General features: G+C 45.8%; 6 protein-coding genes and 1 pseudogene across 9 annotated transcripts; 4 read left to right on the top strand and 3 right to left on the bottom strand.

The window, feature by feature from the left end:
* Positions 1-37,752: 37,752 nt before the first annotated feature.
* Positions 37,753-91,408, top strand: LOC126528900 (dermonecrotic toxin LsaSicTox-alphaIB2i-like). Of its 4 annotated transcripts, none has more exons than XM_072289818.1 (8): positions 37,753-38,382; positions 39,535-39,577; positions 43,997-44,098; positions 62,305-62,536; positions 64,834-64,965; positions 66,669-66,788; positions 86,629-86,866; positions 89,651-91,408. In XM_072289818.1, the coding sequence occupies exons 1-8, from the start codon at positions 38,210-38,212 to the stop codon at positions 89,859-89,861; spliced, it is 1,251 nt and encodes a 416-aa protein (XP_072145919.1). In that variant the 5' UTR covers positions 37,753-38,209; the 3' UTR covers positions 89,862-91,408. The 4 variants fall into 4 exon arrangements, with proteins under 4 accessions (XP_072145919.1, XP_054925766.1, XP_054925767.1 ...); XM_055069791.2 differs by having other exon boundaries at positions 39,535-39,598; XM_055069792.2 differs by lacking the exon at positions 39,535-39,577 and having other exon boundaries at positions 38,293-38,382.
* On the bottom strand, positions 77,975-81,687 carry LOC140219841 (uncharacterized; annotated as a pseudogene).
* Positions 91,409-107,685: 16,277 nt separating the features above from the next.
* LOC126529360 (TGF-beta-activated kinase 1 and MAP3K7-binding protein 1-like) lies at positions 107,686-130,027 on the top strand. Its single transcript, XM_055069793.2, has 10 exons — positions 107,686-107,767; positions 107,859-107,929; positions 109,998-110,068; positions 111,196-111,337; positions 112,973-113,080; positions 116,004-116,112; positions 119,673-119,865; positions 125,002-125,125; positions 125,282-125,401; positions 128,300-130,027. The coding sequence occupies exons 2-10, from the start codon at positions 107,864-107,866 to the stop codon at positions 128,414-128,416; spliced, it is 1,050 nt and encodes a 349-aa protein (XP_054925768.1). The 5' UTR covers positions 107,686-107,767; positions 107,859-107,863; the 3' UTR covers positions 128,417-130,027.
* Positions 130,028-131,749: 1,722 nt separating this feature from the next.
* On the bottom strand, positions 131,750-133,029 carry LOC126529363 (zinc finger HIT domain-containing protein 3). Its single transcript, XM_050176965.3, has one exon. The coding sequence runs from the start codon at positions 132,842-132,844 to the stop codon at positions 132,443-132,445; it is 402 nt and encodes a 133-aa protein (XP_050032922.1). The 5' UTR covers positions 132,845-133,029; the 3' UTR covers positions 131,750-132,442.
* A 3,427-nt stretch (positions 133,030-136,456) lies between these two features.
* Positions 136,457-179,998, bottom strand: LOC126529358 (protein HID1). Its single transcript, XM_050176960.3, has 19 exons — positions 179,759-179,998; positions 176,920-177,136; positions 173,995-174,125; positions 172,966-173,004; positions 170,528-170,581; positions 168,202-168,370; positions 165,283-165,337; positions 163,293-163,494; positions 162,283-162,492; positions 159,830-159,920; positions 158,942-159,093; positions 157,829-157,907; positions 156,661-156,722; positions 152,084-152,186; positions 149,843-150,103; positions 147,043-147,131; positions 144,099-144,274; positions 141,243-141,401; positions 136,457-137,529 (listed from the first exon to the last, which is right to left on the bottom strand). Exons 1-19 carry the CDS (start codon positions 179,822-179,824, stop codon positions 137,466-137,468), a joined length of 2,379 nt encoding a protein of 792 aa, XP_050032917.1. The 5' UTR covers positions 179,825-179,998; the 3' UTR covers positions 136,457-137,465.
* Positions 179,999-180,193: 195 nt separating this feature from the next.
* Positions 180,194-186,869, top strand: RpS11 (ribosomal protein S11). The gene is made up of 3 exons (XM_050176964.3): positions 180,194-180,281; positions 180,526-180,714; positions 186,552-186,869. The coding sequence occupies exons 2-3, from the start codon at positions 180,531-180,533 to the stop codon at positions 186,836-186,838; spliced, it is 471 nt and encodes a 156-aa protein (XP_050032921.1). The 5' UTR covers positions 180,194-180,281; positions 180,526-180,530; the 3' UTR covers positions 186,839-186,869.
* A 6,507-nt stretch (positions 186,870-193,376) lies between these two features.
* On the top strand, positions 193,377-207,408 carry LOC126529359 (uncharacterized). The gene is made up of 3 exons (XM_050176961.2): positions 193,377-193,520; positions 193,955-194,360; positions 205,780-207,408. Exons 2-3 carry the CDS (start codon positions 193,962-193,964, stop codon positions 207,037-207,039), a joined length of 1,659 nt encoding a protein of 552 aa, XP_050032918.1. The 5' UTR covers positions 193,377-193,520; positions 193,955-193,961; the 3' UTR covers positions 207,040-207,408.
* Positions 207,409-236,132: the final 28,724 nt, after the last annotated feature.

Here is a 236,132-nt window from a genome sequence, read left to right as displayed (position 1 = left end):
ATCCAGACCAGGAATTCCGTTTACTTGCCTACAATTTGCGAGTTCGACGACACTAGCAGAACAGAAGCTTCGTGCGTGCTTTATGTCACAACATCCACAACTTGATTGTGAGTTTAGTTTAAATGAATTGAAAAGTGCTCTTTCGTCATGCCGTACAAAGACAACCGCAGGCCCAGATGGTGTTACGTATGTGATGTTAAAGAACCTAGGTCCAGTAGGAAGAATGACTCTTTTGGAGATATTTAATGATATCTGGATAAGAGAGACTCTACCGGATTCATGGAAATTAGCTCGGGTAATTCCAGTGCTAAAACCAGGAAAGACTCCACTTTGTCTTGACTCCTACCGACCCGTCAGTCTCACAAGCTGTTTTTCCAAGCTAATGGAGAAGATGATAGACAGTCGACTGCAATGGTGGTGTGAACACACACATGTGTTTTCCGACCACATTACCGGTTTTCGACAAAATCGTTGTACAATGGATGCAGTATTAGATATTGCCACATACGTCGAACATGAACGAAGCTGCGGAAATGTGACAATAGCAGTATTCTTAGACATTCAAAGAGCATTCGACACTGTAAGTCACATACACGTCCTTGCTGGTATGTTAGAGCTTGGCCTACACGGTCGAACGCTGCGATGGGTGTCAAACTTCTTGAAAGATAGAAAAATATTTATGGAAACAATAGAAGGAGAAAGTAATTATCACAGCATCACGCAGGGCGTTCCGCAGGGCAGTGTTCTTAGTCCGTTTTTATTCAATTGTGTCATGGCAGCCTTGCCACAAAAGCTCCCGTCTGGTCTACGGTATTCTCTGTACGCAGATGACATCTGCATATGGGCCTCTGGTTCTAATATACAAGACATTCAAACAACGCTGCAAGAGGGCCTTGATAGCATCGACACCTTTTTAAAAGAAAGAGGCATGAGTCTTTCATACGCAAAGACAGCCGTACTTCCTTTCACTAGACGACAGTTGATTAATTTCCAACTTAGGCTTAACGGGCAAGCTTTGATGTTTGTGAAAGAGCATAAATTTCTTGGAGTTATTCTTGACCGCCAACTTACATGGGCTTCACACATCCGCGCAATTGAAAAACAGACCAATGCAGTAATAAACGTACTTCGGCGACTCGCAGGCACAACGTGGGGGGGATCAGTCTCTTCGCTACTACAAGTTCATAACGCACTCATAAAACAAAAAATTGCTTACTCGGCACCTATTCTCCATGGTTTATCGCAAACTTCTGAGGAACGTCTTCAACGTTTACTAGCAAGGGGGCTGCGAGTGTGTCTTGGGGTTCCGCAGGCTACCTCGAGTTCTTTAGTAATTGCTGAAGCTCGTCACCCCCCATTTCCAGTCATACGAACGGTTGAAACATGCCGACATATTTATCGCATCTTAACCCAACACGAGAAGCATCCATTAAACCTCGCGCTCACCGAAAGAAACAAAAGCAAAATTCACGATGTTGTTCGAGAACATAAAACATTATTACCAAGATTTGAATTATACAAAGTGGATGTTAGTTACCCTCCCTGGATGTTAACATACCCTAAAATAGAGTTATCGGTTGACGGGATTATATCTAAGAGAGACATGTTCATAGTAGCCGCACAGCAACTGGCACTCTACCAAATTTACTCATTATATCCCCAGTACATCCACGTTTATACAGATGGTTCGTGTCATAAAAATTCCTCGACTTCAGCATTCGTCATTCCACACTTAGCGCTAGAGCAAACATTTAAATTATCCCGGGAGACATCTTCCACCATGGCAGAACTATTTGCAATCCTGTGTGCTTTGCGTTTCATAACTTTAGAAAAACATTCGCAAAAATGGGTTATCTTTAGCGATTCGCAAGCCGCTCTCACATTACTACAGAGCAATAAGAAAAATTCTTTGAACACTTCGATATTGTATGAGACGCTCAAAGAACTTACAAAAGCAAGCGCAATGAACCACGTAATTGCATTTCAGTGGATTCCTGGGCACTGCAATATTCCTGGTAATACTGCAGCGGACGCAGCTGCGAATCGAGCGCACAATAACGCAGAGACAACCAATCTTCCCCTATTGCGTAGTGAAGTCCGCCTGATCCTGAGACAGATTTCTTGTCGTCTCAGCAAAACTACCTGGTTTGACCAGCAAACTAAGAACTCGGAGTTGTACTCAATAGACCCATATATAAACTTATCAATGCCGGAAACTCTAAGAGACAACAGAAAATTTGAAACTTTGGTACACCGGCTGCGTCTTGGTACTGCATTTACGAGACACTTCTTGTACAGAATAAAACGTGTCTCTAGTCCGCAGTGTTCTTGTGGCCATCCAGACGAAGATGTGCATCATCTTCTTCTCGTGTGTTCGAAATACGATACACAAAGAGCGGTACTGCAAGCTAATTTGTTTATATTAGACAGAAGACCATTCACTCTGAAAAAGATACTTGGCCCATGGCCAACTGCGGGCCTTCAAAAAAGAGCGCTTCTTGCTCTGAAAAAGTTTTTAGAGGAGACCAACATTTTGGGAAAATATTAAGTATTGGATGATCCGAATACGCTAAATGAGTTACATAAACGTTGTTCGTGGTGCATAGTTGGTTTATGTGGTGATCGCAACTTTTACGCAATAAGTATAATTCTGTCCTGTACTTGGAGTGTATTACAAGTGTTGTTGTGTGTTTTGGCTGTTCAAAACATCGGACTTCATATATGCGTACGTGGACTGAACTCATGCACAGAACTTTGCGACTCATGTACTGTTGGACTGTATATTTTTTACTGATCCGGTGTTCTACTGAGTGTTATATTTAGTGTCGCTATCTCCCTTTTTGCGCAAATTTGTTTCGTCTGCCAAGTGACAAGGAGTAGCCGGTGCCACCACATAAAGGCGCCAACCTCTCCTAACATTCACTTCAATAAAAAAAAAAAAAAAAATTGTAACAGGAAGTATACTAGCACAAGGATGGCGGCATTTTAAATAGTCTGTGGACACAAAAATTCTGTCACATTATTGCAATCCAGACGGTCCGTCTCTTTCCGATGTCAACTGTCCTACGAAATGCTGCGTAGCTTGAGTGATCTGGCTAGAATCGGCCTACACTGTACATATTCGATGATCTGCTAAGACTCAAGATTGTTTTACTTGACTTTTGAACACTGATCCGCATTTGCAGGGGAAATATTATAACGGACTCCAAACCACAATCAGGGAAGTTTTTTATCTTACATGTATGTTTGGCAGACATACAATAACTAAGAAACACAAAACAACCTTCCTGTATCAAATTAACTACGAGGGCGAATCAGAAAGTCATTGTCCTATTCTTTAGCCAAATTATGGCTGTATATGCGAAGTCAACATATCCATTCCCATTGGACCTTTCTTGGACCTTCTCGCCCTTATCTGCCACTAGCTCCGTGGCACGGCGCTGCTGTCAGTTGTGATAGCAAATTAACAGACAGCCATAAGAAGTAAGAATAGTACTTCTATCGGTCGTATCAACTTGTAAGAACTCGCTTGCTTACTAAATAAGCATGGCGTTAGCGCGCACATCGAACATGAACACGTCACAGTTGATGACTGCTGGCACTGGCTGTCAAAACGCTGGCGTGAAGAAATGGTCCCTTGAGTGAACGAGCCTTTAGCACGTGTTCTGGAAACCTATTAAGTCACTGTTGCCCAGATTTTGATTTGCTAGATGCAGCATGAAATGGTAGATGCGATGAAGATGCAGAAGAAGGAAAAGTTTCCAAGCGTTGCATAAAGAATACCCTGCAGCGCGAGCTGCGACCAACTCCACATTGGCGAATGCAGTAATTTTGAAAGTGCTTGAAGCGGCATATGCATGCTGTCAAAGAGAAGAATTAGAAGTGAAACAAGAAGATAAGTCGTTTGCAATGCACTTGCGCGGACCAGGTGGCGGTCTGTTTATGCCACTGACCAGGCCAGTGCTTCCATTATTGCCAAGGAAACTGGAATTCAAGCCAGCATCTCTAGTCTATCGAGACCACAGAAAAAGCAACGCTGAATCTCTACGATAGCAATCTTCAACCTGCATACGCAGAATTCCGAGTTACAGATGCTAAAGCGTACTAAGCTCGCCATTTGTAGCTAGCTGTTCGTGTTGTGAACAAGGCTTCCGCACAGAAGCCTAAACATCTCATTCTTAACACCTTTTGAACGGCGTCCTTTTTTTTTTCTTTTTTTGTAACATGGATTCCAGAACCAAGAGAAAGCATAAGCAGGATGCAGCATTCAATTTTAATTTTAGTTTTATATTTCAAAGCAGGCAAGTTGATGTGAGTGAAAATCTAAAGAGGACAAAAATGTGTCTGTTAATGATCGTTGTGGTTTAAATTGGTAGGACAGGTAGGTTTGTCAGAAATCGAGTGCCAGAAGCAAGACAAATATCTACGATAACCCACAGTTCTGCATACATATACAACACTCGATCGGTACATAGCTTGCAGTTAATCAAGTACAAGAAATACATGTGCCGCAGGGAGGGTCGCATTTAGAAATTATTTAAAGGCACAAGACAACATATGTACGCACATTAGGACGCGCATTCATGCACACTATATACATCCGTGTGTTTTTGTAAAGGGTAACTGCTTCCGTCGTTATTGAGGCCGCAATGACGTATTCACCTGCTCCTGTCATCCTCTCCTCAATGGCAAGCTCAATCTACTTAGCGGTAACAGCACACTCAACTAAATTGGGACTAAACGCGTGGACCATATGCAGTGTCCACATCACTGCTTCAAACCATGGCGTTATTAAGCTGCTTGCCATGTGTGTTATTGTTCTATATCGCAACACATAGTCCACTACGGAACAACAAATCTGGCCTCGTGTCAAACTGAAAAAAAAATGTTGCCTCATGAAATGCAGATACCTGTAAACTATCTTTCTGCAAGTCTGTGGCACAAAAGGAATAAGCAATGACTTTTTCTGCCATGCAAATAATTAGTTTTGCTATAACAATGTCCTATACATGCGCGGACCACATGAAAGCAGTTGTCACACGCGTCGTCCGTTTACCAGCGATTGAGCTTGCCGGTGGAACGCTACAAGCCTCTGATATTGCTCTACACTTGCCGCTAGGTGCCAGTGGGCACACGCACACTTCAATTTATATAATTATTCAGATATCTCACAGGATTCCATCGGAACATTGATTGAAGAAGAATTTACTATACAGGGTGTTTCAGCTAAGTCGGGTCAAACTTTAAAAAAAAACTCTTACAAAATGCAATCAATTGCCCTCTTGAGCAACTCAAATAGCATTTACTTATGAGCTTAAGTAATTAATTAACAACACTTAATTAACCTACTCGTAAAGCATTGATTTAAACGCAAGATCTTCGAGTTGTATAGCCTATTGAGAAATATCCAAATAATTTGTTTCCGTCATGATAGCGGCTGTGGTTTTAATTTTTCTGGTCTGCAAATAAGGAGCGCGATATTTAAAAAAGTACCACGTGACTACACACTTTGTGCAGCGACATTAGTGTTGAACCGGCACTGTGAGAAAAACGTCAGTGATAGCTTGTGGAAAGCCGGCCAGGTAAAAACGCACGTCCGTGCGAGCGATTTTCTGCGACAATCACATATCCATATCTGTATTAAGCTAGCGCTCAAACTATTGCGTAGCTGCTCTGCATAAGCACACGTATTCTGATATCCGCCGCGATAGCTTAGTGACTCTATCGTCGCGCTGCTGAGCTGAATTATCTATAAACCTTGTTATAACTAAATGGGATATAACGAAATAATAGATTTACCGAAGTACATGCAATCCCCTTGAAATCTAAAGATTGATTATCTTAAACCTCGTTTTAACGAAGTGAAATTGTTTTGCCAATGCATATGACGAACTAGATTCATGTCCGAAACCAACAATGCCGGCCGTTGCGCATCGAGCATATCGCTTTCCGCCGGGTCCCGCATTCGTTCGGCGCGGCAGTTGAAGACTCGTGCGTCGAATGCGCCGTCGAGCAACACTGGTCTTTCTCACTGCCGCACGGAAGCCGCGCACCAGCAGCACTTCTTCCTTATCTTATCGCATCTCTCTTTGGCAGCGGCGAAGCTAGGCGCGAAGCTAGGCGCATGGCCTCCTAGATCACAGTCTAGGAGGCCATGCCTAGCTACGCCGCGCCACGTATCGATGACGATGCTTACGCGTGACGTGCTGAAAACCAGTGCCTACACTTCTCTCTCTCAGTGCGGCGCGCCGCTTTGTGCTGGCGCAGGCGTGACCTCCGAAATTGCGTAAAACCGGCACCAACCAGCCAAGCCAAGCCAGTGCGCTCACACAGCGGAGCCGATGGGCCGCTAGAAAGCTGCGGAACAAGTATTTGTCGCTTTCAAGGGCCGAACGCGTCTGCACATACGTCCGCGCGCGTTTCTGGGGCTGTGCCAAGATCTGTCGGCTGTGTATTTTGACAGATTTCACGACAATAATTTGAGCGAGCCAAGTGAAAAGCGGAAGCGAGAGACCATCACGTTGGAACAAAAGGACGCTATCGTAACGGCTGTCGCGTCAGGTGCTAAAAAGTCGCGTGTTACACACCCTGGAGAGTGTTCCGCTGTTGTTTTATTGAATTTTCACCGCATACGCGCTCAGTAGCGGCCAGGTGTGCCGCGAAGCCGTATTCTTCTTTGCATGCGTAAAGTTGTGCATAATATTGTGATAGCTCCTCGTGTTCAACTCTTGCTTCGCCCCCTGTCCCTTCAGAACTGAATGCATAAACAAAAATGATTGCTCCCGACCTTCCGCCCCAGCGTGCTCATGAACTACGTTTCCTTCTTGCCTCATACTGGGACATATTCTACCTTGGAGAGCGCCCTCTAGGACAAACATCTTTCGTAAAACATTAAATAAACACCGGTGATGCGAGCACGATCCATCGGTGACCCTACCGCATCTCGCCTACTGAGCTACATATCATCCAACATGAAGTTGACAAGATGCTTTCTCGAGACATCATCAAACCTTCTTGCAGCCAATGGGCATCCCCTGTTGTACTAGTTAAAAAGAAGGACAAAAGTTGCCGATTTTGCGTCGATTATCCACACCTCAACAAGGTAACAAAGAAAGACGTCTATCCGCTACTACGCATTGACGATGCCCTGAATTGCCTACATGGAGATCAATATTTTTCGTCCATGAACCTTCGCTCCGGCTACTGGCAAATTGCCGTCGATGACATGGACCGCGAGAAGACATCTTTTATTACTCCCGATGGCCTGTATCAGTTCAAAGTGATGCCTTTCAGTTTATGTAATGCCCCGGCCACATTTCAACGAATGATAGACGCCCTCCTACACGGTTTCAAGTGGTCCATCTGCCTCTGTTACCTGGACGACGTGATCGTTTTTTCTCCGACTTTTGCGACACACCTCGAACGTCTATCGACGACCCTATCTGTTTTCCGTCAGACGGGGCTACAACTAAATTCGTCCAAGTGCCACTTCGGTCGTCGTGAAATTTCTGTGCTCGGGCATCTCGTCGATTCTTCTGGTGTACGCCCTGATCACGACAAAATACGGGCAGTGAAGTACTTTCCCGTGCCAACATGTGCCAAGGATGTTCGCAGCTTCTTGGGCCTTCGCTCCTACTTCCATCAGTTTGTCCGAAATTTCGCGAACGTTGCGCGCCCTCTCAGTCAGCTCCTCAAGAAAGACGCTGCATTCATTTGGGGCCCTGAGCAAGCTGATGCTTTCACCGAGCTGATTGGGCTGCTTACGTCCCCATCCATTCTCGCTCACTTTGATTCTTCAGCTCCAACAGAAGTCCGTACCGATGCCACTTGCCACGGTATTGTAGCTATCTTGGCACAGAAACAACAAGGGCGAGAACGTGTTATTGCCTACGCCAGGCGCCTTCTTTCCTCTGCTGAGCGCAATTATTATATCACCGAACGCGAGTGTCTGTCTCTCGTTTGGGCAGTGGATAAATTCCGCCCCTATCTGTACGACCGCCAATTCACAATCATCACTGATCACCACGCTCTGTGTTGGCTTTCGTCCCTCAAAGATGCAAGACCGGCCGATTACATCAAGGTGCAGATTGCTTGTCGCGCCATCCTGTCGACCCCCCTGGCGTTTCTGCGGCCGGCATACCTGTCACCGTTCTCTCTTTGGCTGCTTTTCGCGATATTGGAGCCGAACAACGTCGGCACGCCTCCTTGCAACATCTTATTCAACGGCTCACTTCAACGACGCCCGGTCCTTCCCTTCGCGTGTTTGAACTTCAATATGGTACATTGTACCATATTGAACCATATCGTACCATACCATACATTGTACCATATCGTAGTGCCTGAGCATCTGCGTCAGACTGTTCTCGCCCAGCTTCATGATGTACCGACTGCCGGTCACATTGGCGTGTCACAGACTTATGACCGCGTTCGTTGGCGCTTCTTTTTGCATGGTCTATACCCTGACGTATGTCGTTATGTCGCTGCGTGTGACCTTTGTGAACGCCGCAAATTGCAGTAAATAGGTGTGGGCGAAGAAAAACCAGACAGACGCTGGTGCCTGGTGTCCACAAATTATATCTTTAGCCGAGCCCGCTCAATCAGGTGGAAGACTGATTCCGGCGATTCCACTGCTCGCGCACCGTGAACGTGCTAGACATGTCCTCGTCGTTTTTTTGTGACCGGGCCATTGTGACACGTTATAGTGCGCTACATTCCAATAATCGCTATAACAAAGTAATGGATATAAGGAAATAATTTCGACTTTCCCTTAAACTTCGTTACAACGAAGCTCGATTGTACTTATACCCAAATAAAGATCAGCACAGATATATGCTAGACGTTCTGGCAAATCGTTCTCTAGCTGTCTTCAGACGACGGTTTGAAAACATCCCAGGAAAATGGAAACACAAACAGCCTAACAATATGTCTTTTAGCGATCTTTAGCGAAACGTCTAGGCGTGCGTAAAAAGTTGTTTTGTAGCCGACTTCAATATTTGTAGACGTTTTAACCCATTTGGTCTACTCTAAAGCGGCTACAAAACGTCTTGTGCACAGTGGGTGCATGTGTGCCACTCTGTAATGAACCACTGATGCCAACTTGGGTCACTGGATATGTGCCACTCTTCAATGACAAAAATCCTTTAAATTTTCTCCTGTGTCGGGCATAATCGAACCGGCATTGTGTAGAGGGTGCTTCACGTAACTTGAACCAAAGATTTTTAAAAAAGGATTAGTCTCAGCTGAATGAAACCAATGGCATATGGTATGTCATCATGCGGTGTTCCTTAGAGTATATTTTATATTCCGCCTAATTAGGTAATTAAGTAAGATTAATTATGCAAACTCTTTAATGTTCACTTTAGAGCCAAGTGCGTTTTGTTGCGTTGTAGACTAGACCCAGAAATGACCGCTCCTTTCTTTTTTATTTTTTGTGGCAACGCACACGCTCGCGGGGATTTTTTTTTTCGGAGTTTAAAGAAAGCACGCGAAATATGAAAAATAAAACCACGTGACTGCACTCATGGGCTGGCGTACTGAAGCGCTCTCAACCGCGCTTCGTGCGAAAGAGCCGTACGCGCGGACCGTGGCGAAGTGAGCGGCCGCGGCTCTAGGCATCGGCTTCACAGTGCGTCAGCATCTTTGGTGGTGGCACACGGAAAAGAGAGGTCGCCGTCTTTGATAAGCGATAAGCTCGACGCATGGTTGAGAGCGCTGCAATAGGATAGTGCGCGAGTGCAGTCACGGGGTTTTATTTCATATTTGGCGGGCGTTCCCTTAACGCCGAAAAAAATCGTCACGCAGCATGCACGTTGCCACAAAAAATGGGACCGGGCGTTCCTGGACCCCCTCTACAACGCAACGAAACGCACTTGGCCCTGAAGCGAATATTAGAAATTTTGCACAATAGATCTTAGTGAACTAATTAAGCGGAATACAAAAAATATTCCCAAGAGCGCCACATGGAAAACCGTATATATGTCGTTGGTTTCATTCAGCTGCGGTTAACACTTTTTCTTTAATCCTTGGTTCAGGATAGGTGAAACACCCTGTATATTCAAACATGCGTCACACGCGGACTTCGTGGCGCCGCCCCTAGGTGGCGCAGCGTGTCCAGAAGGAAGCAAGGGTCATTTATTATAGGGAGAGAGGAGCACGGCTGCAATACACGCCTCGTACATGATGCATTTCGGCGGTAGCCCTACGGTGTGTGGCTACACTGCTTCAAAGTCAATCACACGGTTCAGACTAACGTCAAAAGTAATCCCGGGATGGTTTCTGTAGTAATTTAAATTCTTTGTAGACGATTTTGATATTCTCTTGCCGGTTTCTTCGCTATTTACCTCTTCTTGTGCATGTCTATTTGTACACTTACCCAGCTGAGCATAACCATTCTGTAATATTTACCAAGAATGTTTACAAACCCACTGTTGCATGCCCAGTTGCACATACCCACTTCAGTTGCCTATTCGGGCATATACCCTGTGGCACATGTACCCAGTGGGTCACGTTGTATACTCGGCAAGGCAGCAGCAGCCACCATCCGCAAAAAGGGAAAAAGAGGTAAAGAAGGCTTCGCTTTAAAATCACCAATCTGTTACATTGGCATTTTGTTACACTTAAATAATGCATGTTCTTGCGTAAACAGCGCACCACCTAATATTGGCTGAAATATTAAAGAGATTTAGCATGTCCGGTATTCCGCTAAAATACACGATATACACTGCGAAGCACATGGAATTACCGTTACAGTGCCTTCTTAACGTTGACTGTTTTATCAAACAAAAAGTTCGCGATAGTCACTGATGCCCAAGAACGAGATGCCCTAAAGGAACTTCGTCATATTAATTGTCCGAAACACAAAGAAAACTCGGTTTACTAAATAATTTCTTCAAAGAAATCAAGTGGTATTAGTATCTAATATTCTGTTTCAGTAGGACCTACAGTGCTTGAACGGTATACGTGATTTGAAGCTACCGGCTGCTTAGCGATGGCGATGTCAGACGGAGTGCCCCAATCTTAAATTTCCATTGTACACCACACTGCTCGGCATATTATATTAGCATTACATTTGTCGTCGGTATCGCCCCCCTCAAGTCAAACCTGCGTCTTCCTTGTGCCAATACTTCCATCATGTCCAGCGTTACGAGTCACAGCTCACCCCAGCCAGGGCTTCGGGACAGACAGCTCTTCGTTGCCAAACTCTTCTCTGACAACCATCAATGCAAGGCCCCTCCAGGTGAACCTTATTTTTGCTGCCCGGCTCCATCCCATATGTGGTGTTCTATAGCAATGCGGTTTATGATACAATGTATGTACAACCCAGGACTGGACTCAATATTTCGAGAATCTCGTTTTGTTCACGACATTCATCACTCCGTTGTGCCATTGTAGTCACCGTCCTCCAATCATAATACGTTCAGTGCAGATTAGTAAGTTGGAGAGCACGAGCTTAGGCTGAAATCTCTGCTTTTCATAAATAAAATTGTCTCACTCTCTGCGCTGAACCCTGCCCTTTGCTATGTGGTAGGTGACGTGTCGCAAATGCTAATTGGTTGGCGTCAACACTAGCCATAGTGAGATACGTGCTATGCGAGAAAGCAGTAGCATCGCAAATGTGAAAACGTGTAAGTTCCTATTGTACAGGGAGCGTTTAGTTTTACACATTGCAGCAGGCACCTAATTCCTCTTTTCGTGCATTTTATAGCCTCGCAAAGCAATTTTTGACAGATCAGGGAGCCCACAGAAGCCTCCTCATACAGTTTATTGCGTTCGATCAGCTTTCCTGTTAAAGTAAGCTGGTCTAGTGTGCGTTCAACTAGCGGTGGAACCTCCGTGTGCTTTGTTCAGTTCCTGTACAGTACTGTACAGTAATGTGGAGAGCTGCACAATATTATACAGTAATGAAATAGGGCATCCGCAGAGGCGGTGGTTTATTTGTAAGAGATTAGACTCCTAGCCAACCTTCGGTCAAAGGCCGGTTTTGGAGTTTAACCCCAAACGACGGGAGTGATTGCGCGTAATAATTTTTACATGCGTTGTCGAAACGCTGCTAAGTAAAAGCATCCTACGGTAGGAGAAATAAAGTTGCGCTTGATATTATGCGAACAATATTAACAAAATAACAAGTACTCATGAGTGTCTAACGTTGTTTGAGATATCGTTAAAACAGCCTAGAGGACGGATCGGAAAATTATACCAGACAGGACCTTCTGTGTCTTCACTCCTGCTGTCACTTCAACGTTATGTTGCCAAGTCGACCAAAGTAGAAATTTAGCGTCGTTTTATTGAGGAAGATTGGGGGCACTGGAGGCTAGTTTCGACAATACCTCCAGTCGAAGTTTTATTCTTATAGACTCCCAAATCTGTCCGATATTGAAAAATATTTCCAATAGATAGATAAAGTTCAGTCGTCATTTAAGACTGTGCGTGGTGTTGCCAGTATACAAATTTTAGCAGAAATGGTAAACAGCGTGAAGAAATAATGTCGATCAAAATTATTGAATTCTGTAGAGGCCCGAGGAAAGAGTTAAGCCTAAATTCACCTCACTGCTGATGCGAAATGTTGTCATATCCCGCGATTTCAGCTAAGCTTACGTTATCAAAATGCTTATCAAATTTTCGCTATCGGGCGTCGCGCATCTTCTGTAAAGGCCATGATAAAAGAGCTGTAGTTCGCAGAGCACGCCATTTCGCAGGCCATCATCTGCGTACACCCTTTATCTCCGCCTGGCACAGCAGGATTCTTTGCCTGGAGTGCACGAGATCCTGCGATAAGCATTTAATTCCCGAGTTTATGAGCGACGCCTTTCGGACTCCCATAATGCACGCATGTCATGACGCCCTCGTGGCATATTGTTCAAGCAGCCGATAATGGCGCGATTGTTCAAAAGGGGCCGCCTCCCAAAGTGTTTTCAGCGGACTGCCCAATTTTGAGGTGATTGCATATTATAATATAATCTCATTCCACGCTTAAAATTCTGAATTGCTTGAGTGAAGTCCTTACACATATTGGGAAAAATAAATAAAAACAATGAACAATAAAATGTGGGAACCGTAAGAAGTGTGGCAGCAGTGCGCAGCGCGGAAAAAGAACAGAAAATCGCTCCCAGCGGATGCTTGTCTCCAAAGGCGGATACTTTTAGTAGACGATCGCACGCGGCCTGCGTACTGCTGCCATCTGATAGGACAGGTGAGGGAGCGTCCGCATTTCAAGAGCCATGATACTTGGGTCTTTGTGCTTTATATAGTATTGCATATTCTTTGTTGCACTGTCGCCCATGCTTAAACGCGCATGAGTTTCATAATGTTGTCCCCCGTATCCTCAAACGATTCTCTCTAGAGTCGAAGCTCCGCTTCCACTCCACCGAGTCGAGCACTGAGCCACCCTTCAACTTGAGACGACGCCATGCGCTTCTCAATCGCCGTGGGCTGTCAACGATGTGCAGTGACTACTTCTCTCGAGGGGTGGCGCTGCCATCCGCTTTCATTCGGGCCAATCGGGTCATTAGGAGTCTGAGCGGACGACTCGGGTACAGCCTGATGGAGGTCAACAGGGACGTGTACGAAGCCGGCTCCCGGCCTTTTGTACAGGATGGCATTCACTACAGTTGTGCCACTGGCAAAAGGATAGTGGGCAGGATGGGTCGTCAGGCAAAAGATTTTTTAGGGGGACCCAGAGCCCTGAAAGAACCAGTGTAGGCGTGGGCGATTCGAGGCAGGAGCCACAAACAAGTAAACAACGGTACTGTAGGAGAGGCAACAGGGATAAGCACCAGAGCCAAATTAAGTCAGACATAGGGTTCATTAACATGCAAGGTGGCACAAATAGGCTAAAATGGGAGGAAATCGAAGAGCAACTAAGACAGGAGAACTTAATGGTTTATGGGTTTGTAGAGACACATCTTAGGGACATAGAACAATCGCCCTGTAACCCTGATTATGCATGGGAATACTGCAACAGAGTGCAGGGTAGCAGAAAGGGCGGGGGAATAGGAGCACTCATTCTTAAAAATACAAATGGGCACGGGTCAAACAGGAATGCAAGGAGCATTTATGGCCAATAGGAAAAGTAGCAGGGGCGAAAACACTTCTATGCTTTGTATACCTTTGGACAGGGTCAAATGCTAAAGAAGAAAACAAAAAAAAATGTTGGACTGCAGAGCAGCGGACATCAATGAGCTAGGAAAAGGATGTGAGATAATTGTATTAGGATACATGAATGCGCATGTCGAAGATATGGATGGGTAGACAGACTCCACAGGTAACATGCGGCTCGATATGTGTGAGAGGCACAACTTAGTTGTCTGTAACTCTACTGAAAAGTCTGACGGGATCATAACATGGGAGGTAGGGGACCGACACTCAACAGTAGATTATGCGTTGATGTCACATAGGATGTACGATATATTAGGAGTCATGATTACAGATGAACAGGGCTCCAGAAGTAGAGGTCCGGCAGGACACACGCGCTCTTATCCCACCGTGTGTCTGCTCCCTCCCCCTTCACCTTACTAGGGCGGAGGAAGTTGTGCTTAGGAGGCTTCGGGCCGGGCTGGCCCTTACACCGGCTGCTGTCTCAAGGTGGAACTGGTCGCATTTACCACTGGGTGCTACGTGTCCATACTGCTCCGTTCCTGTGGTGGAAGCAGATGCATACCACCTAATATGGACATGTACGGGTTTACAATCGGAACGCTCGCGTCTCCTACTGCAAGCCGGCCTCCGCTACAGTGTGACAACCAGCTATGACCGCTGGATACATGACAACAGATTCCACAAAACACTGCTTCAATTCATACACAACACAAGCCTCACAGCACACATATAATACACATATACGCTCCAAGAATTATGCCTTAAGGGCAAGTCTTTATCGCAACAAAAAGAAAAAGAAGTAGAGGTAGCGACCACAAACGTATCAAGCTGAATTTTAAGAGGGAAATAAAGCACGAACGACGCGTGAGGAAATTCCCGATGGGTTTTTTACTCAGAAGACCAAGTGGAAATAGCGGCCAAACAAACCGAAGAGGAAATATCAGAGGGTACTGCTACTGATTGGACTTACCCAAAGTTAATGAGACTATTTGAGCATGAGCTAGGTAAGGCGCGAGTCAGGAAAACAAGTCAAGGTATACGAAAACTCAAGAGCTGGTGGGATGAAGAGGTTAAGACACAGGTATTCCAAAAATAAGAGAGAACCTGAAGCTGAACTAGAGAGGAAATGGGTAAACTACATAAAATGCAGAATGGAAGCATCCTATTTGATCAACGAGAAAATTAAGAGAAAAGGGTCCCAATGGCTGTCAGAAATAAGCAATAAACAAGATAAACAGGCAGCTAGGAAATTCTGGCAACATCTGAACTCCTTGGGTAATAGGACAAGCCTAGAGCAGAGGTATAGTAGCCGCTCAAGGTACTCGGTTAGAAGGAGAGGAAGCAATGGAGCACATAGGAACCATGATGAGGAAATATTTACAGAACAGAGAAATGGTACATGCAGTATGTCGGAGAGGGATAGCCCGGTGAATCCACTGCTTTCGCTTGGACAAAGAGAGTGGGAAAGGGCAGAGAAGAGGGTACCAAGTAGCACATCGGCCGGCCCGGATGGTATTCCAATTATGTTAATAAAGAAATTGGGCCCGAAATCTAAGAAAGCATTAAGGGATGTGGTGAGCAAAATGCTAATGGATGGTAAAGTACCTGACGAATGGAGGCTAAGTAGGATGAGAATGATATATAATGGAAAGGGGGACAAAGCTGACATAAATAACTACCGGCCTATAACAGTGACGTCAGTGGTTTACAGGGTGACTATGCAGATTATAAAGGACAGACTGCAGGCAAGGGTAGAGAACGAGGGGGTGCTTGGAGAGCTACAAAATGGTTTCCGGAAGCATAGCAGGCTAGAAGACAATCTGTTCTCACTAACACAGTGCATTGAAATAGCTGAAAAGGAACACAGACCCCTATGGCTGGCTTTTTTGGATATCAAGGGAGCCTATGACAGTGTACTTCAAGAGGGTTTGTGGGGTATTCTGGAAACATTAGGAGTGCAAGATGGAGTAACCAATTTCTTAAAAGATATATATAAGTGCAACCGGGTGATTATAGAATGGGAAAAGCAGGTTTTGGAGCCTGTAATGATTCGGCGGGGGCTTAGGCAGGGGTATCCATTGTCACCTCTGATGTTTATGCTGTGCCTACAAGGTTTAGAGGCCAAAATACAGCAAAGCGGACTTGGCTTCAACCTATCATTTTTCAAACAAGGAAAATTGATTGAACAGTCATTACCAGGACTGACGTACGCGGATGATATTGTATTAATGACTGACAATACAGAAGATCTGCAGGGATTGATGGACATATGTGGTACAGAAGGAGACAGATTAGGCTTGAAGTTTAGCAAAGAAAAATCAGCAGCCATAATTTTTAATGATAGCATTTGCGGCGAGCATAAGATACAGGAGGCCACGCTGGAGATAGTCGATAAATACAAGTATCTTAGGGTGTGGATAAATAATGGCATTCAGTATCTGACAGAGTACGAAAAATATGTAACGACTAAAGGTAACAGAAATGCAGCGATTATGAAGAGCAGAGCACTGTGGAACTACAATAGGTACGAGGTAGTACGAGGGATATGGAAGAGGGTAATGATTCCAGGCCTGACTTTTGCCAATGCAGTTCTATGTATGAGAGCAGAGACCCGGCAACAGTTGGAAACTAGGCAACGTGGTGTGGGTAGGCTCGCTCTGGGAGCGCATGGCAAGACACCAAATCTTGGGGTGCAGGGGGATCTGGGATGGTCTTCTTTCGAGGGCAGAGAGGCTAGTAGCAAGGTAGCATTTGAAAAGCGATTGAGAAAAATGGGGGAATTGCGGTGGGCTAGGAAGGTTTTCAGTTACTTATACACGAGGAATGTTGACACAAGGTGGAGGAAGTGAACTGGAAAATTGTCAAGCAAATACTTGGGCAGCACAGGGGGGAGAGGTAAGGAATCATCCGAAAAAGGTTCAGGAGTCAGAGAGGGGTATGCGGAAAACAAAGATGCAAACCAAATCAGCATTAGAGACGGACACTACGTTTAAGCAAGAAATAGCCAAAGAAAATATTTACGATAACTCTAAGGGAACCTCATTGTTTGAGGCCAGGACAGGTGTACTCCGGACTAAAACGTACCAAACCAGATACCAGGAGATAGATTTGTTGTGCGGGGCATGTGGAAAGGAGGAGGAAACGGCTGAACACCTGATACTTGCTTGTAAACAACTTCACCCTGCAGTTGAATGTAACGGCGAACTATTCAAATCTTTCGGTTTTAAAGACAGTGAAAGTAAAATAGATTTTGATCAGGTAGAAATAACTAAACGGAGGCTATCTGATTGGTGGATAATATCAACGCAAAAGTAAAGGAGTAAATACATAGGTATGCATGCATATAGTACCACTCAAGGCTAGGGGGCGCGCACCGCCGCTGCCCGATTCAAAGGGTTGAGCCTCAATCATCCATCCATCCATTCACAGGGGAGAAAAAGAACTAGGAAGCTTACCAGCAAGTATGCGGCCTGTAAGGTGAGCAACACAGCAACAAGTAAAGTCAAGCGGAAAGTCAGAGAGGCTGAAATAATCTCATGGGTGGCGGCAATGGAAAGGAACCTGCCACAAGTAACTACTTCAGATGGAAAAAACGAAATCAAGAAAGAAACAATTTATGATAACTCAAAGGCAAGCTCCTTACTTTTCTAAGCGAGATCAGGATGCCTTAGAACACGCACCTATAAAGCTAGATATAAAAAGGAAGAAGCATGTGCTTGCTGCAATAAAGCTAGGGGAAACGATGGAGCTTGTTTTATTAGAATGTGAAGATATCCGCCCAGCGGTCGATTTAGGCACCACTGGCCTCCTTGAAGCCCTTGGGTTCAGCGGGAGCAGGGGGAAAGTAAACATGTCCGCAATAGAGATTAGTAAGAGGCGATTGGAAGATTGGTGGAAGAAAGTTAGGAAAACGACAAAAAACAGACGTACAAAAACAAAGTTCACAATAGTGGGTCAGAAAATTTGGTTATGGAAATTCATCGTAGTGTTTTTTTAACCTAGGATAGAAGATTAAGCAGTATAATAGCAAGAGCTTGGTGGCTCTCTCTCTCTCACACACACACACACACACACACACACACACACACACACACACACACACACACACACACACGCACGCGCACACGCACGCGCACACGCACGCGCACACACGCACGCGCACACAGGCACGCGCACACACGCACGCGCACACACGCACGCGCGCACACGCACGCGCACACGCACGCGCACACACACACGCACACACACGCACACACACGCACGCACACGCGCACGCGCACGCACACGCGCACGCACACGCGCACGCACACGCGCACGCACACGCGCACGCACACGCACACACACACACACATCCGTCCCTCCGTCCGTCCGTCCGCCACATCCATCCACATCCATCCACGGTTCTCTAGTGATGGGTCTCTGCTATGAACATAGCCTTATAGTACAAAGAAACCTATAGAAGAGCTTAAGTAGGCGTCAAGGAATCATCCGAGAAGCCTAAATGTTACGATTATAGGATAGGTGGTCCTTAGATGGAACAAGTACCCAGAAAAGAAAAGGGGGGAAGGGTGCGAATGAGCTCGTGGAAGAGAGAATTAAATGCACAAGTGAACGTCGGATGCATAACATTTGCAATAGGGACAAAGGCGCGCCAAAATGATTTTGTAACCACGTAAGAGCCCTCGGAGCTCCGACTGAAAATTCGGGAACGCCTATAAGAGATGAAGACGGTAACATCTTCCAAAGGGACGATGCGCTGCAGTACATCATAGACGTTATTAGTTCGGCATGAAAGAAAGCGTAGTTGAGACTCAAACAGATCCAGCATTAGCAGAGAAGCCTGAGAGATCACAATTTAACATAGAGACTTTTGCCGGAAAAAGAGCAGAAGGAAGTAGGCCTACTAGCACGGCCGTAAGACCCGATGAAATCACAAAACAGTCATTCAAAACCTCGATCCAACGAGCAAGGCACTGCTGACTTTTGCCATTGAGCAAGTGATTAAAGTGAAGAAAATTCCGATTAAATGGCCTGAAAGCGAGATGAACTTCATTTACAAAGGCAGAGGTGATAAGACGAGTTCACGGTAACGTAAGCAATATATGGAATGGCGATGCAAGCCACAAAATTAGAACTGCGGAAGTGGACGGAAAAAGACTGATGTACGACAGAATGGGTTCAGAGAGGCAGACGCTTAGAAGATATCTTTGTACTGACTCAGTGCATAAAGATTTCAATAGCGCACAATAGACATTTATGGGTAGCATTTGTAGATATTGAGGGACCCTACGGCAACGTAGACAAACTATTGTTTTGGGATATTCTCAAGCACAAAGGCACAGATGTAGATTTTGTTGAGCTGCTGAGGGAGATATATAGACAAACGAGAACAAATTGTATCGGAAGACCGAAAACACGATCAAGTGGTGGAAATTCACAGAGTACTCAAGCAAAAATGTCCACTGTATCCACTTTCGTTCACGCCTAATGTTAAAGACATAAAAAGGCGACCGGAATACAGTGGATAATGGTTTAATTTATCTTACAGTCGTAATGGGCAAAGAGTGCGACAGAAGGCCCCCGGACTGATGCATGCGGGTAATTTGGTGCTACTAGCGGACAACGCAAAATATTTAAACACTTGCGAACACGTGTGGCAACGCAGTGACAAGTCTAGGCTCTAAGTTTAGCAAGGAGAAATTGGGAATAATGTTCTTTAATGAAGAGACGAGTAATTACGTGGTGTCAATTTAACAAGAAGTAATAATACCCATAGTCAAGCAATATAAATACCTCGGCATACACATAAACGAGGAAAACACTTACTTAAGCACTCACCCAGATAATATATAAACGAAGGGGAAGGGGAGTGCAGCAGCAATGAAACGAAGGACATTTTGGGGGTGCAAGAAATATGAAGCGGTGCGGGTAATCTGGAAAGGAGTCGTGGTACCGGAGCTAACGTTCGAAAATGCCCTTTTGTGCTTAAGATCGGATAGCTTGTTGGTGCTGAAGGTAAGCCGGTTGGATTTGGGAGCCCATGACAAAACAACAAATGAGGCAGTGCAGTTTGACATAGGTTTAGCCTAGTTTGAAGCCAGAGAAGCGCACAGCAAAATTAGTTTTGAAGCAAGATTCAGGAACATTGATCATGATAAATGGGCAGCTAAACTGCACAAGTATCTGTACCTGAAAGGCGTGGACACAGAATGGAAGGAGAGGCCAAGAATGTTGGCAAGCACATGCTAATTGAAAGTGTATATAGGCAACCAGGAGTCACAAAAAAGTGAGAGAAACGGAGGCAGTGAATTGGATGCAAAGAATGGAAACGAAAAGGACCATGGAGATTTAAAAGAATGGGAAGAAAGAAATTAGAAGGAAAAATCTGTACCATCACACAAAGGCCAGTGTCTTGCTATTTCAGGCTCAAGTTGGTTGCCTAAAGACAGAAGCATACCGGAGCAAATATTCGCAACCAATTAGGCGTGTGTATGCTGCAGCGAAAATCTGGAATCCACTCAGCATATCCTAATAGAATGCGAAGGGATTCACGCAGTGGTACCTGTAGGTAACGTGCACCTTCCAGAAGCGGTTGGATTTGAAGCGCATGGAAGCATCAAGTTTCATACAATAATTACTAGAGGGAACTCTGGTGCTAATGTCTGCGGTACAGAGGCGGTTCAGTCAGCATGTAAATTATGAAAGTACATGAATTTACCTAAACTTCGTCCTTCTGGCACCAAACGGCTTCGTAGCTTTCTAAACTCGTCAGTTTTAACAAAGTAACTCGTAATAAATAATTAAATAAACATGATTAAAATTGCCCGACGGCACGATTAGAACAGAGGAACTCTAGCGCAGAAGCCTCTGATTGAAACCGTTACGCCACGGACGCCTTTTTTGCGTTTACTTAATTTACACAGAAATACGTTGTACAATCGCACCAACTCAGCAAGGGCTGAGGAGAGAAGCAATCAGAATTCTGGCGCGTGCATCAGGCCTTCTAACCCGGGAAGCCAGTGTGGTTCTGGTTCGGGTTCCAGCAGTTTATACACTTCAACCGTTCTGCTTACAGATTCGCGAAAGTACCTCCTTATTGGCGTAACGTCCAGATCTGCATGACGATCAGTCATTTTTACAACCAAATACTATGTAGGCCCAGGAGCATTATCGTGTGGGAATTCCTTCGTCGTTATGGACGGGTAAAAAATCTAATGCCGTAGTATCTAAGGGTAAGTCTCTTTCTTAAAGTTCTTTGGTGAATATCCCAAAAGAAGCATAACCTCCCCAATAGTGTAGAAAAACGTGTTCAATTGTCTCAGTTTTCCTACAAATAATACAGTGAGTGACCCAAAGTACGAATATTCCTTCTTTTTCTACGCCCTTTTGAATTTCTTGCGGGTAAACCAGCGTGTCGAGATGCTTGGCGCGTTTCAATTTGGCCACCTCGACAGGTTGAGCCACTGTACTTAGTAGCGATTGTGCGTGTTCGCAGAGTATTGTGCACTTGCAAAAGTATGGTTGGCTTTGAAATTTAGGCTAATGCATACAGATAAAGTGCAATAAACAAAGCCACAAGAATGTCTGAATCCACAAGTACGAAGATCAGACAAATCGATGTTGTTTCCGTCATTCCCATGGTGGCTGGATGATCGCAGCGCCAAAGTTCCCCCTAGTAATTAATGTATTTATTTATTTAATTATGATACCCTCAGGGTCAACAGACAATACAGAGGGGAGTGGTACAAAATACAGGAAAACAACAAAATTTTAACTACAAGAAGCAGCACAATGTTTCTAGTTCGTAGTTATGAAGAGGCAAAATACACGTTACAAAAAATACTATATATATATATATATATATATATATATATATATATATATATATATATATATATATATATATATATATATTGTCACGTGGTAGTGACGGTGAAGAAAGAAGCAGTACGGTGGAATACAAAACTAGCTTTTATTGGGCGAACCTGTGCCCACAAAACAGGCTACACTTATAGCACAACGAAAGCGGCGAACACAGTCGGCGATCGTCGAAAATCTGATCTGCGGGTCAAGCGGGTCGGCTTTTATAGAGCAGTCGTCGAATGTTCCAGACTAATCGTTCGGACCCGCGTGCCTACCACAAAGTTCTACACCATTCGCGTCAGGTGATGAAATCAGATAACATAAGTCTCGGCGACAACAGACAGCGGATAGAAGCATCGATAACTTTCCAGAAACTTCGGATACATGCAGGCGCGTCCCATGCTGTGCGATTACATTTGTTAGGCGGCGAAACGTGGTTGCCCGATAAAGATAAGTACACGTGTCAATACCCCCTCTTAAAAAAAAAGCATCGTCCCGATGCTACAAATATAAGAGAGCGAAACACAAAAGGACACTTCTTAAACATAAGTAACAAAAAAGAAATAAAGTCCAAAGGTCAGTTACGCGAAGCCACAAAGTTCGTTAACGCTGGTAGTAGGGCTTGAGTCGCACAACGTGGACTATTTCAGGTCGCGAGCGGCGCCGCTGTGATAGCGAAATACCGTCTGGCACGACCTCATAGTCCAGTGCGCCAATGCGTCGGATGATCTTATACGGTCCGAAATAGCGACGCAAAAGCTTCTCGCTCAGTCCTCGTCGGCGTATAGGGGTCCAAACCCAAACACGGTCACCGGGCTGGTACTCCACGAAGCGTCGGCGGAGGTTGTAGTGTCGGCTGTCGGTCCTCTGCTGGTTCTTGATTCGCAGGCGGGCGAGCTGTCTGGCTTCTTCGGCGCACTGGAGGTAGGTACGGACGTCAAGGTTCTCCTCGTCCGTGACGTGAGGCAGCATGGCGTCGAGCGTCGTCGTCGGGTTCCTGCCGTAGACCAGCTTGAACGGCGTGATCTGTGTTGTTTCTTGTACCGCCGTGTTATAAGCGAATGTTACGTACGGCAGGACGGCATCCCAGGTCTTGTGTTCGACGTCGACGTACATCGCTAGCATGTCGGCGAGGGTCTTATTCAGCCGCTCCGTAAGACCATTCGTCTGCGGGTGGTAAGCCGTTGTCCTCCTGTGCCTTGTCTGACTGTATTTCAGGATGACTTGGGTGAGCTCCGCTGTAAAGGCCGTTCTTCGGTCGGTGATGAGGACTTCTGGGGCGCCATGTCGCAGCAGAATGTTTTCGACAAAGAATTTCGCCACTTCGGCTGCGCTACCTTTCGGCAGTGCTTTTGTTTCAGCGAAGCGGGTGAGGTAGTCCGTCGCCACGACTATCCACTTATTTCCGGTTATTGACGTCGGAAAGGGTCCCAACAAATCCATCCCAATCTGCTGGAATGGTCGACGAGGAGGCTCGATCGGCTGTAGTAACGCTGCTGGCCTTGTCGGTGGTGTCTTGCGCCGCTGACAGTCTCGGCATGTCTTGACGTAACGGGCGACGTCGGCGGTCAGACGCGGCCAGTAATACCTTTCCTGTATTCTCGACAGCGTCCGGGAGAATCCAAGGTGCCCAGCGGTTGGATCGTCGTGTAGGGCGTGCAGTACTTCTGGACGCAGCGCTGACGGTACAACAAGAAGGTAGCTGGCGCGGACTGGTGAGAAGTTCTTCTTCACGAGCAGGTTGTTTTGTAGCGTGAACGAAGACAACCCGCGCTTAAATGCCCTAGGGACAACGTCGGTGTTCCCTTCCAAGTACTCGACGAGGCCTTTAAGTTCCGGGTCCGCTCGTTGTTGTTCGGCGAAGTCTTCCGCGCTTATTATTCCAAGGAAGGCGTCGTCATCCTCGTCATCTTGCGGCGGCGGGTCAATGGGGGCGCGTGATAGGCAATCGGCGTCTGAGTGTTTTCGTCCGGACTTGTATGTTACAGTGATGTCGTATTCTTGTAGTCTCAGGCTCCACCGTGCCAACCGTCCTGAGGGATCCTTTAAATTCGCTAGCCAACACAAGGCGTGATGGTCGCTGACGACTTTGAATGGCCTGCCATATAGGTAGGGGCGAAATTTCGCTGTAGCCCAAACGATGGCGAGACATTCCTTTTCGGTTGTAGAATAATTGCCTTCCGCTTTTGACAACGACCGGCTAGCGTAAGCTATCACGTGTTCATGTCCATCTTTTCTCTGGACCAGGACGGCGCCGAGGCCTAGGCTACTGGCGTCAGTGTGGATTTCGGTATCGGCGTGCTCGTCGAAGTGCGCAAGTACGGGCGGCGACTGCAGGCGTCGTTTGAGTTCTTGAAATGCGTCGGCCTGCGGCGTTTCCCACTTGAACTCGACGTCACATTTAGTTAGCTGCGTCAGCGGCTCAGCGATGCGTGAAAAGTTCTTGACAAATCGCCTGTAGTAGGCACACATGCCAAGAAATCTACGCACTGCCTTCTTGTCGATGGGCTGTGGGAACTTTGCTATGGCAGCTGTCTTCTGCGGGTCGGGGCGGACTCCAGTTTGCTGATGACGTGGCCTAAAAATAGAAGCTCCTCGTAAGCGAAGCGGTACTTTTCCGGCTTCAGAGTAAGTCCTGATGACCTGATGGCCTCTAGTACTGTTGCCAGCCGCCTAAGGTGAACGTCGAAATTTCCGGCGAAGACGACGACGTCATCCAAGTATACGAGACAGGTCTGCCACTTCAATCCTGCTAAAACCGTGTCCATCACGCGCTGGAACGTTGCAGGCGCCGAGCACAGTCCAAATAGCATAACCTTGAACTCGTAGAGGCCGTCTGGGGTGATGAAGGCGGTCTTTTCGCGATCTCTTTCGTCGACTTCTATTTGCCAATAGCCAGACTTGGGGTCCATGGACGAGAAGTATTTAGCGTTGCAGAGTCGATCCAATGCGTCGTCTATCCGTGGGAGGGGGTATACGTCCTTCTTCGTGATCTTGTTCAGACGACGATAATCGACGCAGAAACGTAGGGTTCCGTCCTTTTTCTTTACCAGAACAACAGGGGATGCCCACGGGCTTTTCGACGGCTGGATGATGTCGTCGCGCAACATTTCGTTGACTTGTTCTCTTATAGCTTCACGTTCTCGCGCCGAAACTCGGTAAGGGCTCTGACGGAGTGGTCGAGCGCATTCCTCGGCGATTATGCGATGCTTGGCGACTGGTGTTTGTCGAATCCTCGATGACGTCGGAAAGCAGCCTTTGTATCGTCGGAGCAGACTTCTGAGCTGCTGTTGCTTAATCATAGGGAGATTTGGATTAATGTCGTAGTCTGGTTCGGGAACCATGGTCGTCGGGGTAGATGCGGCGGAATCCGAGAGGACAAACGCATTACTTGTTTCCAGAATTTCCTCGATGTACGCGATCGTCGTGCCTTTGTTGATGTGCTTGAACTCCTGGCTGAAGTTTGTCAGCAACACTTCAGTTTTCCCTTCATGCAGTCGAGCGATCCCTCTTGCGACGCAAATTTCACGGTCTAGCAGTAGACGTTGGTCGCCTTCGATGACGCCCTCTACGTCAGCGGGTGTTTCGGTGCTGACCGAAATAACAATGCTGCAGCGAGGCGGGATGCTCACTTGATCTTCGAGCACACTCAAGGCGTGATGACTACGAGGGCTCTCCGGCGGCATTGCTTTATCTTCCGACAGCGTTACTGACTTCGACTTCAGGTTGATGATTGCGCCGTGTTGGTCCAGGAAGTCCATACCGAGAATGACGTCTCGTGAACACTGTTGGAGGATAACGAAGGTGGCAGGGTAAGTCCGGTCATGAATGGTTATTCTTGCCGTGCAGATCCCAGTCGGCGTGATGAGGTGTCCTCCAGCGGTGCGAATCTGAGGGCCTTCCCATGCGGTCTTAACTTTCTTCAACTGGGCGGCGATGTGTCCACTCATTACGGAGTAATCGGCCCCTGTGTCGACTAAGGCAGTGACTGCGTGGCCGTCGAGAAGCACGTCGAGAAGCACGTCGAGGTCGGTTGTTCTTTGTCTGGCATTGCAGTTAGGTCTTGGCGTTGGATCACGGCTGCGTCGTGTTGAACTGAAGTTGGAACGTCGCGTCGTCAAGTCGTCTTTCGTCGGTGTAGTTTTGGCTTCCAGACTTCGTCGGGACGGCGGCGTGTCGTTATGTCGTCGAGATGGTCTCTTCGTCGTCTTCGTCGGCGGCGGAGGATCGTCGTCAGTTCGACGAACAGCAACCGCACCTCCATCGGTTGCTGCTTTTAGTTTTCCGGGTATGGGCTCGCAGAGCGGCCCCGGGCTGGGCCAGTGTATGGACGGCGCTGCGACGACAGGTAGCGGCCTGGTGACGGCGAACGGGACGGTCGTCGAGAGTTCCACTGAGTGCCGGCTAGGTAATCGGCAATGTCACGTGGGCGCTCCCCAAGCTGTGGACGCGGCGCGTTGACGGCGAACCCTCTCAGTCCCATGTCGCGGTATGGGCATCGGCGGTACACATGGCCGGCTTCTCCGCAGTGATAGCAGAGCGGGCGGTGGTCGGGGGCTCGCCAAATGTCAGTCTTCCTCGCATAGGTGCGCTGGGCGACGGGTGGGCGCGCTGGCGGCGGCGGACGACGGAATTGCGGTGTCTGGACTTTGGCGCGGTCGCGCAGGGGGGCCTTGACGGCGGGCGACGACGGCGGCGTAGGTCATTGCTTCCGGCTGCGGTGGTTCTGGTTGCACCTCAGGAACTCCAAGGGATCGGTGCACCTCTTCTTTCACGATGTCGGCGATAGAGGCCACTTGAGGCTGCGACGAAGGCAAGACCTTGCGCAGTTCTTCGCGCACAATGGCCCTGATGGTCTCGCGCAGATCGTCCGTGGCCAGTGATTGAATTCCTGCGTAGTGGGTAGAGCTTGTGCGGCGGTTGAATTGCCGGTTCCGCATTTCGAGTGTCTTCTCAATGCCGGTGGCCTCGCGAAGGAACTCTGCTACGGTCGTCGGTGGGCTTCGTACCATTGCGCCGAAAAGTTCTTCCTTCACACCACGCATGAGTAGGCGTACTTTCTTTTCCTCGGCCATATCCGGGTCGGCGTGGCGGAACAGACGGCTCATTTCTTCGGTAAAGATGGCAACGTTCTCATTTGGTAGCTGCACTCGGGCGTCCAGCATAGCTTCGGCCCTTTCCTTGCGCACGACGCTTGTAAAGGTGCGCAGGAAGCCGGTACGGAACAGGTCCCATGTTGTCATTGTCGACTCCCTGTTCTCGAACCACGTTCTGGCGGCGTCTTCTAGGGCGAAGAATACATGCCGCAACTTGTCGTCGGAGTCCCAGTTGTTGAAAGTCGCGACTCGCTCGTATGTCTCCAGCCAGGATTCCGGGTCTTCAGTTGCTGCTCCGTGGAAGGTCGGTGGGTCCCGAGGTTGTGGCAGGACAACGGGGGTCGCTGGGGCAGCCATTGGGGTTGTCTTGGCCACGATCTTCTTGGTCTTCTCAGGTAGAAGTCCGTGTTCCGGGGGCAGCTGTTGTAGACGACGGCTTACTCGATGGTCCGTGACTACGTTGGTGCTCTCTTTACGGTCCGGGCTTGGATCACGGCTTGTCGGGGGCGTCCGGTACATGGACCAAAAGCACCTCCACCAGATGTCACGTGGTAGTGACGGTGAAGAAAGAAGCAGTACGGTGGAATACAAAACTAGCTTTTATTGGGCGAACCTGTGCCCACAAAAGAGGCTACACTTATAGCACAACGAAAGCGGCGAACACAGTCGGCGATCGTCGAAAATCTGATCTGCGGGTCAAGCGGGTCGGCTTTTATAGAGCAGTCGTCGAATGTTCCAGACTAATCGTTCGGACCCGCGTGCCTTCCACAAAGTTCTACACCATTGGCGTCAGGTGATGAAATCAGATAACATAAGTCTCGGCGACAACAGACAGCGGATAGAAGCATCGATAACTTTCCAGAAACTTCGGATACATGCAGGCGCGTCCCATGCTGTGCGATTACATTTGTTAGGCGGCGAAACGTGGTTGCCCGATAAAGATAAGTACACGTGTCAATATATATACAAAAAAGCAGCCCAGTTTTTTAAATTATACAATAATAGCTATAAAGAGGCAGACTAAACCAAGATGTTACAGAGCACTGGCTAATGAAGTCAGAAATTTTTCATGATCTGAAATTGTTACGACCAATTTGGGAAGGCAATTCCAATCATTTGATGTGCGTGGTATGTAGGATTGCAGGAATGATTCTGTTTTACACAACGGAATGCCAACTTTATGAGCATGATGCAGACGGTGCGAAACGTAATGGGGAGGAAGTATTAGTAAATCACGCAGGTAGGGATGATGATACAGTTTGTGACAAAGGCTTAAGCTAAGCATCGCACGTCGAGAAGCAAGCGTAGGTAGATTAAGGTTAGCTTTTATTACCGTGATGCTCGCGATTCGATTTTAATTAGAGAGTATAAAACGGACCGAATTATTTTGCACCATTTCAAGCGAATGTACCAAATTATTATAATGCAGATCCAAAACCGAAGCTGCACATTCTTACTTAGGCCGAATGAGGGTTTTATATACCATTGGTTTGAGAGACGAAGGTGATTTTGCAAAGTTACGACGAAAATATCCGAGCATGCAATTAGCGTTGCAGACAACATGAGATATGTGAGTATCCTATGTTAGAGAGTGCTACTGATGTAAACTCCGAGGTACTTATATGAAGATACGTTGTCGAGTAGTGAATTATTTAGGTGATAAATGGGTAAACTAGTAATCTTTCTAGACACTCGCATGAATTTGCATTTTTTTCATGTTTAGTTCCATAAGCCATGTATTACACCACTCAAAGACTGCGTTAATGTCAGCTTGAAGAAGAGCGACGTCATTTGGACTTGTTATTTCTCCGAAAATTACGCAATCATCGGCAAACAAATGGACGGATGAGGAAACGCAGGATGGCAAATCGTTAATATAGATGAGGAAAAGAAGAGGACCGAGGACTGAGCCCTGCGGTACACCAGAATGGACTGTGCATTCTTCAGAATTCGCGCCGTCAGCTGAAACGAGCTGAGAATGGTTAGCAAGAAAAGTTTCAATCCAGATTAAAATGCAGGGATCGAGCTTAAGTAGTCGTAATTTATAGATGAGCAGTTTGTGACACAGTTTGTCAAAGGCTTTAGCAAAGTCAATAAAAAATGCAGTCAGCCAAGGACCTATTGTCAAGAATGGTGTTTAGTTTGTGCACAAAAAGTGTTAGTTGAGTTTCGCACGAGTATGATTTGCGAAATCCATGCTGTGATGGTGCGAAAAATGAATGCGACTCCAAAAAGTAGCTAGATGAGAAGCCAAGATATTGTCATGTGGTGGTGACGTTGAAGAACACAGTAGCAATACTGTGAGCGACAAAACTAACTTTTATTGGGCGAACCTGTGCCCACAAAACAGGCTACACTTACAGCACAACGATAGCGGCGAACACGGTCGGCGATCGTCGAAATCTGATCAACGGGTCAACCGCGTCGGCTTTTATACAGCAGTCATCGAATGTTCCAGACTAATCGTTGGGACCTGCATGCCTTCCACAAAGTTCTACACCATTCGAGTCACACGATGAAATCAGATAACACAAGGTTCGGCGACAACAGACAGCGGATAGAAGCGTCAATAACTTTCCAGAAACTTCGGATACATGCTGGCGCGTCAAGCGCTGTGCGATAACATTTGTTAGGCGGCGAAACGTGGTCGCCCGATAAAGATAAGTACACGTGTCAATATGCTCTAGTGTCTTACAAGGTATACTTGTGAGCGAAATCGGTCTGTAATTTAGAGGGGAATGCTTATTGCCTGATTTATGAATTGGAATTACCTTCCCGACTTTCCACTCGGATGGAAGAAAACCATCGTGCAATGATTGCTGGAAAATTTTAGTTAAGATGATTGATGCGTAACAAACTGTGCTTTGAAAGAATTTCACTATAATGTGAGCACTACCCGGCGCAGAGGATGGTTTTAGTGATCTGATGATGGTTGCGACACCATCATAGCTGATAATGAGAGGGAACATTACATCATGGTCATATGGTAATAGGTGTGGCGGAGTGGAATTGCTGGGTAACGAAAAATGTTTTGCGAAAATTTCATTTAGTACTCCGGGACCCTGGTTGGCCGGTATAGCGTTACCATTAACGTCACTGAGCGCTATTATATTATTGTCTTTAAAATTAACCATGCGCCAAAATTGTTTAGGGTTAGTTTTAAGTATAAAAGGTAATGTACTGCTTAGGAAGTTATCTTTGGCGTCTTTTAGGGCCTACGCGTACTCATCGGCACTCTGTTTGTAGGCTAACCAACGAGCATTGGTACGGCTTAGTTTATCCGATTTAAACAGGCGCTTTTTTTATTAGACAAGCGCTTTAACTGACGCTTATACCATGTTTTCTTTTAGATTAGAGGTGATCGTGCAAACAGGGATGTGCCTATCTGTTATTTCTGTCACTTTATTAACAAATATACTCCAGTTTAACTCAACATTACGACATTCAAATTCACGCAAGTATTCATCAAGGAACACTGCGAGTTCATTATAATTTGAAAGAAAGTCAGCCTTGTTATAATTTCTTAATGTCTTGATCTTTTTAATCGGTTTAGGCCGCTCGAGGGAAACCTTAAATGAAGTAGGCAATGATCGCTGATACCTGGCAAGCAAGTTAGGTCGGAAATAAGATCGGGTCGGGCAGTAAAAACAAGTTCAAGTGTATTGGAAACAGACGTGGTTATTCTTGTTGGTTCCTTAACGATTTGGGTCAGCGAAAAGGTATTGCACAATTCTAAGAAATCTTGCGCTATAGAGGCGTTGGGATACTGTGGCGGGATCATTGTTCCACATAATATTCGGCATATTAAAATCACCAAGTAAGAAAATTGGCACTGTGGTGTGACGACAGCAAACACTATGAATGGCATCGTGCAAACCGCTCACAAATGTTGCAGTGAAATTCGGGGGGCGATAGAAGACTCCGAACATTATTTTTTGATGTGCTAGTTTTACGACTGCCCATACAATCTGCAAACTAGATGCAATTTTAACGCAATTTGAAGGCAGCCTTTTATTTATCGCCAGCAGTACACCGCCTCCTTGGCGTGTATCGTGGTCACAGCGGTAAACAGAAAAATCCCACGAGTTCATGAATAATTCGTGGTCCCCGATTTGTGAATTTATTTATTTATTTATTTATTTATTTATTTATTTATTTATTTATTTATTTATTTACAAATACTGCAGCCCGCAAGGGCTATGGCAGGAGTGGGTGAATACAAAATGTGGGAAAAAAATCATCATACCAAAGAAGCATATGGGAGTAACATGCCTAAGGGGACCACTCAATAGCATCCCCTAATTCTCTATGTGCTAAACAACGGATGGAACCAGGCAAATCATTCCAGAGTTCAATTGTCTGAGAGAAAAAAGTGTATTTAAAAGTGTTGGTGTGAGCAAAAAATACAGATAAGTTTAAGTGACTGCTGTTTCTCGTGATTAGGGGCTTTGCACGGGTCAGATATGTGTTAGGGGAAGCATAATGTGGAGAGTAAAATAGAGAGTGTAGAAGTTTCAGTGAATTAATCTGACGACGGTGGGAAAGAGGGGTTAAACCGAGCATATTCAGATGAGATGACGGTGAAAATATTCTGTCATAACGGCGGTATATGAAACAAACCGCCTTTTTCTGAACAGATTCAATTTTGTGGATATCCGAAGAGAGAGAGACAGAATGAAGAGGAAAAGGCAGGGATGTCCTAAATTTTGTAAGGGTTCCGTATGGTAGCCGCGTATTCAAGAATAGGTCTTACAAGTGTTTTGTATGTAATGAGTTTAGTTTCTTTGGGGGCAGTACGTAGAGTTCGGTTTAGGTAACCAAGTTTTTTTAGTCCTTTGTTGCAAGTTGTTAGAATATGTTCTGACCAGGATAACCTTGGAGTCAAGGGGAGGCCTAAATACTTATATTCATATGCGCGCTGCAGAAAAGTGGATTTATATGAGTAATTGAAATATTAGAAATTAGCATGCTTGTGGAAGGACATGGCGACTGTTTTTTTGAAGTTAGTGTTCATTTGCCAGAGTTCGCACCATTCACGAAAACGTATAAAAGATTGATTTAGAGTGTTGTGATCGTTAGGTAAAGAAAGGACATTGTAGAGAACGCAGTCGACAGCGTAAAGCCAAATTTTCACTGAAACAGAGTTTGGAATGTCGTTAATGTAAAGTAAAGAAAGCAATGGCCCTAAAATAGAACCTTGGGGCACACCGGAAGATACTGATGCGTCAGGAGAGTTGAATGAATTAAAAGAAACATACTGTGAACGATCACAAAGAAAACTACGGATCCAGTCAACGAGAAGAGGGTTATTAGAGATAAGGCTTAGTTTATGTAATGGTTTAGGATGCGGTACAGTCTCAAATGCTTTGGAGAAATCAATGAAGAGCGCATCTACTTGATGACCTAAATCAAGAGCATAACTGATGTCATGTGTAAATTCAGTTAATTGAGTCACTGTGCTAAAACCACTACGAAATCCATGCTGAGCGCTGCATAAAATGTTTAGACTCGAGAAAAGGGATAATGTGTTTATAAATTGTGTTTTCAAGAAGTTTGCATGCATGAGAATGGGTCTATAATTTAGAAGAGATTGTTTCTGCCCAGATTTGAACAATGGAATGACTCTAGCCCGTTTCCATGAACAAGGAACTGTACAAGTTGATACTGATTTCTCAAAAATCAATGTGAGGTATGGACACGTCCAAAGCGCATAGCCATGAAGGAACACATTGTTGACATTGTCTGGACTGCATCCTTTTTTGGTGTCAAGATTTAAAATAAGGTTCAGGACTCCTTGCTTACATATTGTAACATTGTTAACTGCACAGGACATGTTGGTTGTCGTGGAGTAGGGAGGAATTACGCTATTGTCCTGTGTGAATACAGACTGAAAATATTCATTGAATGCTTTAGCAATAGGTCCAGGATCACTTATTTTGGAATCATCTAATAGAAATGTCTGGGTGGTGTTTTTCATTGGCGAAATTGAGCTCCAAAATTTGCGTGGGTTATTTTTAATTAAATTAGGTAGAGTGAACCGAAAATAAAAGTTCTTAGCTGCGTCAATTTTTTTGACGGAGTTCTTCCTTCATAAAGCGAAACTGGTCATTTGTTTCGGCATTCATGTGGCGCTTCCGACGTGCTCTGGCTACTCGACGCTTGAAATGCAGTATTTCCCTTGTCATCCAAGGAAGGTCAAGATTTTTCTTTTTGTTTTTAATGGCACATAGCGCTCTATGCAAGTATGAACAATGTTTTCAAAATGGGAAACTATAGCATTGATATCACTGGTAGTGCATAACCGGGAGAATCTGTAGAATGAAATGCTTAATGTATCAAGTATGGATGTATCATCTGCATGATTATAATCGTAGAAACTGGTGTATTCATAGTGGCGCCTTGAAACTGAAAGATTAATAGTAGCAATAACAGCTTTGTGATCGGAAATATCGTCCGTTATCTCACGCTCAAACCCACTTGTAAAGAGCGGTGCATTTAGAAAAATCAAATCTAGTATGGAGGACTCTCTAGTAGGGTTAGATACAATTTGTTTCAATCCAAGGGATAGTTAAAATTCAAGCAACTCTCTAGAAAGAGGGACGTTATCGCCAGTTACCGATAATGAAGCCCACGAAACGTTAGGTACACTGAAGTCCCCCATGCAGATTGAATTTGAAGAGCCAAAACCGCGCTCTTGGATGAACGCGTTAAGGATCGTTATTTCCTTTGAGCCATGTCTGGGAGGTCGATAAAACACGCCAATGATTACATTTGCTTTATTAATGTGCACCTTACACCAGACCGCCTCGATTTCAAGTGTTGTACAGAAAACTGTAGGTCAGAGCGCAAAAACAAGGGAACGCCTCCGCCTCTGCCTGCTTTCCTGTATACTCTTATGACGTTATATCCTGAGGGAGTTACTTCGCAGTCTAAGATGTCGTTATGCAACCAGGTATCAGTAACACCGATAACATGAGGGGAATGTGATGCCACCAAAGAGGAAAAGCTTGAATATTTGTTAGATAGGCTTCTTGCGTTAAGATTTAATATACAAAGTTTATCCTCCTTGTCATTGCTAAGTCAAGGATTGTTCCCCTGGGAGAGCGCTAAATGATGGTGAGTGGTACGATCAGGAGCTTTTACAACGGAGTTAGACACAACATCCCAATTGTAGAGCTGATTATCAACAAACGCATAGTCGTACCTGAGGTGAACCACTGAACCATTGTTACGGAATTGTGCTGTAGCGTCCCATAGTTTTTTACGGATGGAGCGCACGTTTGAAGAAAAATCTTCGGATAAGTGCCACTGAGACCCTTTTAGCTTATAGCCCTTCTTTAGAGCACTAATCTTTTCACGAAAATCTAGGAGCTTCATAATTATGGGGCAAGGTCTCCCACCTCTAGGTCTACCAAGCCTACGCAATCGCTCAATTTGAGGAACATCAAGCTTTAGTACGTCAGTAAAAAAATTCTTAACTTGCGATTGAAGCGATTCATTAGTGTCATTTTCGGATTCTGTTAGACCATAAAGAACAAGGTTGTTGCGACGCGAGCGATTTTCTAAATCATCGTTTTCGGAAGAAAGTGTGTTAATAGTGGATGACATTTTCTGAATTTGGCTCTGTAGGTTATCGTAGTGTGCTGTGCTAAACGTGGGTGCCTGCTGCTCAAGATCAACTATGCGTTTTTCAATGGCCTCAAATCGAGCGTCGATAGATTTTCGCATGTCTGCTATATCCTTAGTTATCTTATTTCGCCCAGCAAGAAGCTGAGCGAACATTTTGGATACCATAGAGCCAAAATCATCTGTTTGAGTGGCGGAGCGTTTTGTAGCGCCCGGGTTTGTTTCAATATCGCCACTAAGTAGGAGGCTGCTCATGCAGCAAACAAGATCAGCACATACAGAAATACACGCAGAAAGACATTCGTGTGGGCAAGGCATAAGCAATAAGAAGCAGTTGTCAGATCGAATACAATAAGCGTTCATAAGGTAACATACCTGCATGAGGAAGAGACAGCGTTTGAACATCTGGCCTGTATTGCTGCTGCCTTGCCCACTGAAGCGATGAAGCTGCGGCGTTGCTTTTATACTGAACGGAGCCAGCGCCGTGACTCGCATTAGCGCGCCATCCAGGCTGACGTCACCGATGGTAGAGGTCAGTATCTCGTAGAATGCAGCGGTGAACAGACCAAACATGAAGCCATGTTTCGGTTAACGCGATAATATCCGGTCCGTACGTGTCGATGGCCGATTCCAGTGCAACGCGTTTGTGGATAATGTTTCGGATGTTAGTAAAAAGAACTGAGGAATTCGATAGGTTGCGTTTGTTGACCCTGTCGCGTTCCTATCGCACAGAGCGAGCAGGGGACGTCGACTGCCCAGGCGCATGCTCTGTATTGTCTGCAGCTCTGCGGGTTCATAACGACTCGTTTTCTTTGACACATTGACTTATCGGGTCGTAGACATATTTTTTTTTTATTTATTATTAACTTTTTGTAACGCCCTTGGTAGGCGGGCGCACCAGGTTGATCTTTAGCAAACTGGAATGGTTTGCGCCTCACTTCACGTGTGGCTGGACAAAAGTCTTCGCTAATGCTTACATTTTTCTCTTTCAATATTGCTCTTGCTGAAAGAACTTTTTCTTTTAGTTTGAAATGAGAAAATTTTGCGATCATAGGGCGGCATTTGTTTTGCAAATATGATCCTAAGCGATGTGCGCGCTCGATCGCGTTGTCCGACAGCGCTTCAAGCGCACCTGCTAAGTGGACCTTATCTTGGACTCGGATTGTTCCCACGATTCTTGAGAATCTGGAATGCCTCGATGAATTATGTTGTTCCGCCGGAAGTGGTCCTCTTGCTTTTTCAGGCGGGATTCTAAGTGGCCAAGATGGGCGTCAACCGACTTGACGAAGTCCTCTACGTGATCAGCAGCGCGCTCTATAGGAGCAGGAGCTCAATCGATTCAGTTTTCGTTTCAAGCTCATCAAGCCTCTTCTGGATGGATGTAACTTGAGCTTCGATTTTCTTTTGGCTTGTCCTTATATCTTTAACGTCAGTTGCCAACTCGTTCTAGACTTTAGCGGAAGAAGTTGAGCGCGTATGAAGATCTTTAATGAGGGTAAACATGACTGTCATCTTTTCGGAAGGGTCATCAGGCAATGAATCCATATGGAGCAGGGATTTAGTTCGCCTGTCAGAACCCGGATTTGCTTCCACATCACCAGAACAAAGTAACAAAAAAGCATCGGAAAACAATCACAGGCAATGTTAGCAAGCACTTCCAGGCACGAAAGCAGGACCAGACAACGATTATCATTTTTCTTAGCGTACAAAGAATATGCCTTACAGACCTGTAAAAGGCAGAAGCGTGGAAATTGAAACACACTGCTCCTGGCCGTGCCTCCGTGCCAACTGGAGAGACCGTTGCACCGCCATTCATTTATGTCCGCTCCTGGCTGTGACGTCATCGTGCAAGAAGACCATGCGCAGAAGGATGGGATGATGGCGCTCGCATCTGGCCTTGATTTCTTTCGCGGCTGAAAGTCAGGCAGTCGGTAACTGCACTTGCGGGACGGGAACGGCCATGCACGTGTGGAACATGGCGAGGCTTGCACCGACGACGCTTGCAGCACCAGAAAAGAAGCCAGGTGAGCCTGTAAAAGACAGAAGCGTGGAAATTGAAGCATACTGCCCCTGGCCGTGCCTCCGTGCCCACTCCTGAACCTGTATGGATGGAAGCATCAACCGCTCAAAAGCCAAGCAAACGCAAAAGACGTTTAGAGAATTGCTGTGACTAAAAGCAGTGCAGAAGTTGATACGACCGGATTCCTTACAGGCATAGGTAGCAAGAGCTGTACACAAACATGCTAGAACGAAAAGCATGTATAGCATACCTGATCAAATCAAGCCGGCAAGGTGACTTTTTCACAGCCCCGTTTCAAAGGGGATGCCATTAAGTCGCCACTTCGTCGTCATCGCCATCACTGAGTGGAGGAAGAGCTTCGACTGGAGGATCGTTTGAGAACAAGGGCGACAGCCGCATAGCACTTCCGAGGGGCCCGTTCTTTCCGCGCGTTTCTGTACCTAGGCGACACTGGGCTTCATTTATGTAACGGCAGTGGTTAAGGCGCTTCGCCATTGGCAAAATTATACCGCAGGCGCGCAAATAATATTATATTATTATTATGTTTTGTTTAATAATCATGGAACTGGCTCAAGGAGATGCACCTGTTCCCTCTCTACTTGGGCCCGTTAGTGAGCACTGTAGCACCACAGTTAGCTCGCGCGGCCAAATTCTGTTCTTGAATCACGGCCGATTCTGGCCGCGTGACAGAGCGAATCACGCATGCTTTTTCGGAGATATATGTGCTGTCGTTATCATTACGCAGCCATGCAAAATTTGAGTGCCGAATTTTACTGTGATCATTGATAGATTCACAGCGCTTGCGCACCGGCAGTCTAGAAGTATAAAACATGCTGGTATCATATACGGAACACTGGCATTCCTTCCGCGTCAGTGTGAAAACTGCGCGCGTTTTAAATTCACAGCGTCACCTATGCTCATTGGAGGGGTACGGGTAATTAGGCAGGAATGGGCGTGGCTACGCTGTGCCATGCTGTGGTACATGCCATGCCATGCCATGCCGCTGTTGGGGCTTGCCGGCCAGAGCACACGTCCCGGAAACGTTCAAATCATCCGGCAGGGCGAAGAACGTCATCGAGAAAGGCGTACAGTTATCGCTCTGACCACGCAACCCTCCCTCAGACTCAAATAGTTACGTTTACCAACATGCACGCACCATCGAACGCAATGTGGCAACCGGACATTATTTCAAGCGGCAAACACGTGTTTCGGAACAAATCTCGGCCACGTTCTCCACAACTCTTGTTTGCGCGCCGATGCAGGTGACGCATTAACAGGTGAAAGCTTTCTACACTGGGAAACGAAAACATAATTCTATCAGCAACCATTGCGTGATCACGCCAGTGAAAGCATTTGTTATCTAATCGACACACAATTTCTGTGTTTTCTTCTTTGCACCATCAGTGCTCCTCATACCGCTTTTTTTTACTTTTTTACGTATTTCTTTCTTTCTTTCTGATGCGTGTATCGAGTGAAGGTTACCGCATTCCCAGATTGAGCACGAGGTGATATGCTGGGCCTGTATATAGCCTGTATATTCGTGGGCAATAAAGTTAGTCGTGAGTCTGGGCTCTCGCTGTTTCCAGTGCTGTACGTCTCTACTAGTTCTCTGCGCCAGTGCTACAACGGAAGAAGGAAGTCACCCGACGAAGCACAACGCAGTCGCCGACGTCTGCTTCGAGGGTGAGTATTTAGAAGCGTGTCGCCATTAGGAGCCATTACTCGCGTTAACCGTAGCTCGTAGTTGTGTGCTCGTAGTTGCTCGTAGTTCGTAGTTGCTAGTGACATGCCCGTTGGTAAATTCATTTGCAATAGTATTAAAAATGGCGGCAACAAATATAGCATGTCGTCTGCTTCTCCACGAAGCTAGCTAAATTGGTGCGTTGATGAAGGATGGTATAGCAGGCATCTTTACAGTTATTTAGCTGCATGCCCGCCGTGGTACAGCTCAGTTACTGTGGCGTTGTGCTGCTGATCCTGAGGTTGAGGGTTCGATCCCAGTGGCGCCGGCCGCACTTTGTTGCAAGAGAAACGCAAAAACGCTAGTGTACTTAGATTTTGGTGCGCGTTAAATAACCCCATCAGTTCAAAATTAATCGGGAGTCGCCACTACGCCGTGCCTCGGGCTCAATCGTGTTTTCTGTACGTAAATTAAGTTCCATAATTTAATGCTAATTGGACTATTTAGCGGTGCTCTACGAAACCATGATCACAGATTCGCAACTAAGCAAAAAAGAAAGAAAGAAAATGGGACACACATCATCTCTCGGTGTCGTCTAGCCGGTTCAAGTGTATACACGCTCTTGCGACGGTAACCTTTATAATCTCGCATATTATTTCATCTTAGCGGCACCACTCGCGGTGCTTTCTGTGTTTTGGTTAATCTTCCGTCGCGTTAAAATCATTTAATTATGAGGTTTTATGAGCCAAACCACGGCCTCATTATGACACACGCCGTAGTGGGGGGACTCCGGAGTAACCACCTGAGTCTTAAACGTGTACCGAACGCGGTACACGAGTGTTTTTTACGAGAAACAACGTATGAATGCATCGCAGAGCGCTGAAGGTCGACTAGCGTTCCCGTGACCTGCGAGTGGTACGTGTGGGTCTATCGTAAAGGAGGGTAACTGTCCGGGGACACGAACAAAAAAAAATAACTGCGAATAACTTAAAAACTAGAACCAGTGTATATCAAAGCTTCCACGTGCACACCTTCAACTACACCTTCGAGTATCGCGTACTGCATAAAAAATGGGCCCGTGGCAGCAATTTGAGTCCTGTCGTCGAACTCAGCTTTTCCTCCGGAAACTGCATCGCTTATATTTTTTTTCCCAGACGACGGTCGCGGACAGCTCTGGGGCACGGCGAATTGGTGACGGTGAGCAGCCATAGGGTGAAGGTGAGCGACGTCTGGTAGACGTCGGTATCACGAAAAATTGTATCGTTTTTTTTTGGGCACGTTATACACCAGAATGTAGATTTAATTGAACTATTTAGCGGTGCGCTACTCCGTTGTGGGCAACTGTGGCTGCTCCGTTGAATTTGAGATGTGTTAAAGTCACCAACAATAAGTAGTTGGTGCTCTAAATGTGTGGCCACAACATGTTCAACAGATGCGATGACATCATCCAGCATGGCATGATTGAAGTTCGGTGGTTTATAGAAAGCCCCAATTAATAGTTTTTGACGACGTACCAGACTTATTTCTACACATAACGATTCGTGTACGGTTTCTAGGTGTCTTACAGATTTAAGGAAACTCAACAGCAATTAGGACACCTCCACCTTGCTTTGGATCCCGTTGAATAAATCCTAATAACGGGAAAATCAGACAGCCACCCATTCGTAGCAATTGCTACAATATAAACCCATATGGGTTCCTCGAAAGAAAAGCCTCACAGTTGAAGAAAAGTTCGCCCTGGTCCAGGACTCGAACCCGGGACCATCGCCTTTTCGGGGCAGCCGCTCTAATATCTGAGCTAACCAGGCGGCTAGCAGATGGCAGGGCTAAGTCAAATTTGTCGACAACACGAAGAAAAGGCAAGAGTTTGACGTAGTAGTTCTGCGGAAACCCGCAAGGGGGAGAGAAGTAATTAATAACGGGAAAATCAGACATCCACCCGTTCGTAGCAACTGCTACAAAGGAAACCCATACGGGTTCCTCGAAACAAAAGCTTTTCTTTAGGGGAACCCGTATGGGTTTATATGAAGAGCTGCTGATGTCATGAACGAATTCTGTCAGTTGTGTTATAGTCCTAAGGCAATGTCTAAATATATGCTGGGAAGTGCACAAAATTTTGTTAGCTTCAATAAATTCCATAATATGGGGGGTTTAAAGATAATGTGTTCGAACAGTTTACATGAGTGTGCTGCTAAGGAGATTGGCCTATAGTAAGATAACAATTTAACGTTAGCCTACATAAGTAAGGGTAGAATTGAAACAAGTTTCCACGAGGGAGGAATGGTGGTGGTTGAGAGAGATTTTCTAAAGATAATTGTTAGATATCTACTGCACCAAAGATAGTATCGGACGAGAAAAATAGTCGGGATACCATCAGGACCACACGACTTCTTGCTGTCTAAGTATAGGATTATGCTAAGTACACCCTCGAAACACAGTGATATATCGTCAATTGGAGGGTATGGTTCGAAATCATCAATAAGGTTTACAGAGCTATTGGTTGTAGAGACAGAGTGGAAGTAGGTGTTAAATGAAGAAGCTATTGTCTGCGAATCAGAAACTGCAACATTGTTACTTATTAACGTGTCCGAGGATGACCCAAGTTGTAGGATAGCTTTCCAAAATTTACGGGGATTAGCCATCATTAATTTCGGCAAGGTTACCTTGCAATAAGATTATTTTGCGGCAACCATTTTAGAACAGAGTTCCTTTTTAATGCTATAGAATTGCATCAGTTCTGTTGAGTCACCAGAGCTTTTCGATTGACGGAATCTGGCCGCACGACGTGATAAATGCAAAAGGTGCCTAGTCATCCGAAGAACTTCACTGTTTGTTTTCTTTATTTCTTAAAGAAATGAAAAGGTTAAAGCACTTCCTGACAACGTTATCGAAGAAACTTGTAAAGGTATTAGTATCACTGGTGGTACTTATTAGTTCAAACTCATGACAAGAATCGCATAGGGCGTTTGCTATTGCCAAATCATCAGCGTGGTTAAAGTCAGGAAATGTGCGGTAGATATAGTGGGATTTAGGGACTATGCCTGGAACTGAAATTAACACAGCATTGTGGTCAGATATTCCGTCAATAACATCTCATTCGTAATCGGCATTAAAAAGAGATGTAATAAGAAAGACAAGATCAAGGACTGAAGTTTGCCGAGTGAAATCCTGAACGATCTGGTGCAGGCTACAGGACAATGAAATGTGAACCAACTCCCGCCCGATAGCTTCTTCGGGTCTATTTACTTTCATAGAAGACCAATCAACACCAGAAGCACGCAGAAAACGTTGGATGAAGAGGTATTATAACTGTGCAAAAATTCACATAGGTTGTGTAAGTGCTCAATATTAGAACCAGGCGGACGGCAAACGACCCCTATAAACAAAGACATATTTTCAAGTTGAACGTTACACCACAAAGACTCACTATCACGTGGGGCAAGGTGCACAGAAAAGTGAAGGTGAGATTTAAGAAATAGAGCAACACCGCCTCCTCTCCCGAATTTTCTGTCTCACCGAACCACTTTGAAACCAAGTTACCTCCGAATCATGCACAGCATTAAGTAATCAGGTCTCAGTTACACCGATAATACAGGTATCTGGCTCGTAAGATGAGACGAAGGAAAGAAATTTAGAGAAATTGCTGACAAGGCTTCTTGCATTAAGGTTTAAAATGGAAAGTTTAGTGCCGGTACCGTAAAGTTAATGGAATTTGGTCCTAGCAAGTGTTTCGGCGGGCGTCGTTGAGCCAGCAGATGACCTGACGAGAGTATTGGATGTGCTATCCCAATCGTATCGTTCCCTGTCAATAAATACTTGATTAAATCGAAGTTGGATAGATGAGCCACTACGCCTATGAGAGCAGGATGCTTTCCAGAGCTTCTATCCAGATTCAGGTAAACGTTAAAGAACCCCAGGTGGTCCAAATTGTTCCAGAGTCCCCCACTACGGCGTGACTCATAATCAAATCGCTGTTTTGGCACGTAAAACCCCATAATTTTATTTTCTTTCCTCCGCTTTTTCCTGTCTTCCATTTCTATGTTTCTGTCCCATCCTTTCTGAAGAATAGGCAGGCGTTGTGCCCCTTCCGGTAACAGTTACCAGACTGCTCCTCACTTTCTCTTTCCTGTCAAGTGCATATGTTTTGAAAGCTAATAATAATAATAATAATAATAATAATAATAATAATAATAATAATAATAATATATTATTATTATTATTATTATTATTATTATTATTATTATGCCATCTCTTTCCGCGAACATTTTCAAACTTACTTTTTAATTGTTCTTGGCAGATAGCACAATTCCAGTCCACGAGCTGGTCTACTCGAATAGGAGGACATTACATGCAAAAAAATTGAAATGCACGATCGAATAATTAACAAAGATTCACTAAGTAAGCTTATAACTGATTACCCTATGCCATACATTGCAATTTACAAATTGTAACTTGTGAGTTCGCAAGGCACATCCAGTTAGGACGAATTCTCAGGATTACACCAGTTTAGAGATAATAATTCGTGAACTTTACGCGACAAATGCATTGCCATTCCAATTACTTTTGTGCTTCAATGCATAAAGTGACGTTTTATTAAGAAAGTAAGTGGAACGACATTGCATTCTTACCGCAAGTTTGACAACGCATATCCCGTAAATGGTGTCATCCACACAATTATTTTCAAGTGTATGGGCCTTGCAGTCTCACTCGCTAGAATTTGTAAATTCCAATACGTGCCATAAGATAATCAGTTAAAAACTTAATCAGTGAATGTTGGTGATTAGTTGATTACGAATTTCAATATTTCTTTCAGTAAGTAATGGGCGCGCTTCTTCAAGTAGACCAGCTCATGGAATACACAATTGTGTTATCTGCCACGGCAATCGTTAAACATCTTTGGAAGTTTTTGCTGAGACGCCCTCTATATATTCGCCATATACCAAGCCGAAAGTGGTGAAAGAAGATTTCCACACACTTCGCCGTAACTTCCCATACACACGTAATCACAGTCAGGCCAGAAGAGGCCTCTGAAGAGGCCTCGTCTGGCCTCTTCATCGGACCGTGCCGCAAATTATCTCCTCGCAGAGAGTTTTTGTAGCATATTTCTAACATCGTGAATGAACAACGGAGTGTTGCACCACTTGCAAGCTTGTTTACAACGCTCAAACCTCGTTGAGCACCCCGTATAGTTGCGCGCTGCGCTCTTCTTTTAGTCAACGCGCATGATTTATGAGGCATGCTCAGAGCAACCGCTAAACTTTGATAAAGAGAGGAGGCCGACCCGAGCGAGTAATCGTCCGCGTTGAATAATCGGCTGTTATCTACTGTGTAAGAGGAAGCGCGCGGCCTATCATGTTTTTCTTTTTTTTTTTTGCACAAGTATGCGCTTCGCCTAGCTGCATTCCTGCTCAAATGCGTCTTTTGAGCGCCGCAGCCAAAGCGTTTTGTTTATACCCTCCTCCAGGCGCGCACGAAGTTTTGAAAGGCGATAAGTCATCGCTTCTCCGCTATACGTAGGGTGATATGGAACACACATTTACGCTTTCGGACGGGCTCACTGCCACAGATTCTTCGACGACTGACACTATCAACGCCGTTGACGTCACAACTTCGCAGACTGACCGGAGCAGCGAGACGCAAGCGAAACAGCGGATCATGCTAGCAGAGACTTCGCGGCTGCGGGCCATCCTCGTTGTTCTGCTGACGACTCCTCACCTCGTAAGTCATACATGGCGTAAGACTAAGTGCATTCTTTGTCGTAGGAGCAATTGTCACGTGCCCAAGTGAATATTTTTATTTAATGAGAAGATACTAAATAGTAACATTAATATCAATAAACATACGCTTCTGCAATAACAACGCGTGCAGTCACTGTATATAGCCGAGGCTTAGCAAGCCAGAAAAAAAACCTCGAGAAAAGACGGGTGGCGCCGCTGTCTTTAAGTTCCCGCACCTGGCTTGTCGGGACGTCAGAGATTTGGACAGCGAATTGGTAAAGACCGTCTGGTATGATGAAGGCGGTCTCCTCACGTCCATCTCATCTACGCCAATTTGGAAATAGCCCGAACGGAAGTCAGTTGACGAGAAATATTTAGATCCGTAAAGACAGTCAACAGCGCCATCTGTGCGAGGCAGTGGGTACACATCTTTTTGTTGTTGTTGCTGTTGTTGCTGTTTTAAAGTGACGTTAGCTAACGCCCACGCAGAAGCACCAATACGTGTCGTTTTTCTTTACCAAGACAACCGGCCTCGCCCACGGACTGCTCGAAGGCTCAATAATGGCCTTGTCAGGCACGTTCCTAGGGGGGGGGCGAAATTAAATGGCATAACCCTCCCCCCTCCCAGTCCCCACGCCACCACTTCTCACACACATTCCTAAAGCGCCGCCAAATCAATCTTGAGGCTTGACAGCTATTCGGCGTTTTTCTGCCTTTTTCACTCCTTTTGGATGGCGGTAGTGGCATCTCCAGGGCTGTGCAGGCCAGTTCTCTCATCAATTCGCTGTCCGTGCAACTAAATCGAGATGCGTTCAGTTGTCACCGTCTATTGCAACGGTCACGCGCATCGCTGTTGCTTCGTTAGTTCAACCTTCTTTGTTTAGACTGATCGAGGGACCAGGAAAGGGATTCGGTTTGTAGTCAGCTGGTCTGTATGCTCGTGGTACGAGTTACGGCCGGAAAAAAAAGCCAGTTGCATTTAACTTTTCCTTTTACTTCATTATTTCCTCGAGTAACGGCTCGCCGCAACGCTGTCAGACCCTCGGAGCCGTATACCCGCGATATGGGTTAAATAAGGTGGACAATAAAATAATGCGATACAGCGTCCATCATCAAACCCTGCAATAACCGTTAAACCCATAAGCAATATGACTGTCACGCTTTACCTTGTCTAGTTTTTCGCTAATTGTACAGCACTTTTCATGCAAAAATTGGCAAATGGAAACAAGAGTCGCAAAAATTTCAGAAATAAGCGCTTTACGAAGGGGGCGAGCCAAGGCAACAGCCAAACAGAAAAGAAAATTAACGAATTAAATCGGTGTTTGTGAGAATATTATGGGTCAACATGTTTTTATGTTTCTGTTTATGGGTCAACATGTTTTCTGTAAAAGAATTATTGATAGTCCGGACGTGCGAGGACTCAGCCTAGAATGATGTGAGGTACGTTTATTAGCTTACGCTGATGATGTTGTTGTTTTCTGTGACGATAAGGAGAGTGTTCGAGCTACCATGACAATTATGCGTGAGTTTTGTGACATGACGGACAGCAATATAAACCTGAATAAGTGTGTCGGCTTGTGGCACGGCCGGTGGCAAACAACGCCGCGTATTTTTGAAGGTATGCAGTGGAAGCTCACGCCTGGGATTTACCTTGGTGTACCATTAGGCACACATCGAGACACTAAAGACTTATGGAATGGCAAAGTCCAGGAATTAAAAGCTCAAACTGATAAGTGGGCCGGACGTGACCTCTCTATATTTGCACGTGCGGCTATCTGCAGAATCTTCTTGGTGAGCAAGCTGTGGTATCTCATGCAATTCCTGAGTTGTTCCCGATTCAACCTCAAGAAATTCCATAGAGTATTTGCTGTTTTTGTGTGGCAGTCTGAATATGAAAGAACAAGCAGGAACAACTTGTTTCGCAAGTTGGGTCAGGGGGGCTTGTCATTACCAAATTTATACTTAAAGCAACTGATTTCTAGATTTTTGTTCTTACGAGACACGACAAATCCTTTCTTACGAACAGTTATTCAAGTCCGATTGAGCAATGTCTTACCTAACTTTGTTGTCTCGATGAGGGAGGGTGGGTGTTACGCAACGAGTAAATTTTTACGTGAGGTGGTCGTAGCATTTAGATTTTTAAACCACCACTTTTCCATAGAATATTTGGCTGCAGTCAGTCGTAAGCGGATAAGCTCGGATTTAATAGATATTATGTTCCCAGAACCATTATATCGATTAATGTACCGCGAAGGCCAAGAGAAAGATGTCCTAAAACGTGTGAAATGAATGATTGTACCAGGGGGAGTGAAAACATTGTTTTTTAAACTACATACTAATACCTTGCCTGTAAAAACATGGCTAGAAGAAAGAGAGGACTATTTACCATGGGGGACTAACTGTTTGATTTGCAAGAAACCAGAAACTATAGAACACGTTTTTCTGGACTGTTGGAGTGCGGTCTTCTTTTGGGATATTATGCAAAGAACTATTAAAAAAGAATTGCCGTTAACAGCGCATGGTATCCGTTACCTATCCACAGTGCAAGACAGTACACCTTATGACATGCTCTTTCTTCTCGGCCTTCACAGTATCTGGAGAAACCGCATGGCTGTAAGGAATTGTGATATAAATGTGAGAACAGTAAACTCGTATTTTGCTGAGAATATCAGTAAACTGCGGGAAGCTTTTCAGAAGTTAGCGTATGACGATGATCTGTTGTCATTGATGGATGCCCTTGCCAAAATGAAAGTTTTGTAATCTCAACCGCAAGCTTCAAGCGCAGCGGTGGGAAAGTGAATATTGTCAGATGGTTGGAGCAGTATGTATTGATGTATTTGTTGATTGTCTGGAAATAAAGAAAAAAACGTTTTTATTTAAAAAGGAAGTACAGAAAACGCCACTGGAAGTGGAGAATTATTCCGTGTGTCTTGAATGACGCTTCTACACTTATCAGTCGAGCCGACTGACGTAGCCACTTGTCTGGTGCGCTTATGTGGGTGTTTTTTTAACCTTCTGCGGTGGGCGCAGTACGTCTAGAACCGCAGCGTCCTGCGCTCTGCGCGGCTTTACCGGACTGGTGGGCACGCATCATTACGCACCTTCCCAAATAACAATGCGAGTCGGTTTGGCACTTGGTAGGGCAGTAAACTAGGGATCCAAAAGAACTGTGATTGTTTCGCAAATATATGTTTCTCTATAATGCCTCCAGAGCTAATTCGAAAAACGCTACTAGAAACCTTTATTTTACACTTTCGCTTGTTTACCCGACCTTGGAAGTGTTCTTCCTGCGCTTCTTTCCTGCACGAGTCCATTTGACGGGGTTCCTTGTTTGCCAAGTGAAGGAAAGGTGTACCTCACAGGCGTACCTGTGAGATACACGCCATTTCATTTCTCTCTTGCGAGTTTACGCGTCTTTACGGCGAATAGGGGGCGCTATACACATTTTTACTAGTAAAAGTACCCCCCCCCCCTTATTTGCATAGAAAATTTCCCTTGGGTTGCCCCCTCCAGGAAAAAAAATCCTGGGCATGTGCCTGGTCCTTGTCCATCACCTTGTCGACCCCTTTCTTTATGATGGCCTGCTCCACAGCGAAGACGCATTGGAGCAGGCCATCATCAGTGGAATGGGGCTGGCACCACGGGTGTTTATGCTATGGGTGTCTACAGATGTCTGTCCGAGAAGGCGCTCACCCAGATCAAAAATATCCCTATAAGAAGAGAGAAGGCGACGAAGAGCTTCTGTATGCTCAGAAGGGAGGTCAGGAGCAATCATTTTTCAAATGTCGTCAGCGGGCGAAGAAGACGAATTAATGGAAAGCAGGAGCCCGCTGGTGCTTGGAAAGGGCTTCAAGGGCTAAGGAAGAAATCTGTAATTCTCCTAAAGGTGTGATATGCGCCAGAGAAAAGCCGTGGGGGAAGAACGTGCGTTGAAAATCCGAGATTGAGGATGGGGAGGCAAGCACACTAGTCGAGGATTCGGATTATGATGTTTAGGCGCAATTGTGCGCGACAGAACCATGTCAGTGGGGGGGAGGGGGTACGGCATATGCACTATAAGGAACGGGAGGACAAGGCGTCAAGAGGACATTTGCAGCGGCCTGTGCAGACAGATGGATGAACGCGGCAGAGCACAAGTAGTGTGGTATGCTGGAAGTGACGTCAGTAGGAAACGGCAGATCCAGGTGCGCAATACCAGCGGAACAGTCAACTTGGTCGGAGTGTTTCGAAAGAAAGTCAAGGCCGAAAAGGAGTTCATGCGGGCACTGCTCGAGGACAATAAGTGAACTAATAGTACAGTGGCCACCACTGGTCACACGTGCTTCGCACATTCCGATGACAGGTGAAGTGCTGCCGTCGGCGACTCGTGCTGGTACAGAGCACGACGGATGTTTACACTTTCCTGAGCCTTCGTTTCAGTTTGAGCGTCACCTTCGGGAGCTGCTCCGCCTAGATTCCCGAAGTGTAGCTACCGATTCTAGACGAGGAAGACCCTAGAGGGACGGGGAGCGGCTGGGCCTCGGCGGAGCGCTGTCGGCATTAGGGTTCTGAGTCGGCGTGTAAGGCGAGAAAGTACTAGGGTCATCGAGGAGGCGACGACCAGTAGCTGCGACAGTGACGGGCGGAACGTCCGATTTGCGAACAATGAAAACATTAGGCCTACCGTCCGCTGTTCGCCAATCAGCCTTCTTTCGACAGGGCGGGAGATAACTTTGTGTCTGGGAGCAAACAGCGGGAGGAACCTGATAAACGTTCGAAGAGCATGGTCCAGGCACAGAGACGGAAGCCCAAATCTTTTTATCTCCTCACGAACAACCGCCTGTATAAGTACGATGGCGGGCAGGCTGTGCCGTAAGTCAGACCGAACTGTAGCCGGAGACGTGGCACCCAGCTCGCGGTGAATAACGCGTGTTATGTCTTGCGATTCCGGCATCCGAGTTAACCGCGCTGGATCTTCGCCCGACGAAATCGCAAAGTGCCTCGAGCGGCCAGTCGCGCGGCAATTTTTCTTGCATCCACGGGCTTCTTTCACACTCGGAAAAACACTTTAATGTAGCACGTATAGGGCAGCAGACAGCAGTATCAGGAGTTTTTCATGCTGCTCTACAATTTTCTCAATGCCACTTTTCATGTAATTATAATATTTGAGAAATTTATTAATTCATTAAGGCTAATTATGTAATTAGGCGGTATGAAAAAAATCTGAGTATCACCAAGCGACGGCACACATTCTTACCTTGATTCTGTCCAGCTACGTGGCATTTGCATGTTTTAAAGTCTTAATGCATGATAGCGGCGCTAACCAGTACATCTGCAGCGGTGCTAGATCCCTCTCATGCAGTCTCCACAGAGGGAGAGGGTGGAGGGTAACAAGAGGGGCTGTCCCACCCTAATGCTCCGCCACAGTGATACCCAACATTTCAGAGACTGCCCATAGCTCCCGCGCGAAGGCACGTGCCCGCAGCACAGAACGTTCTCTTATGCCCCAACCACTGGCACGCGCCGAAAGCTTCGGCGCGCGCTGGCAAGCGAACGCGTCGCTTCGCTTCGGCTGGAGGGAAAGGGCGCGCAACCACTGGAGACAAGCTCCGACGCGCGCCGAAGCTCGCTCCTCGGCTGCGGCGCACTGTTGCTGGACTATTCCGTCTTCATCCGTCAAAGTCCGGCCTAAAACAGCCTGCTGTAAACTAAGCTTGAAACAATAAGTTAGTGATCTGTATGTGCTTTTAGATATAAAAAACACGTTTGAATAATGAATATACACCTGCCGCAACAGTTTGTTTTTATTTTTGAAGTAACAATAGTGTATAAAATATCGACATCAGCGCTCGCGCGTCGTCTGTCTGCAAGATCGCTTTGCAAACACCTGCACGACGATGCCATATATAAAAAAACTGTTGCACCATTTCATTTTTTGGTAGCTTATTGCACAGCCAACTATGTAAGAATTAGGCGTGCAATGTGTAACTGAAAAAAATCTGTGCTGGAAATATTGCCACGTAGTAGTGACGGTAAATGAATAGTGCCGGCTCAATCGCAACGATAGCGGTGAGCAATGTCGGCAATCGTAGAAAATCTCATCTGCGGGTCAAGCGCGTCGGTTTGCATACGGCAGTCGTCGAAAGTTACAGCCTATTCGCTGGTGCCCGCGTGCCTTCCAGAAACTACAACACAATTTGTGTCGCGTATGCAATCAGATTAGCAAGGTTCGTCGACAACAGACAGAACCATCGATAACATTCGCGAAACTTCCGATACGTTCAGGCGCATCCTGCACCGAGCGATAACGTTTAACATTTTTTAGCCGGTGAAATGCGGTAACCGGATACAGATAAAGCATCCGTGTCAATATAATTATGCTTGTTGGTGCATGAGAGAAACGTGAACAAGTGGGTTCTGAGAAAATCAGCAAAACAGAATTGAAACACCTGTAGCATTCAAAAAAAAAAAGAAAAGACTAGAATAGCTAAAATGTATGCAATTCGTATCTTGTCTCCCCCCAATTCTTGATTCTGCCAAATCTAGCCCATGGAGCACCTCTATTATTCTAGGTTGTTTTGATGCATCAACACCGTATCCGGAGGCCTTCACATTGAGTGTATTGCTACAAAACATTTTCACAGTGTAAGGGCCATGTTCTATTGTAACTGGTTTCCACATATCAAGTTTGCCTTTCTTTACATTAATCAAATGACATACCGTCAGATAATACAAGCTTGAGAATTAGAGGGTTTTAATAGGAGTCTTTCGTTGCCCTTTGCCAAGTCGTACTATTGAAGCACTTATTCGAATGTATGGGAGCAGCTCATTTGCATAGTATAAGAAATATATAAACAGGTTATTTTCACAATTTATACACTTCGTCACCACAAAAAGAAAAATTGCAGTTTATTGTTTTCAGCCTGCTATGATGTTTTGACTGAGAAAGATATATTCAGTTTGCTCTGCGAGGCACGCAATAATTGCTGTGGCATATTATTTTATTGCACAACACTGCATACAGTAGCCAGCCATTATTAAAACTCAGAAGAAATGAACAGCACAATGCATATGATCAGGCACATAGCATATTATAGCACTTTCTTAATTCATGCCAGAACGACGACCACAGGCGTCCTTCTCCAACAAGGTCAGCATCCATCGTGCCTCCTTACCATCGGGCTTCACACCCTCAGCACGTTCAACCTCAGCTTTGTGGTGTTTAAAACAACCTCAAGTGCGTCTTACGGTTCCAGGGATAAGAAAGAAGACCGTCCTGCCTACCTTGGCCTTGAAGCAAGCAGCTCTGGATTGTTTGCACACTTTCTTCTTTGATCGAGTCCACATATATACGGATGGTTCTTCCACTCAGACCAGCTCCACCAGCGCAGTGGTTATACCATCACGATCACTAAGCATCCAATACAAGATTTCTCACTTGACAACATCGACCGGTTCGGAGCTTGTTGCCCTCCGAGGTGCCGTTGATTATATTAATAACCAACCGGCTAATCGGTGGGCAATATTCTGCGATTCAAAGGCGGCCTTACAATGTCTTCTGTCATCTCTCCGTCGCGGGTCATGTGAACAACTCGTGTCAGAGATACGAGAAATGCACCATCACATGATCATGAAAGGACACGACGTCGTGTTTCAGTGGCTGCCTGGTCATTGCGGTATCTCCGGCAACGACCTCGCTGACGAAGCTGCTAGGAAAGCCCATGAAGGAGCAACCCTTATTTCTGTACCTTTATCGCGGACCGACACAGCCCAACACTTAGGCAAGCTAGCACACTCTTTTGATATTGGAAAAGTGGCACACACCTCAATTCACTCAACATCGATTGCATTCCCTCGATCCCTCTATGCAACTGCGGCTGTTACCAGGTCTTCTGCGAAATGAGGAAACAGTGCTGTGCCGCTTACGTTTGGGCGTCGCATTCACCAGTGCATATGCATTTTTGATTGGAATGGCTGATAGCGCCTAGTGCAATGCCTGCGGTGTCGAGGAAACCATAGAACACCTAATGTGCTACTGCCCATCTTTTGAAGATGAAAGGCAAGACCTCTGCAGAGCTCTGAATCAGCTAGATGGAAAGCCGTTCACCTTGAACAAGATCTTGGGACCATGGCCTCGCATATTGCAGCTACAAAAGGCCACAAAAGCGCTGCTGCGATATTTGAAAGATACCGGATTGAGTCAGCGTCTGTGATCCAAACTGAGTGACCGACTGATATCCCCAGTGGACTTTCTCTTCTTTTAATCTTTCCGTCCCCCTTTTCCTTTCCCCAGTGTAGGGTAGCCAACCGGGCTCAGTCCTGGTTAACCTCCCTACCTTTCATTTATCATTTTCTATCTCTCTTCTTAATTCATGCCCTTTCTTTAATTGCACGAAAGCCACTGCACTACAATAGTATACTAGTACATACTTAAAAAGCACAATTTTATACTACGATAACAGTCAATCATTCAAATTTTTATTGTAGTGCCCAGGAACAGCTAGAGAGCCTTTGTACTGGTGCACTTCACGAGCACTATGTGATACAAAATGTAGAGAAAACATGAATGCAGTAGACAAAAAATGGAAGATAGAGAAACAAATAGGGAAAAAAGATAACGCGGAAAAGTAAAAGGGAGTTAATCCTACGTGATTATTTACAGATACACAAAACACAGGAAATGAACTCTGAAGTATGTTTTGGAGTCGAGTCTTATTAGCACAATCTTGTAACAAGCCCAGGCAACGAATGTGGAATGCTACCTGGTATACTGTTGCGGCACTAACAAATGCATATGATCAAGAAGCTTTAAGGAATGTATAATGTCATGGACCACCTTATACAGGAACAAAAGGTGCAGGAACAAAGGCTCACTGTGGTCGCCAGAATGGCAAAAGTGGTGCTTGAAGATAGACATCAATTTATTCTGGATGCATTCAATGAGGTCAGAATTAGATTTGCTCATTGCACCCCCCTCCTACAGAGGCATACTCTAGTAGTTGGAGGCACACAGCAGAATTTCAGAAACACAACAGGTGAGTGGAAATCATGCAATATACGGCATGCAATTCCAAGAGCGTGAAGGGCATCTTGTGTAATTATCTATGTGAAGAGAAGCTTAGCATTTTGTCGAAGTACACACCAAGATCTTTCATTTCATCGACCCTAAGGAGTGGAGCATCACGTAGGGTGTATCAAAATTTCACATGGTGCGTTTTGTGCATATAACTTAATGCCATAGTGTTGGAAGCATTTAAGAGTACTTATTGTTTCTGCACCAGTTCGAGAGTGAAAAAATGTCTTTTTGGAAGTCGATGCAGTAGTGAACACTGTTGACAGTCTGAAATAGTCTGAAAGTCTGAAATGTCGGCACAGAAAGTCAGGCTGTTCATTTATTAAAATGCTCTTAGTACTAACAGAAAGCGAGGAATCCCATATCGATTCAAACACCTGACGCACTGAAGAGGATAGATATAGGTCGGCAGTTAGTAACTGCTCATCTAGCACCTGATTTGTGCATGGGCGATGTTCATGCTACCTTCCGAATGCTAGAAAAGGTACTAGACTTTAGGGAACTATTGAAGATGCTTGTGAGAACGAGGAACAAGTATGCTTCCATACATCTTAACCCTTTGAGACACCACTTTATCCCGTTGATTGCAAAGTTGCTTTCACCACATCTCTTGCATCCTCAGAATCGTAGAAAGTGTACAGCCGCAGCAAATATTAAGAATTTTCAATAGTTTAGCGAGTTTTGTCAAGTTTACAAAATTTCGACTCCATGCGAAAACTCACTACAGGAACACAAAATATGAAAACATGTACTATTTTGTGTTTTAAAAAGCTTGAAAAGCACTTATCCAGCCACTTGACAATTATGCCTGGTGCACGACATTGTAAAAAACAATGAAAGAAGTGAACCCGCTACATACAACATACTGACACAGAGTAACAACACCCAGCCGTCTACCTTCCCACTCATTTTGTTAAAACATTCTGCACATTATTCAAAATTGCAGCACAGTTCCAATAATAAGTGTTTCAAGATGTATGAAACACATTTTAAATACCATTACTTTCATCAGTGCTTTTGCTATTGATGCACGCTCCTGCTGTGCCGAATTGTGTAGACAGCGTCTCAAAGGGTTAAGCTCTGTGGAGGAAATACCATCAACACCACAAGAAAGGGAAAGTTTAAGGCAAAGTTTAAGGCACTTCATATACTTGGAAACGAGGTTTTCATTGACTGTTAGCATACACTGCGCCAGACTGAGAAGGAAGGTTACTTGAAGCATATTTCACACCATATAGCAAACAAATGTTCTGCAAAGGCATCAGCAGTGTTCGAGACAACACCACTATTTCCATGAAAAAGACGTACATCTTTGGCACTCCTTTTAGAAGAGAGAGCCCACAAAGCTCCAGAAATATTTTGAATTATGTGTCACGCTGGCTTCAACACAATCAATGTGGTCAAAGTAATGATTCTAATAATAATAATAATAATAATAATAATAATCTTAGTGGTAACTTGGCACACTACACTAAAAAGAAGGCTGATGCCTGTATGTTAGAGAATCTGATAACCAGCCATCTAAAGCAGGAATTTGCAGGATGCAGAAGACACTTCCTTCCCCTCCACGTGCACACACACTTGCTCAATAACACAGCACAGCACACACGCACACACTCGACAGGTGCACAACACACAGGAGTGCCAATGAAGTCTGGTTCCAAGGAAGGAGAATCCAAATCGCCAGGGGGGTGGAGAGAAAGCTCTGCATGCCAGATATAATCATGGAGTTGTGGTGTCGGGCCATACAGGCGTGATGAGGGCTCAGGCTGTGCTGACCACTTGTTCAGACGAAGTGAAAAAAGATTAGTGCTGTTTAGAGAGACATCAAACACCCTGCAGTATAGACTAGTGCAATGTTGCGTTGGTATTGCAGGGTGTGCTACTTGAGGGGTTTGAGGCAATCCTCGAAGGCTGGCATGAGCTTGTCACAACCGAAAAGACGGGAGTAAAGGGTGCGTATTGTCCGGCGCAGAACAAGCTTAAGTTTGTTAGCGTCGCGAGTTTGGTACGGGAACTATACTGATGAGCAGTACTCAAGTCGTGACAGAATGATAGAAGTGTAGAGTGCTCGGAAAACCTTAGGTCATCAGGGAAGGGAGACACGGGACACAAACCCAAGAAAGGGCCGGTGCTTACATACAGTGCTGGTGACATATGTGGAAAAGTTGAGAGAACAGCTAAATGCTACCCCCAGAATGAGAAGGGCCCGAACAGTCTTTATAGAAGTGCCTCCAAGGAAGAAGGTTGGACGTGCAGCGGTTTCGTTGTGGCTGATACGCATGGCAGCACTTTTTACGGTGCTACTACAAAGTTTGATATTGTAGGCCCAGTCGTTCACCTTTACGGAATGTATTTATTGTAAGCACATATGCTGTTCATCGGCATATTCTTGTTGTGGAAGCGTTAACTTGTTAATCAAACACATTCTGGGCAGATGCATTAGTAACTTGGTTTTGAGTACATCTTTGTCCTGTCTACAATTTATAGTATCGCAGCAAGAAACATTTTAGTAGAGGCTGAAGGGATTCCAGCAGTTTAAGCATACTGACTGCACAAAACACTGATGACACCTTTTCACCTTCCCCACAATGCACTCACACCATCTACACTTTCCATAAGCAAAAAGTGAGATAAATATTCAATTACAGTTTCATTGACTCAGTACTTGCTGCTTCTGAAGCGGGCATCGAAGCAATCGTGGTATACGCTGCTACATGCATAGGTCTTGCATGATGAAGGTCCTGCTATGCACTGCACACAGGGCACACGTTGCAAACAGATAATTTCTTTTTGCAGTGCTCAACTATAACGACACACTGACTCAAATATGACTGCGTTGCCACGTATGCTTCAGTGCGTCAGTGTTCTTGATTGCTACACGAACGATTTATCCCCAACTAGCCCAAAAGACGGTCGCACTTGAAAGAAGTGAGTGAATGAGTACAGTGAACTTGTACTGAACTGGATTCACATGCCGAATAATAGAGCGCAGTGTCATCTGAAACAGGCGGCACGGCTGATTATGTAAGTACTTCCAATTGTTCGGCTACTAGTGTAGTTCGCTTTCGGGAGTTATCTTTACCACTGGAAACAGCGCAGAGCTTGCCCGTTAAACTTGAGTCAACCGACACCACACGAAACACGCCGCGGTTGACCAACCCAACTTCCACACGGTTCATTCACCACATCACAGGTCACACGAAGTCAAGAGTGCCATATTTTAAATCACTGCAGCACCAAACGGACCTGAAAATTCATTTCCTTCGACAGATTTCTCAGGTGAGTTCGTTCACTCGCCAGTTACGAACTCGATGGACGCGCTGGGCCTACGCGTAACGTAAACAACATCGGCGATAGGCGAGTGTTGATTATCCAGACTTCGGAGCTCGTAAACGTGTTTCCATTCGTTTTGAGCACAACAAAATGCACATACAACAAGCACAGACGTTGCGGCAATCGTGATTCGGTTGGCTGTTTTAGCAGACGATCGTACCGAGCCCGGCGGAACCCAGTGGGCAGGTTGGATTAGTCGGCGTCGTTCGAAGCCGCTTCGGATCCACGTCGCACTGCCACAACCCACGGTCGTCGGTCGGTCGGTCGTGTCGTTGTCGGCTTACTATTACAACACTGTCTTTCAGGAACACTGTCGCGCGCGTCGTGCGTCCAAAAAACTCGGACGATCGTTGGTGCCGTGCGCCTTCGTACGGTCGGCCATTACAGGCCTAGCAGCCGGAGGCTCCGCAGCCTTCGATTGGTTGACGCCTGCGAGGCGTCGCAGCCTCTCATTGGTGCACGCTGGCGCAGCTTTGCCGCGCGTCGGCAAACTTCTAGCATCGGCAGTAGACATAATCGCTGCGCGACGTTCCGCTTCGCCGAGTTCCCGACCGACGCTTTGACGCATTTGACCTTTCGGCGCGCGCCGAAGCTTTCCAGCGCGCGCCAGTGGTTGGGGCATTAGGCGTACAACTCTGCTACGCGTAGCGGACGATGTTGCCAAGTCGTGTCTGGAACGAGGCCGAGTTTTAAACCTACACACTGTCACCTATTGCATATTTACATATGCCCCGCGAAAGTCCCGATTCTTTATTGACAGGTGATGAAAGTTTTATTTACCGTTGCGAATGGCATATCCAGAACTTATAAGTTCTTAAGAACTACGTTCGCATCGAATGTTCTCTTCTTTTTTTTTTTTTTTTCATTGAGATATTTACTCTTGGCGTTCGGCCAGAAACACGCCCCGAAATTCAGTTGGGTGAAAACGCACACCCTTTGCACCGGTGCGAGCGGCGGAAGTTCGGCCTTTAACCACAGACAACCGACCACGAACACCCGACCACGTAATCGTGCGAGAGCCCCCTTCCCCCTCCCCCCCCCAAAAAAAAGAAATATAGAAAAAAGAACTATTGGCCTTTGTAAAAAATAAAACAGGAGGGAAACGTCGCCGATGATTGTCAATGTAAACGAATAGCCAGAACGAACGAGCCAACAAAAGAGAGTGAGAGCGATAGAAAAAAAGAACAAACGAACGTTCGCCTAGCCGAGTCACTAACCATACTACCGGCCACCAACCACTGTCCAACCATAACAACGGACGAAAGAGCCAAAGAAAGCTATTCGTCTTAAAAGCAATGCCCCGTGCTCTGGCATCAACGCAACGAACTTTCGTTCAAATTATCAGCAAAAGTTTGATCGGTACTTCCCAAGCCCACTGGCTCACCGGCTCGGGATTTATTTGCACAGGTAGTTTCGATTTTCATTTTGCGACATTGTTACCAAGACAGCAATTCCGTAGCAACCTTTCCCGTAGTTTTGAAAGGCGCTGTTGGAACGAGCTGCAAACCATGCAGAGCGCCTAAACTTCGTAAAAACACTGGATTACAGCCTACATCATAGTTTCTTCGCAAATTGCCATCCCACGCTGAAGCACCTCAAAATTTATGCTGCCTTCGCGGGCTTCCATACTTCGAACGTCGCACGCAAGTCGAAACGGGTTTACGGCCGCGAAAGTTGGATCTGCTCGTATGGAATAAGCGGCTTGGACTTCAGAATTTACTTCTCCCGGCCATTCTTTCTTCTCTTTAACGCGACAGCTAAGGAGCTCGTGTCGCCGAAAAACCGGTGTCGTCCGCGTCGGCGGCGTTGGCCGTGAGCGAAAAATCCCGGAAGGCAATTCATCAATAAAAAACAACATGCAAGGTGGGCTGGGTGGGAATCGAACCAGGGTCTCCGGAGTCTGAGACGGAGACGCTACCACTCAGCCACGACTTTGTTTCTTCTTTATTGCCAACTTGGCAATATACAGTGCAAAAACAACATCATAATATCACGTTAAAACTGCTAGCTTGTGTCTGGCTAGCATAAGTGCGTTAAGAACGCTTTACGGTCAGCAGTTCGTCCAGATAAACATACCAATCTGGCTTTTCCTCCTATTTGTACACATCTCGTAAATATGCAAAGCTTTCATTGAAGTTTTCCCGGGCTGACCTCGCGTTGACGTCCGCTTTACGCACTGACATTCTGGTTTTCCAAACACTGCACATTACTAGAATCAGTAGCGTATCGTACGGCACACTTTCACTTTCGACCGGAAGAAATCGAATGCCGAAGGGTGTAAGCGTCAGTTCCTTTCTCAGGGTTCTTTGCAAGATGTCCCATAGGAAGGCGGCATAGCTAAAATCGAGAAACATGTGCTCGATTGTTTCAGGCCTTTTGTATATTGCACAATGTACCGACCGTGGTACCAACAACGCTTTTTCCTTTAGCCACGGTATTGTAGAAAGTGAGCCACTATGGAGCATGAAAAAAAAAATTTTTGACCGATGACCGGATAGTCATTCTTTTAACCCTGTTTAACACATTGCTGCTTGGCCCTGGATTGTAAATTCTTCGATACAAGGGCACAAGCATCATCACATTAATTAGGTCTTTGTGGAGGTGTTTTCTCTTAACCTCGCTGAGATATTCCATAGAATATCTAACTTTTAGAAACTGGACAGCCGCAACAATTTCATGCATGTGTCAACGGACATTGCGTTGCATATGGGCGCATGATGACACAATGACATCTGGCAGTGCGTTCGCCAATCTCACTTGCATAACACTCCTTAAAAATGATTTGTTTGATTGCGACAATACACGAACCTAGAGACAAGAATACTGGAAAGAAGAGAGAGACAGGGCTCGAAAGAAAACACAAAAGCGGGGAGGACGAGGCCTATCAATTTTTTCCGCTGCCACAGTGTGTAACATTTTTGTTATTGCTCGAGTATGGTATGTTTTGCAAGCGTTGCACATGTCGCGCTTAGGTATTCAACGGCTGCATAGAGTGTTGGCAGCTTTTGTATGGAACTCATCATGAGAAAGGGTGAGCCGCACACATTTGTTCCTTCCAGTGCGGTCCGGAGAACTGGGTTTGATTCATTTGTTCGTGAGACACTGAGCTACGACTTCGATGGTTCAACGCGCTACAATAGAGCCTCCAGTGAATGTGGTGTTGCCTTAGAAATGTGCCGTAGGAAGTTATGCTGCGGTGTATATCAGTAATTATGGGCATGTAAATTACAGAAGTCGCAGTTACACGAGTAGCGCAGTACGTTTCCGCAACATTTCTTCTGCGCACACGCAGAGCCGTCTTGCGGCAAACACAGAAGACCTCCTCCTCGCAATGTACGGCGCTGCCCCGACACGTGGCGCGCCACTCGCCCGCGCGATGAGGCTCCTCTTTCCGCTCACAGCGCGATTCCTAGGTGCAGCGTCCAATGCAGGACGCCTCTGACTAAAGCCCCTCAATTTCCCAAAGTAGCGCCATTCGCTTCCCTCCTCCTCCGCTCGGCGCGGCCTCGACGGTGGCGCCGCCGGTGGTGGGCCTGCCGTAGCAGACGACGGCTAACACGCTACGGGAGGAAATCCACAGAAAAGTTCGTTCGAGCCCTGCGGAGCAGTTTTTTCAATCGAGATCTTTCTTCGTCAGTCGGTACCTGGCCTTTAGAATTTAGTGTTAGAATTGCGGAGGAAATAGAGAAAATGACCATTATTCAAGGCGTATTTAAGGCGTAAAGCGCGCGACGTTGAGAGTTCGTGTTGCTGAAACGCGACGCAAGCACGCGGTGTACTCAAACACGCGCGTAATTACCAAAGTTTCAGGTGTTGACAGCGTGAAAGTATGTGTACGTGGTTTCGTAGGTTCATTCACGTACCTGCAGGACACTTTTGTTCGGTCGGCGCGTGAGAGATTCCGGCTGTGTGCGGCCAGCAAGGCCTGGCAACAGGGCCGTTTTTTCATTGTGGGGTGCTTTGGTAATCGTGACGATATATATTTTTTTTTTACAAGTACTGCTCCAGGAGGGCACATCTAATGGCTAACGGAGGCCTCTGAAGAGCACGTAACATTACACTAATGCAGGCGTCGCAGGGAGTGTTCGCATACAAAATTGGCTGTCCGCGATCTTATACCCCCTTGGCATGCACAGGCTTCGGCGAGCCCCATCCAGCGCTGGTTCTAGCTTTGGTGTTCCCATTGCCGATTTGGTGCCCTGGAGGCGCCGTCAATAATACGAAATAATGACAAGTTGTTACACTAGTAAATAAAATTTATTGAAGAAATACAATCGCGCCGAGGCGCCAACTTCTAAAGCAGCGCTAGCGCGCGAGTATTATGAAACGCCGACGAGGAATTTACCGGCCCACGTACGACTCTACGATCAAAGTGCACGTTAAACATCCCCAGGCGAGCTAGATAAAGTTATCCATCCTAGCTTTAGTCGCTTCGGAACGTTAAAAACATTAATCACCACAAACCAAATCAATACATGCGGGCGTACATTCGAAGCCAAAAGACTGCATCGTAAGTCATAGTGAGCCTTGCAATAGCGTCGAAAATGTGCTAACTTCTGGCGGAGCTCAAAACACACCTTGAATAAAGTCGCTTTTATGTCACAGGCCAGCTGCAGATGCGTGCATTTCACCGCAAGACGATAGTATATGAAACAAAGAGAGCACATTCGAAAAAAGAAAGTCAAAACAACGCGCTAAAAACCACGCAGAGCATGAACACCCACTTTTTCGAAGCGGAAGGCGTGAACTAGGCTCAAAATAAGAGGTTGTGAGTAGCCGTGGCCCTTACTTCACTAAGCCGTGCGATCTTTGCCACTTCATCGAAGTCAGCCCGCCCGATCCTGCGAATCCACACTTCTTTTTGCGTTGCGCCCGCCGGACGGCAAAGCAAAAAGCTTTTTGCCCTCGCTGTGTCTGTTGCGGCAACCGAAGGCGCAGCAGCATGGCATCGCAATTAAGTTCTCGGCCCTGCACATCCTATTAAGCTAACGCACTCCGTCAGTCCGCCTGCCGTACTTTCGTCGCGCAGGCCCAACAATGGAGGTCGGCGCGCGCTGGAAAGAAAAAAATATACAAAAGCGCGGCGCCTGCTCCGCGCTGGAAAGAAAAAAATATACAAAAGCGCGGTGCCCGCTTCCACGTGACACAGATTGGCCAATGGGGGAGCGGAGGAGGCTGGGGCGACAGGAAGCGTGGAAGAGGTCGCGCCAGGGTGAGCGGGGTGTCGGAAAGATCTAAGAATGGCGCTACTTTTGAAAAATTGAGGGGCTTTACCTCTGACGTGATCGCAGCGCCGTAGCGCGTCTGGCGGGAAAGCGTCCCCTCCGATCTGTGCCGTGCTGCTGGCAAAGAGTCATTGGTCTGCGCAATGCCTTTGTCTGCGTGGTGCTCCCAAGCGAGATAGAGGACGATCCCATCGAGGCGTCAGCCCCATAATCGCGTCCGCCTTCGGGGCGCGTCGCGGCTCGGCTGTCTGTGTCGATTACGACGTTTGGCTCGCGTAGATCGTTTTGAGTGGGCGGTGCGAACGGGGTGCGATAACGCTATCGCGTTCCACTCTTGAAGGCGAAGATTAAGCGTCCTCCAATTTTTTGTCTTTCTTTGTTTTTTAGGTGGCTTTTGTGATTATTTATTCGCTGCAAACGATGCTTTCTTCATCGAAACCCCGCCTGTTGTCGATTGCCGTCCCAATGTAGCGATATTATTGTTTGATGTCCCTAATCCATTACTTCGTATCGCTGTAGCAACCCACCCCCCTCTCGAGCAATGAATGCCTTCTAAGAATCTCAATAATGGTAGCTATTTCTCCTGCCGTTCAGGTGAGCGCCTCCGGTCAGAGGCCCGTGTACAACATCTACCACATGGTGAACGCGATCTGGCAAGTGGACGAGGGCATGGAGCTGGATGCCAACGCCATCGAATCGGACGTCGCCTTCGACAGTGACGGCACCGCGTCCTGGTTTTACCACGGAGTGCCGTGCGACTGCTTCAGGTGGTGTAACCGTTACGAGAAAGTGCCTGCTCTCCTGCGGTACCTCCGGCGAACAACAGGTAACGTGCTGTAAAAAAAGAAAGGAAAAAAAAGAAAATCACTTCACTTTTTTTGTTGCTATTCTTTTCAAGCACAATAATAGAGTTTTAGCTTTTCCGTAAATGTGTACATGAACCTTCATGGAATACCAGGTTACCGAAGACGTGAATTGTAGCAAGATTACAAGAATAACGCCAATAGTGACATTTTGTGACGCTTCATCTAACCAGAAAGCGTTAGACAGGTTCTCGTTTTACAGGGGTTCTCTTGCTGAATAAAAAATAAAACAAAGACAACGTTTATTCGAATACGTCGCTACCCATAATTTGTGCCGACAACTATGTAGAATACACTTGGTTACTGCAGTAGTAGTAGTAACTTGCGAGAAAGACTATCAATCGACGAATATTCACCATGCATCGATAATCGGCCACTTTCTGAAAGCCCGCATTTAGGCCCATAGCCAAAATAATTCTTGCCAGCCCATGAAGGCCACTGCAAGTTTTTTGAGAGACGCCGAACTGGATATAATATTGCAGTAAGTGTTTCCGGTTAACTGTTATTTTTTATTTCTGCCTTTTCTTTTCACATTATCGTCGTCATTGCTTTCTCCTTTTCCTTTTGTTCACCTTTCCCAACGCTGAGTAGCAGGCTAGAACATAGTAGTTCAGCCCAAGCTCTCAGCTTTTTATCACATACTGAATTTCGCTCTCTATCTCTCTGTCTTTTTAGCTTAATTCTGCGCCACCAGGTCGCGCCACCAACCCGACCCCCTCATGCTTGCGTCTTCATTAAACCAGTATTTCGTATACGGCAATACGTTTACGAACGACAGCGCTACAAGCAATGGAACTACAAATCGCATGCGTACCGTTAAGACACAGGAATGCAGTATCCAACAAATTAGTGTAGCCGTAATTCTAGCTGAGATTCAGAGGAAGCAGTGGTAGTCGACCAGGTTCACGTAATGCGTAGAACAGGTAGGTTTCTGGTAGTCTAAAAGGGCAACAAAAATGACTGCCAAGGTAGGGGAACCACAATCGAAGAAGTAGAGAACTAGATATTGCGACGAAATTAGTAAATTTGAAGGCACAGAATGGAAACGGCGGATACAAGACAAGTGTAACTGAAGTTAGATGGGACAGGTCTTCATCCTTCAGTGAAGAAGAATTCGGCTGATGATGACTACGACCTGTTATATCAAAAGCTCACCTCTAATTTTGTGTTTTAAGTGGTGACTATGCTACAAAGAACAATCCTTGAGCAACTTGTTGGTTCTTTTGAGAAGAGTTGTTGCAGCTATAATTGAAAGTCCAGTCAGAAAAATTTCGAAGGCATTTGGCATATCCTAATATACACACAATGTAAGTGAGCTGTCAAGAACATGTATAATCTCGCTAGCGGACTGCGATACGTGCACATTATTGAAACTTGTGTGTCTGTGTTTTGTTTTTGGGCATACCTTGTGAAACATATTTCACCAGCGCATCAATCTTCATCTGTATTGTCCAAAGAACTATCCATACAAAAAAGAGATAACTTTGCTGGTTCCGTTTTTAAACATCGTTAAGCAAACGGGTGAAAGAAGTTCGTAAAACGAGACGAAACTATGTTTCAAGAGCTTTTTCAGGACTCCGCTATGAAGATTAGACATGTTCTAGTCCACTCGTATATTTCTTCACCCCTGCCGATCTTGCCTCTCCATGAGAGTAGGGTATATGCAGGAACAAAAAATACTAGACGGGAGCAGGGCGTTAGGCAGCTATATCCTCGGTAAGCCGACCTCCGTTTACGCGACCCCTCCTTTCCTTCGAGTATAGTACACTCCGCCTCGAGGCCCACCTGGACGTTGACTCTTGAGAAACAGGCCCTGCATGGTGGCCTGGCCTTCCGAAGTATTGCTTGGTTGGTGGCAGTTTTTACGACGCCCTAGTCAATACTGTCGCCACCCACTCTGCGCTCTACTCTTCCCGTATACTGCTTCACACTCGACGGACAGAAATATCGCTACAAAAACAAGCGAACGCGGGAACATACTGTTTATTTTTTTTAATCTGCCGTACAGAAATAACGGGGGAAAGGTAAACGAAAGTGCGCGAAAAAACAACATGCCGCAGGTGCAAACTGAACCCACAGATTCCGCATTACACGTGCGATGCTCTATGATTCACCGAGCTCAGAGACGGTGTTTTGAATAGCTTGATCTAAAAGACTGGATGATGCAACAGGAAGGCAAGGAGGTGCAACTTACGAGCCCACGCACAGTTGGGGTTTTCCCTTTCTGTCGTTTTAATAAAGCAGCAGTCTTTCCTTTCAGACGGGGGCATATATGAAAAGCGTCTCACCCTGCTATTTTTGGACCTCAAGACCAGCAGTCTTTATCCGGACAAGAAGTACGTGGCAGGCGTCGACATTGCGAGAAATCTCCTGAATCATCTGTGGCTTGGAGGTAGGAAAGCAGTATTCGAAAAGAGTGCTGCTAATGACCGGTAACTACCGTTATCGAGTGAACACGTGAGCAAAAAGCTCACGGAGCAAACTCCGAAACTTTTTTTAACTTCACGCCAGTGGGGCTACTCCCAAGCCGGCCACCTGACGCGAAAGCATGGCCTCCATATTGTGTTACAGTAATCAACCTCCTATCATGCATTAACTGACAGGGACTATGCAAAGGGTATTCTAGCGGTATAAACTGATTTAGGGTTTCTCTGTAGTGGTCCCGTTAATGGCTCGACATTACGGATCGATGGATATGCGTATAGCAACCCATTTGAAACGAGATAGTGGCTGTTGCTACCAAGCTACTTTGATTAGCTAGTATACCTCATTTAAGAAACCACAAGTTGTTTCAAAGGCAAAAAGACGAAGTCTATGCAGGCCACTGCGATTCAGAAGATTCTGCCCTAATCTTAGCCACCAGGCAGCGCGCGCAATCACTCGCGCAAGGCTTAACTGTTTAGAGCCTGAAACTCTGAGGATGAAGCAGCGCTAAAGAAACTCGCAGAGGCACAGGCACTGCATTGAGGATGGGAAGCTAGCCGAGAGTTTCACCCCCGGGTGTTTTACTTTAACGCTAACATTATATTTCAAAAAGCCCTGTGACACAGCAGAAATCATCTCATTGAACTGGATTATTCGAATTTACGGAGATTACTTGCGCTGTAAATCAAAACGCATATTTGATAAATTAACAATTATACGCGGCTTACTTTAGCGCACATATTGCAATACGCGAGTTGAAGCAACGGTTTCACAAAGCACAGCCATTCTGATTGAATTACGAAGCTGCGCGTGGCACCAGTTTTGAGATTATCGCTGTCAAACTTGCAGTAAAAATGCACTGCTGTTCCACTTGCTTCCTTTGTTTTTACCAAAACGTCTTTCATACATTGATCATGAAAAAGTGCTGGAACACCAATGAATCTCGTCGTAAATTTTTGGAACACAAATCTCGCGACCGGTGTTGTCCTCACAATTTCTTCCAAGTGACTTTCGTAGTCGCCAGTTGCAATTCGTAAATCACTATATCGTAATGTAATTAGTTTAAAGGTTAGTGACACATTGGTAAGTAGTCAAACGATCATTTTGATTTCTGGTGCAAGTAATGTCCGCCTCTGAGAGTATTCTACCTCAAGAAGTAGAATTCTGCTGTATATTCCGCCAGTTCTTTTAAAATTATGTTAGTGATAAAAAAAAACATTTAAAACACCCTTGATATTTTCTCCATTGCGTGCAAACCCAGGAACCTATGGATCATATTTCTGTACAACGTTATGCCATCAGCCCCAAATAGACGACCTGAGCACTGACATATATATGGAGCTTTCGGTTTGGAGTCGGGCCACGCCAGATTAGTGAAGAAAAGGTAGCGACTACGAGCGTTAAGGCTTGGGATTTGGTGGAGGACAATCTATCTCTTAGGACGAGAGGATGTACTCGTTGCACGCCTTTCCAGTTATTGCAAGGTGACAACTGGATGACAACTTCACTTGTCACCTGTGTATGCGCACAGGTGAGAAGTGAAACTCCGACGGAGTTTCACTTTTACCTCTTCGTGTTACTTTGTATAGAAGAGGTGTGTTGCTAGCTCGGTATGTGATACATAGCTTACGCGATGTCCTGGCCGATCATGTTGTCATACTTTTGCTGCAGTCCCTGTCACGAAGGCGCTGAACGTCCTGCTGGCAGTACCCAGCGTCGACGATGCAGAAGTGTTCCGGGGAGCGGTACATACCATCCATCGCCAAAGGCCCGACATGATCGACAAGATAGGTAACCATCCCGTAAAACAGCATCCCCTTTTAAAGTAAGCCTGTGTCATTTCGTGTCACAATGTTAAACAAGGGAAACTTCAGACATTAGCCAACGTTTCGGCAAGACTGGTCTTTGTTATTTTTTTTTCGCACAAGTTTGCCCAACGGCATAAACGATTACGTTTCGCCGATATACATCAGTAAGGCTCGCTGGTTGGGCTCACGGAGCCGGAAATCATAGTCCGGTGGTCTCATGGGATGAAGGGCCACATCTTGTAGGTGGTGTCGTCGGATCTGGTTTCGGCTAGGGCAGGTCCTCAAGAGATGTTTTATTGTAGCTGAAGATGCTGGAACTGACCTTAATATGGCAAATCAGTTCCTCGGAAATCCGCCAGGTGCAGGAAGTTTCACAAAGTGCAAAAATCGCCATTCCCGTGATAGCTGCACGAAGCTACAAAGGAAAGACGTGTTTTCTGACAGGGAAAGCTTCGCAGCCGCAGAAAAATTTGTCCTGGTCCGGGGATGGAACTCGGGATGAACAGCTTCTCGGTGTGGTCCTTCTACCATCTTAACTAACCGGGAGGTTAGCAGGTCACAGAGCAAGGCCGAATTATTCGAACATTTGAAGCACAGAAGGAACTGAAAGCGCAAATTAGTTCTGCGAAAATCCGCAATGTGGAGAAATTTTTATGAACTGTAAAATTGTCATCCGTCTAGGAAGTGCGAAGCTACAAAAAAAAAGCCATTAGAACCGATGTGGGTTTTCTGTGTAGCTTCGGGCTGCGCTCGGGTTAATAACAGTTTGACTTTTTCAAGAAAACTTGTCTTTCTCAGTTTTTGGACAAAAGGACGTCATCTGTCTGACGAAGGGAAGTTCCCTAGTAGAAACGTTGGCTCCGGCATGAAGTTCCCGATGTTCATTCGCAGTTGATCGGTGCATGGCCCCATACGTAGGCCGATCCCGAAGATAGTGCATGCCGGAACGACCCGCGGCGGAGGTGAAGCAGGCGATAAACCCTCCCCTTACGTGGGCCGATCCCGAATATAGTGCAATGCCGGGCCGACCCGTGGCGGAAATGGAGTTCGCCATTAAGGGGCCCACATACACAGCTTCACTGGTCATCCTTCTTGACAGAGTGGAAGGGCACTCAATTTTTTTGCTCGCTACATGATACGGTACAGCAGCACGTGACATGCTAGAACCTTTGCGCATGCACCTCGTATACCGAAAATTACTGTAGCAGTTACCGGCGGTAACCGTAATTGCCATACTAACCGTGACCAAATATAGCGACAGGGCAGCGGTCATACGGCGCCCACCACCGGCTTCGATCCGCATTCGCGCTTCTAACTGGCTCTCCCGCCTGTCACCAAAAAAGAAGTGGCAAAATCCATCATCCCTAAGCCTCATTTCAAGTTGAGGTCATATCATTAGGTATGATTTGTCATTATTATGGAGATCGGCTGTTTTGTTTTCACTCTGCTAGGACTACAGACACGGCACCAAGCCGTAAAACTGGTTTCATTTCTAGTTAGCAGGTGGCGCCACAGCATTAGCATTGGTGATACGTTGACGATGCAGAACGCTATAAAAGCCTAATTGTTCACTGCATCATTAATTTACCATGTCGCTTTAGCACGGTATGTGATGACGGTAGATAGCAAAGGCCAAGTAAACGCCGAGCAGATACTGTGGCGCAGGGGAACATTAGTTAGGGCATTCGCCCATACTACTTGCTAAAGAGGCTGCAAGGTAACTTCAGAGAAAACGCACAGGTAAAACGAAGCCCTGCTGTCGCATGCACATAAACGCAGCTCATGGTTAAGGTGTCAAATTATTTTTCGCGTCAGTCCACCAACCATGGAGCATGTATCAGGATGGCAAGCAGACGCAGAACAGACGACACGGCGCAGAGGAGCACATTTCGAGGGGCATTCGGCCTTCCTATTGGCTAAGAATTCTTTAGCTTTCGCAGTGCTGCAACCAGCTTGTGAAATGCAGTATAAATGCATCACGGTAAGGTCAAATCAAAACGTGCCAAGCGTATCAACGCGCTCACTTGCATGCGAGGGGTTCATAACTAGAAGACCGCTCGACGACGTTCAATTGCACATTAATGCTTTCGTATTCACAACTCATAAGAAACGCTTAGATGTCCTCGGAATTTCTACAGTGAAGCTGTTAGCCTCTAGTTCTTCGGTTTTTTTTTTTCGTGTCCGCGTGCGCGATTCTCACAAACAAAGCGGGCAGCGCATAGCGTGCTGCTAATGCTGCTTCTCGGAGAGGCATTACGTGACATCATCAGGTGACGTGATCGCTTGACGAAGTCGTCATCGCGTGACGACAAGTTTGACGTGATGACGTCATCAGATTACGGCACCAGACGATACCGTCACGTGACGATGCCATTATTCTCGTACGTTCGAATTACAATCCGAAGCTATCATACCCGCGGCTTCTAAATCGTACTTTACGAAGTTTCTAACACGATATACTTTGAGAAATTCAGTTCTGTCTGTAAATCCAATAACGCACTTGCGCTTGGCGGAGGGCCTAGAAGAATGAGGACGTATGCTGCACTTCAGCACACATGCGTGTGCATGCTCGTCACGTGTGCACACAGTGTATATTTCCTTCATGCGTGGGCACTCTGCCCGTTGCATCTGTCGCACAGCGTGTGCTGCGACCGTAATGGACATTATGGCAAACACATTCCAAAAACAGTACCTCCATCTAAGGGCAGCGGCCGCTCGGACAGACCTCACGGCAGCTAGTAAAGGGCTTTGTCTTTGAGTTTCCGCGTAACAGAAAAAAGTTGGAGGATGCTTAAGCCTGTTTCACATGATGCGATTTTCGTCGCACCGGAAGTGCGATTTCCGTCGTTTGCGATGAAAATCGCAGTCGCCGTGCCGACCCCCCAATTTTCGGCTGCGACCAACCGGTTGGTCGCACAGTTGCAGCGATCGCTGCAATTTTCCGTCGAAATTGCGAGAAGAGCTACTCGCCGGTTTGTTTTGGGAAATGGCGTCTCGCTCAACAAGTGCAATGTGCGGAGACGTGGATTACCGAATTCGGTACGTACGCGAAAGGAGAATAAAAAGCTTGTACCGCAGGTTCCATTGTGCCATTTCTACGCGTTCGGTGACACGCTACGCAGCAAATGAAGTGCATTTTCACGTTTGCTTCGTACACCTTTGCGAGTTGCCACGAGACGACATGGCCTTTTGGGGTTTTCACAATTTTCGTTTGTTGAATAGCACACAAACATCGCGCGTACGGAGCAGCTTAAATAATTTCAACCTCGGCAAGGGCAAGTGACAAGACAGAAGTACCCGAAGTTTTAACCTTGTCCTGAACGCGGCATCGTTCAGTTGCAGTTTCTTGTCGGTTTTCAAGCGTGAATTTTCCAATGCATCTTGAAAGGTTATCTTACCTCACTTAATAAATATGACATAGCAAAAGTGTAGTCTATGGTAATGAATTTTCTACGATAGTTTTAAATCCGTGCTTGAGCAAACAGCGTCGTTAACTTGTTTTCGAATATTACGTGCACGTTAAGTTGCACCTCTTCTCTGGATAATTTTTTTTCTTGCACAGAAACCAATAAACATTGAATAGGTTGCGGGCTTTGTATCCCCACTGCACCTGTATTAACATTTGCCTTGAAAGGCAATTAACTCTACAGCTAGTAAATTAAGTAAATTATTCGCTTGCTACAGTGGCACAGTGACAACGTACCCACCTGCACCGTCATTTAAAACTTGTGCAACAATGCGAAAAGCAGAAAAACAGCCTGTTCTTGTGGGTATAAAACAGTAGAAAACGACAGGTTAAAGAAAAGTAAATCCAAAATGTGCAGTGAGGTCAGCCAGCTGCATTCCTTCTTCTGAAACTTTGAATCTTTTAAGTAGAAGCAGTTCTTGCACGTTCACAGCTGATCAAGCGTGCAGAAATAGTCATGCCTTACATGTTTCTAATAACAGTTTCTAATAACTGTGTGATCACATATATTATTGCGTAAACCCATACAACGATATCCGCTGTGATTACTATCTTTATGAGTAATGAAATACCACGCTACTGGCAAGAACATATCACCCAAAAATTTTAGAACAAATTTCTGCATTTCAACTATACACAATATGTGGTTTATTCAATAAAGGACCTCAAACAGCTTTTTTGCAATGACACACTTATTGCAAGTTTTACCTACATACAGGCAAGAGAAAAAAACATCTGCAGACAAATTGATCAATTTATTTGCCTGACACTGTGGCTATATCGTTCTGCTGCTAAAGCAAGGCGAGGGGTTGAACTTCCAGCCATGGAAGTCGCATTTCGATGGGGGTCATAGGTAAAAAAAGCTCTTGCACGTAAATTTAGTTCATCATCTCTTATTGAACCCTTAAACTTCCAAATACTATTGCATAGGGGGGCATGATTATGCATAATCTAACATCAATCGAACGCATAGGGCACAATTGTAAAACAACCATCTTTCGTGATAATTCGAGTGTGTAAACATTTATTGCATCAATATGTATTGTTCAACAGCTCTGCACAAATAAGCACAATCAGGTATAGCAGTTACTCTGTCAGGAAGCTGGTTCTACAGATGTACAATTGTCAAGACATGAATGCTCATACTACATCGCACACATAGCACAAAGAAAACCTTCTTCAGGAGTTGTCCCTTCTGGCAGATATGAGTGGGCCATAAGCAGCAGAAACTTTATTGCAGGGCATTGTGTAATACCGCTTATGAAAGAATAAAGAGAATGAAGAGGCTTTACACAGCCGTACCCTCATGCTACTCTAATATGAGCAACGATGAGCAAAAATATTTCTGTTAGAGCACTTAAGTTGGACAGTAACTTTTTGAAAAACAGAAAATTCCAGGTGAGATTTGGAGGTATATTTGGTCAACCCACACCAACAACACGGGAATACTACAAGAAGTACCACAGCCTATGGTGTACTAGTCTGTGGGAAAGCTATCTTATACAGAAATCAAGAATGGTGCAACAGTCTCTCGACAACACTGCAGACTTTCTTGGCCAGTCTGGCCTCCCGCTTTCTGATGCCAGCTTACATCGACGTCGGAAAAAAGACTAGAATCAAGGACTACCTCAGATTGCACATTGTGCTCCATGTAGCTGGACAAATATACCCGCAAGTCAACATCCACAAATGCTCAGCTAGTGTAATACCATGACAGCAGAGCCCGCACGTGGGTGAAACAATTATGCCATGCCTCGACGCAAATTCTACACCTGGTTAAAAGAATAATCTTGAAATCATGGGGGTGGACGAGTGGAAACTATGGAAAATCGCAGATGTTGTGCTTGTGTCTAAGGTATTGTACAGTATGAACTACCAGCAGCGCACAAAAAAGACAACTAATCGAGTACAGGAATCAGGTAATAGCAGTTCTTTCCAACTTTACCATGCTTGAAGACCTCTATGAGAGAGAGCAAACGAACAAACACCTAGACAGAGCAGAGTTGCAGCCTGCAGCACAAGTTCTTCGCCTCAAGAGCTCAGAACCTGGTCCCAAGGTACTACTCCAGCTACCACATGAGATGCAAAGACGACTATCCCTCCCTTCAGAAACAACTCGGGAGCACCTGAACTTGAAACACAACAGGCCCATACCATGCAATATGGGGGCGAACCATTAGGCCACGAAACTATATACAACGGCCAAACACACGGAGGAGATTGCTAATCATGAAGATGCAAGCAAACTTCAGGCATATAAGTACACTGATGTGGCAATAGCAGTGTAACACTAGTATGACACCACATAAAATTAAACCCCATATAAATGAGTACCATTCCAGGTCATCGTACACCTAGAAAAGCTGAACTGAAAGCAATCAAAGCAGTACTTGTAGTGCAAATTACACCCTGCACAACACCCTGCACACCTGCATGAATTCACCAGAAACTGTCTGGGCCTGCACATCACACGAGATTGTCGGGAAAATCAGGACGTTGACACGCGACTTGCAAGCACATGGCCAAAAATTAAATGACATCATACACAGCCGTGCAGATATTCCAGGACACAAGCGGGCTTATAAGCCCGTCATAAGAAGCGAAAACTGGACGAGTTGGTGTGTATTCATGATTAACTAAAGCGCAACAGATATACAACAGACAAGAACGAAGCGCTCTGTGTTTTCACTTCGTTCTTGTCCATCGTATTTATGTTGCACTATAGTTAATGAATTCATGAAGCTGCACAGGAGAAGAATGATACCTCCGCCAAAGGGCCTGATTTCACATCCAAATCCATGCGCTCGCACGTACACGCCCACACACAAATGTTGCAAGGGTGCATAGCATGAAGCAGTATCAACAGGATGACAATAGAGATGTATGAGGACTAACTTTCAAATAAGGTTCATTGTAAAAATGTGACGATTTATACAAATTACCAGAAAAAAATATATTTTTGAAGGCTAGATAAAAATTAGTGCTTGATACGGCCAAACATAAATAAATATGCTACAGAAAGAAAATACAGAAAAATTCCAAGTGCGGGAAAAAAATAATTACAATTGCCAATCCTGCATGCCCGCACACTTCAAGAAACACTGTTCTTATTCCAATAGACAATGTGACAGCTTGCTTATGCAAGCACACTCTTCCAGTTCCATGCCATTGGAAAAAGAACAAGTTTCTTGGAAGGTAGCCAAATGCGCACTAGGTGATCACATAATGTTTTTTTCCCTGGACTTGTATGCGTATATGTATTTTCTCCCTTTCCCATTTTTCTGCTTGGTTTCATCAAGCACTAGTTTTTATCAGGTTTTATAGCTGTACTACTTTCTGGTAACCTTTATAAATCACTGCATATTCACAATAAACCTTTTAATTAGAAGTTAGCCTACCCTGTTCTTACTGCTTCACACTATACACTCTTGCTACATTGGCCAAATAAAAGATTTTATAAGGTACACAGAAGCATCATAAGGGTCATTAAAGTGACTTGTTGCAGGCTAAAAAAAATAAATAATAGCCTGGCTGCAAATGGCACCAGAGAACACATAGGACGAACAAGAAAACCGAGATGATCTAGCAACAGAATGTTTAATGTACAGAGAGAGAGAAGTGGTTCCTGTGGGGAAAGGAGGAAAGGCTGGCACTATCTTCTGCAACCCTTGCGGGCGCATGGCTCAGTGCCAGCAGGGGGATGGATATGGGAGTGAAGGAGATAGAAGGAGGGAGAAAGGTAGAGAGTCGCTATGGCAGTAGCGTAGCAGCCCGGCCGGGAAGGCCCAGTGGCTTCGACCGGAGGAGTAGACTGGTGATAGACCATAGGAAGTGGCCCAGCAGAAGCGAAGTTGAGGCGGATCAGGAGGCCCGAGGTGGTGAATAGCCGTTAGGCTATTCGTCTTTGCAGAAATTTCCTAGAGTCTCGCCGAGAGCCTCGACGAGTCGAGGTACTCGACGACACTTAGGAAACTGATAGCTGATTACGACTGGGGAAGAGGATGTATTCCTGTCGTGAACATGGGAGCCCCAGACAGGAGAACTCCTGCAGAAGTTGGCCCCGGTGCTGTAGGTGAGCAGGGCAGGCCAGTAGAAGGTGCTCCAGTGTCTCTGGGTCACCGCAGGAGGCAAAGACTGGCGAGGTGGCTTTCCCAAGGCGGTGCCGGCGGGCTGCCGTCCAGTAGCACCCAACTCGCAGTCGGAGAAGCAACGAGGTATCCCTTCGTGGGAGGCCGTGCTGTGGAAGAGGCCATGGAGGCCGTCCCATGGATACCCGTTTATCCGGATGGCAGGCGATGATGTGCCGGCGCAGCCTGTGTCTTGTGAAGTCCGCGGCCATTACAGCAGGGTTGAGGGGGACGCTTGAGTGGTGGGCGTTCTTTGCGAGTGTGTCTGCCTCTTCATTGCCCAGGATCCCTACGTGCGCCGGTAGCCAGTGCAGGGATGGTGAGCATCCTGCATATTGAAGGGCCACCAGTCTTGAGGAGTGTAGTGCAACCCCAAGGCTAGCCTTGTCAGGGCTCTGCTGGCAAAGCAGCGCTGCCTTGGAGTCGCAGAGGATAGCTGCCGGAGTGGTTGGTAGCTCGTCTGCCAGTAGGTCCACAGCAAGGTAGAGTCATGCTAGCTCTGCTGCGGTAGAGCTTGCATGTCCCGGGAGACGGCACAGCTTGCTCTTTTGTAGGGCCGGTGCAACGCAGGCTGCTGTGGATGAGCCCGTCTCCGGTATCACGGATCCATTGACGAAGATTTGAAGGTGGTGCCTAAGTCTCTCTTGGAGGAGAGAGGCTGCCGTCTGCTGTAAGGCACGTGTTGGGAAACGGTTCTTTGAGACACCTGGCAGCTCCGTCGAGATAGGGATTGGTGGTCGGTGTGGTGGGCGAAGCTGTACGGCGTTTGCAGGAGTTTCCCCTATGACTTCCTTATAGAGGCCACATAGCCGTCCCATGTGTGATGCTGGCCGGGAGCGTAGGCGGGTCAGGAGTGCTTGACCATCTGCGGCATGGTGTTGGCGATCAAAGTGTCGTAGCCCCTGTTGCAGGAAGAGTAGTGACAGGGGCCAGGCACCTGCCTCAGCATGAATGGCGGCCACTTGTGAGGTTCGGGGAACGACAAGACAGACCCGTATTGTTGACAGGTGCTGCAGCTCCAGTTTCCGCAGTCGTGGTGGGGGCAGCGCCACAAGAGGGAGGGCATACAGTAGCCATGAAGTGGCTGCAGCTTCAAAGAGGTGCAGGGCCCACCTGATGGTACAGCCCTGTCCACGGGCAAGGAGCTGTGAGATCGCCTTGCGGACCCGAAGCGTCTAGGCGCACAGGGCATTGGTAGCCGGCTGCCAGGTCAGCCGATGGTCAATGCGCAGCCCCAGGTACGTGACTGCCTTGCTCCATGGGATCTGGACGCCCTCCATGCGCAACCGGGCAGCTGAGCGGTGGGCTGCTGCTCTGGGATGCAGCAGCAAGGCCTCGGTCTTCCTGGCCGAGATGGTAAAGCCGATGCTGCACAAGTAGGCAGCCGCAGTGTCCAAAGCTCTCTGTAGGGCCGCACGTGCCTTGCGGATGTGTTGCGGTGGTACCTGCACCCATAGGGCGATGTCGTCCGCGTAGATTGAGGATTGCACGGGGAAGTGAGGGTCCATCGGCAGGGGGGCAGGCAACCGTGCCAAGGCCAGGTTGAAAAGGAAGGGGCTCACCACTGACCCCTGTGGCACGCCTGCAGCGACTGGACGGGGGTTGCTCTTCGATCGACCCACACGTACCCTGAGGGTGTGATTGTGCAAGAACGACGAGAGGAACTCCCGCAGGTTGCCACAGATGTCGAGGAGGTCCAGGCCCTGCTGGACAACTGCGTGAGGGAGGCTGTCGAAGGCACCCTGTACGTCGATCAGCAAGAGCACGACGAGGTCCCCGCCGGCCTTTGCGTCCTCCAGGGTGGACACCATGTCAGCGCTGGAGTACACCGCCGTCGCCGGAAGCCCGTCTGTTGGTCTGCCAGGAAGCCGCGACCACGGGCCACCCAGTCTAGTCGTGCCAGGGCCATGGCCTCCATCACCTTGCAGGCAGCGGAGGTGAGGGAGACCGGTCGATAAGACGACAGTTCCCTAGCCGGTTTTCTGGCCTTGAGAATGGGTGCCGCAATGGCTGTGCACCATGTCTCTGGCACCTGCCTTGACTGCGAAATCTCATTGACGCACTTGAGCAGGCGCTGTTGCTCGCTGGCGGCCAGGTTGCGGAGCATTTGTGGCGTTACACGGTCTGCTCCTGGTGCGCTGCGGCGTTTCCCTCGCCTCAGAGCCGCCTGGAGCTCATGCAGGGCAAGTGGCTCTTGTCAGAGGGCAGCGACCTGGGTGGACGTACAAGCAGGATGGAGACTGTGTAGACAGGTGGGCAGCTGGGCAGGGGGGTGCCCGACAGGAAGGATGGCTGCACTTTGTGGGACAGGAGGGGCGAATCGGTCCGCCAGAAGTTCCGCGATGGCCTCTTTGCTGATTTCTAGCGAGATGGCCACGGCGAGGATGGGTTGACGGCTCGTCCTCTTGCCGGTGAGAGAGTTGAGTAGTTACCAGGCTAGCGGGCCCTTGAACGGTCCTTGATGCTGGAGCACAGGCTCACCCAGCTGTGGTTCCTCCTGCGGCGGGCCTGTCTTCTACAGCAGGCGTCCACTCGTCTGTGTTCAGTCCAGGGCTCTGCCTTCCCTGTCCGAATTGCTCTGCGCTCCGTGCGGCGCGCGGAGGCACGGAGATTGAGTAGGCGGAGATCCGGGGCAGGGATGTCCGGTGGGGCAGAGCACTGAACGGTAGCCGCCTGGGTGCACTCCGCGATGGCATCTAGAAAGTCACAATGATCAATCGCCTCACTATAGTACTCCCTAAACACAGACCGGTCTATGACGTGAAAAGTTCTTGTCTTTGGCTCCCTTCCATGCACAGAGGTGATCACAATGGGGAAGTGGTCCGAACCCCAAGTTTCCGGAGTTGTGTCCCAGGAGTAGGAACACTGTTCTGTGGTGAGGGAGAGATCGATGGCTGAGTTCACCCCTCGGCGGACATAGGTGGGTCCTCCGCTGTTCACACCGAGTAATGCTGGCTGACAAGCAATAAACCGAACATATACACAAAAAGGAGAAGCAAAACTTAATGTGTTTCCTGACAGGAAATGCATCCATTTCTAACGGAGGCCATGCTGACAAGATCCTCCCAGCATTTTTAGACCCATAGCTTCCATAATTTCTCTAGGCAGCTGATCTGCACAGAATTCCAGCTTCTTCCCCTACAATGCACGCACAGATGTCGACGATGCATTGTAGAGGAAGAAGCTAGCATTCTGTGGAGATCGGCTGCTAGAGAAATTATGGAAGCTGTAGATGCAAAGACACTGGGAGAATCTTGTGTCAGCATGGCCTCTGTTGCACTTTCAGAGGTGGATGCGTTTCCTTCTGGGATCTGTATGGACACACATCCGATTTTACTTCTGCTTTTCGTGTAAATTCGATTTATTGCTTGTCGACCCGCATTTACTCGGCATGTTTAATAAACTTTCATTTGTTTATACATTTCATGATCTTCTTGGTCTCTAGCGGAAAGGTGTTCATTCTTTTTACAGTGAAGCTGTATATGCCTAGGTGAAATTGTGGTCCGATCACAAAAACCCTAGTGTAGGGGTATGAGCCATTGCATTTGTCTTACATGATGGACGGATTCGATTGGATTGGAGCCAACTTTATTTGTGCCTGCAGTTGGGCGCTCGCGCGCCCCGACGAGGGCCTACGTCATCTACGAAGTCGCCGTTACTCGGCGAGGGTCTCCGCTTACCGTGGCCAGCTCGCTAGGTTCCTGCCTTTCGAGCGCCCCGAGGACCTCCTGGACGGTCCAGAGCTGTTCGTCCAGGCCGTATCTCTTCGCGGCTGCCTCGAACGGCGGCGGGATCGTTCTTGATTTTGCTTCTTCTGGATTTTTAACGCAGTCCCACAAGATGTGCGTGTAATCTGCCGTCTCCCTTCGGCACACTCTGCACTTATCGGTCGTATATGTCTCTGGGTACACGCGATGCATCAGTCCCGGGCTCGGTAGCGATCCGGTCTGGAGCTGTCTCAGTGGTACCGCCTCCGTTCGGCTCAGCCTTGGGTGCGGGGATGGGAGAGTTCTGCGAGCCAGGCGGTAGGCCTTCGTGATTTTGTAGTAGTCCGTCATGCGGTCCTTGGTTCCGAACCACGTTGGACGGTCTGTCGCCGGGGCGCGGTTGGTTAGCGCTCGCGCCGCTGCGTGTGCCGTCTCATTGTGGTTCTCATTGCGTTCCGATGCGTCGCCCGCGTGCGCCGGGAACCACTTGAGTCTCACTTTTCTGTCTTGTAGTTTGGCCGCTCGCAGTACGCGTTCGGCCTCCCTGCAGATTTGGCCTTTGGCGAAGTTTCGCACCGCCTGTCTCAAGTCACACAGCACCATGTGGCAGTCTGCGTCGGCGATGGCCAGGGTGATGGCTACCTCCTTCGCTTGTTCCGCTCCGGCGCTTCTCACGCTTGCTACCGTCCTCGTGGCGCCTGTTGACGCCTCTATGACGACCGCTGCGAAGGCGTTCCGTTGGTATTCGGCCGCGTACACGTACCACGCGTGCTCGTCGTTGGCGGGCTGGTCGATGAGAGCCTTGGCCCTCGCCGCTCTTCTTCCCTTGTTGAACTCGGGATTCATGTTCTTCGGTGTGGGGTCGATTATGGTCTGGCATCGGACCTCCTCGGGGACGGGGAACTTCATGTCCATCTCGTTTGAGCGTCCTATACCCAGGTCGTCCAGTATCTTCCTCCCGGCTTTGGTCATGAACAGCCGCTCCAGTTGAGAGGTCCGTTACGCTTTGGCTATTTCTTCGAGCATGTTATGTATCCCGAGTTTTAAAAAGCGGGTCGTGCTCGTGGACTCGAACAGGCCCAGCGCCGTCTTATACGCTCTTCTGATGATCACGTTGATATTGTTACGTTCGTGTTGCAGCCATCTGTGGTAGGCTGCAACGTACGCGGCGTGGCTGATGACGAAGGATTGGACGAGCCTAATTAGGCTCTCCTCTCTCATGCCAGCCTTCCGGGAAACGACTCGTTTGAGGAGTCGATTCGCTTTGGCTGCTTTTGCCGTGAGACGGCTGATGGTTTCGCTGTTTCTTCCGTGCTTTTCGATGACCATGCCTAGGATCCTAATTTTGCCGACCTCGGGGATCACGTTGCCGTATTTGGTTACGATTCTGATTTTTTCGTATTTGCGTTATCTGGTCTTGCCTCTGCTGTTTTTGGTAGGTGGGAGTATGAGAAGCTCCGATTTGCTCGGCGAGCATCTCAGTCCGGTGCCTTCCAGCTGGTCTTCTACTGCGTCGACGGCGGCTTGCAGCGCGCCCTCGATGTGAGCGTCGCTGCCACCGGTCACCCAAAGCATAATATCGTCCGCGTAGATGGTGTGCCTGACGTCTTCGATGTCCGCGAGCTTTTCAACCACTCCGATTATTTCCAGGTTGACCAGCATCGGCGAAATGACCGATCCCTGCGGTGTGCCGGTACTCCCGAGTTTTTTCTCTTGCGTCTGAAGGTCGCCTGCTCGTAGCTCGGCGGTCCGGTCTGTGAGGAAGTCCTTGATGTAGTTGCAGGATCTTTCGCCCATGTTGAGCTTGGAGACTTGGGACAGAATCGCCGAGTGTTTCACCTTATCGAAGGCGCTCTGCAGGTCGAGCCCTAGGATTGCTTTGTTGTCGCGGGCGCTGCCGCCATCGTCGATGATTTGGTATTTGAGCTGCAGCATCGCGTCCTGCGTGCTTAGGTGTTGTCTGAAGCCGATCACCGTGGCCGGGTACAGCCCTTCTCGTTCCAGGTAGTCTTGCCATCTGTTGAGCAGGACATGCTCCAGCACCTTGCCCACGCAGGACGTGAGCGAGATGGGCCGGAGGTTATCCGTGTCCGGCGGCTTCCCCGGCTTGGGAATCAGGATGGTCTTGGCTATCTTCCACAGCTTTGGCAGCGCGCCCGCTCTCCAGAACTTGTTCAAGTATTTTGTGAGGTTCTCAATCGAGCCATCGTCGAGGTTCTTCGGCGCCTGTTTGTGACGAGGTCCAGGCCGGCTGGCTGCCGACCGGCTGTTGAGCTCGTGCAGGGCCGTGCGTGCCTCCTCGACGTCGATGTCACGATTTCGCGTTAGGTAGGCCGCCGTACGGCGCGTGTTGTTCGGTGGGTTATTCGGCAGGTATTTGTCGTTAATGCGCCTGGTGACTTCGTCGGCGCCGTGTACCGAGACCGCCCAATATATGAGCTTGGCGAGTCTGTCCGTTTGGTGCGACTTGGTCTTGGTTTCGTCAAGCAGCTGCCGCAGCAGCTTCCACGTCATCCTGCTGTGCACCTGCCCGTCTGCCGCATTGCAGATCTCGTTCCACAGTTGCGTGCAGAGCGCGTAGCAGCGATCCTCGATCGCTCGGTTCAGCTCCGCCACCTTCTTTTTGAGTCTGCGGTTAAGCCGTTGTTTCTTCCAGCGATTGAGTATGAACTGTTTGGCTTCGATGAGATGCGCAAGCCGGCTGTCTACTTTGTCGATCTCCGCGCCCGTTTCAATTTCGTTGGTCTCGTCGCGTAAGCTCTTGGTGATTTCGGCCGTCCACAAGTCGATGTCATCGATCTCGTCGTCACCGTCTATCTTCTGCCTTCTGGAGTCTCGAAAAGCATTCCAGTCTATCCACCTGTGTGTTTTGATGCTGGTGTCGCTGTGTTCCGGTATGCCGATTTCCACGATGGTGTGGTCGCTGCCGAGGTCCGTCCCCGTGTTACTCCAGGTGATCGCGCCCCGGATGTTGTTCTTGACGAACGTGAGGTCCGGAGTGGTGTCCCGGGGCACGGAGTTACCGATTCTCGTCGGATGAGTCGGGTCCGTGATGAGGGTGAAGTCGAGTTCAGTCGCGTCTTGGTACAGGTCGCGGCCCTTTGCTGTGTACTTGTTGTAGCCTCAGGCAGGGTTCATCGCGTTGAAGTCTCCGCACGCGATCAGCGTGTTGCGGCCCGCTGTGGTGCTAGCTCTGTGCAGTAATGTCTTGAATCTCTCTTTTCTCTGCGATAGGTTGCTGTAGACGTTGAGCAGAAATATGCTTCCTTTTCTCTTCTTGCCCGGGATGATTTCAGTGAGTGTGTGCTCGATCTTGATATTGCTTTGCAGCTCATGTTCGACGAACGTGAGTCCTTTCCTGACCAGGATGCACAGACCTCTGCCGTCGAGCGGTCCCTTGTGCACTCTGTAGCTGGGGAGGGACGGTGCGTTGGTTAGTGTTTCTTGTAATAGTATAACGTCTGGCTTGCGCGCGGCATGTGCGATGTGCTGTTGGATGACTGCCTTCTTCCTTTCGAGGCCGCGACAGTTCCACTGCCACGCTGTTACACCTGCTGCCGCTGGTGTTGAGTTGGTGGCCATGATTGCGTTGGCATGTATGGGGCTCCCTGGTTGGGTGGATGTTGCGCGAAGAGGGGTGCAAACGTCGGGTGGCTTACCATCGGCTGTAGGGTCCTTTCGATGTAGACGAATCTGTACGTGTTCTCGGCTTGGTAGGTCTCCATTGTTTGTTTCAATGCTGTCACTGCTGCGATGTTCGCTGTGATTAGCTGTTCGAGTTTGGTGAATGTCACTTCGAATTTCGCTTCGATGCTGTCGATGCGATCGTTTTCTGTTTGCTTCCGCGTGGCCTCGACGGCTAGCTTCTTCGGTGCCGCTTCCTTTATGACTGTCTCCTGGACGTTCGTGGTTGTTTCCTCGGTCTTGCTTGCGCTTGGCATGGGTCTCTGTAGAGGCTCGCTGTTGCATTGCAGCAACTGACGGATCTCGGCGATCTCTCTCCTGAGGTTCTTGATGGTAGCTCGCAACGCCGCTTTTTCTTGTCTTAGGGTCTCATTTGCTTCTCACACCTTGTTCATATCTTCTTTCCTCGTGGCTTCGGTGATTTTCTGCGCGTTCCTTATATTGTTCCCTTTGGCCGCGTCGACCTAGCTCACTCGCTCACGTGATGGTGAGCTTTTCCTGCTGAGGCTTCTCTTGCAGTAGCTGCTGTCTCTTGATTTAGGCGCGCGGCGCTCCGATGGGGTCCTTGATTTTCGTGCAGCTTGGTACTTGTCAAGTGGCAGGAAATCGTTCTCCGACAGTAGCTGGCGTTGGGCCTGTTGACGCTCCCATTGTCGCTTGCACACTACGTGGGGGATCTTGTATTTCGCCTTGCACGTTCGGTCTCCGGTCGGGAGTTCGTCCCCGCACAACTTACATTTTAGGATACAGCGATGGTCTTCTGTAGGATTCGCGAGTCCGCAGGCCAGGCACGTCTTGATTGTGGGGGTCGGGCACACGTACTTGCGGTGTCCCACTCGGCCGCATTGCTGGCAAACGTCGATCTGTTTCCTGTAGAGGCGGCACGGTATGAAAGTGACTCCGTATGGGACAAAGTTTGGTACCTTGGATCCCTGGAACACCACGATCGCAGTGGTGGTGCTTCCAATCCTATTTGCGCCCACTGCTAGCAGGTTCCTCTCGTTGACGATGTTTCTATCTAGCTCGTCGGCGCTCGCGTCGATGGGGGCTGCCTCTGATGACGCCCTTTACGGCGTCGTGAGGTGTCGTAGGGTTTGCCTTGAATAGAGATTTCCTGGATTTTAGCGTGCCTTGCCGCGTTGTTTTCGTTCGGTGTACTGACGACCAGGATGTTCTGTTGCGTGTTGGGGCAGATGGTGTCCGCGGCGCTTTCCTCGCTCGTGATCTTGGCCGCAGCGAGTATGGCCGCAGCGACGGTGGTGGTGCCGGTCTTGACGATGTCCAGTCCCCGTCGGGGTCTGACAACTATCTTGCTTTCTTCCAGTGGCATGGCTGGCATGCGTGCTGCCTTGATGACCGAGGCTCTGACGTTCTTATTGAATTTCGACCTCGTGCTTGTTTGACTCCCGCCGGGTCCATCGGGCTTGCCGCTTGAGGGGGTCCACTGGCGCAGCCTCGACATGCGTTCCCCCGCGAGCGTCCATCCGGCGTCGTTGTGGTACTCCTCGGGTGATATCTCTTTTCCTTGAACTTGAATGCACATGTGATTGTCCACGATCATTGTTGTTTGAACGGGCGCCTCCATCTCGGAGCTGACGAGCGGCAGCCGCCGAGGAGTACGGCAGGCCGCTGTCGGTGCGACGGTGTTGGGCCTAGCGTTCGCGGAACACGCCTAGGCCTAGCAATCCTTCGCACAGCGGCAGTAGAAATAGTCACGAAATGTGGCAAAGAAAAACGCACCTCTGGGGTCAGCTGGTATCGGTCGATGCCACTCGCCTTCACGGACACATTGGTGCAAGCAAAACGTTGGTTCAGGATAATTAGAGCTGCGTAATTGGCTAGCAATCACGGAGCCGTTCTCATGATGGACGGAGAAATTTCATGTTGGGTAGACATATAAATGATTACGCATTTAAAACGTATACGTTTCAGGGAAGGGACACAGAGGGGGACGGGGTTAAGATAATATCATGATGTCATAATTATCTCGCAGCAAAGGTGTGATGGGCCATTGGCTACACCGACAGTGACGTCGTTTCTCTCTCGCAGCAGAGCACGCGTGCAGCAGTCTCTCTCCGACATCCCAATAGGTATAGAAATGTGTCCCGGTATTTAATTAAATTAAATGTGCAGCCCCGGAGCATCACTTGGTAACTACAGTGCATAATCGAGTCATAAATACCATGATTAACGCATTACAAAACACAAATGCGTAACATAATTCATAAAGACTTTGATGGACCCGCTAGATTAGCACAATGAACCACTCATCGCACTTTCCATGATGGGGATCTTGCAAAGCGCGATGTGTGACATTCCAAATAAACAATGTGATAAAACCAAGCCAAACGTGCGCGTAACGTCATTAAGAAACACAGACATAACCAATAATGTAGAAAGACTTGAATAAGCCGTCGGAATTAACCCAGTGATAAACACCGTGGCCACACATTTCAGCTTCGCTGGTTTACCATCTGTACAGGGTGCATGGGCAGTAATTTTTTTTCTGTTATTGTTTGTTAAGTATTGTATAATGTTGTGCCAATAAAACACGTTGGTCTAGTTGGTGCATTGTATTGGTGCTGCCTTTTTGCTGGTGTTTTATTAATGTTGAGCCCTTCTTTCTTTTGTAACTACTTTTTTATTCCCCCTCACCTAACATTCCGACCTTGCAGCCTGTGAGGTATATAAATAACCTTGCTCAACAAACGTCCTTGCTCAACAATCATCAACAATCAGCTCAATCCTTGCTCAACAATCCTTGCTCAACAATCCTTGCTCAATCAATCCTTGCTCAACAAACGTCACTGTGCTGATGCCTCGCAGTGTGCATTGTCCGACTAATCACGCATTTTACCGTGAGAAATTCAATTAGTTCAGTAACTTCCTTGCGCTATAGGAGAGCCTGCGTGGTTGGGTATGCGTGGTCCGAAATGATCGTTGCCGGAAGGATGGTCGACGCTGGACGCGGGACGCCCATGCCAGGTCTTTTGCGACACGGGGGCCCTTAATGCTATCACGCTAATATGTTCTCCCATATATCGGAATTCTGAATCTGAAGCCACCATGTCTGCAGCTTGTGTGTTAGTCGTACTTTGCGAATCCTCTGACGCAATTTACTTTGAAAAGTTGAATTATTTCGACGAGCAACTTGCGCTTTGCGGAAGGCCTCTCTAGAGGAACGAGCTTGTATTCTGCACTTCCGCACACGTGCGTGCTCGCGTGGCGTGCGTCGCTTGTGGTGGTGGTGGTGCTTGTCTAAACGTTGTCTAACTTTGGTCATGCTCGTTGGCAATAGCTTCGCTGTATGTACATTCACTTTCACATGGTAGAAGGAAGGCGGATTTTTTTTTCTCTGCCCGCGTCTTTAATTTCTTTAGCCCGTGAATCTTCTTATTGCGAGAGCAATTATGTGGACACTCCAAACGCATTTATGGCGTCGCCGTGAGGTTCCGTATGAGTGAAAGTGCGTGACCGCGAGCCGGCGAACACGGTTCAATCTCGCGTGCGCGAGCGATTGAACGCGGCCCGGGTGCGTGCCCTCTCCTGTGGCGCGCGAGGCAGAGAGGTCAGGCGAGGGAGGAGGGGCGTTCTTCTCCGGCGGCTGCTAGGGTGCCTCGATGTCCTCCGCGCCCGCCGCTCCATACAGAGTCGAGGCAACCGCGGCGTCTACTACGACGTTGGCCACGCGAATCGCGGACGCCATAGCAGACGCCTTTTACGGACGCCGTACAGACGCGTTGCCGGCGCTCGTGTGCCTTGAAAGCGATCTGCGACGTGACCAAACTGCGTGGCCGCGCGGTCCTCATCTTCAAATCGTACTGTGACGTTTGCAGAGTGTGCGTAGTGTGCTGGTAGCTTCGTATGCGCAGTGCTTACGGCGTTTCGTTCGCGTTGAAGCGACAGATCGCTTCGACAGATCGAAGCGATCGCGACGGCGTTTCGTTCGCGTTGAAGCTCAGTTGCCTCGCGGCTGCTGCCGCGATTCCTAACTCTAGAGTTTTCGCAGCTTCTTTCCGCGCTCATCGAGCGAGATCTGTTCATGTTTACCGTGCCAGTTAATTTAGCTGTACACATTGACGGGCTAGTTGGTGGGAATCCAATATAGAATGTGTAAACGCGAGTGAACAAGAACGTAGAAAGAAGCAGACACACAAAGACAGCGCTGTCTCTGTGTGTCTGTTTCTTTCTGTCTTCGTTGAGTCACGCTTACACATTCTGTCATGGTTAATTTAGTAAGCAATTGTTTACAAGTTGATACGGCCGATAAAGCTACTATCCCTACTTCGTAGAGCTATCTACTAATTTACTATCGCAATCTGTGCTTCGCCTTTCGGGCGCAACTGCAAACTTTTATTTGGGCTAAATATGACTACCCTGCTCAGCCTTAGTTTCTCTGGCTCAATGTTATCTGCGCACCGCTTGGAACGTAGACTGGGGGATGACAGACACAAGTGAAAACTTTCAACTGGTTTTAATGATAGGAAGTCAAGCTGTTTATATACATATATAAATGTGGCGTACGTACAACATGAAAGATCATGTAACATGACCATGAATCTTAACCAACTAGCCCCCCCCCCCCCCAAACCAGTATTCTTCTCTGGTTAATTTACTTCCCTTCCATTATTCTCTCACTTTCTCGTTGGCCATCATTTGGCTTCAAATTATGACGTCGCTACACTAAGCAGCAAAGACCCGCCTCTTTCGGAAAAGACATCCGGCGAGCAGGAAGCTGAGTGTTGGGTTTCTTTTTCTCCACCAGCACGACTGGAGCTAAGCGCGTGCGAAACTTTTGTCCAAAGTGATAGAACCATGCTGTTGCCCACAACCGCGCAGGATTCGACATCACCAACAACGAGGACCTGAACACTATTGAGAAGATGTACCGGCAACTCGGCATACGAGGTCACCGGTGGCAAGGAGACGGTATCACCAACTGCCTCTCTTTCCTTCGACCTGCCCGCAGGAGGAACAGCGTCGTCGCAAACCGCGACGAGGGAGAACCATACGGCTTTGTCGAGAAAGCTTACCAGTGGACCATTGATATTCCGCACCAGCTCCGGCTGTCTCTCAGGTGCGAATGACTCTTTGTGTGTTGCTCGAGCAGTTTAGGGGTTCTTTTAAACTCAACATCATCATCATCATTGCGTGTCGATGCGCTATTCCAATCTGCGCCGCCGACTCTTGAGAAGCAGCGAGAACTGAATCTCCTAGCGTAAAGCGAAAACTAGTACGTTGCCTCGCCATACATTTAGATTTTTACAGAAGACAAGCGGACTGCATCTTCTTAAAATTAAATGAATCTAAGGAGATTCAATTCAACGCAATTCAACGAGGGGCGCCGAAAGGCGAAGGCCCGAGCACTGCTGAAATCGACCGCCAACTGCCCGGGACAGGCGGCATTTGTAGACGCGGCCCAGTACGGGCGCAGCGACCGGTACGCGGCCATCTCGATACGCTGGGATGGCACGATAATTAACGCAGCATCCGTCAAGGGGGTAACGTCCGAAGTGGCCGAACAGGTGGCAATAGCCATGGCAATGAGAGACCCCGAACGTCCTTACGTCTACACAGATTCGCGATCGGCGGCAAGAGCATTCGCCTCGGGCTCGATATCCCGGGAAGCGGCGGCCGTCCTCGGCAGCGAGGGAGCCGCGGGTCAGCACATCGTCAAATGGTTTCCAGCCCACATGGGGGCCAACGTGCACCCCGAATTTCCCAACGCCAACGAGCTGGCGCACGGACGCGCGCGAGGACTCACGCACCGGCGATCGTGGCGAGCGAAGTGGCGGGGAGGGAGGGGAGCACCGCGACCCGCTGCTCACCTTCAACGAAATAACAACACACTATCAGCTGTCGAGGAGGACGTTCCCACTCCCCCACGCTAAACTCACTAGACCACAGTCATCTATATTCAGAATGCTTCAGACAGGGTCGTTCCCCTCGAGAGGCAGACTGAGCCGTTATTCACCAGAAGTAGAGCCGCAATGTCCGGATTGTGGCGAATCGTGAAAGGCAACACTGAACAAAAATGTGAGGACACCTAAGCACTTCTTACGAGTTGTGAATGCGAAAGCATTAATATCTCATCGAACGACGCTGAGCGGTCCTTCAAGCTTTGTGCTGCGAGTAATGTACCATATCTGTACGTGTTGCCCGAGCCAGCAAGCCGGTGCAAACGGTGCAAACGTCGGTGCAAAGTCGGTGCAAACGCCGCATGCCACCAAAGTCCTGCGCGACGAGAGACCGAGGAAGCAGCAGCGGCCGCCATGGCCTGCAGTCGATAGCAGTACGTGCTGCCTGAGGCAGCAAACAGTACAGCCTGCGGTGCTGGCTCGGACACCGCGCGCCGGTTTCCGAGATCGAACGGGGTGGCGTGGCGTCTTGGCGATGCCCTCTCCCCTCACGCAACACCTGGCCGACCTGGCGCGCTATCGGGGCAGGAGTTATTCCCTTTCGTCCGCTCTGCTCGGTCGAGGCGCGCTCGTGACACGTGGCATCGCAGCCAATGGGACTCTAGCGGCCGTTTCGCCGCTACAGACTACGTTCGGCGGCTTTTTCGCTCAATAGCATTCGACGCTTTCGCATCAAAAAGTTCTGCGGCGATTTAGCGCTAAATGCGAGAGAAATGCGTTAGCTTAACGTCGAACCTCTTTGAGGTGCGGGATCCATGATGCAAACAACCTTCACATCATTGCTAAGTGCTGTTCAGGAGCTCACTCGACACACGTCCCGCTTCTTCGAGGAACTAACACGCAAGTTAAGAGAGGAGGTAGCGAGGGGAGTCGGAGAATGTTGGTGGAACCGGCACCCTGACACATTCATTCGCCAGCGCAGTCACGAAGCGAGTGAACAGCAACGTTACGCTAGTGGCAGCTCGTCTACATGGCACGGGTAGCCCTGAAAAGTGGGAACAGAATATCAGAGACCATGCCTCCTTTGTGGTTGTTGAAGAGAACTGTTGTGGACAAAGTGGATAAATTTCAATTCAAGGTACGGCACAGTAAGTTTCTGCTCTTTCTGGGAGAATAAAAGAAAATAAAACATTGTGCAGTTTAGTACAGCGTACAATTGATACACGGCACGGAGTATCAAACCGAGAATAAAGCTCCTCAGCGTCAGGACGACAGTCAGCAAAATCAACGCTTCTGTAAACTTCGCAATAGCTCAGTGGCTTCGGCGTTGCTCGAGGTCGATCCCGACCGCGGTGGCCGCATTTCGATGGAGGCGAAATGCAAATTTAAAGGACTCCTGTAATTTCATTTAGGTGCACGTTAAAAACCACAAGTGGTCAAAATTCGAGTCCCTCAATACGGCACGGCTCATAGTCAAATTGCGTTCTTGGCTCGTAAAGCCCACTAATTCAATCACTGTTTAATATTGCTGCTTTGATGCGACGCATGGTGCGGGAGAGAGAGAGAGAGAGAATGAAGGTTTAAAAATACCAAATGCAGAGAGGTCGGCCTAAGGTGATTTCTCTAGCCTGCTACTCTGCACTAGGGGAAGGGGAAGAGTGTAAGAAAGAGAGAAGGAAGAGGCGCATGATGGGTGTCGATAAGGCTTAGACAGTGCTAACCTTCCCTGAGACTGTGAACAATGGCGCACAACAATGCCTCTAGCAAACACGTCTCGCTGCTTGTTCTGTGTATTGCGTGGAAAAGCAATATTGGCGCGCAGAAGGTAACGTTTACCATCACGTCACCTCTCTCGTACTGCACCATGCGCCTAATAACTTCAAAGTACGCCATAAACGGGATCGCCAATTAAAGCAAACCGCAAAGAAACTTCGCTTACATCCATTGCCACAGCGCGTGGGATCTGCATAATTTTCTTTTTCTTTCATTGCTGCATGCCGCAGGAATAACGTGGACGGTATAATCACAAATAGACCGGACCGCTTGGCATATATTCTCAAGGAGAAAGAATTTCGAAGCAGGATGCGACTCGCCAACGTCTCCGACAGCCCGTGGACTCGTTTCGGATGTCACCGCAACTGCGAAAGCAAGCCCTTCATTTCAATGGACGTTCTGAGTGACGACGGAATCGATGGGGCTGCCATACGTGCTTAACTCAAACAGCCAGGATGGCTATAGAATGATTGGGTAGTCATGATTCCGATGAAAGCTCGTCTGCTCAGTTAGCATGTTAGATTAATGAAAAATTACGCTCACTGACCAAGTCGAAAATGAAAAGTTTGACGTTTCTGAGCTTACGTCTGATGCATTGAGAACAAGGAACCTGCTGAAACGACAAACTTTTCACGTTGGACTTGGTCAGTGACCGTAATTTTTCATTACTGCAGAACGAATGGGTGTCCCAAGCAGTGATGGCCGCGAATTGCCTCCGTGGCATTGCCTGCATAGAAAACAACCGAGCGTGCAGCCATACTGTCCAGGAGTGCCTGCCGTGCCTCGACAAGTGTTCATCGCATGTAAGCCCACAAGGTTTTCAAGCCAGAGCACGCGTACCAACCACTAAGATGAAGCGACCAGTAAAATTAAGCAACCGAGTTGCGACCCCACAGAATGAAGATTTTTAGCGCGCAGCGCCCGTTCCTGCGTTGAGCGTTGTCGTCGTCGGTGTAACCGAGCGAGTGAGCACAGCGAAGAATGAAAGAGTGAACGCGGAGCGCAGCTGGGGATGAAAGACGGCGAGAGCACGGAAAGCGCGAGTAGGAAAGCGTGGGAGGGTGAGGGTGCAGGGATAGCATGAGAAGAATATCGCAGGCGGAAAGCGTGGCGAAAGGGTGAGGAGGAAGGCAGAGTGCCGCACGAGACGCGCTTCACGGCAGTGGCCAGGCATGCGACGAGCGCGTCCACCGATGCCATACATGGAAACTAGAGCAATGGAAACAAAGCGGTAGCCTGAGCTTCTGACCCACTGCGCATACGATACTTCGCCTGCACCGCCGACGCTAGAGAATGCGCCCCGCACGAGCCCCGCAGACTCCGCGTTCCCATTTTCACGCGTTCTTTCTGAACCGTGAGCGATGCAACCGGTGGAAATGCTTCGGCCGCCGCCGCTGTTAAAGAAGCTGCCTGAGGTGAGGCTCAGCGCCGCTGCCGAGAGGATCCTGTCGTTCAGAATCGAGCTCTATGCCAAAAAATATCACGAATTCAAAACACCTAAACAGTTGCGCCCAAAATTCGCACTAAGGAGTATCGTAATCGGCCGGGAATGTAAGACAGCGCTGGAGTTCGTCGGTGGTGGAAGTGTTAACTGCTCAGCGTTTATTATTATTATTATTATTATATTATAATTTATATTTAAATTATATTATTTATAGGGGAAATATCAGCATGGAAGAGATAGAGCCGGGATCAATAAAGAAGTACCTTACTTTATAATCTAATTAGAGCGCTGTAATCGACGATACATACAAAGTAGATATAAGCAGAATGCTAGACTACACTAGATGTATCAAATCATGATTAGCTCAAGCGCAGACTAGGTTACTATATGTTGCCACCTTGCTTCAAGCGGATGCCACCTCATTGTGAAGCCAAGCACAGGAACTAACTCGACACAAGTCCTGGCTCTTAGAGGAGAGGAGTGCAACTGGCGGTGGTGCGGAGCAGACCGCCGTCACTGGCGCGATATATATATATATATATATATATATATATATATATATATATATATATATATATATATATATATATATATATATATACAGTCTAGCCAGGTTATAACAAAGTCGGCGGGAATCGGAAATCAGTTCGCTATATCCGCTATTTCGTAATATGTGGACTATGAAAAAAAAATGCGGACATGGGCATACCGATTTATTGCCGCTGAAAGAAGTGGTCCAGCGTCCCCTGAACACGTTTCGCGAGTGCGGACTTCAGGATTGCGGCTTCCATACCATTCAACTGCGAACCAAAGATCTGGTTGAACTCCGGACTCCCGAGGTACATCCGTAGTGTGTCAACAGCTGCGATGGCCGCTGCGGAGGTGACCGGCTTAGGGGCACAACTAGCATCGTCGCATTCGCTGTCGGAGGCGCTGTCCGCCAAGGTCTCTTCCATGACACTCCCGGCAACTTCTTCAGTCGTGAAATCCTCGGTGGCAACAAGGTCTTCGTCGTCGAAAACGAAGTCCATGTTTTGTCAGTTCCGAGAAAGTGGACAGCTAAGTAGGTCCGCTGAGGCAAAGCGGTCACGAAATATAAAAAGAAGCACGACATATTAAAAAAAATCGTCTCTTTTCTTTTTTACATTTTTCCCCTGCGCGGCGTGCTCTACCGCTCTACTCCGGGACGCCGTTCACGGACGGCGCAACACGAGACCGGCGTGCCATGCGATGCAGTGAAGCAACCTTTCGCTCCGCGAGAGAGCAGACGACGCCAAGAAAGGACGCCGTCAGCCGAATTTTGCTCTTATTTTCGCGGAAAAAAATCGCCTCAAGGACGCAAAAATGTGTTGATTGACAGATTATTTTTCGGTTGGTATCAAATCTCTTCGTTATATCCGCTGACGCGCTCTTATTTACTTCGTTAAAACCGGACCGAAAATGTATTGAAAACGCAAAAATGGGAATGGGAAATTGAAATCCCTTCGTTATAACCGCTATTTCGCTATAAGTGGCTTCGTTATAACCGGGCTAGACTGTATATATATATATATATATATATATATATATATATATATATATATATATATATATATATATATATATATATATATATATCTGTGTGTGTGTGTGTGTGTGTGTGTGTGTGTGTTTGTGTGAACTAGTTTATAAGCGCCAAATCCACTTGACTCGCAATGGAAAAAAACGCAATTGCTTTCTACTGATAGTATGGTCCACCCTGCAATTTTTCGTCAGTTTCCTCATGTCATCAAAGAACCTCAACGCTGCATTTACAGTATAATGCGGATAACCTATTATATTATTATAGAACTGAAATTGTTCTTTTGTGGCTCCTTTAGCATGACAGAATGTCACGTGGTTTTTTCATCTCTGCGCATGTACGCTATACGCATTGCAATGTACTGTTTCATACTACACAAATGTGTGCCGTTTTATTTTTCGTCTTTTCCTTCATTATGTAGCGCTTTTTACTTGCAGTTTTTTCATGTTTGTACGTTTCCTTTAACATTGGTCGATCACGCAGTTAACAAATTTTTATTTCTATAGTAACTTATTCTCACTGTTATCGACAAGTTATTGCTGCATTACTATTACTATTTGTTTGTGCTTTTTATGTTGCCATGCGAAAAGTGTTCTGTTTCTTCTATTTTGTACTCCGGGGAGCTAGGAACTAGTCAAGCTGGCTTGTCAGCTTTTTTTTTTTCCGCACTCCCTCACTTCATGAGTGAAATAAAGATTATTATTATTATTATTATTATTATTATTATTATTATTATTATTATTATTATTATTATTATTATTATTATTATTATTATTATTATTACTAGCCGGTATTCAAAAGTACAATTTTGATTTCCACTTATAAATATATCACGCAATTAATGGCCCATTTTCATTTAAAGGGCCCCTCACTAGGTCTGGCCATCTTGAGCTGACAAGCGCAGAGCATACATCGCGCGATAACAATCGCGTCTGCAAAGTATGACATCGCTACGCGCCGCGGAAAGGTCTGACATTTCAAACCGAGCACCGTTTTTCCTTCTCCTCGCGGCCGCCGCGCTCCAAGCCGAATGATGACGTACTCGTGTGCCTGCGCCTACGTACTGGTGTCCGCAGTGTGACGTCGCTCGTGGTTACACTTGACTTCGAGAATTATTCAAGACAACATCTGTTATAAGTGCGATGCGTTGCTTGAATTGACGAATTGAAGTTTAGAGAAATAATAAAACACATAAACGGAGTGTCTGCGTGTTTTTCTTTTACTACGCACCGAAGCAAGAGAGCTTCCGCTTTTAAAACGTATTTTCATTCCGTGTTCACACAGGATAACTCTTCACTTCCACCTTTTAGCTGTGACTCATACCCTCCTATTGAAGACATCGTCGTCTCTAGCTCAGGTGTTCTGAACATGATCCTCCATTTAGATACTAAAAAGAGCTGCGGCCCAGATGACATACCCAATTCTTTCCTCGTTCGCTACTCCCTTTGGACAAGCAGATACCTCTCCGTTATCTTCCGTAAATCATTATCCACCTCCACTGTTCCCGAATCCTGGAAGCTTGCTACGGTCATTCCGATATACAAATCCGGTAACGCTCAACTTCTGCAGAACTACAGACCCATTTCATTAACTGCCCACTCATGCAAGTTACTCGAACATATAATTTTTAAGCACATCGCGGAATTTCTTGAAAGCCACAATATCCTATCCAATTACCAACATGGTTTCCGTCGCGGATTTAGCACCACTACCCAACTAATCGAATTCACGCACGATATATGCCAGTCATTAGATTTAGGCGGACAGATTGACGGCATTTTTGTTGACTTATCCAAAGCTTTCGACACTGTCCCACACCCAAAACTCCTCTACAAGATTTACTCCATTCTAAATAACCCTTCTCTGGTTGGTAGGATACATAGCTTCCTAACCCAGCGTTCTCAGTCTATGCAATTTAACGGCTCTATTTCCTCTCCTGTTAGTGTTTCATCCGGCGTCCCACAAGGTTCCGTTTTAGGCCCGCTTCTTTTCTTATTATATATTAATGACTTGCCGCATTGCGTGTCCGTTAGTATTCGTCTTTACGCTGATGATTGCGTCCTCTATCATAGTATTAACACACCAATGGATCATGATTTACTTAATGACTCCTTTGCAAAATTTTGTAGGTGGTGCAAGGAATGGCAAATGAACATTAATTTCTCTAAAACTGTTTCCATGTCCTTCTCCAGACGCCCATCTCCATCACTTTTCACGTACACTTTCCATGGTCAAGATTTAAAAAGAGTAACCGAATTTAAACACCTTGGTCTTCATTTCTCCCATGACATGTCATGGTCGAAACACATTGACATCATATGTAACAAAGCTTTTAGACGTCTCGGTTACCTCCATCGTTCACTGCGTAAGGCTCCAAAGGATACCAAACTGATGACGTATAAAACACTTATCCGCCCCATTCTTGATTATGGCTGCATCATATGGAATCCTCATAAGAAATCCGATATTAAAAAGTTAGAATCAGTCCAAAAGAAATCAGTGCGCTTCATTTTTCGCAACTATAGCCGAGATTTTTCCCCTTCTTCCCATTATACAGCTACAGGTCTTACAGTTCTTTCATCTCGCCGCCGCTTAGAATGCATGAAATTTTTACACACGCTGATTCATTCTGAGCGCCTTGATACACTAAATAATTATATGAACTTTAGTCCACCTTCTATCACTAGGAGTTTTCATAATCTCAACCTTATCGCTTTCTTTTGCCGAACGGAGATGTTCAAGCACAGCTTCTTTCCACTGGCCATTGAACTGTGGAATGCACTGCCTGGAAGCATCCGCTCTTTACCTATGCAAGCATTTTTGAAAGCAAAAACATATACTTGATATTCATATTTTTTTGTGCCTGTATCTCGTTTTCTTGCTTTCCTTTTTTTTTCACTACCCACTCCTGCAATAGCCTCACCGAGGCTGCAGTACGTATAAATAAATAAATAAATAAATAAATAAATAAATAAATAAATAAATAAATAAATAAAATAAACGTACTTCCGCTTCGTCTGCTTGTTCCCACGGTCATGCGGTCACCTGCGCAGGTACCGGAACTATGCCATTTTCTACCATGTTCCAGCGCGTGATCACTCTCATCGATCCGCTCGTTCTGCCTCGGTATTCGTGTAGCACTGAATTATACCGCTAGTCACGTGTCCTTGTGCACAGCGCGCAAAATTTGTACGCTGCGCGAACGAGACAACAGCTCGCGCGCTACGCCGTCACGGAAGTGTGCAGTGTCGAAAAGAAAAGAAAGCGAGGAGAAAAGAAATGAACGCGGGGCCTGTGACGTATGCGTCACGCGATCCTCGAGGTCCGGTATGGGAGAACGCAGGGAAGGAATTTCGCTTGCGAAGGCTAGACGGGGCGTGTGGAGAGAGCGCCTTGCTTGGCAGTGGAGCCCGCCTGCGGAAATCATGGGTTCGCGGCACTGAAACATTTCTATATCGGCTATTAATCAGCCGATTTGAAAAATTTTTGCAGCAGAACGCTCCCTAGGGGACATGTAACAACTTTCAGCGTATAACCAAGATTTTCTATGGGGCCTGGTAAGGGGTCCTTTAAAAAAATATTTTGGCTCGCCTTGGCCACACAAAAAAAGTCTAAATAGCAGCGGCGAACGCTTTCGCAATGCTGTGCGATAGACTTAATACAATAAATATTCTTTCCTCGGAGCCATCCCCTGTTGCATAAGAGTCGCCAGTGTACGTGGCGATGACGATGACTGTATATGTATAGAACGGGTGTTTCTTCCTGGCAGACGCACTCTTCTGAACAGTCGGCAGAATGTTTTGGGTCTTTCGCTCTGTTGAAGGCCTCGCACGAAGTGTTCGCGGAGCAGACCCATTGGTTAAGTGGTTCTGGCTAACTTTTGTTTAAACATCTCCAGCATTTGACTCATTTTTGATTAAAAACTTCTTTTTGTAATCGGCGTTCCAATCGGAAATTGACCCATTTTGATTAAAAATGTTAGGATGAAAGACACCTAGCCCTCTCAACACATTAGTCGTTTAGCCATCTACACGACATCTTGACAAGATTAGCAAGACGTCTTGGCAATCACCTTATAATGTCTGCAAGACGTCTTCTAGAAGTTTTCACGATATATTTAAGACGTCTTGTAGCCGTCTTAACGTGACCTTGTTAGATATTTTAAAACACCTTGTAGCCGTCATGAAGACCGGCTAATGCATCGCCAAATTAGGAATATAAAACATTTTGCAAGACACCTTGCGGTCGTTTAAGAACGACTAAAAAAATTTTGTGAGACGTTCGGCAGCGGTCTTAAAAACGCACTTTAACGGTTTAAACAGGTTCCCGAAGACCAAGGTATGACACATCTTATTCAGTAAATACATAACGTAGCCCTACATTTTCTTGAGCGACAGATCCTTTAGGACCCCAAGGTGACATATACAAGCCATTTCAAAGCTCTTTAAAAGAGTTTCGTCACAATGTCTAGTGAGGACTATTTAACGTTCATACAACCGTCAGCACCTTAAAGCTGAATTGAAAAGTACCACTTTCGCTCAATGGGCGAGGGAGTAGTTGCAAAGATGACAGCAACGTCTGCCAAACATGTCAACTCACAGCGGGAACCACATTGTAACAGGAAGTATACAAGCACAAGAATGATGGCATTTTAAGTAGTCTGGAGACGCAAAAAACTCGTGTCACATTATTGCAATCCAGACTGTCCGTCTCTTTCCGATGTCAACTGTCCTACGAAATGCTGCGTAGCTTCAGTGATCTGGCTCGAATCGGCCGACGCTGCATATATGCGATGGTCTGTGAAGACCCAAGATTATTTTACTTGATTTGCGAACACTGATCGAGATTTGCAGGTGGAATATCATAGAGTACTCCAGCCCACTGTCACGGAAGTTTCTTTTTTCTTGCACGGATGTTTGGTACACATAGAATAATTTAAAAAAGCACAAGACAACCTTCCTGTATCACATTAGCATCGAGGGCGAATCAGAAAGTCATTGCTTCTATTTTTTAGCTAAATTATGGCTTAAATGCGAAGTCAACATATCCATTCCCATTGGACCTTTCTTGGACCTTCCTGCCCTTATCTGCCACTAGCTCCGTGGCATGGCGCTGCTGTCAGTTGTTGAAGATGGCGGTTGTGCTTCACACGTCCATGGTGTACGAGCAATGATTCGTTTACTAAGGAGCAGGGGACGAACGCCCATGAAAATCCACAGCAAGATGCATCCAACGTATAGGGAAAGGTGTCTCGCTTTGAGAAGATTCACGTGCAACGATGAAGCCAAGACAGCCAGTCCGACACTGATTCCACAGTCACTCGGACGAATTCTGCCACAGGGGCCTCTCAAGTTTGGTGCGGCGATGGGACAAATGTCTGAACCGGTGTGGGGACTATGTGGGAAAATAGTGCAAAATACGTAGAATAGTACCTATGTTTGTAATTACTTGTGTGCACCTTGTTTTGGCTAATAAAAAATAGGGGGCGAACACTTTCTGATTAGCCCTGGTATATAAGAAATGAATGTCTCCCGCTACCTGTTAAATGGACAAATGAAAGAGAATGTTCTTCATTCTTACAATATTAAAGAAATGCTTTACTGCACCGACAGCATCAATGCCTATGGTCCAATTCTTACAACCCACCACAGCACTGTTACGTTTCGCCTACAACGCGCGGTAATGCCGGCGCGGATGCAACGGACGCCGGGGCTTTGTTCAAAGCGGCGGACATTTTGGCCCGTTCGACGCCGCCGCAACGCCTACCCGCCAAGCGTGTCCAGGCGTGTTTCAGTGCCACGTGTCTTCGTGTGTGCGTGTGTGTGTGTGTGCCCTCGCTTGTCAAAGCGCGGCAGCCGGGGAGCGGAGTTCCCCGAATGAGGAGCCTGGACGTCTCTCGGCTCAACTGTTCGCGCCGTCGTGTGGGTGAAGGTTGGCGATGCGTCACTACACTCGGTTCAGCAGGTCTCTCGGCCCGACAGTTCGCGCCGTCGTGGGGTCATGCTCCGCCGTCCCGTGACCTTCATCCCGTGACCTTCTCTTTTGGACCGCGACGCCGAGGGTATAAGAGCAGCTGCCCCCGGACGCCAGGAGAGAGGCTCCGATTTGTACTGTTGAGTTACGTGCTCTCCCGTCTCTCCACTTCGGTCGACCTGACCGGCCGCTCTTTTGCTATGTTAGAATAAACAAGTTGTTCTGTTACCAGTCTTCTCTTGCTTTGCCGGGACCTTCGGATGCTTCCAGTGCCCCAGGCCGCCAGGCCAACGCTACCCTTGGGGCTTGCGACCCAGTGGCAATAACAGGCGTCAGCACCGAGACCCCAACAACTCGGGCCAGCGGTGCGATTACAACAGCACCAATGAAGTATTTGCACGGCCACAAAAGTGGTAACCGGTGTTAGTGCCACGCTTAACATAAAGCGTGAATATATATACAAATCAAGCGCTAAGGTTGCCAAACGACTGAAAGAATTTATAATACGACAAATCAATAACGAGCCACCTTATATACATAAAATGTTTATAATCCACCTTCTAGAGTTTTGCTTTCTAACTGTTTCTCAATTCATCACACATTGCTACTTCGCAATTCAAGGAGCTGGCTTTAGCAGTTGCACAAGCTGATGTACTCGCAGAAAATTCAGCTTGTTCCTAATTAGGCTTGATATTGATTTGACACCTGATATCAGAAGGTAGGACAAAATATAATAACATATATATGCTACAGCCAAACCTCGTTATAATGAATTTGGGATGTAACGAAGTGAACATCCCCTTGAATTCCCCATAGATATCCACGTAATTAAAACCTCGTTTCAACGAAGCAAAATTATTCTGTCAACAGATATACCAAACTAGATTTGTAACATATTACCTTTTCAGGCCGAATATATCGCTTTCCGCGAGGTTGAGCACACATTCGTTGCCAAAGTTCAAAACTCCTGGTTATTTGCGTTGGATGCACCGTCGAACACTAGTCCGTCGCATGACTGCGCGTTCATGCGCATAAGCAGCGGCTAATTATCACTCTCGCACTTTCTCTCACTGCGGCGCCGCGCAGGCTGGTGCAGCAAGGTCTGGCCTCGGAGATTGCACCGGTGCAATCTCAGAGGCCACGCCTCCCTGTGTGCCCCACGTGCTGCTTGAACACGACGAAAATTGTTCGCGCCGCAGCGTGCAAGCTAATTTCTTCAACCGCGTCACCGTTTCGCTGGTTTCATGGTGCTAGAGAGGAGTGAAATGGGGAGCAGAAACTAAATATAACATTTAAACAGAAGGCAGTAATCGTAAAGGCAATTGTGTCAGACGCTAAAAAGTCGTGTGTTGCGAACGCCGACGTTTCTTTTGCTGTCTTACTAACCTTTGAGCGCACGTGGCCTTGTATTCGTTCTGCATGCAGGCCGCAAAGTCATTTTCTTCTAGCATGCAAAATTTGCGCGTGCCATTGGGCATATATTGCAGTAGAGGGCAGGAATGAATATAATGAAGTAATTTCGGCTCACCCTTCAGATGGGTTGAAAAAAGGCGCAGTTTCGCCCGAAAGGAGAACAATCGAGTGCGATAGCAAATTAACAGACAGCCATAAGAAGTAAGAATAGTACTTTTATCGGTCGTATCAACTTGTAAACATTCGCTTGCTTACTGAATAAGCAAGGTGTCAGCGCGCACAGCAAACATGAACACGTCACGTACAGTTGATGACTGCGCACACTCGTTGTCAAAACGCTGGCGGGAGTAAATGGTCCCTTGAGTGAACGAGACCTTAGCACATGTTCTGGAAACCTGTTAAGTCATTGTTGCCCAGGTTTTGATTTGCTAGTTGCAGCATGAACTGGTAGATGTGATGAAGATGCAGGAGAAGGAAATGTTTCCAGGCGTTGCATAAAGAATACCCTGCAGCACGAGCTGCGACCAACTCCACATTGGCGAATGCAGTAATTTTGAAAGCGCTTGAAGCGGCATATGTATGATGTCAAAGAGAAGAATTAGAAGTGAAACAAGAAGATAAGTCGTTTGCAATGCACTTGCGCGGACAAGGTGGCGGTCTCTTTATGCCACTGACCAGGCCAGTGCTTCCATTATTGCCAAGGAAACTGGTATTCAAGCCAGCATCTCTAGTCTCTTTGTATCGAGACCACAGAAAAAGCAACGCCGAATCTCAACGATAGCAATCGTCCATCTGCATACGAAGAATGCCGAGTTAAGGTGCTTAAACGGACGTAAGCTCGCCATTTCTAGCTGTTCGTGTTGTGAACAAAGCTTCCGCACAGGAGCCTAAACATCTCATCTGAACACCTTTTGAATGGCGCCTTTTTTTTTCTTGTAACATGGCTTTCAGAACCAAGTGAAAGTATAAGCAGGATGCAGCATTCAATATAAATGTTTATTTCCTATTTCAAAGTATGCAAGTTAATGTGAGTAAAAATCTGAAGAGGGCAAAAATGTATCTGTTAAGGATTCTTTGATTTAAATTAATTGGACAGGTAGGTTTCGCAGAAATCGGGTGCCAGCAGCAAGAAAAATATCTACGATAACCCACAGTTCTGCATACATTTACAACACTCGATCGGTACATAGCTTGCAGTTAATCAAGTACAAGAAATACATGTGCCGCACAGGGAGGACGCACTTAAAAATTATTTAAAGGCACAGGGCAACATATGTACGCCCATTAAGACGCGCATTCTTGCACACTATATACATCCGTGTGTTCTTGTAAAGGATAACTTCTTCTGTCGTTATTGAGTTCGCAATGACGTCCTCGCCTTCTCCTGTCATCCTCTCCTTAAAGGCAAGCTCAACCTCCTACTTAGCGGTAACAGCGCACTCAACTAAATTGGGTTAATTGCGTGGACCATATGCAGCGAGAAGTCGCATCACTGCTTCAACCCATAGTGTTATTAAGCTGCTTGGCATGCGTGTTATTGTTCTATATCGCAACACATAGTCCGCTACGATTCAACAAATGTGGCCTCGTATCAAAACAAAAAAATTTTGCCTCATGAAATGCAGATACATGTAAACTACCTTTCCGCAAGTCTGTGGCACAGGAGGAATAAGAAATGACTTTTTCTGCCTTGCCAATAATTAGTTTTCCTATAACAATGGCCTATAATTATGTGGACCCCATGAGAGCAGTTGTAAAAGGCGTCGTCCTGTTTACCAGTGCTTGAGCTTGCCGATGAACGCTAGAAGCCTCTGATCTTGCTCAACACTTGCCGCTAGGTGCAAGTGGGCACACGCACACCTCAATTTATTTAATTGTTCAGATATCTCACAGGTTTCCACCGGAACATTGATTGAAGAAGCATGTACCATACAGAGTGTTTCAACTAAGCCGGGCGAAACTTGAAAAAAATTCTTACAAGAATGCAACCAAATGCCCTCTTGAGCAATTCAAATAGCATTTACTTATGAGCTTAAGTAATTAATTGCCAACGCTTAATTAACCAACTCTTATAAAGCATTGATTTCCACGCAAGATCTTCGAGTTTTACAGCCTATTGAGAAATATCCAAATAATCTGTTTCCGTGATGATAGCCGCTGTGGTTTTAATTTTTCCGGCTGCAAATAAAGAGCGCGATATTTAAAAAAGTAGCGCGCGACTATGCGCTTAGTGCAGCGACATTCGTGTTGAACCGGCACCGTGAGAAAAACGTCGGTTGCGATAGCCTGTGGAAAGCCAGCCAGGTAAAAACCCACGTCCCTGCGAGCGATCTTCTGCGACAATCGCCTATCCGTACCTGTTTTAAACTAGCGCCCACACTATTGCGTAGCTGCATGCTCTGCGTAGGCACACGTTTCTGATATCTGCCACCGTAGCTTAGTGACTCTAGCATCGCGCTGCTGAGCTCGTGGTCGCTCGAGTCTAGCACTTTTCTTCACGTTTGCATCATGTATTTTTTTTTCCTTCGTGAAATACGTATGGACGCTACGAGTGGAAAAAAAGCTCAATGAAATATGTGCGGCTACATGTGCGGTGCAACAGAAGCGTGCACATTCCCGGAAGGTAAAATGACAGATTAAAGAAAAGGAAATGCGTGCACGTGTTATTCATGTGCAGGCTGTGCGGCATATCGGGCGCTAAATATTGGCACGTGGTGGTGACGTTGAAGAACACAGTAGTAATACTGTGAAAGGCAAAACTAACTTTTATTGGGGGAACCTGTGCCCACAAAAACAGGCTACACTTATAGCACAACGATAGCAGCGAACACGGTCGGCGATCGTCGAAAATCTGATCAACGGGTCAAGCGCGTCGGCTTTTATAGATGAATCGTCGAATGTTCCGGACTAATCACTGGAACTCGTGTGTCTTCCACAAAGTTCTACACTATTCGCGTCGCGCATACATGCAGTCAGATTACACAAGGTTCGGTGACAGACAGCGCATGGAACCATCGATAACATTCCAGAAACTTATACAAGAAGGCGCGTCCTGCGCTGCGTGATAACATTTGTTAAGCGGTGAAACGTGGTCACCGAGAAAGATAAACATGTACACGTGTCAATATCTAACAACCGTGTAAAGCGAAGGAAAGCCTTGAATTGTCTATCTTAGCTTACACCTCGTTATAACAAAATAATGGATATAACGAAGTGCATGCAATTTATTTCTAATACTGTGAGCCCTGCCGGGCTGTTACAGGGTGAGAATACAGAGCACAAAGTTCACGCAAAGAACGTAGTCAAGTTTTCTTCAAAAGAGTCAACGATGTTATTGCTCGGAAACACACAAGAATGCAAGTTATTCGACTCAACAATTGTCTTGACAATGAAAGAGTGCTTAAAGACATCAACTCTTGGCACATAAGGCATTATAGCGTAATTGTGGTTATTTCGTGGTGAAACCCTTCCAGGAGGCTTCAAATACAAACTGGAATTCAGGTTCAGCTTATTGTGATAGAGTTGATATAAAAACTTTAAAAACTGTTATAAAAAATTCCCTTGAAATCTAGAAATCTTTGTATCTTTTTAATGCGAGGGCAAATGCCTCAGGGCATACAGGGGTATGGGATGGAGGTGAATAAGAATGATTAAACGAATGAAAAAATATTGGCCCCAGGCAGCACACCAGCAATGGTCCAACCATGGCCCAATGCTGGCAGAAATTGGTACCAATATTAGACCAATGTTGGCATATTGGCAAAGTGCAACCCAATCCAATGCTGGCCCAGCGTTCAAGCCAAGATTGGACCAATGCTATGCCAATGCAGCAGCCACTGTGCTGCCAGCGTAGGACCAACGTTGAGCCATACCGTTGCCATTATTAATGCCAGCTTTGAGCCAATGCAGCAGCCATCATGCTGCCAGCGTAGGACCAGTGTTGAGCCATATCGTTGCCGCTATTAATGCCAGCTTTGAGCCAATGTAGCAGCCATTGTGCTGCCAGCGTAGGACCAGTGTTGAGCCATATCGTTGCCATTATTAATGCCAGCTTTGAGCCAATTGCAGCAGCCATTATGCTGCCAGCGTAGGACCAGTGTTGAGCCATATCGTTGTCATTATTAATGCCAGCTTTGAGCTAATGGCCTTCGCATGACGAATATTTTAGACACGCTGGCTCTAGAGCCCGCAGCCATTCTTACCGCAAACCTTTTGCTAGTGGCACTTTTATAGCAATTGTCCCCATACCGTCTTCCTCAATAGTAGCTAGGAAAGCTCGACGAAAATATATTATGTCAAGAGCAGAAGTCCTCTATACTTGCAAATAATAATAAAGGAATACTGAAATTGACTTTTATGACAGTTTATTTGCAAATAAATTTTCACAAACAGGCATTTTCCGTGGACTTAGATGGGTGACGCTCGGTTACCTTCAAACAGTTTATCAGGATAGGAATTGGGCAAGGTGCCGAGAACGGTGGGCTGGCCAGGGGTTTCAGGGCAGGGAGCTGACGTCGGTAGGCAGGTTGGTCAGTACCTGGATGACGGCGGGCTGGTTAGGCCCTCGAGGTACACGATAACGCGGTGGTTTCGTTAAATTTGTTACCACTTCCCATAGCGACTTCACCATTACTTGGAGCAGACGCTTGCACTGTAAAATAAAAAGAAATATTATCAGAGATGTTGATGTGACAAATGTATGTGGCAGTGTTTTCATTTAAAAAATCGCCATACCGCAAGAATAATATGAGTTTGAGCAGAGAGTTCGAAGGGGTGAATCAAGAAACTTTCTTGCAAGAGATTTGTCAGGTTGCACTTTTTAATATTTCGACATATATGGCATATTTCGTAGGAGGTGTGACAGAGAATATTTAGAACAAACATGAAATGCGCAGGATCCGTCCGCCTTGTTTACACCCCACACCTAGTCAGCGTAGCACTTTATAATAAAAAAAATGCAGCAACACCTGCTACAGCACAAAAATCCCTTTCAGAGTGTGTAGACACAATGCGGCTTTCGTGCGATTTTTTTTTTTTTTTTTAGCCATTTTTCTGTTCAACTCGGCTGGCCCGATCCCCGAAAGTGGGTACCTGCTTTTAGATCACAAGTATCTACATCTATATCGGCGCAGTGAACGTCGCACGCTCTGTTTCCTGCGGCGTTGTGCTAATGCTATGCCATCCTGTAGAGCATATAACTGCAGCACGAAGCCTGAAGATGGTTATGCAATTTTTATGACACCACAAGGAACGCGTGAGGGCTTGCGCAAGAAGCAGTGGCTGCAAAGCATTGGCCGACACTACTTTGTTCCGACAAAGAGCAGTGCTGTTTGCGAGGTAAGGCACCTTTCTTATTCTTCGTATCAAAGCGTCTCCTAATGTTGCATCTTTAATGCGTAAGCATTCTTTGGCGAGTACCCCAACCCGTCACGCGAAACGTGGAATGTCTTGTATCTGCACCAAAATGCGTAATTTGCGAAGTTACGACATTTAATTGTAATAATAGTGTAAATATAGATCATTGAAGCTTCATAGGCGATACGGAGCAATCAAAACCAAATAGAGGAATAAAATACATCAGAGAGAATTCCCATAGGGATGGATATATAGGCTCCATAAAGAATGCATGGGGAATCCTCTAGTTGGGGTCGGTCAACTGATATTTGGTGGAGGACATCTTAAATTTTGGGGTGGGCCAACTTGAAATTCGACAACGGGCAAATCTAAATGTGGGGGGGGGGGGGAGGGGGCCAACCTAAATTTGGCGGTAGACCAACTTGAAATTTAGGGTTGGGCAAACTGAAATTTGGGGATCAGCAACTTGAAATTTGACAACGGGCAAATTTAAATGTGGGGGTGGGCCAACTTGAAAGTTGCGCACGGGCAAACTTGAAATTCGGGGGTGGCCCAACCTAAACTTCGGGTGGGCTTACTTAAACTTTGCGGGTGGGACAACTTAACATTTAGGGGTGTCCCAACTAAAATTTGGAGGTGGGCTAAGTTAAATTTGGGGATGAGCCAACTGAAATTGGGAGGTACACTTACGCATTTTTAGACAACTCCAGTGGAGTTCCTGCAAACTTTATATCCGGCCTGCTCATCAGCGTTATTGCGGCACAATTTGTATGTTGCGTAAAAATGAGCTGTCCTGAGTATGCTGAATATTCTGCTGGGACGCCATCAACTCGCACGTCGTCTCGCACTCGGAAATGCAGCACTATAGATTCTGCACTCCGCTGTAAACAATTATGTGCGAAGACACAGCATCTAGTTCGCATCTTTCGTGATTGTTAGGATCCGTAGCCTGTTTTACTGAAAATCAAAATAGCGGCTTGTAGAGGAGGTTTCTTTCCAGCTTACCCCGATGTGTGCGTCAGTCATTTATATATGATGAATGCAGACCCTGAAAAAAATTAATGGCAAGTATACCCGTGTTATTGCGAGTGATAAGCGCTGGCTAGCCCACATTGCATTTTTTTCTTGAATTTGCTTTGGATTGGGCTGCCACGCACGTATGAGTGGGTGACGATTATTTGGGTTTCTTACGAACACAGGTAATGTGCAAGGGGTGTTCACATGATCGCGCATGCTTGCTCACACTTAAATTGCGCAACTGTCCTATTCAGTTCAGCGACCACAGCACAAAAGCTGCTTTCACGTTAAGAAGACAAACACAATGACGGAAGATGTACTCTCGACTAATTCGTTATCAGTAGGCACGCCTAATATATACCTGCGGTGAACATGCGTGCACATGCAAGAAAAAAAAAATGTCAAACACTGAGGGATGGGCCACTAGCAATACTAGATCAAGTGCACAAAGTTAAGCCTCTTATCCTGTGGCAGAAAAAATAGCTGGAGTGTAGAGCTCGCCTTCAAGCTCCCTTTAAATCACTATGACTCATGCGGCTTTCAGAAAAAACCAACCTCCTCATAAACGTTACCTTCATCATTCTCTATGGTGTTATTACTATTTTTCAAAATTTTCTAAACCAATGGGGCGCGCCACTGGCCCAAAATCATGCGCCTCCGTCGAATGCTGCGGTCCCTCCACGGTAGCCAAGGAGAATAATCGTGGCGTGCGCAGCCATTACATGAACAGCTTTTCAGGCGCGGAGCGCGCAGCCGGCGCGCAAGGAGAATCGAGGAGGAAAGCGTCGCGGGGAGGAGAGTGTCGCTACTTTCAAATATTCAAGGGGATTTAGTACAGTTAGTACAGTGTACTAGAATTCTAGTACACTGTAGTTTTAGCGCGGCCGGAGCCGTGGTGCTACCTCGTGGCGCAGAGCACAACCAGACAAACACAGAGCTAATATTGCAGCAAAAAAGTGCGTTCTAATTCACTGCTGCTGTAAATTTTCGCCAGCGTCGTAATCGTGTTCACGAGCGGTTGTTTCTATCCAATGGAAAGTTCCGCGGAAAGTTCAAAGTGGTTTGGTGTGTTTCGCACTTTCGCGGGTGGCAAGAGCAGCGCGGCTCCGCCCTTCCGAAAACCGCATGTTCTAGACACTTTTCTAATAAAATCATTCAAAAGACGATAAAGATTGAAAGATAAAACCAATTAAAAGTTTAAAACTATGAGCTTAAGCAATTTTAAGCTATCAGTAGAGTGTACACGCCAGCTGTGAGCTACAGCCGGTGACGATCGTTCTGTATGCAAAAGCATGGCCTTCGAGATTAACTTCGTACACGGTGATTGCCGCTGTGGTATACGATGTTGACAGTAGAAAACGTTACCGATAAAATGTACTTTTCTACGGTAGAAAAGCTTAGAAGCGCATTATTAATCTTTGTAAAATGAAAGTAAAACTACGTTGTGTGGAATGCGTGGTGGCTCTCGAAGCGATCGCTGCCTGATTTCGGAGTCCATGCGTGTGCAGTTAGCCGAAACCACCGGCCGAAACCAGCCGAAAACTAAGCCGTGAACTGCCGCTGCTTCCTTCGGCAACGCGGAGCGTAAGTTGTGCAAGTAGTTGTGCGTATGCTGTCGTCCGGTTGCTGTATTGTTTACAGCGATTTGTGTCGGTTGTTTTCACCCATCGCTCAGCTGACATGCCAACCCGCTCCGAGAGCACCGACGGGTCCAGCTCCTCTGGTCGCAGTGGCTCCAACGACACGGTGAGTTTTGTCGTCAACGATCTTCTTGACAGCTCATGCCATCTCTTGCTCTTGATTCCAGATCACAAGGTCTCGTCACTTGCATTGTATTGTTATGTAATTGCACTGTCATATCATTATTTGCATTGTACATGTTAGAAGCCGAACTAACTGCGCATTGAGGGAGGCACGCAAAATGAATCACTCATTGTTGTGATCAAAATTTGGAAATTTATTTACGCATGGTTCATTCCTTTGTACAAAAGGAATATCCTTGTAACTTTCGATAACAACACGTAACTGCCAAACAAAAGAGCTAACAGATATACTTGGTCCTTGCTCGGTCATTCTGATGGTTTCGCATAACTTCCACTGTGTCCGGCACAGGGCATCGCAAAATCCGAGCGCTCGCTTGAGGATTCAGATAGTTCTTCCCACAGTGCTCAGTGTAATTTGCCAACAATAGTGTAAGTGGCAGTCACACGTGGTGAAATGTACTGCGTGTTATAGTTGTTGCTATTTCCTCCGATAATCGTGTCCTCCGATAATCTCCGACAATCTTTCCTCCGATAATCTCCGATAACTGCCATTAATAGTTTCACTGATTACAGTTACACAAAATATGAACACATCCATTTTAAGGAAACCAGCACATGTTTTCAAAGTTGTTTAATCTTTACCGCACGTTCTTTCATGTGAAATGACAACACTCAGTGTTATAGTATGGGAGCACTTATGAAGGTCTGGGAGCACTTGTGAGAAACTTTAATTTGATACTGAAGTTTGTCTCGAAGTGTTGGACATGGCGCCATCAGCACTATCATGACGTCACAACACGGAGTAAATTTGCTAACGTTGTGAATCAATAAGGCTAAGTGCGATTTAAAAAAAAGTTAATTATGGGTTTTACGTGCCAGAACTACGATCTGATTATGAGGCTCAGAACTCCGGAAATTTGGACCACCTAGGGTTCTTTAACGTGCACCTAAATCTAAGTACACGGGTGTTTTCGCATTTCGCCCCCATCGAAATGCGGCCGCCGTGGCCGGGATTCGATCCCGCGACCTCGTGCTTTGCGGCCCAGCGAAGGCTAAGTGTCATGACAATTGTCATGAGATAGAGGGCGCTAAAGTGTTGCCAGCGTTTCTTCTAGCTGCATTTGTGTGTGTGGCAGCTACGTTGATTGCAGGAACAAAGTGAGCCATTGTATCATGCACCCACCGAGGTACGAAGTCCTAGACCGATTATGAGAAGTACTATAGTAAATTATTTACAGTAATCTGATGGTTTACACTATGTTTTCTGGATGTAGAGGGTTTGGACCATCATTTAAAGCAATACACTCTTTAAAATGTTTGCACTCTTTGGGGCTTATCTTCTCCCACAACAATAATTGTCATCTATCTTGCCTGCATTTCCTTTGGTTAAGGCTGCGCACCCGGTACCTGCAGGTCACGAATGACATGCACATTATCAGCGTGACATAGCATTTTCGAGAGGAAAGTAACGAGTGCAGAGTTTTCAAGAACGGAAATGCAAGCAAGACAAGATAGGCCCCAAGGGTGCAAACTTTTTCAAGAGTGTACAATGACAAGTTAAAAATGTTGTGTCGCTACTACATTAACATCTTGTCAGAGAAGCCGTTGCACAATGATCACTAGCTGACTCCTCTGAGTACTGGTTCTTCTTGTCACGCTTACTGCATTTGTTGAGTTGAGTTGAGGATCGTCCCAGGGTACCGAGAAACTCTGAGGAGAAAAGTTTATTCCATTCTATTTTTGCATCAGGCGTATGTCAACAAATGATACAAACAAGGAAAGAGATTATGTGTGCGTACAGAAATTCGCAACAATGGTCTTTTGCCTAGCAGACATCATCATCTTTGTGTGTAGTATCCAGTTCTATGCTATCTCTGTCCCATCTAATTGCACTGACAAAATTCCTTGCAGCTGTTGTTTTTCATGCAGTGTCCTGCTTTGTTCTCTCTCTCTTATATAAATATACATATATATATATCTTCTTTTTTTTCTTTTTTTATACACACATTAAAGAGGTCATCTCAATGCACTTTCTTTTCGAATGTGTACAGCTTCCCGCAGCAGACACGTGGGGCTCATGGCATGCAGCAGGAGAGTCTCACAACCGCTGTCTCCAGTTTCGGTGAGCATGTTTCCCCAGAGAAGGATGTGTGTACATGAACATGTTCTTCTTGCTGTAATGTTAATAAAAGGCACTGCCTTGACAAGCCAGTAATCTATGCAGTTGTAAACCCTAACATAAACTGTATGCAAACATAGACAACTCCTTGGCAACTTTTCTTTGTGTACCATCAGCATAAATTGAATAGTGAACAAGGAAAAACTCATAATTTCATGGGAGTGCAATGTCTAGTCAGCCCATAACTGGCTCCTAAGCAACGTGTAGTCCCAGACAGAAGTTTGGAGCCTAAATTGGGGAGGGGTTACAAATGCAAACAAATCTTCAAACGTAACAATACTCTAGTTTTCTATTTGTTCTGTTTGAATGTATGCTCGTAGCACATTTCCATATCTCTCTGTGTCTAGTTTGTGCTAAAATTTTCAACAGCATAACTATAAAGTTAAAGCTAGGGAGGTGGAGATTTTTATTTATTTATTTATTTATTTATTTATTTATTTATTTATTTATTTATTTATTTATTTATTGAACAATCCCCACCATGCACCAATAGTTGCATGGTACATAAACTGTAACTTTTCAAGTCTTTTGCCATAACATTTGCATGAAATAGTGTACATAAGAGATTCTGACTGATGGAAAGTGTCAATATTTATACAAGTACCAAAAATGTCATTTATTGTGATTGAGCATGAAAAAAGAACATTTGTTTGATGTCATAGTTGACAGCCAGGGACACAGGAGCATGATGGCTGCAGGCATGAGATAGGTACCTGTACAATTTGCATAAGGAAGTAGTGTACCTATTTTCGGTGTTCACTTCTAGGCGATATGTTTTTGTTGTATTAAAGTGAAACCATCATGAAATATATTTATTATTAAAATCTGAGCCATTTACTGCTTAATTTCTGCAATCAGATTCATTAGTTGCACGGTGTAAGCAAGGTTGTGTGGTGTGTCATAATACTAGACAGGAGCAGCTCATATTGAGAAACACAAATGGAGTTGCCAAATTCGATGGTCCACCAAATCTGATGGCTGCATCTTTTTTTAGTTGTTGCAGCCCTAAAACAAGGTGTGTAATAAAACCTGAGTAACATGGTGTTGTTGGTGCCCCCTGCTGTGTGCAGGGTGAACAACGCACATGCCCGTGTGAGTTGCCTGCTTTGTGCCACTCCAATGGGTAGTACCCGGTGGTTGGTTCCCTTTGTTGGACGCCGGCTGCCTCGAGAGCTGGCCAAGCGCCTCACACATGCCACTCAGCCAGAGCAGGTCAGTCATCTATCACTCTGCCCCTAGTGCCCAAACAGCCTTTGGAAATAAAACGGGCTCACTGCGAATAGGGAGGGAGCATGATATCAAAATTGGACTGTAAGAACCCCACTAGCCGTAACATAACTTAAACATGGAAGCTTTCTAATGCATGAATACCGTAAGATACTGCGGAAGCACCCACCCCACTCTCACTGAAAATTGGGTTAATCTAGGTATGTGCCCTTGTTGGGTCGATCTTGAAATGCCGAGAGGTGCAGCTCACATTCTTTCCCGACGAGCAATGCCACTCGACGACTTCGATCTTCCTGGGGACGGTGAAGGAGCGCATCGTGTGGCTAGCAGATTGCATGAGAAGTATGGGAACAGTGGCTGCGTGCATGCTTTATCAAGATGTGTCTCACTAAAGCCCTACCACCACTGTTTTTTTCCTTGAAGGACTGTTCATTCTCACTCTGCATTATCTTCAACCCCATCGGTCTTTCCCTTTCCACCGCAAGGAAGCAAATATCCCCATCATCACCCCCAGCAGTCTCGTAGCGACGGCAGTGCGGTGAATGTTTCAGCTGATGCTGGCGGGCGCTTTGGAAGGGGTGGGCGATTAGCATACAATTTTCAGAATTCTGAAGTTTTGGAAATGTTAATACTGGGCCCCTGTGCGAAACTGGGCACTTCTACGGTATTTTGCGGGGGGTGTAACATGTGTATTTGGTTATGTCGTTTCTGTACCCTAGTGCCCAGACACCATCTGTAGCGCGAACAAGGTGTTTCACGGGCCTCACTGTGGCTACCTCCCTGCTACAGCCTATTGAAGTTTATTTTTTCTAGTTTTTTCCTCTTTTTTTTCCTTTCTTTTTTCCCCTTTAGTAGGAGACATGGCAGTTACATGAGCACAGCCATTGCACAGGTCCATGCAGCACATGGCATCTCAGTTGTAATGGATTATATATATATGTCTTATAATGGGGGGGGGAATGGTCTTGAGAAAAAGCTTTCAACTGCATCTTATGATATATTGGCTGCAGATGTTGTTGATTGTGCCTGCAAGTACTACATGGTTAAGGGAAAGCCTTTACTCCGGGATGTTAAGCTGTCGCTAGTCCGTGGGAGATTCTGTATAGAGTACACTCAGAAACCACCCTCCCTATCGCTTCTTTTGCACACTGGAGTAAGCAATTAGTGATTGTACATGAACTTGTCTAGTAGTCTTGATTACTTTGGATACCTGTGTTATTTTTCGTCCAAATGGCGATGCCTCACATGACAATTATTACAGGGCATTGAACAAATGAAACTTTCCAGTACGCTGTTGGGAAAGCTATGTGAAGCATGTTGGTTATTGGTCATGCCCAGTACAGGTCTCATTTTCGCCTGCTGAACGTTTTAGGCTCTGGCATTCCAGACATTGCCTGTCCATACTTCTATAGAATATTCGCCCTCAATTATTGGGCAAATTTTAGGCACTGCAGGAGTGGGCCAGTGACTGGGTATTGCAATAAGTTTATCTTGCATTGGTGTCTCTTTGTTGGTTGCCTCCACAACTGTTTTGTCTGTGCAACTCGGACATCTCTGTGTCAACAAGTTGTCTACAGAGTGCTAGTGGTAGGCTGAAGCACGGGCAGCCTCTCTTTGCAGGTCCAGGCAGCACTGTGTTCCAGCTTGCAGGCTGTGCACGATGCCTGGCTGCAGAGCCTGGAACCAACGCTGAGCCGGCGAGATGAGCTCCTCCGAGCGCCGGACCAGGTAAGACTATTGGAGCCTGGGTAGGAGACACGTGGTCTACCCTTTTCAGCGAAATGCCTCATTGGATAAGGCCAAGCGTGTGGGACACTTGGCATTGCAGGGTTTAAAGGGCCCCCCTGCACACCTTTCCTTGAAACTCAACAATGTTGTGGAATGAGCACGTTGCCCTTGAAGGAATATATTCCTTAAGATATTTTTGAACGCAGATTAATCGGTGCATGTATACTTTCCCTGTTTTCCTCCTACTCTTTACGTTGTCTTCACTGGGGTGGCTATGGCAGCAATTCCCTGCCTTTCTGTTTTCTATTTGCTGTTGTTTTTCTGCAACATGCTTATGGCAGCCCTTCAAGGTCGGGAACTGGCAAAGGTGCCCGAAGGCAACAATGCAGCAGCAACAGGACAGGGAGGGTGTGTTAACAATCTCTGCGTCCTCATTTCCCAGAAAATTTGATAAGGGTGTGCTTATGTCTGCCCAACGGCTGCCGCCTATGGGGCATGCAATGTCATCGCTGACACTGCCCAGGGCAGAAAAAGAGCTGGGCTAACACAGAGACAGCAAGCATTCAGTTATGTGAGATTTCAGGTTCCTTGCTGCATGCAGCAGAATATTTCATTTGCGTGTTCATGCCTAAGATCCGAAACATTTTCTTACTGTGTTCAAAAAACGTTTCAGAGCCCCTTAAGATAAAAGAGACTAAGTGAAACATTTAATTGCTGTGGTTCGTATGCTGCTGTTGGGAGTGAGTTTTGCTACCGTGACCCAATCTGAGTGAGCTCGGGCTGCCCGCAGTACATTGTCCCGGTGACCATCGTACAAAAGAACACTCAATGAAGCCGGAGAAAGTATAGGGGAAATTAATTGTTACCTTTCATGTAAATGTAGCAAAATGCGGTATAAGGAAATAAAAGTGGACGAAAATGTAACTACCCACTTCCTCCGCTGTGTAGCCTTGAACAGAGCTGGCTTACACTTCCAGGGCTTATCTCATACGAAGACACACAGAAACCCAAGAACGTGGCCAGGAGGTAGGCGTCACGGCAGCTTACTTGGTAGAGCACCACATTAATAATGTTATTTTATTATCACACTACCCTCAGTGCCAACAAGCCATTATAGAGGAGGAGTTAGACACTGCACAATTTGAAATGATAACCTATGTACAGGTATCCAATGAATATCAAAAGTGATACAGCGACAAGCGATGAACATCAAAAGCAACAGTCTAACATTAAATGCATCAAATAACAAGCCTAAACTACTGGATTATTAAAATGTAAAAAAAACAGCCGGGAATAGAAGACAGAGTTGGGATTAGTGGTGGCTACTTGGTTTGTTAAGCAATTCCATTCTGAGATTGTGCGCAGAAAAAAAAATTAATATCTAAATGTGTATTTTCTAACCTTGTTTGGTGATCGATTCATGGAGAGACATAATGCGGTAGAAATATGTATATGTCCCTGTCTATGCTCGTTCTTGAAAAAAATATATTCCAAGACATTTTTAAGTCTTAATCTTTCCCTCCATTTTTTTTTTGTGTATCCCATCGAAGGCTATCCTTCGCAAGGGACATGTAAAATGCCGCCTGTAATTGTTATGGGTGAACCTTACGGCTTTTGTTGTTATATGATATTTTGATGTATGTTATGTTGTTGTTATGTTTGTTATGGCCTTAGTTTGATATTTTTATTTAACCATGGGCCCCATACTGTACAAGTGTACTCAGGTATGGACCGGACATTAATTTGGTGCAGTAGCTGCTTAATTTCAATTGGGAATTGCCTTGCGCTTCTCCACAGGAAATCTAAATCTTTACAGGCTGTGGCTGTGATGCAACATATATGGTAGTCCAATGATAAATTTGTTGATAAAACACTCCTAAGTATATAAATTTGTTTACCGGAGTAACACAGTTGCCATTTATAATATAATTAAACTCATGAGTAATTTGTTTTTGAGTAAATGACATCCTTACAGTCTTTTCAAAATTTATATGCATCTTCCAAGTGTCACATCAATGAACAAATTTGTCTAGCTCATCCTAACAAAAACAGTCACTTGGTTTTTGCATTGCTCTGCATAAAACGCAGTCATCTGCAAATAATCACAGAGAAGACAACAGGCCGTTACCGATACCGCTTTTGAATATCAATAACAGTGGGCCCATCACAAAACCTTGTATTACCCCTGACATCACTCTAACCTCCTGCGAGCATACATTGTTAAGTACACCCTGACTTTGTGCATTTAAATATTGTGCAATCCATGTGATAACTGATTTGTTTATATTGTGCCATTCTAACCTTTCGATTAACAATGAGTGAAGAACAAGGTCAGAGGCTTTTCTAAAATCTATAAAAACTGAATCAACTATGAAGCCCTTATCTAGTGCACTTGTTAAGTCATGTATTAGGTAGTTCTGTGAGTTGGGTGACACAAGAGCAGCTGTTACGGAAACCATATTGCCGGGGAATCAGCAAGGAATGGGCATTCATGATGTTAGTAAAGAGAACACGTTCAAATAATTTACACACCACACTAGTGAGCGAAATCGGCCTGTAATTGGAAACATTGTTGCGAAGACCTGACTTGTGCACGGGAACAACGTTCGCCAATCTCTGGTCATTACGCAGCGCACACTCGTCAAGCAATTTTCGGAATGCGACGCACAAATACTTGGACACCGGATGGGGCCACAAAGAAAGCCATTTAGGGGACAGAGGATGTGGATTCGGCTCTCACGTGTGGCGAGTTGTTGGTTCTTCCCCTTTCATTTCTCTTTACTACATTCCTCTTACTACATTTCGATTAAACCTAACAGTCAACTTCCCCATACTTTGCCTGACTTCAGTGTCTGCTGCTTTGTATGGTGGTGACGTGACAAAAAGATCGAGCCCCTTGGATCTGCCTATTCTTCTCGCCCAGGGTCCTGGTGAGGCATCCCTGGCCGCCCTGGAGGCCGAGCTGTCGTCGGGATGCTCCCTGGCACTTGCTGTCGTCATGGGTGGCGAGCACCTGTACGTCGCCAACTTGGGTGGGTGCACGATAAATGCATGCCAGCTCTGTTATGTGGGATATATTCTACCCTGAGAACCGCCTCTATAACCTATTGCTGCATGAGAAACACTTTGCATGAATGGAAAGAAGTGTTGATTAGTTAGAACTTGTTTGTGGCAGTAGATTGGCAGGAACAGAAAAGTCTGCAAAGGAAATGTGTACAGTTATGACATGGGAGATTTCCAAGAAAACTGTCACCGTGTTAGCTTTGGCCACTTACCACCACAGTCATAAAACACACCTTCACCTTGTTTCTCCTCAATTGTCCTAGTTGAAGAGAATGACAACCAATTCTTATGGTACTCACTTTTTTTAGTGCAGTGGAAAGCTTACCGGGCAGAGAGTTTTGATCTGCACTGAGGATTTAAGTCACTCACTGAAAGCATGCTGGAAACTGATAGGTGAACACAATAGCGATTATACGTCGGCATCGATGGGAGGCAGACCAGTGCAGTGATAGCTGTGAGAAAGTATTATTTTGTTTATCATGCCAGTGTTCCTGCGATTCATGTTTTCTGAAGTGTTAAATTATTTCTGCATTAATCGCTACGTGCTTTCATGGTTTCCTGTCCAGCAGCTTTGGTCATTAACAAGTCAAGGGTGTTTTTTAGCTAAGCCAAGTTAAGTTCTCTAAAGCGAAACGACGCTTTTGCACGTGATACACAGTTCAGCATGTTGCTGTAGCCACGTGTGCGCTTCTGGTTTCCAAAGCATGTCATCTCTTGAAGACCTGAGCTAGCTAGAACAAAGGATTTTAGCTTGCATGCGTGCTCAGAATTTCACGTGCATACAAGAGCAATCATGTGCATTGCCATGCACTGAGGGGCACGAGCGTCGCTTGTTGGCGTGGACCTGTTTTACTTCATAATACGCATAGAATAAAGTCCATAGGCCTAGTAATATACAAACTGCAATCTTATGCAATAGGTATGCAGTACTTAACAGTACCAAGGCTACACCACCAGTTCGTGCTACTTACTGGTTTTTGAAACTTTCTTTGCCAATTGAAAATTATAGTTCCTACTCAAGTTGCGAACAATGTGCTCGATACTATCACTATAAGTCATGAGCATTTCATTTCCATCAACGTCTCCTAACACATTCTGGCCAGTTGTCAGTCCATTCAAGGGCAGCGCCACCTCTTAAACCAAAGTACCTAGGCTAGCCACAATATTCAGCAATGCTTCTCAGCGATTCCTCTGATAAGGAGTTTCACGAGAAAAGAATTTGGAGGACCCTTAAGCTTCGCCTTTAAGACTGGATCGCGACTGCATTCAAAGATCTCTGATTGCTTCTCACACTTCCCGGCAACTGCAGCTTATGCAACCATAATGTTTTCCTGGAAATGTTTTCCTGCACAAATCTACGTGTCTCCCACTTTGGTCAAAACAGTAAGCCTAGCTGGTAAAAGGAAGCGAGATGCAAGTTTGGCGGCAGTACGATGTCTGTCCAGAAAGTTCACACACATTTGAAATTACTGTTTGAAGAATTGCTTTGAAGGCAACGAACCTAACTTGTTAACAGGTAAACGCAAGCAATTCTTTTTTTTCAAGGTTAGCAAGCTTTATGTACAGACCATGTATGCTTGTCAGCATATGTTGGTAAATGCTTGTAACATACCTAATTGATTTCACTTGAACAGCGTAAGATTATCCTGCGTTTTCTGATGAAAAGAATGGTATTCATGGCTACAGATTTCCTGCCACTGCATGATACTACCACAATATAGGTTATTGCGATGACAAGAATAAAATGCCCGCAGGGGACAGCAAGAGCTGGTTTGCCGCTGCACCTGTTCTATTTGCGAAGGCGATGAGGCGCGCTGGCGCTCACACGATTTAAGCTCGCGCGCCACCACACACTGCACAGTCGAAAACTGGTTCAGAAAGCGCAGCCAAGTTGAAGAGAACTGAATTTGGTTGGTTCAGTATCTTCATGTGTTGTAACCAGAGCTTTAGTGCATTGTGAAGTTGCTGTGGTGGAATTCATTTGTGTAAGAAACCTTTCACTTGCTCTCGTCAGTGCTGCTGCATTCTGTCGCATGTAAACGTCGACCACAAGCAGACAGCCTGACAGAAGAAACTTCAAGAGCGTAACATTTTCCTGGGTGAACTTTTGCCCACGAAGAAAGTGTAATTTGGCAGCTGTAGCAACAATACTGACAGCACAGTTGTCACATCACATGAATCAGTTCGCAGTCAGCTCCATCTAGAGGGCATGTTCACGTGTTCTCAAACAACTTGCAAGCATCCCAGTAGTTTGAAAATGTGCTACGTGGATCATTATACGTAGAACCTTGTCCATACGTCTTGTGAAAAAAGAATGTAATAGCTGAGAACACGTACAATCCAAAGCCACCAAAAAAAGTTTGGCGGGGTCAATTGTGGTTGACATCTACACAAGGCAAAGCATTGCGTGATACGTTTCATTGTGAGATGCAATGGGTGCCAAGTTGGTGGGGCCCGAGCAGCCCTAGATGCATGTTGTTGTTTTCGTGGCTTCGGAAAGGTTACGTTTGCGCTCCTCAAATTCGGGCTGGGTGGGCAGCTTCTCTGTGTGGGGCATTTTGGCAAGAAATTTTGAAGTGCCCACTGAGTGAGAATCGTTGTGCCGCGAGATGCCGACGCATGTCGAGCTGGTGGGGCTGAAGTGCCCCAAAACGTGCTTTGCCATTTTTTTTTCTATTGCATAGAGTTTTAAGACTGCTACAGGAATATGATGGCTACGTTGCCACCAGAGCGAAACATGATGGTTACTTCACATTGCCTGCAGCAAGGAACGACACCGCATTTAGGTTATTGTTTATCAAAAGCATGCAGTACGCTTCTAATGGCACTACATGCTGTGATACAGATAGATGAAGGTGCTTATTGCAATAGAGTTGGCAGTGATAACCGTGAATGCAACATACGACAACCCGCAAGGATATTTGCTGGTACTGGAAGAGGAAACTGGGTGCGTGCCGGCATTTTTGCGTGACGCAGACGGGCAAGTATTGCGGGGAAGCTGCCATGACAGGCACCTACTGCTCTCGGATCGCACATGCTTTGTGCCTTTTCTTGTTCACACTGGGTTTAGCTGCTGGAAAGCATATCGTACTATCACAGTTTTACGATGGACTGAATCTTGGTGTCGAACAGTCGCATTTTGCGGGACTGTATTAACCGGTAAAGAAGAAGCATAACTGTATTGGGTCATTTCTATGTTTCCAATCCTGAATGTTTGCGCCGGATAATTGTACGAAACAGGGTCGTATCAACAAGTTTCCTCTGTAGGCGTGGTAATTATCGGTTCATCGTACCAGCTACAATGCCCACAATACAACAGCGGTCTGATACCAAGCGTACATCTTTAGCACAAGTGAATGCTCAATAACGCCGATAAGGTGGCATCCCTTCCAAAGGTGCATTTTCGTTGTCACCAACAAGGCCTATTTTGCCAGTCTAGCAGATAATGTGGAGACACAAACGAAGACAAGAATAAACACATAACGAGCAAGAAACGTGTGGCCATATATCACCCCCTCGCATGTTGCAGGGCGCACACGAGTGCTGCTGCTGCGCGGAGGAGAAGAGGAGCCGCAGCTGCTAACAGTGGAGCACAGCATGAACAATGCAGATGAGCTGGCCCGCCTGGCACGGCTTGGACTGAACATTGACGCCCTCCCCGAGGATACCCTTCCCGTCACTCGTTGCCTCGGTGCGCACCCACACCGGCGCCGCCCTGACGGGTACGTGCATTGGCATACGGCATGCGTCTGTCCAATCTACATGGGAGGGCAAGTACATCTTAGTTGAATGGTTGTCCGGCAAAATCTGAAGTGATTTGCTGTTTTGTATTTTTGTGCTTTTCTTATTTCTATTAGCACACCATGTATGAGTATAAATTTTGGCTGACGCAAGCACAGCCAAACCTCGCTTTAGTTAAGTTGTACCTGACGTGAAAATTCCTTCACTATATCCAATATTTCTATTGTAATAATACTCTAAACGTACAATTTGTTACGTGCTCATGCCAGTGAGATTTTAGGTTTAATTCATCATATGTGATCATTTAGTATGTATGTGTTTGTTAAATTGCCTGTATTGCTTGCACTGATCCTTGATCCTTCGTGAGTAAATTTGTTTTAGTAATGGTGTCCTCTCATGGTCAAATTTTTTTATTGCAGAATTAAAATATACAGAGTGACTTATTTTGGGGGGAAATAAAGAAATAATCTTTTTACTTGGCAGTACCGCAACAACTTTCTTTTTACTTATGCAGTATTATACATGGTTTATTCTTCAATAAATGAGTAAAGGAGCATAATTATATTTTTCAAAATTCACACAGCCTATTTTTATCTGATACTGGGTGTCTGAAAAGTAACTGTGGAGTGGAGATGGTGGTCTTAAAATTTGAAGTTTTACTTACGGCCGTGCAGGTATCTGAAAACAAGAGATGCTTAAAATGACCGCCACCAACTTGAAGGCTTTTCTGCACACAACGCTGCATATCGTTGAACACTAGGTGCAGGGTTGCTGGAGTTATCTTGATAATGAGTCGGGTAATGGCTCTCTGAGGCTCCTGCAGTGTGTGAGGATTGTTCTCATGCACTAGTCCTTTGAGTGCACCCCACAGATATCAGATGAGCTACAAGTCTTGCGATTTAATATTGCGTCTGAAACTGCCATATCATTCATAATTATAACCATTTTTTTTTCTCACTGCACTTTTCACTGCACTGATTTTTCGGACACCCAGTAGGTTTATTGCCCGTACTTTGTAACGTTACACATTCTGTTTTTCATTTTTATCGTGTGTTGCACCGAGAGGCCCATCTCAGCAAAGGCGATGACGAACTGGCCAATGAGTCATGTCTAAACCAATGACAAAGGGCAAGAAGGATGTAAAATGTAGTCGATCGTTGAGTAATGCAACCCCCAGGATGCACGACTATAGTGAAAGTGAGGCGTGCCATGTGAGCGCCCACAAGAAAACTCGGTGGTTTGCACCTTTAAGAAAAAATTATGTGGAAACCATCGACGATGATTGTCAGCGTAAGCAAATCGCCCAAACGAATGAGCGAGTGAGAATCATTCAGAAATTTTCATCTGCCACATCGTTTACGATGGGCTGGCCACCGCTGGTCGGCCAGCAAGATGTGCAGTGATCGAGTGAGCGACAGCCTTCACTGCTCCTCCCTCATTCCCCTCCCCGCAACCTGCTTGCCTGCGAGCACATGCACTCTCCCTCTCCTTTCTACACCAAACAAGCAAGTAAGCTAACGAAGCAACAGTGTGCCCCTCTCCCACTTTTTTCTTTTCCTGCCCCACCATGACACTCAATTGCACTAGAGCTCATGCATGACAGTCCCAGATGATTACCCCCCCCCCTGCCCCACTAGCTTTTTCCGCCGTCCCGCTTCGCAGGCGATTGCGAGAGCACCACCCTTTCTGTTGGTGTGTTTCCTCGCCTTCCCTCACCTGAATCCAACAACCGTCGTACCACCGACCTACCATAAAACGATCGAAAGAGCCACAGAAATATATTCGCTTCAAACCAAAGTGAGGGAAAAACTTGCAGTAATCAATTGTTCAAACAGTAGACAAGATACAATCAATTCACAGACATGCCTCACAAAAATACGCCTCACGTGGCAGTATGGTTGGTTTGCAAACGTCCGCCTGTAAAAGTAATTAGGTACATGCCTGGGAGAGCCATGCGAGCGAGCTTCTCAAGGTAACACTGAGAGATAGTAAACAGGATGGAAATCAGTTTTTGCAATGCCTGTAACTTGAAAAAACATGTGTGACAATGCCAATTCTAAAGTGCTCATGCACAAGTGTGAGCACACGGCAGTAAATTAGGCAAAATGAGAATACTCCTAAGCCACCATGGTGGCAGCCACCATAAAGTAAAGCGAAAAATTGGTTATGACGTGAGCCAAAGGGCGGGAGCACAGTAAGAAGTTCCTTGACACAAGAGTTGGCAGAACGTATAAACTGATTCTAGGTGGCACTTTGTTCTGACAAGGTATGTTCTTTCTAACGATCAGTCACCTCCATACATATACGTACGTGACCATTTGAGACTTGTTTCCACGGCAACACGTGTACAGCGGTGGCCTTCCAAGGGCTAAATTCCATATGCACTATTGCGCATCTTTGAGGAAATAGTCTTCGGAAGTAGCTTGATGGAGTTGGAACAAGCTGTTCCAAGATGAACATTCATGCATGAGTTTAGCAAGGCGTAAGAGGCAGAACAAGACAAAACGAGGAAAACATCATCTCATCCAAAATAAGACTAGTGGCGACACCACTTGGACACCAGTGCCTCGGGATGTCATAGACTTTGACAACATCTTCATCTAACGAAACAACTATCTGTTTAGTAATAGTAAGAGGCTGACACTCTGTGAATGAAACTTTTGCAAAACTCACATTAGGGAGATTTCATGGTCATGCAAAAAAATAATGTTATAAAGGATCAACAGAGCTGAATCTTAGTGCCATCGTTAACTGTGAAAGCCTGCTTGGCTTTTGCAACTGCTTGCTTTGATGTCTTGTTGCTGTGACCTGTCACTGTGATTACCTTTGTTGCTGTGGTAGACTTATGTGCAGCTTGAAGCCAGGCACGGTAGATTATTTATTAATGCAAGATTGTTTTTTAAAAGTGGCTTTAAACATTATATGCACCGTATCTTGCCAAGTATAAGTCGTATTTTTTCCCAAAACTTTTGCCAGTGCGTCTTATCCAGTGGTGCAATTAAAATGTGCATAAAACCATGCATGCCGACGCTTCCATTACACGAGTTTGTTTTCTAGTACAAGAAACCGTGCATGGCAGTATTCAGACAGAAACCGAACTTTGTATTAACAGCGGAGCGACCATTGGTACAGATGTTAGCTCCTAAGGCTCGCTGTGTACGCGGTTTGAGTTAAAATAGGGGCATCTTAATACTTGTGCGACTTATACACAGTCACCTTCCATTCGACCCTGACGGGACCAACAAAATCTATCAAATTATCTGGCAGACCGAATTAAACAAGATGCAGAAAAAAACACCAAAACACACCCCTGATTAATTTGGAAGTATTTGTCTTCTTCTAACACACCCCCCAATCAAATGCGCGCCCACATTTTATGTGTCAGAAGTAGAATAACGTACAAATTACGTTAAAGCTCCTAAACAAAGTAGAAATCTAATGTGCACCTGATTTATTTGCAAGAAAAATGGGCAAGGGTCTAATATGTGTTGCACATTGGCAGCCGGTTGCTTGAAGTTAGCTTCGCCGCACGGTTTTTAGTCAGCTCCGCCGTAATACACCTGTGTTATGCGGCAAAGCATGCGACACCACTTTGTGTTTGATTGCACCATGCAGGTGATATTCGGCCCAATTTTCCTGAAAAAAAAAAAATAGGTGCACATTAGAATCGGGTAAATACCATAATCAGACAGTGTGAGCTATGGTTATTAATTGAATATCCTCCTACAGCAAGCCAAAAATAAGAATTTTCGACGAGATTTATCATGCGTGTTCAAAGCATGCAGTCCCTTAAGCTCCCCAAGGGGCCCGTCAACCGTAAGGCTTGGGAGATCAAAGTGGGCAGGAAGGACTGGCGCTCATCTGACGCTTTTGTTTTGTTTTCGGAACACTTCACGCCACACAGCTAGAGTGATAATTTGTGCCTGATCGCCGAGTTTGGAATACTTGCGAAAAAGCTAGAGCTGCAGCCAGGCGCAATGTCCACCGTGTTCGCACACCGACAAATCCGGCAGGCAGTGCCCACATGTTAGACCACATGTTAGCCTTGCTATTTTTCTAGCGATATCGGGTGCAAGAAGTTCTAGTAAAGGTTCAGCCAAAGCATACATTGCGCTCAATCTTTGCGCTGCGGACACATGTACGCGGGCATTTATTTACACATGCGCACACAACTACACAGGGGAAAAAGAATTAGTGGGAATGCGTGGCAGCTTAATAAAATCGTAGTTTTGTTGTGTACAGATCCGAGAGACATGCATGTAATGAGCGTGTGCCAGCAAACAATCTACGCATGTAACAGTTTGCATTGTGCAAAGTAGCACCAGACTTGGTCTTCCGTGAATGGCTCGCTAAACAGTGCTGCACACATGAAATAACAACAGTACAGAAAGGCATCGCCAGCATTTCACGCGACACCAATGTCGCCATCTTTAATAATAACTAGGTTTAACAATAATTTAGCTAATTATTAGAAACGTGCTAACTAGCCTTCTAGTTATTTCCTGTTACATGTTACAACTGCTAACTTGAAGCCGAGCATCGGTGAAGTGTGATGTCCACTTCGAGATATTCTTCCCCAAAATCTGCTAATGTATGCGTTGGCATTCTGGTTAAGATGGTCCCGTACTGCTAGGGGACCACCTTTGGGAAACTGCAAACTGGAACGCCAATGTGTTTCATAGCAGATCTTCAAGACAGATATCCTGAAAGTGGTGCCCCTCTTTGTATTGCAGCTAAGGAGACATCACTTCACCTCGGCTTTAATTTGCCAATCTGTGCTCTAAAGAGAATAAAAAGGTGCTCTTTTTAAAGAGAATAAAAAGTGCTCTTTAACTGCATTTGAAAAACTTTCTCACTGCTAAACGTCCACCTAGCCATGTAGCCTAGATGCGAAAAGGACAGAGGACTAGAGATAGGCTTCTCGTTTCTTAAATTAAGCCACCACGTTTACTGTGGAAGCAAGTGAGCAGGCATCTGTTAGTTAGTCGATTACATGCATTGTTTTGCTTGAGCACTGTTCACGTGCCATTGTTTCGACTTCGATGACGTGCAGTCAGAATAGCTTGGATGAGCTTCACTCTGCCCTCAGGCTGCAGTGTGCCCTTGTGTTTTTGCAGGCCCGACCCAGTGTCAAATGAGCCAGAAATGTGTGGCCCGCTGAGCGTGGAGCCAGGCTGCCGGCTTGTCTTCCTTTCGGATGGCCTCTGCACAGCCCTTAACTGCTCAGGACTCGCAAACCAGGTGAGCCGACTGGGAACTTGAGGTTTATGCTAATGAGCAAGCTTCGAGAAAAAAAAAATAAACTATCTTAAAGTGGTACCAAAGCATAACTTCAGTGCCGCCTGCCTGACATAAGCCCAATGTGGAATGTTGTGCGTGTTTGTGTAAACTATGCAGGAAGCAAACCAACTGGTTGCAAAGTTGGCATCGCAGCCCGGAAGCGCCCGGCAGGCGCTGTCTCAACTGCTCGACCATTGCAAGCTGCCAAGTGGCTGGCCTCATGAGCTCACACTCATGGTAAGCACCAGACTAAGTAATGCCACAAAACAGGGTGTGTGTTTTTTAGAGATACAGCGAAACCCCATTAAACGGTAGTGCTCTTTAACTGAAATGGCATGAGATCGCCTACTTACCTGTCAAAAACGGAACTCGAAGAGAGTGCGATGAAAGGGGAAAAAAGCATGCAGTATTTATTCACGTCGCGTGACAAAAGTGTTATGTTTGTATGGTGCCACGGCGACCTAGCAGCGATGACAGAGGCCTCAAACTTACTGAAGCTGCGAGCCAGATTTTCAGCCAGCCCCCTGTTCTCGCCAAACACTCGCATGGCAGATTCCTCGTTAGCGTTACATATTCTCCGTGCATGTGCGCGGTAGCACTGCAGAAGTTGCAGGGCACCTTTTTTATTGTGGGGTGCTGCTCTCGTCGCAACGATTGCATCCATGAGGCTGACGTAACGCGCAGCTTCCGCCCCTGTTGGGCCTGAATCACCCATGCTGTTGCTTTCCGTGTCGTCCTCATCACTGTCGCTAGTCGACACTTCGGCAACAACAGAGGCAACGATGGCGAAAGGTCGAACCTCGTAGTCGACATCTCTTTGCGGTCACAGCAGTGCTGCCGAGCAACTTCCTCGCATTCCAAATGCCACACACCGTAGTCAATAGCAGATCCCTGTCACGTGCCAGCGCTGACTTCTTTATGTCACGTTCGATAGCAGGAATGATGCTTAATTTTTCTTCTATGCTGAGCACCTGCGTCTTTTTTATCCGAGCTTCGGCATGACGCAAGTCCTCGCTTGCACGACGCTACAACGCCACAGAATAAAGAACCAACTTACAACGCTCTCTGGCATGCTGCCGAAATGATGTTGATGTGGCTTCACGCGCAAATGCACAGGGTGCTTGGAGGCCATTGTTCCTATCTCTGAGGCTTGTTGCTCTGCCGGGCCGCCCGATAGAAACGACGCATTGCAGTGTTTGCGCAACGAAAAGTGGAACCACTGCGTGTTAACTGATACGTACGCGATAAGCTGGTATGATTTATGCGGATACAAAACGCATTATGTTCAATGGCTGCTGAGTCGGGGATTTGGCTTTGCTACTATTAAAACAGAACTACTGTTTAAGCGGGTACGGTTTAACGAAGTTTTAATGTACACTCTAACTGCAGCGAAAAAAAGGCTTGGACCAAGAACGTCCGTAACGGGACAAACGCCAACTACCATATGTGCTTACTGCATAAGCTTGGCCCTTTATTCACAAAACTCCTCTTTTCTAATTGCCATCTGCGACTTTCTTTAACACAGTGTCAAAACGGTCACTATCAGTGAGTGACAACGGGTGCCTTAAGGTCTTTGTTAGTGGAATCTCAATGCAGTAATTCAGACTTGTCCCTCTGGTCTCGGCAGGCATATTCATTACTTAATGGCATCAAAGTCTCATTAATTCGAATGTATTTGGCTACACACTGGTTAATTCAGACAACTCTTGGAGCTTGGCAAGCACCGCAAATGTGCTACATAACAGAGCAAGAGCGGCGCTAGTATCCAACCGAAATGAAGCACCTGAGTCTGCATCACCATAGTCATCAACGGAACTGGTTCGCGAATGACAGCCATGCCGGAATGTTTCACGCCCATTTGTGGCTTTATAGCCTTTACTTGCTGCCGCAGCTTCGTCCGCAGCGGCTACTGCAAATAGTAGTTTCGTTTTTACTCAGTGCTGCTCTCACAAACACTGCGGAAGCTGTCGATGATGAAGAGCGCTGGCTACATCACTCACGATTGACGGACAAACAAAATATGCGTGTGGTAGTGAAAACCGTGTCTTGGATGACACTCTGCGAAGGAAGTCGCGAGACCTTTGCCGCCTGCTAATCAGTCATGAGATGCTAAGAATTGCAGCTTCCACACTGTTTTTGTGCTAATGCTTAATAGAAACATGATTTGCTGATTCATTCAGTACATAAATGCATGTTGACATAGCAAGCATTTGTTTATTGTTTTTTTTTAATACCCTCAATAATTCAATATTCGATTAATTCGGACATGTTTTTCAGTCCCGTTAAACCCGTATTAACAGCGTTTTACCGTAGTTCAAACTTATACATCCCAATACTTCCAATTTGAACTTACCCTCAGGCTACAGCGGGGAGAAAACCTCTTGGCATTTCACATGCGCAAAGGCACTCGATGACGGTTAAACAAGCATCTCCACTCACACTTACCGTCTACTGCAAAAAAAAAAGGCATAATTTTAAACACATCACATTGGTTCTTGGGTTGCCGCAGTATGTTTCCTTCGTGCCACCAATGCTTGCCTGTTCTCAAGAATGGTGATTACGGCTATTTTGTTTCTTCGCACAATGCCAGCACTGTTCTGTCTAAGCCATAACTTGTTTCATGTTTTTCATGTAAATGAACATATTTCTGACCATACGTGACAGGAAATGCAATAAATGTTGGTTTTCTGCCCCCAAGAGGTAGCTGAACATTTTTTTTCCTGCTAGAATTTGTGGCTCGCTCGTGAAAATTTTGTGTACAGAAATTTATTGTCCTGCAATAGGTAAGTATGGCAATTTGCGATGAGTGTCCAAACGTGCGTAATCGCTTTTCATTATGCTGACTGAGTTACAGTAGGTGCCTCTTATACATCGGTGCAACTTGTATACCAATTTTTTTTTCTAAACTTTTAAATTGTAGGGGGCGTGACTTTACAAAGGTGCGACTTACAGCCCGGAAAGTATGGTAATCCGGAGCCCCTCACTGTGGCATGCCTCATGATGGTCTTGGCATGTAAAACCCTAAAATTATACTCCGTATGTATCACCGTTTTTCGTGTGAGAAGCAAGTGGTAGAGTGTTCCTTCTAAAAAAAGCTGGCAACCAGATATGATGCGTGTGGCTCACTTCCCACAGGTGGTGTCGCTGTGCGAGGAGGAGGCCCCACTGCCGGCACCTCCAGTGACAGACGGTCGTGTGGATCCTTACGTCGACTTCATGCCCCTCATTAGTGCCTTGGAAGCAGCACGCTGACACAGGTGTCGCATCTGTTACAGCACTGCAAAGGTCCAATCAGCCGAGACATTGTTCAATGACATGGCGGTTGCTCCAAGTGGACGTGATGTTAGACGCACTTGGGTAGCTGTAGTTGCAATCATATGAAGCCAACAGAAAATGAAGGCAAGGAAAGCATAGGGGAAATTAACCTTTTTTTTTTAACATAGAGTGAATTGTGAATGATGAAGTTTGTGATCAACTTCATATTCTTTATAAAGGAACAGAGAGATAAAAGTGAGAGAAATGACAACTTGCCGCTGGTGCGAGCATGCGTTAGCATTGAGCTACAGTGACAGCCATCCTCCTGTTCAGGCATTTGTGTATGCACGGTAGACCTAGCTCTTGGCGTGTGAGCCATTGCCACCCACAGCCATGGTGGCAGATATGGGGCATCGTTTCAACCACAGGTGTTGCGTAGTATGTGAACTTAGCATGAATTGAGCTAAAGGCCAATAAACCCTCGTATGCTGCTTTGTGGCACCAAGGCCCTCAGTAGGCGACAAGCGAGAATAATAATGGGATTTGAGGTCCTCGATCACGAGTGTTGACAACTAATGAAGCCAGGAAGAAGTAAGGAGGAAATGCGCTGGTTCCTATAAATTGAAAGGTAGAATTATGAGGTTTGCCTGCCTAGGTGGCTTACGGCCCTTCTCTGCTGCCGAGCACGAGTTCGTAGCTTTGATCCCAGCCAGTGGTGGCCACTTTACGATCGAGCGGAATGCTAAAACGCTCTTGTGCGCCACAGTTTGTGTGAAAATTGGTCAAAATTAATGTGACACCCCTCCCCTACAGTGCCCACTGTGCCGTTTCAGGATATTGAACTCTACACAGTTAAATGTTAAAGCAAAGCTTTCTGTGCAAACCCTTCCAGACTTTCCTGACCCTGGCTGCTGCTGCTGTCTTGCTGAATAGCTCGCACAGAATACTTTTTAAAAAAATTGTATATGTGCCTGTTGGTGGGATCGAACCTCAATCCCCCAGCGCAGCAACCCAATGGTTTAACCATTTAGGCCACAATCGCATGTTTACTGTACTTCTATCATACCAGTGCCAATTAGCTCTTCGAGTTGATCGACATGTGCATCGCATTGTGTAGCACGGACGCACGAAAGCACGCGTGAGCAGGCCAGTTTTTTTCACCCCAAAAATGCCGGAGTGAAATGGGCAAATTTTATAGCATTTCGTTAACTGCTTCACGAAAGCTTCATTTCAGATAGATTCCAATATGTTCATTGGATCTGAGTATATATTTAACTATGAGGGGGACTAAGTTTACGATAAGCTTTATGTTCTTAATAAAGGAAATTGGAAATTACATTGAAAGGAAGAACTTGCTGCTGATGACAGCTGAAGCCTAGGAGACATAGTAGTGGCATGAGGCATCTTTCCATAGGAACACATTCCAAGCTGTCTAGGTAAGAATTCGCTGACATGAAATCTACCAAGTGATAAATTATACAGTTAGCTTCGCAAGTCTCTCCTGCAGTATGTGCAAGTGCTTGTGAGTGCCTGGCCACATGTAAGTGGGCTCTATAAAAAAATGAATGTATATATATTTTGCAATAAAATGTTATTAAGCTATCAAAATACATGCTTTTTAGTAGCACTGGTATGTCCTGAAGCCCCTCCATACAAGTTTTCACCGACCAGGTTAAGTACTGCCAGCCTACCCTCCTCCTGCGTGCTCCACCCCTCAGTTTCGGGCATCAAGTGGAACTTATGTAGTCCCAACTTCTGGTTTTAGGTGGAAGCGATTCCACTGCTGCATAGAGGTGCAAGCATGCAACAAGCAAATGTTCAAAAACCTGAACCCCGTAAGTGGAACTGGTATGAGCGATGAATCTGGAAACAGCTGCGCGCATGAAAGGTCGGCACTACTTAGCAAAAGTGGCGTGTGGATGCAGGGGCTTTAGTACATCCAAGCTGTTCTATGGTGTTTATCATGCTGTGAGCACTGCGGTGGAAAGCCAGTCTGATACTGAGATCAAGTCTTGCTGCAGAACAGAGACACAGTAAAAGTGTGTCCACACAGCAGAAAAACAAGCAAGTAAAAGTGGCCACGTCAAAACGCGCCAATGATGTCACATTGGCTACACTGGCCGGCGCCTCTGCCAAGCTCAATACCACATCTCGGCAGCCTTGCTGGGACACATGGCAGAAGACAGAAAAAAGTGGCAGCTCAAGTGTTGGTGCCGCTGTCAATGGCGGTGAACAGTGACAAGGGCAAATGCACAGACCCCCACACAGTAAAAGTTTTTTTCTTTCTTTCTTTATAGTTTTTGGGCCTGACCCGGTGAGCATCTCCAGTTTCAAAGGAAACGGCCAAATGCATGATCATCATCATCATGACACAGCAGTCACATGATAGCTTTGCCCGTTTGCTGAGTCAGCTATGGCTAGGGTCAGTAAAAGACAAGTAATTACTGTGAGCTTAAAGGGGCACATAAACACTTTACTAACTAATCGTAGAATGGCTTCATTATTAACTTAAATTGCCCCACAAATTTCGTGCTGCCAAAATTTTTTAAATCGTTCGGCTATAAGTGGAGTTACTGCACTGACACCCGGCATTCTCTCTTTTCGTCTCCGCTGGCGTGCTGGAAGCTACACAGCGGAGAAGCCAAGAGAGCAAAGCCCTTGCCAAAAGTTTAGCGCCACAGTGGCGAAAGGGCTCATTGCAGCACCGCATTGTGGCCGCCATAGTCGACACTCAACATGTCAGAGGCCACGTGCAGCAGACGCAGCTACGCGCAGTGCAAAGATGAAATGATTCTTCTGTCTTTTTGAGATTGCAGAGAAATATATTTTTCGATTATTTTATCTCAAAATTAGCAGTTATGTATTACTGAGAATGTTCTCGCGATCACAAAATCAGCCAATAGCATTGGTGGGCCAACTGCTTTCGATGACGACATTGCGGATGAGAAAGCAAGCAACCGTTTACTGCATTTGACACGAGATTGTAAATTCCCTGTGGCATGCAGTGCTATATTTGGCTCACATATTCACAGGAGCCTCGTTAACAGATTGGGCGACCAACACGTGGGCGACCACAACAAGACAAGGGATGTCAAGGGATGTCAACGGTGACAGCGCGATGACACCAATTGTATGACAACACTGGCATGAGGATAACACTATGGCACAACAATGACAGTGCGAGTGTTGCACTGGCTGACCCCGGATGAACGTCATGCTTTAAAAGATAGAAATTTTGGCAAAGGACTTCAACTCCATGTTGTCCCACAATATTAAATATTTTAGCGCATTGCAACTCGCTTGAGCAGCACAGAAAGAAAGAGCGACAGATGGTGAGACACATCCTTTACTTGTTTATTTAAGACAATTCAGCATTTTCTGGCCTGAAAGCCTGCCACAAGGTGTGACAATAAAGCACCTCAGCAAAGTTTACTTGTTTCAATCTGCGCACCTGGTTGCTCCATAAGCAAATTGACCTTGAATTCGATGCTACCACGCATAACCGGAATTTCCGATGAAACTCCAGATATATACAAGACGATTTAAAAACGTGCAACTACTGCAGCAGGAAGGTAACTGCTGGTCAAGAAAAATCCTATTCCCCGTACATTGCTGCACAGTGGTATCGCTACCGGCCAGCGTAATGCGCAGCATGGCATCATCTTGGCTTGGATCGAGACCCCAGGTTCTCCCGTGTTCAGCTGAACATATTCCTGGTCACCAACTCGCCCAGCTTGCTGTGTTAATTCAGGACTCAGCTCATTGCAAACGTCTCGTCCAGTGCGCCGCTTATTTTATGCTCTTCCATGTCACAACGCAGACACATCAGTGACCCACCCTAGTCGCACTGGCCCACCACACACCCGTTCGCGAATAGCACATGCGAACGACACATCGCACCTCACTCTTCTCTCCGGACAAACGTCGTTCACAGAACTTGCCGCAGACTAGCACACATGTTCGTGCATCCATAACGCGAGCTGTCTGAACGTAGCGTTTCGCGCAGCAGTGCCGACAGACGCGTTAGTCTTCCCCGACGCCAACGGCGTCCAGGCAAGCGTTCACAAATTCCACAAAGATGGGCTCTCGCATCAGCGAGTCCAACATGCGTGTGGGGTCCCTGCTCCGGTCCAGATCGCGCAGCAGCGCCCGCACGTTTCGGTTGCGCAGAGTCTCGCGAACGGCCTCCGAATCGCGCAAGCGGCACAGCCTCTCCGGCGGCACCGTGTCCGGCGTCGGGTACCTGTACTCGGGCTCTTCGCCAGTCTCCGCCGGTGCCGGTACGTCCGGGTCGCGGCAACGGCCCTCCTCTTGTTTGTGATTCCGGTAGCAGTCGCACGAGCAGTACCGCGTCAAGCAGCGCGGACAGCGGTAGCGGGGCTCGCCGCTACTGCACACACCGCAGACCAACTGTTCGCCAGCCATGGCCGTGCGCGTTTATAGCACACAGGTGGAACCTCTGCAAATGCTACTCGTAAAGAAACGACTGGTACACAACAAAACACCGATGCCTTGTCCAGCGCCCCCGTCAAACAAGCTTGAAAACGTGCTTGACGTGCTTACTGAGTGCCGCCAAGTTGGATACATTTCGATACGTGCGTGGCTTGGTTGTGGCTTGGTAGGCGCTTTGGCTTACTTTGGTTTCGAAAGATCGAGAAGGTGAAATTGTTTTACAAATAAATTTTTTTACAATGCCACATCGTTGAACCCGTATGAAAAATTCGAATTCTGGAGTTTCACTTGCCTAAACCACCATATGATTATGACGATGAGCAAAGTGAGAACAAGGTGAAAGCGGGAGCCAACGTTTCAACAAGTCTCCCGACTTCCCCATGTTTACCCCATATGATTATGAGGCACATCGTAGTAAGGACTCTGAAAATTAACTTGTGCTCTGGTCCTCTGGGAAAGAATTAAAAGCAGTAACACCTTCTGGCAGTAGAAAAAAACATGCCAGGTGTTGGGCGTGTACACTCCATGCTGTGGCTTGCCATCATCGCACTCTTATTCCCTCTTCGGGGATGTCAGGAGAGCAGCGCTCATCTTCTTGCGCTTAAAGGCGAGTGCAGGCAACGCAGTGTGGTGAACTGTACCTGATATAAGATGTGAGCACTGCATGAAAACTACATTCTGAGCAATGAGAACGAATGCTTTGGAAAGTGATGCGAGAGCACACTCGGTCCAAATGAAATGAAGTAAACAACAGATGACACTGTGGCCAATATAGCAGGACATGGCCACAAACGCACGGAATACAAGCTGAGAGGGAATACTGCAATTTGGGAGGGGAGTACTGATGCAAAGATTGCCATCAATATATTAGTCGTTATCGAATTATCGACAATACTATCAATAGCGCACTACAGATACCGATAGTGCTATCAATAGTGCGCTATTAACAATGTAAAATCATGCGACGTACCGCACGTAAAGACTGCAACATAAACTTGGTAATGTCCCCGCTGTCCCCATTTGCATGAAGTGTGTGTTATTGGTCATCAGCTATAGCAAGATTTCTGGCAATATCACTAGCAAAGAATAGCGAAACTACAGATCGCACTAACTGCTGCATTTCACAATGCTATCAATAGGTTTTGTTACATTATCAATTGTTTAATATAGTGGAAGGTTGTAATATACTCTTGATAGTGCTGTCGATAGTATCTCTACTGATGGCCTTTTTTACATTATTGATAGTCCATTTAGGGGAGGCATCTTTAACAACTTGTAGCTCGTTTAATAGAGTGGACTATCGTAAAAGTGTTGCGAGAAAGCATTCTACAAGAGATAATGTCTATTCCTAAGTGATTCTCTCTGGCTCGTTGTTGCTCATAAAAAAAATTAATGAGTGCTGCATGCGTTTATTCTGGCTGTACTTGCATGCATCGGCTGCAACAATTGCAGGAATGGAGCAATCCACACCTGTATTGTGACACCATGATGAATCCACTACCTAGGTATACTGAAACAAAAACTGGTTCACAGAAACCACTACTACAGTAAATTATTTGTGGGGCTCTGGTGGTCGCCAAAATTTTTTCTAGGTTTCAGAGGGCTTGGAGATTCATTCTGTGCCAGAAAATGACAACTCACAAATGTCATGGCACTGATGGGTTCCCATCTGCCAGCAATTACCTAGTACATTTCTGTGTGACATTACATGAACTGGCAAAAGTGTGTTCACACAGTTTATTTATACTGAAAGAGCATTGTTTCAATGCTCTATTAAAATCTCTTTGGCAGAGAAAGGCCAAGATGCTGTCCGCGCATTCTCTCCCCTATTTATTCCATTGAGCGCCTAATGTGATAACCTTTCAGTGACATGGTCACAGTGACTACTGCAGACTAGGCTGACCGATGTACGTGTCACTGAGATCTCGTGATCACCACTTCATATTTTTGTGTTATCTGGAAGAGCCCTGCTGTCTGGAAGAGTCCCAAACCTGTGCTCCACTTGGCGTACATTCTAAACCAGTAGCAGTAAAAGATGGCATATAAGTCATTAATCTGTTGCACTGGTCCGAATTTCTTAAATGGAGTGAAAATTTTGCATTAACTTTATCTGAACAACAAAAGAGGGGTTATAAAGAAAAAAATTCACACTGGAGTTTTTGTCAATAAATCCAAGGTTTTTCTAAACTGCCAAAAACTTAGTGTTGCAAGAAGAATGTGGTCCTTCAGACTTATCTATTCACTATCATAATGGAGTGAAGTAATTTGAAGAACACACTTGTGCCACCCTAGGCAGGTGACATGTATTAGGCAGCAGGACTCCAAAGATACGGTACACACATCAAACCTGAACGTAATGCGACAGGCGGACATTCTGCAAAGTACCATCAGGGACAGCTACTATATATTCATCTGCAACACAAAGTCGAGAAATTATGCAATTTGAATTGCTGACACTCAAATTTCTGAAAATAGTTTTGTTGTTTGCTTTTCTAGATGTTGGATATTTCGTGCAAAACACTGCAATTCCAACAGAAATCATTGGCCCCGAAATGGCTAAGGAAGCGAATACCTCGTACCAAAAGTACGAAGGTGGCAGCTACATAATAAAGAGATATAATCTGGTGTCAGTTGTTCTGGTAGTTCTGTAAGGGCAAGGGTAGGGTGGACATCTCATGCCCTGGACATTGTAACTTAAGCACTCAATGCTGTCTCTTGAACTGTTCGCATAGCTAACAAATTTTACAATTTTATCATAAAATGCCAAGATTTCTAGGCTCATTTACGGTTGTCGTATAAGTGCTAGTGGTTTTGAAATTTTTATTTGCGTCCAGCTTAAAGCAGAATTTATTTTTACATATACAAATAGAGTCACCGACCGATTTTCAGAACTGGATTTTTAAGACGTACTTCTTTACTATGATCCACTCTATGACCCACTCCAGTAAACTCATGTATAACGACAATATTTTCAGCCACTGTTACGCGAGTAAACTTCACAAACATTTCTGTCTGTGACGCAGATATTCTGGCTGTGAATATAGCTATAGAGGTGTGCCAGTTTACAGCGCTCGTACAGTACAAATGCTGTGAATTATTTTAGTAAACAGTTCACATCTTGGGTAATAAAGCAATCTTTAGTATATTTCTAACCAAAATTAAATACTTTTGGGCTTCGACTGTAGCATGTTACAAACCTTAAAGTTGGCAGGTCCGTGTTCTGCATTAGAGGGGCGCCATCAACACTCAACATTCACAGGTGGTCTTCCTCCCAGGTGCCAAACAAACACAATGCTGCTCAGCTCTGGTGATCTGATAAGTACCAGCGCACTCAGCATGACATGGCTGATGGCCTCAGTAGCATAATTCAGTTCAGGTTGAAGGCCCTGAGTAACTGTAAAAGCAAACATAGCTCGGCACCTAACCCAGAGACGAACACTTACAGAGCCATTAATGAGCCTGACTGCATGAATAGCTAACACAGATGCCACAGGGCGGTTCTCCATGCTCCCTATGACAGTAAAGGGAGCAAGGGAATGTACGCTTCACTGGTATGCTTTGCAGGCAAATAAAGAAAACATGTAATTCTATTGGCTGCTTTTCTTATGCTTCATTCCTTGGTAAATCTTTATTCATTCATTCATCCACGATTTTCGAAACCATCAGTTGCCTTTCACATGTTAGATTTGATAGTCACTTAAGAGGTGGAATGGGAACCGATACAATGGAACCTCTGCTGGAAATTTACTATTCTGCGTGCACGCGAGCCAATTGTAAAATGGTGGTTCAATGAAAAAAGGAAAGCAACAGATGCATTTGGTGCTTCACGTTTTCGTCCATGCCCCAATTAAGTTTGTTCAACGACGTCTACCATTTCAGCTGCGAAGTCTCACCGTGCGTCTTCACTGCGCAACAGAAATCCGGTCTGCAAATCATTCTTCATGCTGAGTCCACAGCTAAAAATGCATAAATATAGAAAATGCTCTGCTTGTCTTGCTTCATCTTGTCTGCATATCTTTTGCAGAAGCATTGCTCCTTCTTAAGACAAGAAACCTCTGTCCAGTTCATCCCAACACAAAGAGTGAAGCCGGAACAGAGCCACCTATAGACTCTATGAGTGCCAGCCCACATTTATGTTGATGAAAGCTGAAACGTGAATCCAGCTTCGACTTGAAGATCGCAGAAGCTTCTCACCGGTCTGCAGTATGTAGTACAATGATCTAGAACACACGCAGACCGACTTGCACAATGAACAAAAGCTACGAAAAAGTCCTTGCATGGATGAACCACTGGTTCCGGTGCTGCCCGTTTGATGCCCTGAGGAATGCAGTCTTGCGAACATGGGTGTTTGCCATAGCGTCGTCTGCACTTGACAGCACCAAAAACAGATGGCGTAAGCAGAACACTGCTCTGGTTGGCCACGCGGAGGACACCAAGGGCACGAGCACCCGCAAGAACACCGTGCATTGTGGGTCGGCCTATCAGGTGTCCTATAGTCACCGATGCGGGACAGTCTCGGGCCAGTGTTTGTGCGCTGCGCTTCCACGAAGTCTCTTGGTCTCAAGGCTGTCGACGAGGCAAACCACAAATGTGACTAGAGTCGCTGAATCTCGAACAACCGCACTTCCGTGTCGTACCAGATGGGTGGATCCACATTTCTGGCAAAGAAAAAACGGCACGTGGTACTTAGTAGTGATATGGTGGGCCACAGCTTGCCAACTTAATCATTCAGTCAAAACTATTTACAGCAGAATCTTGATGATAAGAATCAATAACGTAAGAAATCGGGAAATTAAGGGGAGATGTGGCAGTGAAATGGCGAACTTGCTCAAAATTTCTGATTTACTGACTTTTCCCATAATCCTAATGCTTTTTTTTTACCTCATGGTGAGGGAGGAGGAAAGAGAAAAGCAGAAGGCAGGGAGGTTAACCAGACTTCATGGCGAAATACTTGCGAAATAGTTGCGAAATACTTGCACCTACGCAGCAGAAGGTAAACTGCACTTCTTAAGGGGAGACACGGGTCTGGGTGTGTTGTCTTTGAAATCGGGAAGTAAACTGGGCTTCGGGAGGTACTACGGCACTACTGATCGTGCAAGCATAGCTTTCTGTTGAAGCAGCGCTGCCATCTTGGTGTCACAGTAAGCTCAAGAGATCAAAGATTCAGACAGCTGCAATGCTGTATTTCTCCGTGCAGAAATAAAAGCAACAAAAGTGAGAGCGAGAAAAGGGAAACTACCATTGCAATTCATTACTGAAGTGACGTGGCGAGCAGGGAGTGTTTATACTGCCTCACAAACTTGAGTCACTGGTACACCTGTCTCGTGCACATTCTGGCAGCAGCATGCTGTGCGTTTCGCGTGTTCTGAAGCCGCCATTTCAATATCTGCCGGGTTATCTCAAGTTTATTTCGTTGCTGCATCCTAGCTGCTGGTTGATGGTGATAAGAACATGATTTGCGCAAGATCTGTTTACTTTTCTTTGCAGCAGTGAAGCTTCTTTCTATTGTAGGCAAGTTTCAAACAGTCATCGGGCACCGAAGACGATGGAAGGCGTGGAATACAGATTTAGATGGAAGTGACTTCTGCCAATTTTGCTGATGTGGCAAGGCAGGGTCATGTGTGATTGCTGGCTCCCGACAAAGTTAATAGGTTTTTGAAAACAACCAACAAGTTGCATGATACTGCACAAAGCAAAATTTTTGGGTGGTTGGAGTCATGGCGGACTGCCATAGCTCACCCTGGCAATAGAAATGCGACCAGAACATTGGCACAACTGCCGGGGATCGTGTGGCGATTGACTGTTCGTATCATCTGCAGCGGCACGAAAAGCGGCTTGCAACATTTAAAATTAAGTGTGTCGCAAGTTACTAGACTTGGGCTGGGACTTTTCAAAAATTCGTATCGTTGTGAAGTTTGTGTCAGACATAATTGTATCGTCCAGATTCTACTTGCATGAATGCAATAGTTCTGAGAAAAGTGGTCACTATATCAGTAGTTTGTTTTATGTGCATTCATCCTTCAAAAAAGGTGAAGCTGGCATAAGCGATTATGATTTGACACAACTTTGTTCCGAAAATCAGATTTTAAATAAATTCCTTTCTTATTTCCCGGCACAATTCTGCATCTAGCTGCAATTTTTGCATTTAAAAAAAACCTGTCAAATTCATGCGCAATGTCGATCGATTGACCAAAGATCCCGGCTGGTGCCCATATTTATGGGCCTATGGACCCTAGCTTTTGCTATTTTATCCTGAAGTAGACCTTTGCAGCATAATTCAAGCTTGACTTGTAAGCTCATATGCACCTGACCCCAATAGTGACGCTAACTCTGATTCCGATTGCAGCAGCATCTATCTTGGCAATGATTTGCAGGGTAGCAAATGCACTGACTCATCATCTCCTGCCAAAAACGCAAATTTTCGGCCCACCTTCAGCAGATTCAGATCTGAAAACGGCAATTCGCAATGAATGATTACCATGTTTACCCGATTTTAATGTACACCTTCCCTCCAAGTGGTCCATAGATTGCCTGCGCATTGCAAATGCATATAAACCAAAATCGTGTTCGCAGCACCAGCAACAGCCTACCGTCACAGCCAGCGTCGTTGTTGTGGAAAAACAAGAATGGCATCGACGATGTGCGGCTTTCAGGTTTTAATTATGAAAAAAGAAAAGAATACTTATTTTACATACTAATATTGCGGCAACAGAGTTGCATCAAGTGTTTTTGGCACTCGGAAGGCTTGCATGCGGTGTAGGACAAACTGGCGAAGTGATGAGTCAAGGCGATGTTTGCGGAGTCGTGCAAGAAATGCAGATTGTCAAACGCAGTGGATTGCACGAAGGGTGACATTTTGTGTAGTCCGCATAGAGCAAACAAAGGCTGTTCGAGATTGACGGCGATGTACATGAAGTGTACGTAAATTGCCATTCCGTAAATGTGAACTCCACAGGTTTAATTTTATTTGCGATTTCCAGACTCAGAGGCATACTACATTTTCTTGTTATAAAACCTTGTGTGCATAACATTGGGGTGTGCATTTGATTTGGGGCGGTATTAGAATGGGGAAAATGCTAGTGGTGTGTTTGCACTTTTCCTTATGCCCCTTAATTTGGCCTGCCGAATAGTTTGATCAATTTTGCTGGTCAAGATTTTCTTAATATAAGAGTAACTGAAGTCAACTGTATTATGACTTAGAGGATGACTATATAAAAGCAGAGTAGAGTCATTATATGGATTCATGCCCACAGAAAAATAGCCTTTGTTGGTCTATCCTGGTACATTTAAACCTCGATTTAACAAACTTCAATACAACAATATTCTCGATATAATGACATACTTATCTTTTCATAACTTCTTGTCCATAGAACACCATGGATTTCAAACCTCAATATAAAGAAGAGTGTTTTATACCTGATTTCAATACAACAGAATTTCACTGCTGCCACGAAGCAATTCTGATACAATAAATAGGAAATTCTATGGACGCAGATGTTCAAATGGTTGAATTACATGCGGCTGCTTGAGAACACCTCTCAAATCACGTGCCGTTTGATTGAGAGCGACCGCCCAGGCGGAGCACCGTCATGTTCCATATGATGTCCAACTGTGATAAGATCCTATTGTGATTGTGCGGGTGAGTTGAGAAGTATGGTTGCTTGATAAGTGCCGGCTTTCTGCGTGAGAAAGGGGAAAGGAGGGGAGAGGGGGCAGGTTGGCGGGTGTCTCCTTTTCTCGCGTGGCTGAGCGTGGCTGTCAGCCTGGCTGGCATATGCGGCCCGCTCGGCCTGTTTTAAGAGGTCATCTGCCACGTGCGCAAAGACTGGATGAGCTGAGAGGTAATGCGGCATCATGCTCTGTCTTCACAAGCTTTTAGTGCTGGAGGTTGCACAATCTTGAGTTTCGTAGATGCGTTGAAGCGAGAGGCAGACGAAGCATTCGCTCCCTGCTGTCAGCACTTTTCACGATAGCGTCGTCCCGCTCCGGGCGACGCCATCGAGACGGAGTGGACATGATAGCGTGGCTGACCTCACTTCATGCCACCATTGTGCAGATATCAACACGGCATGAATCCCTATTTTTCATTGGCATCTACTACTTTCAAGAAAACGATATTTTTTGCCATTCAAATTTGGTTTTTACAATTGCCTGATAATTAAGAAAATCTTGCGGCCCCTTCCATGTAAGAAAAATCTATTTGTGACTGTATTTATTGCCACAAAGGATTGAAATTCGCTACAATAAAATTTCCTTATACAGAAGCAAATTGCCTATTTTGCCGACTTCATTATATCGAGATTTAACTGTATTTCAACCAGGGAACATGTACTGCAAAGAAGGTGAGAGCAAGCAGAAGGTGAGTGCACACCTAAGATAGATGAGTCCCCACATGTAGGTCCGGAACCACATGGTGGTGCCTGCATTGGACTGGTACTTGCGGATCAGGATCGGATGTGGCACAGGCAGTAGTCCAACCAGTGTTCCATGCTGCAGGAACTTCAGGATCTCACTCTCATCTGTCAGGCCTCTGCACAATGCAACACCCAGTGGTCAGAAGGGAGGCGTAGGGGGGGGGGGGGGGGTGTCACTTGCATACAGGCTTGAAACAGCAGGTCCCTTTTACAGTGATAGCAACTTCAGGCTCTAATCTAATTTGAAGCAATGTAGGGGTATAGTCATAGTCAAAATAAGCCATCAGTCACCACCCAAGTTGCTAACACATGCTAACTTGAAGAAGCGGAGGAGTTCACAGTTAACAAATCAGCCCTCTAAGTTAGTGCAGAGATGCATCATTACAGGTTTAGTGCAAGGTACTGAAGGATGCATAAGGGTTTTATCAAGTACTGCAGCTATTCTTGTAACTGTTCTGGGCGCATACAGAGGACTCATAAGCGTGTTTTTTGTGTCAAAGACAAGAACAAGGATTTAAGATCTCCACTCTCAAATCTTGGGCACATGCAGGACTTAAGGCCGTGAAACAAACTGTCAAGCGCAGGCAGATCCAAAGAAGGGGGCCTGGGGGCCCCGGACTTCCCCCAAGGCATGCCGGCTAAGAGTATTTAGCACGCAAAGAGAACCCTACCCATTCCCCTGCTCTCTGTATGCTTTGATGGAGGCCCTCCTCACTGAAGGCTACTACGAATCTGCCCCTGCTGTCAAGATCCCTATGCTTTTCTTGCCTATCGGGAGTATACAAGTAAAAATGCTGTTTTAGCAAATGTTTCTAAAAAATGTGTGTGTGCATGCACCCATGCGTGCATGCACTGTGTGTACGTGTTTCAGTCTTATGTGCTTGTGAATAAATGGACACTCATTGGTAAGTGCAAAAACAACATAAAAGGCAAGTCCAGTTGTTACCAACTACTGATACAACAGACTTACATTAGCTCGACAAAAGTTAATTAGATTTTTTAATTTATTCGATCCCGACCGAGGGTCCTGGCTGGCACCCATGCCAGGACCTGGCATGGGCCTAAACTTTTGTTATTTCAATCCTAAAAAAAATTAAATTATGGGGTTTTACGTGCCAGAACGACTTGCTGATTATGAGGCACGCCGTAGTGGAGGACTCCGGAAATTTAGACCACCTGGGGTTCTTTAACGTTCACCTAAATCTAAGCACACGGGTGTTATCGCATTTCGCCCCCATCGAAAGGCGGCCGCCGTGGCTGGGATTCGATCCTGCGACCTTGTGCTGAGTAGCCCAACACCATAGCCACTGAGCAACCACGGTGGGTTATTTCAATCCTAAAATTGGCCTTTGCCAGATAATTTGAGCTAGACCAGTCAGCATTCACGCGCCTGGCCCTATGGTGAATCCATCAGCAACCCCTTTAACGGCAGGGTCTGTCTCTACAGAGCTTAAGGCACAGTGAATGAGTTGAACACATGTGATCTCATGTCGAAAATGGCTATTTTCGGCCTGCGCTAGGAAGATATGTAAGCAACCACAGATGCTCAAAAAGTCTTATTACAATATTTACACAATTCTAACGTGCGCCTTTTCTTTTTCTTTTTCAAGAAAATAAGAGCCGGAAACTGCCTTTGGGGCATTCGTATGCTCTGCCACATAACACTATTGTTTTGCGGAAAAGCTGACTACAAATCTGTGCAGCGAAGCTGACTTCAGGAAAACGGCCGCTACTGTGCAACACATGTTCGACCCTTGCCCGCACTTCTTTTTTCGCATAAAAAATCGGGGCACATAACATTTCTACTTTATTTAGTAAGTTTAATGACATTTCTAAGTTTATTCATACTTTGGATGCATAGAAAGCGAGCGCGCGTTTGATTTTCGGGAGCGACAGAAACGAGCAACTACTGCCAAAAGAATCAGCAGTGCTTTTACGCCTTTCTTCTACATCTTGTTTAATTCGACCCGCCGTTTAATTCGATCAATTTAATCGGTCCTGTCAGGATCGCATCAACAGAAGTCGACTGTATTTGACATATTTATTGCATTCGTTATAAGTGGGTTAAACTGTACCCTCCTCCGGCAGACACCTATCTCGCACGAAAGGGTGCGGCTGCTCCTATTAATGCGATAAGCATAGTTTGGAAATTTTGCCCACCTTTTGATTTGTCCATTTGTATCGAACCTCTTTCATTAAGTGACCAAAGTTGTCTACTAGCTTGGACGACTATGCACTGGGTGTTGTCTTGCTGAGCTTACAACACGGGCCATTGGGTATGTGGCCGAACAGACAACTTGTAGCTGTCTGGCCAAGGGCGCAACTTGGGTCACTGGGTGCAGACTTAGACACTGTGTATGTGATATTGGTATGTGCCCATTCTCGGTCAACCACCCAGAATGGATGGGGCAAGAGAGAGAGAAATAGAAGAGAGGAAACGCAGATGGATGTGGCAAGGTAGCACAAGGGGTATGTAGCCTTAAATATATTAAATCGATAGTGACTCATCAACAACAGACACCTCCATGTGAAGTGCTGCTGTGAAGAGCCGCTGCAATAACATTGTAGCTAGAATACTAGGGATGCTATCAAGTCTCAACTGGGGTGCAGTGATTACAAAATGATACATTGTGTGCGGGTATCACTTGGCATTGTGGTTGGCAGTGAGATAGTCACTTCGAGTCTGCAGTGTCAATGTGGTGTGTCGCTACACTTAATTTGTGCTAATTGTATTAATGTCGACATTCATCAAACTTCTTTTGCTTCTAGAAATAGAAGAATGCAGGCATGCGCACAGAGATGGAAGCACTCACTTGTCGATGCAGATCTTCTCGACCTGGGGCACCAGAACTTGTAGCAGGCGCATGATGGTCTGCAGGGGAAGCTTCTGCTTCCACGATGCCACCCACTCGGGCGTCGGGCCGCGCCATTCCTCGTCGTTGCTCCCAGCACGCACCAGCCCTCCTCCACCGCCACCCTTGGAAACGCTCTGCATAAGAATGTCGATAACAAAGAAGTTGGTGGCACCTCCGTCTCACTGCATGATGAGTGACGTCCATCTGCAACAGAGCAGAGGCATCCTGCTCGTGACTTCTGCAGATTCTTGCTTCTAATGAATGAATTAATTAAAGGCAAGGAGTTATGCTAGCTGGCCCACAGACATGTACCAGTGCAGATAAGAAGAACGAAAAGTGGTGCAGAGACAAAAGGACGACAGAAAAGGTAGAGTGCAGGTTTACCTTTTCTACCGTCCTTTTGTCTCTGCACCTTTCTTCATTTTTCTTATGCACTGGAACATGTCTTTGAATGAAATAAATTCGAGCATTATGCGCCAGAATCACGATCTGATTATGAGCCAGGCTATAGTGGCTCCAGATTAATTCTGGCCACCCGAGGTTCTTTAATGCGTTCTTTAGCATGCACACGAGTGCTCCATTTCGCCCCCATCGAAACGCAGCCGCCGTGGCTGGGAACCGAACCACTGACTGTGCTCAGCATCGAAATTCCTTAGCCACAGGGCTACCCTAATGGGTCGGATTTTTTTTCATTTTGAGCCTATCGAGCAGTAGCCACGCATTTTATCTAGTGTGCACTCCACTCTGCTAAGCCCTACATAAACAGTACGGGCCATGATACAACTTTCTCACAACAGATGACTGGACTCTAGACTACAAGTGATGTTGCTGTGTTGATGACTAGCGTTCGTCGCAGCACTATTTTTGTCGTTGCCGTCATCATTTTCCACGTTTCTTTGGGTCTGCTTGTTCCCTTCCCTAGCGCAGGGTAGCAGGCTACAGTGCACAAGCTCACGCCATACTCCCTGCCTTTTTAAAAATAAACTCTTCTTTCGGTTTCTCTGCTAGGCACACATCCACCGACACTCCGTGGCAACCCGAGAATTCCGTACAAGCTCTGCCTCGAAACCTCACTGCATCTGTCTGCGCCTTCGTGCTCAAAAATTTAGTTCCCGAGAAATGCCGTTATTTGAAAAAAGTGTGCCTCCGTCGTGGTGTCACAGAAATGAGCAAACATAACTGGCTGGAAAATTCACATTGGTTCTCTTTGAGTTGGACAGCGGTGTATTTACCAGTGAGTTCCTATGCTTTCTTTAAATTATTCATTTACTTCATATACTAAAAAGCATGAACACATTACAGAGGACAGGGAGGGATAACAATGAATATGTATAGAGTAAACATTAACGAAGCACAGATGTATGCCAATCTGACAACTGATACACCCAAGACACCGAAGCTATATAACCAAGTTCTCGCACTCTCTGGACGTACTAATATGGCTCTCTTTGCTGCTGTGTTCAAGCGCAGCTGTGGCTGGCTGTTCTTAGTGACGGCTCTTATGCAGGCAGCAACACACAGTCAGCTTTCACCATTGCAGCCGTACAAACTCCTAGCTGACCTCCAACGTGGAGCCAGTATAATGCAACGTGAGAAACAAAAATTAGAGATCATTGTTCAAGAAAGAATGCACATAAAGGTTTTTTTGTCTCCTGAATAACATTATGCAAGGTAACCTTTATACAGTGAACTCTCAATTAAGTGAACTTCAAGGCACCGAAGGAAATAGTTCACTCAACTGAAAGTTCACTAAACTGAATATGCACTAGACCAACATAAGACATGGCATACAGAGTCAAAAGTTTGAAGTGCAATTCATGGAGCAAAAGACATGGCATCCACAGTGTTAGAAATGTGCGAAATGGAATTCATACATATCATCAAGTACAAGGTTCATAACAGTTATAATGCTGCCCTTCTCACTTAGAAAGAAATCTGTAATCTTCTTCTGCACTTGCACTTTTAAAGCACAGGAAGTAACAAAACTGTCCAAAGAGTCAATGTTTTTGTACACTTCTTCTGGCACAGCTTGCTGTTGAGACACAAAGTCTCTCAACTCCCCCCCCCCCCCCCCCCCCCCCATGTACCCTACAACCTCAGCTACAACATGCTTGCTCGTTTTGTGCGGCCAATCTCGGAGGTCATGCCTCGTTGCCGTTCGTTCTCCGCGCCGACGCTTTGCCCCAGGGGCACTGTAGCGCCAGCGATGTTACATTGCCGCTGGAGCGCCGGTTTGATGAGGGCGCGCATCGGTTGCGCCTGCAGTGCAATGCGCAAAACTTCGTTGAACTGATTGTAAAAATAAGCCTTGCTCCTTTGAGCGAGTTCGTTAAACTGAAATATTGACTGTTCCAAAATTTGTTTAAGTGAAACATTTTTGTATAGAATCTATAAGAAAACTGCCGGGGATTTTTAAAAAGTTCGTTATTCTGAAATATTCGATAAACCGACGTTCGTACAACTGAGAGTTTACTGTATTATAATCATTTGTTATTTGCATTTCAAAGCGAATTCGAGGCTCCGACACACACTGCGTTGGATTTACACTTGATATCGACCATGCCATTGACCGCTGGCCTTTATCGCTGCACTAAAGCCATCTTGGGACTCCCCTTAAAAGGCCCCTCACCAGGTCTGGTCATATCGAGTCCACAAGTGTCGTGCATACGATACGTGATAACGATCGTGTCTGCTAAGTATTGTGTCGCTACACACCGCGGAAAGAGCTGAAATTTCAAACCGAACACCGTTCTTTAGAGTGGATAGTTATTTGTTCCAAAGAAACTTATGGCATGAAATTTTGGACTCGGTTTGCAGCTAAAGTAGACTTGCAGCTAGAATGTAATGTGGGGCCTACAGGAGAAAAGCAGAGGGTTTGGCAGGTCGGGCAAGGCTCACTCACCCGAGGCGGCGACTTCTCCACGGGACTTGCGGCTGTGCTGCCTGTGGGCGAGGATGCTGGATGCGCCGGCTCAGTCATTTTTTCTAGGCCTGCACAGTGTAACACATATTGCTGAGTAACTAACACACTTCATTAATGCAGCAATGAAAAGCGCAATTCGTTTGGTTAGTAGTTTAACAGCTCAGGCTAGTCGGTACAATTAATTTGATTAATTTTCTAGCGGAACATTACACACGAGACAGAACACTACCAAGTTCTTGTGTATTGGCACTTTATGTAAGTTCGAGCTTGTCTTGAGCTTTGTACTTGCTTAGTATTCTATTCTTTTGGTCTCATTGTTAAGCTTTCTTTTTTGCAATTTTGATAGTAAATTGGCATTATTTGATTTTTTGTGAAATATATTGCAGTTTTCATGTATTGCTGTTATTTTTTTTTTTCGACATAATTGAAATCTGTGACCTTTAAACCAATGTCTCGTGCTTAATACCACTATTTGCAAATTTGCCTGCTCCTTGTTACCATATGTTGTATTTAAGCCATTCTACTAGCCATTAGCTATGGGCCTAAACATTTTGTATGCATTTTTTTCATGTACAAAGGAAATAAAAAATTTATGAATGAGCGAACGAAACCCACGGACAGACATTCAACCTTACACACTTAGAAAAAATAGGACAATCACTTTTACCGAGGAAACTAAAGCACCAGTCACCTATTGCCAAGAAAATACCACACACAATCATTAGCTTGCAAAGAACTTGAGAATGGAACTTCTTTGCAGGTCTGGGAAACAGGGCATGCTAACACAAGCTCTACAGTCACATGGCATTTCAGCGGCCTCAACAATGCACTGGTCATGGTTTCTGTACAAAATTGCACACTTTTCAAAACTACTGCAGACAACCTGTTCTATTTTTCTTGAGTATATATAAGCTTATAAGTTAGAAATAAAAGAATTAGTAGGAAGTAGTACTTTTTTCTTCTGTGTGTTCCGTTGCTAAGGGAAGCTAATGAGTTTTATCTCAGTAAAAGCAAAACACTATTCCCTTTCGTCAATAGGAGAATAAGAATGTAAAAAAAAATGCTGGTGGGCCTTTTCATAACCACTGCTGGTGTATAACAAATGGTCACAGTCATTTAACAGAAGACAAAGTGTCTTTATGTTATTTACATGATTGCAATTTTACACTGCACAGACAGGTCATTTGAAATGTAGATTAGAAGGAGCAGGATGTTGGGACGGGCTATTTGATTCATGTTCATTGCAATGGATCTTTTTTTAAGTGCAACAGCCGACACACACAAAGAAAGGTAAGAAATGAAATGAAGTGGATTAGAACCATTGCACTGGCCTCGTGCACAAGATACCTCCTCGCCAACGCCTCCCCCCCCCCCCTTTTATCAATGCCAATGTCAAGATCTCCCTTTACAGACCTATCACGTATACCTCCTGTACACCTCCTCTGGCAGGGTGAGGTGTTTTGTGGCATGGAAGTGTCCAACCTTAGAAAGCTAAGGTAGAAACATGGATACAAAAGACGTGGAAGGAGAGGTGGACTACAGATGCGGCGATTCTCTATGCACACATAGCTGTACCCTTTGACGGACTCTTGTTGCCGTGTTCTTCGTTTGTCATTGACTACAGTTCTTAGGATGCAAGTAGTTCATCACTGTTTTAATTTATCGCCAGTGTGACGGAAATACGCCCTTTCAGAAAGTGTCAAAGATGGCTTCCTCGTAATGTGCAATCACTTAAAACTTGGCGACCAGTACATCGTTAAACGAGCGATGTTTAGCGTACGTCTGGTGCGTTGCTCTCGCTTCTGCGCACTGCCCCCTATCATACTTATTGAATGAGTGCACAGCCTTTCAACTTAGAAGGGATTAAAAATTCCAAGTTAGAAGGGCTGCAGCTTCAGTTAGTTGGTAGTTCACATAGAAAAGTGCATGTTGAAAAAGCATGAACAATCCAAAAAAGACGCAAGATTTCTTTCTACAATCTTGATAAAAGAACACAGCCCTACAAGTACATGCAATGCTTTCTAAGCAAGAAGTGCTTGGTTCTTGCTTTGACAAAGGGCGAGTCAAGAGTATGCGCTTGTATTTGTGTTCTTCCCATTCTGCTGTCCCATTTCTCGTTATAAAAGAAGTTTTTCATGTTCGATTTGATTCAGTCCTGCCATTATTCAGTTCGTATTAAATTCTGTCTCAAAAATCACTATTTCCATGCCTCTAGCAAAGAGCGGGCTACATGGAGCAAACTTTCAAGACTAACTTCGCGCCACAGAAATAGACGCAGCAGCATGACGCCAATTGCCTGCTGGCTTGACTATAGGGAGCGAAAAAGAGCCAGATGCCGACGCGTCTTTTCTGCATAGCTGTCAGTGTTGCCAGACTCAAGGAATGTGTTTTTGTAGAACCAAAAGTTCTAAAAAGGGCTTTCATTATATTATTTGTTCTGAATTGCCAAGAAACTTGAAAAAAAATTTATACATGCATTTACAAGCAATTACTACTCTTTTTATGTGCTTTGCGAGAAGTTTGAGGGCAATCGCTCCCCGCGACACCTGGCGAGTGCGCCTCGCAGGTTGGCAAGCCAACTTCATTTTGGGCTGCGCCAAGTTGGCAGCGGGCGTACACCACTGGGCGAAATTCGGCGCTTGACGGCAGTTTTTTTCTCCACGTAGACTGGCCTTAACAAGGTTCAACTGTATACACAAAGGAGTGAACAGGGTCGTCACAGAGCCGTTTTCCACTACGCTAAGAAGCACACGAGAAAGCTCAAGCTTGGACTCCATACGTGGCGTGGCCGCTAGAGTGGCATTGAGGTTGGACGAAGGCGGCACCTCCTCCGGCGGCTGGGTCTCGGACTCTGCGGTGGGCATCGTCGGTGGGGGGTTGGCCTCCTCGGAGGGCGTAGGCGGGATGCTGGGCGTGGGGCCCTTGCTGCGGGAGCGCTTACTCAGCGAGCGCTCGATTGTGCCCTGCTCGGTGGGCAGGTTCGCAAGTGCGTGGAACACATGTCTCTTCCGGATGACCGTGTAGACCAGGTTTGAGTTGCCTGCAATGGAGCAAGGGTTTCATCATAGCTACACGAAGGCGCAGCCACATTCTCAGTCCCTGACTTTCAATGTATAATCGCTAAACGAGCACTCATTCGCTGCTCACTAAACCAGCAGAGGCTGATGTGATGAAAGAAAGCAAGCGGTTAAACACTGTTCATGTCAGTGTTGCATTCATATCACGTCTCCCTTCATTAGTATAGGAACAAAAACACACTTAATGTCTTTAACACCTAGCACCCGCACCTCAATAAATATTTATCAGTGGTTCATGAGTAATTTTTGTCAATATATATTAGCAAACATAAAGGGAAGCCTGGACAAAGACGTACCATAAGGATATAAGTGAACAGTACTGGTACCACAGAGTTTCCTACAAAATTTACCAGAACTACCTCTGCAACCAGTGAGTGCGAGTGGTGCAAGCAGGACGGTTCAGCCAGCATAAGAATGGTAGGTAGTACATATATTTGTCTAAACTTCATTCTTCCAGCTTCGAACAGCTTTGTAACAGCACATACTGATCACACTCAACAAAATGTATTGCATTATATTAATGCAACGATTCACAATGACTATGCATGTTCGCAAAGACATATTGTGTTCATGCATTTAGAAAAATAAGATTGCTTAGAAAGATTAAGCATTTTAAATAACAGCACACGAACATGTGAAGCCACAACACAAACATAAAGCAAATCCATGTACGCTATTCATCATTCCCACAGTAGCTGAACAATTACAGTGCAAGAGTTTCCTTTAGTAATTTTTATGGCAAGCTCTATGACTCAGGCTTCAAGGTACAGATCAAGTGACAGCTATACAGATATGTTAGCTTTATTGAGAAGCTGCAGTAATGGCCCAGAATGTTGCTTGAGATGTTGGGAGAGATACAAGACATGCGCACCCTGATCACACACATGAAATCACGTGGAACATCAAGTCTAAAATAACAGAGCGCAAGTACAGTGGAATAGTATATAGAAAAAATAACCTCTGTAAATAATTGTTTGTGCTAGCTCAAACGCAGTACAACACATCTCTCCTTTCCATTAGTTCTAGCAGCTACAGCATTTTCAACACAGAAAATTTAAACCCTTGGTTTATTGTGTCATTTGGAAAAAAATTGAATGTAGATTGTTTCTCTAAGAATGTACTGCTGGTAATTAACAATTAAATTTCCTAAAAAATGCCACACTGCTCACACACGCTAACCCTTCTTGCCAGTGGGAGCAAAATCTTTGAATGTCACATGACAGCACAAAGTAGTTCAAATCTTTGTGTCTGATAAATAAGCCATCAAAAACATAACTGTTCAAACTACTTTATAGATGAGACTGATGCACAGAACTTTATTCTGTGGATTGCAACAGAAGAAATAAAGAAACGATTTGTGGAGTTAGGGCATATGCATTCTTTCTCATATTAGTAGTATGTATTATAGAGACCTAACACAAATAGCTGATGTTCTAGTTTATATGAAGAGTGAGAAATGGAGTTCAGCTGGTCAGGCAATGTGTGGAACAGGTAGCCTGAAGTTTATTAGAGAAACAGAATGGACGGCATAGAAATATACACGCAATTGAGCACAGGAGAGGCTTAAATGGCATGATGAGATCAGGAAACGTGCAGGTCGACTGACTGACTACGGACAGGGTAACTGGAGACGCTGGAAGAGGCCTATGTCCAATAAAGCACATAAAGATGCTGATGATGATAATTTCTCGGACAGGCCATTCTGCAACAACCATATATCTTTCAACAGTATTCTATAATGCAAGAGCAACCAGGGGCAGCGTCATGATTGTCCAGCAACTGTCACCTTCTACAATGCGCAGTTATCATTACTAAAATTTCCTGTATAAACAATATCAAATCTGAATACTGGGCATCTTCAGCCACCTCGCGTATCTCAGGTCTACATAACCAATGGTCAAAAACAACACGTTGCACGGAGGCTTTTGTGCTGTCGTACTCACCGTCAAACTGGTACTGGATGATGTTGTTGAAGATCTCCAGCAGAAAGAACACCAAATGGTGGTTGGTTGGGTTTGAGTAGAGAAACCATGGTGTGCTGAATGCCTGCATAACCGTGTTTGACACAGGCATCAAACAATGGACAGCTGCCTTTGCTGAAAAATGTTCTGAAAGGGACACTAAACAAGAGTAGTACTGTTAAGGTATGGGGACACTTTTGACACACCAATTTTCTAAAAGAAATTGGGTTTTTCACTTTTAGGTTTTCATGCGACCCCACACAGTCATCTACATATTGGAGAAAGAACCATGACTCCACCTAGTGTCGTTCAAAAGTTGCAGGTTAATTTATAGTGTACGCCATGCTCGGTGAAACCGAAGATGACGAATTTCGGTTTCACTTTCTATATTACTTTCTTTTTCACTTTTTATATTGCTTTCTTTTCAAGAATAATAATATGTAAGTCATTTATTATTTCTTGCTCATATCAATTATATGCTGTGAAAAACATAATAGTATTTTACAATATTTCGCTAATGCTTTGCTCATATAAGGGGGTGCTTCAATGGCCTGATTTGGCAATACCTGTAGGAAACATTCACACTTGAGAAGCGCTTGGATTCAAAGCGAATAGAAGCATTTACTGGTCGGCAGTCGAGATAAACGAGAGACAGTTAGAGTATTGGTGAAAAAGAAGGGTTCAAGGAAAGATACGCAAAATGCTAGATCCATTGATATAGTAAAACCTAATTGGAACAAGCAGGCTGGTTACTATTTGTCGCCACCTCATACCAAGTGTACTCCAATCGAAATCATAATTGTCATCCTTGGTACTAAAGGGTTTCAAAAAACATGTAGATAAGCCTACCAATTCTTATGTTTCGCCTGTTTCGCCAACACAACTTTAGATGTGTTGCTGCAAACTGGAATCGAACCAGGTCCAATCAGTGTTAAAGCTTGCCATGTGAAACACCACTCTCTTCTCATAAAGGCATCTTGCCAGTAGGCTGACAAAGCAATGAAAGCATAATGACAGCTGATAAATGGGCAAAACATGACAAGGAGTAACTTGAGATAAAGCGAAAGAGAACGGGTAGGACAAGAGGTGGGAACAAAGATGCAGCGCTACTATCAACTCTTGATGCTGGTATGTACAGTTTGTAGCGCTGTGTTTTCATTCCCTTCTGTAGTCCTGCGTGCTCCCTTGTGCTTTACCTCAAGTTATGCAGTACCAACTAGCCCGCCGGTCTGTTCTTTTGAACGACAAGGAGGCCTAGCCTTACTAAAAGTCTGGAGCATATTAACCCTTTCGCTGTCACGGACGTACCGGTACGTCATCGCGCTTCCCCCCCACAGTGTCACTGATGTACCGGTACGTTCTCTATCGTGCGTTCAAAGTTTCGCGCCTGAGCGCAAAGCTGGCGCTCCTGGATTGGCCACGCCATCTGTTGACTCTTTCTACAAGATCGTATATTCGCCTCGAACTGTGTTAGTACATGTATTGAAGAGTACGGTGCGACTGCCACTCCCCACTTTCTCTTTGCTGAGTGGCGCGGTGGCTCCGCGTTCGCTGGATCATGCGTCGCGCGCTTGTGGTTATGGGTTCAAGGGTTGTTCTGGCATCTCCGCTGGTTTGAAGGTTTTTATTTTTCTTCTGTTGGTGTGCCTGCTACGGCGCGTCAAGTTCAGGCGCATGTGCCGTTGCCTCTCCGAAAAGAGCGACTCGATTGCTGCTTTCGCTCTCTCGCCGCACCCTCGCTTCCGACTTGCAGCAGTAAACGTAAAGCCCTTCGAACTTTGTTTAGCCTTTTTCCATCTCCCTCTGTCTTCTTGATCACGCAACGTCCCATTTATCTCCGTTGTGCGGGCGACTGAAAGCGCATCCTCCCTGCGCGCGGTTACTTTGGATGGCTCAGCGCGCGGGACCTTCGTCTGCTCATTGGAGCGGTGGCTCAATTCCGATTCAGAATACGAGCCGAGCTCAGATTCGGACTCGGACAGAGTCGCATGAAGAAGGTTCCGCATTGTCAGATTCGGATGTTGAACGGATTTTATAGTCAGGCTGATGATGATGATTATGTTTACTCACAACAGCTGCAGAACACTGAAATGTGCATATTGCATTGACTATATTATTTGTATACCAATCATAATCAAAAATAAATTGCTATGTTCATTCCCTGTTATGCTCGTTCCCTGAAACCAAGCCGACACTGGGGGTGCGTCACGGCCAGAAAGGTCCGACAGCGAAAGGGTTAATGCATTGACAACTTTACTTTCATGTGTATATTGCAACTTATAATCTTTATTCTTGTTTTTCTCGAAATGCAAATTCGTTCCTTTTTGTGCTGCCATTACTGATAAAATTTTATTCAGTGTCAATTTTTTTTTATTTCCACGCTGTTTAATTACATTTCAAGTCATGCAATGAACTAGAATGATTGAATTCATTCATAAGATTTCATATTATGGCCAGTGTTCTCAGAATATAGGCTTGAGAAAAGGCATTTTTCCTGTGCGTTTTTAAATTTTTTATAGATAAGTCCCCAAACACCCCCCACGTAACTTTTTATTCTATTTCATTGCAGAGCTCATAGGTAGCCCTACATAAACTCCAAAGCATTATAGGATAGAGCAATTGGTTTCAATGGTGCGAATGCTCGCGTGAGGGGCAAGCTTGGCACTTCTTAAAGAAATACAATGAATTAAAGTATGATTAAATATTTGTTTTGAATCTTTAAACTCATAAATAACATTAAAACGATCTTCCTAACAAGGGTCAGCAATACAGTAATCTTATTCCCTAAAATAACATGTTTACTTTAAGGGACTGACAACCAATTTTCATGGTACCTACTGTTTTTTTTTATTCAATGGAAAGCTTACCGCTCAGAATGTCTAATCATGAATTGGTAACACAGAAAACGCCGTGGAACATTTCTTATCAGAATTTTTCAATATGCAGTGAGGATGTAGTCATTCACTGGAAGCATGCTGAAAACAGTGATAGGTGAGTGCGATAGTGATCATACGCCGGCATTAGTGGGAGGCAGATGACAAGTACGGCCATAGCTGTGAGAAAGTATTATTTTGTTTATCAAGTCGATGTTCCTGTAATTTATGTTTTCTGAAGTGTTGAAGTATTTCTGCGATGATAGCTACGTGTTTTTGTGGTTTCCTGTCCAACTGCTTTGGTATTTAAGAAGTCAAAACAAAAGAAATCGGATCGTTAACAAAACAACGCTTTTACACGTGACACACAGTTCAGCGTGTTTCTGTAGACCTGCGTGTGCGTTTAATTTATGAAGCATAGAATAAAGCGCAAGTTTCTAATAATATAGCAATTGCAATTTTAAGGAATAATTATGCTGTACTTAATAACACCTGACTTAGTACAGTAATCTCATAGACTACATCCGAAGTACCATGATTTCGCAGCCAGGCCTCACCACTTACTGTTTTTTGCAACTTTCTTTGCCAATTTAAAATTATTATTCCTACTTAAATTGCAAACAGTGTGCTGGATTTTATCACTATAGATCATGGCCATTCCATTTCCATCAACATCTCACAACACATTCTGGCCAGTTGTCAGTCCCTTTAATAAAAACTGTACTAGTGAATTACACTTCTACAATAACAAAACAGCTACTTTTACTAGAGAGGTTGCTTGACAAGCCAGAAAACACGCAACAACAAAAGACGGGCAGTGACATCACTTTAAAGTTCTTACAGAAGCACAAGGTGACACCACGAATTCTGACAACATCTATTTGGGTCTACTAGTTTATTGCCTTTCGGTATGCGAGGACCACATTGCACTCTGAGGGAGTCAAGGACTCAACACAATAACTCACAACAACTTTCCGGGCTCCAAAATGCTACAAATACGAGGATGTACCATATTTACTTGCATAAGGCCTCCCCTTATTTATTTATGCAAGACCCCTTCCCCTTATTTATTCATGCAAGACCCCTTCCCCTTATCTTCGAGGTCAAAAAATGTGAAAGGGAAAAGAAACTTTAAACACATGGCAGTCAGTATCAGTACATACTGCTGCTGAAAGTTTTAATGTTGCTGGAATATCTAACAGCATGGACAGCACTGAGGACGACCACACTTGGTAGTGTGCCAATTAGAAAGCGAGCTCAGGTAATGACTAATGCAGCATTGAGTACAGGAGTAGGTCAACATTCACCTTAAACCTCCGAGTGCCTTCTGCTCTGGGACCTACCTCCTTCTGTAAATTTGTAGATGTATTCTTTCTATTCATGAAATAAACACCAACTGATTGATCGACTGATTGAGTGCTAGCTGGGCGTGAGGGAGATTGAATGAGAAAAAAGACACTGTCTTGTTCAAAGCACAAGCAAAGAAAAAGATGACCTCTTTTTTTCAGATATTTCCTGAAGTTCTACAATATAGTGAATGGATAGGTGTTTTGATCTTTGCAATCTTTGGTCTGTTGTACATGCGTAGTTCCGTTAAATAATGGGGGTCACATAAGGCTTTTCTTTTGATACCCATAAATTTTTTAAAAGTGAACATTTTATCCCGTGTTCCCAGCGACCACTTACTTCAAGCAGATGCAGCAGCTTGGTGCTGGCAACCATGGACAATGTCTTGAGATACGGTGAAACTGCACAACAGAATAACACCAAGAAAATTTTCAGGCATAAGGACATGTAGCGCCTATAGCCTCATTGCTTCTTGCGTGGTCTATAGCTTTTTTTTTCTTTTTTTTGATGTTTCGTTGTTAAGAGGAACCTTTACCTCAGTAGCTCTTCTCTAAATACATAGGAGCGTAGAAATCATTTAGCTTGGGATCTACAGCACCAAACTGAAAGAGGCTTATTGCACTTAAGAGAACAGTTAAAATAACTGACTGTAGGGGTCAAACTTTTTAGCCATCCCTCAATAAATACATCTTGTTATCATCATTCAACTACTAATTTTAACAATAATTGTTGAAAATCATAACCTCAAGAAAGCTGAAGCATCAAGCTTACAATTCTAACATGGAAATAAAAAAAAATGATATTTCAATTCTGTAAACTGCCCCACCAAGACACTTAAGGAGGGAAAACATTGAAGTTGCTATTAATTGCTCTGAAATCTACCCCCTAATTTGTGAGTAGGAGTTCTGCAAATCACTTGTAAAAGTTGTCACAGTTTCGCTATACATACATCTAAATAAATATATCATATTTGTCTGCTTTAGATGCTCTAAAAGATGTAGTTTACCTGAAACACCCATTTTTGATCCACAGTTATGGGACTGCTAAATTCATGCTTCAATTTTTTCACTTACTAACCATTGGTAATTATTTTTAAAAACTATGAAACCCTAAATCGAAATTGTACTTCCTGTAGTCAGTCGAATTTTGCTTTCCATCTTAAATATAGTAAATTTCCTTTAATTTGGTATCGCAGTTGTCTAATGGGAACATTCCTGCATATTACACGCACAGTTCAACCTCAACAAAACAAACGTGCATATAACAAATTACCGCATATAACTAAGTAAAGCTAAAATGTTTCTCAACAATATCAGTGGGTGACGAATATATGCTTATAAGAAATTTTGCATATAACAAAGGCATTTTTGTGTCAGATGCGACCTCCTTTTAAAGAGATTCGACCGCATCTGGATAGGGGAATTGGAGTTAGCCGAGAACTATGGAGATGCTTCTTCTTGATCTGGTGATTATGCCCCTTTGAACTAAATCTACGAATGGCCCTTACCATTTACAATGATTGTGAGAAGGCAGTCAAACAGAGGTTGCAGCCGCTGGTGACCAGTGGTGATTATCTTGTGGAACACCTGCAACCAAGAACTATGGTGACCACTCCATGCATGCAGTCAGCTGGAAAAGTTTACAGACTGCCGGATCCGCAAGAAAGCTGAATATCATTGCAGCCTTGGAACACAACCTGGTATTTGCATGTCCAGCCTGAACGAGCACGTGCAAACAACATGGCGCTGCAAGGTTTTACTGCAGACGGCTACAAACGGCTCAGATATTCACTCAGTTCAGATATGCACTCAGATATAGCTCAGTTTTCTCAGATTCTGCGGTCTGTAAACTTTTGCGGTTGACTGTATGCAACACGTGCAGGTATGGAGGTTCGAACAATCATGAGAGCAATTGGTCTCATGATATTTTGCCTGCATCTTAAATGTGTGAATAACTCCATCAAATGCATGACACAATCAATAAATTGACGTCATTTTTGTGAGTTGGTAACTAAAATAGCTTCTTTAGAAGCACATCAATAATTTCTTGTAATGAACATGTCACTGCAACTTTCAGTAATGATATTGTGGCGACAAGGGGCACAAGGAACACAAAAAATAATGCCCAGCCTGGTGACAATGGCCAGTATGAGATCGTTACTGTGACAATGATTTGTGTTCACTGCAGGGTGAAGGCCTCTGCCAGCGATCTCCAATACCCGTGTCTTGCACCATCTGGCCCCGTCGCACGCCTGAGAATTTCCAAGTGTCATCACACCACCTAATTCTCTGCCGTACTCTACTGTACTTCCCTTCGTTTGGCACCTATTCTGCACTCTAATAGAACACCGGCTACCTGGTCAATGCATTATGTGACCTGCCCAGAGCCCCCTTCTTCTCCCTCTTAATGTCAACTGGAATTTCGGCTAAATCCATTTGCTCTCTAATCCATACGATCGTTTTTGTGGCTCTTGATGCTTCGCCTGTTATTTTTTTTCCTCAATAGGCACCGTTGGGAGCCTTGGTATTATAGCGGCTTGAAATTTCCGCAAAGTGAAAATCTGCAATCCTTATGGAGCCTGACGTCAGACAGAAAGATGGAAAAAGGCTGAGATGCGTACGATGATGAGCAGGTCGGCGTGGGTGCCCGTGAAAATAGGAATGTCCATGGGGACGCTGGCACAGTACGGCTTGTTGAGCCGCACGCCAAAGTTGCGCTCTCCGCTCAGCAGCAGCAGGATGAACACACCAATGTGTACCAGGCCAACACGGGCTGCATAGACGAGAGGGGAGCAGGTATTGATTACAGTTAAAGCTTGATATAACGAAATTCAATATTACAAAATCATCATTTTAATGAAGTCTTTTACTTCTCCTAACTTCATGTCCGTAGGGCACCATGCATTTTTAACCTCCATATAACAAACTGTGTTTATCCATAACACAAAAATGGTAAAATATAGAATAGTAGAACAAACCACCTACTACAATGTTCCCACGCCACATTACTGGCTATAACAACAAATTTTTGGCTACTGGGCATCTGCACCGAAAAGAAAAGGAAACCCGAAATCCAGGAAAAGAATAACAACGCCAGCTGCTTCCCCACTCCCATAATTTGTGCCACGCCCCGCACTGCACGCCCTAGTCACCCTTCCCCGGTCCCCCTTCCACTCCTCCAACGTCAGCAAGAGGGTGGACAGGAGACGGGAGAAGAGTGTGACAAAGGCATGGTGGGGGGGGGGGGGGGCACTGCATAAAAAAGCGTGTGGCAAAGCTGCTGGGGATATGTTTGTTATACCAAGCAAAACAGTCAGAATCAACCTTCTTTCTCAGCAACACATTTTACTGCAGGTCTACAAAACTCTGGCTTTACTTAAAATTCGACAACAAAGCCGCATTAGTGGTGTGAGTTGCCATTTTACGTGCATTTCAAGACTTTTCGCCTGTGTGAAACAAACGACTTTTTGGCGAAGGCCCAGTTTAGTGCAAAAGCAAACGCCACTCACATTGGTCAGCACGAGCGTCATTCAGGTGGTACAGCGTGGGCACCAAGATGTCCAGCACTTCTGAGCTCTTCAGCACGTAGAACAGAAACTTCTGTGTATGGGGACAGTTAAAGAATATATAAATAAGTATAGAAATAAATCTACGAACAAAGCAAAGACAATGATTAGTATGCCAACTCGCACTACTGGCCCAAGTAAGCTCACACTCGGGCATTAAAAATGCATGAATAAAGGCAATATAGAGCACTGAATACAGAATATATACACGAACCAGCACGTTCATGCACGTCATGCTTTGTTTGGTTTGTGTTGCCTCCCTTTTGCACGCATTTAATGTCCAACTTCCATTTCTACTTCCGTTTCTCTCAACACCAACTCAAGAAAGGTTAGCTGCAATTTCTGAGATCACATTAACACAAGGCATACTGCTGCTTGTAAGCTTGTGCGAATGTTTGAAAGCTCCAAATATTCAATAGAATATTACGCTATTTGACATTTGCGTTGGCTCGAATTTCAGTATTAGAAGTTTTTGAAGTATTCTAAATGAACAAATGCACATATTTTTCAGCGTATAAGCCCTGAGAAAGAAAAAATGCGTGTATAATCCCTAGAAATAATTGCGTGCAATACCCAAATCTTTGTAAGAACAGTCTACATTCGCAGATGCATGAATCGCCCACGTTGTATCTTGGGCCAGCGGCTGGGGACTTTGTCTTAAAGGTGGTTTCACGGCAGCGTGGGCCGCAGTGCCATGAAACCTCAACTCAGAAATTCGTACATAACCAGTACTCTGATTTCACTGTTAAACTGAAAGAAGCTTTTGGTGCGTGTTAACGATAAATCTTAAAACATAATCAGCAGCTTTGGTTTCAGTGAGCAAGTCGCATCGCTTAGTTCACAGCAAAGACAAAGCAAAGATGAATTCGTCTATAGTCGCCTACCGATTTGTGCATCTGCTTGATTATTCAAATGTATTATTCAAACATATTATTCACAGCAGCGGATGGCTTCTCGAGAGCCATACGGCCTATGTCAACCTATTCGTGTCGACGTGGTGCTAAGCCATAACTATGGCGACTGGCACCCGGCGAAACGGCACTGGTTAGGTCTAACATCCGAGGCAGGAGTGGTGGTCGACGGCAAACTGTCGAGGGAAGTTTGCCGCTCATCGGTGATCGGGCCCCAGATCATGAGCGCAGGCTAGACTTAAAACCGCAAAAGCGGCGGACGTGCCTACCAAGTTCGTCCGCGCACTTACTGAAGCTGACTTTATGCAACACGACATAAACTACCAGCATCGCGAAGCCACGGTAGCACTTCACAGCATTGCGCTAATGCACAATGGTCAAACGTGCAACGCTCCCGCAGGCTCAACCACCACAAATTTCAAGTAGGCTGAAGCACAACAGCGAGCAAGAGCCTGTAAAAAAAAAAAATCTGTGCTGCGGTAGTTGTAAGAAATGCTGAACCGGCATTTTTGCACCACGTTGGAAATTAACTCAGAGATGAACCTGCTTTCTCTTTTTTGCAAGAAGCAATTATTTTTAGTTTGTCAACATCTGGCACTTGTGTCGAGGCTTTATGCCAATCCCACAACTATTCAAGCTATTCGCTTCGAAATTATTAAGGCACTAATACTATTTGCTTCAACTTCGCTTAGAACCTTTTAGGAGGCAGGTTTTGCACTAACTGACCATTACATGACTCCTACCTTACTTTTGCATGTATCACCTGTCCCTGCAGGTAACTGCAGCCACAATTATGACCCGGCGAAGAGGAAAGAAAGTCAGGTGCATTACACAAGCAAGTACCTGCATAAGATGACATTAAAGGGCTGATAAAGAGAAAGATTACTTGAGCTGTATAGTGAATAACCCTTTCACAATGACAAAAATTCCACTCTTACCACGAGTTTATTCAGCGGGTGTAAATGCATTGCTCTACTTGTCATGTACCAGCTTTACAATTTCTGGAAATGTTGGGTTTCTTTTTAATGGCTTTTGTTTCTGTCTACTTTCATGACTTTTTCCCACACAAACTGTCTCACGTGTGGAAAAGTCTCGTTACCACATGAAACCCGAGTAGCTGTATTGTATTTATGTTATCACTTACGTTGCCTTGTTCTATATTTCTGTATTTCAATAGGACTTTTCAGTTGTACATTGTTCTGGTACAGTGTACAGTACAGTGACCTGGACACGTATATGACGTAAGTGCTGAAGTTTTTGTTCAGCGAATACAGCTAATTGTTTTCCTGTTGATACAGAGGCACTAACGCAGGGCCTTGCTGCCTTGTCAAGCTGTTCTTCTGACAGCTTTTCTTCTACTGGTCTTCTGCATTGCGTAAACACCATGGCACGTCCATTACCATTATTATTTTTTCGGTACAAAATGACCTGAGAGTGGCCGACTTTCCCCAGCCGTCTCCACGTTCTCCCACAACCTCAGCTTGCCTTGTTGTAGTCGCACATCTTCCAGAAAAACACGAGGAGCTCCTGGTGGCAGGCGATGCGCTTGGCCGAGTGCGGCAGGTAGGTGCGCATAAGTGGGTTGTTCAGGAGCCGTGTGAAGCCCCGCAGCACAAAGGCAAAGTCCTCCTCGCGGTGGATGCGGGACAGGTAGTTGATGAACAGGTTCTCGCACCAGGCCTCGCCTTCTGGACCCTGTGACAGCAGACGTAGCCTAGTAAACTGTTTGTGCACGCATCACTTGTGAGTGCTAGGAATTAGCAACAAAGAAACGTGACAACAGAACCACTCCAACGGGGCACAGAACAAATAGAGGAGCAGCTGAAGATTTTATGTCTATTCAATATTTTATGTTTATTTTCCATTTTCTGATACTGCCACATACCGCCGATTCGACCCGTCCGGCACTTTGTGCACTAGTTCCCACCAGTTCCATGCTTGTGTAGAACAAACCCAGACTAACTGCCAAAATTGCACAACATTTTTGGCAGGTACAGGAAATACTGTGAACTTGGTCTACACGATACCCTCTTGTGCCTCGCATTACTGACCAATTGACTTGGCTATGTATTGTCAGGTTGTAGCGACAGTGCGCAAACCAAGCACTATTACACGGTGAGTCAAGAATCTAGATTTTTTATTGGCCAAGCAATATTATCGATACAGTAACTTTTGTTTTCCTTGCACACACAGCTCAGATCTAACGTGCACAAATCCGTGACATTAAAAATAATACATTTCAGTTGAAGGAGAGTATTCTACTCGTCCTGTCGTCTTTCTCCCGTGTCTGTGCTTTCTTCACCGTCTTTGTATTCTTTATGAATCAGCAGTTAAGTGCGTTGCATTTGTTTGTACCTTTTAGGCATGTCTGCATTCCTCAAGAGAGCTGCTTTAGGAACGTGTGCCAGCCTCTGTTTCTGCATGCTTCTACAACTACAACCTGTCTTGCCTTACAACCCTGCTCGAGCAAAATGCAGGCTTTTCACGATACGCACTGCACCATTGTTGCCGGCGCTGTTCTGCTGCTGGGGCGGCCGGAAGTCGTGGTCCAGGGTGACCACGAGCAGCTGAAGCGCCACTTCAACCAGGGGCTCCCGATGATCAGCAAAAAGCAGGTGGTTGAAGGGCAGGCCATAGCCGACAGGATCGTAGCCACACACAATGTTCAGAAGCGATGTGAACAGGGGCAAGGCATGCCTGCAAGCCCATCCAGAGCATTTTCTTTGTTACCAGAAAGCATTATCCCATCCTCCAAGAAGTAAAAAAAATTTCTATTAAATACAGTTAAACCTCAATATAACGAACTTCAATATAATGAAATTCTCTATATAACGAAATTCTCTATATAATGAAATTCTCTCTATATAATAATTCTCTCTATATAAGTATTTAGCTTTTCATAACCTCTTGTCAATAGGACACTATGTATTTAGAACCCCAATTTAACGAAGTGTGTTTGTATGCGATTTCAATACAACGAAATTTCGATATAACGAAGCAAATTGGCAATCTTACATAGTTCGTTATATCGAGGTTTAACTGTACCGTGGTTTTATTTGCCAAAGCCATGACCTGATTATGAGGCATACTGTGTGGGGGTCTCCCGATTCATTTCGAACACCTAGGGTTCTTTAACTCGCACCTAAACCTAAGTACACGAGCGTTTTTGCATTCGACCCCTATCGAAAATGTGGCCGCCGCAAGCTGGAATTGAACTCTCGACCTCAGCAGCGCAACCACTGGTCTACCGCGATAAGTGTATCCAAGATGTCAATGTCAGATTATCTCTATCAATATTTGCACTTCATCTTCATTTCTGCACCTAATAAAACAAACAAAAAGAAGGGCCAAAAAATCACCAACACTAGTCAACAAACCTATGAACAAGCTTACAATGCATGCAAGTACACAGCATATTTTGCAGCAAATGAAACTATCTGTGCAGTGGCGTCTTGTTCCCGAGTGCGCAGGTTCAGTAAGCTATCTTTGAGAGTAATATTAAGTAACCCCTGAAGTCGGTTCATCGTATCAGATATTCGACTACACAGAAACACTATGAATCCACAAGAACACCCAAACATCAATAAATTGTTCAGTTCGTATCGTATTGCGCACATACTTTGCAGGCCCCACAACTGAATAACCAAATAGCCAAGACAGGACTCGCAAACATAACAGCTTTCCATTTCCCGGTGACTATAGCTCAACCAGTAGGGTACTGCACGTGAAGTTGGCATAAGAAATTTATGAGGTACGAGTTTTGAGATAAAGCTCTCCTATTTATTCTCAGTTTTTGCCTGCCGCCAATAATTAACCTGCGCATGTGATTCAAGCGTTTGATTCAATTATTTTTATGTGTACAATACACGGATATTTAATCGCTCGGTAATTATGATGACTCACTATAAAATGCACAAAAGTCACTCTACCTCCCTGATTTGCTACCAATGAAGTCTCTTGGACCTTGGCATAAAATTGTGTAAACTTCACACATTTATCATCAGTCGATCACAATTCATGACTGAAGGGGTTATAATAGAACAGCAGTGAATTGGTCCCCTATGATTAGCCCAGGCCATAGATCTGAATGAAGGCTACGTGCCCAGACTGCTGAAATAAATATTTAAGTTGTTCCAAGGTCTCATGCTCTGTCAGCTTTTCTCTAACAGGACTTCAAGGAAGGCAAGTTGGCTCACGTCTGATGGTAATTACCAGCTAATGATTCGACAGAGATGCAGAAAGCAGACAAGGACAGCAATCCCTTGTGCAGGCACCCTTCTCATCTCATGCCTTTCTGTGTATCCTGAAAGCTAGTTGTAACCATTAGACGAGTTACACTGATATATTCTTTTTTGTTCAAATCTCTTCCACTTTAACTGCATCTCAAATTAAACAGTTTACACATTCCAGTCACGACACACGTCACTTCTCATTACTACGAGAAATAGCTGGACTTTCCGTGTAAAAAAGAACTTGCGTCAGCACCTGTTGTCGGCTGATGTAAAGAAGTGAATCCACTTATTGGGCTGCTGGTGGGCCTCTGCACAGACATGGATGGCATCAAGCAGTTACTGACTGCAGCGTACACAAACACTTACACACAAATTTTGCCTTATAATAGTTCCATATAAATGTTCTATTCTATACATATAGTTCCACATAAAGTTTTGCAATCAAAATGTTCCATTAAAAGCTTGAACTATAAAAGTTCCTCATAAAGGTTGTATCTAAATGTTCCACGTAAAGCTGAATTGAATTCTGGGGTTTTACATGCCAAAACCACGATTTGATTATGAGGCACGCCGTAGTGGGGGACTCCAGATTAATTCTGACCACCAGAGGATCTTTAAAGGGATACGGACACAAAATCTGAACATTTTACGATAATAGAGAAAATGAGTCCTCCGTGTGCGAGTACACCGAAAACAAGTAGTCACTTCGCTCATTTTTCAGCGGATGGCTTTATTTTTGGCGTTTTTGTGAGCGCGCGTAACGCCGCCCGACCCAAGCGAGTTGGAAGGCGTGACGTCACGACACCCCCGTCGGATAGCCAGCCGGCCGGCCGCGGTCATTCGAGGCGCGCCGCCGCCGCCATCGTGAGCATGGATTCGGGTTCTGGTGCATCTACCAGCGATGAGTACACGTCTGTAGACGAGCACCGTTCCAACCTAGCAAGAAATATAACCGCTTACGGTTACGAGCCTTCCGCGTCAAGCGGCGAAGAGCAGGCAGCCTTGAACACAAGCAGGCAGGTCAGGCAGTCCGGGCCAGCAACATGGTAATTTCTTTTTCTAGTAAACTTGAAGTGCAGCAGCAGCAGTTCGTAAAGTTATGTAACGTAGGATGCAAAATGCCTAGTTTCGTGACCCGCGTTGAGGCGGAAAGGCAGCTATTACGGCTGAATCGTAGGTAGCGCAGCTCGTCGCTTTGTGCTTACCTACGCTGTCAGCTTTCGATCGCTGTACACTTCGTTTTTACGCGATGAGGCACAGCATGTGTAGAATTTTCCAGCCGTCTCATAGCCCTGTGTTTACGGCTACTATCACATTCACGCCATTAGAAGCCATTTGCTGGTTGAACTCGTTGAGATGGGCGGCTGCGCTAGGGACCCGTCGATCAGATTACTTAGCTGCATCGATTCTGTGGCCATAGAGAAAGGAAAGTCTTTGGCTGTGACATTTACTAAGGAAATGCTGCGCGAACAACCAAGTCATGAAACCCGACCCATGATCATGCAGAGACCTGTGAAAATCCATAATCTTTTGCTTGAGGTTGAAAAGCAACGTGTGAAAAGGCAATGTAGATAAATGTGCTGCGCATTTTAGATTACTACACATATATGCTGTTATCTGGCGTTCGTTCACTGGCCGTGTTATGTATATTTGATAAATTAAAGGAGTGCTCGTATGGTGTCGTTCAATATTAGACGCAGCGAAAGTGTACGCAACATGACTATTTTGTTTTGTGACAAAAACATGCATCCGCATCGTAAACAATTTCTGTCACAAGCCGAGAATATCTGTTCTTGCACAGCCAATGAAAGGGTAATTTCCCTTCTTTCAACAGGCGCCCTTGCGGTCACCGCTGCGGTTACATGCATACAGAAAGAGAGAGGGTCTGTTGCCAGAACAACAAAAGGTGGCGAGCGCAGCTAACAGTTACGAATGCATCACTAAGCACCCGCTCTTTCAATTGTATTGCCTCAACAGGAGCCTTTTGAGCGGCATGCCAAGGCTTTTGAGCACATCCGGGCGGGTCGCATAATCATCGTCGACGAAGTGGTCCGCGCAAATGAAGCCATTTTTTAGAAGTCTCCATGCTGAGTGTGGTGACTGACAGGCACGTATGCAAAGTTTACGCACCTTCTCATCTCTGGGAAACGTGCGCGACGGCGTGTCACGACCGATAATGCTGTTATAACAGCCGTGGGCGCAGTAATGTCTGGGCATTTTCTTCCGCCGCGACGAATGCGTCAGTACCAATCGACAACCGTGCGAACACGCGTGTAAGACGCACCACCTGCATGGAGCGCTGACAGGGATAATGTTTCAGAGGGACCACGTGCGAACATAGCCGACGGCAATACAAAAACGCTGCAAGCGACCGACACTCCGGAAAGACTGCGCCGGCTGTGGCTGACCTTGGCCGCGCGCGCAGGCGCGCCGGGGTGTCATGACGTCAAATTTCAGCTTCTCCCGGCGGCCGCTTGGAGGCAAGGCGCAACAGAAAATCGCAAAAGAAAGGTGTTTCTCGTTATTTTTTTCTAAGCAGCTTGTTGTATTCGTCATTTTTAACAGTTCAACTTTTGTTCTGACGCAAAAAACCGCCCACCAATTTTTGTGTCCGTATCCCTTTAACATGTCCCCAATGCACGGGATATGAGCGTTTTTTTGCATTTTGCCCACTCAAAATGCAGCTGCTGGGATTCCATCCCGCAACCTCATGCTTAGCAGCGCAACACCATAGCCACTAAGCCACCGCGGCGGGTCACATAATGTTCAAAATTAAAAAGTTCTACAGAATGTTTTACAAAGAGTTCGCATTCTAAAAATTCCACCCAAAGTCTGCATTCAAAAAGCTTCCCATTTTTTTAGCACTAAACGCAACAGGATATGTTTACCACAATGAAAGCAAGTGACCTGCAGCTCTTGACACTTTCTTCTATTACAGATCTCATCACTGAAATTCTCACATCAACATTACCACGAGATCTGAGCCAACAGCTAAAGGAATAATGCTAACATTGTAAAAATAACGAACACGGCATTTTCACTGAAACAGTTCCGTCCTTCTTTTTTCTGAAGCTTTTTGCACCTTGGGGATTTTTACAGAACTTTTTAGCAAACAGGACGATGATAGTGACATCAACAAAACCAGGGCCCAGAAGGCGGCACCATTCCTCACCCTGTGAGGTGAGATACATGGTCTGTGAGAAGCAGGTGAGCAGCAGCTTGAGCAGCTCAAGCCGGTTCTGGTCGTGCTGGGGTACGCAGGGCGGCGAGTGGGCAAAGCCCACCCCAGATGCCCAGATGTACTCGCAGCTGTCCAGGGACCACGGCTCCTCGGGTCGGTCCTGCAACAAACACCGGGCTCATTTGTTCATGCGTGGGCGTTTTCTGTTAACAGCAACCATTTTGCTGGTTGGCTTCTGCAACAACTTGTTCTTATGGATTGTTGCCTTGGCTTGTTGCTATGGTTACATTGTTGCCATAGTGCCATAGTGCGTGGCCACGCACGAGTGAAGAAAGAAATGCGACATTGCAAAATATGCTGCTTAAAATATGCATTAATAAGTTGGTTCCTTTTTTCATAGCAATGAAAGACACTTCCAGCTCTAACGCATAATTGTGTGATAAAGGACAAAGCAGCATTTTAAAACTTAAATAGGGAGCACAGAGGCAGAACAGATGTGTTGGCTTGTCTAGCTTCGCTCAATGTGCGTGTTTGTGTGTGTTTGTACCACAATTGTTTTAAACACGGGATGCCCGCTGCTGCATACTGCCGATCATCTTGTGTGATTGGCTTGCCGTGCATCGCCTACTCAGGGGAGACAGTCCCTATGGCAGGACGCTGGCTGAATGCTCGTGTTTGCTGGCTGACTGTGCTCGCGTTTGCAAGAGTCTGTGCAATCAGCCATCTACACGCCCGCGATCTGCTTTTGCTGCGGCAGACACTGCGTTCTTGTACTAGCCCCATTCAACGAGGCGGCAGACTACAGCAGTGTGGTTGGGCTACTGCCTATTAAAATCATGCAGTACGCTTCCAACGCAACTATACACTAAGCTACATGCGCTGCCGAGAAACAATAGGTAAAGACGTTTATTGCGAAAGGGACGGCGGCAATATTTTGCATCCATCTGCAGTCGTCAATGGCTGTGCTTGTTGCTGGGGCCGCTGCTGTGCCTCCGCACACTTTTCACGCTTACCTGTACAGTTATCACCACACCTGCATTGAAATCATTAGCAGACTGATCTCCGTGTCTTTCGCAAAAGTGGAAGATCTTTTTCAGCATAATGCAGTGTAAGCCACACTGTGAGTCAAGCCTCTGTGTAACGAAATGTGATCATGGTATACATTAACCAGGAGGCATGCGACGAGCCACTATAAACTTAAGCAGTCAGCCGATACATTAGTCGTTATGAAGACCGAGTTGGATATTACTTGCAATTGTGTATGTCTTAAGTGTATGTGTATTTTGAGCAGGTATATATTAACGAGATTTTATGACTGTCATGTCTTTCTAGTTGAGTGCAGTATTAGTCGCACTGTTTACAAGACGAACTCGTACATTAGCTTCTGTTTAAATTACTTTTAGGTCCTGTAAGCTGAAAGATGCTCATTGGTGCACCTTCGGGATCACCTCTACTTTGACGATAGCGTTTTAAATGTCACTTACAGGAGCAAGCTTCGCGGTAACAGCGGCCGTTAAGTTGAAAAAGCTATGGCTGCACTAAATATCATTATGAGAATTAGTGCATTGCAGCTCTTAATGAGTAATGAAATGTTAACTTCTATGCAAGTAATTAAAGAAACTGTAGAGGTTGTGCAAGGTGGTTTTGTGGTACAAACTCCTGACGCACTAAGCAAACCTATGAAGAGCTATCACTGTAATATACATTGGGCGTATGTAACTGCTTCTCTAGCCATTGCTCAGCAATGAAGATGATGCAGCTTTGCTTAATGTGGCAAATCAGTTTTGCAGAAGCCTGCAATATGGAGGCAGGTTCATGAAAGGGGAAATTTGTCATCGACCCAACTATGATAGCTATGGTCAGCCTGGCAGGCTCCTGAAAAACTGATTTGCCATATTCAGTGCCCCTGAGTTTCGAGATGTTGATTCATTCACCCTCACTCTGCAATCTCCTAGCTTTCTGGTTAGCTCAGGTGGTAGAGCAACTGCCCCAGACATGTGTTGGCCTCGGGTTCAATCACCAAACCAGGATGAATTTAGCTATTACTGTGACGGTTTGTTTCTGAGAAACCTGTTTGGGTTTCTTTTGTAGCTTCGTGCTATAGTAGGGTGGATGACAAATTTCCCCCTTCACAATTTCCCTATTCACAATTTTCCCTTTCAAGCTTTGCTAAGAACAAGATTACAGATTTTGGACATGTCTTCTCAGACCACACTGAGAAACCACAGCAATAGGGAATACAGGTTCATAGTATTTCCTTCCCCTCTTAATGCTCTTACATTGATCAGTGTGAAAACACCAAAGCTCAGATACTTACAGGGCCAGGCCTCTTTGAACAGGACACCGTGAAGTCCGGACAGAACAGCAGGTCCTGCAAGATAACATAGTTAGGCACATTAGCGCAAGCTCCCGGGCCAGTTGGTGCATGATGAACTGGACGGACCAGCGTCCGTCCATGTCTAACGCCTTTTCCTTGTGCGCGCGTCCTTCGTGTTTCGCTGGTACCCCCATTTTTCAAGTTCATCACCAGCATCCGTCAGTCTATAACGCCTTTTCCTTGTTTGTGCGTCCTTTGCGTTTCACTGGTACCCCCTTTTTTCAAGTTCATCACCAGCGTCCGTCCGTCTGTAATGCCTTTTCCTTGTGTGTGCGTCCTTTGTGTTTCGCTGGTACCCCTTTTTCTCAATTTCATCACCAGCACCCGTCCGTCTGTAATGCCTTTTCCTTGTGTGCGCGTCCTTTGTGTTTCGCCGGTACCCCCTTTTTTCAAGTTCATCACCAGCGCCCGTCCGTCCGTAACGCCTTTTCCTTGTGTGTGCGTCCTTTGTGTTTTGCCGGTACCCCCTTTTTCAGGTTCATCACCAGCGTCCGTCCATCTGTAACGCCTTTTCCTTGTGTGCGTGTCCTTCGTGTTTCACTGGTACCCTCTTTTTTCAAGTTCATCACCAGCATCCGTTCGTCTGTAACGCCTTTTCCTTGTGTGCGCGTCCTTTGTGTTTCGCTGGTACCCCATTTTTTCAATTCATCACCAGCGTTCGCCCGTCTGTAACGCCTTTTCCTTGTGTGCGCGTCCTTTGTGTTTCGCTGGTACCACCTTTATTCAAGTTCATCACCAGCGTCCGCCCGTCTGTAACGCCTTTTCCTTGTGTGTGCGTCCTTTGTGTTTCGCTGGTACCCTTTTTTTTTTCAAGTTCATCACCAGCGTCCGTCCGTTTGTAACGCCTTTTCCTTGTGCACGTGTCCTTTGTGTTTCACTGGTACCCTCTTTTTTCAAGTTCATCACCAGCATCCGTCCGTCTGTAACGCCTTTTCCTTGTGTGCACGTCCTTTGTGTTTCGCTGGTACCCCCTTTTTTCAATTTCATAGTTGGGTACTTCACATTAACGCAAGGACAACAAACACAAGCATGCACATTTGTCTACAGAACTTATGCAGAATGTAGCAGACATGACAACGATAAATACAAATTTGAGCTACTTGAGCTAAGGCAGTGCTCTGCATCTTAATAACGCTGAAGAAAAAAGAAAGAACACAGTCTGCAGAAGGAAGTTTCTAAACATTGTCAGAAAAACCAGACAACAGTAGCTGCCTCATGTGCGACATAAGTCTCTCAACACACCTGTCATAATGAGTTGGTTTCACACTCTGTAAGGTGTTTCTCTCTGACAGGAAACACCTAACTGGTAATGAGCGAGCTCTAACTTCAATGCTTCTTTAAATTTCAGGGTAAAAGCAGCTGATATGATGCGTTGGACATTCATGCATTAAATAGCAATCTACAGGCTGTTATGCTGTTTGTCAGTTGTAGTTGACACAATACTTGGCAGATGTTCCCCCTTTTTTTAAGAATTACCTTATTTTATGCCAGCTGTGCCAACTAAATGTTGGCAAGAATTTTTTTTAAGTAACAGAGGGCTTTACGGTGAACAGCGATCCCTGTTTTGATGGGTGTATGTTGTTCACACTAAGCTCTTCCCCAAAATTTAAACTTTGTTCCATTTAAGTTGGCCCTATAATGGCCCAATTGGAACAAAACTCATTCAATGTTCCAGATTGTGCTATAAGGGGGCCAACTGGAACATAGAATGGCCTCACTATTAAAGTATGTCATCTCACGAATCACATGCCGCACAATTTTTCGAATCCTTCAACTATCACACTGATACCGACCTTCTTTCTCTTTTCATCTCTGCTAGCACATTGCAAGCTACACAGTAGTGAATCCAAGAGGGCAAAGTCCCGGCCAAAAGTCAAGTGTCGCGGTGGCGAAAGAGCTCATCACAGCATCCCACAGCGGCTGCGGTACGCTCCATTAAGCGGCACACCGCTGCCGTTTCGGAGGGCACACACAGCTGATGCAGCTACACATAGTCCAAAGATTAACTGATTTTTCTGTCTTTTTGAGATCACAGACAGATATGCTTGATTTATTTAATTCAAAATTAGAACTTATGTATTACTGAGAATGATCTCACGATCACGAAATCAGCCAGTCGCTTTGGTGGCCCAACTGCTTTCGATGATGCTCCATGACGGCAATGTGGAAGCAAGAGTAAGCAATTATTCGCTGGTTTTGACAGGAGGTTGTGAATGCCCTGCTTCATGCAGTGCAGTAATATTTGGCGTACATGTTCAGAGCAGCCGCTACGCCAGATTGGCAATGTTTTGTTACAATGCTCGAAAAATATTTCAGGGCCCCTTAAAGCACAGGTAATACAAAAGTTCTAAAAGATGAGGCTACTTGTCCATACTTACACAAAGTGCTGTGATGAGAGATTGGGCCAGTGACTCCGTCTGAAACAGCAGAAAAAAGCAACTGATATTTCTAATTTCTGCTCTTAGTGATGGAAATTGGCATCCTCAGTACAGTCGGATAAAGATGTGAATGACTGATGCTTATCCTGATGCAAGAGTCGGCTGAATGCAAGACACATAAACCCTGATGAGCTTCAGAACACGAGGCTGCACAAATCAATGCTTACTGGGTCTTGTCCAACAACATTCAGATGTGATGCCATTCTCATCTAATGTACCACAGTGGGTGACTTCATTAAGTAAATTGAGAACTTCAATGAATTTAATAAGTATTTTACACTGCACTTATTCCCTTTCTGTGAGCAGTAATCATGTACAATTCATAGCATTGCACTAGCTATACTGATCGTGTTGCAATCAAATAGGTCCTTTGAGTTATACGCATTATGTGTACTATATTTATATTTGCCTACAGTAAATGTCAACAAGGTGACTATTGTATCATACAAGCCTACCCCTCAAGCGAAGGGGATTTGAGGTACTTAAAGAAATAATTATACTGTACATATTGCAACCACTAACACAAAAACCACTGCCACAATAAAGGGTAATTATTAGGAATTTATCTTTGAGGACAAACCTCTTTTAGACTGATGTCCTTGAATAAAATATTAGCACTCAAAGGCAGCTTATTTCTAATTCCTTTGTCATTAGTGACTTCAATTCAGTCTGCAACAACAGTCAGTACATATCTACAATATCATGGCATTTGCATTACCAGTATGTAAAATCCGAATACCAGGCTCCATGCTTAGATTGTGAAAACAACCTTTTACTCAGACCCCGTGGTCAATATAAACCTTTTGACGGCGACTGTATTTGATGGCGACTGTACACATATTCTCTAACAGGCTACAGTTGGGGAATAAACGTAAGATGCTACAGCAGTCTCCTGTTCCAAACGAGGCGTAAATCGATCAATTCGAAAGCTTTAACATTACAAACGGCACTAGCACTCCTACTACGTACCTGTGCTCCTCCATTGGTGGCTGCGTCGTCCTCAGCTGATCCCGGTAGACTGGACCAGAAGAAGCCTCGCCAGTCCGAGTCCTCAAAGATGTACGGTAGGATGCGCGTCAGCAGGCGCACACAGTTCAGCACTGCACAGGAGAGCCACAAGTTGACGGGATTCATGTATCAGAAGCTGAAGACCGTCCCTCCTCCTATCTCTCTTTTACTGCATCATGTGGCTGAATATCAAGTGACAGTGAGAACCTCTAAGAGCTTTGTTAAAGCTTGTTGGTGGGCTAGTTGGCTCTTATTCATAGCGAACAAATACGTAACAGCGTCAATTGACGAGGAGACAAGAAGGTGACACACACAGCACTGCAGCACCGCAGATTTCTGTTGAGCGCACTGGCAATGTAACTTGTTCTGTTTCCGTGTCATGTAGTAAACCATACATAGGTCAAACCGGCAGGTGCCTAAATGAAAGATCAAAAGAGAACCATTATAATGAGAACTCAGCCATTTCTAGGCATTTGGGAATACAATGCCGAGGTTGTAGGTGCGTGCAACATTTTGACAGCGGGATAGTGCTTAGCCCCTCCTCTGACAAGATAACTAGATTAATCATCAAAGCAGCAAATATACATAAATTGGGTGGTGTATGCATAAGCATGGTGTTTCTGATGCTGACTGAAAAAAGAAAAGGCTTCCTGGTGCGTATCGTTAGGGGAATGAGCAGCTCAGATTAGGCGGCCAATACTGGCACGTGATTGTTGTATCTGTTTCTTTGTTTTCATGTGTCATGTGTATGCCATATACCTTGTACACTTTCGAAAATAAGAGTAGTTGCAAGTCAGCGCACGTGTGTATTGTTGTCTTGTCCTCATCAATTCGTGCTCTTATTCATTCACTACGAACCTTCAAGCAGTCTTTTGGAGGTGTGAAATGTATCTGGCATTAAAGAGCATAATTTCACTAATCTTTTCAAACAAGCAGATTACAGTGTGTTAATTAGGGTCGGTCGGTACATACTTGAACAAATGTGATGTGGAAGCTTGTCCTACTCTTGTACACTTGGTGGTGACTGCATACATGCAGCCTTCATATTTAATAAAAATTATGGTTACTAGATAGCACTCGTGTGTGTCATCTCCGCTTGTCTCATTAAAAAGTGCAGTTTTTTTTTGCCCGAACAGGCACTTTCTGAATGCACATCATGCAAACGGCTTTAGCCAGCCTGCGACTCTTTTTCATCCTTCCTATTGCACTTGAAGCACCATCACGGCACTGAAGTAGAGCTATACTGGCATTACTCTGCCCATAATTGCATCGAACCTCGGTAATTGGCACTAATCGAATGGCCTCCAGGACTGATTTGTCGTGCCACCCTTTATAATAAAGCTGCTAGAGGAAACTCTGACGTTGGGATTGTTCAACTACAATGGGAATGATGGTCAGCACATGGACTTGTCTAATCTTCATGCTTTTGGCTTTGTACATTCTTGTGGCTTTATTTATGACACTTTATCTTGTGTTTACTGGCAAAACCTTTCTAAGAAATCATTATTTTCTAAATGCATGAGGGCAATGAGACTGTGTACATGTGTAATCATTGCTAATTGTTGCGTTTATAATGCAACATGTGGTTGAAAATGATCACTTTGCAAAGTCATTTAAAGCCAGAAAGATGAAGTTTAGCCAAATCCATGTACATGCCCATCATTCCCATGCTGATAGAATTGCTATGCTACCTGCCCCCATAGACACTAGCGTCAGATTGTAGGAAACTCATGGTGACATCCAACATCAGAGGCTATGGTATTGGCCCACTGGTGTTGTCCTCTTTCTTCTCTACTACCAGATGCCTCCACTGCTTTATCAGTCATGAGACTTCCCCATTTTTGGTTGATCTAAAGGTACTACATAGTCATTGCCTCTAATGAAATCTGTCTAGTACCCATCGTATAGTGCTGTTGCTCTGAGTTTGTACCTCACCGATGTTCTTGTGGTACAATTGTTTAGAGAGTATATTATGTCACTCTTGAAACCAGATAGGTGCCTCATTTTATCATATTCTATTCATTTTGCCGTGCCATGAGAATGTTTCCATGTTGACATGAAAATATGATGAATGAGACAGTATCACAGTGATTTGCAAAGAAGAGCAGATGTACAGCATCATGTTACTGAAGGGCCGGAATGCAAACACTGGCACAAGCAGGAATGAACAAGACAACAAAAGTATTGACTATTGACTACAGGATTGCACAGTGGCAGAAAAGAAGGAAGGCACAAATCTTATCTGCCCATGCTCGAGGGAAAGCAGTGCCAACCTTTCAACCATGGACACGGGTGGGCACTCGTGACAGATAACTGTTTAGGCATGGCAATTTTTTTTTGCAAAATGATTGAGAGCTGAATTACATACGTGCTGCCGCTATTAATGATACGCCAAGCCTCAACTATAAGGTGCGCGTCTTCGTTCTCAAGTATGAACAGAAGTACATTGGCTGTAAATTTAGGGATACACTTGCAACGCAAGAGTTTAACGAAAGGTTAGACCGTGTGGTCAATGAAAATTTATGCCCAACTAATCTCTGTTTCATGGAACACCCTGCCTGCCACACCTTAAAGTGATCAGAGCTAAAAGGAGCTTTACAAACTACGCCTATATAGCACTCTACAAACTTGTTGGAAAGCTTTGCATACACCTCTCCGGTCCTTTCTTGCAGTTCAACTGATCTTTCCTTTTCTACATGATGGTGCATATTCTTCCTGATTTACTGTCAGCAGTAAACACAATGTTGACCTATCAACTCCCTACTTTCTTAAGTATATGCCTTTGGTAACATTAAACCCTACCAACTTGCTCAACTCCAAGTAGTTCTAAAAATATGTACACTTACTACTGAAATGAAATTAACGCAAAAATAGGGGTCAGCATACCAGCCGTCTGCTGGGCAGCCGTGTTGCAGAGGGAGTCGGCAGCGCGCACCAGCCTTTCGACAGCCTTGTAGCACAAGGTGGCCAGGTTTGAAGGGGCTTCCTCGCGCAGGGCCCGAATCTCGGCTGCGGGCACCAGGGCAAACACATCCTGGACGCTCTGCAGGCCTGACTCACCCCAGAACTGTTCCCAGAATGCCTCATCGCGGGCCTCGATTGGCTGTGCATCAAGAAAAAAAGGCAGCATGAGAATATCAAGAAACAGGGACTGGCACTATAACTGCAGGGTTTCTACTTTTTTTCCCAAGCGAATGGCACGCTTCTGCATTGAAAGACTTCGACTGCGCAGTCTGAAAGGTGTCTGCAAAATTCATTAATTTAAAAATAAATTTTAATTAGTGTTACCTACTGCACCAAACAGGAACTACTATATGGAGGTTACAGTAACACAAATTTCAAGAAAAACACAACAAGCAAATATTTAAATAAATACAAAATAGCCAGTACAGGACATTGTTATCATTGCAACAAACATGAAAAGAAAAGTAACAAACACTATTTCAATAAACACAACACAGCCAGTACAACAAACTATCGATAAATATTATTAAAAAATTAACAACTTAGTGAAACTTAAAAAGGACTTAAAGATGAGCGTCAATCAGTTTCTGATGTCCAGGACTGCTGGGAATATTGGCCAGGAAAGATTATCATTCTGTCTCAAATTCCTTGGTTTTTACTTGAGAAAGACATCACTGAAACACACCGCACATGTGAACAGTCACCGACGCAGAATTACAACGCCATCACGACATAGGACTATGACGGCACCTCAGTGTAACGGACCTGTGACAACCACACACACATTCTCACCCATAAACATCTAATGCACAAATGCACACCAACATGCATGCCGTTTTTTGGTATTCCATAGCCATCTTAATCTGTATTTTTGTAAACAAGTACTATCACTATCAATGGCAGCCAGCAGGTGCAGCTGATAGCATAGACTAGCATTACACCACAATCTCTTTCTTGTTTCTTCTGTGCTGTTTCACTGATCCGGGTGGCTTTATCATCACTGTGCCCCAACCTTTATTTATTTAATTGGTTAGTTTCTTGTTGGCTGAAAAATTTCCAGTCAGGGGAGCAATAAAATATTTAAATAAAGTCAAGATCATCATTTAACATGTGGGAAAAAAATGTATTATTGATATTGTAGAAGCAATATCATGGAGGCTATCATGTTATTCTCAAGTTTTTCAGAGAAAGAAAGGAAATCCGAGGGAGTGCAAAAGGAAGCTCGTGAACCTTCATGGCTTCATCACGTACTCTGGGTTAGAGACGTGCTGTGGTTTTTACTTAAGTAGATAAACTGTGAGTTTATAATGAATGCGAAAGACATTTCAAACTTCAACGTCATTCGTGATCTTTTAGTATCTGTCATTGCCGCCTGCTTCTACTTGGCTCGAAAAGAAGGAAGAGCGCATGATCAGTATTCCAGCTGTAACTGTGAAATCTTTATGACAAACGGAAAAGTCACATACGGAAAAGTCACTCAAATGATACAAGAGTTTGATTGAGTTCAATGAGTTTCTTCACTGCAGGAAAACTAAGAATAAATGTACTACACTTCACAAGCCTTTGGACACGATTCTGCACGCCACATAGATCAAACTGGAAACCTCTTAATGCAACCAATATTCCGGTAGTCATGCGATTTTAAATAGGAAATGTGGCTGAAACCTAATTGCAGCAATTCTTGCCTCTTTTCCAAGCATAAATATGACCCCTGTTGGCAATCTTTGAGAGCAAACAGTTGCAATAACTCATACAACCAGCAGAAAGAAAGAATCTTCGAATTATCGCATACATAAACTTTTCATACATGTTGTCATTCATACAAGTCTTTCCAGTAAACGTACTGGATTTCATATAACATCAGAACGTCGCTGAAACAGAGACGTACAGTTCAAATTTTGCATCGTAGTTACATATATATATATGTCCTCTGGCAAGGTCCGCAGTGCCTATAGATATATTGAGGTTTTCGCTCCCGAACAAACTGGTCTTGTTATAGAAAGCGCGTTGCATGCAGCATATTATATTAACGCGCATGAACATTGCTAACTACTGGCATACCAAGTTACGTTAAAGCAAGCCTGCTCATCAAGTGCGCTGAGCCACGCACGTGAAACATTTAATTATGCTATATGTTGCCGCTTCCCTCTCTATTATTTCTTCTTCCATTTACGATTTCTTTTGCCGGCGGTTAACGCTTACGTTTCACTGCACTGTTTATGCAATTTGTCCCCGAGCCAAAACGCTCGGTACGTACCACGCCGACAGAATCATGACAAATCGACGATACGCGTGCAACCAAGCAGTCACATCCTTCGCTGTACGGAGATCGATTTTTTTTTTTTTTCCGAAGACCATATTGTTCTCCCCGGTCAGACGATGCACGCAAGCTACAGCCCGCTGACGAGATACTATTTATAGACTAACTCCAGCAAAAGCGAGACTAAAGACAAGTAAACGGGGAGAGCAAGCGACCAATGAATTACGACAGTGGGTCAAGGCGCACCCCTCATGTTCTGCCAACTTTCGGATGCCACCACGAACTGTCGCGCGCGCAGTCGGCGATCCGATCGAAGCACATCGTTTTCGGAGGCACCTGTTTCCACCCAGGGATACAGCGCGTCGCAGATGTCGTAAGCTCGTAAAACGGGGGGAAAAGAACGATCCGCGACGATGAAAAGCGGCTCTCGCGCGACGGGCGACATGGCCGCGCCAGCTCTGCGCGCGTCAAAGCTTGCCAGCATATGCCGCCGCCACGCACCTGCGTTTTCGTCGTCAGCTGGATCACGGCCTTCCTGAAGTTGAGCTTGGAGTCTGTGTTGCCCATGGTGCCTGCCGGCCGCCGGTGGTGAGCGCTCGCCGCCGCCGTACAGTTGGGTAGACGAGGAGCACCACGGCGTCAAAACGCCACCCACACGCGGCCAGCCAGCGCACACCCGAAAAACGGAACCAACTCGTCCGCTGCCGAGAGATGCGCGGACGTTCCCGGTGCGATTTACGGCAACTGAGATAATCAGTTACAAAGCACCGAAACCACAACTTGGCTCGGCCCGATTTGCTGTTTCAGCAAAAGTAGTTGGCTGCTACAACTGAAACAAACTACAATTTATTCATTCAATTAAAAAACATAATTTTTAATAATTTATTAAATTAGTATAATATAAACGTTTTTATTTTATGCGTTATTACATCGGACAAAACTGGCTTTGTGGATTCGTTTCGGGCTATTCAGTAGCTGATCCAAGTGAATCCTTTTCTTCTCTGGTCTTCGACGGACCTGCTAGGTAAGCGACCACGTGTGTCATTGATTTGCGTAAGATGAGCAAGCTTTAGCTGTTTATTCCTGCGTAATCGAACGTAGGAACGCTAATGAAGTAATCCACTAAACGATCTTGTTGTGTCGATCTGCTTAGCTGCTTGGTAAGCCAGGTGCTGGCGACACGAGCGGCGGTTAGGCCTCGCGGCGTGATCGCGCCGCCTGCCCGGACGTGTCACCGGCTGAAACGCTGTTTCCAACTGTCCATGCAGGCACCATGGCCGAGCAAGTAGAGCGTTCCTTCCAGAAGCAGCCGACGGTGTTCCTCAACCGCAAGGCGGGCCTGCCCAAGGGGAACCCTAAGCGCGTGCAGCGATACTACAAGAGCGTCGGCCTGGGCTTCAAGACGCCGCGCGAGGCCATTCACGGCACATACATCGACAAGAAGTGCCCCTTCACAGGTGCGCGCTGTTTTGCCTTGTCTTTGCGACGGCAGGTTGTCAGGTGCAAGAAAAACCGTAGCTGTTAGCTGTGTTTACGCCAAAGAAATCATTGGTAGTTTTCCTTGACAGCCTGATTTGCGGTGTGTCTGTGCAGAACGTAAAGGAGAAGGTTCTGCTATGACGATTTGAACTGCGACATACATTAGGTCTAAAGCCGGTGACTACCAGGTGTGCATAGTGCCACCTGTGCTTGTGAATAACACCGTAAGGTCCAAAATGCGTGCGGGCAGAATCTTGGTTTGAGTTAGCCGGCGTCATAAATAATTCAACGAATTTGATGACGAAAAGGACGCGGACAAGGAATACATACAACAGGACAGGTGCCAACTGCCCAATTTTCTTTCATTCTGAGTGCATTAGCGTTAAACTACAGACAACATAAATTAGGGTCAGCTGGCGCAAGAAAAGGGTGATTGGAGATTGCTGGGAGATGACTTCGTCTTGCAGTGATGATGCATTATGCAAACAGAACAGATGCAATGAGAAGGTATGTTTTAACTAAAAGGCGTGCCAAGTGCTTCACCATTTACTGTTTACCTCTACTGATAAATTGAATGCAGATAACACCTGCATTTCTTGCACTGTGTACCCTTTAGGCTTCCAAAACCGTTCAATCTGTGCTGATGTGACTCTTTTCAACAAATAAGATATGCACACGTGCACTATAAATTTGCTTTGTGGTTAATTCCTTCTGCTTCTGGCTTATCGCAGCATGAACCCTTGACAGTTTGCAAGGTGTTGACATGAGACATCAATGGGGGCGTAATGCAACATCTCCAGGGCACCATGTATTGGGGGCAACTTAAAGAACCCCAGGTATTCAAAGTTATCCTGAGTCTCCCCACTACAGCATGCCTCATAATAATATTGGGCTTTTGGCATGAGACAGTGCATAATTCTAGGGACCACACTGCCTGGGCCTCATTTTCATGTGTAAAGTTTTGGCTCATTCCACTTTTGGTAACATGGCTTCACAAATGCCAAAAATTATAATGACAGGTACCAAACTTTATTTTTACAGGTTACCTGCGAACTCAAACCAATGGACGTGTACACGTTTTTTAAGCGTAACTTTTAGTATTCCGGTATGTTGCCTTTCACACATTTTCAGAATCTTTGCACTCCAAGAGAAAAGAACACTAACATTTGAAAACTGTACAACCGTGGACTACGTTCAAAGTTCAAGCTCGGGCTGTTCGAGTCAACACTGTTTTGGTATGATTGTAATATGTCATTGTGTCAGCAAATGTGTTAATGAATATGAGAAAGCAAGTAACAAAGCATCACATCCTGCCTTTGGGACTGTCACTGAGGCAGCTTAAACCGCATTTGTCGAAACTGGCAAAAAAAAAGAAACTGTCAGAACAGTAGCAGGTACAAGCTGATACAAACTCCTGCTTGTGCATCAAAATGCTGATAAGGAATGTAGCTATGGAATCGAGGTAAAACATCAGAAGGGATAAAAATGTATTGTTGTTTATGCCTGTCTAGTCTAGGAAGAACAGCTCACCCTTCCTTGTTATCACTGCTAACAGCATCACATAGGCCTTGAGAAGGGACCAAATAATAGAAATCAGTATCGTATATTAAAAAGGCAGATGAAGCACCCTTCAGTCCATTGATCAGCATATCCACAAGATAACATGAACTCTGGATTAAGAAGGGGGTTATCAGTGAAAAGGGACTTTGGATGCTGCTGAAGGTATGAAATCAAGCACATCTGCCGGCACAACCCATTTTTGGAGTCTCCGGGCTTAAGCCAACTACTAGGCTAGCAAGTCTCTGCTCTGAAGACAGTCTCAGTGAAATTTACTGATGACTTTGTTCTCAAGTGAATGCAGTTTGCGTTCATTCAGTGAGCTTGTGGCGAACTGCTTTTGTTTCCAAATTGGAGCTCATCACTCTGAAGTATTCTTAAATTAAATCTAAGCACTATCATGAAACATTCGGCCAGGAAGAACAACAGAGCCATTGTATTGTTCCGACTATAGCAAGTGGTTAAGCAGTTGTACTACGCAATGCTCTTGTGGTATTGTGCATTTGGGACCTGGATGCTCTAACCACTGCGCTATTGCGGAATGCAAAAAATGCTTGTGTGCATTGTTTTGAATGCAGATTTAAAAAACCCAGCAGGTCAAAATTAATTGAGATCCCTCCACTATGGTAACTGTCATGGCCCACTGCAGCTTTTGGGTGTTAGACTAAACTCAATTTTAAGCAGTTTGATATCTGACTTTTCTCTAACTTTGGAATATTCCATGTCCCCAAGATGTTTTAGGAATCTTCTCGAACAAGCTCTTCCTGGCCTAAACGATGCCGAGCTCAAAGCACCAGAATAAGACCCTGGATTGCATCCACTCTCAACTGTTAGTTTAGTGCTTAGAATTTTTGTGGCAGTGGGCAACCTGTGGTGTTTGCATTAACCATGCCTAAATGAATAAAGGTGTAGCGTGTTTTCATTATTTTTATTTACACATACTCCTGTCTCCATATGAGGTGGTGAGCAGGGTAGTACAAGAACTTGCAGAATGTTACAGGAACACATTTACAAAATATAATAGACGAAAGCAAGAAAAATAACAAGCATGAAATACTGAGATACAATATACCTTAGCAATTCCTGCAAAAACTGGTCCATAGTTGATGAGACCATCGAAATCATTCCATGTGTCAGTTTAGATGCAAAATGTGGAAATTTAACGAAATCCAGTTGTGCACTGAGGGAGACAAATGTTTAAAGGGTCTGTGCACAGAGCTGGTGGCAAAAGTTTTTGGCACATTGATGAGAGCAAATGAACTAAGAATCTTGGGAAGCATGACAAGGCGTTCACATGTGCCCTCTCTAAGCCTGCGACTGGAAGAGGTTATAGTTGAGCACACAAGGCCGGTGAAAAATGGTGATTGTTCCTTTCATATGAGTAATTGTTTTGTTTTATGCGAAAGCATCAAACGGCCCATTGAATGAGAAAAACGATGTCTGTAGCAGCGAAACGGCACTGAAATTCCCATTGGCTGTGACGGCACGTCACGAGCACACCTCAACAAAGCCAAGCGGGCAAACGGTGTTGTATGAGGAGAGAGGGCTTTGCCATGAGATGGCGTCACAAGCGCACTTTGATGGGGCAGGTACGGCAACACGGTGCTGTCAAGCGAGATGGGTTGTCCTCGGCAAGGCAGTCGTGAGGCGTGCATGCGGCTGTGGCCATCTGTCTCGGGAGCTGGCGCACCGCCCGCATCTCTCCCACTTAGTGGCCGCTGCGGCTTCCTCGGTCTCTTGTCACGCAGGACATCACGCTCAGCGGCATCCAGTTGGACAGGAATGCTTTCGCATTTGCAACTCATAAGAAGTGCTTAGGTGTCCTTGTATCTTTTTTAGTATACATGGGTGCAATATTTTGCAGGCATGATTGGTTTCATGTAATCTATGTTATGCGCTTCCTTTAGTGTGCAAACCTGGTGATGGGTGTCTTTAATGAAACGGATACAATTTTTTTAAGTTCATTGTAAGCCATTGAAGTTCATTAATAAACCGAATTGATTTTCTTGCTCACTTTAACAAGTTGTGGACTGCCTGCCCAATCCCCATGTAGCAGGTAACGAGGAATGGGTGGTCTTTCATTCTGCACAAGGTCCAGAGTGTCTCCAGACTCATTCCTGCACAAATTTGCCTGTGTGAAAGTGCTGTTGGCATCCTTCCGCCAACACGAGAAAATCTAGGATCAAAGGCACATTATATTCAGTGCATTACATGTGTCCTTTTGTGTACAAAAATAAATATTTTGCAGACCTGAGCAACTTTCCTACGAAGTCCTTTTGAGCACATTATTTGACACCTAGTGGAAAATGTAGACAAAGCTTATAAAAACAAAGTGGAAGTTGATTGGCAGACATGTTCGTGTAGCTGCAAATTGTGAAAAGTCGAGGCATGTTCAAGAAATTCAGGCCCAAATAAAGCATTGTAAAAAAAAAGGCGCAGTGAGATTGCAGCTGCTAGCCCCTCAAATGTACATGTGACATACATACTCTTTTTTCAAGAAGGCAAGGGGGGGAAAGATTTTGTAATGCTGCCTGACTCTTGGTGCGGAGGCTCTTGAAAGCAAAATGAGGAACCAAAAATGAATTTTACAATACCTTATTTTTTGCACTTTCCTACCCAAGAACTTTCCAACTTCATTGAGTGCATGGGTTGGAGTACTATTTTCCTGTAAGCAGATGGGATTGTTCATTGGAGTGGCAAGAATGTCAAATTCCTGACTCCCCAAACTGGGCCCTTGTTGCTTACTGTTGGGGGAACCAGCAGCAGTACCAAACCGCACTGGCTACAATCGATCACTTCTGGATGTACTGACACTTTAGCCCTGCACCGCACTGGATTGATGAGGCAATCTTACAATGGTCTCGAGGCTATATGACAGGAGAGTAACAATTATGGGCATCATGTTCAGTTCCACTTGCTTAGCCAATCAGCACGCACATGAAGGGACATGAAAGAAACTAATTCAGGTAAATTTTAAAGGTGGGCAATTATTTGAAGTTTTCAATAGTAATTGAATGTACATACTAATTATTTATATTCGAAAATGAATTATTCAATATTTTCATATACTCAAAGCCAGCGAAATATTTTGCAATCGACTGTTAGTCTTGTTACTGTTTCATATCTGCTAAACAAGATTTCGCAAATTAGTGGAAGTGAAATGATAAAGTTTTTGAAGGAATGCACAGACAAAACAAAAATACAAATATTGTTTTAGATTAAGTTGCGAAAGCTGCATCTCAAATCTGAGAACAGTGCTGGTCTTATTTAATGTTTTTGACACTCTACTCACGTCGCACTGTTTTTAGGCTACAACCAGAGATTTTTCTTGCAACGGACCCTTTTACATGTGTTTACGGCACACAAGTCCTACAGCCGCTTTTTTTTTTTCTCTCTTTTGCCACAACCTTTAAGTTCTTGCATTGCAGCGCTGTCTGTGTCCAATTTCTTCTTACTTCTACTTGAAGCCTTGTGCTCCAAGCATAGTTAAGGATGACCCACCAGCTAGCCTAAACTTTTACATTGCCAAGTTACATTTTTATGTTTTTTTCTGGCAACCAATTATTTACCATATTTTTAAAGTGATATTGCATACACTAATGGTTCATTCGAAAGCTTCTTTGCAACAAGGCTCTGAAGATGTTCGGAGGCTATTCATACAGTTTTTAATGACAATTAATAGCCTTGTGTTAAACCTTATTCTTTGTCCCTGGAAGTACGCTGGGATTTTTATTGTTTTGGGCAGTCAGTAGAGGTGTGGCACCTAATTATGGAGAAATAAATATTCCTGCTGTTCACACGTACATAGATCTGCGGTTCACTATTTGATATTCATAGTAGTATTTGTGTTCAATTTGTATTAGAACAATTTGGTATTCGTCCACTTACAATAAATTTCATGCCGATACGTTTGGCTGTTGTGGCCCAGCAAAAGCTGTTACAATTTGCAAAGTTCAGTCTCTTGTTCCTTTAACCTGCAATGAATCCATCTTTACTGGTAAACTGTTAACTTGGTCCCTGCAGAAGCCGTTGAAATCCATGGCACCATGGTGAGCTAGTGTGATAGCCTGAAGGTGGTGGTGCCACCTGTGTTTCGTTCTTGAATTTTTTTTTCTGGCCTCTATGGTACTGCGCACATGTAATGTAATGCAGCTTAAGCTATCCTTCTCTTCGGTGTTTTTTTATGGTGGTTAATGGGGAGTTCCATGCCCTTACCTCTGAATGCATTGAACGTGACCTCTCTCGCTCCTCTTCGCAGGCAATGTGAGCATCCGGGGTCGCATCCTTCGCGGCGTGGTGGTCAAGATGAAGATGCAGCGCACCATTGTCATCCGGCGGGACTACCTGCACTATGTGCGCAAGTACAACCGTTTCGAAAAGCGGCATCGCAACATGTCTGTGCACCTGTCACCGGCCTTCCGGGACGTGGCCGTAGGCGACGTGGTCACGGTGGGCGAGTGCCGGCCCCTCTCCAAGACGGTGCGCTTCAACGTGCTCAAGGTCACGAAGGCGGCTGGCTCCAAGAAGCAGTTCCTGAAGGCCTAAACATTATTAAAACTTGTCAATCTTTGACAAACCTGGCGTGTGTGTCTCATCTGTCGATGGTGCCAAGCTTCACAAAGGGAAACTGTGAGATAGTTCTTTCAGTGGGTGAGCGAAACCACTCAGCACTCCTTGCTGCATCATATCGCTTTACTCCGGGAATATTTCTCACAACAAGTCCTCATCGTACTGCATACGAAACTTGGATTTAAATCCCATTTTCGAACGTGTTGGCCTCGCAATTTGACACCCTGTGTTTGCTATTGTCAGACTAGCTGAAAGGGGAAGAGTGTTTGCCGAGTTCTTTTGGAACCGGTATTAAGAAATATTTGCACCCTTTGGAGCTTCTATCTTGCATGCCTTTCGTATAATGCCGTGTGTCCTCAAGTTACATACACAATGCATATGTTGCCGTGAAATTGCATTGTTAACAGGATAGCGGGAGCGCTAAAGAAAAAATGTGTTCATGAAACTAATATTCTAGGGTAGCCCCATAATGGTGCAAAGTCTGAAGACTTCTGATGGTATTTGGGTCATCCCAGCATGGTGTGATTAGGCAGGATTTTGCTGCACACCATGCTCGAAGACTACAGGGATCTTTGGGCAATGCATGCTTTTCTGCGAACTTTTGTCAAGTTATGCGTTTATATGTGGTAGCGTAAAAAGGGGCACATGCTCCTTTCATCAGTGTCTTTCCATGCTACCAATCGTTTCCTTCCGTGCCAGGTTTGGCCCTGTTCAACAGAGGACTGTGCCAGAGGGGGACAGTGCCAGGGGGGACCAGGGGAGGGACCTGTACCATTTTTATGGTCCAAAATGTCTCAAAATCATTACCTTTTATTTAATGTTGTAGGCATGGTACAGGGCCGTTGGTTTCACTTGCATGTAGAGTGCCAACTTCATGTGCTGATGCCCTGGATCTGCTCCTGGTGCGAAAAGCACACTTGTTGCTTGCGTTTCAGAAAATAACCAATTTGAAATGGGCTGACGAGATGAGAACAGAATGCAAGTAATAGATCACTGGATCTTTTTGCAAATTGCTAAATAATGTGGAGCTTTTATAAATGTGTTCTGCACTGTGAACATTTCTGCTACGGCTGCTGTTGTGAAGGAAATTGGGCAGAAATTTGGTGCAGACCGCTGCCATGGCTTATCTCTGCTCTACTAACCCCAGCAGCTCTTACCTAAATACATGCGAATATGTAGGCGGTCAAGGCATTTTTTTGCTCTTCCCCCGCATAGCAGTTTGCATGTTTCTGGGGATTTTGGGAATAATCTCGCAAGGTGTGTGCTGACTGCCGTCCTGCCAAGCAGGCAGCACAGGTCACTTGGTATGTGCCCATTCTTGGCCATTCATCTCGATGTGACAGCATGACACTAGCCTTAAGTGTAACAAATCGATAGCGTGCCATTGGTAACAGACACCTCTGTGTCATGTGTGGCGACTTGATGGATAGCCATTGCAATGCAGTTGCAGATAGGGTACTAGGGATAATAGGGGTTGTTATATAGAGTTTTGACTGGGCTGCTGCGATTACAAGTCGTGGCATCCCTTATGATTTTGGTTAGCAGCAAGATTGGAACTTCATACGTACGTACGTGTACATGCTGATGTGCCCGTAAGGTTTTTTGATCACGGATGGTGTGGGGTTATGCAGCAGGTCAAAGCTATCACTGACATTGACTACCATCCTTGATGGTTTCTACACCACAATTCTTTTTTGAGGAATTGTTGAAGATTGCAAAATCTCAAGTATGAAGTTTTCAACTCTTCCTCAGTAATAAATTATCTGCACCTATTAAGCCAACTAAAGCAGGCATACGCCGCTCTATAATATTTGCAAGGCCCTCTCTCGTAAGCATTGTAACAATTTCATGTAAGCCGTAAGCTTATTAATGTGAAAGGATTATTTGTCCCATGAGGTAGGAAGTCTGGCGTGAACAGGAAATGGTACCAAAGATCATCAGAGACGTCATCAGAGTCTTGTACAACGTCGGTAGTAATTTAGACTATATTAAATGGTATTGGCGACTCCAGCTAAGGGCTCGCAACCTAGTGGCTGTGCCGAGAAACAGACCCTCCAGATTCAAGCTTGAAGCAGAAGAGGGTCGCCTATCATGGCATGCGCTAGGGTGCTAAAGCCTTCTAGTACAATGAATGCCTTGATGTACAGGGTGGCGACGCAGCCGGTTGCGCCACCATATTCTCGAAATACGTAAATGCGCGCGCTATTATGGACAGCGGGAATTAGGGTTGTGCGCTCACTGACAGTAGAAATTTCCAATTTTCACACTTTCTATAATTAATTGGATTGAAATATTTACATCTTGCCACAAAAAAGAAGGTGGAACAGTAAAGTAATAGGTACTAGAAGTTGTTTCCAAGTCCAGCAGATTAGTCATTTTTGTAGCGCTTTCGCTTACGCTAACAAATTTATTTCAAAACCAAGTTGACACGTATGTTGTATACTAAAGGTTTTAGAGGTTGTCCTTCAGAAAGAGTGACGCAACTCTTGACCATAGAACTATAGCTGCGTAATGCCGTTGAAAGGTATAAGACAAAACAAAGGGAATAAATACGGCAGCGTTACCTATATCTGAAGGTACTGCGTTCATCCAGATACAAGTAGTATGTGCAAAAAGTAAGAATGATAAAGAGCATATGTGGCCAAAAACAGTTGTATTGAAACAGAATACACTCTGAAAGTGTCAAAAAGCAAGCTCGGGGTCGTGGTTTCGATCACGGCAGTGGCTGATAAGGTTCCAAAGGTGGCCAATGCGAAAAAAAGAAAGCTCGTATATTTAGATTTAGGTGCACGTTAAAGAACCCCAGGAAGTAAAAATTCTTTCGAAGTCCTCAGTATACACTCTTTAAAATGTTTACACCCTTTGGGGCTTATGTTGTCCCACAACGATAGTCGTCATTTGCCTTGCTTTCGTTTCCTTGAAAACTCAGCGCTTGCTACTTTTCTGTTGAGAATGCTGTGTCATGGTAATAGCATGCAAGCTGTACGTGACTTGGAAGTACCGGGCTCGCAGCGTTAAAGAGTGGAAATGCAAGCAAGACAGATAATGGTTATCGTTGTAGGACAAGATACAATACAAAGGGTGTAACTTTTTTAAGAGTGTATGCCTAATAACAGACCGATCGTGGTTTTGGCATGTAAAACAGCAGAATTTATTATATTTCATAAGTGAAAAGCAATATATTAAGGCACAATGTACAATCTTTAGACACTGATGGATGAACACCGTCATTGCAGCCATCTAGGCTAAAGTATATGTAAGCCCATACGTTCGGATTGCGAAAATTTCTGAAAAACACATTTGCTTAACTTTTGTTATGCAGCGACTTATGATGAGCATGGCGATGTGAGAAACGGAAGCATAGTTACACATCTCACTAAAAGAAAGGGAATGTTTATTGCCAAAATATATATCTGTCACTAGAGTAAAACCAGACGAAGACAGCCCAGAAACCGAAATGCAATTCAAGGCAGCTTACCAACACGCTCCCGAAGCCACAGGAAGCCGTGTAAATAAACTCGAGGGCATTGACAAAGCCAAGCTCAAGTTCCGTAGTCTAATAAGTTTTAAGCACGAAGGAAGATATGGGACGACAAGAAACACCGACAAGCACTTGTCCGTGTTTCTTGTGGTCCCGTCTTCATTTGCGCTTAAAACTTATTAGACTGTGGAATTCCAACTAGTTCAAACTGCCACCCCTCAAGTTCCGCACCAATAGAAGATGAAGACATCCGGCCTGACCGCTGAATTACTCTTTCTGGAGCAATAAAGTTTATTTCCTCCTCCTCCGCACATGCCGCTGGGTTACTTGCATCACCGCCAGATGGCGCTTGCCCCCACACATCCGTAAGGACAAAAAGATGCAGGAGCAAATATTGGGAACTAAACGGGGCATGTGTATGCTGCAGCGAAAATCCAGAGACCACTCAGCACATCCTAATGGAATGTGAAGAGATTCACCTAGGAAGAACTGTAGGTAACGTACACCTTCCAGAAGCGCTTGGGTTTAAAATGGACGGAAGCGTCAACCAGACAGCACTCGAGATAAGCTAGAGACGTTTAGAATATTGCTGGGAAAAAAAAAGCAGGGAGGAGATTAATAGATCTCTTACACTCATAGCTAGGGGTACAAGATAGAGCTTGAAGGAAAAAAAAAAAAGATTAAGGAAATGTACACAGAAATGCTAGATAAGAGCATGTGTAGCATATCTGATTAAATTGAGCAGGATAGGTGACTATTACTGCTTCGTTTCAAAAGCGATGTCATTAGATGATCATCATTACCGTGTACATAGGAAGTGGCAAGGCTTTAGTTTGTGGTTTTAGTGTGCGAGTATTTGCATTGGGAATATTGCTTTTGTAGGACAGTCTGAGCGTGACTAAGCGTTTGAACATGTGTGAACGTGTGTCGTACCTTAAATCGGTGCGGCATTTATTGTGTTTAAAGTACGACTATGACATATAATACAACTAAATAAAACAGCAGTTGGTAACCAAGGCCAATGCCTCCTTTACTAGTAAAGGAGGCATTGCCAAGGCGCAAAGACCTCGCGGGGTTGTGTTACTCCGCCAGCCAATCACAGAAGCAAACAATCGTCGTCATGTGGCTTTTTCGAAATGGCGTCCTGCTTAATATACCTCCGGAGCGTCTTCTGTTCTTGAAGAGTCTTTTCATCGGCGGAAGCAATGAGGTGTGCAACAGACTTGGACAAAGTCTATGGAGTCTGAGCATTTCACTCTTCTTAAGCCTGCGGTACAGTTCATTTCACTGCTGAACCATTTCGTTCAAGAAACTTCACTGCCAACTAAGTGAAACTTGACAATAAATAGTTGCCGCGGAGCAAGCACTTTATTTAAGTTCTATAAAGAATTAGGCTTTCGCCATTCTACTATAATAGGTGAGGGAAAACGTATAAAATTACGCACCAATAATTTTTTTGTGTGTGAGGTTACCGCCTTATTTGGGTAACAGGAAAAGTTTGAAGTACGAATTATTTGCAGCCTCGCGGAGGAACAGTGGCTGGCTGTTATGAGGGCGGGGCTTCACTACAGACTTAAGTTCTATCCGACAATAGCACATAATTTGTCACAGTTTAAGCATTTAGTTTCTAGGCGTATGGGACATTGCTTGTAGGTATACGTCATCTAAAAGGTTCTGTGCTTGCATTAGAAAAAGATACGCGCAAGATATGGCTAAAAAGACGTCAAAGCGCTCAGCGTGCGGGAGGCCCCTGAAGGTAGGCGAGGGGAAGGATGAGAATGGAGAAGAAATGGAGTCGATTGACAGAAACTGTGACGTCGATGTTAGACTAAATAAAATGGAGGATATACAGAGTGAGCTTGTGAAGTGGATCTAAGCTAGAGCTCAAAAATGAACTCAGCATGGAGCGAGATGCACGGAAGGCAGTAGAAGAGACTTCGCGAGCAGCTGACAAAAAACTGAACTGGGGCAACATCATGAACGGAAACGGTAGGGACGACGGAACGCCGTTTCCCGGCGTGACAGAAAAACAAGAGACGCGGAATGCATGGAATGTGGGATGGGTGCAGCTGGAAGTAGCCTCACCTACCTAGGAGCGGCCATAAAGGAAAAGGAGGGAGGTGTCCACGCCCCGTGTCCACGAAGGTGTTCGAAAGTGTCCACGCCCCTTGTAAAACCCGAGCCACGCAGAAAAGGGTGGCAAAAAAGGATGCAAGGAGAAGATTCGGCGGGAGTGAAAAGGTGATTATCGCTGGCGAATAAAACCTGGCTAGGTGCTCATGCAGAGGCAATTGTGGAGAGGGTAAGAGGCGAAAAAGGAATGGCGGTGGGGTCATTTCCAAGGCGGACGTTGGGTTTTGCTGTGAAGCGAGCAGAAGAAAAGCTCGCGGAAAATGTTCACGGACGCAACCTTGTACTAGAAGCAGGTGGGCTAATGACGTGCTAAACAGAAAAGGAGCAGGACTTATCCATCGTTTGGCGAAGGGAGTGGACGACTCGCACCACGTTAGCAGACGACGCGCGCATCATCAGATATGACGGAATTCCCATACCACATCCTCAACGATCTGGCGGCGGGCCGCAGGCACTGTCTTCCTTTCTTCTGTCCCTTTTCAAGAAATGTATTTTGCGCCACAAAGTATATCTAGGAAACGCTGCAGGCAAGTTTGCCGCGGGCGCCACACAATCTGGCTAGTCAGGTGGCGTCCTCTGGACACATAATTACCAATCTTGAAGGCTATGCTTTTGCTGGTTGTATGCGGCGCAAATGACTGCGGAAGCCAGGAACACTTCTTAGATGTAGGACTTTGGACACAACTAGGTTTACATAACGGGGATCTCCTTCAAAGGTTCACACCCCTCTTCTTTATCTTTTAGGTGCTGTCGTGGATAAGGAGCCCATAGAGTTTCCTAAAAAAATTTTTGTAGGAAACTCTATGAAGGAGCCTACGCAGTACCTCTAGACACCACCTATAATGGGCTTGAAACTACCACCTCCTCGTCCACTCATTCATCTATTTGTTTAGCCGCGTGATGAACTCTCATTTGATTGGGCCATCGGACCGTCGGGCTACTCGCTCGTGCGCTCGTTGATTTGAAATCGTTGTTGGTTTGGCGGTTCCTACGGAACCGGCGAGCTCGGTGAAATCGGTGCCTTGAAACCTTTGAAAGTGTGTGGTAAGTAGGCAGCGCTGTGGGCTTTTACGGCTTGTATCTTGAGCTTCTAAGTGCAGCAGCATCAGGGTGTTTTTCACTGGGTATCAGTGCGCCACTAGCAATGACAGGGATAACACAGGGACGGCAAGAGATGGAAATTCAAGACGATGAGCAAAACGAGAACAAGGTGAAAGCAGAATCCAATGTTTCGACAAGTGGACTTGTCTTATTCAAGAAGAGAAGTCCACTTGTCGAAACGTTGGCTCCTGCTTTCACCTTGTTCTCGTTTTGCTCATCGACAAGCAATGACAGTCACTCGAATGTCAAAGGTCGCATTCTCGAAATGGCTGACGGTAAACCCATTCACAAACAGCCGCACGCGGGGAGCTTACTGCTGTGTGTTCAGCGCTACACTCCCGTGTGTTCTCAATCACGCGTTGCATTTTTCTCCGCAGAGCAGTCATGGCCAGACAGGTGCTCACCTTTTCGCCGCCGACCAAGCAGGTCGAAAGCGAAGCTGCTGCAGTAGAAGTACTGCTGCTTCAGCCGTTCGCAAAGCCACCGCAGGTGACGTTTGAAAATGTTGCAGCGAGACGCGAGGCGGTGCGCCAGCTGCTCATCCTGAACACAACGAACACAGAGCAGTTGGTGACACTGAGTGTGCCACGGGACAAGGGGTTCAGCGCTGACGCTGACATATTCAAGCTTGCGCCGGGGCAGCAGCAGCGGGTGACGTTCGTGTGGAAACCGGACGGCAACGAACCTGCGACGAGAGTGGGCGTCTCGGTATCCACAGACAAGGGGTACAGAGGTCGCCTCATCCTGCTTGGGACTCTCCGCCAAGAAACGCTGCCGCGGAAGGTATGAAGCTTTGTTGAGATCCACTTATATAGCTTACGGGGTATGTTGTTGCTTAATTGACAAGTCTTGTACTCTTAGGCTACTCGGTTTGACGTAGCGCTATTTTCCAGCGCGTGGACGAAACAAAACAGACAAGACAGAGCGCTGTCTATTAACTCGTGTTTATTGTTGCATTCTGCAGAATGTGTAAGCCATAATCAGAAAGGAAAAAGGAGGGCACGAGGGCACGAAAGGGAATCTTTCGTATCGAGCCTTTGTCCGTTGCCTTGTCGTGAAAGGAAACCAATTTCTTTGGCAAGTTTCTTAGGCAATCTGTGTGGAGGATTTCTTCTCTGTTTTGCTTTTTCAACTGCATTGCTGCATTACCAGCACCTCCGGTGCATTGTTTCATTCCCTTTTCTCTTCCTGTCATTCCCTGTACTATTTGTACATTCTCTTTCCCTTTCGTGCAATATCAAGCATGTCTAAATTGTCCTTAGATTTTCAGAAACTTAGAGCACAAGAAAAACACTGGACGTAGAAAAGGGACACACACCACATGCGCTCACTCACAATTGATCTTTAATATACATATGGAAACTTATACATGTATAAAAAAATAATGGAGGCATCGCTCATATCGAGATTAGGTAAACAACAAGCATGCCTCCAAGGCACATGTTCAACATCGATGATTAAAATTGAATTCTATGTCGTGCAGCGGTGGTTGGCCTACACACAGTGCCGCATTCTTGGTGATGTGATAGGCTTCTGAGATTTCTCGTCTGGCGTGGCCGTTGGGGTGACAGAACAAAATGACTGTGTTTTCGAGGATAGGTTTACACTGGCACGATTGACAATGGGAGGCAAGATTAGAGGATGGTGCACCATTTAATGAATTTCTGCGCTCTCTGAGGTGCATGTTGACACATTGTCTTGTTTGGCCCATGTACACATGACCACAGGAGAGGGGAACTTTATGCACTACTCTTGAAACACAATAGAGAAAATGCTTGACATGCTTCTGGTTGCATTTCCTACTACCCAGTGATGTGGCCTGTGCACTTCTGTGCACAATGGAACAGATGCGGCTAAGCTTGTGTGGTGTAGAAAATTCCACCCGAATGCCATACCGCTTTGCCACATTTCTTAGGCCATGTGGCATATTATGTACATAGGGAATAACTGCCAATTTCCTGCTTCCTTCATTTTGCACACAAGGATGACGCCCGTATTTTTCTTGCTTTGCAATGTGCACAAGCTATTCACATATTGATGTTATGAGGTGCATAAGATAACCTACGTGTTGAATGGCCGTGTTGAACTTGTGCCAAGACGGCACCGATTGCGTGGCCACTGGCGTCGGTGCGCACCTCTGTAGGGGCTTAAGTAGCAAAGTGTCCTAGAATCGGCGGGGTGGTGATCATGGTGGTAAGGCGAGAAAAGGCGGTGGCCTGAGAGGATCCCCATGAAAACGGCACACTTTTCTTCAGGAGATCTGTGAGAGAGCGTGCTATAGTGGCAAAATTTTTAACAAAGTGGCGGAAGTAAGAGCAAAGGCCCACAAAACTTAGGACATCTCTTGCGGACCGTGGAACAGGGAACTCTCTCACGGCGCGAATTTTCTCTGGGTCCGGTCGGATGCCAGTCACGTTGACGACATGTCAAAGAACAGTAATCTCACGATGGCCGAAGTTCTTGTATTTGAGCTGTAGTGCGGCATTGCGAAAAATGGCAAGTACAGCTGAAAGGCGCTCAGTGTGTATGCTGAATGAGGGCGAGAACACAATAACATCATCTAGGTAGCAGAGACAAGTTGACCACTTGAATCCTTGGAGTAATGAGTCCATCATATGCTCAAAGGTAGCCGGAGCGTTGCATAGCCCAAAAGGCATAACTTTGAAGTGGTAAAGACCATCAGGCTTTATAAACGCGGTCTTTTCACGATCGAATCATCGACAGCGATTTGCCAATATCCGGACCGTAGGTCGATGGACGAAAAATACTGTGCCCTGTATAGGCAGTCGAGGGCGTCATCGACACAAGGTAGTGGGTAGGCGTCCTTCTTTGTGATACGGTTGAGGTGGCGGTAATCTACGCAGAATCTCCATGAGCCATCCTTCTTTTTGACCAGCACGACAGAGGACGCCCAGGGACTTGACAATGGCTCTATAATATCTTTTGCTAGCATCTTGTCTACTTCCGTTTTGATGACATGACGTTCCGAAGCCGAAACTCGGTAGGGTCTCCGATGGATGGGTGGCTTATCGCTTGTATGTATACGATGTTTGACAGTGATGTCTGCCCTAAGGGTCGGTTGTTCATGTCGAATATATCCTTGTAGGAAAGCAATAGACTGCACAGCTGTTCACTCTCCGCAGGAGTGAGATTCGGGGCGGTCATTGTCCTAACGTCGTCAGTACATTTGGCAGACCGGAAAGGCTCACAGGAAGCGTCGAGGGCAAAAGTCTCAACGCAACTAACTTCTAAAACAGTGATTGTAGCCAGGGTGTTATCTTTAGTCAGAATTTGCTTAGCGAGCCCGAAATTCACCGCAGGGAAGTACGTGCAAGAAATTTCAGCTAAGGAGATTTCACTAATTGTTAGCGTGTGAATTGTTAGTGTGAACAAATATGGTTTGTTTCCCCGCAGGGGCGTCTGCGTCAGCAGGCGTTTGGTGTGTTGCGACACCACGTACCCGAGCACACGAGGGTTGGACCCTCCCGCGTGTAGCCGTGCGCGGCTTAGCCGTGTCCGGGGAAAGGGGGATCCTGGGGGTTGAGCTGATGCCGGGTGTTCGGACCTTTAAGGCCCCCGGCGGAGGCAACACACCTCTTTGGCTTCTGCTTCACGTAGACGGCACCCCCGGACTGACCCACCCGGGGGAAATCGGTAGTCGCCTTTTCCTGTCCTCCTCTCCAATCTTCGTCTTTCTCTCTCGTCTTTTTCATCTTTCCTGTCTTCTCATCACTTCTCCTCACTTCCTAGTTTCCCGGCGGCAAGGGTTAACCTTCTGTAGCTAGCCAGCCTTGGTTATGCTGTATTTGGTTATAGCAGCGATGTACGGCTGGCGTTGGCAGGGTTCCCCTTGCAGGAACTTCTGTCACGTCCCCCTGTAGGGCTCCATGGTGGGTGGTCGGCATCGCGGCCGAAAACACAACTGTCCTTATGGAAAACTCTTTTCCTAAACTACCTGATCGCCCTCAGAAACGAGGGCGCACCGAAGATCTCTTTCAGTTTTTCGGACGACAAGTCCAGAACTTTCCTAGATACCATGCGATTCACTCAGAAAACCCACAGAAACTAGTGCGTAACATTTCACCGTTCCTTGTTTCGAAGTCTTTAACTGAAGTTTTTGGAACAGGATATAAGGCGTCGAAAATGGCAAGTGGTGATCTCCTCTTGGAGCTCCACGATCAGAAGCAGTATGAAAAACTGCCGAAACTTGTCTCATTTGGGGAGACCCAAATAACAGTAACTCCGCACCGTACCATGAACACCACCCGCGGCGTTGTCTCGGACGATGACATGCTAGAGCTCACTGAAGCTGAACTCTTGGAGGGCTTCAGCGAACAGAATGTCATAAATGTTAAGCGAATTAAGATGAGGCGAGATGGTAAAGAGATCAAGACGAAACACCTGATACTCACTTTCTGTTCAAGTGTCCTCCCCGAGTCCATCGAGGCCGGTTATATCAAACTTCGTGTTAGGCCATACGTTCCCAATCCTCTGAGATGCTTTAAGTGCCAAAGGTTCGGCCACAGTTCACAGAACTGTCGAGGCCGGCTCACATGTGCAAAGTGCAGTGACAATGAACATTCCTCCGAAACGTGCCAGAACCCTCCACATTGTGTCAACTGCGATGGCGAGCATGCCGCATACTCGCGGTCCTGCCCGTCTTGGAAAAGAGAAAAAGAAATTGTGACAATCAAAGTCAAAGAAAATATATCCTTCAAAGAGGCACGTAGGCGGGTGTCATACCTGTCTAAGAGCAGCTTTGCCGATGTGGCGCGTAAGGGGGCAGCGTCACAACGGCCTCCGGCGGCTGTCCGACCCACAGGCAGTGAGTCGGCAGCTACGCCATCTGCCCCCGCGGCGGTTGCAGCTAGCGCTGCTCCGTCAACCCTGAATGAGAGATCATCGACCCCGAAGGTTGGCGCAGCCGAGGCTACCCCGGCCTCCCCGGCCCCTTCGTGCGCTGGCAACAGCCGGCGCAGCCAAATCCCTCAGGGAGCCCCATCGACCTCCGGGCTGGTGGGCGCAGGGGTCTTGCCCTCCAAGGCGGGACCCTCTCTAGTAACTTCTCGCTCTCAAGAGCATGTGTCCGGCGCCTCACACGAGGCAATGGACACTACACCTACCCTCAAGGCGCACCAAGCGCCTAAGGAGCGGCGAGGCTCCCTCGAACGCTTCAGAAAAAGCAAAACCCCGGTTACAGGGCCTCGAAAGAGCTCTGTAATCTAAGGCATCACTTCCGTTTCCGTAAACACAGCACCAATTTACTTTAAAAATGGATACACAAATAATTCAGTGGAACGTCCGAGGTCTTCTTAGAAACCTTGATGATTTGCAAGAACTCATCCACAAACATAATCCAAAAGTGCTGTGTTTACAGGAAACACATTTAAAATCCAAACACACAAACTTTCTCCGTACGTATGTTACGTTTCGCAAAGATCGCGATGATGCCGTCGCATCATCGGGTGGTGTGGCAATTCTCACTCATAAAAGTATAGCATGTCAACCTTTACAGCTACGAACGCCCCTTGAAGCAGTGGCGGTGCGAGCTGTACTACTAAACAAACTCATCACTATTTGCTCGGTTTACATACCCCCACATTACAAATTAACTAAACATGAATTTCAGTCCTTTATAGATGAATTGCCAGAACCTTATCTGGTTCTTGGCGACTTAAATGCACACAACTACCTGTGGGGCGACCCTCGTATAGATGCGCGAGGACGTCTTGTTGAACAGCTCCTTTTCTCTTCTGGCGCTTGTCTTCTGAATAAGAAGGAAGCGACATACTATTCTCTTGCAAACAGAACATTTTCTTCAATAGATCTGAGCCTAGTCTCCCCGTCACTACTGTCTGAACTTGAATGGGAAGTTAACGACAATCCTTACGGGAGCGACCACTTCCCTATACTACTAAGAACATATCAAGAAAACGAATGTCTACCACAGGCTCCCAGGTGGAAAATCGATACAGCCGACTGGGAGAAATTCCGAACCTTAACTAGCATATCATGGGATGACATGTCCTCGTTAGAAATTGATGCTGCTATGGATTACTTTACAGCTTTCATTATAGATGCCGCATCTAAATGCATACGTGAAGTAAGTGGCTCGGCATGCAAACGGCATGTCCCGTGGTGGAACGATGAATGTAGAGTCGCACGTAGGAATCAAAACAAAGCGTGGGGGTTGCTACGTGCTTCGCCCACTGCAGAGAACCTTGTTAACTTTAAGAAAGTTAAGTCTCAAGGCAGGAGAACCCGCCGACAGGCCAGAAGAGAGAGTTGGCAAAAGTTTTTATCGAACATCAACTCGTTTACAGATGAGGCGAAAGTCTGGAACCGCGTAAATAGAATTAGAGGGAGACAAACATATTCACTCCCTCTGGTAAACACAAAGGGTGATACGCTGCAACATCAGGCAGACTCACTTGGGGAGCACTTTGAGAGTGTGTCAAGTTCAAAACATTATTCGAAATCCTTCCTGAAGTATAAGCAAATAGAAGAATGTAAGCCACTCAAAAGAAAATGTCTACAGAATGAATCGTACAACTGCCCTTTCAGTATTGCCGAGTTGAGAGCTGCCTTGAGCTCATGTAAGAGCTCTGCACCGGGATCTGACAGAATCATGTATGAAATGCTCAAAAACCTACACAATGACACCCAAGTTACACTACTCACACTTTTCAACACCATTTGGGCTGCAGGATACCTCCCAACTGCATGGAAAGAAGCCATTGTGGTTCCTGTTTTGAAACAAGGCAAAGATCCTTCCTTAGTGGCAAGTTACCGCGCGATCACGCTCACGAGTTGCCTTTGTAAGGTATTTGAAAAAATGATTAATCGGCGACTCATCCATTTCCTTGAAATGAGCAAAATGCTTGATCCGTATCAGTGCGGCTTCCGAGAAGGGCGGTCCACAACCGATCATCTCTTACTTGTTGAAAAGAATATCCGGGACGCATTTATACATAAACAGTTCTTCCTATCGATATTTCTCGATATGGAAAAGGCGTACGATACAACGTGGCGTTACGGAATCCTAAGAGACTTGTCAGAAATGGGCATCCATGGTAATATGCTAACCCTAATAGAAAGCTATCTGTCCAGTCGTACCTTCCGCGTAAAAGTCGGTAACGTACTTTCGCGTCCTTTTACCCAAGAAACGGGTGTACCCCAAGGAGGTGTGCTCAGCTGCACACTCTTCATCGTGAAGATGAACATGCTTCGCGCTTCATTACCACCGGCAATCTTCTATTCTGTCTACGTGGACGACATACAAATAGCTTTCAAATCCTGTAACCTCGCAGTGTGCGAGAGACAGGTACAGCACGGCCTGAACAAAGTCTCAATGTGGGCAGACAAGAATGGATTTAAGATCAATCCTAACAAAAGCTCTTGTGTTCTTTTTACAAGAAAGAGAGGCCTGGTTCCGGATCCTTCCTTAGAACTGTGTGGACAACGAATACCTATCAGCAAACAGCACAAATTCCTAGGTATCATACTTGACTACAGACTCACTTTCATTCCACACATTAAATATCTGAAAGAAAAATGTCTAAAAACAATGAACTTAATGAAACTTCTATCCCAGACTACATGGGGTAGTGATAGGAAGTGCTTAATGAACCTATACAAGAGCCTAATTCGGTCTCGATTGGATTATGGTGCTGTAGTATATAACTCTGCCGCCCCGAGCGCACTAAAGATCCTAGATCCTGTCCACCATCTAGGAATCCGACTGGCCACTGGCGCTTTCAGAACGAGTCCCATACAAAGTCTATATGTAGAATCAAATGAATGGTCTCTCCACCTACAGAGATCATACATTAGCTTTACATATTACTTAAAGTACGCTCTAATCCTGAACATCCATGTTTTGATACCGTTACTGATATGACGTGCGCTACACTTTTCAGCAATTGTCCCTCCATAAGACAGCCTTTCTCGCTGCGTGTGAAGGAGCTTAGCGATGAAATGCATGTCCCACTCCTCGAGCATCGCTTAATGCACCTAACCAAGCTCTTACCTCCTTGGGAGTGGCAGGTGATACAATGTGACATATCCTTTATAAAAGTTACAAAGCACGCTCCTGAGGCCGAAATCCGAATGCATTTCCTAGAACTCCAGCACAAGCACTCCTGCGCAGAGTTCTACACAAACGCTTCGAAGTAAAATGCCGGGGTATCCTATGCAGCCGTCGGCCCATCGTTTTCGGAATCCGATGTACTGCATTCGGAAACAAGTATTTTTACGGCCGAGGCCTACGCATTACTCTCTGCTGTAAAGCACATAAGAAAATTGAAACTTCCAAAAGCAGCGATCTATACAGACTCTCTCAGCGTCGTGAAGGCCTTAATGTCACTCAGCAAACATAAAAATCCCGTATTTAATGAACTATATTCGGTCTTGTGCAAAGCGTACTCATCTAACCAGAATATCATAATATGCTGGGTCCCTGGCCATAGGGGAATCGAAGGTAACGTTCTGGCGGACGAGATGGCCACGTCAATCACATTGCAAGCTGTTAACCCTACCGCTGCGGTGCCTGTCACAGATCTGAGGCCTTTCTTGCGAAGGAGGCTGCGAGATCACTGGCAACACATGTGGGATGCGGAAACGGATAATAAGCTCCACCTGATAAAACCACAGTTAGGATTCTGGCCCTCTACTACAAAATCGCGCCGAACAGATGTCCTATTCTGTCGTCTCAGAATAGGACACACGTTTGGCACCCATAATTTTCTACTCATCGGAAGTGAGCCTCCAACCTGTGGTAGATGCGGGGAGGGGCTGACCGTACTCCACGTCCTCCTGGAGTGTCGGGAAGCCGAATCTGAGAGAAAGAGATATTTTTCCTTAGCATACCGCCGACACATTCCTCTTCATCCTCTAATGTTTCTCGGTCCAGAACCGCTTTTTAATACAAACAGTGTCCTAGGTTTCCTCAGAGATGTCGTCTTACATGTTATTAGTCCCATGAATTCGTAGCGCCTCCTCTCTCGAGAGGATGCCACTGCGATAATTGTTTTGCGTAGCACATGCCTCCAGGCCCTTGTGCTTCAAGGGCTCTAAGGAGGCAGTAGTGCTCTGGCATTTCTTATAATCGTGATATATTTTACCTATCGTATCATTCTTTTTATATGCATCTAAATTTTCATAGTACAAGTCATACGTCATCGCCATAATTTTATCATACAGATTTTACGCACTTTAGAGCGTATATTTTAAGGCCTCTTTACAGCCACCTCACACCAACTTCATAGCAATCATAATTACACCGCAAACTCATTACCACAGACATGGCGCTCTTTGGCCACACCTGGCCCTTGCGCCATAAAACTCCACACATCATCATCAATATGGTTTGTTTCCCCCTCCTTGAATTTTAGCTTTCGGCACTCTTGAAATCCTTAAATTGCCCTTGAACTTTGAGCCGGATGTTCTGTATAAACCCTGCAATCATTTTCCTGAGATATTGCGTAACTATACGCTGAATGCGCTGGCGTGTGGAAAGTGGAGGTTTGCACAGTGCATATAAAAGGTTGGCTTTTGCACAGTGCAGGAAACGCTGTTTGCTGTGTACATGGATGTGTCCATGCAGAGTCAAGTGAAATCTTGCGAGAATGAATGTATCCTCGAAAGTGATCACTCAAGACACGATCACTCAAGCTAGAAAACAGACAAATGAAGAGGAGTCTTTTGCGGGGTCAGGAGTCATGACTGGAGAGCAGATTATATGCAAACACCAATTTCTTTCAGTGTATCAGGGTTGTGCCCTTTGGCCTATAGCATAAATTATGGGTTAAATCATTTAGCACTAATTTGATAATGCCCATAAAGGTTTGTCTTTTGTGCCTGTATATAGTACCTACTCATTATCCTACCACCTGAAAATTATTTTTTTGTAGTGAGAGCAAACATTGTTTCTGTTTCGAAGGCACTTTCGGTTACTACTTTTCATGAGACCCGGCATCATTGGCAGATGCTCTAGCTAATGGCATTGCACCTGGTTCGATAAGCTCGTAAACGTGACCTAGCAAAGAAGTGCTGGTGCTGTCTCAATGTTAGTTGAATTTTTGAGTGTCATTCGCCATCTGCACGATACTGGTTAGCAATGCCACAGACGGTTGCCAAAACCCTCAATGTTAGTTGAATTTTTGAGTGTCATTCGCCATCTGCGTGATGCTGGTCAACAATGCCGCAGAAGGTTGCCAAAACCCTCCTCAGGTAGTGGACATGAGACTCCATGGCAGGCCTGTACCACGAGGGGGAGGATTAGGGGCTCCTGACACTCCTTGGAATTATGGCCACAGCGATACACTGCTCAGCACAACCTACATGTCATTATACATATGTACATGTAAATATATGGATTATATGTCTCCTGAAAATGATTTCTGAGCACAGTTCTGCTCTGTGGTGCACTGCAGGATTTGAAAGATGAAAAAGGAGCAGCAGTTTAAGAAAGGCATAGTGCAGTCTACCTCTTTGTCGCAAACTGTAAGCTCGTTGTGTGTACATTAGGTTGAGGCATGCAGTCACACTATAGTTGGTGCACGTGGCTCCTTCTTGGCAGCCAGATTTTCGCCGTCTTGGGCTCCAAAGTGATGTAGTAAACACACTTTCTGTTCACATAGAAGCTGCACTCATGTGGCACTGCAAGCAGCATTTTCTTTTTCACGGCGTGTGATTGCAGCTTGCGACAGCTGAAAGACGTGAATGTGTGTATTCAAGAAACTGCGCTATTATGTACTACATCCCATGTGTTCAGATTATGAAAGCTGAATAGGCTCCTGGAGGACGTGAAATAATTGCATGCACTCGTACGTTGTTTGCATTGTAACGATTCCAGCATAGCTCTCTTGTCATGTTTTACATAACAAATTTAGCCATGTTATGGGTCTTATGTAGCAGACGCATGCGCTGACTCGGGCTGTATGTATTGCATATTGTTTGTGTAAGGTTCTCGTGGGTACATTGAATTGTGCAACTTCTGCAGCACAGTGATCAGATGAAAAACAAACCACTTTTTAAAGCGAAGCTTCCTTTGCCTGTTGCTTCGACTTTTGTACTGCTGCTGCTGTTGTTTTGCACAGGCTGTAGCTGTTGTCTTGCTGTCAGAGGGTGGTTCAGAGCATGTATAACCTGGCAAGAGCATGGCTGAGAGGAAAGTCAACCTGAGAAATTCGTTTGGACCTTTCCATCGTGTCGCATGTGTGCAATGCCCTCTGGAGGTCCCTGGATGTCTCCACATTAGCCTTGCGACAGCTGTACATATCCGTGATCCCCACAAAAGCATTGCATACACTGCAGTGCTTACCTTTTTACTAACGTGCAAGTCCAGAGGGGACCTAGATAGAACTCTAGAGAGGAGGGCGGAGAGGAGGCAGAAAATGGGTAGAACTGAAGCAGTCGCAAGAGAAGTGAATAACAACCTTAGTTGCCACTTTCGCAGTTCAGATACAGGGGGAGAGGGCAGGAGGGGGAAAAGTTGATGCGAGAAGGCAAGGAAACAGTGGTTGTGGGCAAACTGAAAGTATGTTTCAGCTATTTCTGAAAGATAAACACCGTGCAAATTTTTCAAGCAGACAGCTGATGCAGGGTGCACATAAAGCTGCAGTAAAGCACCGTAGGGTCTATGTGACACTACAGAAGTGGTCGCACATCAAATCAGCATTTCTGTACCCTCCATGGTAGCTTGAGGATGCGGGTTCAATCCCGACCGTGGCAGCTGCATTTCGACGGGAGCAAAATACAAAAACGCTAGTGCTCTTAGATTTAGGTGCACGTTAAAGAACAAGGCCGCTGTCTTGTACGCTTTCAAAAAGCCAATGTTTGGTTTCGCCTCATGCGATTGGCCATGCCACGCCGTTATCGCAGCCTAGTACAATCTAGGCCAATCTGGGGTACTTATTTACACATAAATACCCCAGAAAATGGATGGAAAGATGGCGTCGCGGTAACTCAATTGGTAGAGCATTGCACGCGTAATGCGAAGGCGTGGGATCATTCCCCACCTGCAGCAGGTGGTTTTTTTCATCCAGTTCCATTAATCTTAATTTCTTTATTTCAATTAGTCAGTAGAAGTAATTTCCCTTCTGTTGTCCTTGGTGTCTTTGTTTGTTGTCTTCTCATGATCTGTGTAGTGCTATGTTACTTTAACCTTATGCTGTGCGTACATATTTTTTACCATGTGCAGAAGCAAGTGCCAAGGTCAAGCATTCTAACATCTTCGCAGAAGCCTAACTTGACCTTTGGGCCTGCCAGAAAGGTTCCTACACAACCAACCAAAAAGGCAGCACCAGACCTTGCACAGTGCACCAAAAAAGCTGTTGCTCCTGCCAGAATCACCATTCCCGTGGAGTTCAAGACAGGTTCAAAGAAGCGTACTGCTTGTGAGAACACATACAATGCAAGTGTGAAATCGACCCCGCTTCAGAAGCAGACTTTGTCAAGCTTGTCTGAAAGCAATGGCTGCTCGAGAAGTGACAACCAGTACGAAAGATGTTGCCCAGTTGAACAGACTGCTCTAAGCGTACCGGCAGACAGTGGTTGTCTTGGGACTGACATTGCTCAGACTGGAGTTTCTCCTGCCGCACATCCTTATTGTAAGTCTGAGGATGTGATGACTCAAACAGAGACAATTTGCCCAGAAGTCCGGAGAGAAACTTTTAGTGGTGGAATTAATTCTCCAAAAACCACAAGCAGTGTGTCAGAGGACAGCCACGATCACGTCAGTGCTGACCATGCTCATTCCTTGCCAGACACTGGAGCTATAAGTGCCTCACATTACTCAGGTGAGTGTGGCAACCTCAAGCCTCAGGTGGAGACAGTTTACACAGAAGTCGAGTCAGGGCACAACCTGCCCCTTGAAACTTCTGTTAATGCTGCTTTTAAAGAGAATTTAGAATCCATGAGCACGACATTTGAAGACAGCTTGAACGTGGCGACTCGGGATTCAGCTAGTTTGGAGGCAGTTAATGCCAACGAAGCCAACTCTAGCCAGAATAACACCTTTGAACTTGACTTGAGTGCACGAATGGACATGCTGTACCAGCAAATTGCAAACCGACCCTCTGATGGTGCTCAGGAAAATGCATCCGATTCCCATGAGCAGTTAAACGTGAGTGCTTACTTGTCGTCACTTTATAATGAGATGTGCGAAGAAAAATCTAAGGAACTCTTGTGCAGTCTGCCAGTGTTGAGCAACACACTCACTGAAGAAACCTTGAGTGAACGCCGTTCCTCCTCACCAAAGCGCCCATGTGAAGTAGACAGGCAAGACAACTCACTCGAAAACCTACTTCGAGAACTGGAGCTCGGCGCAAGTGGTGATTCACTGGTGGGAACGATGCAACAGTGTAGTGGTAATGCATTATTTGATGGGCATGTTAACATTGAGGACTATTTTCCTGCAGATGTGAGCAGCATTAGGGCTAAGCCTGAAGACAGTCTTTAAGTGTATGCCACAGAGGACTTGGCAGTTTATTCTTTTACCTTTTTATCTTTCTTAAAATTTATTCCAAAAATATTTTATTTGTCTGCGTAGAAGTGCATGGGTGTTCAATGCATGTGACTTAGTCTAGCCTGTTTCAAGGCTTTGTCTTGCTCCGGGATCATGTGCACTGTGCACATGTGTGATGCCAAACTTTGGCTTTCCGTGCAGTGTGTTAGATCTAATTGCATTAAGCATAGTTTAATGTAAGCATGTTTGCAAGCTTGTGCAAGAAGAAAGTCTACTGCATTGTGACAATTACCTGAAGACAACAAGCAAAAAGTGTTCAAGTGTCTGTTGAGCAGAGGGTAAATAAAGCTTTGTATAGGTCTTTGCATTGTTTATGCAAAAAATGTTTGACATTAGCCAACACTCATTTTGATGTGACAATTGCTAACATACTTCAAGAAATGCTTGATGAGCCTCGCAGGGGCGTCTGCATCAGCAGGCGTTAGGTGTGTTGCGGCACCACGTACCTGTGTACATGAGGGTCGGACCCTCCCGCTTTCAACCGTGCATGGCTTAGCCGTACCCGGAGAAAAAAGGTATCCTGGGGGTTGAGCTGAGGCTGAGTGTTGGGACCTAGGTTATGTCATATTTGGTTATAGTGGCTGTGTACAGCTGGCATTGGCAGGCCGTGTTTAAACACAAATCCGGTCACGACCCCTCGTTGGGCTGCAGGGTGGGCGGCTGGCACCGCTGCTGCAAACTCCATGTTACTAATGGCTAGCTCTTGACCCCGACTTACTGGTTGCCCTCAGAAACGAGGGTGCACCAATGGTTTTCAATTTCTTGGCAATAAATTGCAATACATGTATTTCCCCCGATTCCATGTCATTCATTCTGAAAACCATGAAAAGATAATGAGAATGATCTCAGCCTTCCTCGTATCAAAATGTCTTGCCGAAGCTCTTGGCGCAGGATGCAAAGAATTGAAAATGGCTGGCGGTGATCTCCTTTTAGAACTCTGCGATCCAAAACAGCTTGAAAATCTTCCTGAAATAGTGTCATTCGGGGAAATCGCAGTGACAATATCCCCACACCGAGCTGTGAACACCAGCTGTGGTGTTGTCTCCGACGATGACCTGATGGAGCTAACAGAAGCTGAACTGTTGGAAGGCTGGAGTGACCAAAACGTGATCAATTATGCTAAGGCATGACAGCAAGGAGATAAAAACCAAACATCTAGTACTCGCATTTGGATAAAGCATCTTGCCTGAGACACTCAAGGCTGGCTATGTAAAGCTACGTGTCAGACCGTATGTTCCAAATCTTCATTGTCTTGAATGCTTCAAATGCTAGCGTTTCGGCCAGAGTTCCCAGAACTGCCGCAGACATGTGCAAAATGTAGTTCCGGTGACCATGCCTCTGGAGTATGTGAAAAGCTCCAGACTGCGTGAACTGTGATGGTGAGCATGCTGCATACTCGCGGGCATGCCTGTCTTGGAAGAAAGAAAAAAATGGTCGCAATCAAAGTAAAGGAAAATGTAATGTTTAAAGAGGCTTGTAGGAGTGTGGCTTGTAGGCGGGCCAACAATTTGCCGAAGTGGTGCGTCAGGGGGCGGTGCCACAACGGCTCCCGGTGGCTGTCCGGCCCACACGCAGCGAGCCGGTGGTGATGCCGTCTTGGCGGCTGCAGCTAGTGCTACTCTGCCACCCCAGCAGGAGGGGTCATCGACCTCGCTCTTCCGAGCGCTGTGCTCATTTATAACCTTGAGGATATTAGAGAACTTCTACATAAACATAATCCAAAATTCCTGTGTGTTCAAGAGACACATCTGAAACCTACGAACACAAATTTTCTTCGAAATTAGACCATCTTCCGAAAAGACCGTGACGAGGCTAACGCCTCCGTTGGTGTAGCAATAGTAGCCAACAAGTCTGTAGCTTGCCGACACATTGCCCTTCGGACGCCCCGTCAGGCAGTGTCACTTCGGTCCATTCTTTTTAATAGGTTGGTCACTCTATGTACCATTTATATACCCCTGAACCATCATCTCGAAAAAAGGCTTTGATACCCTCATTGATCAGCTTTCCGAGCCTTGCATACTTGTGGAAGGTCTTAATGCGCATCGCACGAAGTGGGGAGACTCGTGATGCGATGCGAGAGGTCGACTCTTTGAAAACTTCCTTTTAAACTCTGGTGCATGCTTCTTCAATAAGAAAGAACCAATGTATTATAATCCTCGCCATAATTTATACTTTTCAATAGACCTGTCGATCGGCTCCTCTTTTATCTTCCTGATTTAGAATGGCGTGTAATTAAAAATCCATTTGGAAGTGATCACTTCCCAGCAACGCTGAACTTAGTAACCCAGCATGGTTCCTCTCCACGTTCGAATCTGGAAACTGGCCTCAGCTGACTGGGGAGCTTTTTAAGGAATCCACGTACTTGTCACGAGATTTTATAAATAATTTTACTATAGGTTATGCTGTATCATGCTTTACCATTTTTATCATTGACGCTGCTGAAAAGTTCATTCCTTAAACAAGTGGCACTTCATTCAAAAGGCGGGTCCCCTGGTGGAATGACAATTGCACACAGGCACGAAGGAGACAAAATAAAGCTTGGGGCAAACTACGTGGATGTCCTACAACCGAAAATGTAATAGAATTTAAACAGGTTAAATCCCAGGGAAGAAGAATGCGATGACAGGCAAAAAGGGCAAGCTGGCAGAGGTTTATTTCAGCTATGAATTCATATACTCAAGAGGCTAAACTATGGGACGGGCTTAGAAAGCTAAGGGGACAAGAAATTCATCCGTTGCCCCTGGTAAACGATGAGCGGAACAGCTTGGAAGATCACGCTGATGCTCTTGGGGAACATTTTGAGCGCGTTTCCAGTTCTAATCATTATTCTGAGAGATTCCTAAAGCGCAAATGGAGTGCGAGGCCATTGACCGCAAATGCAGACAACGAATCCTATAACCTGCCTTTTGACATTGCTGAGTTGACAGCCTCCTTGGCTACATGTCAGAATACTGCACCTGGGCCTCACAGGATCATGTATCACATGCTTAAATATCTCCACAGTGATACTCAAATAACGCTACTTGCAATTTTTAATGCTATATGGGCTGCCAGGTATTTTCCTACTGCATGGAAAGAATCCCTTGTTCCGATTCTGAAACGAGGCAAAGATCCCACATTAGTAGCCCAATCACACTCACAAGTTGCATTTGCAAACTTTTTGAAAAAAATAAGATAAAAATTCGCCTTTTAACCTTTCTTGAGTCAAACTTGTTTATCCATATCGGTGCGGTTTTAGAGAAGGACTGTCTACGATCGACCATCTCGTGTGCATTGAAGCAAACATTCGCGACACCTCTGTACATAAACAATCCTGCTTATCCGTGTTTCTTGGTATGGAAAAGGCATACGATACAACTTGACACAATGGAATCCTACACAACCTGTCTGCGCTGGGCATCCACGGCAATATGTTAAAGATTATAGAAAGCTGCCTACACAACCGTACATTCCAGGTGAAAATAGGTAATGCACTGTCACGTCCATTTATACAGGAAACCGGTGTACCCCAGGGAGGCGTACTCAGCTGTGCACTCATTATCGTTAAGATGAACACACTCCGTGGCTCATTACTAGCAGCTATTTCTTATTCCGCCTACGTGGATGACATACAAATAGGCTTCAAGTCTTGTAATCTCGCAGTGTGCAAGAGACAGGTACAGCAGGGCTTAAACAAGGTGTCCAAATGGGCAGACAAAAACGGATTTACAATCAACCCCTACAAAAGCACTTGTATTCTTTTTACAAGAGAGGCCTGGTTCCAAATCCTTGTGTAGAACTGTGTGGACAACAAATACCTGTCAACAAAGAGCATAAATTTCTAGGTATACTTTACTCCAGGCTTACTTTCATTCTGCACATTAAATATCTTAAAGCAAAATGTCTAAAAACAATGAACTTACTGAAAATGGGGTAGCGACAGGAAGTGTTTGATGAATCTTTATAAGAGCCTAATTCGATCACGATTGGATTATGGTGCCGTCGTATATAAAACTCTGCCACCCTGAGTGCACTAAGATGCTAGATCCTGTCCACCATCTAGGTGTCTGCTTAGCCAATGGCGCTTTCAGTGCAAGCCCTATTGAATGCTTACATGTAGAATCAAATGAATGGTCACTCCATCTGCTGAGAACATACATTAACCTCACATATTTTCTCAGAATACGCTTTAATCATGAACATCCATGCTTTAATACCATTAATGATATGATGTGTGCTACACTTTTCTCCAATCGTCCCTCTGTAAGACAGCCTTTCTCGCTGCGTGTGCGGGAGTTTAGTGATAAAATGCATGTCTCACTCATCGAGCATCGTTTAATGCACCCAACCAAGCTGTTGACTGCTTGGGAGTGGCAGGTGGTAGAATGTGACATATCCTTTCTAGAAGTTGCAAAGCATGCTGCAGAGGTCGAGCTCGGAATGCATTTCCGATAACTCCAGTACAAGCACTCCCACAGAGAGTTCTACACAGGCGCTTCGAAGTCGAATGCCGGGATGTTCTATGCAGCCATCGGTCCATCCTTCTTGGAATCCGATGTACTGCATCCAGAAACAAGAATGTTTACGGCCGAGGCCTATGCAGTATTTTCGACTGTGAAGCACATTAGGGAATGAAAACTCCAAAATGCAGTTATATATACAGACTGTATACAAGGCCTTGACGTCACTCTGTAAGCACAAAAATCCAGTACTTAATGAATTCTATTCCATCCTGTGTAAAGCGTATATATCTAACCAGCATGTCATTATATGCTGGGTGCCTTGCCTTAGGGGCATCGAGGTATAACGTTCTGGCCGACGAGATGACCACAACAATTGCATCGCAAGCTATTAAACCTATACCGCTGCTGTCCCTGTCACAGATCTGAGGCCTTTCTTACAAAGGAAACTGCAAAACCACTGGCAATGCTCATGGGATGCGGAAACAATAAGCTGCATGTGATAAAGCCACAGTTAGGGTTCTGGCCCACCGCAACAAAGTCACGCCAAAGAGATGTCCTATTCTGTCGTCTCGGAATAGGACACACATTTGGTACCCATAATTTTCTACTTGCTGGAAATGAACCTCCAAGCTGTGGTAGATGAGGGGAGAGGCTGATTGTCCTCCATGTCCTGGAGTGTTGGGAGGCTGAACCTGAGAGAGAGACATTTTCCCCTAGCATACCAGCAGCACATGCCTTTTCATCGTGTAATGTTTCTCAATCCAGAACCGTTTTTTGATACGAACACAGTCCTAGGTTCCTTGAAAGATGTGGTCTTACCCATACATTAGCCTCACACATTCGTAGCGCTTCCTCTCTTCAGAGGATGCCGCTGCGATACTAGTATAGCACATGCCTTCAGGCCCTTGGGCTTCAAGGGCTCTGGGGAGGTAGTAATGCTGTAGCCAATTTTTTTCTTCTGACATGTTTTGTATATCCTATCCTTTTTTTTTGCAATGCACTTTAAGGCTTATAATACACGTCATTAGTTATCGCTATAATCTTATTACACATAGATTTTACGCACTTTACAGCGACTATTTTTAGGCGACTTTACAGCCACGTCACATGAACTTCATAGAACTTGTCATTCCACTATGAAATCACTAACATTGGCATAGTCCTCTTTGGCCATACCTGGCCTCTGTTCCACTAAACAACACACAATCATTCAAATGCTTGATGAGCACAGTTTTAGCATTCTAGGAAGCTGACTTGTGCGTGGACTAGCTCTGCTTCAGCTCTTCTTACATTTTTACCAGCTCCACAATGGAAAGTAATGAAAAATGCGTGTACACTGAAAAATACACTAAACAGGAAAATCATTTGAGCTGTTGGTAATTTACCTTTCTACAATACCAAAAATGCCTCTTTCCATGAGAAAATGCTTAGTGAGCCAGGAAAGACGCAAGTATGACTACGCGCCTGGTCAGATATGAGTGAACGGACGGCACGGAAAAAGAAAACTCAGTGTCAAGCAATTAATTGCTGTCACAAATGCAGATCTAATACAAATGTTGTAATCTATGCAAAGTGAAGCGGTTAAAACCTTGTGCAAATAACCGTGACACATACAATTGCGTTTACTTTCATTGTAAGCAGTATGCAAGCCTCGTGCAATATTTGATGTTTATCCACCGCACAGGTCAAACCCCTAATATGCAATTTTTTATGTCTGTGCACAAACAACACTGCTCACAAGCTAGGCCGGAATGAAATCACTAAGTCAGGCAGAGGCCTGATTTAGTGATTTCGGAGACATCTACATAGCTGTGTCACGAGGATGGAGGTGATGTGGGACGCTTGCTGAGGGAACATGGTGATGGCAGCTAGCTGTATGCAGAGAACTACTGCACCTATACAGGAGCCGACTACTCCGTCATAAGTGGACCCATCGCCGCCCACTTGAAGAAGGTTAATCAAATTCACACCGCTTGAGGACACCTAATAACGCCGACTGGAATCTGCACCTCAACAATTAATTACAGTTCATGACCGGACCTACCCTGTCACCTTCGTTGTCCGCCAACAGTATTCACGAGACGTCATTCACGGCATGGACTTCCTGAAACAACCCGGCGCAATCATCGACCTGAAGTCGAAGTCGATAACGATGTCGGAAGATCAAGCGATACCGCCGGAGAGCTGTCGTAGTCACTACGCATTGAGTGTGCGCTAAGATCAAGTCAGCATCCCGCCCCGCTCCAGCATTAATTGTCATTTCCGTCGGCACGAAAACACCTGCAGACGTAGAAGGCGTCATCGAGGGTGACCAACGTCTACTACTCGACCGTGAAATTTGTGTCGCAAAAAGAGGGATCGCTCGACTGCACGGAGGAAAAGCGAAAGTGTTGCTGACAAAGTTCAGCCAGGAGTTCAAGCACATCAACAAGGGCACGACGATCGCATACACCGAGTAAATTCTAAAAACCAGCAATGCGTTGTCCTCTCGGATTCTGCCGCATCTACCCCGACGACCGTAGTTCCCGAACCAGACTTCGATATAAATCCAAGTCTCCCCATGATTAAGCTGCAACAGCTCAGAAGTTTGCTTCATCGACACAAAGACTGCTTTTCGACGTCATCGAGGATTCGACAAACACCAGTCGCAAAGCATCGCATAACAACGGAAGAGTGCACTCGACCACTCCGCCAGAGCCCTTACCGAGTTTCGACGCGAGAACGTGAAGCTATAAGACAACAAGTCGACGAAATGCCGCACGACGACATCATACAGCCGTCTAGAAGCCCGTGGGCATCACCCGTTGTCTTAGGGAAGAAAAAGGACGGAAGCCTACGTTTCTGCGTCGATTATCGTCGACTGAACAAAATCACAAAGAAGGATGTATACCCCCTACCACGGATAGACGACGCATTAGATCGGCTCTGCAACGCTAAATATTTCTCTTCGATGGATCTCAAGTCTGGCTACTGGCACATAGAAGTCGGTGAGAGAGATCGCGAAAAGACCGCCTTCATCACGCCTGACGGCCTGTACGAGTTCAAGGTCATGCCATTCGGACTGTGCTCGGCGCCTGCAACGTTCCACCGCGTCATGGACACGGTGTTAGCAGGGTTGAAGGGGCAGACGTGTCTTGTTTACTTGGATGACGTCGTCGTCTTCGCCGGAAATTTCGACCTTAGTCGGAAATCACCTTAGTCGGCTTGCAATAGTACTAGAGGCCGGCCATCAAGTCATCAGGGCTCACTCTGAAGCCGGGAAAGTGCCGCTTCACTTACGATGAGCTTCTGTTCCTGGGCCACGTCATCAGCAAATCTGGAGTCCGCCCCGACCCACAGAAGACAGCCGCCATCGCAAAGTTCCAGCAGCCCATCGACAAGAAGGCAGTGCGTAGATTCCTTGGCATGTGTGCCTACAACAGGCACTTTCTAAAAGACTTTTCACGCATCGCTGAGCCGTTGACACATCTAACTAAATATGTGATGTCGAGTTCAAGTGGGAAACGCCGCAGGGCCCCGCATTTCAAGAAATCAAACGACTCATACAGTCGCCACCGGTACTTCCGCACTTCGACGAGCACGCCGATACAGAAATTTATACTGACGCCAGTAGCGAAGGCCTCGGTGCCGTTCTACAGTCTAAGAACAGTTTACACCCTTTGGCGTGCCCCTTCTGCCACACAACGATAATCGTCATCTGCCTTCATGCGTTTCCTTTCTTTAACGCTGCGAGCCCGGAACTTTCCGGTAACGAACGGCACGCGCGTTATCAGCATAGAACCGTTTACACCCTTTGGAGTGCCCCTTCTGATAACGCGCGTGCCGTTCGTTACTGGAAAGTTCCGGGCTCGCAGCGTTAAAGAAAGGAAACGCATCAAGGTAGATGACGATTATCGTTGTATGGCAGAAGGGGCACGCCAAAGTGTGTAAACTGTTCTTAGAGTGTAGTCCAGAGGAAAAACGGACTTGAACGAGTGATAGCATATACTAGCCGATCGCTGTCAAAAGCGGAAGGCGAATATTCTACGACTGATAAGGAATGACTCGCTATCGTTTGGGCTACAGCAAAATTTCGCCCTTATCTATATGGCAGGCCATTCAAAGTCGTCAGCGACCATCACGCGTTGTGTTGGCTAGCGAATTTAAAGGATCCTTCAGGACGATTGGCGCGGTGGAGCCTCAGACTACAAGAATACGACGTCACTGTAACCTACAAGTCCCGACGAAAACACTCTGATGCCGATTGCCTATCACGCGCCTCCATTGACTTGCCGCCGCAAGATGACGACGCCTTCCTTGGCATAATAAGCGCGGCAGACTTCACTGAACAGCAACGAGGAGACCCGGAGCTAAAAGGCCTCGCCGAGTATGTGGAAGGGCACACCGACACTACAACCTCTGACGTCGCTACGTCGAGTAACAGCCTGGCTACCGTCTTTGGGTTTGGACCCCCATACGCCGACGAGCACTCAGTGAGAAACTATTGCGACGCTAGTTCGGACCTTACAAGATCATCCGACGTATTGCCCAACTGGACTATGAGGTCGTGCCAGACGGCATTTCGCATTCACAGCGGCGCCGCGCACGATCTGAAGTGGTCCACGTGGTGCGTCTTAAGCCCTTTTACGCACGCTGACGAACTTCCTTAGTTTGTTGTTTCTTTGCTACGGGTGTTTTTGTTTATTACTTTCGTTTGTTTGCAGCATCGGGTCGATGCTTTTTAAGAGGGGGGTATTGACACGTGTACTAGTTTATCTTTATCGGGTGGCCACGTCCACCACGTTTCACCGCCTAACAAGTGTTATCGCACAGCGCAGGACGCGCCTGCATGTATCGGAAGTTTCTGGAATGCTGTCGATGGTTCCATCCGCTGTCTGTGACCGAACCATGTGTACTCTGCATGCATATATGCGCGACGCGAATAATGTAGAACTTTGTGGAAGGCACGCGGGTACCAGCGATTACTCTGGAACATTCGACGACTGGTGTATAAAAGCCGACGCGCTTGACCCGATCTCGACGACCGGGGATCGTGTTCGCCGCTATTGCTCTCCTTTGAGTGTAACTTGCTTTTGTGGGCACAAGTTCGCCCAATAAAACGCTAGTTTGATCATTCACGGTTTTGCTTTCTTCACCGTCTCTACCACGTGACAATATGCGCCATTTCATTGACAATTCGGTGTGCTTTAGGGATACGTGCGAGCTGATATTATTTGTTTAGGTTTATGCAGAAATTATTTTTTTAACGTTGAACAGAGGTGTGCTTACTTGCACTGCTTCGTCAGTCAGCATACAAAGGTTATAAGCCCGTTCGTCGGTGCTAGTAGCAGTATAGCAGTAGTGTATACACCCACACGCATATTTGTCAATATACTGACTCACCTATGCAGGCAGCAGCTAAGCCAAACCTGGGAAAGTAGGCAGAGAAAGCTTCAATATACTAAAAACTTCAGCATCAAGTTTGTGACTGCAAGCTCGATTTTTTCACTTTTTGATGACAACACACTACAAAAGTGCTGTTTCCGCAATTTCTGTAGTGTATAGTGTTATATTTCACCATGAGGTAAAATGTCTGAAGGTTGTGAAGAAAAAAAAAAACAAATGAAAAATTTTGAGCAACATGATCATTTCAATTTCTTTTTTTTAGTAGTAGTGGTAGTAGTATCTCTTGCACGTACCAATATGTAAGAAATGGGACATAAGCAAAAGGCGCTTTATCTGCCTGACGGAGGATTCTGCACCTGTGCTTTGCTACAGATACAGGTCTTACACAAAAACACTTGACGCATCATAGGGCAACATGAGCGACAACAAAGTGGTATTTTGCAGTTAAAAAAGCAGCTAACGACAGACACTTCTTATACAGTAGTAACGAAGGAGCAAACAAAAAAAGATTATGTAGTGACGGTGAAGAAAATAAGTGACGACGAAGCTCATTTTATTAGCTGTGCAAACAACCACCCAATTGTTTGACACATCCCCCATTTCGGGTCTGGGTCACGCCCCTAATGCGCATCATCATCAGCGTCGTCGTCATCATTATCATCATCACGGAATTGAATTGAATTATCATCATCAGAGCAAGGAATACATTCATAAGCGGGACAAGGAGGACAGATACTCTCATCTGAAATGTCGCACAGTTGCGGAAAAGAAGAAATACTCAAAATAGATAATTAGCACGATTAAATAATCAATAAATAATTAGCAAGTTGATCAGATAATCAAGACTATAATTAATAAGAAATATAATTTGAGCATCTCGAAACGTTGGCAAACAACATTACCTTGGTTTGGTCCATCTACGTGGCAATCGCATATTTTTTAACTCTGGCTAAAGTTAGCCGGGACAACCCCTATACGGACTCCACATATTATAGGAGCCGCTTCCTTGAAGTAGAGGAAGCCAACGACAGGCCGAGAGTAGCCCAACTTTCGCTTACGCCATCTTAGCTTCTTGAGTCCGCAAATAGTCTTTGTATATAAGAATTCTTCCAGATTTAACCAGCAACTCCGCCCACCTATTCTGGGGTCACAATTAGGCAAATCTAGAGGACCTGTATATTGAAATTATGGGGTTTTACGTGCCAAAACAACTTTCTGATTATGAGGCACGCCGTAGTGGAGGACTCCGGAAATTTCGACCACCCGGGGTTCTTTAACGTGCACCTAAATCTAAGCACACGGGTGTTTTCGCATTTCGCCCCCCATCGAAATGCGGCCTCCGCGGCCGCCTGTGTATATACGGAGGCTATTTCCAGACTGAAAAAGTCAAGATGGCGGAAGAGACACACGAGCAATGCTCGGCCGATCGTCGTCTTCGTCTGCTTCATAAAAGTGACTCGTAACGTGCATAAATATGCGTAATTGCGTAAGTGTACCTAATACGTTATACGAATAAATTCCCTTTATGCGTAATTGCATAAGTTGTACCTCTTGCTAGGCGCATGGCCACAGAGTTGGCAGACGACAGAGACAATGCGTGCACTTTCACGTTTCCTAGGTGACACGGGCTTGGACTCACGCTTGTGATACCAGTTGTGTAGTGTGTCCTTCACCTCGTTCCTCCCATTATCATCCCCCATTGTGACCGTTTTTCTTCCCCTCTTCCCCTTCCCTTACGTAGAGTAGCAGGCCAGATGCTCCATTATCCGGCCGACCTCTCTACATTTTCCAATAATTAAAATACTTCTTCTTCTGCGTAAGTTGTGCCTAATACGTTATACGAATAAATGCCCTTTTGCAATGGTATGGCCTGGTTATAGATTCGTAAGCAATGTGCACTCTGGAAGCGCAGTTGTCAGGAGCGCAGTCAAAAGGCCGCAACGAAAAGCGGTTTCGACAGTGCCCGTGTCCCCTATTGCATGAGTCACGCGCGCGGTAAATGCGATTTTCAGGTTGTAAGCTCGTAGACGAATAAGCTGAATCACCATATTTAATGGGACGGCGCAGCCATGCGTATTTCTCTTCCCTGTTGCGTGTTGCCCATTTTCCGCCTCCTCGCTACTTTCTTTTTTTTTTTTCATACTTTGGCTTTTCGAGCCGCCAGTCGAAAATAAAAAGAAGCGATAAGGAACCAGTTTATCCAATTTGGAATGCATTTTGGGAAAGGAACGGCCGTCGCTCCGAATTTGTCGCATAAGTAGCCCTGCAGAGTGGTTCAAGCTGTGGGTGCGGCTTTGATTTTGTTTGAGATTCCGTTCGACCAAATTTGTTGTATTTTTATTTTTTATTTTATTTATTTATTTATTTACATACCTACTTCGCCCATTGGGCATTACAGTAGGGAGGACAGATAATCAATATAAAATACAAGATTGCACATTCTTAAAAGGTTAAACACTTCAGACCATGGGTACAATACTAATCATACATGTGTTACATTTTAAGGGAGCGCATGAGACAGCACAAAGAACAAGTTTCGCCCAGGTAACAAGATACACTTATTTTCACAGCACGTTGGCTAACATTGCAAAACAAACATCAAAGAAGATTACAAATGGCGAGTGCATTTTTATCTGCAAACATATGCTTGGAGAGCAGTGTATAATACGACATACTACGATGATCAGCGTTACGCTTGGCCAGCGTCACGGCACCGCGAAACGCGCACACTGTTTTACAAAGGAAGAGTTCTGGTGCATATTTTGAAAGTTGTAGTAGCGATTGAACTAACGAATAACGAGTTTATTTGGTTACTAACTTACAATGTGCTCGAGCTTGTTGGCTTTAGCACTGTGCGAAGGATTGTGCATTCCTTGGAAGAGATATTGAGCCACACGCTTATAGTGTGATTCGCATGTGTGGTTTGGTGAGTGACTCTCCGACATGGTCTGAAGTTCGACAGAAAATTGTCCGATTTTAAAATATAATTCGGAGTGCTTCACTGCAGCCGCCTTCAAACCTAAGTCTACAGTTTCGGAACGTCAAAGATACTCAATTTAATTCTTTAAAATTTCATCACCTCGTCCAATATTTTGGTTAGTATTTTATTTAAAGCGCTACTGCGTGCGCGCCTTCCGGGTAGAGGACAGCACCGGCCCGGGCTAGATGGAAAGCCCGGCCCTCAGGCCGGGCCGGACCGGATAAAGCAATTTCTGGCGGGCCTTTGAAGTAGCGGGCCCAGGCAGGGCCCGGGCCCGTTCACTGATAATCTCACAGGTCCCACCTTCGAACACATGCGGGCCCTCTACATATATCCAACGTATTCATTGCAAAGCTAAAGTGACAAGTTGGAAAAACTGGCTTCTAATTACCTTAGCAAACAAAATAAAAAAAAAAAAACACTTGTAATTTGTTTTGTTTGATTTCTTACTCTAAAAAATATTTATCATTTTTTTGTTGTTTCGTTGCAGAAAACAAGCTTTGTTCTCGCGGTAGAAAGAAGAATTATACTGCAAGACGCTCCTGATACGGTCTGATTAGAACGTATACGATAGTCTTGCTGTTATATTGCTTTCTTGCGATTACACTGTTTCGTCGCTCGCGATGAGATTGTTTTATTCGAACTGCATCATTTTGCCGCTTCTTTGTTTATTGTACCACATTGGCAATCGCTTTATATGGTCACCACAGTACGCGTTGGTAGCTCCCGCCTTAACAGGATTCGTAGTGTTCTTGCACGAGCCTTAAATCTATTCACGAGGATTCTTTCGTCGGGCATGGGCTCAGGTCGGTCGGCATGGCAGTCCATGTCCCATCCTTAATTTCTTTCGCGGCGAAGTTAGTATATGCGCGCTTTAACATTCAGCTGCTCTTGCACCTAATAAAACTTAAGCTTTTCTTTTCATGCTGTAAGAGCTATATCTACAAGAGCCATTTTATTGCGATAATGATTGGGACAACGAAGGGGCACCCGCGCAGCTGTCATCGCGCTGTCACGTTATCGACATGCATGGAGGTTTGGCTTTCGCTGCAAAAAAGCGCCGAAGCCAAGTCACCCTTAGGCAGGGTCTGAGACCGCGGGATAGCCGCCGCTCCATCGCGTTCCACGCTGTGTGACGAAATGAATCACCCTCGCGCTCGATCAGCTTAATCGTCTCAGCCGTAGCTGCAGGGCAGCGTTCCCGGATTCCACAGCTGCTATTAGCGTTGCGCTCTCTCACACTAGCGTTCCCATGCTGATGAGTTGTCTGCTGGCCACACCATGGTGCATGCCACTGGTCTGGGCGGAAGAGCAAATTTTCGAGCTACAGATTCGGCGCCGCCGAACGCCAAAGAGTTTTGCCACTGTTTTCCGTCCGTCTCATCTCGTGCACCGCCGAGACGCGACACTGCAGTGGCGACGCCGTTCCCGACATTCTTCGCGCCATAGCGTAGTGACATGGCGGCCGGGCATCTGTTCCTGCTCCGCAACGGCAGTTTAGTGTCACGTGCTACGCCGCGCAACGTCGCCTCTGCGATGAGCTATAGAGCGCTACGCTAAACCTCCTTATAGCTGCCAATAGAGAGTTTTTATTGCGAAGCAATACTACTTTAGGTCGCACTTCAGCCCGTTTCGTGGCGAGGCGGTGGTAGGCACCATTGACCTTTAGCGTGACCTTGCTGCGTGACGTCACACCACGTGACCTAGAGTGACGTCACACCAGCTGTGTAAAAACGAGGCCCCATCTCACGCCGTCGCGAGGCGAGGCGGTAGCCACCAACGGCGGCCTAACTCCCGCTCCTCTCACCAGGGGCGCTACGGTCGGTGTGACGTCACACCAGCTGTGTAAAAACGGGGCCCCATCTCACGCCGTCGCGAGGCGAGGCGGTAGCCACCAACGGCGGCCTAACTCCCGCTCCTCTCACCAGGGGCGCTACGGTCGGTGTGACGTCACACCAGCTGTGTAAAAATGGGGCGCCATCTCACGCCGTCGCGAGGCGAGGCGGTAGCCACCAACGGCGGCCTAACTCCCGCTCCTCTCAGGCATTACTGAGTATATTTACTCAATTACTACCAGCTGATCCGAGAATAACACACTATTGCTTCGCAATCACCAGGCTTAACCAAGCTAAGCCACGGCCGTTTTATTTACTCAATTACTACCAGCTGATCCGAGAATAACACACTATTGCTTTGCAATCACCAGGCCTAACCAAGCTAAGCCACGGCCGTTTTTTTTTTTTAGATCAGGGGATGCGAGCGGCTTGCGCACGCAAGAAATATAGGAGCTGCGGTATACTGCGCATGCGCAGACGCTGCCGTTCCCGACGTGAGGCGCAATAAGCCAAAGACATGCGAACGTACGCTCCTCGGGCCGTAAAATATTCGGACGTTATAACCTCAGTTTCGGAACCTGGCACCCTTGGTGACAGTATAGGCACGATTACATTTTTTTGAGTACGTTATTGAGCGCTCTTGTTAAGCGTATGGAAACCGACAGAGGAAGGAGCACGCGCCTCAGAATCATCACGGGAAAACTCTTCTTCTTAATTAAAGAAGCAAGTTTCACGAAACAAAGTAATACCATTGTCAGTGCCGGCTCCACCTCTGCGCCCCTGAAGAAGAAGAAGAAGAAAAAAAAAAAGCATTTGCAGCAAATCACTCGGTATGTCGGAATACGGATTTCTCAAGCGTAATATGAGATGGCTTATTGAATGCTCTGGATGGACGTTTACTTGTTTTTTTTTTTTTTTAGAAAGACGGCAGCACGGAGTAGACGAAAGGTACCGTCGGCGCGGGCATTAAAAAGAAAAGAAAAGGAAATGTGCCTAAATTAAAATTTCGGGCCCCTATTAGGCAAGAGCAGCTAGACATTCCTTCTAGCGCGAGTGTGGGAGTATAGAGAAAGAAAAAAAAAAAAAAGCAGGTCCTTATTGTACCGCTTATTTTGTTGCTGTCGTGATTCCGACGTTTGATGGAAGAGATTGTAGTTGCAACGGATGAGGGAAGCTGCGCTAGAAAAAAAAAGGACCATCATTTTAGCATACGCTACAAAGGATGAAGGCGAAAGCCTGCGCGCTCGCTAGACGTTCGTTCAATTACTTTGGCATTCTCATTCGAATGCGTTGTTAGTTCGTGTTACATGTTTTCTCTTTACTTGTTCTGTTTTTCGGTCGCCTAGGCATCGCCACTGGTTCTGGGTGGCTGGTGGCACGTTAGAACGGTCGTGGTAAGTTTATGACGACCATTAAGACACATGCGGCAGGCAGTGGCGTAGCCAGAAATTTTGTTCGGGGGGGGCTCACGTTGCAGGTCGGCCTCCTCCTTAAGAGGAAACATTAGGTCGGATGCTCCTGTCTAAATAAACGTAGAAGGAGAATTCGTTTTTCTCGGCAACCACTGCACCAAATTTGACGAGGTTTGTTGGATTTAAAAGAAAAACTTAAATTCTAGTGAACGTTTGTTTCGAATTTTCGATTTAGGTCGTCAATATTTTATTGAAAGTGGCGAAATTCGAAAATTTTCAGAAAACGAGACAATTAAGTTTACAACTCTGTAAATCAGCAATGAAAATTGATATCACAATTCTGTGAATCGCACATAATAGTACATCTACAGCGGACAATATTGATATGTTACACATGAGTCTAAAAAAATTAAGTATTATGGAAGTACGGCTTTTGCAGAACCCTTGTACATAACATTACTAATCCACGTAAGATACAAGTTGACATATCGAATTTCTCCGCTTTGAATGGTGTAATGGATGCCGTTTACAGAACCGCGTTATCTATTCTTGATGCAGAGCTATTAATTTGTAAACTTCGTGCTTCTATTTTTTTCGAACTTTCAAATTTTGCTATATATTTTAAACAAAGTTCAGGCCCTAAATTGAAATTCAGCTTCCAACAGACACTAGAATTTAACTGACTCTCTCAAATGCAACAAATTTCGTTAAAAGCGATTCAGGAGTTATCACAGAAAAGCGTTTCTGCGTTTTACATGTATCTGAATAGGCCGCGTCGGAGTAGGGCCCGAGCTACAGCTTCCTCTCAAACAATTTGCCTAGGGATCAAATACATGAATAATAACTACATTGCCATTGCCAAAGATGCTGCAAACGAATTCTTGAACGCTAAGCACTGTCAATACAAGTAAAATATGTATTTTTTCCATAAAAGAAAATACTCGTATGTGCCAAAAATTGTGCCCCACATAACTGATGTCAATGCTTTCATGTGTTTTGTCTATTTAATAAGGAAAGAAAATATCACACGAACTTTAGAACTACATCAGTTCGAAGCCAGCAAAGCAGTGCATTCCGCTGATATGAAAAATGTAAAGGCCATGAAATGAACAAGTTGAGAACAAATATATTAATTACACTTTGTCATTCAAGATCCTTGTTTACATTCTTGTACATATGCAACGGCCAGTGAAAAATCTCAATGACGCTGTCATTTGTTCCAGCGCATTACGCAGCAGCAGCTGTCACCGGACGTGTACGTAATTGCACCGAAATTATAGTCGCAACAGAGCACGTATAAAAAGCAGGAGTTCTGCAGAATATACGAGGGCGAGTCAAATGAAAGTGAGCCAGTGCGAATTTATGACAAACGGGGTACTATAATCAAAAGTAGCCCCCATGAGCATTTAGACATTTTTCCCATTGACTAACGAGTCGCGCAATTCCTGTCTCATATAGCTCCTTGTGTTGCTCCTTCAAAACCTCTGCAACTGACTTTCACTTCATCGTCCGAGACGAATCTGGTTCCCTTGAGCTGTTTTTTCGTTTGCCCCAAAATGTGGAAGTTGCAAGGCAACAGGTCTTAGCTGTGCGGCAGATGTTGCAGCGTTTCCCACTTGAACTTTGCCAGTTTTGTATTAACCCCATCAGCGACGTGGGGACGGGCATTGTCATGGAACAAGATGACCTCATTCGTCAATTTTCCACGTAGCTTGTTCTTGATTGGGGTACACTGCCGATCCCGCGTTTCTCAATATCGGAAACAATTGATAGTCTCTCAAGATTTAGCAAATTCTATTAGTTATGGCCCCTGACGATCGAGAAATAAAAGTCAACAACACCTTTCTGGCAGAAATGACGGCCTTTGCTTTCTTTGGGGGTGGCGAGTTCGAATGTTTCCATTGTAAGCTTTGCCGTCGTGTTTCAGACTCTTAGTAGTGGCATGATGGTTCGTCTCCAATCACAATTGCAGACAAGAAATCGTCACCCTTATTGTGATAGCGGATCAGATGAGTAAAGGCAACGCCGATCTTCTCCGTATTCTGGCGGTAGTTCAAAATCTTGCGCATCCACTGCGCGCACAAGAGCCGATAACCGAGATGTTAATGAATTATGGCATGAACCAAACCGTGACTGATGTTCACACGCTTAGCAGTTCATCGATGCTTATCCTCCGTTCTTGTCTTATCAGCTCATCAACCTTTGCAATTTTGTTAGGGGTGATTCCACGATGGCTTTGGCCCGGTCTGGGATCGTCCTTGCAACTTTCAGGTCCCTTTTTGAACCGTTTGTACCAACGCTTCACAGTGGCCAATGAAATGCAATGTTCCATGTATACGGCAGACATACGGAGACTAATTTCTTTTTGAGAAACACCTTCAGCTGTCATAAACCTCACGGCACCACGCTGCTCAACTTCTGGAACGTCCATTACGGCACGCAACCATGTACAACCCAGTGTATGAGAGCATTAAAGAACATTTATCCTCACACCAGCGTGTCACTTTTGTAAATGAGAGATCCCTGTGTGCTACGCGCAGGCCTTGCAGATAATCAACAGAACCATAATTGCGCGCGGTGGATAGGCTCACTTTCATTTGACTCGCCCTCGTACATTAGAAATGCGAAGATACAATGGAATATACAAATGGGAAGAAACAGCTTGATAAAGGGCAAAAAAGTGCCACTGGAAACAAAGTTCACTGCACGTATACACAAAACCTCGCAACAAGATATTTAAGCATACGTATAAATAAGTCTCTAATAAATCTACGTATCTAAGAAAAAGTCACGGTATATAATGCGTCAAACAAGGCAAATAAACATGTTGCGCAATCACAGATTCACAGAATCCTAGATCCTGGCCCCATTCCATCCACTCCATCCGATGTATCGCGCGCGACGGAAGGCGGCGCGCTTGCTCCTCACTTTTCTCCCTTGCGCACACAAGACAGCCACCATCGTCGGCTCACCCATCGTCGGCTCACTTTGTGCTCGGATGGGGCTACTTGCGTTATGTGACTCCCGGTGCATGGGCGCTGCCGCGAAATTCAGCCCGAGTTCGCAATTTTCGCGGTGAAATGGCTTTTCGAGCGTGAAAAAGACGCTCTACACAAAATCCAGAATGATTTCCGGCGCCGGGAGTTGCTTTGGTAGGCGGTGCATGGACAGCACGAAAAAATTTCGGGGGGGGGGCTGAAGCCCCATAAGCCCCCCCCCTGGCTACGCCCCTGGCGGCAGGTTCACTGAACGACGTTTCTTTATTTTAACACTTTAATTGACGAGGATAGCTACAAGGGCTTGTATTTACGGTTCCGTCTAGTTTCTTGTAGCGCAGGCAGAATGAGAGGGACGCGGAAAGGCAAATTATACAAAGACACAGCGCTAACTTTCAGCGACAGACTTATTGCCAGCTCTCGCAGGCGTACTTATACCCCTCAAAACGTCGTAAGACACGTGTAAACTGCTCGGCAAATATGAAAAAAGAAATAAACAAACACACACGCGCAGACACTTGTAGCCATGTGGATTACTTAGAAGGGTGTCTGCTCAACGCGAACAGAGAAAATCGAGCTCTTTCATTGATAAAATTCATGGCTTACTAGCGCACGCGCTTGCATTTCGATGCCATAACGCCAGACAGTCGTCGGATTTTTCTATGACCGATACAAAAAGAAATCGTAGAACACACACACACACACACACACACACACACACACAAACACACACACACACACACACACACACACACACACACACACACACGCGCACACGCACACGCACACGCACACGCACACGCACACGCACACACGCGCACACGCACACACACACACACACACACACACACACACACACACACACACACACACACACGCACGCACGCACAAAGGGAGATCATAGAAGAAAAAGATCATAAAGAGACAGAAGATCGTAAATTTCTGTCTTAGCTGATTATAAAGGCTTATTCGGTCTTAAAAGCATTGTCATGAGGACAGTGCTAGGGACTAAGAGAGAGCGTGCGGTGGTAAATACGAATAATGTGACCGTGCACGTGTATGTACTTGAAAAAACAAACCTAAATTCTGCAATATTCTCATTTGCTCTTGTTAAAGAAAAACACATCGCGAGGTGGTGGGGCTAAAAATGTTTTATTTCCCATATAAACGGGTGTGCGACTTTTGCGCTTTGCGCACGGGCCGAAGCTACGGCACTCTGCCGGGATTAGTTAGTGCTGCCTGAATGGCCAGAATATTCATCAGGATTTTAATACTAATCAGGCGCTTTGTCTGCTCTCACTGAGTACATTTTGACAGCCCTCATTTAGGCTGTATTCAGGCTAATTACCGCGTACAGTGCGATGGCACCGTGTAATCCACCCTGGGTAATTATAATCTGCGCCAGGACTGTAACGGTGAAATAATTACGACACGTACTACTCGCTGAAAATGCAAAACATATTTTTTTAGAGTGCACAGGGGAACGGGGTTATCTGAACGATGCTGTCTTGTGTATAGTAGTAATACAATAGAGTTACGTATAGTACTAATGCTAATTAATAATGTCTATAATAGTATAAGTATATTAGTATTAGGTGAGCCTCAATACTGCAAATTGAGGACCAAGGAAAAAATTAAGAAGAAGCAGGCCATCCCTGTAGCAGTCAAGGTAGAAGCGGAGGAATTCAGGCTCGAACAATTATGAGGTTCTGGAGGGATGACGAGTACAGAATAAAGGTAGCGGGCGATACTATAACGAAAATAGCTTCAAAGGCCGCAACTGAAGTCGAGAGCAGTGCAACAAGACAAAGGGGACAGGCTAACTCTCCCGAGTAACAAGGGACCCAAATGTCGCAGTTTCACCCGAAAGGCGAATCACTGATTGCGATGGCAATTAAGCATTAGGCGATTACACGAAGTAAGCTTCGTAGCCTTCTCGGCCGCATGACTTACGTTTAACATTCGCTTACTAACTAAGGAAGCATGCTGTCACGCGAGGGCAGACAAAAGAACCGATCTCACCGGATGATCCTCAGCCCACTTTCTTTCACGGTAACGCTGCCGTTATAAGGAGCCCCGGCAGGAAGGAGCAGAAGGCCTCGTGCCGCGTATCGTATGAGTTATATCACCGCTGGTTCGAATACGGCGGCCTCCAACACTATAGACGCACGGGAAGACAGCGCACGCGAAGCCATCAACCATCTCGGCTCGTCCTAGCCATGGCACTCGCCGCAGATGACCTGTCCCATACGGCGCTGTCTTTGAAAAAGTGTGCATTCATTGCACTCTGTATACCGGGGCTAACCAGTAACTGTGGGGCTTGGAAACTTGAACTTCAGTAAACAAACTTGAGATGAACAGCGCAGCGAGCGATAAAATTAATGCGGTATGCGTAACAGACAGGAAGATAGCGGTGTGGGTTAGAGAGCAAACGGGGGTGGCCGATATTCTAGCTGACATTAAGAAGAAGAAACGGAGTTGGACAGGGCACATACCCTGGTGGCTTATTATTGTTGCGGAACGGTTGCTCAGAGAAAGGTGGCGCAGCCGAAGGAAGGAAGGAAGGAAGGAAAAAGTAGAGAAGGAAAGGCAGGGAGGTTAACCAGTTTAGCGTAACCGGCTTGCTACCCTACACATGGGAGAGGGATGGGGGCGATGAAAGATGGGGAAGGGGGGAGAGAGAGGATGCTAGAGAACTATAGACGTTGTGATGAAATGCGCGAATTCGCACGCGTAATACCGGGTCCGCTGGTACAAGACAGGGGCAATTGGAGATAACTGGAAGGGGCCTTCGTCCTGTAGTAAACGTAAAAAAATAAGACACTGATGATGGTGGTAATAATGGTTGCACTAAGGATGAGTATGATGCTACATTACGTATACTTTAAGAGCACAGCTTTGGATCATGACACTGGCAGTGCGAGTTATTCGCTACTCGTTCTCGTGGTTAGGGCGTCTACTTCGGCTGCGGGACATGCTTGTTTCGGAACCCACCGCCGTAAACCCAAACGGTCAAGAAAACGGGTACAGACGCGACTCTGGCCTGGCGCGCAGCTTCTTTTTTTTTTTTTTTTTCTGGAGTGTGCGCCTGGGAGAGGCCTCGTAAACCCCACTGCGGGCTGGTTGTACCTCAACAGTTTCGAACAGTTCCAGACTGAAAAGGTGGTCCTCGATACGTAATATTAAAATAAAATATAGGAAGGGGGGGGGACGTATGGCGGTTCTATGCCAAAGGCTTTCCCAACAGCTAGGTGGGTGTCCTTCCAAGCGTCTTGAACTCCTGTAGTTGCCGAAGACTTAGCCGGCAGGGCGCTTGGGCCTATTTTATCGGTAGGTACCAGGTGGCAGCACTCGTCTGACTCTCACAGCAGTGGCAGATGCTCGACTATGTCACCAGAGCTGTGGTGGGGACGAGGGGCCTCCAGAGATCTTCGCAAATCTTTACAGGGTCCTCTTCCGAAATGAGAACTCCTCCAGTCAACCGAGCGCCAGGTCGTGATAGATCCATTAAAATAAATATATTTAAAAAAATCGGTGGGTTTTCGGCGGCACCGCGATTCGAACCCAGTACCTCCCGCATACGAGGCGGCATTCTACCATATTATACCGCTTTGGTGGGGGAAATGGGGAAATGACCGAGTGATCCGCTTGACCCGATCCCTCGGTCACGTCATTTATTGCGCGCCCAAAACGAGCCCAAAATACGGCACCGTCATTAGAGGCTCCTCACTGGCTCGCGTTCCTGCTGAACCCCATATGTCGGCCCCGCTGCAGTGCCAGAGAAGAGCAATCGGCTTCGATGTTCGGTCGTGATCCGCACAATGCTCCATAACGAGACGCCCGCTTGGTCCAGGAAGTGCCGACGTGGTCAGTCCCGCTGATTGCTAGCAGAAGTGCAGAATGCATGCTCGTCGGATCGCCAAGGAAAAGAAAAAAACAAATCGAGGCCCATTGCCTATGCGTTGAATCACTTTCGCGGGCATGAGATAGCCTCTTATTCGAATAAAAGCTTGCTAATGGAGGCGCGCGGGAATTGCTTTCGTTTTTTTAATTTCACGGCCCCGTATATTGGAATCGCGGTCGCAGATGTGAGCATCATAAGGGTGCCGAATGTGGGATCGTTTCAGTGGGGCGCGGGGCGAAGAAACAAGCTCGCTCAAGCCGTCACCTTTCCCATCGCGGTGCAGAGTCAGAGGAAAGAAGTGCGGTTGGATGGGCGTGCAGATGCTCAAAATGTGCGCAAGCAGCGTTTCGAATCGTGCGAACACGGCTTAAGAAGAACACGAGAACAATTAGAAATAAATTAGGTGGGTCAAAGCGGGGGGGAAATTACCGGGAAATATCGAATATGATACAACAGCTTTTACTGAACTTATGCAGCTAAAATTTTCTTGCCACATTACTGCGGTAACAAAGCCTCTACGGGTTTAGCGTTTATTGTTTTGTCTTGTACGACCTACCGCAAACGGATGCGTTTTTTTGTGAGTGCGTTTTAGAATTCGCGGACGCTCACCGTGGTGGCTATGGCATTCTGTTAATGAGCACGGGCTAATAATGAGAAAAAAAACTGAGCGTCATATGTTGTAAGGAGAAGCAATGACGACGCAGGTTTTTCCAACAAGGAGAATTGTTTTCTCCTGCAAACAGTATCGTGCAACGTAAAGCCAGCTTTACAGCGCTGTTCCCCTTTACTGGTACTTTCACCTAACTTGAACTCCTCTTTAATTAAAAGCATGATGTGTCATCTACGGGTGCAACTAAAAGGGTCTTGTTCACAGCCATCTTGTTTTACTTGGAATATACTTTTATTCGTGAATAGTTAGCTAATTAGCTAGCACCGCCTGCACAAGATTTCAAATATTCATTTTTTAGGCAGTTCTACTTCGAAAGTTTGGAGAGCTTCTCCAGAAAGGCACAATGAAGTCGTTTCCATGAAGATATATCTCACGTCATTCTTCGTTTCAGGTGACAAGAAAGCCCACGAATTATATATAAAAAGAGAAAAAAAAAAAAAAACGTGCCTGCGCGCTTGCGATGCGGCACTGTCAAGTGCGTTTTCAACAGTGGACGTTCACATGCTTCAAGAAAGAACAAAAATAACGAGGAAATAAAACAGGATGTTTTGATCAACTGTCATCACCATCACCAGCCTATCGTTTATCATATGAGGCTGTGCTCCATGTTCGTGACGAGGATGGCTTACGCTGGACGCCATGCCCGATAAATTTTGTACGACGGGTATGTGGGCTTAGTGCTTTGGAACGCAATTCAGAGAGCTGAAATAGAGACGCGCAAGCCCATAGCAATGTCGTATTTTTCCTTTTCTTTCTTTTTTCGTATTTCGCGGGCCCACATTTTTCAGAGCCCGTATATTTCAGAGCACATACAAAAAACAAAAACAAAAAGAAAACCGACCTAGAAGATATCGTGGAAAGTGGAAATTTTATTGCGCCTTTCAGAATATGCTCTCTACAACCTTTCCAAATGCAGCTTATGTCATAAAGCGCTATAAAAATGCACAACTGAACCAAACTACCTAACTAATCGCACGTCTAAAAAGTTTTTTTTTCTCTAAGTAACTCATGGCGACTATCAACAATACGGCGTTGAAGACATTCGCCCTTACAGAAATAAAAACAAACAAACAAACAAACAAACAAACCAGGCAGGCACGCAGGCAGGCAGGCAGGCTGGCAAGGCAAGGCAAGGCAAGGCAAGGCAAGGCAAGGCAGGCAGGCAGGCAGGCAACATGATTCAAATTACATGAAACAACCGCTTCAGGCGTGCGAAAACATCGTGGATGCAGTGTGGCTGCATTATATCAGGATGCTGCCATCACTATACGGTTCCTATGAATATTCAAACTGGCCCCGTGCATACTGCAACCTACTGATATTTTGAATTGGCCGCCGTTGTTTTGTTCAGGGCTCAGTGCAACTCAAGTTCGCTATCACGTTATTTTGTTTCAGGTGCTAGCTCTTTTTTTTCTGTAAGGTCTTTCTTTGCCCGCAATGGCAGCCCAGTAGTTACGGCGTTGTGCTGGTGAGCTCGATCGAGGTCGCGGGTTTGAGCCCGACCACGGCAGGCACATTCCGATGGCGGCAGAAAGCGATTTGGCGCCCGTTAAAAAGTCCATGAGCGGTGAAAACTTAATCATTGCCCCCTGCCCCACTACAGCATGCTTCATAATCAGATTCTGGGTTTGGCGCGTAATACACCACAAATTCAATTAAATAAAACTCTTTTTTTTTTTGGCTTGGCAAATCATCCGCGTTTACATGGATACGGTTGAAGCGTATCGTATTAATCAAGGAAAACTTTGATTTGGGCGAGTTGGTTTATGGCTATGGGATGGAGACAAAAAAAAAAAAAATGCGCAAACCACACGTGAAGTAGTTTGCGTTTCTTTCTCTCCATCCCAGTGGCGCCGCGCCTTTTGAATAATCGAGGAACTCACCGATGTTAATATAATTTATTAACAGAACGACGACATTGTTTCAACGCGCGTAATGTACTCACGAGTGAACAGAAATCGTTGGTGGCCTGCTACGTAGGTTGTCTTTAGAGAGTTTTAGATTAGGGGACGCAAGCGGCTTGCGTACGCAAGAACTAAGGCGCTACGGCACTGCGCATGGGCAGACACGGACGTACAGGTCTGCGCATGCGCAGTGCCGTGGCCCCTAGTTCTTGCGTACGCAAGCCGCTTGCGTCCCCTAACCTAAACCTCTATTGTCGCCGTGCGGCCGCGGCCGCAGCCGGTTGGTTGTCGTCCGGCGGTTTTCATTTAGCCCGTTGTCATTCCGCAGCGAATGGTTTCCCGAAATTCCTGGCACGGTGCGCTTCTGCTTAGATGCGCCGATGAAATGCACATTTTTCCATTTCAAACAACCCTTGTTTGAAGCATTGCATGCGACACGCCTTCCTAGCGAATTACCTCGTTTACATGAGATGCGATACGCTTAAAGTCGATACGCTACGCTTCTGTCGTTTTCGTGTAAACCCCGCTAGTTATGCGCAAGCCCGCAACGGAGAGAAATGGGAAAATTAAAGGAAAATTGTCACCCACCCGACGGGAGCAACAAGCCACAAAGGAATCCCAAGGAACCGATTTGCGTTTCATTGTTAGGAAAAGCGTCCGTTCGCGATTTTCCTAACGGTGAATGCTCGCCATGCAAGCCTCCTAGTTCGACGTTTGTGCATTGAGTTGCCAGTTTATTTGAACTCGCTCTGCAATTTGCCAGCCTCCTGCTAGCCTGCTGGTTATCTCAACCGCCCCGGAAAGGCGTTGGTCCCAAGTTCGATCCCCGGACCAATACGACTCCTTAAAAAAAAAAAAAAAAAAAAAAAAAAACTCCAAAGCTATGAATGTGATAAACCCGCATGGGCTTCCTTTGTAGCTTCGTGCTGCAGTCCGGTGAATGTCAATTTTATCTGTCTGTCTTGTCTGCGCGATTACGGTCACTTCCCGGTTAAGTCTTGTAAGGTGTCGCGCTTGTTTCGTAGTCACTCGATGCCGTTTTCTTTCTTTTCATTTTCTCGAGCACGCCTGCCAAGTTAGGTTTTCATATGGAGGGAAACGTTGGCGTTGCATTTATTAATGGTTGGCGATACAATTAGGCTGCGATACGGACAACCACGACACGTGACCACATTATAAGCAAACATTTCATAGCCATTTTCGAAGTGTCTAATGATACGTACGAAGTACACGCGAATATTTATTAATATTGTAAGGAAGATAACGAACGTGCGCACACAGTCAGCAGCATTGGCAGCATCAAGCGCGCAGCAGAGGCTCGAGCTCACGAACTGCTCGGTGCATCCTAGAACCGGCGGTCGCTACGAACCCCAATAAATCTCCTTTATAAGTGGCGGAGGTGCGGGGTAACGTTCCAATCTACCATCCTGGAACTCCGTTCTCGGACGCTACCCTCCGCCATGCCGGACGCCGACCAGCAGACTCTTCCATCGCCAACCGTCGCTTGCGCTGGCACCGTTCGCCAGCGTGAGCCTCCTATCTTCAGCGGAACCGACGACAACGACGTTGAAGAGTGGCTGTCGTCCTACGAACGGTTGAGCGTTCACAACAAATGGAATGACTCGAACAAACTGGCTTACGTATCATTCTACCTCGCGGGCGTGGCCAGTCTCTGGTTCAGAAATCATGAGAGGGATATCCGAACGTGGTCGGCGTTTGAGACGTCGATTACAGAAGTATTTGACCGACCCGCCGTCAGGAAACTCCGTACCCGAGCAGCGTTTGCGTACACACGCCCATGACACGGGTGAGACATTCACCAGCTATATAGAAGACGTTCTAAATTTGTGCAGGCGCGTGAACGCTGCCATGACGGAAGCGGAAAAGATCATGCACGTCATGAAGGGAATCGATGATGACGCGTTCCAGATGCTTCTGGCCAAGGACCCGCGCACTGTTGGCGACGTCATCAGCTTGTGCCAGAGCTATGATGAATTATGCAAGCAGTGAGCTCTGACAAGGCGACATCCCACACCAAATGCGGCGTCACTATGCAGCCTGACCACCGGCCCAGAACAAGCCTCTCTGATAACCCAAATCAAGGATTTCGTGCGCGAAGAAGTCGCACGACAGCTATCTCTGGTGTCCGTCACTCAGGAGTCTGCCAGCACTTTGCCGTCTCATCTCCGTAACGTGATCCATGAAGAGGTCGCGGAAGCGCTGCCGGCTGTTCACCAGCAGGACGTCTTGACTACACCAGTCACTTATGCTACGGTTGCTGCAATGGCCCGTCGCACTGTGCCCGTGCGTCGCTTCCAGCAGCCTGTGCACCGCCCTCCCCCTCCCGTCCCCTGGATCACCACTGCCGTCGTTAACCCGTGGCGTACGCCGGACAATCGCCCTATATGCTTCGCATGTAGCTGTCCCGGTCATGTCACAAGGTTTTGCCGCCGCCGATCGCAGGCGTTCGGTGACGATCGCCGAGCGCCCTATGTGCCGCCTGATTCAAATGCGCCTTACGGACCCTTCGACCCATCACCAGCTCGCTCCCAGACTGATCGCCGTCCTCGGTTCGAACGCCTCCGATCACCCTCCCCACGTCACCGATCGCTTTCCCCTATGCGTCGACGACCCGTCTCTAACGAAGAGGGAAACTAGACGACGCAGTTCCTGAGGTAAGAACTGAGCAAGTGACGACATGCCGAAGTCCTCCTCCTTTACCTGCCAATGTCATTGATGTGTTTATCGAAGATGTCGCTACAGTCGCCCTCGTCGATACCGGTGCCACTATTTCAGTTATTGATGCCAGGTTTTGCCGTTCGCTTCGTAAATTGACGACTTCTCTGTCTGGACTGTCGCTTCGAACGGCGAGTGCTCAACCTATTGGCCCTACCGCTGCTTGCACTGCCTGTGTGACCATACAGGACGTTTTGTACACGATTGAATTCATAGTTCTTTCATCGTGCTCCCACGCCGTTATTCTAGGATGGGATTTTCTCTCACGCCACCATTATCAATTGCGCTCGGGTTGAGATTGAACTTTTACACCTTGGTGACCTGGCCTCCGTCAATGTTCATCCTGCCGCTAAAATTGTCGTGAAAGAAGACACCTGTATTCCCCCGTGCTCTTCAGCATTCGTACCAGTCTTCTGTAGTACCATATCTGACGGGACGGTCTTCTTCATTCCCTCTCATCACTTTGTTACACGAAAAGCGCTTCCTTTGCCCTTTGCAGCTCTTGACCTTGCCGCCGGTGTCAGCACGATGCCCATTTACAATCATCTTTCATCGCCGCTATCAGTGCTCCGCCGTGAATGCCTTGGTTACGTCGAGTTGGTCGATTCAACACGAATTGTCTCCGTCCTCGACGAAGTGCCTTCTACTGGCGTCCATGGACTGAGTGCCCTCTCCGTACCCGACTCTACATGGACTGGTGTTTTCAGCCGATTCATCGCCGAAGATCTGACGCATTCGCAGCGATCTCAACTTCTCGCAATCC

Source organism: Dermacentor andersoni, chromosome 8 (assembly GCF_023375885.2).
Source record: "Dermacentor andersoni chromosome 8, qqDerAnde1_hic_scaffold, whole genome shotgun sequence".
NCBI classification, from domain to species: Eukaryota; Metazoa; Arthropoda; class Arachnida; order Ixodida; family Ixodidae; genus Dermacentor; species Dermacentor andersoni.
Note: the sequence above shows the minus strand (reverse complement) of the source record. Positions and strands in the feature narration are given on the sequence as shown.

What these genes read in the sequence shown, in the direction of transcription:
- LOC126528900 (XM_055069791.2), top strand. Translation starts at nt 38,210, where the DNA reads ATGCTGGGCCTGTATATAGCCTGTATATTCGTGGGCAATAAAGTTAGT. An exon ending in TGAGCAGCCATAGGGTGAAG is followed by an intron (nt 39,599 to 43,996) that starts GTGAGCGACGTC and finishes ACAACTTCGCAG; the next exon opens with ACTGACCGGAGCAGCGAGAC. An exon ending in GAATCATCTGTGGCTTGGAG is followed by an intron (nt 64,966 to 66,668) that starts GTAGGAAAGCAG and finishes CTTTTGCTGCAG; the next exon opens with TCCCTGTCACGAAGGCGCTG.
- LOC126529360 (XM_055069793.2), top strand. Translation starts at nt 107,864, where the DNA reads ATGCCAACCCGCTCCGAGAGCACCGACGGGTCCAGCTCCTCTGGTCGC. An exon ending in AACCGCTGTCTCCAGTTTCG is followed by an intron (nt 110,069 to 111,195) that starts GTGAGCATGTTT and finishes TGCTGTGTGCAG; the next exon opens with GGTGAACAACGCACATGCCC. An exon ending in TCCTCCGAGCGCCGGACCAG is followed by an intron (nt 113,081 to 116,003) that starts GTAAGACTATTG and finishes CTTCTCGCCCAG; the next exon opens with GGTCCTGGTGAGGCATCCCT.
- LOC126529363 (XM_050176965.3), bottom strand. Translation starts at nt 132,844, where the DNA reads ATGGCTGGCGAACAGTTGGTCTGCGGTGTGTGCAGTAGCGGCGAGCCC.
- LOC126529358 (XM_050176960.3), bottom strand. Translation starts at nt 179,824, where the DNA reads ATGGGCAACACAGACTCCAAGCTCAACTTCAGGAAGGCCGTGATCCAG. An exon ending in GGCTGCCCAGCAGACGGCTG is followed by an intron (nt 174,126 to 176,919) that starts GTATGCTGACCC and finishes TCTCCTGTGCAG; the next exon opens with TGCTGAACTGTGTGCGCCTG. An exon ending in CATCCAGTACCAGTTTGACG is followed by an intron (nt 150,104 to 152,083) that starts GTGAGTACGACA and finishes GCTCCATTGCAG; the next exon opens with GCAACTCAAACCTGGTCTAC.
- RpS11 (XM_050176964.3), top strand. Translation starts at nt 180,531, where the DNA reads ATGGCCGAGCAAGTAGAGCGTTCCTTCCAGAAGCAGCCGACGGTGTTC. An exon ending in CAAGAAGTGCCCCTTCACAG is followed by an intron (nt 180,715 to 186,551) that starts GTGCGCGCTGTT and finishes TCCTCTTCGCAG; the next exon opens with GCAATGTGAGCATCCGGGGT.
- LOC126529359 (XM_050176961.2), top strand. Translation starts at nt 193,962, where the DNA reads ATGGCCAGACAGGTGCTCACCTTTTCGCCGCCGACCAAGCAGGTCGAA. An exon ending in AAGAAACGCTGCCGCGGAAG is followed by an intron (nt 194,361 to 205,779) that starts GTATGAAGCTTT and finishes TACCATGTGCAG; the next exon opens with AAGCAAGTGCCAAGGTCAAG.